Raw genomic sequence first — 215,207 nt, forward strand, 5'->3', positions numbered from 1 at the left:
TCACACATGTGTGTCTGGGACCCTAAGAACAGGGCGGTGAGTTTGGATGGGTCAATGTGTTGCCATTTTCACTAGCAGAGAGCACTGCAAACTTGTTTATGATGTGTCTTAAAAAATAGTCTCTTTCTTGGTAGAGTCTTGAACCTAGCTAACCAAGACCCCAGTACAATCTCTAAACTCCTCTTTTTTGTCAAACAGCAAGGCATTTTTAGTAATCAGAAAAATTGAAACGAAGAAAAAAAAAGGAAAGAAAGAAAACCAGAGAACCAGGTGGGGCCTCAGTCCCACCTGCCGTTACTTTGTACTAAAATCAGGTATTTATGGTGGACAGAGCATCTGGTTAGCACAAGATCTCAGGTCACGACCCCAGGTTTCTCCAGCCGTTTCGAGAGTCAGAGAAGTACCGATTTTTCAGAAATAGCAAAACTAAAAGCTGGGCCAGGTTTGTTTGTGTGTTTGCCTGTCATATGGGATCTAAAATAGAATTCCACATATAAAACACAAAATGGCAATTATACAATACTGAGAAACCAGGAAAATATTTTGTTCCAAACGCAGTATTAATTGCAAAAGTATAGGACCTTGCTAATGCTCCTGAACAGAGGCATGGATGCTAAAGTTTTTCCAGAGATACCTACATGATCTGAAAATGAAATAATATTTGGGAGAGAAGTACTCAAAACCAATTTGTAACTGGTGTTTTGAGACTGCAAATATTTGAAGGTTCTAAATTCAAATATGCTTCCATTATGGTTATGACAAGTCATTCCGGAGAAAGACGAAGGGGCAGATCTTCATGGCACAGTCCCTGAGCCGTGAATGAAATTGAAAAAGCGGCTGACCATCCGAAGACGTCAGGCGAGCAATGGCCTGAGAAAGCTTGGTGAGGGGCAGGAAGAGAAAGGGTTTCCTTGTGTCCGTAGCACCGGAACTCCGCAGCCACCCAAGCTTGAAGCCTTGCAGTCCTGTTTTATTCTCTCCCTCATTTCTCTGAGATAATCAATCACCAAATATTGCTCAGCCTTTCTTTTCATTTACTTTACAGATGTTTGTTTTTGTTTTTTTATTCCTTCTGGTTGACAGCTGGGTACTGAGCCAAAAAAAAAAAAAAAAAAGAATATTACTCCTTAGGTTATCCCACAGGCCTCCTAACTAGTCTCCCTTCCACCAGTTTATCCACAGATCTCTGACTCACTTGCACACCACTGTCTTTATAACAGTAAGAGTGCCAGGAGTCGTATGTGTGTGCTAATAAGAGTAGCTATCGGTTGTGGAAGGCTTTCTATTTGCCAGGCACTGTGCTAAGAATGTTATAAATGATACATCACTTAATCCTCAGAAAATAAAAACTATACCTATAAGAAAAGTTACATTTCTTCAGTCTTAGAGAAGAAGAAACTGGGGTTTAGAGAAGTTAAGTAACATGTCCAAGGTCACACAGCCACCAGGGGGCTGAACCATGAGTAACAAACACCCTAGTCTCAGTCTGACTCCAGAGCCTCAGATTGCAACTCCTTGATTTTGATGGCTCTCAAACAAAAATCCAATGTCAATCTGCCATGCAAAATTCTTTGGGGACCTCCAACATGTTTGGAACAAAACCTAAACTCTTTGGATGGCCAAGGTCCTGGTAACTTCTCTAACCTCACAGCCCTTCTCTCCTGCACCAGCGCCCTATGATGCAGCCGCGCCGGAGACCAGAGGCCCTCCTTCCTCTGCACCTTTGCTTTGTCCTCTACCTGCTTCCTGGGCCACTGCCTTGTGATTTCCTAGTGACCTCCTTGTGACTTTCCTTGGCTAGGTTCAAGTGGTACCTTCTCTGCCATATTGGATTAGAGGCCCTCTACTCTGTGCACCCCTAAAGCCTGGCACACACTCCACTTGTTTGCCTGTTGAGTTCCACTTAGTTTTCTTACTTGCTTGACTTTCCCAGGAGAACAAAATTTCTATGAATGAAAAAAGAGTTCTGTAGCAAAACTGACAAGTTCAGTAATAGAAAGTGACTCAGAGTGATTTGATCATAAATTCCTTAACTGGGCAGGTCTTGGTAGTCACACCCCCAGCATATAACTTTTTTGATAAAAGGTTTATCTGTGTCCTAAACAAGTCCAGCCCATTGTTGTTGGACTACAACACATCTAAGTAAACACATTTTTGAAATGCCAGAGTAATCCTCTTTTTCAGATCCCTTGAGGAGGCATAACCATCCTCAAAGGAGCACATAATCTGTTAACCATCCTGTGTGAAGCCTGAGAGGAAAAGACACCTACTAAGAAGGGCTCCTGGTGGTTAACTGGGCTCAGATTTTAAAAACCAGAGCCTGGCAGTCCGTTTTGCACAGGGACCTCTCACGCAAACTGCACTTTACAGGGAGTCTGGCATTGAACTGCCTGCCTCTGGGCTGAACTGCCTACCTGCACTGCGTTTCTGCTGTCTGAGCCAGCCCTTTCAAAGGTGTTCCTGGAATCCTATTTCAACTATTAGGACTGAGGATTTCCCCATCCAATCAGAGCTGCACAGCTCTAGCCAGTCAGAGCAGCTCTATTCTGACTGAACCAAGACGGTGCCTTTTGAATCAATCAAATTGTGAGGGTTTGGACCCCTCATTTGCAAGAGGATCGATCAGTCAGGGACCTAAGGGGTGGAGATTCATGTCCATATAAGCCAACTTCCCTGTGGCTTGGGGAGCACAGTTCCCACTGAAGCCTGAGGACTGTTTCCCTGACGATAGCTGAAAACATCAAAGGTGTCTTGCCAGAGCAGTGTGTGGCAGACCAACACGGGGCAAAGCAGATCAGTGCGGAGCAGAGCAGAGCAGACCATTGAGGAGCAGAACAGAGCTGTCTAGAAGAGAGCGGCCTGGCCCCAGCTGTTCCACGGTCGTGCTGTTCTCACAGCCGTGCTGTGTCCCAGTTGAGCTATTGTGCACTGAATGAAGTCTCCTTCGCTTAACCCTAAATCCTTCGCTTAACAGGGGATTCCTGTTGGCACCGAATCAGTGCCAACAACTACCAGTGGACAATCCAGTCCCCCCTACCTTGCTGTCTCCCCCCTTCTGTAATCCCTAAGTTCCACATGCATAAAAGAAACTTCAAATTGCTCTTCTTCAGAGCATGTGAGATCTTGCTTTCTGGCATTTGTCTTCAGTTTGGTTCAAATAAATTCATAAAAATTCTCTACAGGTTTGGACATTCTTATGTTGACATTTCCTTCTCAGAATTTTCAGGGAAGAATGAATTCCAGTACATAAGTAATAAATACTCAGTAACTATTTGTGGTGGGGGTGGGGGGAGGAGGAAGGGAGAGAAGGAAAGAAACCACTGGGATGAGATAAACACATGCAAGAATTCACAATCGACAGAAAATGTCCCACAGTGTGAAAAGTGCTGAGAGCACAAAAGGAGTGATGTTCTGTTTATTGCCTCTCAGTCCCCTTCTTTCCTCTCTTATTGTTTCCTGAATATGGAGTTTCTTTGCTAGCCTCCTAAACCAGTTTTCCTGCCTATCATCCTTATAGCAAACTGCCATCACTTTAATCTTCTTAAATCACTCTCCTGCTCAATAACCTTCAACAGATCCTCTTTGCCTCCTAGATATGGTTTGGAATTTAGAGCTAAAGAAATTGTACTGTATCTGATCTTTATCAGATGTATGCTTCAACATCCTCCTACTATTACTGCCTTCTTTCAGCTGTCCTACTCAGCCAAATTGGTTTTCTGTGGCTCCCAACAGGTCTTGTCTATTTCCACATCTGATTCTGTCTCCTTTGCCATTCATTCTTTTGGTTCGTGTTCCCTCCCCTCCCACAGACTCCTGCCTGCATTTTGAGATCTGAATAAATATCCCACATCTCCTTAAGACCTTCTTCGTCCATTTTGGCTAAAATAATAATTTTTCTCTTTTTAAAATTTTTCTAGTTCCTGCAATTGTCTCCCCCCAACACACAATGAATATAAAGATGCTCTTATAACTGATTTGCTGAACAATGCAACAGAAAAATTCCACAGCTCTTATTCCATTTTATACCAGGATAAATCAATGATCTATTGATGATCTATTGATCATCAATAATCAATGATCTCCCACTCCTGCTAAGCACTTAGCACTGCTCAGCATTTTTTTACGTGCCAGTCCGGTCAGCTCCTTCTGTTCATTTTCTCATAGCACTATTCCAAATCATGCACCATTTTCCTCAGGGTCTCTGCAGCTAGGCCTTTTAACTGATAATGTGCTAGTCCCAGAAATTCACAAAACTTCCTAATCAATTCGATATTAACCAATTAAATTCCTTTTTCTCGTGTCAGAAAATGTACCTCCGTCTGCAAGTCCTTGCACTTTCCTCCAGGGAAAAAAATTTCTACTTGCCTACCCAGTGTCCAGTTTCTTCTTCTTTACTAATAGAAACTTACTTTTATAGAAGCACAAAGCTGGAGAGTACATTTCTCAGCCTCCTTGCAGCTAAAAGTGCCCAGTGAAAAATAAGCAGAAGTCACTGGTGGTGTTTCAGGGAAGTACCTTAAAGGAGGCAGACTCAGCTAGGAGGTTTGTTCTTTTCCCTTCCTCTCTTCTTTCCTCTTGCCTGGAACTCGGTTGAGATGGCTGGACCTTCAGTAGACATCTTGAACCATAATATGACATTAAAAATATAAAGAGCATAAATAAAAAGGAATTTGTGTCCCATGTGTACCTGCCTTCAAACTTGTTCATTATATGGGAGTCAAATTATCTTCTTCCTATGTAAACTATAATTATTTTGACTTTTTATTATACGTACCTAAGACTAATCTTAACCGATATTTTCAATGACAGAAAATGTAGTTAAATCTCATCTCTGTGCTCTAGATATTATTCCCTGTGGTATGTGATTCTATCAGTTAATTTTCCTTGTGCCTCTCTCAGTGTGTTCCTCAAAGTCCATAGTCAAGCTCAAGTCTCTCAGGCATTGAAAAAGAAGAGAAAAAAGAAAATTACTAAATCTTTTATCCCATCTTAGGTACCACCCTATCTCTCTTCTTTCTTCAGCCACATTTCTCAGAGAAATAGTGAATGTTTTCTCTTTTTCATTTTTTCCCTTCCTTTTTTACTCATAGTCTTTAATCTGGCCTTGTTTTATGCTACATCACTTTGCCATTTGCCAAACTATTCCTTTTGTATCCTTACCCCACTTGATCACTCTTCACTATCTGACAAAGGTAGTTTTTCTAAGCTTTTCACAATGTTGTCCTCTTGATTTTCTTTCTCTGACAATCCTTCTCAATGTCTTGCAAGTTGGTATTCCTCTTCCACTCCCTCAGAGTTGATGTTAACTAGCAATCTCAGCTGGAGCCCTTGGCTGGGTCCTTTTCTTCCTCTATACACACTACTGAGTGGCCATGCCCTCCGCATCTATAGCTTCAACTACTGATAACTCTCAGACCTTTCCCTCCTCCCCAGACTGATCTGCTGAGATCCCACCTTATACGATCATGGCCTATACAGAATGTCCTACAGGTACCAATTTCAAATTCACAGATCCAAATATTTGCGATTCTCTCAAAACTTTTTATTTTTATGCATTACCTGCCTTAGTCAAAATCATGTCAAATAAAAACCTGAAGAAGCATCCTAAATTTCTCTATGTTCCTTATTACCTATAGCTGATGAGTGAACAAATTATCTGAATTCAAACTGTTTAGTATCTCCTCTATTTATCTGCTTCTTCTCCAACCCACTAATGCTGCTTTAACTCAGGACGTCCTTGGCTCTTTCCAACTCTTTAATAATCTCTAAACTGTTGATCTTTCTCTCTTCATTCCCATTCTTCCCCAATCATCCTCTCCTCTGTAGGCAGAGTGATCTTGCTAGAGTATAAATCTGCTCCTATTGAACCCTTTTAAAAAATGCTTCAATAAAAAGAATAAATAGATTCAATATATCAACATGTCGTATCTACAGTAATCAAGACTGTGTGGTATCATCAGAGGAATAGGCACATAGATCAATGGAGTAGAATAGACAATAAATCCACACAAATAAATCCACACAAATACGCCCAACTGATTCTGGATAAAGTTAGAAAAGCAATTCAGTTGAGGAAAGACAGCCTTGTCAACAAGCAGTGTTGGAGCAATTGGACATCCACAGACAAAAAAAAAAAAAGAATCTTCACCAAGTCTCATCCCTTATACAAAAATTAATTCAAAATGGATCATGGACTTGAATATAAAGGTGCAACTATAAAACTTTTAGACAAAAATGTAAGAGAAACTCTCAGGATCTAGGGTTTGACCAAGAGGTCTTAGTCTTAACACCAGAAGCATTATCCATAAGAAGAAATTTGATAAATTAAACTTCATCAAAATTAAAATTTTTCTTCTGTGAAGGATCCTGTTAAGAGAATGAGAATACAAGCTATAGACCAGGAGATAATGTAAAGTACTTATATCACCTAACAGCTAGAATATACAAAGGATTCTCCAAAATCTATAGTAATAAAACAAACAACCAGTTTGAAAATGGACAAAAGACATAAACAGACATTTCACTAAAGAAGAATATACAGATGGAAAATAAGCACATGAAAAGATGTTCAACATCACTAACCATCAGGAAAAGCAAATTAAAACTATAATGAGACACCTACTAGAATGGCTAAAATACAAACTAACACAACACCAAAGAGGACGGTAAGGATGTAGGGAACGTAGATCACTCATACACTGCTGGTGGGAATAGAAGACGGTACAGTTACTCAGGATAGCAGTTTGGTAATTTTTTACAAAACTAAACATGTGGATACCGTACAAAGCCACCATTGTACTACTGGGCAATTACCCCCGAGAAATGCAAACTATGTCCACATAAAAACTTGTGTACAAATGTTTATAGCAGCTTTATTCATAATAGCTCCAAAGTGGAAAGAACCCAGATGTCCTTCAATGAGTGAATATTATTGAACAGTTAAATGAACAAACTATTACCATACACACCAATCTGAATAATCTCCAGGAATTTATGCTCAGTTAAATAAATAAATAAATAAATAAAAAATAAAGCTGATCCCAAAAGGTTCCTTATTATATAATTCCATTTATACAACATAACACATCCTGAAAAGATAAAATTATAGAAATGGAGACTCTATTAGTGGTTACCAGAGGTTAAGGAGGGGGTGGAGATGAGAAAGAGATGGGCATGACTATAAAAGAACAACATGTGGAATTCTTGTCATGATGGAAATGTTCTTTACCTTGGAGATATATATATATATATATATATATATATATATATATATATATATATCAGCATCTGGATTGTAATGTTGTACTACGGTTTTGTAAGATGTCATCATTGAGGGAAGCAGGGAAAAGGGTCCACAAGATATCTTTGTATTATTTCTATCAAACACAAATCTACAATTATTCAACAATTAAAAGCTTATTTTTTTTTCTGGGATGGGGTGGAGGGATGGGGAGAAAGGGCATACAACTGTAATTGAATAACAATAAAAAATTTTTTTAAAAAAAGCTTCTTTTTGTTTCAAAAAAGAACATTACTCTTCCGTATTTATTCATTACCTCGAGGATAAAGGCCATAATTACCAAACAGGAGTGGGGTCCTGCTGCCCACTGCCACCCTCTAGGCAAAGTTCCAGAGGCGAAGTTTTGGTGATAAAGGAAAGGAGTCTTTATTCAAAAGCTACACAACTTTAGAGTAACAACTTTCTGCATGCATTCATCACTTACAGCTTTAATCACTTAAACCTACCAACTAGCACTAAAATCTTTAACTCCTAAGGTTCCCTATCTTTTTAGTTTTTTAATTATCTTATTTCTATAGGATGAATTTATAAACTAAAACAACATAAGATAAAAAAAAAAGCTACACAATTTTGGAAGAATGGCAGGCTTCTGCTTCAGAGTCCGTCATTTCTAGAACACCTTAAGAATAACCCTGCCGCCCTCTGCCAGGCCAGCCTGATCCCAGGCTCTGCCTGGACTTTTCTTCTGCCATCCAAAATCCCTCCAAAATGCCATCCTTTGGGAAACATAAGCAACTGCAGCGCGGTCATCCAGGCATCCTCGGGGAAGAGAGCCAGAGAGCCAGTCTCTGCCCTTCTTTTATTTTAAATCTTCTGGCGGATAATTTCATGCACACTGGAGGCCTTCAGCTTCTCAGCCAAATCTGTTGTAGGTTGTTTACCATTGTCTCCAGGGACCTCCTCCTACCTCCCCTCCCTACTCCTCCCTAGTGATCTGATCAGATCTCTCTGTATCAATTGAGTTCCTTTGTTTACAAGGAACTCAATTCAGTTTTGAAGAAAAAAAAAATTCTTTAAACATTCCTTGGCACTACCAAAGATGTGAAATAGGCATAGTATATCTAGATTTCAGCAAGATAACTAAAAAAATATTCTAGAGATATCAGCAAAGGGTATTAGGTGAAGAACTTGCTTTCTAAACAGACTGAATAATATATACAATCGCCTGAAGTAGCTGATAAGCCTTTGCTAGAATGGAGATAGGTATCCACGGTCCTGGACTGTTAAACAGACACATCGCTAATCAAGGTTCTCATCTATCTACCAGAAAGATTATTTTAGTAACGTTGAGGAGACTCTCTAGTCTCTTAGAGACTGTCACAATTCCCCAAAATGATAGAAAACCGAAGCACCTAGAAGTCTGTTTGTTTTACTTTCTTTAAACCCTTTCTTTTGTTATTTTGAAAAGCTTGAGATTAAAAAAAAAAAAAGGATTTGTGGTAGACTGAGCATCAGCATATATATCATTAAAGTTTCTTTAATAATAAAGCTTCTTACTGTTAGTCTTGTAGGTTTCAAAGTCAGATTAGCACAGCCATGCCTCTGTTGGGGCTTAACTCCTTCAAAAATTAATTTTTATTCCATATTTCCATGGAAAAGATTTTTTAATTGTAGCTTACATAACAGTAAAATTAGAATCACAGCTGGCTAGAGAGGTGGACCCAAATGGCATTGCTTGTAAATTGGTGTCCCTTGGTTGGGAGTCCCCCATGCGCTGCCACAAGGACACAGAATGGCCGGACGGGTGAGAATTCCTGTGCCTTTGGCATTCTTTGGTTCTGTCATCTTGGATAAATTATTGACTGCTTAGCTTCAGTTTCTTCATCTGTAAAACACTGACAGCTCCTTGACAGTAACATGTACCTCATAAAGTCGTTTGGAGAATTAAATGAGAAAATGCATTAAAATATTTAGCCCACTATCTAGGACATGGTAAGTGCCTAATAAATATTAGCTGTTACTGTGAAGACATGTAAGTGGGCCATCCTAGGGTAGCTCTGCCCTCGCCTTTTACCAAGACCACTTATAAGAAATTGTTACATTTTCTTGTAACAGGCTCACTTTCCACCTCCAAACAAAAGCAAAATGCACACCAAACGTCCAACTCCCAAAGTAGCACCACATAACTAGCTAAAACTATGGTTCTATGAGCAAATGAAGGAGATGATTACATTGCACTATGCACAGGAAAACATCTTTAAAAATCCATTTTAAACATCTCTGCCGTTTCCCCAGAATTTCTCTCCACATGGCTACTGTCCCATCTGTTATTTCTTAGTCCTCAGCTTCCCCAGTTGTACCCCTCTTCCCGCGCCTCCTTATCCTTTCATCTACATATTCCTCCCCATTCTTATAAATTAAAAGTATTAATTTACAAGTTTGTGTGAAGTAAAATAGATTATATCTGCACCACCATCAGTAGATCAATTAAAGTATGTTTTAATTATAATTTATATCTTACAGTTTGTATTAAGATTTGGTGTCAATAGATTACAGAACACTAGAATGCTTTCGTTTACACCCATTAGAATGCCAAAGTGGACGGGGGCTTGCAGTAGGTTCACCTAATTGCAATGATCACATCGGCCACAATATGTTGTTCATCAGATACCATCCTCCAGGGGGTGATCACCCAATGCCAGGGCAGTGAGAAGGGACCCTAGTGCCAGAAAGCACTTTTAAAGGTGTGTTTCTGCCTTTTAAGGGTGTTACAAACACTAGCATCTCAGACTTTACGCAGATTGCCCTTTCCCCAGAATCCTATTAGCCCCAAAGCAGTGGGTATGCCCTGGCCCCATGCACGAAGTGGAGGAGTCTCTTTCTTGTTCTTGCTTTCAACACGAAAAGCCTCTGAGAATTCTGAGAAAAGGTCTATGTGAGCCACGCGGGCTGACAGCCTCACTGAAATACAGATTATGGGTGTGTGCACATGTCTGCGTGTGTGCTACAACTTCTCTGTTGATGAGATAGGTTGGAACCTATACTACAGAAGGAGAAATCTATCCCAGGTAGGCACGTGAGAAAAGAGAGCAACTAGGAAAAAGGAAGTGACATCTAAACTGAGGCTTGAAAAAACAATCTGAATTACCCAAGTGAAAAAGGCAGTGAAATAAGTGTCTCTGGCAGAGGGAAAGGGAGTGTAACAACCCAGAGGCAACAGATAAGCTGGTATGTTTTTTAAGGAATAAAGGCCATCCTTACCTGGCGTTTTCAGGAGGTCTTATCCAGCTACGAAGTAGGCCGACTCTGCTGAATTTCTCACGTGAAACAAGAAAGGATTCGTGCGGGGAGACCTGCAGATGGTCAAGAGAAACTTGCTGGGGCTTTGGGCCACCTTCTGCCCCTCTCAGCTTTGACACAAAGCACAGGTGGGGAGGGTCAGCACTCACATATTTGACCTAGCCCAACTGCTGCTCACTCCTTAATGTACATGAGAACCGTCTGGGGGTCATGTCACAATGTAGAGTCTGATACAGTAGATCGGGGGTCAAACCTGCATCTCTGACAAGGTCCCTGATGATGCCCATGCAGCTGACCAGTTTGTGCAGCAAGAGTTTAGTGACTCAAATCAGAGCTTGCTTCTCTGAGTGAGACATCAGCACATCCTCCACTCACAATCACTTATTTAGGAAAGTAATGTTATTATCTAGTCTCTTTGATCTTTCATCCTGGAGGATATTTTAAAGACCAACTGGTCCAATTACTTCATTTCAGAATGAAGGAAACAGCCCAGAAATGACAGGTGACTTGCTTCAGGTGGCAGAGCTATTAGTGATGATAAAGCCAGGAATACTCAGCATTCTTGCCCAGGAGGGTCTTTCCTCCCCGCCACACAGCTACACCTCTTCAAGAAGTGCAGTCAAAGAGTACGTACAATCTTTGGTTGCATGGTTTGGGGAAGAGGCTTCAGAGAGTGGAAGAAGAAAAGAATTTGGTCAAAAATCACATCGATGTGTCCGTACATGATATCCTAGAACCAGGTTATGTTCAAATTGGGGTAGGACTTCTCAGTCTAGGCAATTTATTTTGTATCTTTCTAAGTATGTGTCCACCAATTAAATAACCTGAACCACATGCTTTACTTTCTATATAGTGCTGCATTCAGGGTACACAATATCAAGTATTTTTCAGGATTTTTAGTATTTGCAAAATTCCAATAATATTAACAAAATCTTACCCTGATAGGGGAAAAAATAGTGTCATATGTCCAAACAGCATCCTCCAATTAAAAGATATATGTAATAGGTTTATTTCTGTTAGTCAAGCTGTAAAAATTTTAGTCATTAGCAACAACAACAAATGTACCTGTTCTTACTTATACATACATGATTTTACATAGAAACAAAGAAAAAATTCTTCTGCTAAACTTCCCAGATTTAGAATTTTCCAGTACCCATGCCAAGTAATTGGGCAAAGCTTCAAGAATTTCCTTTCCATTTAGGCCTTTTTTTCCCTCTTGATAAATAAGTAGTAAACTTGGCATTCTTTATTTTGAGATTGAACTACCCTAAGTAACCACATTCAGGTTTCTACTGTTCACTCGTATTAACGGGCACTGTTTGACTGTTCTTGTGTTTTTAAGCATTTCTTTTCATTTGTTTCTTGATTTAAATGGAAAACAAATCCTACCGTCCTCAAGAATTTCTACTATTTAAAGTCAAGTTTAAAGAAATATTTTGGTTAACTTTAGATAACTTATTCTTATAAACTTTCAAAAAGAATCTTTAGGGTGGTTAACTTTTTCAAGCCCATGGCATCTTCATAACTAAGCTCGTAAGAATGATGCTTCAGTGATGGTTATATTGAACGACTCTTGTCAAACCATGTAGCACAGCTGTGTATGGCAGAGCAACTTACAGACGTGTAACTTGTGAAATGATCGATAAGGTGGAGCTGATCACTTTGGAAATATAACCAAGTCTCAGGGGCTTGGAAAATCATCAAAGTAAATATGTTCGATATAATAAAAGACTGTTAGAAGGCGGTTTGCTTTTTCTCAGTTGCAGTTAAACTGCAGGTCACACCTTGTCCCACATATACGGAATGATACCTATGTGTTTGTATCACCTCAGCACAAAAAAAGCCTATTACCTGTGTGCTAGCCTCATCTTCAGAAAGGAGTATTCATTCCAGCATGGTTGACTGTGCACATTTTTACAACTCCTCAGTTAATAAAAATTCAGAATATCGAACTTTAAAAGGTACAGATAAATTGTGTTATAAATCCATTCTACAAACCTAGGCCAAAATGCATAGAAGGTGACAAACCTCCCTCTTATCTTTCTCCACTTTGGCCTCCAGCAGAGGGTCTGTCTCCAGTCCCTGGAGGTCATCTGTTAAAGTTCCATTGCCCAGTTAGAGTCAGGTGCCATCAGAACTTTGCCCAGTTACAAAAACACTCACCTGCTGCTCCATCAGAAACGACAGTGAGATTCACGCATTAGAAGATTAGGCCGCATGTTATTAATGGACCAGTTGAAGGAAGCATACTCTAGTGAGTGTTATAAAACAGTGGCCTATTAACAATTATTTATTTCAGGAGTTCTTGGGGCTTACTCTTTTGCTTCACTGAGCCAAAAAATATTTATCGAGCTCCTACCATTCATCAGGCACTGGGCTGCTGCTCGGAGATATAAAATTAAATAAAACAAGCAGAGTCTCTCCTGTGTAAGGTTATTATTGCAAACCAAAAATGTGACCAGATAAATACTGTCAGTGCAAAGGGAGATACAAATCTAAATAAGGTATAAAATTGCTTGGAAATAATGTTTTCCTCTTTGAGTTCCACCATAGTTTCTGTCTTATATAGTTTATTCAAAACATAATCATCGATCATCACCTACTAAGTATCAGGCATGGTACTTGATCTTGAGAATACAGATATGAGAAAAGAAATAGCCTGTATCTAATACACTAGTATTAGAATATACACTAGTGGAGGAGACAGAATTACACAGTTACAGAAATAATTAAAACCATTTGCTAAGAGCTATGAAGCAAAAGTGCCAATTGCTATAACAGGGCTTCTGTGGTCTTACACGCAAGAGCCTTTAGATATATACTTGTTCATCTCTTTATCATACACAGAGCTTAGAGGAGTTCATTTTTAAAAACTGACAAATAAATATTTGTTGAGTTATTGATCCCTGAATTTAAGAATGGGGTCAGAAACTCAATCCTTAAAAATGAAAATATCAACAAAATAACTAGTTACAGTACTTCTTATTGCTGTTCAAGAGCATTGCCGGCTCTCCCCTCCCAAGCACATGGTAGAACTGTGCTTCCCTACACTTTGAAGACAAGCATGACCATATAACTTGATTCGACCGGTGAAATGTTAGAATTGATATATATCACTTCCAGCTAAAAACCTTTAAGAGATGTGTGCAATTACACACATTTTCCCGCTACCACGACCATAACATTCCAGATGAGGGGTGTGGTCTATTTAGCCTGCGTCCTTGGCTGAGCAAAACACGCAGCAGGGCCTCACCGACCAGACAGGTACATGTAACCCAAGGGGGAAAGAACCTTTGTTGTTGTACTTCTCCCAGATTTTAAGGGTTGTTAAAACAACAAAGGTTATTTCTCAGACACTATAATAACCATTTCTTGTAGGACTTTAATCTAACTCATATTAACTGATAACCTAAGGTTAGACAGGTTGACATATTGTACAAAGGTTAAAGTAGGTGGGGGCATCTAGGAGAAGATAAACTACTGATCAGAGTAGAGCACTTCCTAAATCTCAGCAAAACTGAGAGTGCACCCTGAAAAAGTAAATATCCTTTTGAAACAGATTTTATAAAATGTAATGTGTTTGTTAGAAGGAAGTTTATTACTGTTATAGAAGTATTTTGCATATATGTGACTGGTAAGAAATACTCAAAGAGAAGAATGGACAAAAACAATGTATCACTGTGTCTCTATTGTGCTCCCATTTAGTTACCAGTTATTAGAGAACTTTGGTCATAATGAGAAACAATCATCTTCTAGGACATATTAGAGTGAAGCTATCATCAGCTTAGTAACACCCAATTATCTTTTTCAGATTCTGTATTCACTAAGCAACTTTCTCTGCTTTGGATTCCTGAATGTATCTTACTAGCTTGCCAAGTATATCTGTTGTTAGGAATTAATAATTTGACATTCTCCTATGATTATGATTAACTAGACTATATTTTGTAAATTTTATCATTTTGGGGTAATTCAATTTTTATAAAGTTTCAAAATGTGCATTATTGAGAGCCTGGCTCTATATCAGTGTTGATTCTATAAAGCAGCAATTTTCAACCAATGTGTCACAGCACACTGGTGTGCCTCAAGAATTTTTAAAACATGCAAGTAATATTTACTATTTAGTCAGGGGCGCTGACCTCTTTTCCCTTAGATTCTCAAATACAAAAATGGCAACAGCTGCTCTGGCCAGTGTGGCTCGTTGGTTGGAGCATCATCCCATATCTGGAAAGCTCATGGTAAGATTCCCAGTCAGGGCACATGCCTAGGGTGTGGGTTTGGTCCCCGGTCAGGGGCGTAAAAAAGGCAACCGATCAATGTACCTCACACATTGGTGTTTCTCTTCCCCTCTGTCTCCCACCCTTCCCCTCTCTAAATTTAAAAAGCATGTCCTCAAGTGAGGATAAAAAATAAAACAACAGCCAACACAATAGCCGTCAGTGTGAATGAATCAAAATTATACCTATTTTTTGTCAGATCATCAAAAAATATGTATTTTGGGGTGTGCAGCAGAATTTTAGTAATTAGTTTACATGTGCTATGAGATGAAAAAGGTTGAAAATCGCTGTACGGACATGCTGAGGTTGCAAGGCACTCAGCCATCAGCCTTATTGGGACACATTTGGGGCTGGAAGACCACACTGTCAGTGTCTTAACTGAAATCGCAGCTATGGCCAGAAAGTTACATAGGTTGAAATTATGAGAAATGAGAGACATATTTACAATAACAATCTTGTGATCTTAAAGTTAGAGATGATGCTTCCAGAAGTTAAACTGTGAAGGTTGTTAAAATGACCACTAGCTCCTTGCTGTCAAAAAACATGAAGCGGGATGTTCAAAAAATAATCTTTCTGACTGGACTATCTTTTAACATTTAATGTATTTGTATTTTTGCCACTTGTAAAACATTACCATTATGAATACTTTGAGAATTATTACTAATATGGTATGTATTTTATTAGAAAGGTATTATTTCTCTCTTATATGATCCATAAGCTTCACCAAATACAGAAGTGTAATTATATTACGTTAAAAGTCTCTTTTTAGTTAAATATATTTCTGATTTTATACATGAGAATGTAAGAAGGAGGCAAGAATTCACGTAACAGACATTTGATGTGCGATGATCTTGACTAGAGAAATATTAGTCTCTTGAGCAATGGATTTTAATAGTTATTCTTAAGTAATGACAAATGTCCCCAGTACGCTGAACAAATTTCAATGGGGGAAAATCATAGTCAGTGATTTAGAAAATATTAACTGGAAATAAGGAAATGTTCTGAATGCAACAGGAAACAAAGTGCATTAACACAATAACAATAATGAAAAATAAATTCAGCAGAAACCACTGTTGAAAATATTAAGAAAAACACCAAACATGTTAAAAATGAAAGGGAAGCAGCAGGTAACTGATCATTATTTCAAAACTGTTCCAAGGAGAACTGCGGTCCATGGCTCATTTTCCTTCTGCACATAATATTATGTAAGGAACAGTTTTCCGCTCGTGTAGTAATATGTATGCTGCGATTTTTATGTAAATATGTTTATGAATATTAATCATCCCACAACAACACTGTGAGGTAACTGAGACATATACAGAGATGACAGACCGGGAGCTTAAAGTGGGGTTTGGCTGGGATGCCAAGGGCTGCTAAGGGAGCTCACGAGAGAGCCGACAACAGAGTCAAAAGTGCCCCCAGGGCAAAGGAAACTGTCGGAGCTCCCTTGTCCCGTCTGGACTCCTGTCCTCCACAGTGACACACGGAGTCAAAAGCACCTGCTTCTATAAGACCCCTGCAGGGTCAGCAAAGCTGTCACAGAGGCCTCTTCTCTCCTCGCTCTCGGTGTTTCACAGTTAGGCATCTCACTTCTCTTCAGGAAACAAGACATTTTTCACATCGGAGACCTGCTTCAAGAAGTCACCCATGAGTCCAAATGAGAGAAGTCTCCTTTGGGCCTAAGAAGGAATATTGAATTCTGCAAAGGTAAAGTCAATCATACTTGCACCGACTCATCTGAGTTCTTAGTGACTAACACCTTTGTTTACATGCTTTCAGTGTTAGGGAGTTTATAGTTCGTATGTAGCTGCTGGTGGACAACTCTCCCAGTTTACCCGGGACCGAGGATCTCACAATACAAAGGGCTTTTCTTAGTAACATTGGGGAAGCAACAGGCAAACCCAAATGAATGCTTGGTCACCTTACCTGTGGGTAATGAAATATGCTGGTTTTTCTTTGTTTATTTTATGTGACTAATGAATTGAACTAAACCAGTTGTCTTATTTCTGCAGGTAAGTAAACATACATATAGGAAAAGTTAAATTTGAGCAAAAAATTTTAATATATTTTTTAAATATACCTTGTAGTGAGTCTGGCTAAATTTTCATAGATAGTATAATAAGTTCATATACTATATTCTAATTTCCATGGGGTAGGAGCATCACTATATATAAAAATCCATATGGAAAACTCATTTGAAAGGGGGCTGGAGGTCAGTGGAAGTAGGCAAATGAGGGGAAAGAGACTTTGCTTGGAGGATGGGTGCATGAAGCAGTGTGCAGATGATGTTTTATTGAGTTATACACTTGAAACCTGCACGGTTTTGCAAACCAATGTCACCTCAATACATTCAATAAAAAATGTCTTTCCTTGAATAAGAGTCAGACTGAAGAGGTTAAACTGCTCCTGTCCCATCACAAGGCTTTTTCTCACCTATGGCCCTTGGCCAGCCTACCTTAGAGTCTGACTCAGGGGCATAGGAAACTTGCTCATGTTCTCCAGTGCACAGGAGAATCAGGGTCTGCCCTGTTTTCTGCCTTGGCTCCCCAACCTGCCAGGCCATGCTAGATAAGGCTTTCTCTTTGAGGATACAGCCGTGCTGACTCCAACCTGAGAAGCAAGAGCACTCTTTGCTCTGAGGTCTCCCCGTCATGCCCTCCTTATGAGTGCTCAGCCAGAGGAGAGAAGCAAAGATCAGGCCCATTTCAATCACCCAAGGGGGTCTTAGCCCTCCCCAACGCCCCTCTGATTCTCTTCTTTCCGCCTGCTTGTTGACTTCTTCTCTCCTTTTGGGAGCTAAACCAGCTCTTACGTCATCATCTATGCATTTCTCCACCATGGACAAAACAGACTGCTCTGTTCCCCAGGCTCTGGCTTTTCTGTGACTATTTACTGTCTATGTGACTATGAGGACATAGTTTCTTTTTTATTTTTAATCTCATTATGCACATTTTCTCATCTGGAAAAATGGGGATAAGTATAGTATCTACATCACATAGATTATTGTAAAGATTAAATGAGTTAGTAGATGTGAAATGCTTATAAAAATTTTGACACAACGTAAGCCCTCAATAAAAGTTAATGTTTTTTATTTTGTTGTGATTAACTTTTTTTTGATCCTCACACAAGGACATTTTTTTCATTGCTTTTAGAGAGAGAAAGGAAGAGAGAGAGACATAGAAAGACAGAGAGAGAAACATCAATGTGATTGGCTGCTTTCTAACATGCTCCCCAACCAGGCATTGAACCCACAACCTGGTTATGTGCCCTGACTGGGAATCGAACCCACAACCTTTCTGTCTAAGGGATGATGCTCCAACCAACTGAGCAGCACCAGCCAGGGCTTTTGATTATTTAAATTCCAGCTATAAATTACAAAAACAGTAATAATTTTTTTCTTCCACAAGCTGCTTCTTACAATATAGAAGCCCTTGTTGTTCCTAGTAAGGACTCAAAAGTCTGCCTTGAAATTCAGGTGAGAAATTAACTCTCTTCATTTAGAGTTCTTGTGTGCCCTCCTCTTTTTGGCCCTCGGTCTTTTGCTTTGCTTTAACTTGAAAGAGTGTCTCTCAATCCCAAATTAAGGTATAAAAAGAAAAAATAGAAGAGTAATATTAGTTCCTCTTGCTAGTTATGTGCCCTTGGCAAGTGACTTAAATTTGAGAGCCTTGACCTTCCTCATAATAATAATAATAATTTTGTGATTGAGTAAATCAATGAACAAATTATTTATTAAGTACTATATGACAGACACCTTGTCTGGTCCTGGAGACAAAACCTTGAACCAGACCAACATCATCACTGCCCTCATTGAATTTACAGCCTAGCATGAAAGCTAGAGATTAAACCAGTAATTATAGGCAAATGTAGTAACGTTGATCATAATGAAAGCTACAAAGGGGACTTCAACCTGGTCAGAGGCTTCCTGAGGAAGAGACATTTAAGCTGAGGCTTGAAGTAGGAGACTTTATTGAAGACTTAAAGATGAGCGGGGATAGAGGGTAGAATAATGACTGATGAAATGAAATGAAATGAAATGAACCAGTTGTCTTATTTTGTAGGCAATCAGCTATATATGGTGCAACATTAAATTTGAGCAAAAGTAAAAAATTTTCATGATGATGTCATGTGCAAAGTAGTGACAAAGGAAGAAACCTCACATTTCCTAGATGCCTAAAGAAGGCCTTTGTGGCTGGATTGAACAAAAGAAGGACAGTGGCAGAAAGTGAGAATGAAAGTTACAGGGGCCAGACCTGCAGGACCCTCTAGGCTCTAGAATGTGAAAAAGTAATGAGATAATAAATATAAAATTCTGGCACTTAACAACCCTTCACTTAACATTAATTCCCTAACATTCCTTAACAGCTATTCCTTTCTGTAAATTCCTTCTGCAATGTAGAATTTCTTAACTTTATTATAATTGTTGGTGCTCTTCGTATTTAGTATTTTAAATGAATTTTAGCCACTTCACATACAGTCTTATCTCATAAATACTTGTATATCTGTTTATGTTAGGAATACTCTCATCAAAGTTTATATGTCTATTACCAAATAATGCAAGATTTTCCTAAAATTATTCATTTTTACCTTACAGTATGTTACAATGGGTGTCATACACATATGCATATATGAATGAATATACAGGTGTATAGATATATGTGTCCTATTTATATATGCAAATTTAAACGTTTTAAACAGAAAAGGTTAAAATTACTTATCTCTAAATTCTAAAGCCATCTCTCTATTCTATTTTAAAGAATTCTGTGTCACCCCTCATTTTATACTTCACATACTTTATTTTCAACTGTTAAGTCTTTCTGGTTTTTAAAACATGACTCCCCTATTAGACTTTTGCTAACATTTTTTAACAAATGAAAATGTGTTATTGTTTATATCCACTTTAGTATTTGTACAACTACAACAGTAATCGAGAAATAAAGCGTATGAAATAATCCATAAACACCAAGCCAAATTGACTCCTGTTGGTCACTGACATGTTGAACCCCGTCGTTGCATTTATTTGGAGGATGAAAACTAACAAGTGAACTTAACTGCTCCAAGGCCACATATTTCACATTTCAGATTGACCCGCACAAGTGTTTTCTCTGACTAATGTGGCGCAGTGAGCTGGCTGTGCTGATGACGTTGTGGGCCCGGGCAGTATTTATACTTCTATCACGTGAGCGTTCTGTGCGCTGATTCTCTAGCATAAAATAACAGTAACAATAACAACAACAAAATGTCTTTCACTGTGCCAGCAGTTTGAATCTGCACTTGTCAGAGAAAGATACTGATCAGAGCAAGGAAAGCAGGAAGGTAATATTTCAAATTATTTTATTATAGTACATCTGCATTTTCTTGAAAAATTTACCTTCCAATTAATAAACATATTTTCAGCCACCCAAGAATAATTCCAAATTATCTGTGTATCAGATGACTATTCAAAAAATTAAAGGAATGAAAACTAAAAAGTTTTAAGCCCTCACCACATTAGACTAATAAAGTAATTCTTTAAAAAACAGAGGTATATTATGCATTCTATTTTATGTGTTCTTACCTGTGATGTTAGTGTTGTCATTTACCTTTATTACAAAACAGAAAACTGAGGCTTAGCAGCCTTAAGTAACTTACCTGAGGTCACACGGGATGGGACAAGGAGAAATTGGCCCCCGAGGTGTCTGATGAGAGGCTGGCCCATCTCGTACATAGCAGTGGATGAGCACTTCCCCCTGGACTCTCTGTGTCGGAAAATGCCACCAAGGACTGCAGTCCTCTGCAACACGGAGCACCCAGGGCTGCCTGCCTTTCCTCTCTCAGAGATGCCTGTTTGCTTCAGCTTGCTCCTCAGGCAAGTGGTCGTTGAACTCCATGGCTTTATCTCACTCATGTGGAATCAAATGAACAAAATAAATTGGCAAACAAAATAAAACCAAAGGCGTGGATACATGGAACAGACTGGCAGATGGACAGATCTCAGAGCGAAGGTCAGCGGTAGGGGTGGGGAGACTGGAAGAGATTAGCTGAACATATAGGCACATAAGCATAGCAAAACCATGGACATGGATAACAATGTGGTGAAGGTGTGGGGTGGCGCTGGGCAGAGGGGAGCAAAGGAGGGGGCGATGGGGGAAAGGGGACACCTACAATAGTGTCAACAATAAAAATAATTCAATAAATAAATTCCTGGAATTCTCACTTACCTCATTCAAATTTCTAATTTGATCCTTTTAAGTTCAAAGTGCTGATTCCATTTGATCTTTCTCTAAATTATGGCCTCTCTCTCTTCTAACTTAAACTGTAATTATCCCTCAACTTCTTTCCTACTCACTGTTTTTGTTTACACACTCCCTCACTTATTGAACAATCGTTTTCTGACTATAGTTACGTCCTCACTTAACCCATGGTTGTGAAGTTAAGCAAAATGCCATAAAATGAAACGAATTTTACAACAGGGTAATTTATATACACAAGAGTTAACATCCTATGACATACTTCTGGTCACAAAAATACTACCAAACTTCTAAATAAGTACCTAAAACACTTCTAATATTAAACATTGAAATAAATAGGAGGTACACATACATTTGAGAAGGATTGCTAACAAACAAGTAGCAAGCTGCTTATTCCAGTTCAGGGTCGTGGAAGGCCGAAACCTCTCTTTGCAGCTCAGAGTGCAAGGAGGAAACCCACCCGGACGGAAAGCCCTTCCATCTCAGGGAGCATCACACACACCCACGCTCACTCGGACTGGAACGCACGGACTCGCCAGCGCACCTGCCACGCACATCGCTGACACGTGGGAGGAAACCAGAGTCCAGAGAAAAGCCACACAGTCGTGAGCAGAATGTGCAAACTGCACACAAACAGCGCCCTTCCGTCCAATGGATTTTTTCCTCTCATCAACATTATGAGGAAATAACCTACAAAATGATGTTATTTAAGGACCTGTAGTACTTCCTATATGCCGGGCACTAGGGAAAGTCTGTGCGCCTTTCCTTCAGAGAATGGGGAATCACCTTTCGTAGGTCGAAAACCTTGATGTAAACTCTGCCCAGGCCCACATGCCTCCATTTGTCCCAACCCTGACACACAGCGGGACACTGACATGCTCACAAGACGTGAACACTGGAGAATTAAAACTGAAGGAAAACGGCCCGGAAGTAGCGTGTTACTTGTCCTGGGGACCCTCACTACCTTCCAGCAGTTATGAGTGTGGCTCCCCAGGATTTGTTAGACAGAGGCATCTCACTTGTTCCCTAACATTATTGTTTATTCCCAAGGTCAAACGTAATAGACACCTTTACGGGGACAGTCCTGTTCCACTTCTAAGGCCCCTTGGCCCATCTGGAAAAATGGGGCTGGCCAGCCTGGAGTCCCGTTGTTAGACATAGGAAAACCCTGAAGAGTGCGGTGGATGCACAACCCCCTGATAAGCAATGTTGGTTGAGGGGGTGTTTATGGTGCCAGGCTTTGTATTAGGTATTTTAATCCTCTCAACATCCCAGGTGAAGTAAATACCTTATTATGTTAGACTTGGCAAACTGTGACATAGAGTGAACATGTAGAAAGAAAAGTACATTAAACTTAAACTTACAGCTTAAGTTGCTGTAAAATGAATGTTCCTGTAACCTGTCTGAGACAAAGAAACAGAGTATCACGAGCACGCTGACTGAACGACAGAACCCTTCCAGACTGGAGCCCCATCACGCCCCAGAGCCAAACACTCTCCTGACCTTTGTGGACTTCAGCTTCCTTCCTCTTTATAGTGTCAACTCTCTAATTAACCATCCCTAAGATTATCACTTAATTTTGCCTATTTGGGAGTCACGCAATAACTTTTCTGTTGTGTCTGGCCCCTGGCTTCACACTGTGCCATTAAGAATCATCTATTTTGTAACATATACCAGAAGTCCATGTATTTCTGTTGCTGCATGGTGTAAATTTGTGTGGGTATACCACAGTTGTTTATTCCACTGGGACTGAACTTTGGGGTTGTTTCCACTTGTGCCATTTGGAACAATGATCTGGTAGTAAAATTCCCGGATTGTAGGTTATGGGAACCTTCGTCTTCACTTGATACCAAAAAAAAAAGGTGTGCCAATCTACACTTCTACCAGCAGTCCGTGAGAGTTCTCATTGCTCCACATCCTCACGTAACTTGTATTGTCAGACTGCTAATCTTAATGATGAAAACAGTATCTCATTAAGGTTTTAATCTTCCCTTTTCTGTTTTCCGATGATATTGAATATATTTACTTCTATTCTATTTATGTGTCCTCTTTTATGACGTGTCTACTCAGATTTTTTGACCAATGAAGAAGGAATAAGGGTTTTTGTAAGCCAAGTAAATAAAGTATTTACTTAAGGAGAGAACAATCAACTGTCAAATGATGTTCGTGGGTATAGCAAAATGAGGACTGAAGGCTGACCTTTGGATTCAACAAATGAACACCACTGGTTCATGAACAAAACTTAATCAGTTTTGGTGGGGCATTGGAGGGAAATATTTGTCTCTGTATGAGAGAATGGGAGAGGAAGAATTGTAAATAATGAAATAGAGAGCTATTCCTATCCAGTGGCCACAAAAAGAAGAAAAAGGTTTTTTGTTTTAAGATGGAAAAATAACAACATGTTTGTATGATGATGAAAACAACTGAGTAGAAATTAAAAATGGTACAGAAAAGGGGAGAAAGCACTATTTATGAAAGGATGAGATACAGTGCCCAGGTGGAGGGTTAGCCTTACATAGAAACACAGAAAATCTGTGCAGCAATTCTCAAACGTCAGTGTGGATCGGAATCACCTAGAGGTTTTGTTAGAATACAGGTTGCTGGGCCCGACCCCTCCAGTTTCGCATTCACTAGTTCTCAGGAGGGATTAAAACGTTTCTGTTTATAACACGTTCTCATGTGCTGCTGCTGTTCTGGGGGGCACAATGTAAGAGCCATTGCTCTCTAGGAGGTGAGGTAGATACCTAAGTGTCATGCTAGTCAGTAGTGGGTATTGTTCCAGAAAAACAGAAGCTTGGTCAACACTTAAGGGTGGGACTGGTAGCAGTTTGACAAGAGGGAAAGCACAAAATAATTGCCTAGAACGGCAGTATAATGGATACACCAGGACAGTAACATATGATTGCTCAGTGACAGTAAGTACTCACGGAACTGCAGGTACAATTGTTGTGTATATTTTCTTCAGCCGGGATCAGCTGCTCAGGTATAAATACAAAAACCAAAAACAAGTGGATTTAAACCCTTATATCTGTTAGCTATCGCTGCATAACAACTAACCCCAAAACTCAGTGGCTTAACACAGTATTTATTGTTCAGGAATCTGTGGTAAACTGGGTAGCCTTGTTGATCTGAACCCCGCTTGGCTGATCATGGTTCGGCTCATACGTGGTCTGAGGTCAGCTCATAGGTCACTGGGGACTGATTGCCTTTGAATGGTCTTGTTCACATATCTGGCAGTTTACTGACTGTAGGCTGGGATGACTGGAGTGACTGCGATAACATCCCATCATGCAGCAGGTTGCCCAGGCTATTCTCACTGCAGTAGCAAGGTTCCCAAGAAGACAGTGCAGTCTCTCAAGGCCTCCTGTCACGTAGGCCCAGAACTGGCAGGATATCTTCCACTGCATGGTCTTGGCCAAAGCAAGTCACAAGGCTGGACCCAACTCAAGGAGCAGAGAAATATTCCTAACAGGAAGGGTAGCGGAGTCATATGGCAAGGGGCATGGATACAGGCAAAGGAAAAAATACGGTTGTTTCTGAAACCTACCACTACCGGGGGTGTGATTTTTTGTAAGAGTGTGAAGAGGTGAAAAAGGAAGATAGGAATTAAGGATGTACCAATTAAGCGATGATAATGAGCACTTCACGAACACTCAGCTGGGCAGGAAGAAGTGAGGACAAAAGGGCAGCGAAGGACAGTGGAAAGGAGGTGGGAACCACTGGGTAACAGAGATCAGCGAATGCAGAGTTGGTGGAGCCAAAAACCTCAGTGACAAGATCATGGTAAGAGAGGAAGTAAAGGACTTGACAGACTAGGGTGCTGGAAATTAAAAATTAATAAATAAATGGAGATGAAAAATTACAACAAGGTAGAAGTTAAAATCCTCAAAGAGTAGGGAATGTGGAGGGGGACTGAGGTAGATTGGTAAATATGTATATATGAATATAAATCTGTATGTATGTTTATACATTTTTATGTGTGTATATATGTATTTCGTATGTTAGGATTGGTTTGCAAGAACATTCATTCAACTTATAGCAGTTACTTCTAGGGAGAGAAATGATAATGTGTTGAGTAATGGTGAAAGGAAATTTTCACTTTCGTTCTATTTGCTTCTTTTTTGTTTTTTCACAGCATACATGTATTATACATAAATATCTTCAGTCTAAAGAAAAAAATCAAATAGAAAAATGACATAGAGCTTTAAAAAGAGGCCAAAGTGGCTGACTTATTGTCGTACAGATCTGGATTTGAATTTCATGTGTGAAATAAGTGTGCTCTTATCCACTTCTGTGTCGTGATGATTAAGTGAGGGCATTATTTAACGTTCTCAACACAATGCCTGACACATGGACGAACCTCAGCAGTGTTTGCTCTTTCTCCGCTCACTGGCAAGTCCCCCACCCACACGCAAATGCACTGGGTAAATGTGTGCCAAACACACGCAGCAAAGAGGGAGAGACAGGACAGAGAAGGACATGTGTGGACCCAGAGACTCTATAGCACTTGTGACTCTCCATAAAGTAATCTCATCTTTGGAAATGAAAAGGAAGATAAAAGGAGAAAATGGATCTGTTGTTCATATTGCTTACAGGGCTAATTTCCAGAAGAGATTAATAATAATAAATTATGTATACATTGACACTTCCAATAGTAAGCCATAAGCAGCATTTATTCAACCATTCTCATTAACAACTGTTTCCTGGTCCAGATGACATTTTAAAAATATAGCTTTAAAAGCAAGAACAAATTGCAGCAGATAAAAACTACTGCTTTTCAAGGGCTAACAATCGTAATAAAGACAGTTAGTAGGCAGTATTATCTCAGTGTAGGCATAATCTAATAATGGAAAGTAAGAGAATTCATTGAACCTCAGAATAAAATACGTAAACCAAAGTTTCCAGAATAAATACTTTTTCTACATGATATACTATTAGCAACTGTTACTGAGCAAGTTAATTCCTAGGTCCCCAAAATGTTGGCTTAGGCCATTTTTACCCTGTGATTACGTATACAGCCTGCATGAGGGCTCTTGGTGTGGGTAGTGAAGAGTCTGCTGAAGGTCAAACAAAGAATTAGAGCCTGATACACTTATACTAGTATTTGACAGAACTAAAAATTAATGGTTGTCAGAACACTGCCTGAAATTGTGGCTCCACGTAATTAAACTCTCATTATAAGTCTGTGAAATGTGAGAACAAGGGATTCAGAGTGTCAGTGAAATGTAGTGCCTCCTGCCTCCAAGTAAAAGCTTCCTTACATCCATTAAAAACTTCAAGAAGAATGAAGATAGAAACTGGGAAATGGAAAATGATTCATTTATTCACTCATTTACTTATTCAATGCACATTATGTGCCAGGTAGTACTAGATGCTAAGATACAAATGTGAACAAGACACAGCCCCTAGTCTGAAACAACTTACCACCAGGACAGAAGCCTGATATAAAAAGAGATAATTAATAAAACAACCCAACAAAAAGATAATCTCCAGCTCCCTGCGCCTAGGTGAAATACTTAATCTTTTTCCCAAAGGTAATATGGGAGATAGCTTGCATGGAAATAGAAGTTAGGAAATGAAGGAGGTGTGATGGTTGATTTTATGTGCTAGGATGACTAGTTACAGGAAGTCCAGATAGCTGGTAAAACATTATTTCTGAGTGTGTCTCTCAGGGTATTTCTGGAAGAGATGAGCACTTGATTCAGTAGACTGAGTAAAGAAGACCGCCTTCACCAACGCAGGTGGGCATCATCCAATCTATTGAGAGTTTGAATACAACAAAAAGATGGAAAAAGGACAAGTTCACCCTCTGCTTGACCTAGGGCATCCACCCTCTCCTGCCCTCACATATCAGGGATCATTGTTCTTGGGGCTTCAGACTCATACTGAATTATCCCACCAGTTTTCCTCCTTTTCCAGCCTACAGATGGCAAATTATAGGATTTCTTGTCCTCCATAATTGCATGAGCCAATTCCTAAAATAAATTTATATATCTATATCTGTATCTACATCTATACCTATGTCTATTACCTGTCTATTTATCTGTGTATATCTCCTATTGGTTTTGTTTCTCTGGAGAATCCTGACTGATACAAGAGCAAAGAACATTTTGGTTAGGGCATGCAGCATAAATTGAAGAAGCCACTCCAGGCTAGATGTACTATATTATAATCATCAGATTGTGTGTCATCTCCCTCTCTAAGCTGAAGGCCCCTCGTGGGAAGGCACCATTTTGCCTACTTCTGTATTCTGGTGTCTAGCATAGTGCCTGGCAGTGGTGGGCTCTCAATAAACATTTGCTAAATCAAACTAAGATGCCAAGAGTTTACTACTGTGAACAAAAAGGTCTGATAGTATTTCAACCAGTCAAGTGTCCAGATCATTCTTGGCTATATTTGTGCTAAGGTTTTGAACAGCTTTACGCTGTGGGCCTTAGATGAGCCTCAGAGATTCATGAGCTCTGTCTGCCCCACCTTCCAGGCTAGCTTCTTCTGTATGCACCAGTGTGCAAAATAAACATTACCGTTTTCTACGTGAGCCATGATGGGAACAAATTTGGAAAGCACTGGAATAAAACATCTGTGGTGGTTTCCATCAGGTTTTATTACTTTGCATTAAGACGGGGAATACGCAGAGTAGATCACAGATGGAAGAGAAAGAGGATAGAGAATGAACAATGGATTGAAGACAGAATGACCAACAGATGGAGACACCATCCCCAGATACATTCTCATTTCCACTGAAGCTAATAAGCTTTTAGAAGAAGAGCCGCTGTACCGGATATCACTGGTAAGCTGTTTCACACCCCTCTTAGCCCACCTCTGATTTCAGCCTCAACCCACACTTGGTCACTTTCCTGTAAGCTCACACTAACAGTGCCCCACCTCCATACAGCTCTGAAAGGCCTTCTCCTTTACCCCCGAGGGCCTTCTCTGAGGCTATAGGAGCTCCAGCATAAGCACAGCCTGAAAGTGGTGTGTGGGTTAACTGTCAACTACGAGAGAACAGGAGTCAACAGATACTCAGTCTTTCCTTCTTATGGTGGACAATTCTGGGAAAGCCCCTCGGTGTTTCATGGAATATCCCCATGGAATTGAGCCTTAATGGTGCCTTTTGTATTGTTATTGGTTTTTACTCTCTCCTACTTCACTGCTGATTTCTGGGATCACCTCCAAATAAACCCCCTGCAGCTGAGTCTTTGTCTCAGGCTCTGCTTTTAGGATAAAGCATCATCGAGAAAGATGCAGTACTTAAATCAAAGTAATCTTGAGCAAGTATACATTTTTGCCAATAGTGATAAGGAAAGAGACACGAGAACTCGACATATCAGTGCACACTGGTGTGACACAAGAACCGTAAAAGCAAAACCTGAAAGAAGAAGCAGCTTGACATAAGAGCATTCTCTTATTAATTTAAAAAAGTTTCCAGTGATTTCTTAGGGACAAGGGTAATTTATGGACATTGACTGTGTAACAGAGTTTTTCGTTTTTTGGCCATTTGTGTGGGTCCCTGAGAAAGGGTCTCTATACCTTGTCCGATTGCAAGGTTAAATCCCCTGCCTGGTAAGCAAAAGACCCTCCACACGAACTTGGCAGTCCAAAAGCAGAGAAAATTGCGTCCTGATTCCCATTTGGAATTCTCAGAGAAGACAGTTTGCAGAGTGTCCTATGACAATATGGGACAATCACAAGAAAAGGAATGGTGGTCACATCTAGATTGAGAGGGTCTGAGTAGCCACCCTCCCTTCCCCTATCAGGTATACTCCCTTATCCTCCTTTTCTAGAAGTTTCCTGTATAGGTTTACTGGGACTGCTCAAGAGAGGTGCAGGTTGGCTGAGTGTGGACTGGAAAACCTGAGATGGTCTCGAGGTTTGGGTTAAAACTGAAGACTTTTCTGATGACGCAATAACTGGAGGTGTTTCAGAGTTCATGTGGCAGGGATTTGCCAACAGTGTGGCTGTGTGGCCAGAAGCAACCAAAGGCTGAAAGAGACAGCTTAGCTCAGGAAAAGCAGTTGTTTGGATGCCATTAACAAAGGACCTTCAGAAGTCTCTCCCCAGACTCCTTGACAGCATGTTAACACTTCTGAAGTTTAGAATTTAGAATCCCCACGCTCCCAGAAGGATGGCCAAGGCAAAGGGAAGTATAGTAATGTGACCATCAGGATGATGGTGAGCCCTGGCTGGTGTAGCTCAGTTGTTTGGGTGTCATCCTGCAAACCAAGAGTACATTGGTTCAATTCCCGGTTAGAGCACATGCCTGGGTTACAGGTTTGGTCCTGGTCGGGGTGCCTATGGAAGGCTGCCAAACACTGATGATGATAGTGAATTTAAAATGGAACTAGATGAGTTTACCCACATTTTATTTCCAATGTAACAGATGTTAAATCAAGATTCCCCATCATATACTGTTAAAGTTGATTATTTGAACCTAACTCCAAAACTTAATTAAATTTCAATAATTACAACGTCATTTGAGATCTTTTGAATTACAACTCAGCCATTTCATACTTTAGCTTCAAGAGGAGCTCACTTCATAATTTAAATATTTAGGTCTTTATTCAGACACAGTCTTAATAACACATTTCCTACGAAAAGACTCCCATCATAGGCTCCCTCTCCACCATCAAAAATGCGCGCACACACAAAACCACAGAAAAATTCTAAGTAGGCTTATTTACTTGTGTCAAGAGCAGAAATGGAAATAAGAAAATAATGTGTTTTTTTATTTTTGAAATTTAAGGATTTTAAGATTACTAAAGAAATCAAATAAAAACATATTCCCAATGCAGAACTACTGCCATCTTAAGGCCACAGCCAAGTATTACAAGTCAGCTTTTGGTTCAATTTAGCTAAATAGCTAGTATTCAATATTTAAATGATGTCACGATTAATTTTTAGGCATTTGTATATGTCATCTTTTTCATATTTCTCAATAAACCTTATTGTCTCCCTTAAACAAATTATATGGCCCAGAGAAGATGTGTATATTGGTCAAAATGATGTAAAAGGTTAAACATTACAATCTAGAAAAAGCACATTTTACTCTACTGAAAAATAAACAGGCCATTTTCCCCCACCCGAAAATAGCAATTTAGTAAATAACATTTACAATATAGGTGTCAACATACAGTATTATAAATCCACAAGAGAACATTTACTGAGTTATTTTATTTTTTAATTTCTTCATTGTATTTTTCCATTACCATTTAGCCCCCTTATACTGCCTTCCCCCCCAGTAATCACCACACTGTTGTCCATGTCCACGAGTCCTTTTTCCTTTTTGCTCAGTCCCTCCGCCCCTCACCCCCCACCACTTAGCGGTCATCCTGCTCTCCATCTATGAGTCTGTCCCCATTTTCCTTGTTAGTTCAGTTTATTCATTAGATTCCACATATGAGTGAAATCATACGGTATTTGTCTCTCTCTGACTGGCTTATTTCACTTAGCATGTTCGCCAGGTCCATCCATGCTATCACAAAGGGTTCAATTTTCTTCCTTTCTATGGCCGAATGGTATTCCACTGGGTAAATGGCCCATAGTTGTTTTACCCACTCATTTACTGATGGACACTTGGGCTGCTTCTAATCTTGGTGATTATAAATAGCACTGCAATGAACACAGGGGTGCTTATGTTCTTCAGAATTAGTGTTTTGGTTTCCTTTGGTTATATTGCCAGAAGTGGGAGCGCTGGGTAAAAGACAGATGCATTTTTAATTTTTTGAGGTATCTCTATACTGCTTTCTACAATGGCTACGCCAGTCTGCATTCCCACCAACAGTGCAAAAGTGTTCCCCTTTCTCCACACCCTCACCAGAACCTTGTTGTTTGTTGACTTATTGATGATAGCCATTCTGACCAGTGTGAGGTGATATTTCACCGTGGTTTTAATTTGCATTTCTCTGATGATTAGTGATGTTGAGCATCTTTTCATGCATCTATTGGACATCTGTGTGTCCTCTTTGGAGGAGTGTCCATTCAGGTCCTTCAGCCATTTTTTTAATTGGATTGTTTGGGGGTTTGTTTGGGGTTTTTCTCTGGTGTTGAGTTTTGTAAGTCCTTATAAATTTTGGACATTACTGAGTTATTGTAGAGTCTAAAACAAGCTAGCTGTTCACAAAGTTATTATTTAGGTAAATAACAAGTTAATTAAAGGGTATACCTAAAGCTAAAGTTGCTAAATTATAGCATTATTTTTATTAAAATGCAGGTCAGTTTTAAGAATAAAATTCAATTCTAGAAAATCAGCAATAAATATCATTACTTCTTATTTTTGAGCATTTCTAAATTATTTGATGACTTTCTAACTATAAGAAAAAACAGTATATGGAAAACAAAAAATTCTTAAAACTACATACAGCATGACATTAATGTTATGTACAAGTAAAAGTACCAAAATGTTTTTAAAAAAAAAACCAACAAATAACTTAATCCAAAATTTCTGCCATTTGGGGATCTGTCAAAGGACAAGTATTATCCGCTACATTTGTTACAACATTGACTAGACTCAAATCTTTTTACTGACCATATTAGTCTGCTCAGACCCCCTTAACAAATACCACAGACTGGGTGGCTTCAACAGCAGAAAATTACGTTCTCCCAGTTCTGGAGTTTAGAAGACATGATCACGGTGTCGTTAAAATTGGCATCTGCTGAAACTCTCTTCTCGGCTCTCAGACGGCCCCTTCTCCCTGCAGCCTCACATGGCCTTTCCTGTGCACGTGGGTCTGTCTGCGTGCGGTCTCTTCCTCTTCTGGTCTCTCCTAGTCGCTTAAAATTAGCGCCCCACTCTTACCACCACAGTTAACCATACGTACCTCCTGAAACTCCCTCTTTCCAAATATAGTCACATGGGGGCCTTCGGCCTTCAATATATGGGTTGGGGGGAACACATCGCTCCATCCCCCTCTACATTTCTCCAGCCTCCTCCCCTTTGGCAAACATCAGCTTGTTCTCTGTATCTGAGAGTGTGTTTCCATTTTTTGTTTATTCATCAGTTTTGATTTTTAGATTCCACATATAAGTGAATTCATACAGTAGACATAGATAGATATATGGACCACATCTTTATCCATTCATCTATCAGTAAACACCTACGTCGGCTGTTGTTAAGTAATGCTACAATGGACACAAGGGTGCATATACTTTTCAAATTAGTGTCTTTGTCTTCTTTGGATAAATACCCAGAAGTGGAATTGCTGGGTGTATGGCATCTCTATTTTTCATTTTGTGAGTAATCTCCATACTGTTTTCTGTAGTGGCTGCACCAATTTACATCCCCACCAACAGTGCACAAGGGTTCATTTTCTGCACATCCTCACCAGCACTTGTTGTTTGTCGAATGACTGATGATAGCCATCGTAACAGGTTTAAGGTGATATCTCCTTGTGGGTTTTAATTTGCATTTCTCTGGTGATTAGTGATGTAGAGCATCTTTTCATATGCTTATGGGTCATCTGTCTGTCCTCTTTGGGGAAAAGTCTATTCAGGTCCTCTGTCCATTTTTTAATTGGATTGTTTGGGGGGGGGTTGTTTTGTTTTGTTTTGTTTTGGTGTTAAGTTGTACAAGTTCCAGTATGTAATATATCACTCAAAGAAACAGAAATTAATTGGTATCTGACTAGAACAATGAACTTTTGGTTAATAACGGAAGAGCTGTGGTACTTTATGAATAAACGTGATAAAATATACAGGAAAAAAAGAAAGTATCTTTAGTTGAGAACAGCCTTATGACAGAAAGTGAATGTTTGTACTTAAATCCAGGGTTATGTAGGGACTGGGGGAAGGGAGAGGAGCCATCTCACATATTTTTACAGGAGTTAGATGAAGATTTGAAGTATTGATTAGGAAAGGTGAGTGGAGCTCAAGGAGTAAGATATTTCAAGATGATAAAATTCAATTATTGCTAAATTGTCCCACAAAGTGTGAATGTCATTGACTCTCTAGCACAAGAGTTCTCTGGATATGAGGAATAAGAAATATCACAGTTGTTACACAGCAAGTAGATATGACTGTTGATGACCACATCCAGGTCTGTTGGCCAACTCCAATCCCAGGACCACTTAAGTCATCAAAAACAATCCTTTTGTGCTCTTCCCTCTAGCAATAAAAGCAATCATACATTTACATTACTAAGCAAAATCCCTAACTTGCCTATTTCAATCATAAAACAAGATAGCCTCAAGGAGGCTCATGGCCTTCAATGTGAAGTCTACCTGGAAATTTGACCTTGGCAGACACTCTACTGCAGAGGGCATAGAGGAGTGCTAAGGTCAAAGCTATGACCAACAGGCTCATGAATGGGAAATAGGAACTAGCTACGAAATAATGTAGCCTTTTCTCTTTTTATTCACAAACATTAAAGATATGGTTGTTGGGCTCTTATGAGTGAACAACTCAATCTTCTTGAAGATTCTTTCCTATTCCTATTCCAAAGAGATTGTTTGGAGCTTTCAAGAGTTATAATGGAACCAGTTATCAATTTATTCTGATGGGTCCACTAGGTATAATGTGTCCTACCAGACTGAACTATTTATTGCACTAAATTAATGCCTTGATTGGTCTATGAGCCTCATAAGGGTTAGTATTTCTAAGAGTTAAAAATAATTCTCAATCAATTTTATTTTTATTATATCATGGCTATTAACTTTTTCCACTGGACAAAGAGTTCCTTTAAATTTAAAGCAGAAGCAGCACAATAATAGATTTATGTTTTCTTTTTCATAAGGAGATTTGTATTTTCTCTTTTAAATGATTTGAAGTCCTAGCCCTTCATACTCAGGGGTTTTCAGAGAGAATTAAATGCCCTAAGCATTCATTGTATGTAGTGAATTAACTTTTCTCCTATGCATATAAAATGATACTAGTTATACACAGTCCTAGAGAATTGAGAAAATTGTCGCTCAAGTCATTAAAACCTTAAAAACTTCTGTTTGCATAAAGTTCTCTCTGCTGCAGTATGTTCCGTGGTTTCTGGTGTCCTTTCATAGAAATATTCTTCATTACAATAAAGAATAGGATAATCAAATAACAACACCAATATTGCTTTCCTTACTCAATGTCATTTTCTAAGGCGCTCCAGGGGGTAAAATGTGAAAGATGTCCCTTTTACTACTTAGGAATATACTTAGGAATTTACTATGGAATATAAAGTTTTTGATTCAACACAGTCTCATGGGCGAGAAAAATCTTCCAAATTCTAGACTAGCATGGTCAGAGGAACATTAGTAGATAAAATTGTCACCACAGTCTTACATGACCCTGTAATGTCATGTAAGTTTACAATTTCCCCGTTTCCCTGGCGCCTTCCAAACGAAGGAATCCCTGGTTAATTTCGCGGCAAGAGCTACGCGCCAACAGGGTTTAGCCGCGCCCTCAGTCCCCGCAGTAGTGGCACAGCTCCAGGTCGCATCCCGCCTTGGGGAATCCCGGGCTCAGGAGTCCACTAGCGGAATCAGCCAGGTGAACCGCCTGGCACAGGAGTGGGAAAGCAGGATGCTTGAGGGGCGGGGAGAAGCGTGCCCAGGGGCGGTGCTCCAGGGCGCGGGAAGCGCGAAAGGCTGCCGCGCCACATCCCGGGGGCGGGTGCAGCCCCGCCCCACCCCACCCCGCCCTCCCCGCGACGTCCTGCCGGGTCCTGTCCCGCAGCGTCCGGCCGGTGCGCTCTTCGCGCTCTCCGCTCGTGTAGGCGCCTGCCGGTGCTCTAAGCGCAGCCATGGCTCAGCGCTTCTCCCTGGCCGCCTGCGACGTGGTCGGCTTCGACCTGGACCACACTCTGTGTCGCTACAACCTGCCCGAGAGCGCCCGGGTGAGTGGCGCGGGATGTCCGGGGCGCGTGGATTGCTGCCTCCGTAGCTGCTAGGGGCTGGAGTTTCCTTCCGGCTTAGGCGGCGACGAGCACTGCCGGGGCCTGCAGCCGCAGCGTCTTTGCGCAGAAGTCGGCCTCCCACTGCGAGGTGGGGCGGCTGTGTGCATCTCCGGTTCCCGTCCTGCGAAACCGGCCAGAATGTCAAGTTTGAGAGAGGGTTACTCAAGAAAAGGGAAGAAGGAAGGACATATTGTTCAAGATCAAGCTGGGGAAATGCTTCTTAAGGCACAGGAGGGGCGGAGCTAGAGGTGTCTGTCGCAGATCTCAGGCCCTGAAACTTCTCTGCAAGTCATTTGGGGCAAGGAGCGCGCCTCCACAGCCACCAGGTTAAGGACTTGTGTTTTCCTTGGCAACATTTTTTCTCTTGCACATCCATGGGACCACCTGTCAGTTTTTAAACAGCTAAGACAGGGAAAGATTGTGTAGTGTATTGGAAGGAACACTAGCCAAAAAGCCATTTAAGATATCTTAGCCCTAGTTTTGTCTTTTACCAAAAGAAGAAAATAACCATTTTCTCCATGCAACTTGAATAAGTTTAATTCTAACAACAGCCTGCAAAGTTTGGGTCCTCCCTGTGCTTTGGAAGGGAGGGGAAAGTGGAGTGTGTATGATGCCACACCTGTACCCTCAAATGAATTGTCGTCCCCCCGCCCACCCCCGCCATTCCTTTGGTTACACAAGAAAACATTGTGAAAAATTAGCAGGTCTTTAATTTTTTGGTGAAAGATCTATGCACCCAAACAGAGAATAGTGATTGTGAGCACAGTGGTCCAAGTGAGGAGTCCACAGCCGGGCTGCCTAGCTTAGGGCACCAGCCCCTCTGTTACTCGTGCTATCACCTCGTCTGTTCTCAGTGTTCCCATTTGTAAAGTGGGGCTAATAATTGGGTTTACTTCAAAAGGTTGTTACAAGGATTAGACAAGTAATAGATATATAACCCTGCTTAGAGCAGGGTTTGGCGGGTGCAAGTACTGTATTTGCTTTTATGGTTACCACCAGACCATTTTGAAGCCTCACCGTTTAAGAGTAGCGCTCTAGGCCGTGGGTGCAGACAGCCCCAGGCTCCTCATTGTGGAGAGGTCAGTGCTCCCATCAGCGGTTCAGATACCCGATCACAGGTCAAAAAAGTGTCGGAATCACTTGTTTTCTATGCAGAGAAGCTAAAAAAATGAGTGTACTGTTCCTGCTCTTATACTTTTCTGCTTTCCTATTGTACAGGTGTTTCCTTAGTTATATATATTGAGAGTTAAGAAGCCTTTTCTTTACTTCTTGATCCTTTGGCCACTACTTCCTCTAGGTCTTTGATTCATATTTTTCTTCCCTCTGTGTCTTTAAAATCCCCTCCTGGCTCACGTTTTCTGCATCTCCTGCAGTCACCTTCATTTGGAAGAAATATTGTTAAAAACCACTATCATGGTTAGAGCTAAATTTAAGCATGTGCGAGCATAAGATTTCAGAATACAAGATCCTTGAAAACAAGAATTCTTGACTACAAGCCTCAATATATATGCTGTTTAAAGGTTGAAATCAGTAACCTGGTGTGCTTTGGATCCAGTTTGGTTTAGAAATCTTTTAAGTACCTGCAGTGTGCTGAGCACCTTAATAAAGTTGGGGACACAGAGATAACAACACATAGGCCTTCAAGTGGCCTTGATTGGACTAAGTTGCTGAAAGGCTAGTTCGGGTCCCCTGTGACGAGGCTGTGTTGCCTGGACCTTGCAGCTGGCTCTTTGTTACCTGTGCCCGGGGCCTCCTCCCTTCCTCACACTGACTTCTCGTGTGTCAGGTCTCATCTTAAATAGCATTCCTGTTGCCAGGCCTTTCCCAGCCCCCTAAACTTCACCCTTCCTCCTCTATCCCACCTCCAGTTTTCTATAAAACCCTTAATTTCTCATAACACATACAGCGTTACATTTTCCTGTTTACTTCTTGGAAACTTCTCCTAGACCCTGGAGCCATGACTCTTTGACAGGGTTACGTCTAGCAGTTTATTGTGTGTTCTATGTGCCTGGCAAATAGTGAGTCCGATAAATAATTGTAGGATGATTAGATAAATAATAGGTATTTTAATAACTGAATACGGCACTTAGAGCCACTATTCTAAAAGCATGCTGCTTCAATGAACCGGTTTGATTCATACCTCAGCCCTGTGATTAGATGTTATTATCATCACAGCTGCTGTCTGGTGGTGAGGAAAACTAGGCACAAAAAGGACAAGGGGCTTATCCAGAGTCAACCAGAAAGCGGTGTGGCTTGTCAGTTACTGACCCCACCGCCGTGCCTTCTGTGTCCTGCAACCTCGGAGGAGAGGCCTGGGGTGAGCGATGCAAGTGCAGAGTGTTGCGCAGGCTGGAAGCTGGGTGTGTCCCCTCCCCTGGGGGCTCAGGAGGGACGTCCGAGAAGAGACACCTGTGCTCTCCTGTGGCTGCAGACTCAGAAGTGCATGGAGCCAGGCAGCTAACCTCAGTGCGTGAGTGGGAGAGGGGGCCGGGGGCAGCCAGGAGAGCATGTCTGCAGGTGCAGCCGTGAGTGATGCCTCAGTCTTGCCAGACTTAATTCTTTTAAGAAAAATCAAAAACCCAAATTTGTAGGAGAAATCTTTCAATTTTTAAATGTTAGCTCATTTTCAAACAGCAGTATTTTGGCAAAGAAGAATACAGGAATCCCAGTTAAATTTGAATTTCAAATAACAAAAACATTTTTAGTATACATATGTCCCAAATATGGCATGGGATGTGCTTATATTGAAAAAGTATTTGTTGTTTATCTGAAAATCAAATTTAGCTAGGTATTTTATAATTTTCTCCGGCATCTTGAGTTAGGCACCAAACGTACTTTGGGCTCAGCGTGTGGCCGACAGGGCACCAATTTCCAACCGCTGTAGAGAGCGCACTGTTATTAGTCAGGTGAGACTGAGCCCCGGAGAGGAAGGTGGCTGGAGGTGGAGGCCCTGGGCCACGCAGGCTTCTCGGGAGACTCGGCATCATGTAAGGAAAAGCTTCAAGAACCGAGGCCTTAGGACTAGAATGGGGCTTTCAAAGGCACAGAGTCCCTGCTTTTCCCAGCGCCCGTGTCCTCTGCTTCTCGTTGCACACTGACCCCATTCTCTCCTGTTGCAGAAGTGTCTCCTCCGAGAGGGAAGAAACACAGCTATGGACCGCCCTGTTGGCAGCCCTTCTAGAAAGGGCTCCTTTGTCTCAAGAAGGAACCTGACCTCGTTGGAATCATAGGCCCAAGTCTTACTCAGTATTGCCAAGGGGGTGAGGAACTCTGGTTGTCCAAAACTGAATAAGGCGCTTTGACCAGAGGCGGGTCTAGTAATACACAGTAACCATCGCTAGCTGGCACCTGGCCAGGGTGGGGGTGTTTATACCATGAACATGGGCAAAGGCTACAAGTGAGGGCCCTTTTTTAAAACCAGCAGGTGACCGATAATAATAGCAGTACTTAAATTGAATTTGCTTGTATGCCAGGCAGGCCTCTAAGCTCTTTACATCCGTTGATCTCATGACACTGGTTTCTTGCAGGCAGGGTTGCGTGTGTGTGTTTTATTGTCCCTGGAATATTGTACTTCAGAATAACTCAGCACATTTTGATTGATTTTTTTAAATGATTGAGTAAAAATCTATATAACATAAATCAGTAGTGTGCAGGCATCTCTGGGCTTCAGGAATCCTGTAGGGGCCCCATCTGGGCTTCACACTGTCCAGATTGGAATTTCTGGTGGTTTTAAGAACCATCACTTGTATTTCTGAATCACCAGCAGGGTTGACAACTGCTGATACGTAGTGTTGACGTAATGTGCGTCTGTGGCAATTGACTTGGATCAAAGTTTTTTGCGTTGCATGGGAGTGCATCTGTAGTGACTTTAATTAGTCTTGCGGCACAGAGCAACTCTATTTGACCAGGAGCCTTTGCTTTCTCCACACTCATCTCCTGACACTCAAACCCTACCCCCCTCCCCTGTGGATTCACCCAGCTAAATGCTGCCCTCTTGGGTGTCAGTGTAAACAGCACCACCTCAGGGAGGCCTGCTCCCACTCCTTTGGCTGTGTCTATACCTGCCTCCCCCTTGTGCCATCCCACACTATCTAAACCTGTCTTGGGTTAAAATCTGTAGAAGGGTCAGGTTGCTCAGTGTGCCCTCTTAGACACTGTTAAGTCTGACCCAGTACCACGGTTCTGCCTCAGGTTCAAGTGCATTCGATAGAGGCCTAAGAACACTCTCTCAAGGAGAATGGGGTGGAGCTGACGTAGACCTTCATCTCCCTTTTGCCTACTTTTTGTTTGGCATGCACAGGTATTTAAACATTGATTCAGCTCTACAAACAAAACAAAATATATTTCACTCAAAAAGCTGGGATTTTGTTGTTAAGAAATCAGATCTGCCAACACATGAGCAAAGCATTCATCTTTGTGCTTGCTTCCCTTCCATTGTCCTTTTTGCTCTGTTTTTCTTAAGGTGGAAAAATAAGAGAGATTTTCTGTATCTGATGGAGGCTGCATGGTTGCGCCTTTGCATCACTACCTGGTGCCCCTGTGTACTTCTCTTTGAGACTCCTTTGTGGCAAATGACAAAACTGAAACAAGTAACGAGTTGATGTCCTGTATTCAAGGGAAAACGATCCATGGATTGGAGGAGTACTCCCCAATCCCACACTCCCCCGGAGGATTTGGGGCAAGAGTGAATTTTATAGAGCATTAGAAGAGGCAACGCTGAAAGAGAACATGATTGGCTAGGAGGTCAGGGATTCCTTAGAAGGCTGGCAGGTCCTATTTCCAAGGGTAAGGTGAGCTAGACCTGAGTTGGAGGGTTGTGATTGGTGTATGCTAGGTTTCCTTGGCAGATGCTCTCCATCAGAGCATGCTGACTTCGCATCACATTTGTGACCTGGGCTGGGCCCAAGGCCAGCCTCCATTCTGTGGGTCCCGATGTCTGAATGAACTTATCACCTTCTAGCAAGGACGGATCAAGGATAGATGTAATGTTAAAGCAGTCAGTATGTTTATCGTCTTGGTCATGTGTTAAATAAGTTTACAAGGCTTTGCCAAGTCTTAATGATCTGCAACCCATTAGAATTCAGGAGTAAGATGAATAGTTGTCCTTGGTTGTATAGTTGTATGCTGATGATGGCATAATTTGGGAGAATAAAAAAGGCACTACAGGTACCTGGGGCTCGGCTCACAGGGGTGGTTAAATTGCTTGTGAAGGGGATTACATGGAAAAGCTGTATAATTACAGATCTTGCCTCCCCCACCTGCCCCATGACAGATTCCATCAGGTCTGCAGCTCTGTGCAATTAAGTATGAATAGTGAATTTTATATCTAACCTCTCTTTTTCCTTTATCCGTATCTACAGCTCATTTATAATAGCTTTGCAGAGTTCCTAGTCAAGGAGAAAGGATATGACAAGGAATTGCTCACTGTGACTCCAGAGGATTGGGATTTCTGGTAGGTTCTTATTTTTAAAGTTGGCACTTTCCTTCTGATTTTTCATTGTTGCTGATAAAATTTTAATGCTTCCTCTTCTGCATAGGCAGAAAGTGAAATGTGAAATTGAGTCAAAGGACAAAATGCCTTCTCTGTGAAAAGTTTTATGTTTAATGGTTTAAAGTCCTTTCGAGCTCTGACCTGGTGGCTCGGGTGGAGCGTCATCCGGTAAGCCCCAAGCTGTGGGTTTGATGCCCTGGGGGGGCGGGGGGGGGGGGGGCGTGTGCTGGAGGCAACTGATGGATGGATGTTTCTCTCTCACATTGACCTGTCTCTCTCTCTCTCCCCCTTCTCTCCCCACGTCCTCTCTCAAAAATCACTTCACATAACCTTGGGTGAAAGTTTAAAACAAAAAGTCCTTTCTACGGTAAGTTTAGACTTCGTTAATGAAATGTGAAAACAAGCTCAGAGGGTGTGTGACCACCTTGGACACGTGGTTAAGTTTGTTGTCACTAAGAGTTTCAGAGGTTAGAAGAACTCTCTAAAATTTACATCTTCTAAAAAGTTTTGTTTTATTGCCCTTCAAATACGGAACTATAGGAGAAGAGGAAGAGTCATCATGTCCTGAATAAGTATCTGAATTCAGACATTTGGGTTTTTGTAATTTGGATAAACATTCCTTTGTCTAAGACTCTTACTAGGTATTTCCTTCCTGGGTTAGGATTCTCAACTTCCCACAGCAACCTTTGTCTTTCTTCTTCATTTAAATAACAAAACCAAAAAAATTCTGTTAAACCACTTTAAATTGTTCAGTTGAAAATTAGTAGTAATACTAAAACACACGAAAAATGCATGCAGAAATACTTCTAGAGCAACGATGTTCATCCATTGTGCTTTCCTCCAGTGGTTGGTGAGCGCCTTTTGCTTTATCCCTTTGTGAAATGAAGAAACAAACATTTTACTATATGAAACTGCTGACAGGAAGTTTTACTGTGGACCAAAGTAAATAATGTTTCTCAAGTACCCTGTCATTTTTGTTTAACTCTCTTGGTATTTGGTGGCCATTATACCTCCTCACTGTTCTTATTTATAATAATGAATCTGTACCCATTTTTCTCCCCAGATCCCACAGGTCTTTTACAGTGAAGAACCTAAAACTTAGTATTTCCCTTTGTTTTAGTTGTTTTCAATAATGTACCTTACCCAGAGGGCTAGTTTTATAACCTGGCTTACATTGAGGCAAATTTAATGAGTAAGAAAAAACTGGCGAACAACTTGCAGAATATGAGTGTGCGTTATTCAAGGGAAAACATTTTCACCTTTTAACAGAGACGTGCGATGATGTTCATTTTGGTTCTCTGTGAGTTTTTATTTCTCTTTTAAGGATTTTAGAAAGCAAACATGCTGTCCTTCGTGTGCTCACATAACAGTTTTCTTTATGTACTTGCTCCAGATGATACTTAATTTCAGAGTTCTTAGATTTTTTTTCAATCATTTTTTTACTGTTGTTCGAATACAGTTGTCTCCATTTTCCCACCACCACTTCCCTCCACCTCCCACCCTCAGTCCTACCCTCCAGTTCTTGGATATTCTTAACTGTTTGAATAACACGTCACTCGCCTGGGTGGGAGAATGCCTTTTTCGCTTTGTGACTTTTTGAAGATACAGATTATTTCTGGAGTTAGGTGAATACATGAATTGATTGGTAACCATCCATTTCTATTTTAGTTGCAAGGGCTTGGCATTGGATCTAGAAGACGGGAACTTCATTAAACTTGCAGATAACGGCACCGTTCTCAGGTAATAAAATTTAGTTGTGAAGTCCAAACTTCACTCTTTTCAAGATACTTTATTACTTTACAGCAGTTTATTGTTAAGGTATGGTTGAATAAGATTATTATTTCAGTCTATCAGATGACAGACTCTTTGTGTGCCTGCAAGTCTTTAAATCATTTGAACATTTAAATACAAATCTTAAGCATTAGACTTAAACATCTAGTGCCTTTAAATTTTGCTCATCAGAACTATTTGCAGGAAATACAACAGAATGTTAATAATTTGCCTCCTGCCATTGGCCACCCCTACTGCAAAAGAGCCTTGGAGTTAGTTATATTGTGTTTGGTGGGTATGCAAGTACCTGGGGTAAAATTGGAATTCTTTTTGTTAAGGTAGAAGGAGAGAATGGATGTTGGCTGGGGGTTGGTGGTCTATGCCCACCTCTCTCTCCTTCTCCATTTATGCAAATTTGCCCCCGTCATGCAGGATTCATGTTGTGTCCCAGCTCCTTCTGGAAGTTTTTTTTTACACTCTTTGAATCGTCATCAGTCTCTCTTATACTCAGTGCTGACTCCCTTTCCTTCCCTCCTCTCAGGGGGAGTCCAGCCTTTTGAGTATTGGTAAAAGTAGGGCAAGCAATGGAGAAGCAGCTGCTGCCACTGCTCTCAGTCTTGCAGAGAGCATCACAGAGCGAGCATCTATTTTTCCCCCAAAACTGATAGTACAGGCAAGTAAACATGGCCACACAGCTGTGTGATTTATTATTTATACTAATTGCCCAAGGAGAGGAGGATCAGAGCAGGTTCCTTCTAACACACACTCTCCCTTTTGATACATCATTCTTTTTGGCACAGTACAAACTCATGCTCTCCCCCAGAGCTTCCCCTAAGATGTAGCTAGCTACAGCTCTTGGTGTGGCCCACTTCTGATTATTTTGGTATTCACTTGCATGTTTTTCCCTGGGCAAAAAGAGGTAGAGTGTATGTATGCATATATATAAACTCCCACACACACAGTGCAGCTTTGGCCGTGACCTTTAACTCTGCTGTCATATTATTACAAGGTATTTATCTATCTTAAATCCTGAGTTACAGAATGGAAAGCATTCCACAGTTTTGCTTCTTTCTTTCATTGTTATGTCTCTCTGTCTCCCCTTCTCCCAACACCCGTCCTGCAAGGTCTGGCCCTCTCCATTCACGTCCTAGCTAAGGTGAAGTTTCTCTTCAATTTATTAGCTTATTATCTCCTTGATGCCTGCTTTCATCAAATACAGTAGCTTCCTTGTCTAGTCATATTTCCCACTCAGGGTTCCTCCATCTCTACATGTCACTTTCTAAGACATTAACCTCTTCATGAAAAGGAGAATGTTTGTGATTTTTCTCCATTTACCCTTTTAATTTCATTTCTATTTTCTTTCATTTGCTTTGCTATGACAATATAGCACCAGGGGGAAAATGATGATACTGGCTAGCATGATCATGTCTCATAAACTGCATAAAATATGAGCTGTTTCTCTATTGGCTAAGAGTCCTTAATCAGGACCAACTGATGTAAGAGCAATATTGTGAGTGCGGAAAGTAGCTACACCCTTTCTTGCTGTTCTAAGTTTTGTCTCATTCATCTGTCTATCATCCTTTGTGTTTCTAGCTACGGCACGTTATTGAATGGACAGGTTGCTCGTCCATCTTCACAGTCTCCTGTGCCCACGAGCTGGCCACCCCCAGGTGCCTCCCACCTCTCAGATCTGGCACAGCTCACACGCTAACTCTGCTACCTGCCTCTCCTGCTCCCAGACCCAGTCCACACAGTTGTTTTTTAATTCTTCCAGTTAGGTTAATCTTCATAGTTATACAACAGCTTTTTAGGAAAGAGTACTGTCATATGCCTTCCAGAGAGATTATAGTTTATAGTTTCTACCTTACAGGTCCAGAGCAATGACCACAGTGTGGACCTCAGAGTGAGCTGCTCCTCCTGATCACTTGCTAGTTGGCGGATGAAATGGAGGGAGATCTAGAGCTGTCAAGGAACATGCTGCATAGATTCCTAAATGGGGAGGTCATCCCATTGAAAACAGAAACAAAGAAAACTTTTATTAATTTTAGAGAGGATCAATAATAGCAAGGCTGGAGGAAGGAGCGTTCAAGGGCGCCATTGCTGAGCAGTGTGCCTCATTTCCCAAAACCAGGGCGAGCCACGGCACGAGGATGATGGCTCCCGAGGAGCTGGCCAAGGAGTATGGCAGGAAGGAGTGGAAGTACTTCATGTCCGACCCTGGAATGGCTTGCCGCTCAGGTATGACTCACACAGCAGCACCGCTATTCTCTGTGTGTTGGACTCGGGACCTGCTGGGTGAGGACGTGAAGAAGGCCTCTCTAGGCGTCCTGCTGGGTTTTATAGGAATAGGATGTATTTTTCTTCCACGTGTGTCTGATTTCTTTTTGGCATTTGGTTCTGTTTTAATTAAGATTTTCTTGATCTGGAGGGAAAAGACTGGCATTTAGGAATAATGCCTTCCTTAGTCATCTGTATTTTTATCAGTTGGTTACAGGCTCAAACCTTATTTTTATTTCTCCACCCCCCATTTCTCCTTATACTCATATCACCTACCTCTCCTGTTTTCTGGAATTTCCCTCCTTACTGCCAGTTCTAGTGTCTTTTCCCTTTGTCTTTCTTTTTCTTTATTTTAAATGATTTTACACATTTTTTCTAGTCTTTAAAGAGCTTCACCATGGGTACACATGCAAATAGCTTTCAAAAATTATATACAGACATGGATGAGCATAGAGTAATGGGGAATAATTAAAATATTGTTATAAACAGACCTTACTAAAAGTTATAATTGTTAGGGATTTTTTCTAATTTTTCTTGCCATTTTCCCATACACTACATAGTTTTGAAATGCATCTGTTGTTTTAGAGAGTGTAATGACCTGAAAATACTCCTTGTCGTGATTGTGTTTCCTTTGTTTGTTCCATTTGCTGTCTTCTGAGAGTCCTGTTTTGTTTTTGTAGAGAGATGAAAATGTCAGGAAGTATGAGCACTCTTGATAAAGTACGTTGATAGGACACACTGAAACTTCCCACTGGGGTTGGGTTTAGAATGCTTTCACACGTCCCAACCCAAAATAACCAGCAGAAGTTAAATGGGCGGATAGCCTTTTACTCAAGTGAGGATAGAGAGCTGTTGTCTCTCTGGATGTAGGCGGTTATAAATAACTCCGAAAAGCTAGGCACACTGCTAGGTTTCTGATATCCATTCAGAACCAGGGAGTATTTTAGAGAACAAGGTATTCCCCAGCTATGAAAAGAACATTCACCCAGTCTGACCCAGCTGTTTACTGCTCCTCCACCCCTTCTCCAGTAAAAATCATCAGCTTCCCTCTGGTGCTGACTATGCAGGATCGTCTGAGGATGGCCTTGAAGGTTATCTACTCTTAACTGGGCTGGTCAGGGAACTGTTTCCATTGCAGGTGCCCCGGGGTCAGGCGGTGACGGAACGGAGGCCTGTGGTGTGGAACTCGTCATGGAACTCCAGTGTTGGGTTGTTTGAAATTCAGGGACATTAATAGCATAAGCTCTGGCCTCTTCCTAATCCATTTTATATTTGGAGATAGCCCCTTTTTGGTCTAAGACTATAACTTAAATATTTTTGGATAAAATGCTTAATCTAGGCATATCATATTCTAACTTTCTTGAAGCACCCTCATAGCTTAAACCTTTGAAAGATGATGATCACCTGTTACTGGAGCCATTCTAAATTAAAATGGAGGCTCCTTTAAATTACTACCAAAATCTTGTGTCTCTTCAGCCAGATTTCTATCTAGGCCCCATAAATGTGGCATTAAGTTCCCAGTTTAAATTTTTGTTCTTTTTTTAGGAAAATACTATATTTACGATAATTACTTTGACCTGCCAGGAGCTCTTCTGTGTGCCAGAGTGGTGGATTCCTTAACAAAGGTGAAAACTTCTTTTTTATTTTTGGAAAACTATGATACACATATTTAGTCATAAATCAGAACACTTAATTATACGTGTCTTTTGAACTGAGATTTTATTCAGTTTCTTCTTTGTGGTTTAAGAAGTGACTGAGGAAGAAAAACAGAATTTGGCCAAAATGTTTTGGAAAATTAAATAAGCAGTGACCACTTTTTCCCTCAAGGATAATATACCTCTTCTCCAGCAGGGGGTGCAAAAGTCTAGGAAAAAATACAGAACGTGGCATCTGAGTAAATTCTTAATTGGGCAGGTTATGGTGGGTCAACATGCCACAAGCACACGTCTTTAGTAAAAGATTTATCTTTGCCTTAAGGAAGCCCCGTCGTTTGTTTCTGTGCCTCTAGGTTAACATGCCTTTGAAATAAACTACCACCAACCGTAATCTTGTTAACTCTCCTGTAGTCTGATCCCCATCTTGCTTTCTCCCACCTCCAGGTAGTCTTCCTTCTTTCCTCCATAATTTCAGACGCATAAAAGAAGCTGCAAAACCGTTACTCTGCACTGCATTTGCGATCGTGCTCCCTGCACCTGTCACCAATTTCAAATTATAAAATTATCTCATAAAAATTATTTTCCTGTTTGAACATCCCTACATTAACATCTTAATCTTCAAGTCTACAATGTGGCTTTAACTCTGCATTTTCCATTAATTGGTCCCATGTCCCTGCAAAAAAAAATGGTGCCTGGTCCCTGCCTCAGTTTTCTGTGGCTCAATACACACACCCATTTAAAGTTGCGTATTTTGAAGGTTGGGTCAGAAACAATGCGCCTAAACCTCTATTTACCGCTTCAGAAAATGCAGTCCAGTTATAAAATGGAATCTCACTGCTTTTAAATAAAGCAAAGGAATAGAAGCATTTAGCCTTGCTTTGAACTTGTAGAATTGTCATAGAAAAAACTACAAAGAGAAAATATGCAAAATTATTGATGTCAGTCCAATAAATGCATACTTTTTTTAAAGCAGAAAAAAATCCTTGCATCTAGTAAAAATATTTTCTTTGCTTTATGAATAGAATAAAAAAGTAAAAGTAATTAAGAAATTCTACATGTCTTTAAGCATTCTAAATAATAAAAAACAAAAAAATGAGATGAAATTTTTAAATCCATCATTTTTAGTATAATTTAATGCATATACACTTTTTTGTACTGTGTATCAAAATTAGGTTTCTAGTCATGCCACTTTATACTTAGAATTTAAGAGCTATGAACATAGCTGGTTTTATATCAGAATCACTTTTTGCATGCTATCTTTTAAAATCACAATGATCGTGTTTATAATAAAACATAGGTAATGGTTTTTTTCACTCAGAATTATAGTCCCGTGTTTATTAAAGTTTCGGTGGAGCGATGGTTCGGGTATGTTTGTGGAAATTATTATCGACATGAGATAGAGCCAGTTTCTCATTCTATAGTGACTATTAGCAAATTTATCAGTTCTTAAATATTTCAGAATTTTTATAATAGATACCAATAACTAGTAGTTGGTCTTTGTTTAGATGGAAACACTGCCGAATATTTCCAAGGAAGCAAAGGGTTGTAGAGTTATGTGTTTTAATGGAATGTTCATTTGCTTTCTGGTTAAAAAAAAAAACTCTGTAAAAATGGTTTACATTCTGGATTTGGAACCTCCTTCTTGCCTCCTCTAGAGACTTGCTACTCTTTTATACTAAAATTCAGGTAAGTGTGCACTGAATTCTAGAGTAACCAGCTGTTCAGACTTTGCAGGCTGCAGGCCTCTTGGCCGCATTGATACCATAGAACACAAAGTAACACATTCTGATGCGTTAGAGGCTATAACATTGTAAATTTACTCAAGTGTTTAAAATGATCTGTAATTTTTATACTTTCTAATGAGTGGAGTTTCTTATTTTATTTGAGTTATATGAGCTACATTAATATTTAGTCGTGTATGTAGGTACATACATTATCTTCATAGTAGTGATTTTCATGGGAGAGATTTCTTTTTTAAAATCATGTTTAGAAGAATGAGAATTTTATTAACCCATTATGTTTTCTAAAACAGGAGTCCCTATTGTGGAATACAGTAATGTTGTAATTATTTGCCAAGTATTTTCTATTATGCTTAAAAACAGTTATCGCGTGTGTTACAGTTGGAAATTTGTTTTATTTTTTAGCAGCACAATGGTCAGAGAACATTTGATTTTTGGAAGGATATAGTGGCTGGTATACAATACAATTATAAGATGTCAGCTTTTAAGGGTGAGTAATGGAAAGATTTTCTCATAGATGTTTATTACATGCTGTGTGTTTAGTGAATTACATAGCTGTTTCCTATATACCTACCACATTCCATAATTGGGACTTAATTTGATCCTAAACCGTTTACGTTTTAAGAGATTCTTTCATGTATGTCTCTTTCATGTCCATAATTGTGTGTGTTCTGCGCTGTTGTCTTGCATACCTGTGAATGGGGTCATTTTGTCTGTTCCCCAGAACTGCAGTTCTGGTTTCACTGTTTCCTGGCTCAGAATGGGAGTCGGCGACACCTGTAACCATTAGTGTAATTACAGACAGTTGGAAAAAGTAGAAAATCCATTCTTTTTGCTTAAAACACAGGACTGGCTGACCCAGAATGGGGGCAGAGATACCACCAACCTGAGCCTAGGCTTTCGTGGTTCTAGTCATAGGTTCGCTTGGGTTGCACAGATTACTTCTGAGGACCAGAGAGATGCCTTTGTAGTAGGTTACCCCAGTGACCTCAACCAGCCTGTCCCAATTCAACCAGCGGGCTGATGGATGCTCACGAGCAGTATTTTTCAGCTTAGAAAAATGTTGCTTTTTGACGGACTTAAAAATTGCTTGCCTTCCTTTTAAAGTAATTTAAACCATCAAAATAATCCTAAATATTATGACTAAAAAATATAACAAGGGAACAAATAGCCACTGAAGAATATTTGTTGAAATAACATGCTCATCTGCCACCTGCTTCTTTCCCTCCCAGAAGAAAATCACTGCTGTGGGGTGTAGTGATTTTCTCCCCCAGCCACCAGCCCTGCACCCCCGCTCATAGGTCACGTGTGGTTCTGAAGGCGCCGTTTGCCAGGGTCCCCTGGGTGTATGACAATGCCCATCTCCAACGCAGAGGCACCTATATCCATGACAACTGCAAAGCCACCCACCATGTTACTGTTTTACCTCTTATGAGCTTTGTAAAATGAAAAGCCTTACATGAATGGTGGAGAAATGCAAATTGCTACTGTCAAATAAATTTCATCTAAAAATCTATTGATGTTATTTTATTGCATTGAAAATAAGTAGGAAAAACATTTCGTGCTTTAATAAGTGAGGCACAGCTTATAAGTTTTAAACAGCAATATAAAAATACAGTACAGAGCATAAATAAATAATGTCTTTTCAGTTCTAGGCAATTTTTGAAACCCTTGACATGAGTTATTATTTCACTGGAACAGGAGGCACAGGTACATACTGTAAACCCACAAAGTCATATGACATAAAACTCAAGGGAATTAAATCAAATCAATCACACTGGTGTTAAACAAACACGCTAGGTGAGGCACCTGCTTCCAAGTTGTGGAGGGTACATAGGAAGCTTTCCTGCAATCACAGAAAAGTTTAGAAAGGTTCATGACTAAAGCACCTTGGTTGCATCTCAGGTTAATTTTAACATAATATTTTTTATGAGAGTCATAAAAAGTCTATATGCACCTCTGTATTTGAACAGATATTGATGCAAGTGGCCGTCCAAGCCTTGAGTAATGCACCATCCGAAACGTCCTATGGTATACAACTTCTTTTAAATTTGAGTATTCAAGTATTTAAGTTTTATACAGATATACCTCCTTAATGTTTCCTGGAAGTTCTGATAATTGTGAGAAACAGGCAAATGCTGAGATTCTGAGTTCAAATTTAACATAACAGCATCACCGATCAGGGTTTTTTGTGATCATTTTATATTTTAGCTTAGTAGGGCTTTTATGGTGAAATTTTTAAGTACTAAAGGACTTCACAGAAAACTTCAAAGAGTCTTAGGATTGCTGATTAGGAATTTGAGGGGGTGTTCACATATTTTTTACCATTGCCACTCGCTTTCTCAGAGGGAAAATTGGTTGGTCTGAAAGCTCAAATCTGTATTTTAGAAGATTAAAATGAGCAGTATCATTTTCAGCCTACCTCCATGTGCATTTGGTGGGGCGGGGTGAAGTTGAGGGATGCCTTTTCAAGCAGATTTATATTAGCTTGGTGGGAATGTGCTCACATCGGAGCCACTAAGAATCCTGAGAAGGAGGAGTGGACGTACTCAGAGGAGTACAGGCCATTGGACTCGGCGTTGGGCAGTTGGAGCCACACCTGGTCGTTTTCCGTGAGATCGAGTATGGCACTGCCTGAAGCCTGGTCCAGGTAGCCCTTGGCATATTCATCATACGTGTACATTACAGGGGTGCCATTCTTATACAGACCTACCCAAACATGGGTCCCTTTGACATGCACATGGTAGGAGAAATAGTATATTCCGGGTATCCTGCAGGTAAAGATTCCAGTTCTTGGGTCATAATGCTGTTGCCTGTTATACAGAATCTTATCAAATGGGATGGGAGTTCCTATAGCCGGGTAAGCTTTAGAGAGAATAACAGTGAAAGCAGACACTGGCATTCCCGTCACACCCTGACTGGCACTAACAAAAGGCCTTTGACCTGCCTTTATAGAGCCCTCGGGAAGGACTGCTTGGCCTGGAGGACCAGGGGGGCCTGGGGGCCCTGGAAGGCCAGGCTCTCCAGCATGGCCTCTCGGACCTGGGGGCCCTGGTGGCCCACTGGGTCCATTGAGGCCTTTAGTTGCTATGCCAGCTGGGCCTGGAAGACCTGGGGTTCCTGGATCCCCTTTAGATCCGGGGAATCCTGGAATGCCTGGTGGCCCAATGGGGCCTCTGGTACCTGGTATTCCAGGAGCACCTCTTGGACCTGCCTCGCCATTGTGTCCAGGCATTCCCTTAACTCCTGCTGGGCCCGCAGGGCCTGGGCGACCAGGAGGTCCTTCCACTCCAGGGTCACCTTTTGGGCCTGGTAACCCTGGGTTACCCTTAGGACCATTGAGACCTGGTTCTCCTGGGTACCCTGGTTTTCCATCTAAACCAGAGGAACCCCTTTCTCCCTTAGCCCCAGGGTGTCCTGCAGGCCCGACTGGCCCCGTCTCACCTTTAGGACCTGGGACCCCATGGTTGCCTGGGATGCCTTTTGGTCCTTGGGGCCCCATATTTCCAGGGGGTCCAGCCAGACCTGGCTCCCCAGGACGGCCTGCTGGACCTTGTTCCCCTTTGGCACCTGGAGCCCCTGGAAGGCCAGCGGGTCCTCTTTGTCCCTTCAGGCCTGGCAAGCCCGGTTTCCCAAAGCCAGGAGGCCCTGGGGGCCCAGCTACTCCTGGAGCCCCAGGGTGACCTTTGGTTCCTGGGACCCCTGGCTGGCCTGGGGCTCCACTGGCTCCTGGCTTTCCAATGCCTTCTGACCCTCGTTCCCCAGGAGGACCTTGGGGGCCTGGTGGGCCAGCTGGTCCCCTTTCCCCTGGAAAGCCCCGGTCACCTTTGATACCTGGCTGTCCTGGAAACCCATTTTCACCTCTTTTTCCCACTCCAGGAGGGCCAGGTGGTCCCATGGGACCCTGAGGACCTGGAAGGCCCCTCTCACCTGGGCGGCCAGGAGCACCATATCCAGTTTCCCCTTTCTGTCCATTCACACCAGGGACTCCTGGGACACCCTTTTCTCCAGGAATGCCTCTGGGTCCAGGGGCTCCTGGGGGTCCCTGTTGTCCAGGTTTTCCTGAAACAGAAATTCCAGCTGGGCCAGGAATTCCAGGTGGTCCTGGTGGGCCTCGTGGTCCTGGTAGACCAGCTGGTCCCATATCTCCTTTTGGTCCATATGGTCCTCTCTCCCCTGGTTTTCCTGGTAGTCCTGGCATGCCTGGCTTCCCAGTGCCTGATGGTCCCGGTGGTCCTGGCAACCCTGGCTCTCCTTGGAGTCCAGGACTTCCATAGCCTGGCTTTCCTGGTGGTCCAGAGGGACCTGGGTGCCCTCGAGGTCCAGTGGGGCCTGGTGGGCCAGGAATACCTTGCTCTCCTCTTACTGGTATACCTAAAAGACATGCCCAAAACATACCCAGAGAGGGGGATCATTAGTAACATTAAGGGTAACTATTGCTTCTTGAAATATAAGTCAGGACAGAACATTGCACTGTCGCAGTGCCAATCAATCCACTTTGGCAGACTAGTCTTAAATGGTTTCAGGCAAAACATTTTATACTGTTTTAAATAACATTGCTAGAGAGCCCTGGCTGGTGTAGCTCAGTGGATTGAGTGCCAGCCTATGAACCAAAGGGTCACCAGTTCAATTCCCAGTCAGGGCACATGCCTGGGTTGTGGGCCAGATCCACAGTGGGGGGTGCATGAAAGGCAACCACACATTGATATTTCTCTCTTGCTCTCCTCTTCTCTGTCTTCCACTCTCTAAAAATAAGTAAATAAAATCTTAAAAAAAAAATTGCTAGAGAATATGTTTTCACAAGATGATGGCCAACATAATACTTTTATTACATCCTATTCACCCATGAAAATAAGCTGGGATTGAAGAGTTTATCTAGAATAAGAGTATAGTGGAAGCAAATATATTACATTTATTCTGGGAAAATCATCTACCTAGGAAGGAAAGAGAAAAAAAGTATCTTACAGAAAAGGAAGAAAAAGACAAGTGCAGAATAGATGGGAAAATATTTAAGAACTGTAACAATTTTCCTTTACAAAAGGTATTCTATAAGACATAAATGAGCCCTGGCTGGTGTGGCTCAGTGGATTGAGTGCCAGCCTGTGAACCAAAGGGTCGTTGGTTCAATTCCCAGTCAGGGCATATGCCTGCTTTGCTGGCCAGTGCCCCACTTGGGGGTATTCAAGAGGCAACCACATCTCCCTCCCTTTCTCCCTCCCTTCCCTTCTCTCTAAAAATAAATAAATATTTTTTTTTTTTTAAAGAACAGACATAAATGAGAAATGCCCTTAATTCTAATTCACATCAGCCATGGCCCAGCTGAACACAGTTCAGATTTAGGTTGATTTTTTTTTTTTTTAACTATAGTACACACTGTGAGCTTTTTACATTCTCCATTATTGACTTAAAATTGAAACAAAGAATTAGAGAATTAGTCTTAATGGGAGAGATACATAAAATAGTATTAAAGTGCTTACTTCAAGTTTTCCTTGATAAATGCAAATAAATATTGTTGATTTCATAGAGCTATGGGTTTATTTGAGCTACTTACTTCTACTAATATAATAAATTTAAACTCAAAAATCATTTATTCATTGCTTGTGATGTGAAAAGTGCTGTTGAGCCTCAAGTGCGGGGAGCACAGGATGCGTCCTGCGGGAGCTTCAGTCACAAAGGGAGCGGGACGAGTGTGTCTGTGGTGCATGTTCTAAGAGGTGTCCACGGGCTGTTTTAGTCTTTCCCAGGTGGGGTAAACAGGGCATTGCTGGCAGTAGGGTGGACCTTTAGGGAAGTATTACCACGTCAAAGAATCTTTAGGCACTAGTCCTTACAAGCATCTACAGAAAATCTTCTCAGAGAAATTCTTTAACAGCTAACAAAGATGGTAATAAAATCACACGTGATTTTAAGTATCTGGTTGCATAATTTACATTATAATAATTTTTCTGTTTAATAAGTTTTCAGAAACATAAGTAGAATGCCTCCATATACTGTGTAGATTCTGATACTGTTGGAAAATGGTTCCTTTTAATGGTAGACTTAGTAGATGTCACAGTAGTGGAATAGTTTGTTCAAAACCCTGAAAATGACTCATAGCTGTGACTTTTGAGCCACGTCTTTTTTGTACAAAAACGAATAATGAAACTCTTTAACTAAATCTTTATTGGCTTTAAAAATCAAAATGAATACTAACTTGGAAATAATTTTGAATAAATTGAAATTATGAATTGAATTAAAAGTTGAAATTATAAATTTCCTTTGAAAACATATATTTCTGGGTATAGTTCCCTTTCTTAGTTATTAGCACATTATTATACTTTTTTAATATTTCATACTAGTTAACTGGCATGTAAGAAGTAGTCAGCCAACAGTAATATTATTCTCTTGGGTAGAGATATTCCTGATATTTGAAAAACATTTGGTGACAAATGAAATATAAAATACAGAACAGAATCATGAAAATAGATATGCTGAAATAGGAAAATCATTTTGGACTTTGATATCTTCCTATTTTGTACTAATTAGAGTTATATTTCATTTTGCAAACACAAATATATGGAACTTTATTTACCCATGGATTTTCAGAAAAGGGTATCAGGAAAAAAAGACTATGAGAAAAATCAACGTGTGGAAAAGATTTCCGTAAGTTAACACAAATCTTGTGATTGACTGTAGTGTATATGTATGATACATCTATATAAATAGATGTTGGTACATTGCAAAGAGAATAGATGAATAAAGGATTTCTTAATGGTTCAGAATAAAATAGAGCACTTTTTAAAATTCAGACTATGTTAGATTGGGGCTTGCTTCAGAATGTTATTTAGATTATGTCCATACCAAAAAAAAAAAAGGCGCAGTCTTTTTGGAAATAAACCTGTTTAACTGTTAAAGTAGAAAATAGACAAGTCTTATTGAAAATGACTGCATGAGATGCCATTGGAGACCAGAGCTGTAAGGACAGGGTGATCTCTGCCACTTGGAATGTGGCAAAATACACATACAATATGTACATAAATACAGTCATGTGTCCTAATGGGTCCTGCACCTCCGTGTAAGAAAGAAGGTGCCTTCTGTTGTGTCCTTGGGGGACAGCTCCTCTTTGTAGTATAACTTGCCATTTGAACACATTCAAGATTTGGGTGGTACCATCCTCAGTAGAATTAGCCAGTAGAGACGTTTCTTAAATGCCCACACACTGGAAGAGCGGCTGGTTGTGTGGGCACGCGGCCGCCGCACCCCCACCAGCTGTGGAGGCCTCTGCAGCACCGTGTAGTGTGTTGTGGCTGACTTCTGCCTTAGCCTGTGCTGAACAAATGTGCACTCTGTATTTCTGTTATCAACTGAATGTCTTCCTCGTGTCAGTTGTGGGCTCTTGTATTCACTTCAGTGTACAATGCCTGCCAGTGGGGTGACGATATATTTGAGTGTCTACCTTGTATAATCAAGCAGATATTTTTATTCTGCAAAAATAGCCAAGATGATACAGTAAATTAAGGTGGGAAGATAGAGATATTTTTAACCTCCTAAAAGTAGTGCATTTTATTTTTAATTTCAGACTGTTTCCTATGATCTGGGTGAACTATAAAAAGACTGAATTTGTGATCGTAGAGAGTGTAGTCCAGGGCTGCTTGTCTTACCATTTCAAAATGCCATCTGTTGCTCCAAGTAGCAGGCTTCCTTATCTTATATTCTTTCTTTCCTAACTTACCTCTTTTTCTTATTTTTACTTTGAGACATTCAGCAGTATCTATTGTGCACCTGTGCCTTTGTTTTTAAACATTAAGCTACCTTTCCTGAAATATTTTAAATTTCAACTTCTTAAAAAGACAACCCTCTAACTTTAATTTGCTCAAAATTGTTGTTTCCAAAAGCATAATTTTTAAAGTGAATGGCAAATATCCTTAGCTTTATTTACAGGATAAAATATATAACTGTAATGAGAAAATACTGTGGAAAGAAAATTTGAACCCTACAGTCAGTTCAGATTATTCAGTTTAATTCAGCAGCTGCTTTACAGGCAGTGTGTGTCATATGTTATTGTATTAAATGGAATTAGTGAGTATGAACCCTAGTCGTTGCTCTTCTTTAAGGATCTGTTAGCACTTAAATGTCTTCTCAGGACTCTTATAGGAGCTGAGAAAGCTGGACAGATGAGAAGTAGGTTGAAGAAAGTTAAAACAATCTGAGGCTCCACCACCTGTACTGTGACAGAGGGAGGGGAGCAGGAGGGGTAGTAATAGCTAACACTTAAGCACTTTACAGACATTAACTCATTTACACGGCATAACAGCCCTTTGAAATAGCTTCTCCTCCTTTTACAAAAGAGGAAACTAAGGCACAAAGAGGATGAGTAACTTACTTGGTCACATACTACTAAACTATACAAAACTGTATAAAAAATTATGAGAATCACTACTTCATTTGTCTATTAAGGTTCTGAAGGCAACAGATTTTATTTGATTATTATGACCCCTTTTGGATATATATTTGAGAGCTGGTAGAATAGGTTTTAAAAACAAATATGTTTAAGTATTTAGAAATATAAACTCACTACTTTTTTGTGCTCTTGTCAGCTATTTTAGTTACACCTTTTTCAATTTTATTAATTTTGATTAAATTCATACTTCTAGATTATGAGTAGTCTATGCAAAAAACATCATTTGAAGGGGAAAATATCCACACATAAAAAAGTTCAGGTATATCTTTCTACTATTCTTATTGTGCAAAGAATATTAATGTTCTTGAATAGACCTACTTTTTCCATAAATCATTTTGGGCTAATTCTGGAGTTTGAAAATAATTTAACACCAACAGAGTTAATAGCATTTTGTTAAAGATATCATCAAGATTGTAAAAAGCAACAACCAGCTAGTTAATTGAGCGATATACACTGTTCAGTTTACCTTTACTCTTTATGGCGTAGGGAATGAAGAACTGTGTCTTGGTGTTGGCTAGTGGGCCTTTTACACCTGTAGGTGTTTGGTATCTCTCAGCATAAAATGCTCCATGAGCCAAGTTCAAGGACATTAGCAGCAAAAGGGCTATTTCTGGCATGTTTGCAGATGGATTCTGAAAAGTAGAAAAGAATAATTTTATTCAACTTTGTGATTGACCTATTTTATTTTTCTAACATTGTGCAAATGAATTCCTTATACATTTACCTACTTTTTTATCTTATGCTATATATTTTGAATATACTTTCTACTTAATGAGTTATTATTTTTACATATATGAATATATGTCTTAGGAAACCACATTTAAGTAATCAAGTAAAAATGAAGTAAAAAAACCCAGTAATTGAATGTCTCTATTAAATAATTCAGGATCTTTGACATAAACAGAAACATCCAGTAGTTTCAGAATACACTGACATTTAGATTAGGGCATCTTTTTGAACTATCTTTTATAGAGACTGAAACAAATTAAATTGAGTGCATTTTAATGGAAAGCCATTTTTTTTTTAAATCACAAAATCCAAGCAGTTAATTTATGGCAGCTTGTTTCTAAGCAAGCTGACATGGAAGCCCACCTGTGAGCGCCCACCTGTGAGCGTTGAGTTACAGACTTACCTGAGTGCTGGGACTTCCTGGAGATGGCGTCCTGGCAGCTTTCTGAGCCCTTCTGCACCCAGGTGAGCAGTGCAGAAGATGCTCCCTCCAGGGCTGTCCTGAAGTATTTATACTCTTTTCCTCCTACTACATGAGGTCACCCTGAGCTGAAGCTCCTCCCCCAGAGGTGGAAAGCACTAATTATGGTGGAAAGTTCTATTGGGCAGACATACAAGATCAGGTTGGGCTGTCTTTTTCCTTGTTTTCTTATTGAAAAAGAAACTCTTTGTCTTAAATATATATTAATAGTTTTAACCATACACCATCTTTTTCTGTAATTTTATTTTAGAAGTTATTACTCAGATGTTTAGGTTTGTTCATGGTGGGATGATACTACCCCCTTTATATTTTTGAAAAACACATTCTTGTGTTATTTGGTTGAAAATATTTGGTAGTATATAAAGCAAGGGAAGAAGTCTTTTGGAGGGAAGTGTGAATTTAAACCAGCATCTAAATTCTTCGGCTGTTACATAAAACCATCAGTGTACCCATGGATGTTCCTGAATTTTTATGAAAATAGCTTACCCCAATTCTTACTTATTTTTAGGCTTGAGAGTAACATAGTGGTGAAAATGTAGGTATGCTGTTTTGTATTTCAGGATTTTAGTGTAAGTCTTCAGAAGTCTTTAAGAGAAATTTTAAATATGATAGACTGAATAGTTCAAGTTTTACATATTAAATATTTTAAATTTTTCAGACAGGGGCAAGACATCCATGAATTTGATACTAAAATTAACAATATAATTACCCTGAAGGGTTTAGTTTATTCACAGTACTATGTTCAGTAAATGACTTCAGATTTAATTGCTTAATTTTGGATTTTACTTTAGATTTGCGGTAGAGATTGCAAAAACTCTTAACTTGATAATGTCCTATCATGTCTATTTAAATAAGGTTGCTGAACTCATTTCAGAAGGAAAAAGATTCTTTAAACTCTGTTTTCAGCTTTATAAAAATATCATTGGCTTGTATTTTAATTTCTGTCAGGGATCTTGAATCAGCCCAATTAGAAGGAGTTTTGTTTTGTTTTGTTTTGTTTTGTTTTGTTTGTTTTTGCAAATATGGCAGTCAACATTATCATTGTCATTTTAAATAATTAATATTCTCTCTAGCAATTAGGGGACTCTTAAAATCAGTTTTAGGGATCCCGAAGAATCTAATGAAGATAGAAAGCTAAAGATTGTATCTTATTTAATTATATCCTATTGGAGCTAAATCAGATGAACTATACAGGTGAGGTAGGTGAGAAGGGGCGTTTCATGCATAGTCATAGATACATCTTTTTAAAAAAAAAATCTCTGTAGAAGTAAAATGATAGAGGTTCAGGATTGGTCAGCAGTGGAAATAATTGAACGTGTGACCAGCGGACAGAATAAAGGTTTGTTCTTAGTCTTCCCTTCCGTCTCCCCTGCATGCAGTTTCCTGCATATGTTTTAAACAAAGCCTGGGTAGCACCTTGTAGAAATGTAAATGGTAACTCATCTCACTGCCTCCTTTTCTCCTGTCACTTTTCAACCTTTTATTGGTTACCATATTAAACACCTACATTATCATATGTCTCTATAATACTCATCGATACACATGAAATGTGGCTGTATATCAATTCAGATTAAGAGGAGAACTGGAAAGTTGACATTCCAGTCATCTTTCATCATTTGGAAATAATCTATGGAAGCTTTTGTGATGATTATATGTACTCCACGTTGTCTGGAAGAGACCCCAGAAGATAAGTGAGAGAAAACAGCCGCCTTCCATCTGCTTATGGTTCACTTGGGCAAGATTTGGAAAAGTCAGTGAGGTAACGTCCTAGATGCTTTTGAATGCTAGGCTGAAGAATTTGTTTTGAAAGGTGTAATTGGAAGTACATATTCTAGTATTTTTTTGCATGTCTCTAGGGTTATACACACACACGTACTTTCTCATGATAGAGATTGACACCCTCTAGGTACCACTTGTGTGCAAGCTCAGGAGATTCTTTCTCAGCTCTCCGTGCCTAGCATTGCGCATCTGCGTAGACTCCTTGTCCATCTGTGGCTACTGTAACTATTTTCAGAGCTTTGCACCTTAACCTCTCTAGGTGTCTGTGCTTTCATCAACACAGTGAAAGGTTGGACTAGGTTTTTAAGCTCCTCCCAGCTTTAAAGTTTACTCTTGTGTTTGAGGTATTCTGCTCTTCCCTGTGGTCAGACACAGTGGGCTTGGCTCCATTTAGTACTTAGAGACAAAATCCATACCAGGTGGTCATATGCCTTCTTTTGGGCACATGTAAATATATGTGGGTATTTGTCATTCTATATTCCCCTTTAACTTTGGAAAATGTGGTGTCTTTATTGAATAAGCTTTGTATGTTCAGCCCTTTTTGCAAATATTGTACTTATTTCAGCACAGGGAATCGGACTTCTGTTTGCTTTGTTAGTCACATAAGAAGCAATGTCTTGTCCAAAACAGATTGTAGAATCAGAATATTTTTTAGCCACACCCCACCCAATTGTGTATTTAAAACTATTTTTATCCTGGGAGTTTACTTGTAGCTGTTTGAAGTGACTAGTCTGTGGCTTTAAGATAAAAAACCCATTCCACTTAAAAACAGAGAGCCTGCTCTTTTAAACTCAGTAACCTAAGTGAATTTTTAATATCAAAGATGAATGATGTTTTTACACACCTAACATTTAGCTGCTATTAAGCTTGCCTATTTATTTTCACTTCCCAAGGTCATTCATTAATTCACCAAATATCACTGGAGTGCCACTTACGTGTCAGGCATGAAATAAAAACTAGATGAAAAATGGATAGCCTTTACAGCATCTAAACAATGGTTCTCAACTTTTTTTCCCTATACACACAGTCCTGAGGGATATGACAGATCCCTTCAGTCTTTGAGGTTAAGGTAGTGCTGGTTCAGAGAGTCTGTTTTGAAGAAGTTCTTCAGGTGCTCATGATGGATTCCTAAGTTGGAATGTCTGAGTCTGATATCAGTGTTCTACTGCCAGCATATTAATATTAGCTACATAATTTCTGTTGTTTTGTTCATATGGTTTCTAACTCTATTACAGAGTATTTGTCTTACATAGAAGTAGAGAGAATAGTTACAATGCATGCCTGTGGACCCCCACCAGAGCCAGGTTCAAGCAACCAAGGTCAAGACCGCTGGCTCACAAAATACCTGAACATTTCCCAAGGAACAGTACAAGCCAGCTCCGGGGAACATGCAGAGAAGTCTGGCTTCCGTTACTGCCGTATCCACCCTGTATTTTACCTCCTTCTAAAAGTAACATTTTTAAAAACAATTTTTTAGATTTATCCTATTATTTAAAAATAGATTATATTTTTAAAACATATATTCATAAATATCACTTTCCAATTTCTTAGCTAAATGTCATCATAATATACATACTCTTAGTGCTGCTTCTTTTTATGTAACTGTTGATCTTAGAGATCATTATGTAAGGATGGTCCACATTTCTTTCCTTTTTTTTTTCAGTTTTTATTTATTTATTTTTAGACAGAAGAGAAGGGAGGGAGAAAGAGGGAGAGAGAAGCATTAATGTGTGGTTGCCTGTTGAGTGCCCCTACTGGGACCTGGGCCACAACTCAGGCATGTGCCCTGACTGGGAATTGAACCAGCGACTCTGCTTCGCATTCCAGCGCTCAGTCCACTGAGCCACACAAGCCAGTGCCCCACGTTTCTTTTTACAGCTACATAGTGCTCCATTGTATCACCATGCCACAGTTTTTTTCAGCCTTTTTCTCTTGATAATCATGTGTTATTTCTTCTCTTTTGCTAATACAAATACTACCACAGTGAATAATTTTGTGTGTGTATATATTTTTGCCTGGATGTCTTTGAGAGAGATTCTTACAACTGGGAATCCTGAGTCAAAGGTAAATGCATATGTAACTCTGTTATATATCATTCTCCCCCATAGGCATGGTCTTATTTCGCATTTCTACCAGCATCACGTGACAATGTCTGTTCCCCTGCAGTCTCCCCAACTGGATATATTGTTAGATATTTGCCCATTTTTGAGGTAAAAATTGGAATCGTGGTCTAGTCGTAATTTCATTCTCCTTGCTAAGCATGTGGTAGAGCATCCTCTCATAGAGTTCAGACCATATTTCTAGTCTACTTTTCTTATGCATCTTTTATCTTAGGAATATGAACCTCTTTTCTCTGAGAGTTTATATATATTTTTCCCAGTTTGTCATTTATCCTTTTAGTTTGCTTATAAGGTTTTTTTCTTTAAATGCAACATTCTCCGGTAAGATACATAAATTCTTGATTCAGAATATTATTGTTCTTTTATAAACACAGAGCTGTAAGGGACATTAAAGGTCACTTAGATGAATCATTTCATTCTTCAGATGAGGAAACTAGTTTCTCTGTTAGGAATGTCTCATTCCCTAATGTTTAATCAAGTACAATTTCTAAAGTGAAGAGCTGTTGGTGAGAGAGCTCCATGAGGGAAAACACGACCAAGCGAACGTGTTCATCTCCTTACCCAAGCAAGGAGACCCACCTGTTCTTCTGATCCTTCCGTCTTTTAGCAGTGGAAATGGAAAAAGTGCCCAGTTTAATTAGGGCACTTGGAGACCCACAGATTCCACCACCTAGCTATACCACATTCCTCTTGAAAAAGTGTTAAAAGAACATTCATGGGTGCTGTTACAGAGCCCAGCAGCTAAAAACGATCAGTTTGTGTAAATAGTCTAATGTGGTCTAGTGGTAAGATACCTGCTGAAGGTTTGAAAGGAGGAATTCATGCACAAAAACAGGTGTCTATGAAAGCCCCTGACACTTCAGGCCAGGTCAAGAAAAACTGAGAGTCACTTAAAAATGTTGAGCAGGGGCTTTATATTCTATTTTCTATTCCACATAAACTGCTACATTACTTAAAGAATTCATAGTTTTGTCCCCCAGATGCTTAATGGTATCACTGTCTTTCCATAGTCACCTGCCCAGTTAAATATATAGGGCATCTCATCTCCTTGGCCTAAAATCTTCAAGGAACTTGGCCACCCAACAGGTTTTCAGCCATTTAAACAAAGTCTTACTCTATTTACAAGTTCAGCTTTCACATGCAGTCATTCCCTGCTAAGCAGGAAGGAGATGCTACATACAATTAAAGTGTTGATTGGAGATGTCACAGGGGTGACACCTTTTGTTCCAATCTCTAAGCATGATAGTTTACTTCAGAACAACTCCACAAGTGGTACCTGCTTATGAGATATGAAGATCTAGGGGGAACAAAGCACAGTTCTTGTTGGTGGCAACACAGATCACCAAGCAACTCACCCTCGAGAATAATGCTTATGCAGCTGTTAACTTACTCATATTCACAATTGAAATACACCCCAGGGGTTTCAGTTTAAATAATGCTGGGTCTCAGTCTACTTAACATTTGATCCCCTAAATGGGGAAACCTTAATGTATGATTCTTAACTTCAGAGAGTTTGATGGTTTTTAAAAAAAAGATAGCAAGCTTTTATGAATGATTTATAATTTGATTTCTCTTGTAATATATCCTAGGTAACCTTTGACCTACTTCCAGTGCTAATATTTCTTTAGATTTAATATATTAAAAATAAGTCAATTTTGAGGACTTCCGGTTAAAATGGAGGCATAAGTAGACACGCTTCGCCTCCTCACTCAAGCATAGAGAATTACAAGCAGATCTCAAAACAAGTAACACCCAGAACCATCAGAAAATCGAGCTGTATGAAAGTCCAACAACCAAGGACTTAAAGAAGCCACATTCATCTAGATGGGTAGGAGGGGCAGAGTCTTGGAGATGGGCAGAGAGGCACAGAGACAAGATGTGGAACAGAGAGGCGGCAGTGGTGGTGGCAGAATGAACAGTCCCACATTCATGTATGGTGGATAGAAATCAGGAGGGATACCTTGGGAATGAGCAGTCCCAGCCCCAGGCCAGACCACACAGCCCAGGGTTCCAGTGCCAGGAAGATGAATCCCCATAACTTTTGGCTGTAAAAACCAGTGGAGGTTGGGGCAGTGGAAGAAAACTGCCAGATTTTCAGGAGACCCTTTCAGGAGACACAAAGCTACCCACTCTGGGATTCACCACCTGGGCAATAGCAGGAAGGGCGCCAGTCACATACAGGGAGTAGGTGAAGTGACTGGAAACGGGGCAAGTAATGGGCAATCCCCAGAAGCCAGGCAGTGGCATTGTCCTCTCTCTGAGCCCTCCCCCACACAGAACCACAAAACAGTGAAGCAGGTTACCTCACACCATCAATTACCTAAGGCTCTGCCCCACACGATTTACAGATGCTTTTTCTACAATTGGCCATTCTACTAAGACAGGGGGTCAAAGAAGCTCTACCTAATACACAGAAATAACACAGGCAGGCTGCCAAATTGAGGAGACAAAGCAATATAACCCAAATGAAAGAACAACAAAATCCCAGAAAAGAACTAAACAAAACGGAGATAACCAACCAATCAGATGCACAGTTCAAAACACTGGTGATCAGGATACTCAAAGAACTCATTGAATACGGCAGCAACATAAAGGGAGAAATGAAGGTTACACTAAGTGAAATAAAGAAAAATCTACAGGGAACCAACAGTGGAGGGGAGGAAGCTAGGATTCAAATCAACAATTTGAAACATAAGGAAGTATTCAACCAGAACAGCAAGAAGAAAACAATTAAAAAAAAAGAGGATAGTATAAGGAACCTCTGAGACATCTCCAAATGTACCACCATCAGAATCATAGAGGTGTCAGAAGGATAAGAGGAAGAGAAAGAAATTGAAAACTTATTTGAAAAAAATAATGAAAGAAAACTTCCCTAATTTGGCAAAGGAAATAGACATACAAGTCCAGGAAGCACACACAGTCCCAAACAAGATGTATACAAAGAGGCCCACTCCAGACACATCATAATTAAAATGTTGAAGGTTAAAGATAAAGAGAGAATCCTAAAAGCAGCAAGAGAAAAAAGCAGAGAGTTACCTACAAAGGAGTTCCCATAAGACTGTCAGCTGATTTCTCAAAAGAAACTTTGTAGGCCAGAAGTATTCAAAGGACCTATAACCTAGATTACTCTATCCAGCAAAGCTATCATTTAGAATGGAAGGGCAGATAAAGTGCTTCTCAGACAAGGTAAAGCTAAAAGAGTTCATCATCAAGCCCTAATTATATGAAATGTTAAAGGGACTTATCTAAGAAAAAGAAGACAATCAAAACTATGAACAGTAAAATGATAACAAAGTCACAACTATCAACAACTGAATCTAAAAATACAAACTAAGCAAACAACCAGAACAGGACAGAATCATACATATGGAGATCATTTGGAGGGATGTCAGCTGGGAGAAGGAAGTGGGAGAATGGAGGAAAAGTTTCAGGGATTAAGGATCATAATTGGTAGGTACAAAATAGACAGGTATGAAGAATAATATAGGAAATGGAGAAACCAAAGAACTTACATGCAGGACCCATGGACATGACCTAAGGGGGTTGATTGCTGGAGGAAAAGGGGGTACTTGAGTTACATCCATATCTTGGCAATTGTAAATAATGCTGCAATGAACAGAGAGGTGCTTATGTTCTTTTGAATTAGTGTCCTGGGTTCCTTTGGCTATATTCCCAGAAGGGGGATTGCTGAGTCAAAATGCAGATCCATTTTTAATGTTTTGAGGTAACTCCATACTGATTTCCACAGTGACTATATCAATCTTCATTCCCACAGTGCAAAGGGTTCTTCCCCTTTCTCCATCCTTGCCAGCACTTGTTGATTTATTGATGATAGCCATTCTGACAGGTGTGAGGTGATATCTCATTGTGGTTTTAATTTACATTTCTCTGATGATTAGTGACAGTGAGCATCTTTTCATATGTCTGTTGGCCATCTGTATGTCCTCTTTGGAGAAGTGTCTGTTCAGATCCTTTGCCCATTTTTTAATTGGATTATTTGTTTCACTTTTATAGTCAGTTAATATTCAACAGAGGAAGCAAGCACAGATAGCTTATTTCAATAAATGGTGTTGGGAAAATTGGACAGGTATGTGCAGAAAAATGAAACTAGACCACCTTCTTACACCACAAACAAGAATAAATTAAAAATGGATTAAAGACTTAAATGTTAAACCCAAAACCATAAAAAATTGTAGAAAAAATCATAGGCAGCCAAATCTTGAACATTGCTCATAGCAATATCTTACCAGATATATCTCCCCAGGCAAAGGAAACAAAAGAAAAAATAAGCATGTAGGACTACATCAAACTAAAAAGCTTTTGCACAACAAAGGAAAACATCAACAAAATAAAAAGACAACCCACACGATGGGAGAACATATTCGCCAATACATCTGATTAAAGGGGTTAATATCCAAAATTTATAAAGAACTTTTAAAAGCTACCAGGTATTTTTAAATACTCTTTTGTTTAATTTACCCTGATTGTTACTTAAACCAATCAACTCATGTTCCATCCCTTATCAGCTGTGGCTGAAATGTTAATATACCTTCTCAGGGTAGGAGTACCTCCAGTGCTCTTCTGGCCTCACCACACCCAGCTCCCGTTTCTGCCTTACATCATTGCTTTCTGCAATTTCCAACAACTAGGATCCCTTTTTTCAGTAATTAAAATTAGGAATACTTTGATACATATACAGCATATATAATTATTTTCCATGGAAAGCAAAGATTATTAATACAAGGAACATACATGTATCTGCTACCCAAGTTAAGAAACCTATGTTACCCCCACTTTCTGAAGCCCCTTGTCTGTGTCCCTATTTAGATAACTGGTGAATTTAGTGTCTATTCCCTCTGTCTTATACCCGTCCACATCTCATTCCCCCCAAAACACACACATCCCATAATAACTTCTTATTGCATCTGCAACTTGCTTTTTTGATGCAACATTATGTTTTTGAGATTTACCCATATTGACTTCTGTGACTATTGTTTATTCATTTTTTGGCTGCTATCTAGTTTTCCATGGTATGAGCATATCAGAATTTGTTTATCTGCTGATGGATATTTAGCTTAGTTTTATTTGTTTGCTGTTAAAAATGATGCTGCTTTAAACATTTTTATACATTTCCTGACTATCCACAAAAGAATTTTTTCAGAAGTATACCTTCTAGAAAAGTAAACTATTCTAAATAGGACTAAACTATTAAGTATTCATATTTCTGTTCTACTGGCTAATGCCAAATTGTTTGCTAAAGCCATTTTGTGTTTTACTAGCAAAGCGTAAGAGTTGCAACCACTTGATATCATCTAGGTTTTAATATTTGGCAATCGGTAGTTGTAAAATGCTGTCTTATTCGATTTTTATTTGTGTATTTCTGATTTCTAATGAGGGTGAGCATAATTTCATAAGTTTATTGGTCATTTGTGTTTATTCTTTTTGAACACCTGTGTGTGTCTGCATGCATTTCTGTGTCCAAATGCCTGTTTTTGTATTTTTATGCATTGTTTCTTGGGTCATCTTTTGTTGTTATTTTTTAGCATTCCTTACATCTTTTGCATACTGATTTCCAGTAGCTATATGTGTTGAAGATAGATGGCGTCTTATAAACACATCGTATGTTGCTATCATCCAGCCAAGAAAGACTGTATTTTTTAAAATAACTCATTGAAACCCAGTGGTTATTTATGTTATTTTTTACCCAACTTTCAGTTGGACTCTAAGCCATTGTATATTCAAGAAAAGATCTGGCACTTCTCTGAATGATGGAACAGAATGCTTTATTAAATCTTTCTTTTTGATTTTCTTTGTCTGATAAAGATAGATAGTCATTCTTTTTGTAGAATTTGCAATTCTAGTTTTACTTGCAAGGTCCAACCTCTTCATTAATGCAAGTTTATAGTCAGCATTTGAATTCAAGTAAAATTTATTTCCTCATCCAGTAATAACGAGCACCACATATTCTTTATCGGAGTTTCCAACAGGAGACTGTTTCCATTTGAGGGTTATGATCAGCATTTAATCACTGAAAAACCTTGCACAGAGAGTCCTGATTGTTTCACTAAGTGATTTTCTGAGAAAAACACTGTAAATGAGAGATGCTTCTAGTCTAGAAAATGTATAGAAATTTCCCTTTTCAGGACAATTTTGAAATTATTTGAATAAAAACCCCAAAAAAGATTTGTTACCTCTTATTTTTATTTCATAGCTAGTTTGCAGTGCATGATATAAATGTGATTGGTGCCAGATATTATTCTTACTCCTCTTATATACAGAAAACTTTTGTGGGGGCTAAATGAATACCCTTTCTAAAATATGAAACTAATACTAGTATAGTTCACAGGGGTTCCATTTTATTTTTCAGGATTTGTGGGACCAATATAAGTAATTTAATTTTTAAAGGCCAGAATACCACAAACAGTTTTATTAGACAGCATTTTTTTTCTTTTTTTAATAAAAGCTTTAAAAAAACCCACAACTTATTACCTGGACATATTCTTTTTAAAAAAAGGAGTAGAGGTTGCATTGAATCAAAAACACTTATTTTTAGTAACATAAAAACCAAAACCATATAGAACCCAATTTGGCTTCTAAAATCATTTTCTGCTTGGTCTCAGATTACATATTATTTTAAACGTCATCAATGCTACTTCCACTCTTAAAACATATTAAATCAGCTTGTAACATGCTTCTGCTATGTTGTGGAAATTTGTTGGAATCCGAAAATAAACACGAACAGGAAAATGAGATCCTTTATTTACAGTACGTGATGGACTTCTGCATTTCGTGCTTAGAGTAAGAAAAGTCCTTACAGACCCAGACATCTCGGTAGAGTGATAACTCAAGCGGGTGTGGTGGCGGCTCCTAAGTGAGCAGGAGCGAATCAGGGAAGTAAATTTACAGTGTTCTTCCCACATCAAAGAACAGAAGTCAGCACTGCTTTTCTTGTTTCTTTTTTTTTTATTTTAATTTTTATTGTTATTCCATTACAGTTGTGTGCCTTTTGTCCCCATCCCTCCACCCCACCCCAGCTGAACCCACCTCCCTCTCCCACCTCCACCCTCCCCCTTGATTTTGTCCATGTGTCCTTTATAGTAGTTCCTGTAATCCCCTCTCCTCACTGTCCCCTCCCCAATCCCCCCTGACCATTGTTAGATTGTTCTTAACTTCAATGGCTCTGATTATATTTTGTTTCCTTTTTTCTTCTATTTATTATGTTCCAGTTAAATGTGAGATCATATGGTATTTGTCCCTCACCATCTGGCTTATTTCACTTAGCATAATGCTCTCCAGTTCCATCCATGCTGTTGCAAAGGGTATAAGCTCCTTCTTTCTCTCTGCTGCATAGTATTCCATTGTGTAAATATACCATAGTTTTTGGATCCACTCATTTGCTGATGGGCACTTAGGTTGCTTCCAGTACTTGGCTATTGCAAATTGTGCTGCTATGAACATTGGGGTGCACAGGTTCTTTTGGATGGGTGTTTCAGGGTTCTTAGGGTATAATCCCAGCAGCGGAATTGCTGGGTCAAAGGGCGTTACTCATTAACTGTCTTCTTCAGACTGAAGATGCAAACATCTGTATTTCCCAGCTCTGAGAGACATTTTCTTGTTCTGAAGGCCTTTGTTCTCCACGTTCGTTTGTTCACAAGGGTCACTCCAAGTCTGTGGAAACCAAGCAGATGCTCCCAAACACCTGCATTAACGGTTCGCTGTATTTTATGGTGGGAAAAGATGATGATAATAGCGTAGGCATTTGGGTTTATATCTTATTCAGAAAAGGTTATAGTTCTATCATACACATTTTGATATTACCATGAAATTCCTGGAGACAAGATTTTGTTTTTTGAGTAACATTTAAAAGTAATGTGAAAATACCTGATACTTTACTTATATTAAATTTGACTGTAGTATGGATAATATTTGAAGGAATTGTCACCAACATATGTAGCATTAGAAGGATTAGTGCTGTATTTTCCCACTTTTTAATTTTAATTTGTTCTTGTTTAGAATGAATATTTTGTTACTTATAGTTTTTTTTTTCCATAAAAACTGCCAAGTCACAGCTATCCTTTTGCCACAATTAAGGAATGGGAGTGGGCCATTTTTTAAAGCTATTAATCAGCATTTTGCAGTGCCACATACGAGGTCTGTCCAGAAGGTATGCAGCCATGTAATATGAAAAATAGAGACATTTATTGAAGAAGATACAAGATACAAGAAACATTGTACATAAGACAATGACGCCTCAGTCCCTTTCAAAGTTAGGCACCTTGGAACCTCACACAGTTCTCCCAGTCGCCACCAGCTGCCCCATCATATTTTCCTGAATCTCATCGACAGTCTGAAATCTCTTCCCTTTCAAAGGTGATTTTAGTTTTGGGAAAAGCCAGAAGGTACAGGGCACCAAATCTGGGCTATAGTGGGGGCTGAGTCACCTGGGTGATTTGGTGTTTTTCAAAAAAACTGCACGAGACATGATGCATGAGTGGGTATGTTATTGTGACGAAGCTGCCAGTTATCAGTTGCCCATAGCTGTGGCCTTCTGACAAATCTGAATGGTTTCCATGGAGGAGTGTTTTGCCTTAACATGATACTCGATGGGGATTTGTTGCTCTCCTTGCTCAGTCATTTTGAATGTGACAGCCACACAGTACACATGCTCAGTCAACGAAGTCCACTGCACCCACTGACTAGTACAGTGAAGTTGTCATTGTTCAGGCACACACATTCCAGCCCACGTTCCTTGGCTGCCAGGTTATGTTGATATCACACAAATTGTTCTCTTTATATTCACAATAATCAGACATTTTTGGACAAACCTCGTATTTGCGTATATATTTGCATATATATATATATATATATATATATATATATATATATATATATGTTACAGCAAGTGATCATTTTATGGACAAGCCTAGGAAATAAGTCACTCAAAAATGAACTGTAGTAATTAATTTTATTATAATAAAATCAAGAAAGGTTATTACTGAAGGTCATGAACCACAACGTGGTTGAATTGGTGTAGTGTTTAGTTGTGATGTGTTTTCTCTATTAGGAGTGTCTTAAGCCTTTTTACAACCTTTGAAAAACATAGAGAGAGATTAGGAGCTCTTACATTATGATTTTCACATAAATTTGTATGGTCATTTAATTTTTTATAATTAGGATATCCAGAGTACAGTATTACTGGTAATGGCCATCCTGCATTTAAATATTTGAATTTCTACAGCTTTATTTAACTGGAGGTTTTTTAATAACAGAAAATAGGAGAAAGTACATTTATTCTAAATACAATATTAAAATGTAAAGGAGAACACCAGCTTTCATTCACATTACACTGAGCTGCTAAATATGTTCCTTAAACTTGTTCTTCCTAGTTTTCCATATTAGTTTAAATGTGATTGTAAATATAGAACTCAAATACTTGGATGTATTTAAATTAACCTTGATTTGCAATAAGCTAGTAAATGGCCTATTGCAAACAGACTTTGGATGACTATTTCTTAGGCTTCACAACAGCAATATGATCTTTAAGAGGATGGGGTATGATAACAAGAAGTAGGCCAGAGCGGTGAGTCCATTTGTCCCCGATGACTTTGAGCTAGTTCACCATATCCCAGCCACAAACATGCATGCAAGGAGAATGAAACCTCTGTTTGCCATAGAGTTCAAAATGAGACGACTTAAGACAGATCTTAGACCTATAGCATTGACCATTCTCTGCACAAACTTTGTTGAAAGTTATTGGATTTGTTTTAAAATGAGTTCGTTGCCAGCCGTTTGGGACAGGATCTGAGACAAAAGGATTCACCTGGAGTATGATGTTGAATGTTCTGAGTGAATGGATGTAGATATCCCGAGATTTGAGTTCAGTGCCTGGTTAAAAGGGAATCAAGCAAATAAATAAAAAGTTGTCCAGGCTGCAGAAAAACACTGGCTGTGAACCTTTTAAGTATGTGGCATCAGCCTGTGATTCTAGATAGCTTGTTAAGTGGACTTGATCATACTTTGACCCACCAACTTGAAATAAAAGGAGGAAGAAGGAATTTCTTTGAAGCTCCATGGCATAAGTAATTAATTGGAGTTGCTTCACTCAAGATGGGAGGAAGAAATCCTTTTGGATTAAACCAAGGAAAATTCTCAGCTGGCTAGTTGGAAACTTTCTCCTAAAAAAAGGAAATGTGTACCAAGGGTGTGGGGAAGGGTGGGTGAATTAACAAGAGTTAAGATGAGGAGAAATACTTTTCATCTGTATCTTACAGTTTTTTTTCTATAATTATGATACAACATATTTCTTAAGCTTTTGTGTACTCTACAGTCTTTCTGATTTACATTGTTTAAAAATGATAGCACTAAAACTGAATAGAAAGGCCAGAAATAGAAAGGCACTGGTAAATTAGTATAAAGATAGCATTTCAGATAAGTGGAAAATGGATTACTCAATACATGGTGTTTGGCCAATGGATATTCATTTGAAAAAAATAAAAGTTGTGCACACACATCTAACACCAAAGCAAATTCCACAGAGATCAAAGATCTGAGCATAAAAAGAAAGAGTGGATAAAATTTCCATTAGCAAATGTGAGAGAAATGTATATTTGTTTAATCCTGGAGTCAGAAAGCCTTTCCAAGTATGATCCCAAACCCAGAAACCATAAGAGAAAAGATGTATGAATGGGAGAACATTAAAAACATTCTGCATGTAAGGAAAAATACCAGCAAAGTGAAAGACAAATGACAAAATGGGAGAAAATTTTCCAATTCATGTAATGGACAAGGTACTAATAGTCTTACTATGTAAAAGACTTTCTTGAAAAAATTATTTAAAAAAAAACCCAGTTGAATAATGGGCAAAGGAAATAAAGAGTTAACAGAAAAGGAATTATAAACAGCTTTAAACTTAGGCAAAAATGTACACTCTCATTCATAATGAGAAATTGCAAACAGAAACTGCTGCAGGAAGTGTCAGTGCAAACTTTAAAAGTTTTAAACGTGCATGGCCTTTGCGCAGGAATTCTAGCTCTAAGAATCTATGCTACAGATATAATTGCATGTGTGCAGATATGTGTTTACAGGGTTATTCTTTACACCATTGTTTATAATAGCAAAAGAAGGAAACTTCTTTAGTAAGGACTAAGTACATTTTCATACATATGTACAGTGGAACATTAAGGAATCACTCAAAAATTGGTGACACCTTGCCCTGGCCATTGTGGCTCATTTGGTTGGAGTGCCATCCCATACACCAAAAGCTCACAGGTTTGATTCCCAGTCAGGGCACATACCTAGGTTGTGGGTTTAGTCCCCAGAGGAGTGCATACGGGAGGCAACCAATCGATGTTTCTCTCAGTTGGTCCCTCTCCCTCTCCCTCCCCCCACTCCTTCCCTTCCAGAATCAATGAATGTATCCTATCAATGGATGTCCCACCCCCTCTCCAGAATCAATGAATGTATCCTCAGGTGAGGATTAAAAAAAAGCTGGAGGTACCTTGTTATAGACTAATATGAAAGGCCCTCCAAATATGTTTGGTAGAAAAGATGTGTGTAGATTAGAGTGTACGGTAAACAGCACTTATGTAACATACACATAATGGTATATGTAACACAGAACAGCTCATACAGTTTATGTAAGACAGTAAGAAGCAGTTGCCTTTTGGGAGGGCAATCACCAGGTAGGAGCATGAGGGATGGGATGGGAAGGAGGCTGGCTTTTCATTGTATGCTAGTCTTTACCCTAATGTTGTAACATGTACAAGTATAATCTGTTCCAAAATACATCGCATATAAAAAGGCAAAAGAGAAGAGAATGTAGCATTTGTTTCCATTGTAGTTTATCATGCATGACCTCCAAGGATTGCCTGCTTTTCTGAGCATTAAAATATAGTGGTGAACAACTATCATCCTAAAGTTTAGTTAATATATTTTTAGCTAATACTACTGAATCTTGCATTGCCTTAGGACTGTCGTTGTATATCAATTTGCATTATACTCAGAATATGGACAAGTTAATGGAAGTGTTAATGATAGCAGTTTATTATATGTATTTTTTTCAGTACACCAATTTTTTAGTTAAGGAAGAAATGGCTAAAAGTCAGATGGTTTATATAAAAAAGTCATTATTAACTATGAGTTGAGATATTTTTGTTTTTCTTAATGGGAAAGGAACAAATGAGCAAAATAATATTTAGTGTTAAGATATACATAAATGGCCCAGGCTGGTGTGGCACAGTGGAGTGAGTACTGGCCTATGAGCCGAAGGGTTGCTGGTTCCATTCCCAGTTAGGACACATACCTGGGTTGCAGACTGGGTCCCCAGGACGGGGCATGTGAGGGGCAACCACACATTGATGTTTCTCTCCCTCTTTCTCCCTCCCTTCCCCTCTCTCTAAAAATGAAAAAATAAAATCTTTTTTTAAAAACATATACATAAGTGTACTGACTTTTTTTTAACATATTTTGAGTGGTTAACTTTATAGGCAGTCATTTCTATATGTATATCAAAATGAAAGCATGACAGGGAAAGTAAGAATCCAGTCAAAGAAATATTTTCGGCAATAGATACTATATAACACTGATTTTTAACTTACAGTCTATTTTTTTTAAGGAGTGTGTTTATCACTAGAAGATACTAAAATTTAAGTCATGGAAATTGACATTGCTGCTGCTGAAGCTTTCCTAGATGTTTGGATTTTTAGCCTAATTCCTATGTTTCTTAAATTTTTCTTTCTTTATTATAAGACAGGTACATAACCCATGAATAAACACAGGTGGACAGTAAACCAACAAAGTTCTCAAAATATATTTTGTCTGGCAAGACATTTTGCAGTAATTGCACACTTGGCTCAGAATTTGAAGGTGTAGGTGATATTATTAGCAATTTCAACACAATTTAAATTACTCAGTGAGTTCTTACTGTTAAAATAAGAACTTTTTCATAATTAGTAGCTTAAGTAACTGTTTTCATAATTGTAGAATTTCAGAGCAGAATAAGCCATTTCTACATACTAACTTAAGCTTCTTCCCACTGTGTATGACAGGAAATCGAATGGACAGTGTGTTTCTTTACTAGACTGACTCTGCATTTTTAGGGTGATAATCCTTTAAATTATTTTCTTGCCAGTGTTAACGGAACACTGACCTGTTCAAATATTACTCCAGCAGGACAAATAAGTTGAGTCTGAGACGGAGCTTTCCACACAGTGGTGTTTGAATGGGGAAGTATATAGCACTGTTGCTTTTAACAAAGGTGAACCAAAGGGCAGCTGTCAAAAGGGTAGGTAGACTTAAAATTGGAGAAAGAGTTATTTCCAAAAGTGCCCCATGGCCTAGTGCAGACACTGAATTAAAAAAAGAAATACATAGTTGAACTTAATGTGGGTGCACCCAAGCAGTGTAGAGATTGGGGTAGAACTGTTGAATCTGGAATCTCCATGTAAAATAAGTGGTGAAAGAATTACAGAATCGGAGAGCTTGAAAATTCTTAGAGATCTTTTTGGCCGATTTCCTTTCTTTAAAGACGAGGAAATTGAAAAGAAATTTGAATAACACAAAGAGTCGGGATTGATTCACGGCCTTTTTCTAAAATCTTGTATTCCCCCTCACAGGTAGGTACAGTTATATGTGTTGATACAGTATTTTACCTTTATTCCCTATGGTAGCTCCCTTTGAGGATTGCCCCATATTATTGTTGAAGACCTGAAAGAAAGTCTGTGGGCCATGAAAGATGAGACTTACAGGCTAGATAATGCAGTTTTGTAGGCCCTGGTCTGGTCTTTTACAAGGGCAGTGCAAGGCCAGGCCTTACAGAGGGGACGTAATTAGAAGTGTGTTTTTAAAAGATTACTTTGGGGAATCAGTGGTCACGAGGAGGTCAGTTAAGAAAGTGGTGTTTTGGACTAGAATAATGTAGTGTAGATGGAGTGAGGTAGTTAGGGAAGAGTAATATTTTAAACACTTTTTTCTACTAATACTAATTTCTAGAGATTGGGGCATTAATTTAGCAATATTCGGTAAGCTTGCTTTTGTTTGATGTTGCTTGCTGTTGTTGCTCTGTCATATATTCTCGTCACTTAATATAATATCTGAATGTAGGAAAATGAAGAGTCTTGGAGTTTTATACATGTTTACAGTAAACATCATATGTAATGAGTTTGGGAATATCACTTAAAATTATACGTAATGTATACAGTGTTCATATTTAAATATTATGCATGTTTGATTGGCATTTGAGTTTTATTAACAATTTTAGATTGTATGATTTTTATGATATATTAATGAATAAGATTACATTTTACAACATTTTATACCACTTGAAAATGTCAATTGAAATCTCGACATGTCTGGATTTACACATCGTTTTGAATTTGTTCACGGGTTAGAATTTGCAGCTCCTACCTGCAGTTTGTGTCATCTGCTCAGCCCTTTATTTTGCCTCTGTACGGTTACCATGCTCACCTGCCCACTGCCTTCAGTGGCTGAACCTCACTCTTCTCTCCCTATCTGTCTGCCTTGTTAAGGATGCTCATATCAAAACGGTGTGTCTTCCATTCAGCATGTCAGCCACCTTAAATCCCATTCCTATATGCACATACATTTTTCCTGTACATATTTTTCTTGCCTAATAACCAGGAAGAAAAAATAAGTAAGTTTTCAACTTACACTTTTTTGGTTTACACCCTTCAAATTACCATGTGATTAAAAAACATTTGTAGAGCAAAATTTTACTCCATTCATTCATTTACTCACATGAAAGAATTAAGCATTTCCATGCTATTTGTTAAGTTCACTAATATGGGACTATTAAATTTAAATAATTTTATGTGGTCTCAGTATACTTTTAAGTTCACAAAGTTATAAAGATAACAGTGCATATTGAAAAACGTGATGCTGGGTGGTTAAATATAGGGTTAGGTTTATAGATAGTATGTTGGAAACGATTAGTTTTTTATTTCTACTTCCTGTTTATAATGGGAATAAAATCTGACCATTTTAGTTTTTCTATAATAAATACTAGCTTTAAATAAAACTTTAATTTTAAAAAGCACAAACAAAATGATGCGGATCCCAGCCTGTGGGATCCATGTGTTGTGGCTGCAATAGACAAATTCACACAGACTCCCGAGTCCTGTGCAGGAAAAGGGACAGCGCGGCCACTCTCTCAAGAGGAGAGTGCCCTGACCCTTGCCTTGACGGGCTTTTCTTGCTTTTCTGGGCACATGACATTGAGGATGGTCCTCATTTACTATGCACAGGTTCTCTTTAGGTGGTTACAGGAAATTTATTATCTATAAGTTAGTAATTTATTTATAAATTACTAATTACATCAAAAAGGAAGGACATTTGCAAATGTAAAGGGAAAAGTGGTTGAAGTGGTTACACTTATCCTTGGGAGGTTTAGTATAGATTTTAGGAAGTTACTTTAAAGATAGGCAGTAAACGTTTGCTGCCTCAATTCAGGGGGGAGGGGTGGCAAAAAGCAAGTCTCAAAGAGGCCTAGGTACAATGCAGGCCTGATTCCCCACAGGAGAACCTATCATGGGTCCTACGTGCCGGACCTCGCTCCCCACTGGCCTTTTCGAGTGGGAGCTGGGTCCATGCCACGCAGAACGGTCTCCTATAACAAAATACTAGAGCCTTTAAATAATAACAGCTCTTTTATTTTATTATAGAGACATTTATAAGCTGATCATTTTGTCTCATCAGATATTCTTTTGTTTCTGGAGCACCAACATGTTTATTTTGGCCTCTAAAGCTTTAGAAGGACATGTTATTTGGGTAGTAATTGATGCCAACTTTATTAAAAACACCTCTTGTATTTTACTAAGCTACTTCTTTGACTAATATGCAGGGTTACAGTGACCTGCTTGATTCCTGTACACCACTCCTTACAAAGGAGAAAGAGAGATGGAAATTTTGAAGGAGGCGGAGTTTGTGAGGTTTGTGTTTCATAGTCTACCCTAAAAGGAAGCAGCATGTTCATTTTCATTATACTTTCAGTACAGTTGACTTCTGAAATGCAAATGTTCAACTACTTTGAAGATTCAGAATTTGAAATGAGAACATGAGATTGGAAAATGAAGGAGCTATTTGATTCTTTTTCATCTATTAGTGATTGGAGTTTTAACACTGTATAGTAGCATACAGTGGTTGAGTAGTCAACTTCTTTTATTAATTATTTACTTCCCTCTCTCTCATCTTGGCCTCAGCACTATGAAATAGATCCCTTTGCCTCTTGTTTCAAAAATAAGAGAAAACATTAGATAACAACTTTTTCAATTTCTCTCTCCTCTACCTTTAATTTCATCTATGATGTTGACTATGCATACTACCCTGTTGTACCCTGTCAGAGACTGGGGAGCCTTGCTCTTTCTCCAAGGCAGTCCACCTCCTGTGTGCTGAATTTAGATAGGGGGCTCTATCTCACATGGTGCTTTTATTCTGACATTTCTTCTCCATCCTATCCTTACCACATCCTCATGTAAACTCCTTAACATAGTCAAGACTTTGAATTCTATGAACTGAAAAAGGAAACCTTCCTATAGCCCTGTAATTCCTTCTCTTCTCTTTTTCTCTCTCCTTTCACAGCCATACTTCTTGGATAATTGCTCCACATTTTTCTATTTCCTTTTACAACTCCAGTGCTATTCTTGGCACGCATCATTAATAAGGTCAACCAGAAACTCCAACTTGCTAGGTCCGGTGATCTATTTTCAAGAGTCAGATTATCATTCTTCTAAATATCTAACTTTATAAATTACTCTTTCTCAAAACTCACTTTTCTCCTAGCATTCTTACTACCCCTGTCCCTTGTCTCCTTATCAATTCTGACTTTCTTATCTTATTCCTTGGTTTCTTTCTTTGCTCGTCCTGTGAAAGTTGGGACTCCTCAAGGGCCTGTGTGTAGTTCTCTTCTTTGTACTGCAAGGGCTACTTGGATGGTCACACTCATTGTCACAACTTTATTCCCCACTTATTTACATGCTGAGTTCTCCCTTCTCTGGTTTCTACCTAAGATCTCTTGCCTCTTCTCCAGACCCATAATTCCAACACCCTGTTGGAAATTTACTAGACACAGGGGGTTAGGAACCAGGAGCCTGTTGTAATCATCCTGATATAAAAGATGATATGGGAGTAAACTGGGGAATCTCAGAGGGAATAGGGAAGCTAGGTGTTTACAAAATATAGTAAAGAAGTGTAATCCTCAGAATCTTATATTCCATTTGATTGGGGGAGTGGGACTGAAGGAGTGACTTTGAGGTTTTGAGCTTGGTCTCTGGCAGGTTTGTGACTGCATTAAGATTTGGGGTACAAAAAAATGGTCTTTTCAAGATAAGGGTTGTATCTTTGAACATGTAGAGTTGGAAGTATCTGTTTGATGTCAGCTATTTATTTGACTTGAGTGTAGCATTCAGAGAGATCTGATATGGATAATGTATTTGGAAGGAGCCCATCTATAGGTGGACATTGAAAACATGGGAGAGAAGACAGCACAGGAAGTGAAGAGAAGGCTAATGTCACAGCTTTTTATAAACACTCTACTCACATTTCCCACCCCTTCTCTAGCTATTTCTCCCCAACTTCACATGTAAACTTTGTTGTAACCATGGCAGATTAGCTGGCATTTTCTTAATGTGCCACGTTCTCTTTCCTTTGTTTTAATACACATTGATCGGTGTTTTAATCTGCCCTGCCCATCTGGTGAATTTTATACTAGAAAATTTGGCTTAAACAACATCTCCAGGAAGCTGTCATCAGGTTTAAGCATTCCTCCATCTCGGCTCCCACAGAGCCTTATGACAGCACTCAGTACATTTTTTTCTGTGACTTAACATATAGATAATACCAGTCCCACTGGACTATCTTCTATAGGCTTAAGTTGGCAAGTTTAGGGCCAAATTTACTTATTTGTTAAGGTAATAGAATTTTTGGTAGAACATTTATATGGCTCATTAAACTTATAATAAAAGTAACTTAAAAATTAATGCCTGGCCATGTTAATATTTAAACATGACTTTTTAAAGGTCCACTAAGAAAATGCTTCTGAGTTCTTGATTAAGCTCTGTGAGCTCACCAGAGAAAAGGACCAGTAAATTTAAACAACCTACAATCCCCCTCCATACAGCTAGTCTTATTTTCATAGTATAATAAAATACAGAGAAATGATAGCTTTATACCTTACCACTAGATGGCTGAATTACATTGTTTTTGAAAAAGAAGTAAAATCTTAATGACTCAAAGTAGCCTAATAGGTAGCATTTAGCAAAATGTATCTGATGTTTAAATCTATAATTGTGTATGTACACATATGCACATTTTGCACACACATAAGTATTTGAATAGTTATGTTAATTGGAATTCAGAATTGTTTTTCAAAAACTTGTAAAAATTATAACCTTATATGATTTTTGCTTTAATTTATGATGTTATAGATTCATAAGACATATAAAAGGTCAGTGTATTTTAAAATTACAATCTCACACAGAATAGCCATACACACCAGCTCTGAAGGTCACAAACACCTTGAGGGTGAATTTAGCTCTGTTAGACAGCCGGTGCCTGTTGTCAGATGAGCACATTCACTCTGTCTTTCAACACGGCTCTGTGGAGTCTGTTCAGTTAAAGTGCAAAATGAAACAGATAATACACTATTTCTTTTTTTTTAAAGATGTTATTTATTTATTTTTAGAGAGGGGAAGGGAAGGAGAAAGAGAGGGAGAGAAACATCAGTGTGTGGTTGCCTCTCACACGCTGCCAACTGGGGAGCTGGCCCACAACGCAGGCATGTCCCCTGACTGGGAATCAAACCATCTACCCTTTGGTTTGCAGGCCGGAGCTCAATCCACTGAGCCACACCAGCCAGGGCCACTATTTCTTTATTTAAATGTTAGGTTGTAAAATATTTTGTTCCAATTCTTAAATTTCCTTGAATCAACTCTTGGTCGTAAATGCCTCTGGTTTTGGTCAGGCTTCAGGAATATATCAAGTTGAACTCCATGAATTGCCACTTTCATTTATCAGAAACAGTCAAATGTCAGCAGTTTCATGTAATTCAGCCTAAAACACAACTTTTCTCATTTTTTTAGTAATTTTCATTTCTTACGTGTCTTACAATCAATTGCAATGACCTAAATAGTTCCTGTCACTTTAGGGCTGTTGAGCTTGGTAAACAGAGGTTTTGACCTTGACAGGGTTGTTTCTTTACTTTGTCTGTGGGATTTTATGGAAGATAACACGCACAGAAATGCAGTCTGGCAAAATAGCCATCAGGGTGACTAATAGGTCTCAGTAAATGCCAGCGCTTCCAGGCACCATTTCAGTGTGAAGTTGTACGTGTTGCGCTCAGAAGATGCAGGGTGCGTCTTTTAAACTAGGATGCACAGGGAATGTCTGCAGTGAACATTTCCAGGTTTATTTTGGTTATATGCTAGTTGAAGTGATTGACCAAAAAGATGTTAAACTGTGGGTCTCAGATCAACATTTCTTTGTAATGTATTTCTCTGCCTCGGAATAGCATTAATGTAACAGCCTAATTTTATTTTGGGGTACCTAGTGGTAATGCTCACATTTAAAATACAGGGTGTGGCACAAATAAAGCCTCTCTTTTATGAGTTGGTGATCTATACCAAGTCTGTTAGTACAAAATCATAAGCATGTAATTCTGTAACATAACAATATCACACTCAAGCACGCCATATGACATTTTAGGTGACATGCTCAAATTGCTGTCCATCTCCAGCAAGACAGTCACATAACCTACCGACCACACTCGGTGGAGTTAATCTGCAGGACACTGTATAGGACATTTTAAAATAATTGATAAATTTAATATTGTAGTAAAACAGCAAAGTATCTGAAGTGACGTTTTGGGCTAAGTCCGAAGTTGCCACTGAGGCCTTGATCGCTTGCCTTTCCTGTGGGGTAAGGCTGTCCATGGTCACACAGTGTCCTCTGGAGGGAGGAGTGCTTTTTGTTCAGTCCAGAAGTAAACAAGGCATTAGTTGTTTACCTTCCCGAACTCTGACAAGAGGTTCGCCCAAACATGTACTTCTTCCTACAGGCGCTCTTACCCGTGTTTTGGAACTTTTATGTCAACTGTCTTTTAAGACTCCCGGCAAAATGTTGATTTTAAAAAAATACACAAAACTTTGTATTTGCTTTTTTAAAAAAATTTTTGTATTTGCTTTTATTTTTTTTTAAAATGCTAGGACAGTGAGGTAATACAACCATTTAAAAGTACACTCTTCATGGTGTTTATTTGGTAAACTTACAGGTTAATTTAATTATGAAACAGAGAAGTCCTCCCTGAGAAATATTTGTCTGTTTTTAATGATGGAATTAAGTGCTGATTTCTTATTTGTTCTGTTTTAGTTCACTCATCACATGAAAATAAAGCAATGTTTGACTGTGTATGCCTCAGGATTAATAATAAGAGATATAATAAGAGATACTTCTTAGTAGAGACATCACATTTCTTGATTTGGCTGTAATATCTTGTTAATTAATAATTAACAAGGAAAAATACATTGTTTTGAGAAAATACAATATTTCCTTATAAGGTAAAAATAGAAAACCTCACTGAGGATTTTTTTAAAAAATTACAACCACATTGTTTTTTATCAGTTTTTACTCCTTGTGTCAATTTGAAATGAGGCTGTTAGAGTAGAACTTCATTTTGACAGAGTTTTTAGACTTTATATGTGTCCAACTGAATAAATACTACATTGAAATATTTCTCCATCTGAGTTATTTATGGGTACAAATATTTAACATGACTATAGTTTACTAACTTATTCAAACTGCTCCAAGGATCTCGGGTAATCTGAGAAAGATAACAATCTTGCTTATTATGAACAGTCAATTTAGTTAGCACCTTATAGTATTAGTTTTTATTTTAGGGTTGTTGTCACTCATCAGCACAAGCTCCTCTTCTGAAAGTCAGTGACTCTTGCTAGATCACCTAAAGGACCATTATAATTCAAAATTTGCTCAAGACCCCATTTTGAAATTAATAATATAATACATTAAAGCCAGAAATTTGGATTTGTAAGAAATTTTAACGTGTCCTTTATAAGGCTAAAGTGAACAATTTAAAATGACTTTGAATCGATCAAAAATTACACATCTACTTACCTATCAGTATTCTACCCATCAATGAAAGAATACATGGATAAGGGTGTCCATTACAACACTAATTATAAAAGGAAAATTGGAAGGAAAGCATTTGTTCACCTAACAGGCTACAAATAAGCTACAGTGCCTCCACACAAAGAAAAAATATGCTTCTCCTTTAAAAAAGGTTTGGGGGTGGGGGGTAGAGAAGGGAAGGGAGAGGGAAGGAAGCTCTGCATAGACTGAAATGGAGAGATTTCCAAGATAGGTAAGGTTTTGTAAAAGCAGGATACAGAACTGTGTATATATGTTATGTTAACTTTTGTGTAAACAGGAATGGGGATGGGTAAGTATTTATTTTAAAACTGGAAGAATATGCAAGAAACTAATATAAGCAGCTACCTAAAGGCTTGAGGGTTAGGAGTAAGCACAAGTTCGGTAATAAACTATCTCCTCTAATGAAATCTGATAGTGGCCAATACACTCTTACTATACCATCACATAAAAACCTTAAAGTTATGTTAGGGTCAGTAATATTTGTTTAAGTTTTAAAAATAATATTAGTGGCCACTTATTCCTGATCATCCTTCATATTGGGGAGGAATAAGTAAAATAAGGAATGATACTTTCCATTTGTCTCTCATTTTTTGTTTAACATTTACCTTCTCTAGTGTTCCCCTTGGACCCTGTCTTTCCAATTTTCTGACAAAATTAATTGAGTTTTGATGTTTAGGGTTTGAAAAGAAGTATTATGCACTCTGCTTTTCAGTCCCAAAGTATTAATATTGGCTTAATGTAATCTGTTCAAGGTCTACCATGCTATGTATACCACAATGTAGAAAAGAATGTGTCATAAAGAAGACATGGGTAAAGTAGGGGAGGGGAGGTTAGTATTTTCTCATGGGAATGGATGAGGAGGACATAAGGAAGCTGCAGGGGAAAGAAGGGTTGCTGCATCTTTCCTCACCACAGTTAGTTTAGTGTTTGGATTTCTCTTTGCCGAAGTACACTCCGTAACACTACTTCCCCTCTAAACAAACAAGACGGGAAAGGGCACAGATTCATTTGCCTGGGCTGCAGTTACCTGGGTTGTTTGGAGTAGGAATAGGGAAAACAAAACAAAACTGGTATGTATCCCAGGTATTTCCTGTCCCAGATATTTTGCCTCTTTCCCGCAATCTCATGTTTTCTTGATTATCTTGGTGTAAGAATGAGGGTCCTTCCCTCCCCCCAATCTCTTAAATTTATTGCAGTGCTCTAAGTTCCTGTAAAACTGTCAAATTGTGTGGGACCAGACAGTTGTTACTGTAACCTGTTTAGTGGAACCCTAGACGAATAACTTTTATGGGCTTCCACTCTCTTTTCAATCCTTTGGCCACTGCTAACTTGGAAGCTCAGACGGTGGGAAATGAAAATGAACTGTGGGGATAGGTTCAAAGAGTTGAAACTATGTTGAAAAAGCTGTCTGCCAGAAACCAGTGTTGAAGTCTTAAAATGAAACCATTTTTTTTAATTTGAAAAATAATTAACATGAATTGTTGAAGAGATTTGAATCCAAAGGGAGATCAAGTATATGTAAAACTGCATTTTTGTACATTCCTCTTTTTCAGCAGACCATAACAGAAAATCTTATGAAACCACAAGAGAGGGTATCTCCCTAGGCTCTCCAAATTTAGGCCCATTTTTTAACAAAACAAATCAAACAGAATGGTGACATATTGGAAATTGGTGGAAAGATGAAAGCACGCTTTCGTTCAGAGGCTTTGAGAGGGAAATCATAGACAATGAAGACTGGTGGCTGACCTGACCCATCTATTGAGGCTCCTTCTGAAAGCCTTGGAGCTCTTCATTAGTCCATCTTTTTGACCACTAACAGATGTGCAACATCCTTAAAGTATAAAAACAAGAGGCCTTCCACGAGTCACAAGAGCATTCAGAGAAATGAAAAGCATAGATTTCAATTCAATATTTTGGTAGTTTCCAGTCTTTTCTTCCCATCTTTTATTTGAAATGTTCCCTTGTTAGAGAATAAAAGCATCACGTAATTGGCAGCTTGAGCTCAAAAGAAGGCAATTCCTCTAAACTTCCAAGAACTTTCTAGTTTAATAGCTGCAATAAGTACAAATTGCTCTACTACAGTTTTTATTACATAATAACTCTGTAATTGTCAGAGCAATTGTCTCCCGTTGATGGGAGACATTCAGTATTATAAAAGTGAGTGCAGATCTGGGAGTCTTTAAATGATCTTTAAAGATGATCTTTTGTAGATGCATGAAATTTCAGACATTGGTTTCTAAGCTTTGTGCATCTCCGTGGATGCTTTCCTCCTCCTGTTTAAATCACCTACTCTAGCATCTCTTCAAATCCAGAAAAAATATCGGCTTTATAAATCATTTGCTTTTTCTGTAACCATTGCTTAGTGAAGACAAAAAACTACAAACACAATCTCATGAGACACAGAAAAATTATCATTTTCTGTAAATATATTTTACCTCTTCTGAGAAATTCTTTAAATAGTCACAATCAATGTTCATGCCCTGTTTTTCATTTCATCACATCATTGGCCATATAGACCTATTGTCACACATTTGCATTTCTCCTACCTGTATTTGCTGCTCCCTAAGTGCTTGTTGGCTGCTCTTTAGAAGTCACTACTGTGTCATCGTGGTGGGTTCTTCAGTTACACACAGTCAGAAGTTCATAGATGCTGCCGGTAGTGATTCCAGGAAGGGGAAAAAGTCCACTACTTCCAGAACCCTTTTGGGGTCGTTTTTCAACTGTATACTTTTTTCCTGCAAAGCTCTGCTGAATCATATGCTGGCTACCAAATGATGATCTGCCTTCTGATTCATTTCCAGAAGAAAATAAATTTCTGTTGTTTCCAGCAGTCAGTGACTTTTTGAGACATGAATAGGGGGGTGGGGTGGGGAATTCCATTTATTTGATCCCATTTGTTAATGCAGGAATGGAATGACACCTTGGCAAGAACACTTGCATTGGGATGGCTTGAGAAACAAATCCTTCAGTAGTTTCAACTAATAAGTCTACATGATGTGTGCATTTTAGGAGGAAAATTACTTCATATCTACCTACTAACTAGCAATGTTAGGGACTTATGCAGAACACTAGTGATATTTTTAAATTTTTAAAGATCAATGATATTTGTTAGATATTTATATGTGACTTTTTTATACCTTTATTGATTTTTATTCTCTCTTCATTTTTAAAATTGACTCAGCTGTGTGTTTGTTCTTATTGGAAACCAGAGAAACATAACCTTTTTCTTTAAAGAAAAAAAGAGACTTTGTATTAATTCATCAATCCTATTTTTTCTTTTATTCACATGCTTTTTCCTAACTACCCAGATTAGACAATTTATACATACATGATTATTGATTTTTTTCTACCCATTCTTTTGTTGTTTATTTCCTCAAAGCCAAAATATACTATGAATAGTAGAATATCCTAATTATTGGACACTTTTTCACCATCATAACTAAATTTCTGACTTTAATATCATGTAAATAATTAATTTACCAACTTGCTGAGTGAATCTTTGTGCCATAGCTGTGTCCTGTATTTTCTTCATGCTCCCTGGAGTGCATATAACACCAGTAGCCTTTTCTACATGCCAATAAATAGAAAGCACTCTGAAAACCAAGTCAGTAATATATTTGGAAAGTAATTCAGTTATAATCGAAATCCATGAGAAATTTCTAAATTTCCAAAGGGGCTTCCTTTTTATCTTAATATCTTAGTAGTTACTTAAATACATGTAAAAAATGAAAATGATTTTCCTGAAGGCAATTTCATCAGAGTGGTTTTTATTTAAAGTTGAAAGGACTGAAATTCTTAACTATACTAATTCTAACCTTGAAATGAGAATACCTTTATTTAACAAACTTGAAACGAGAAAAAAATATTCTCACTTGGAAGTGGGCTGATGAAGTATCTTGTGTCTCTTGTCTTTCAGAATTTTATTCGTTGAGTAAATTATTTGGGGGCACCCCCAGCGTTCAGAGTTGTGTGCTGGGCATGCTACAGGAGTTATAGGATGGTTAAGAAGTTTTCCTTGCCCTCAAGAAAATTAAGTCACACTCAGACTATTCAGAGCATCAACTGCTTTAGAGTCATCTCTTATAGGATTTTATCACTGATGATTTGTGTTTGTATAATAAAAGGTATCAGATGTAAAAACAATGTAAAGTGCTCTAAAAGTGCTTATAAAATTAGGTCATGTGGAATAGTTTTTTAAGGTAATAAAAATAAGTAGTGTTGACCTTGAATAATTGTGCAGATTTTACTTGATGAAATTCAAACATTTTGTAAGTTGCTGTGTGTTTCTCTTTCCTTCTTCTTAACCCCTCTGCCTCCCATCAGTTTCTAAATTGATTTGAATTGTTTTTACACAATACTTGTCCTCAGTGTCTTGAAACGTGGAGCTTTCTTAGAAAAGACAAAGCCTCTGACCATTGTTGAGAAATTACCTTGCGTAGTCTCCAAGTTGTAATGAACATATGTGACTATTTAGCTCAACTGAATGTAAAAAAATTACTCTGTGTATCTGGTATTTGTTTTCTAAAAATGTTTTTTTCATCTTTCTTCATTCTTGAAGGATATTTTCTGTAGGGATAAAAGTCTAAGTTAATGGTTATTTCTTGTATTATCTTCTTTCTATTTTATGTTGAGAAGTCACTTGTCAGTGTAATCGTTCTTTAAAACGTAATCTGTCTTGTTCAGACTACTGTGAAAAATTTCTCTGTCTTTGATTTTTAGCTTTTTATTATAACGTTTCTTTGTATCATTTTCTTTTCTTTTTTTTTATCCCCTTTGTGATTTGCATGGTTTCTCAAATGTGTGTTTACCACTGTTGATTGATTTTTGAAAAGTTCTGAGCCATTATCTCTAAAAATATTGTTTCTGTCATTTTTCTTCTCTTTCTAGAATTTCATTTACACATATTTTAGAAGACATATTTACTGATTCTTTGTAATTCTTACTCTTCACTATTTTCTCTTTTGTTGTTAGTTTTCTTCTGATCTGATTTCTAACCTCTTTTCTAATTCTCTCTTTAGCTGTGTCTAATCTGTTTTTAAATCTATCCTTTTAAACCCCTAATTTTGATTACTGTATTTTTTAGATCTAGAATTCCATTTAGTTCCTTTTATATTTCATAGTCCCCTGGGGTAAGAAAATCTGGATTTTAAACTTGTAGCTCTGTGCATGTATAATGCGCAGATAAAAACTATGGTTTCAAGTCTGTCTCACTGTGTCCTCGGATCTCCTGTGCATCGGGCTCTGTCTCCTGTTTCTCCCCCTTGAGGTATTTGATTTTATTTTGTTTTCATATTATATTACCTCTTTATGTGCCCATTTTTATTGATATTGACTATTCTACTTTTTTAACAATTATAGAAAAATTTTGAGGCCTAACATGATGTTACCTTTCTTCAGAGAGAACTTACCTTTGCTTCCGGCAAGCAGCTAGGGCACTAGCAATTTGGACCATCTTTAATTCAGTTTTCAAAGAGAGAGATGATCTGAAGTTGTACGGCAGGCCATTGAGAACTGTGCCATTCACACTCACTCCTATAGTGTAGCTCTTTGAGTTTCCACACAAATCATGGAGGGTTTCTAACCTCCAACCTACCTATTACATTATTTTTTGTGCCCTGAGCTTCTTGAGGCTTCCTCTTTTACCCCTTTTAGAATTGGCATTGCCCCTAATTCAGAAAGAGGCCCCAGATTGCAGGCTTACCTCTCTGGATTTCTGCCTTCCTCATTTTGTCTCCTTAACTAACTCTTCACTGACCTTTTGGCTCTCCAGTGCCTTAATATACTTCTCTATATTTTTCAAAACTTTGTCTATTTTTTCTAGTTATACTCCTAGTTCAGATTGCATAGTTCTCCACTGTCAGCAAGAGGTTTCCTCAACACTTAAAAAATAAAAATATGTTACAATTTCCAGTTTAAGATTATGTATCCATTGCTTATTAAAGTTCCACTTTTGTAAGTTCCAATAAGCAAAGTAATTACCTAAATATCATATCATAGGCATCCTAAGTCCTATATGAAAGAATATATGATAAGGAAATATATATCTAAACCATAATTTGGAAGTTTTTAGCCATTCCTAACTCTATTGTTCAAATATATATAGTAGTGCATGACCTCTTTAGTTTTGAGGAAGCCTATAGTACCTGCTCTGTGTTTTTTCTTTGAGAAATTTTAAAAAATGGATACAAGAGGAATGAAGAGTTCTATTAAGTCTGAGTTAGCCATTTGCTGTCCTAGAGGGGATGTTGAATAGACGGTTGTACAGGTAGTTGGAGTTTTATATAAAAATCTCTTGCTCTGACCTGTAGGGCTAAGAGGGTTGGGTGTTGTCCCCCAAAGTGATTTAGATTCCCAGTCAAGTTCTATTCCTGGTCAGGGCACATACCTGAACCTGGTCAGGGTTCAGTCCCCCATTGGGCTACATACAAGAGGCAACCAATCAATGTTTCTCTCTCACATCGATGTTTCCTTCCCTCTCTTTCTCTCTCCCTTCTCCTCTCTCTAAAAGTAAATAAATAAAATCATTCTTTCAAAACCTCTTGATTATCAGTATATACATGGTATTAAACTCCATGAAGGGAAGAAACTCCCAGGCTGAGAAAGGTACAATCCAACATTTAGAGTTCCTTCTGGCAGAGGCGTTGAGAAGAAGGTCAGATGAGATAAGGGAAAAAAAGAAAGCAAAAAATAGGGGAGAGTAGTGTCCTGGGGCTAAGAAAAAAAAGTATCACCAATGAGATGTCAGGTCATATGAGGACATTGACTTGGCCTTTGGAAGAGCAATATGGAGGCTGTAGCTGACATTGTCCACAGCAGATTGCTGGTCTCAATGAGAAGACCAGTTAGGAAGGAGAGTGGGCAGTGAGGAAGTGGATATGGCTAGTGTAGACAACTGGTGTTGGTGTTACTTGGAGTGGAGAAAGGGAGTGAAGCTAGAGGGGAATGTGGAATCAAAGGAGGTTATTGCATCCCTCCACCCATGAATGAAGTGTGTGATCTGAATGGGAAGAAAATAATTGTGTATATGAATGCACTGGTTTTCTTAATTCAAAGAGAGGATTGCTAGAGGACAGGCTTAAGTTAAACTGGGTTTGAAGTCTGTCCTGCCACTTAATTGGTGTGGTTAGGAGCCAATCACCTAGCTGCCATAATCTGATAGAAATAATTTCTATTCCTACAATGGTTGTGAATGTAAAATCAAATAAGACATGTATGTATAGTGCCTGGTTCATAGTAAATAATAAATACACTGTAGTTATTCTGTTGTTATTGTTATCCTTAAAATCTGAAAAGGGTTTATGTTCAGAAACAATTAAATCATTCCTATTTCCAGGCTTGTTGAGAATATAATGTTAAGTGAGAAATATATGTAAAGTACCTGATTTGTAAAGTGAGCGATAAATTTTAGCCATCGAGTTTTTAAATTACCTTTAATATCTGAAAAGGATCTTTGTTCAGAAGCAGTTAAGAACTATTTGTGGATAGAGTCGTATTTCTTAGCAATAGCCAAGCCCTGGCTTTCGCTGAACCTCACTTTCCCAAACCCAGCCTCACCAGACAGCTTGCTTGCTGCTTTCCAGTGAACTTCATAGAATACTGTGCCCCGGTTGATCAGTTTGGAAGATGTTACATTTCTCATCCCTACCCCCCAAATATCCCATGCTCGTCTACCAAGGCCAACTTACCTTTCAAACTCCAGCTCAGGGGTCACCGCTCTGTGAGGATTTTCCTGACATCCATTGTCTCCCTTGTAATTCTGTGACTGACCCTGCCTTCATCCTCCATGGCCTCCTATATTAACCTGTTATACCGTACCACTCTTCTTTGAACTTGGTTCTCATGTCTGTCTCTCTTTCCTGGCCTGTATCATCCTTAAAAATAGTGAACATACACCTTTTTCTTTGATCTTCAGCACAATACTTGACCCATAGTAGGTGTTCCATAAGCAATGGTTGAACCTATTAACAAATGTGTGAATGAACTGATAACCTAATTGTCACCACTGTTATGACTTTTGCATATTTTAATGTTTTAATTACTTGATCTTTTTGTTAATTATTTGCCAAGAGTATTATTTTACAAGAGTACAAGTCATAAAATCAAATAAATGTGTGGGTTTTTTGCTCTGGCTTAGAACAATATTTGTTAAAGGGGTTTGAGACCAGGAATTACAGATAGACACTCTTCCAAAGGTCGTTGACAGTCTGGTTACCAGAAATTTGGAATAACTTTCTAAAACAAGTTGTTGCGCTGTGCAAGTGTTAGTGGCAGTAAAGAAGATTATTATCATAATAATAACCAGGTTTCAGGGCTGTACTTACAAAGTACTTGTTTAAACTATAATCTCATATAATTTGAGAACTAGCTTTTGGGGGGGGATCTGGAACAGGGTAGTGAGAGGAAGAAAAGCAGGAAGACAGTTTACTCCATGTTTCACAGGGCTGCGTTTTCCCTTGGAGATCCTTTGTACCCACTGCTTTTCTCCGCTGTTTTCTACTTCTGATCTTAAAGATTATTCTAGAACTTTACTCTCATAGTAAGAACAGTGGGGCCGTGTTGAGACAACAGTATGTATGAATGTGTAACCTCTAAGTCATGTGTTTTGATAGTCAAGATGTGCTTAAAGAGTTGCCTTTAAATCCAGTTTTTACACACGGAGAAATCCAAGTATGAGAGTTTTCACACTTCCTTTGCTTAGTGCTGAGGATTTTGTTGATGGATAGCCAGCCAGACAAAGGCTGCAGTATCTGAAAGAAGTTTTGTTGTGGAAAGACTGCGGAGAAGAGAGCTAGGTTCTTGCCTAAAAACTGTCACTTTTATCCAAACCCTGTACAAATGAAAACAAATGTTGGGCTTCAGTTTTTTTCCATCTGTAAATCAAGGCGATTATAAACTAATTGAACATTTCTTAACCTTTTGTGAATTTGTGAACCCTTTCCAAAGTAATATGATTCCATGATTTCCTCATAGAAATTTTGCCAGTCATTTTGACATTTTATATGGTATGTGATGTTTTTTAAGTTAAAAATTCTATTAGATCAATATATTATTCAAGTTATATTATAATCTTTAATATAGTCATTAAAATATACTTTATAAGATTTTTTTAAGTTTTCTCTACATAATAGGTAATACATTCTGTTTATATGAGAAAAGTTATTTGTTGAGAAATGTGTGTTATTATATTTATGTGTTAAAGCATCAAAAACAGTCCAAATTGTTTTCATGTCCAGATGTTTAGAGTTCTTGCATTTCGACCTTTAGAAAAATCTGCTTTTGTTCCTGTTTGGTTTCTAAATGATGAGATAAGAAAGAATGTTTCAGGGTTCTTCTTGTAAGCATTTTTCTACAATCTCTCATTACAGGTGTGGATAAACACTTAGAATAAAATCATCTTTATATTATTTCTTTTAACATTTTTTTTCTGAAATACCAGAGATATCTTGATTTGTTATATAAGACATTTGATCAGATGAATACAATACAGTTCACAAATGTAATTATTTTGGGGTAGACCAATAGAATTAGTCATTTTACATAGTTCGGTAATTTGCTAAAGTTCAAAATTTGTGGTCCTTATGCTTTCTATCTTTTTTTCATTGGTTCATCATGTGAAAAAATTAAACACAATACATTACAAATAACTAAAAACACTGTATAAGTATCAAGACCACAGCACCTAGCAGTGTCCATCTGAGTGAAAAACCGACTGTGTATCTGTGTGAGAGGCTGCTCAGTACCACTCACTAGACACACATCAAGCCTGTCAAAATGTTGTTTTAGAGGTCTGCACAACTGAAACTTTAAAAACATGATTAAAAATAGGAAGATACTGGTACATTTGCCTTTAACAACCTGAAACTGAAGCACCTGCCCCCACCTGGGGTGGTGGTCAGATGATGTGGAGAGGCAATGGAAGCCCAGAAGGTGTCTTCTACCTGTGTGATTTGGGACAGAAAAGACTATTCTAGTGGCGTGGTCTGAGGGGATGGTCATTCTGAAGAGTAAGTTTCGTTCACGTGGAGGGTTCCATCCGAGCGTGCCAGGAAGGACGCGTGAGGGCAAGTGTGCCACTCACACCCAGACACAGATCAGAGGACCCACGTGCTCATCTCTTTTGCTAGACATAGTACTTTTGTTTTCTAGTTTATTTTTTGTTGGTTTATAAATTGGAGGGGGGAATAATACCTAGATTTACAAATAAGTGACAAAGATAATATGGAGAGATCCTGTATACCCCTCATCCCATTTCCTCTAATATTAACATCTTCCGTTGCCATGTTACGTTTGTCAAAACCGAGAAACCGACATTGGTACGTTACCGTGAATTAAACTCCAGACCTGATCTGCATTCCACCAGTTTTTCAGCTAATACCCTTTTTCTGTTCCAGGATTCCATCCAGGATCCCTCATTGCCTTTAATCATCACGCCTTATTGTTAGGCTCTTCTGGTTTGTGGTGTTTCTCAGTCTTTCCTATTTCCCATGACCTTGACAGTCTTGAGGAGTACTGGCCAAGTATTTGGCAAAATGTCCCTCCATTTGGGTTTCTCTGATGTTTTTCCCATGACTAGACTGGGGTTGTGGGTTTGGAAGGAGACTCTCACAGAGGTGAAAAAGTGTTCTCATCACATCATATCAGGGACGCATGCTGTCAGTGCCCCGTCACTGGCGATGTTAACCTTGGTTGCCTAAACAAGCTAGCCTTGGCCAGCTTTCTCTCCTGTAAAGTTTCCAGTTTCCTCCATTGCAGATCTGTTCTTTGGGGGCAGGTGTCTGAGTCCAGCCCCCCGTCAAGTTAAACGCCCCTGCTTAGAACAGGGGAGAACGCGCTGTTTGGAATTCTCCTATAAGAAACATTGCAGCCGCACTGTTCTGACACGGCTAGGGCTCTTCTCCAGTGTCAGTTGTATCCATCTCTCCTGAGACAAAACATGATGTGCACGTTCAATGAAATACTCAACTCAAAGCATGCCCGTGACTAGATTGAGTATATTTTCCACCGCGCATTATAAAATCTAGAGTGTAAATGTCAAGTGAATAAAGGATTCCATATTCTTGCTTGCTTTCATGATAAAAGTAACAAATGGTATGAAGAATAGACAGGCTAGAGAACTCTGGCTTCTTCCCTTTATGATTTTCAGTAAGGTTTTCTTTGTGTTTGTTTTTCTTCTTGTTTTTAATGAAAGCCATGTTGAATTTTTATCTAGATAAAATTTGGACTGCTTCTAGCTCTCATAACTTTTTTGATTTGTATTTTGCTTTTGTTATACTCAGTTTTAAAGGATTCAGTCACCAGTTCTATTACCCGCTTTGCAACCTGCTAGTAACATATGGGTAATTCAGTCTAACTGGATTATTAATATTGTTGCCTATATACATAGGCCCATTACAATAATAAAGGTGTCTTGTAATTTTAAAGATACATCCACAAAAGTTGGGTTTCGTAATGAACTGTTTCGATCTCCTAATGGTCATATTGTGGAAGGACTACCGTAATCATTTATAAGGGATACAGAATATTTCCATGGGCAGGATTATCTGTTCATTGTTTGAAACATTAATGAATCAGTTTAGCTTATAGACTTCAGAATTTTAACTTTATTGAAGTATAATTTACCCACAATAAAAGGTGCATATTTTGTGTACAGTTTGACGAGTTCTGATATATGTACAAACTTGTATAACCTGCAACCCCAATCAAGGTATAGAACATTTCCAGAAAGCTTCTTTTTCCCTTCGGGGTCAGTCCTTCAGATACGAACTTACCCACCCCAGAAAGCAGCGTGTCACTCACTATTCTGACACTATGGGTTAGTTTTAAAAAAGCAGTTATGTTACTTACATATATTTTCTCCAGTTACCTTCATGATTTTCTCTTTATATTTTCTTTTTTAACAGATTGAATGTGTGTTAAATATTAATTATTTACCTCTGAGTTTCTTGGATCGGTATTTTATATCTTTCATTACTTTTTGGAAAATTCTTGGTCATATGTCTTTAAATATCTCTTCTGCCTCATTTTCTCTCTCTCCATGTTTTAGGACTCCAATTACATGTATTTCAGACCATTTGATAATTTCCTGTAGCTTTTGGATGCTCTGTTTCCTCTCCCCCCACAGCATTTTTTTTCTCTGTGTTTCAGTTTGGGTATTTTATTGACCTTTCTTCAAGTTCATTGCTATTTTCTTAGGTGAATCAGAAGCTGATAAGCCCATCAAAGAAATTCTATCTCTGATATTCTTTTAAATGTCTACCGTTCCCATAGTTTCCATCTCTGCTGAAACTTCCCATCTACTCGTTCATGTTGTTCACTTTTTAATACTTTGACCCTAGTTATTTTTAAGTCCCTATCCGATCATTCCAGCATCTGGATCATCTTTTAGTCTGGTTCTCTGGATTGCTTTGTCTCTTAACAGCGGGTTGTCTATGGCATATTTGTTTCATGTATGAGTCTTGTCATTTTTGATTGAATGCTACATGCTGTGTGAACATTAGACAGTAAGGCGGTACTTACACTTCAAAGTGGGATTGGCTCTTCTATTGGGAAGCATGTGGGGTCGAATCAGTCCTTTCAGGAGCTGAGCTGGATCGGGGTTTTGCTACGTTCAGTGGACCACAGACTTTCTCTCGCACTGGGCTGCCCCAGTACGTAGGGCTGCTGTGCCGCAGAGATCTCGTCAGTATTGCTGCCCCACCTCAGCTTTCGCCTGTCCCTGCACATCTGCACCCCAGAGTGTACATCCACACTCCTGCTCTTTCCTCGGAAGAAGACTGCTGTTGCTTCACATGCTGTGTTAGGCTTGTTTGGCAGTGGAGTCAGGGTGTGCCTCTCTGTTGTTCTTGCTCAGCTTTCATGTACACTGGAATCTTAGAGACTTTTTTTAGCATTCCTGCCTCTCCTCCCTGCCTTTTACTTGCTGAGGCCTTGGGCAGGTGATTCCCACCCCTCCTCCCAGTAATAAGAGACCTCTGTATCGCATTGGTATCTGATCTTAGGAACAAAGGTCTTTGGTCCTTCCCAAGGAAATAGAGTTTCCCCAACCAGTTTGTCCTTCCTGGTACCCTGTGGACACTTGCTTCCCTTCCTCTAGCTGCTTAAGCCTCTTGCTTCATTAGCACAGAGAGTCTGAGGAAATAGGTGGGGCTTTGCACCTGGCTCCTGCAGATACCTTCCCCCCTTTCCGTGACTGCTGATCAACTAACTCCTTGGAGCCCCATTGCCTAGAGCAGGGGTCCCCAACCCCCAGGCCATGGTGGACCATACTGGTCATGCTCACTAGGAACCGGGCCCACAGCAGGAGGTGAGCTTAAATGTAATGCTCTTGAATCATCCCAAAACCAACCCCCCATCCTGATCCGTGGAAAAATTGGCTTCCATGAAACCGATTCCTGGTACCAAAAAGGTTGGAGACTGCTGGCCTAGAGGATTGCCCCTCCTTTATTGGCCTAAGGTCCTTTTTCAAAGAAGATAGGAGTCCAAGGAAGTTGGCGAGGCTTTCTGTCTCACCTCCCACAGCCCGTCACCCCCTGCACACCTGCACTGCCAGTGGGGCTCTCTCTGGTCTCTTGTTCTGCCCCTAGGCTCGTTTTGAGTACAGCAGGTCCTTGGATAAGGTTTTATTCAACATCATTTCTTTATAAAGTTGAGATGCCATAGGAGCTTAACTCTTGTTTTAAAAAAACATTTTTTTATATTTCTTCTGGTGTTTTTCTAATTTATTGGTTTTAGAGAGTGAGAGGGGAAGAGAGGGGAGAGAGAGAGAAAGATCAATTTTGTTGTTCCACTTATTTATGCATTCATTGGTTGCTTCTTGCATGTGCCCCAGCAGGGGAGCGAACCCGCAACCTTGATGAGACAACACTCTAACCAAGTGTGAACTACCTAGCCAGGACGGAATTTAACTCTTGTTTACACCAGCTAGCCTGTGGTAAAATTGGTGATTATATTTCATTTCACTGGAAGTCACAGAACTTACTGCACCTGTTGGAGGCCAGTGCACAACCCTGTGCGTGAGTGCAGAGACCCGTTTTGTCCAGTGAACAGCTGTTTCAGACTGACACGCTATCCCCCATTGGGCTTGTGGCAGCTTTTTTAAATTTTAGCTGATACCACTTTCCCAGCTTTGATTGCGGAGGACCCTTTTCCTCCAGTGTTCTGCCACAAGGCAGCTCGTGCATGGGTCCTGTACTCAACAAAGAGGATTATCTTTGCATTTGGAGCCCCTCCCAATTTAAAACCAGTGAGTGAGCCCACAGATAAAACCAGAGTCTGTCTGGTGTCTTCTTGCCTGGCAGACTGCCCTTCTCCGGTGAGGTTGCTTCTCAAAGCTCAGTGACTGGGCCAGGTTAGGAAAGTGGCCTCTTCCTATTCAAGTCCTTCTTGGGTTTTTTGGGGGGATGGGGCGTTGTTCACAGTTCTGCAGTTTTAAAGAAATGTGTGTTGTTGAGGTTTATCTGAGCATTTGTACAGCTTTCGGCAGGATTGAAGGTCTTCTGCATCCTTCTTCATCCAGACCAGAAGCTGTTGATCTTCAGAACTTTCTTACTGACTTTTCCAGCTACTCCATATTCTGCCTAAACTTTTTTCTACTAACTAGATACTCAATTCATATATGAATTGTTAGAAAATACCTACTCAGTGTTTGTGGTGAAACATGAAATTAGTTTTCTAGTTAGAATTGGGTAGGAGCTCTCTAATGACTAAGCATTTGCAGAATTTATAGTGCTTTGAGGAAGAGCAAGAATTTTATAGATTTAAACATAGTAGACTTAGTGAAAGAAGGGCATTTACTATTTCTCATCTGTGCTATTTTTTGCAACTTCCCCATAATTTCTCTCTATAGTTTAACTAATCAGTATTGCTCAGAGATGACATGGGAAGATTAATTTATTATACTGTATTCTAAAATATTCTATTGTTTTTAGTTTTTACTTTTTTTAACTAAAGTAATATGTAAGAAGTATTCCTTTTTTTTTTGAGACAGATTTTTTTCCTGGTCATCAATTTTACCTCCAAGCTTTGTAAGTTAACAGAATCATAGCTTTTTATTCATTCTTCCTTGGATATTTTCTTAAGACTACTTAGTATATGAAAACTATATACATTAAAATCCTCTTACATCTACACTAAACATTATTATAGCTCAGGTATAACATGGATATGAGTGGTAAGATAAAGTTTATCTTTTGCTCACAGGTTTACCATAGTGATAATAAATTTCTCAAACATTTAATAGTGTTTCTTACACATTTGAGTATTATTCTTGGAATTTCTTTGTAGAAATATGTACATGATTACAAGAATAGAAAAGTAATATGTCCTTCGGAGGAGGAATCTGTTACAACAAAGAAATCATAACCACAGTTTAATTCACATAGCAAAGCTATGTGGCGCACTTCAAACACAACACATTCTAAAGTAGGTATGTGTTAGCTTCAAATTTGATTTCTTGAGATAAACATATAGTCAAAACAACTGAAATTATTAAAGATTTAAAGCAGTTATTTAAATCAGGATTATTCCTTTGGGGTTATTTTGACTTTTTTAAATAAGGATACTTACCTTCATATTTTAGTGATGTATTTTGCTGTTTATTGAGGGCTTAGGATCAACATTGGGACTGACAACTTCTGTAGCTGTTTAGTAAGGTGCTTTAGGAATGGTACTGTTGGACATAGTTACAGTAGCAAAGGTATGTTAGCTCTCATATATAGTAAACTTTTAGAAAAGGACATATAAAGAACTTGAGATGGAGAATGAAGGTGGGATTGCCACAGATGACTTAGAAGTAGACAGTAATCAAGATCTTGACTTTTAATATCACTCACTTATTATGTATCCTGACATGATCTTTGGAGACATAATATGTAATGTTCTCATCATCACCATTGTGATACGTGGATGGCCAGATATTGTACAGGAAAAAATCTACATAATGACGTTCTAGCCCACAAGAGCTTAAAATATAAAGACAGCATTGGCAGATAACTCAATACATGGCTTACACACAGCCAAAGAAAAAAACATGCACTCAGTTTCTGGAAAAAGAGGGGGATTGTCTAGCTAGGTGTACTGAAAAGAGCTACTTAGGTTTTGGTAAAATGAGGCACATCATGTTTTTTCTTAGATTGGACAGTCTGGGGTTACAATATCAGATGCTGTTCTTTACCACCTCATCCTTGGAATTTGTATTCTGGCAAGCAGTAATCGAAACTGTTCCTATCTTCTATTGGATATACTTTTTATTCCTTCCATTTTAACTGGGAGTACCATCCCTACCTTTCTGTCTGCAAACCTTCATCTTTCACCTGCTACTTTCCCTGGATTAGAAACAACAAAACATTTCTTGAAAATGGTAGTTTGCTAGTTAACTGGGGTGTGTGTGTGTGTGGGTGTGGGTGTGCACACACATGCACATGGATAATTTGTATGGTAAAGTTTTTTAAAAAATATATTGCATGAGTTTTTATTTGTTTTTCTTGTTTGTTCAAAAACTCATAGACACAGACAACTCACAGACACAGGCATGGTGGTTACCAGAAGGAAGGGGGGTTGAGGGAGTAGTAAAGGGTAAAGGGGGCCAACTACATGGTGACGGGAGATGATTTGACTCTGGGTGGTGGACGTGCAATGCAATATACAGATCACGTGTTGTACAAACGTTCACATGAAACCTATAATCTCATTAACCGATGTCACCCCAGTAAATTTAATAAAAAAGATATTGCAAGACACATTAAAAATGTGTTTGCATAAGAGAATGTACATATTCTGCAGAATAACCCTCACCCCCATTAACTATTCTCAGTTTATTAAGGATCACAGCTGGTAGGAAGGTAGAGAAGTTCACGAGCCATTCACATCACTTGAGAAAATTAAGAAATCCCAGTCAGCCGTTATCGGCTACCTTTCTGGTTTGCCTCAGTGGTTCTAATACTTGTTTTTCCTTCCTATCAACTCATAAATGGTAGATTCTCTGAACTGGGTAAAATTGTCGGTGCTTTTTAGGGCTTTTCACTGTAACTGGTGACATACGAAATAAAAACAGAACAGTGAACTCTTTGTATACAACACACTGGTTTTCTACAACTAATATTTTTCATTCAAAACTTTAAACTTTTTTCCACATTTGTTTTCAGTTTTGTTTCAAAATACTGATATATTAAGAAGAAAGTTTATGAGCAAAAAAAATATGTTAAAGAATTAAGTACTAGCAAAGGTTGTCCACATTTCCATAGTAGCTGGGTAGTAAACCAACACAATAGCAGAAACTGCTTTTGGTATTATTCTGTGTTTTTCACATTTAACCTTTTCAAAACACCTTTTTCTAACCCCATAAGATTTTAGAAAGTTAATGAAAACTTTAGATATAATTTTAATACAGTTCCTTTTTTATTCCTGAATTGAATACTAGAACCCATGTGCTTAGAAAATGTCTAGAGTACTGCAACTGGAGTATGAAATTCTCATTTACAGTGTCGTTTCTGATATAATAAAATATGTAGAGTAGCTACAATATAAATACTAAGTAGTGTCTCACAGAACGAGTTCGTGCATAAGACTGTAAAATTGTCTTTTATTACACAAGCTTTTCATTTCCAAAAAATTCTCAATACAGGTAATTAAGTTTAGCCTCAGATTATGTTCCTTTGCTGTTTCTCTTGTGTTTTTAACATTCATGACATACTTTTCAATTATCTGTGTTTTTATTCATGGGTGTTGGAGACTTGCAGGGGAAAACTGGATAGAATATATCCAAAGACAGACACCACTGCAAGATCTAGACTGTATTATTTCTGTGATTGAAACTCACCACTCTCTAAATATTATAAATGGCTTCCATCTGTCTCATTATAAAGTTCGTTAAGATATATTCACGAGCTTTCTTCTCCTTAACAACATAAATGTTCTGTTACATATGAAAATCATTGCTAAATGTAAAATGCTTGAATTTAAGATAATCCAACAGAGGTGTAGGAGAGATATATAGATGAAAAATTGATAACTGTGAAAGCTGAGTGGTGGGCATAGCAGTTTATTATGCTATCCTTTCTGCTTACATCTTGATCCTTCACTGAGCATTTACGTGTGTCTGAAAACTTCCATAACAATTAAAAATAGTAATAATTCTAGAAATATCAGGTAAATATCATAACATCAGATACTTATTACTATTCAAAAGAGTATAATGTAGTATAGATATAAAAGAATCATGAAAACATTAGCAAACTCAGAATGTATAAAAACATATAAAAGTCACTCCCTGCCTGGAGTGCAATATTGGCTAAACATTAGAAAGATTTAATTCGTTACACCAGCAAATTCAAGGAGAAGAGTCATGAGGTCTGTAGATTCAGAAAAACTCAGTTAGTAGAACTCAGCATCCATTAGTAAGTTTTAAAAACCTAGGAAACTAGGAGTGGAAGAGAACCTCTTGAATCTCATTTTGGGATGTCTCCGAAAGTTTATGCTCTCTCTCTCACCAGCTGTAGTCATTATACGGAAATCACTTGTATACCCAGATCTCGGCACAGGCAGAAACTAGAATTTTAAAAATACAATCGGCAGTAACATCACAGAATATCAAGTACCTAGGGATAAATTTGCAAGTATTTTATGCAGAAAACTATGAAATATTATGGAGAGAAAATAAAAGAAGACCTAAATATTTGGAGAGCTATAACATATTCATGGATTGAAAGACTCAATATTTTAAAGATGTCAGGTCTTCAAGCCCAACACATAAGTTTAGTGCCATTTCAATCACAATTTTAACAGGTTTTTTAAAATAGAACTAAAGCTGATGCTAAAATGTTATAGAAATGCAAAATGAAGGGAAGAGCCAAGACACTCTTATCCTACAAGACATTGAGACTTATTGTAATGTCCCAATAATTAAAACTGCGTGGTTTTTATGCAAGAGCAGAGAGAAAAGTCAGTGAGCCAGAGGTCCTGGAACAGATTCGTGCACAGACAGACAAACCCTTGATGACAGAGTCAGCGCAGCAGAGCACCAGACTGCTTTTATAGGCGGTGGGTGCCCTGGCAGCTGGGTGTCCAGATAGAAAATCGTAACACTTGACCCCCACTCCACAGCATACACAAGAATTAGTTTCACATGACTTACAGACATAAATGTCAAAGGCAAACCAAAAAAGCTTTCAGAAGAAAAGAGGAGAGAATATCTTCATGGCCTTAAGTCAGGGGAGGTTTCTTAAATAGGATACAAAGAATCCTAATCTTAAAAAAAAGGAGTTGATAAGTTTGACAAACATTACAATTAAATACCTCTGTTCATTAAAAAATCATTAAGAGAATGAAAATGCAAGCTATGGAATAGGAGAATATATTTGGAACACATACAACTGTAAAAAAGACATATTCAAAGTATAAAGGAGTTCCATTAACCAGTAAAGACATCAACCCAGTAGAAAAATGAGCAAATGTCTTGACAGGCAGTTCACAAACAAGGAAATGTAACTATTAATATAAAAAATGTACTTATGCTGATTAATGCTCAGAAAAATGCGAATTAAAATCTCAGTGCGATGCAACTATATATTCGCTGGAGTGGTTGGAATGAAGGAGTCTGGTGATACCAACGTGAACCTTCTAAACTGCCCCTGGGAATGTGAATTGCTTGAGTGGGTTTTGAAAGTTGTTGAGTATTATCCTGTCAAGTTGAAGACAAGCATTTTCTATGGCTCAGCCATTCCCTGCCGAAATACGTGCCATGCAGAATGTTACTAGGGGCATTCATAGTGGCTCTAAACTAGAGACAACTCAGATGCCCATCAGTAGTGCAGTTGGTAAGTTATGGAACTCTGTTCCTCAGTGAAAATGAACACATTACAGCTATATCAACAACACGAATGAATCTTAGAAGCATAATGAGAGAGAGGAAAAAAGCCAGGCACAGGAAATATATACTCTGTGACTCAATTTATATAATGAGATTTAGAGTGTGGTGAACTAGAGCATAATTAAGCAGTAAAACCAGAAATGCATGGATACAAGAACCATAACTATTAGGGAGGCCGTTACCTTTGGACGGTGGGTTGGCTGTCTTCTGGGATCCTGGGAAAGTTCTACTTCTTGACCCGGTCAGTAGTTAACGTGAATGCTTACTCTGTAATATTTCACCAAAGTATAGATTTATGGTTTTTGTGCTTATATGTACACATGTATTTCTTACAATAGTTTCTTTAAAGAGTCATGTGCAATTTCTGATTTAAGGTCCTAAGTCCATTTCATAGCTAATATGTTGTTTTCATTATATTATATTTTTATTTGTTTAAAATTAAACATCTTCATAATTTTAAATAATAAAGTCTAGGTTTGTATTGCAATGGATAGGTAAAACATTGAGTCACACATTAGATGTTTACTGTATTAAAACAGATTTTAAAAACGTGAGAGAAATTGCAGCTTTGCATGTAGTCAACTTACAGCAAGGTCTTCACCTTTCAATTTACTCCTCATTACAGTGGATTTTCCCAAAGATTCATTGTATCTGGTTGAAATGGGATGTTTAGGAATACCTTTTCTACTTGAATTTTGCTCTTTTTTTTTTAGTTTTCACTCTTGAGAAATGTTTTTAGATGTACATTGTGGTAAAAAGCTTTACCTTGATTGATTAAAATTTTCTTCTCTCATAGACCATTAGAATTGTGTAATTGATCGTGTATATATATTTTTTCCTGATTTTGAGTGCCAGTTAGCTCTAAGTCCAATTTGTCCCATACAAATAGTCCCAGTATTGCTCTATGTTTGCACTTTTTTTCTTCCTAGTATTGACATTTTTTTCCCTTAGGATTGACATTTTACCCTGATTTTCTCTGGTTGTGTTGATTTTTTTTTTATATGCCTCTATCTTAACTTCTAAGCATTTTGTGCAAGTGATTCAGATTCTTTTTACATCAAGAACACATGAATGAACATACAAACCATGAATGAGTGAATGCTGGATGGCATTGGCTTGTGCTTATGAAACTGCTGAATTCTCTATAGTTCTTGTGGATGAAATAAAGTTCAGAAGTTTAAACCAACTATGCAGACTGTTTTTCTCTCTTTTAAAAGGGCTCTTGCTTGTCAAGTGAGAGTAAATATTTATAGTTGGCTATGGAAAAATGTTCTGAGGGTGAAGAAAATGATTTTAATAGAACTGTATCCTTAATAGGTGATGGATACAAAAATCTATTCATATGCAGAAGGCTAGACGAGTGAAGTAATGGAGTAATGGTGGGTAGCATTTATTTAGCTAAATGCTAAGTGCTTCTTAGTATCCACTCAAAGGAAGTACATAATTATTTGATTGTACACCATACTATATGTATGCAATTGCATTTTGAGATTTATTTTTCCTTTCTCTCTGGAATTGCTAAAGCACTTTTGTTGAAATAAGGGGATTTAAAAACTGATTTCAATCAAGGAATGAAATACGTGTGTGTTCTTTTAATAGTTTTAATAGTGGCAGAGTAATGTGAACAGCATGATATACTAGAAACTGTATGGGTTCTGTTTAAATATGGGCAAATAATTGCATCCCTCTGAATCAACTTCAGGGCTTTTTTCAGGAGAAACAGGTATAGTAATATCCACCACCCAGGTTGCAGTGGGTGTTACATGAGATGGGGCATATACAGTTCCTAGCATCGTGGTAGCTAGTCAGTGTATGTTAATTTTCTTGTCTTCCTATTAACCAAATTGTCTTCAAGGGAACGCCAGCGTTCCCTGAGGCAAACAGTATTCTTTTAGTTTATCTTTTTTTTTTTTTTGTATTTTACTATTATGTGCAGTACTGAGTTTTGTTTTGTTTTTTTCCTTGAGAAGTGAGGTTATTGCCACATGATGCAAGGAAGTAATTTCCGATGTTTCTTATTTGAAAAAGAAATGTTTTGTCAGTGGATGTAGAAAAGGGGGGAAATTTGGATGAGGGGTGAGAGATGAGGAGAGAGTAGGTGAGATGAAGGAGTTAGTGGGACTGTATCTTGAGAAAACAAAACTTACACCGCCCCCCATCACATTCATTGCCCTTTTTACACAGCTAAATTTAAGTCAAGAGGAGTAAAAATGACAGTGGTTGTGGGGATAAACACCCAGTGCAGAAAGCTTCTACTTTTGCACAACTCTTTGCTTTATTGGGTCTTGAATAAAATCAAACAGGAAAGACTTTAGACCTGCGAAGCTGCCAAAAATGTAGTGGTCTCTGGATCCCTGACAGCTGAGCTGCCAGGATCTTGTGGTGTATAAAACGGCTGGAAAGAATCGTTCTGTTTAGGGGCAAGTGACAGCTCCGCTGGATTCCAGTAATCGGAGAAGGTGCCAGAGACCTGCTCTTAGGGTTTCGTGGGGATGGCTTCTGTGTGGGGCTTCTGCGTGACCCTCATTAGTAGTTACCCCTATTTATTTTAAAGATCAATACAGGGACATCCTAGCATTCCAGAGCCGGGAGGGACTTGAGAAATTATCTAATACCAGCTCTTTACTTTAAATGAGGAAACTGAGGCTCCGAGGCCTCAGAGTGACTTCCCCCAAATTACTGATACATAGCAAGTTAATGTTAGAACTAAGGCCAAGACCTGAGTCTCTGAATTCCTGAGCTAAATGCTCATAGCAGGGGAAACCAATCTTTAAACGTGTAATGTGCTTCTACCCATTTAACATTATTCAACTCTGAGAGTCAGTATCTTAAATTTAAAAAAGAAAGAAAATAAACAATTCCTCCCCTTCCCTCTGTAGTTTAGGAAGAATTTATACCTTTGACCCAAACTCCCGAAACCGTTGCTTCAAGATACAAAACAAGGAAGAGCATCTGAGGCCTTCAACAAATGTTAACCATGAGTCAGCAAAGAGCCCCGCTGTGCTTGCTGCCATAGCACCCATTCCTCCATGGAAGGGGAAGGGGAGAGGAGACTCACGGGAAAGAAAAGGAAAGAAAGAGGTGTTATAAGTGCAAGTAATTTCTACATACTAGGTGCTTCATGAATATTTACTGACAGATTTATACTTCCTTGATAAGATGAAAGAGCTTCAGCAATCACTGTCTAAAGCAAAAAGATTCTTCTGTATTTGATTAATTTTACGTAAGAATAACCACATCTTGATCTTTTCACTGTTCTTGGTACCCAAGTGTATGTGAATTGGGGGAGGCAAATGGTCTGTCTAAACTGCCTGTAATGGAAATATTTCTGTTGCTAAAAATCATCTAAATTGTCTAAATAGCTTTATATTTGTTGTGTGTATGGAAAATAATGCAATAATTAATAAATAATAATACTAGAATAAACCCTGTGTTTCACATAGTCACATCTGTAAACCTACTTTTGCCCACCCCTGTGTTCGTGTTTGTATTTGTGTTGTGTCTGTGTCTGTGTCTGTGTTGTGTTTGTGTTGTGTTCGTGTTTGTATTCCACACACCTTCAGGCTGTCAGGTTCTCCTTGTTTGTTAACATCCTCACCAGCAGGGGAACAGGAAACTTTATCAGAGATACATTCAGATCAGTTTTGCTATTGTGAGCAACATTGATTGCTCTTTCCGTTTTTTGTGTATTTTTACACATTATAAAGGTGAGGTAGCACTTACCAGCAAACATGAGGATCAACATTTGGACTTAGAAAATGTATCTAACTAAAAACAAAAACAAAAATATATCTAATTAATTCTGTCTTTGCCCTTTATCCAGGTAAAAATTGATAACCATTAATATATTAATATAAGAATTTGTCATGTGGATTTTCAGTGCGCGTAATTAGCTAGGTAATGAGTGACGTGTAAGAGATGAGTGTGAGTTTGGACTTAGCTATATGACTTTGGTAAGCTAATCAACCCCTGTAAATTTTCATTTTCTCATATTTAAAAATGGGATAAAGTCATATTGTTGTGAGTATGATAATGTCTCAAGCACAGTGACTAACATGTAGGGAGCTCTCAGTAAATATCAGCTAATTATTATTGATGAAAGGGTACAGTGATTCCCTTTTTGCATATAGATATCCTTATGAAATGCGTTCCTGCCGTAGAGAATCATACTCACCTCACCAATCATTTTAGAACGAAAACAAAGCGGCCCTTGAGTCCAAGCCTATGCAAACAAAAGACTTGAAATGGACATTCTTTCTTTCTCCAATTGGATTCCACATTTCTATTAATATTTGAGTTCTTGTTTAAAAAAATGTTTTCCTGAACTATTTCCTTTTGACGTAGAATCAAAAATCAAATCTGGAAGAATATTAAAGAATATTTATTTGCGCATATTATAAAAGTTAAGCATGAAATTCGTAATTTTGAAATGGAAGGTTTCGATTTGGCCTTATGTACCTGTGTTGAGAGTATAAAGTTTCAGCCAACTAGACTCGATCTGGTCCAAACACCAATATTTGGCATCTGTTTCTGAGGGCACATTTTCTGTTAGGGATTCCTCCTGTTGTGAAGGTGAAATCTGCTTCTTTGGGTCCATACTACTGAAAGGCGGGCCTGCTTCTCTAAGCTCACCTTCCACTGGTTCTTCACACGGACTCTTCTCCAGACCCCCGTTCTCGTCCTGCATGGTCCCTGGTTGCCTTTGACCTTTCAGAGTCAATCCCCTGAGTTGTCCCTATGAAGTTATTTGGGTGAGAAACACTTAGTTCATCAGAGTATTGGAATTACGTTTCCTTTTATATGAATGCAACATTATTAAAGCTGTACATAATACCCCTGTGCCTTACAGACTCTTCATACGTTGCTTGAGAAAGCTTATGAGTCTTTGAACTTCCTTGACTGTTCCACTTGTTATTGTTGCCGCTCTTTGTGTAATGGCCTTTTGGTTTATTCGTGTTTTTCTCTTAGTTGTGCCAGCTTCTCCACTGTTTGTTTACAAAAGCCCTTCCCCATAGAATTTAATGATAAATAAGGAGCAAAAGTCTTGTGTTGCTTTCCATAGGAGTGCTATAATCGATAACAAAGCCTCTAAATCGAAAAAATCATGATGATTTACTTCTAAACAAAAAGCAGAGAGCCCATGTGTTAGGCAGCTGTGATGGAAGGAAAGAACACTGGCCTTTGAAAAATGAAAACCTGGTTTCAAATCTGGAGCTTATAATTTAGTTGCTGTCGGTCTTAGCTAAATCCTTTAGTCTCTAATCTTCAATCACGGTATTTGTGAAATGGAGACGCTATTGCCTACTTCATGGATTGAGAGCATAAAATAATAAAATATGTTTAAGCAGTGTTTTATAAACTGAAAGTACCAAATAAATGCAGCTTATTAATATGTGGAATACATTTCATCTCCGTGCTAATGGACACATAAGCAAAGGTTATCTTTAAGTACTTAAAAACAAAATAGTATTTTCAAAAGTTTATTTTAATATTTTTTTTTACGTGTTAAAGCCAAACATAATTTTGCTATAAAGATTTGACAATTCAATGAACAATACAAAGGTAAAGTCAATTCAAAATTCCAGATAAAAGGTTGTACAGGGATATCATAGTCCAATCACAATGCACCAAAAAGTGGCATGATTTTGAGCAATTACAATAACTAAAAAAAAAAAAAAAGAAATCCATTTGACCTTTATTCTAGTAACATGCTGCTCCTTTGAATGACAGTTCATAAAAATGGACCTCTGGAAATAGAAATGTAATTCTAAAACATTACTTATTTCTGCTATGAATAATATTTATATATCACCATACAGTAAACAGATTGTTTGCCTTTAATTTTTAGAAACAACTTATAAACAAAGCATAGAAAGGTTAATTGATCATTTGAAAAACAAATAAGATGGTAGCCAGAAGTTAGGATGTAGAAGGAATTTGGAGAGTTGGCAAGGAGAGAGTAGCCTATTTTATATTGTGGGGAATTGAGAATTGATGGAGCAGCGAATAGAGCTTGAAGTGCGTTATTTAAAGTAGAAAGTGATCAGTGAAAGGGTAAAACTGTAACTATAAATTGTAAAGGGGAGGAAGAATAATAATAAAGGTTAATGACCTACGTAAATCCTCATTTCTGGGTGGAAAGTCAGTAGATTGTGTTTAAAGCTTAAGAGCTGAGGACTGTGGGTATTATTTAGAGTTGTGAATGTAAGTCAGTCGTCAGAAAAGTCAGGAACAAACAGTCCAGGACGGTGGCTCTGAGAGCCGTACTGAAGAGGGGCAGGAACGGGGCTGGAACCTACTGTTTTCCATTGTCAGCCACGCTGTGCTTCTGTAGAAACGTTGTACCGTGTACACACATTACTTTGATTCGAGCATTTTTTTTAAATGTGCTGATAGCAAAAAAGCCATGAGTGGGTAACTGTGGCGGTATCTCAGCCAGCCCCAATTCTGGATGGTACACTGCAACCCTTCAAGCCTGCAGTCATCTCCCTTCCCGGCCATTTCTGCTCACCACTCCTTCTAAGCTTTCTGTGTCCTGCTCTTACACCTGGCAGCATGGAGTGTTTTGCTTCCCAGCCTAGGGTCAGCCTGTCACACTGAGTTTTATGTCATTAGTGGAAATTTTTAGTTTCCTTGTTTGCTGAAACATCAAGATAGTAAATTTCTATAAACCAAAACAAAGCCCCTGTGGGATTCAGGTGTATGTTAGTAAGTGAAGCTGTGTAGATGCTACTTAGAAAACTGCTTCTCTTAGACCAAGATTTTATACCAAGATTTTACTTTAAAGATCATGTAGCTGAGGAGAATATTGATTGTCTCCAAAATGTTGAAAATTTTAGAAGCACTATTTTATTTCCTGTATATTTCTATTACTTAAATTTTTATTAAATTAACATTTTTCTATTAAAGAGGTAGTGGGAATATACTAGATCAGCTTGGATATGTTCATTTTTATGAATAGTTCCTTACAGCAATAATCCAAGTATTCTTCCTTTAGATATAGCATTTGAAATTACTCCGGTATTTCCCTGCTTTCTTTTCCAGATCAGGGGTTACATAATCAGGGGTTAGAGATATGTCTACCAAAATGTCTTCCAGAACAACATTTCCGGTGGAAGAACGCCCATCTTTAGGAAACAGTAGATGTTGTCATTAATCAGCCAAATGTATTCTTTGACTAAGATTGAAAGGTTAGGTACATTTAGATCAGCAATAGCTAGGGCCTAAGCAAATTTGATAGGCACAGAGCAGACTGTGCATCATGGGTGGGGTTTGAAAACAAAAAAGTGTTTTTCTAGCACTAACGTTAGGAGAAACTGGCAAGAGTGGTTTTGAACCGTAAATTTGTAATGGGAAGGTAGACATAGGGGGAGATTTCCTGCTCTCTACTCTTATCTGATAACAAGCATCTGGTCACCTCTTCAGTTATCCCTCTATTCGCCCCAGTGTGTGTGTGAGCACCAGCTGTAAGATTGTGGCGGGTAGTGTGGGGGTATTAAGGAGATAAACTTAACCTTTGTTTATCCCTCTAATCTCCTGACTCGTGCCAACTCCAGAAGTCAGATTGTGTTGCAAAAGGACAGTTTTCCTTTCCTGGCCGATCATACATTCCATAAGCATCTTAGACCAGGGTGTCAGACTCATTTTCACCAGGGGCCACAGCAGCCTCATGGTTGCCTTCCAAGGGCTGAATGTAGTTTTAGAATTGTGTAAATGTAATTATTCCTTAACAGGTAAGCGAGAGCTCGGCTCTGCCGCCCGGTAGAAACACGGCGGAGCCCCGGATTCAGGCCTGTGGGACTTGTGTTTGCCACTTGTGGCTTAGACCTTGAGTGATTAGCAACAACTTCCAGAAATTATATTTTACTATTTTACTATATTATTTGTATTTTCTAAATCACATTTGTTATTTCCAAAATGTAAGTCAAATTTTTAAATTTTTTTTCATTGGTCTAACAACAACCACAACAAAAAAAAATGAGAGTCCAATTAATCAACATTCAAGCCTATTATATTTCATAGTACTTAAAAATTTCCTAAATGTTTTCCCCAAACTATAAATCTTCATGACTGGCAATTTGTTTGATTTCGAAAACACACCTTTCTCTTTTCAATTAGGTGTTTATTTTACTAGCACAAAGGAATTGTGAAAATTATTTATTTAGAAAATATTTAAAATAGTTGATTGTTATTTTCTCAAATAATATAGAACTATATAAAATTCAAAAATGTATTAAATTTTATTCAATTTTAATATATAGAAACTTAAGGTCGGGGAAAAGGAGGAGTAACTTCATTACACCAAACAAAATGCATTTATCCCTGTTCCTGTGACATTTTAGGAGGATTCCACCAGCGTTGCTGGCTTTCGGAACAGAACATGTTTACCGCCTGTGAATTCTGCAGTGTCAGGAGTGCTGGCTCAGTCTTTCCACTTTTCCTTCTGCTACTTGGGCAGCCTTGTGTATGCTGGTTTTAACAAACACTCGCGCAGTGCTTACCGTGAGCCAGCCACCATGCCTCTCCTACCCTGCTGGTGGAGGGATCCTCAAATGAAGTAGCCACGTTTTCTCCAGAGTCCTGCCTGGTAGCACCTGATCAGCCCTTTTTCCTTTCATTTGTGATCAGCAGACCTGGTCTCCAGTGGGTCTGCACTCTTCTAGTGCTGTATGGATTCCTTAGAGCTACAGCCTCAGAGCCAGGGGGACACGGCAAGCTGAGTGTCTTCTACTTCATATAGGGCAGGGCATCCTTCAGTCTCCTGCCCACCTCTGCCTCCTTTCTCCACTTTTCATCTGCCTGCTGTCCTCCTCACCTTTGTTCTTCTCCTTCCTGTGTGGGGCCTGAATAGTCACGAGCCTTCAGGGGCATCTGGGCATTGATCTGCTTTGCCTGCTTAATGATGCAGATGTCAGGCTTTTCCTAAACCAGAGTTTGTAGACACCATTCCCCTTCCTGGGGCCCAAAGAAGACATAACTTTTCACAAAGCCCACAAAAATACCTTTATTCCCATCTAACTCTCTGATTACCATCTCGTCTGATTTGAAAAGCTAAGCAGAATTGAGTTCTTGGAAAATAATGGGTAGAACAACTGTCAACATTCTTGACTTTCACCAGTTCTTACCTCTGCCTCCCCAGTCGTAAGAACACACAGCCACGTGTAGTGGCTAATAGTAATTTTAGTGGCTGTGATGGGCTTAAAGGACAATATAATACAGTGATGAAGGTACCCAGGTTTAGCAAGTACCAGTTCTACTACTGGTTGACACAATTATTATTAAAATTTCACACATGAAAGTAAACCTAAAGTGGTACTTATCTCATAAGCTAGTTATGAAGATTCAGTGAGATAATGATGTAAAGCACTTCACACAGGGCCTAACACATAAAAAACACCAAGTGAATATTTGTTCCCCACTGTTGCTACCGTTGGCAAGCAATGACTAAGCACTAGACATTGTAATGCATTGAGTACTCTTATATGCACATGTCCACATCATCAGGAGCAACCCAAGTAGGATCCCCCCCAAACTGCACTGCCCCTGTAAGCTCTCTGCATTTTTTTAATAGAGGGCGATGGCAATTTAGATTTGCTCAGAAAATGTCCTTCATCAGCTTGTTAGTACCAGGAGTGAGCAAGCTTTTTCTAAAGCTTCCAGGAGAGGTCCTGGTGGACAAAAGGGCTCTTTCTTCTGTTGGACTGCTCGGTGCTTACTGACTACATCAGCAAACAGGGAATCAGTCACTCCCTTTCTTTCCAAATTGAGGTCGCGGAGCAGTGAACAGATTCTGGGTAACAGCCATCTACTTAGTAAAGTCCACCAATTCACTGGCAGAGTTTCCAGGCTACCTGACTGTTCTGCCCAGCTTGTTCCTGAACCAAAAGATGGCAGACGGCATAGCATGGCCAGTGGCTAATAACATGTAACCGCCCACATCTTTGCTCTGTTCATTCCGTGCTTCACTCAGGCTACTCATTTTAAAGAACATCCCTGCTTTCTTTTGACCCACACGTAAGAAGCAGGGGAGTCTCTTTCATCTGATTGTGAGCCACATTTCTTAACCAAAATGGGAGACTTTTTGTCCTAATAGACTAACTTTTGAGGTCACAGAATCTTCCATGATTGTCCCTCATAACCACCAATAGGAAGGTAACTCAGCAAGAATGGGAAGAGCATAAAATTGGATGAATTCTTCAATGGTAACCCCTTTGGCTATAGGGTCTCTCAGCGTGAGCACTATTGTTGTTTTGAACTGGACAATCCTTTGTTAGAGCTGTTCTGTGTTATAGGGTGCCTGGCAGTGTCTTCGGCCTCCATCCACCAGATGTCAGTAGCAGCACACCCCCTCCCCAACAAAATTGTCTCCAGACTTTGCCGAATGCCCCGGAGGTGGGGAGGTGATGGAGTTAAATCACCCACAGTTGAAAACCACTCCTATAATATAATTAAACACAAAATCTCCAATTGTTTCTTCCAGATAGATAGGAGAGTCTGTCAGATGTCCCTGTTAAATTTTCCCCCCTGAGAGGACGATCTTCTGGAAATGCCTGTTTCTTTTTTCTTACAAGTTGTTAATCTGATTTTTGATGCTTAGTCTCATCCAGAAGACATCAGATAGTAGAAAAGACATGGAACTATCATGAGAAGACTGACTTTTTCCCAACACTGCCATCATTATCCTTGATCTTGAGCAAATACCTTAGCTACTCTGAACCTTCGTTTACCCCTCTGTCAGAGAGGTTGTGGAAATGAGAGAAGTATCTGGGTGAAAGCACCTTTAAATACAAAGAAGACACCCAGTTTGGTTTCTGATACCGTTCTTCAATGAAACAAACCAGGGAGTTCTTTGGAGAAATATCTGACTCTAAAGGTAACGAAGGCAGTACACAAAATCAGCCTGTAACATCTTATGGCCTTGGATGCAGAAAGTAGGGAAGTGCTTAAAAAAAAAAAAAAGATGGGGTATATCAAAGGGACACATGAATCAAATAATAGAGCTCCCAATGGCCAAAGCTAGAATAATTTGAAAACAAAATAAATAAAGTAGTATTGGATTATAACCCAAAGTATAAAACAAGTATCAATGAGCCATTCTAATATAAATAAATGATTGAACAAACAAATACATGGGGAGAAGAAACTACTTTCCGATGCAGAAGAATTCCAAATAATTTATGCAGACGCTTTGCCTTCAAGGAGTGGGAACATGACTTCTCCCTCTTTAGTTGTGGGCTGTGAACAGGGTCTTCCTTCCACTGACTCTGTAGTGGAAAGGGGTAGCTTCCCAGTGCAGAAACCCGACAAGCACTGCCCCAGCCAGGTTGTTAAGGTCAACATCAACTGTGGTAAGTCATGTTGATAGTGTGTACTCTTGATATAACATGTTGAGAATGGCACCCAACCTCTGTGAACTTCCTCCTAAAAACCCATAACCCAGGTCTTACCATGAAAAAAAAACCCCATCAGATAAATCTCAATTGAGGGACATTTACAGAATACCTGACGAAAACCCCTCAAAACTGACAAGGCCATCAAAAACAAGAAAAGTCTGCCAAGCTGCCGCAGCGAAGAGGAACCTAAGGCGATGTGGCCGCTAACCATGATAGGGTTTCCTAGAGGAATCCTGAAGCAGCAAGCGTACATTGGGTAAAAACTAAGGAAGCAGGAATAAAGTGTGGGCTTTAAGTTAATAATAATGTACCACTATTGATTCATTAATTCTGACAAACATACTATTTTAAGATGTTAATCATAGGGGAAACAGTGTGAGGCATATGTCTGTACTGCCTTTGCAATTTTTTTGTAAAGCTTAAAACATTTTTGAAGTTAATTTTTTTGAATTTTTATTGTTATTCAATTACAGTTGTCTGCATTTTCTCCCCATCCCTCCACCCTACCCCAGTCGAACCCACCTCCCTCCCCCACCTCCACCCTCCCCCTTGATTTTGTCCATGTGTCCTTTATAGTAGTTCCTGTATACCCCTCTCCCCACTGTCCCCTCCCCACTCCGCTCTGGCTATTGTTAGATTGTTCTTAACTTCACTGGCTTTGGTTATATTTTGTTTGCTTTTTTCTAGTATTGATTATATTCCAGTTAAAGGTGAGATCATATGGTATTTGTCCCTCACCATCTGGCTTATTTCACTTAGCATAATGCTGTCCAGTTTCATCCATGTTGTTTCAAAGGGTATAAGCTCTTTCTTTCTCTCTGCTGCATAGTATTCCATTATGTAAATGTACCATAGTTTTTTGATCCACTCATTTACTGATGGGCACTTAGGTTGCTTCCAGCACTTGGCTGTTGTAAATTGTGCTGCTATGAACATTGGGGTGCATAGGTTCTTTTGGATTGGTGTTTCAGGGGTCTTAGGGTATAATCCCAGCAGCAGATAGCTAAATAAAGCTGAAGCACTTTTATAAGTAATGGTTATTTTATCTAGAAGGATATATGATCAAGCACTAATATATAATTTTCTAAGTTTTAAAAGTCTATTCATGGAGTCTCTCCTCAAATTCTCACAATGATGTTTATTATCCTTATCGGTCATCTATCATCTCTTCTCCTACTAGTTTGGAGCACTTTTTGGTCCCATCTAAAGAGGCCAAGGGGGATCACATAACAGTCCTTCACCTTGTTGGCATAAGTCATGTGAGAAGCCAGGTTTACTTCCTCTATGAGGAAATCCACACGTGCTCCCTTCTTCCCCACCTGGGCAGAAGAACAGCTATGTTTCCAGTGTACAGGGGCTTTCTTTTAAGGTCTAGCAGGTTCCCTACTTGGTTTCTGTGTTCTCAGGGGGAATAGAGAAAAATGAGGGGTACTATAGCAGCACCCCTTTGCAGCAGCAGGGTGAAGCACAGCCCTGAGCCACAGGAACAAAACCAGATGTGTGCAGGTTAGGAATGGAAAATGGAAGATCCTTCAGAGTGCTGAAACCTTGAAGGGACAATATATTAGAGGATACAAACGTTTAACGAAGGTAACTAGAACTAGTTCATCTATGACACACTTACCTTTCCGGCTTTAGCCGTGACACTTAAGTGTATACAGTTGACCACTGAACGATGTGGGGATTGAGGGGTGTCAACACCCCATGGACCACCCCAAGGGTGTCAAAAATCTGTGTATAACTCTTTGGCTCCCCCAAAACTTAACTGCTAATAGCCTCATGTTAACCAGAAGCCTTGCCAATAACATAAGCAGTCGAGTAAAGCATTTTATGTGTGTTAGATACTGTATTCTTACAGTATGTAAGCTAGAGAAAACAAAATGTTGTTTAAAAATCATGAGGAAGGGAAAATACATTTATAGTGTTGTTGAAAAAAATCCACAGGTAAGTGGACCTATACAGTTCAAACTTGTGTAATTCAGGGGTCAGTTGTAATTGGACGTTGTTGGACATTCTTACTGCAGTGAACACTATTGTTTACTCTGTGCACATAGCACTGTATAAAGATATTATATGAACTTGGTACATGACAGAAACTGAACTCAGGATCACTTTATGATACAGAAAGCAGCATTCTGTAATCTCGTAAGTGATGATAATTTCTTTTATCATCACTTGCGATTGTACAATCAGGTTTCCCTAATATGGCCAGTGACTCAAGAATGCTTTACAGTCCTGAGCACCTCAACAAGCTGAGCATTTGCCGCAGTCAAGGTTACTAACGATACCAGAAGTGTCCTTTATCATAAAAATATCAACATAAACAATGTGTGCTTAACCACTCACCAAACACCCAGACCACCCACGAGGTAGGGAAAGTGACATATGACCACCACCTGACCATTGAGGACAAGGACGCAGCTGAAACACAGGTGTGAAGCCTGAGCCGCTGATTCTGGGCAGAGTGTTCCCCCTGGTAGCCCGCACTGCAGCCTTGGCATGCTTTCATGCTTATAATTATTACTTCTCCTTCTTAAAATGCTCTATTTCTGGACTGCATCATGTTTGCTTGTTATTTTGATCCAAATCCCACACTGCAGCTTTATGCAGCCACGGCTGATCATTTCAGAATCGTGGACTGAAGTTAACCGAGAGGACTGCTGACCTATAGAACTTTCCTAACGATGCAGTGTTCTGTGCCTGGGCTGTGCAGTGTGGTCGTCACTAGCCACTGTGGCTGCCAAACACTTGACGTGTGGCTAGGGTGTTTCAGGAACTGACTTTTAAATTGTATTTAATTTTAGTTAATTTAAATTTAAACAGCCAAATGTGGCTACTGACCACCTTAGTAGGTTGTGCAGGTCTGGATGGTGCAGAAATCCTCCATCGTGATGTAGGTTCCTCCTGGTGTTCTCTCTCAGCATTGGTTGTGCATACCTGGCCATTCTTTTAGAGAAAAAAACATTTTTTAAAACCTCACCCAATGATATGTTGATTGATTTTAGAGAGAGAAGAAGAGGGAGACAGACATCAATTGGTTGCCTCCCCTCTGTGCCCCAACTGGGGATTGAACCCACAACCTTTCGATGTATGAGACAATGCTCCAACTAACTGACCCACCCAGCCAGGGCAAGAAAAAAGTTTTTTTGAGAAACTTTTTCAATGCTTTGGATATTTGGAATATATAAATGTTGACAGAAAAAAGTTCCTTCTAAATTTTGACCTACTTAAATTTAAAGCTTCTTAAATCAACCCTAAAAAATAAAATTCACTGAGTTTGATCACCATATTCTTTTTGGAGAACATGAAAAGATAGTGATGCCGTATGTCCTGGATTCTACCTTTAAGTATCTGAACCTTTAGAAAATGTATTATTGGCAAGAGGTTTATTTTTTTAATTCCGGAAACAAAGAGCTCTTTTCTTTTATAGATACAAATCTGTTATTTGATGCCTGCAAAGTTCAGTGACACTTTAAATTAGGATTGAGTGATATTTACAGAGCCAGACAAAAACCCAGTCACATGATGTTTCCATTAGGCTAAGAATGGAATTCTAAGATTATAGTCTGGGAAAAGGGGGCCTGTGTTTTATAAATTCATAATGCATTGCAGATAAATGTTAAAATATTTTTAAAATGACAGATGTTTTATTACTATTGTTAAATTAAACAAGTAAATTCATAAGCCCTGAAAAATTAGAAAGAGTGACATTTCTTAATTACCTAACAGTTCCCTGACTGGAAAAATCTCAAAAAGTGAGGGAAGTTCAATGGTAGCAAATGTTACTAAGAGTAATGGAAATGCCCCTTCCAACAAAGTGGGGTTACTGTTTCATAAGTAACTTTCTTTTGTTCTAACATGGCTTTTGACTTCTTAATACAAATGCTTATAATTAAGTTGAATAGACAACTATCTGCCATAGAATATGTTAGAGAAACACTCTTTAGGCTGAGACAGGAAACAGTGAAGTTCATCTAAAATGTTATTTAATGCAAATCTGAACAAACTAAATTACCAAATGCTTGCTTTTCTGTGTTAGTCTTGCAGTGAAGTTACATAGATTCTCTTTTGCTGTGACTTTAATTTCTGAGTTAGCACTTGACTCATTTTCTTCGCCATGAAAATACTGTATGAGTTCTTCATAATCACTCTTGTTAAATGCTGTTAAATACCAACATATTACCAGCTAATAGAACACTTCCAGTCCCCCAGAAGCCCTCTTCATGCTTCCTCGCAGCCAATGTCTTTTTCCTGGAGGGACATCTAAAACCACAGATTAATTTTGTCTGATTTTTAACTTGATATAAGTGGAATTAGACTGTAAGTACAGTCTTCAGTCAGGCTTTTTTCCTCAACATTTTGTTTGTATAATTCAGTCCTCTTATTGAATGTAACCGTGATTCACTCATTTACATTACCGTACAGTAGACCACTATGCGGGGGGCAGGGAGGGAGGGCAGCAAAAGTAGGTCTGTAGTTGTGAGCACGTGAAATGTGGAGTTAATTCTCATGTTATTATTTATTAATTATTGTGTTGTTTCCCGAACACTGTAAACCTACTTTTGTCCCACCCTTTATAGCTATGCTACAACTTATTTATCCATTCTACAATTGATAGACTCTGAAGTCAAGTGAAATTGAGGGCTGTTACAAGTAACGTTTCATGAACATTAGTTACATGCATTTTGTGTACCTATTTACATGTTCCTCTTAGAACGTGAAAGTAGAATTGCTGCATTATAGGGTAAGTGTGTGTGTTCAGTTTTGATAGATACTGGCAAACAGTTTTCCAAAGTAAAAGAGAGTTCCAGGTAGTTTCTATTTTCAGTATTGCCACCAATACTTCATATTGTCAGGATTGAGTGGGGAGAACTACTTAATATCTATGATAGTCATAACTTAGCTTTTGGAAAAAGCCAGAAGAGGCTGGCTTAACAGTTTTAGACCACAGGGACGTCCACACATACACTAACACACTCTCTCTCTCTCTCTCTCACACACACACACACGCACACACAGTGATCATTAAGTGTACCTGCCTCCAACTTTCCACAGACCCATCCAAAAAACACCTTGAAGACAGTGGCCTTTGACCCCGTTCACTTTTGGCAAGATAATTTGCAGTCCGGTCCTGCAGAAAAGCAGTTACATAAGAGAGAATGGTGCACTGCTGTGAGCCAGAAGGCTTTTGGTGGGGTAAGAAATACTTGAGGAGTTAATAACACTAGAATTTGCCAAGTGCTCTCAAAGTGTGTTTGGTGAATTTTTATGATAAAGTAGTTTGACATAAATAGACCTCAGTTCACTCAATTGAATCCAACGAACATTTTTTTTGGTGAGTGTTTCATTCCCAGCCTTGCATGTTGTAGAAATGCAAAAGGAATGAAAGATGGTGACTCATAAAGATAAAGGATGCTCTACTTTATTAGTAGCCAAGGAAATGCAAGGTAAAAATACGAGGTGCCTGTTGTTCACCTGCTGGACTGGCAAAAATTAACTCTGATACTATGTTCTAGTGCGAGCGTGAGGTAAGGGTGCTCAAATGTTACATCATTCTGGAAGGAAATGCAGTGTGCCTACTAAAACTGGAAATGTGCACATGCAGTGACCCAGCAGTCTTGGTTGTGTGTATGAGTTCTTAGATGTACGCAAGGAATCACACACACACAGTGATGTTTACCCGCGTGTGTAAGGATGAAAACACTCATCGGTGAAGGACTGGCGTAGTCATCTGTGCTCTCTGCATACACTGGATTACTGTGTCGTGATAAAAAGAATGAAGTGTCTCTAGAATGTAAGCTCTGGGAGGGCAGGAAATTTGCTTTTGTGCATTCCTGTGTCTCCATCTACTAGAACCGTTTATGCATGGAATGTAATAGGTGCTCAGTAATTGGCAGTTGAATGCATCTGTGAGCACATGGCTAGATCTCGAGATCATGTTGTTGAATGAACAAAGCAAATAGCAAAATAATTGCATTATAAAATATGTATGCATATGTTAAAGTCCATAAAGACTTCTGGAAAGGTCTAAACCAAAATGTGAAATGCGTATGTGTGTTTGCATATCTACAAAAACTTATCTGAAAAGATATATACCAAAGTGACAGAAATTATACCCTAAAGTGCAGACAAAGGGAAGGGACCTGGATTTGGGATAGTATTCAGAGAAGTCTTCGGACTTTTCTAAAGTGTTTGAAATTTGGAAAAGGGGAATGGTTTCTTATATTACTTGGGTAGTTATGAGATGATTTTAAAATGACATTTTCCTATGGGAAGATAATTCCCTTGCTACCTGGCAGGTTGAAATTTGCTGGGTGAGGAGCTGCTCTCTTGGAGCCCACAGCCTCCACCCAGGCACAGAGTGGTTGGGCTGCTGGATTTAGTTTCCCAAATGCCATGCCTTGAGTATATGGAATAAACCAGAAAAAAAGCCATCCAGTGAATCTGCATATTTCTTTAGGAATAAACTAGCTATTTGTGTGTTTCCATCTTTGTTATGATACTACATTTGTAGAATGCATTGAAGTGGAGTTTTTTTGTTTGTTTATTTTGCTAATTGCATTCACACTTCTTTACAAAAAGGCTTTAAAATACCTTAGTAAATGTATTTTACTAGTAGATTAATAGAAGTAGACAGTAAGAAATATGGAATGAGAGGATCAGGATTTGTATTCCATCGTGCTTTTTTGCTCATCGTGTGACGATCTACAAGATAACCCTCTTTGGACCTCATTTTCATATCTGCATGGTGAGGAGATGGGATTTGGGTGCCCATGGCTCTCTTCCCAATGCTCTTTAAGAGATATGTAGCCTTTATGGTCAATTAATACATGACAAAGGAGGCAAGAATATACAATGGGGTAAGGACAGTCTGTTCAATAAAGGGTGTTGGGAAAATTGGACAGTTACATGCCCCAAACTGAAGCTAGACCACCTCCTTACATCACACACAAGAATAAGCTCAAAATGGATTAAAGACATAAATGTAAGACTCAATACCATAAAAACCCTAGAAGAAACCAGAGGCAGTAAAATCCAGACATTTCTTTTAGCAGTATTTTTTTTTTCTGATATATCTTCTCAGGCAAGGGAAACAAAAGAAAAAATAAACAAATAGGACCACATCAAACTAAAGGGTTTTTGCACAGCAAAGGAAACAATCAACAAAAATTAAAAGATAACCTATTGAATGGAAAAAGATATTTGTCAATGATACATCCAATAAGAGGTTAATATCCAAAATTTATAAATAACTCATACAACTTAAAACACACACATGCACACCCAAACAACCCAATTAAAAAATGGGCAGAGGACTTGAATGGACACTTCTCCAAGAGGACAAACAGAGGGCCAATAGACATGAAAAGATGCTCAACATCACTAATCAGAGATGCAAATTAAAACCACAATGAAATGCCACCTCACACCTGTCAGAATGGCTATTATCAACAAATCCACAATCAGGTGTCGGCAAGGATGTGAAGAAAGGGAACCCTTCATGCACTATGGGTGGGAATGCAGATTGGTGCAACCACTGTGGAAAACAGTGGAGGTTTCTCAAAAAATTAAAAATAGAACTGCCTTATGACCCAGTGATTCTGCTTCTGAGTATATTTTTGAAGAACCCCAAAGAAAGAATATATGCACCTCTGTGTTCACTGCAGCATTATTTACAGTAGTCAAGATACGGAAGCAACCCAAGTGCCCATCAGCAGACAAGTGGATAAAGAAAATGCGGTACCTGTAAACAATGGAATACTACTTGGCCATAAAAGAGAATGAAATCTCAGCATTTCCAACAGCCTGGCTAGACCTAGAGGGTATTATGCTAAGTGAAATAAGTCAGTCAAAGAAAAGACAAACACCATATGATTTCACTTATATGGGGAATCTAAAGAACAAAATAAAGAAACTAAATAGAAACAGACTCATAAATAGAGAACAGAGTGATGGTTGCTGGAGGGAAAGAGGATGGGGAACTAGGTGAAGGGATTAAGAAGTACAAGTTGGTAGTTACAGAATAGTCATGGGGATAAAGTACAGCATGGGGAACACAGCCAATAATATTGTAATACCTGTGTGTGGTGCCAGGTGGACACTGAAAGTACCAGGGGGAATACTTTGTAAAGCATATGGTAGTCTAACCCCTATACACCTAAAACCACTGTGCACCTGAAACGATTACACAATAATATTGAATATTTTAAATAACGATATATAGTGGAGCAGTGGGCCACCTAGGCCTTTGTTTTGTTCTGGAAGTCACAAAAGAGGGACCACCCTGCCTCCTCCTCAGTAGACTTGGGGTTTTTTCAAAATATGTGTTAAAGGTAAGGGCCACTTCCATAAGGATGCCATGCATTTTGGATCCGTGCTGCGCAGTCCCGTGATGCAAGGTGGCTCATGGCTTTTCACAGTTGCTCAGCTGCTTGTACTTAAGACAGAATACCTAACCGAGTGTTTATTTACTAGGTTTCAAGCACTGTGCTAAGTGTTTCACATGCATCGATGTGTTTAACCGACACAGTAACTTCAGGGGGTGCGTTCTCTACTTATAATCTTTCACAGATAAGCCAGTAAAGTGAACGACTAAAGCACTTGTCCAAGTAAATTGCACAACTGGGTCTTGAATCAGGACTGTCCAGTGTGGCTACAGAGCCACCCGGGAAGACCCAGGACCCCTTCCTATAATGTGCTTATGTATGTATATCTGCTCCATACAGAACTGCTCTGTCCTTTGAGGATTTTTCGATAGGAATGGAAGAGCCACTCTCCTTAATAGCAGTAGCCATTTCTTAATGAAGTCATCTGCAAATCATGAATTCCTTTCTCCCTCCCCTCGTCCTCTGCTCTATAATGATTTAACTTGCTGGCATGCAACATTTAGATTAAACTCCTTTGGAAGTTTTAAGTGGAGTTTTTATCTGGAAGGAAAAACATTTCCTTTGTCATGGTTTTCAGATAAGCTAGACAGCTATTGGTCATCTATGAGGTCTAGTGCAATTTCCTTTTCATTCACATTTTTCTCCACTGAGTACACATAGTTCATTTAATGTTTATTGCTAACATTTGCCAAGCACTGTGAGTAAAAAATTTGCCTCATTTAAATTGAATTTTGAGTGTTTCCTTGGTTATTGAGTAATCCCAGGCTTTTGGGTCCTCTGGGTTTATGTTGACAGCTCCTTTGCTTTCAAAAAGAAATATTCTAATCACTTATGTCATATGCTTTCTTAATAGATTTTTTCCCTAGGTCAGAGAAAGTCAGAATATAATTCTTCACCAGTAAATAGCTTGATTGTTACAGCGTCGTTGTAGTCGGGTCCTCTCGGAAATTGGAGATCTCTGTGTTTTGCTCGCAGCAGCTTTGTTTGCTCTGTTCTGAAAGGTCGAAGATAAACACCAAATGTGCACAAGCGTTCAGATTCACACTACTGCTCCTCATACCTTTAGCCTTGAGACTCCATTTAACTAAAACTTAAGACAAGGAGCCCTGACCAGTGTGGCCCAGTTGGTTGGGCATCGTCCTGCGCAGCGAAAGGTTGAGGATTCCATTCCCAGTCAGGGCAGGTGCCTGGCTTGTGGGCCAGTCCCAGGTTGGGTCGTGCAAGAGGCAACCGACTGATGTTTCTCTCCCTCTCTTTCTCCCTCCCTTCCCCTTTCTGTAAAAATAAATAAGTAAAATCTTTGAAAAATATCTTTGACTACAGAAGAAATTATTATTTTTTATTTTTTTTAATTTTTATTGTTATTCAATCACAGTTGTATGCCTTTTCTCCCCATCCCTCCACCCCACTCCAGCTGAACCCCCCTCCCTCCCCCAACTCCACCACAGAAGAAATTATTTATTCTGTTAAACTACATAGTACTCTACACTACGATTTTGAGTATATTTAACCTCCTTAAGAGAAATTTCAATGACATTACCTTTATTGAATGTATTCTTTGTTCCTAGAATCTAATCAGTATAATGTTAACCACTATAAAGGCACAAAGAAAATTGCTTTCTGGAGCTTAACTGAAAGATAAAAATCTATTATATAATTAATAAATTGTATAGAAAAATCTGTAACTATGAGTTGGGGTATGTGCACTAGAAAAAGTAGTTGGCGTATTCAAAGAAGAGAGAAAATTAGAAAAAATGAGCATTAAACTGTGCCCTAAAAGCAGGGTGGAATTTAGAAAAGCTGAGGAGAGTGGTTTTGAGGGAATGGCTTAAGGTTGATAAGGGGATGGGCTGACCCACAGACATTCGGAGCAAAGGCATTCATTGCAGGAGGAGCAGACACGTCCTGTTGTCTAAACCGTGTGACAACAACCTTCACTTCCCCCTCAGGGTTCTCGTGGGCTCAGCCCCAGACCTCTCCCCAAGTTCACAGTCTGTGCCTTTTCTTCTGCTGTGTGCTCTGCTGGGTGGCTCTTCCTCCCATTCATGGCCTGTTGAAATGTCTCTCCCTGACGAAGGCCCAATCCAGATCTCACCTTCTCTCAAATCCTTGCCTCGCCTGTTGGAGAAGAAATCCCTGTCTTCCCCAGCAGCCCGGGCCTGTGGGTCGTCTGCCTGGCCCAGCACACTTCAAACCTCATTTCAGTTTCAGGTGTCCCCTCAACGTTGAGGCCTTGTTTCAGGGAAGATCCATGCGTCATCTTGGTGTCCTCAGTGCCCACATTGTGTCTGGGCCCAAGAAGGCGCTCAGTAAGTGGACTGTGTGTTTTAGGGGCTAGTGGGAAAAAAAATACTTCTCTACCTATCTTCTCTATTTACATTAATAGAGTCTACAGTTGTAGAAGTAAATGTTTTGTTTCTTATTGTAGACTTAATGAATGTGTCCCAAGGAGAGAAAGCAGAAAAATATCTTTCTTGAAAAACCTTTAACCATACATACATGGACAATTCTTAACACTGTTTTAAGATTTTTCATGTTCACCTGGCAGAGTATTTCATATTTTAGTGTTTAAAAAATACATATGACTGTCTATATGTTTTGTTAGTTCAGACAAAATACTGAAGAGATATAAACTTGTTCTATTAAGTTCAGTTGGAAGCAGATAGAGGGAAAGAGGTGAAAAAAGGAAAGGAATCAGGCCAAAGAAGAAAAAAGAGAGACCCAGAAAGTAGAAAAGCCTGCCTTCAGGAGAACAGTCCCTGGGACCAGCCGTAGGCAGCATTAGTCGCCTTTGCACTCGGCCTGCCCGGGTTCCTGCTGCTTTCTGAGGCCCTGCCCACTCCTGGAGTCTGTGGGCTGTGTTAGGGTAAGGCTCCGGCAGGCAGCTGTGCCCCAGGCTTCCCTGTGCCTTGTCAGAGATTATTGTAGAATATGGACTAGGTTCCCACGACTGGTCCATTTTAGGTACTTATGTTCATTTAGGAGCTGAATTTAGCATAGTGTGTACATGCCAAATACTGTCTTGGCTCTCTATTAGGATACATACTCTGGGAAGAAAACCCAGGCTGAAGAAACAGAATGAAAGTTGTGTTTCAGTTTTTTGTTTGTTTACTGAGTGCTTAAGTCCTCAGTGGGAGGCAGGTTTCCTTAAAACATTTGCAGTAAGTGAACCCTACTGCCTAGCTTATAACTCCTTCATTCCTGTTATTGTTTCTGATGTCCTTGCCTCAAAGCTAGAGAAGCCCGCTCTTTTTTTTTTTTTTTTTTTTAAGGAATAGGCATTGGCACATCACTGAGCTTGTTTTGCCCCCAAGCTATCCCATTTTAGTTCTCCTAATTTTTTCCAGTTTCTTTCTTTTGGAGAAGGTAGGAGGTTTCAAGTCTGAATAATCAGTGGGCCTACTTCAGCTCTGGTGAAAACAAAAACTTCCAAGATGGTTTTTTGCCTGGCAAATGCTCTTTAAAACTATTTGAGACAAAACTTAGTTTATTTCTTTGAAGCTAGCCCCTAAAACTTGTCCCAGGTTTTACCCGGAGGCATCTTTAATTTACTGTACCAAGAAAAATAGTCCTGTTTCTTAGCAGCTAATTTGTAAAACTGCATTTAGGCGATAGTCCTTTTACCGAGCCAAAGTCCATGCGCCTGACGCTTTGAAAGGCTAAAACTCCAGTTGGAGACAGTTTATTGATTGAGAAAGCGCCAACCAAGAACGTGGGAGACCTTGTGGTGCCTGGGATCCATCTTGTTCGCTGGACCAGGCTAAGGTTTTTAGGGGTTGGGGGAAGTGCTGGTGGGGCAAGTTTTAATTGGAGGACTTCGGATCTTGGCCATTTACGGTAAAAGGGTGTCAACATCAGATCCCCCTGGACAATGGACCCTTGGCTTCCGAACGGGTTCTGGTGTTCAAGTTCCAGTTATGTCCTGGTCCTTTGTATCTGTGCTTGGGGTGGGGTGAACCTTTTTTCTGGGTGCAGCCAGAGGCCAAAGTTCTCTCCTCTGTACAGGCTTCGACTGCATGACTTGTGGTTTTGGTCTGTTACCTCCGAAAAACAACTCAGCACCTTGTCCTACAGGATAGGACCATTTTGAGTGGGTACCGTGGTTACAGTGCTTCTATTCATCCCCAGCGACAAGCTCTGTTGGTCCCTTTTGATGATGCCATCATGTCATCATGTGCATTTCTTGGATCTTTCTACTTCCTCTGACATTAACAAGGGAAAATACTAGCAGCTATTAGCTTTCAGCCCCAGGCTTGCAGTGTCTTACTGTGGCCCCTGCTTTTGCTCGGTTAACACACAGACCAAATGAGCCTGAACACACTGAATCCAGAGACCAAAAATGAAGTGTGCCAGAGTCAGAGCGGCCACGGCAAGGGCAGAATAGATTTGCTTGAACAAAATGGCAGTGTGAAGGGGGCCTCCTTCTGGCTCAGTGGAATAGCCTGTTAGAGGACCCAGGCCCGAGATAACCAAGGGCCAAGGACATCGTGCCTGGGGATCCACCGCGATGAGTAAATACATGAAGGTGTTTATATCATCTTTCAGAAGGCAGCTTTGTCACAAGTGATTTTCTGATATTTGTTCAGCCGAAAGGCTTCATAACCTTCAAAGAAAGTCTCTCAGATTCACGGTTTCATTAATTATTCTTGTTGGCACTTTCTAATGCTGAGTTATACCGTTTGTTATTTATTGTTACTGTCCCATAATTAGAAGTACTGTATTTATATCAGGAATAGACAAACTTTTTGTTAAAGGACCAAATTACAAGGGTTATAGGCTTTTTATATAGATGCTTATATAACCATTTAATATGTGAATAAAACCTTCCTTAGCTGGTAGCTGTGATTTGCCGACCTCTGGTGTTTACGATCACCTGGTCATTCTTACCTGGTAGCTCTTCGCTCTCACACACACACTTCTACAATTACGAATCCTTGACTGTTGGCCAACATCAGAAATGTAAATATGAATGTGAAGATAGTTCCTTTCCTAAAAGGTCTCACAGTCTCAGGAGAAAGAAAAACACGTAAACATGCCCATTGCACGTGTTTATCATCGTGTAGCGTGGTGAGCACTGTCGCTGACGGCCGGAGGCGGCGTGGCTGGGTGAGGGCGCTGGGAGGGCCCCACAGGGAACACAGCCTTGTGACGAGTTGCAAACGTTCCTAAGCAGCAAAAGGAGGATGGTGCATTTTAGGAAGGGATAATATTTATTCCTCAGTATAAGACATTTATTTTGGGTTTCTTCCTATCCCAATACCAGATAATGACATAGATAATACCAGCTCATTGACTACGGAGAATGCCCGTAGAAATTCTGAGCAAAAGCACGTTATTCAATAATTACAGAGCCAAATAGGTGTACCATTTAAAGCATTTGACTTAAAGTTTGTTACCTAATAGAGTTTTGAGCAAAATCTGTAGTCTCTTAATTTATCTTTAACAGGACAGGTTTCAAGTAGAGGATTTCTAAGGTCCCTTCCAGTTCTAGATGCTGTGACTATAATTAGACAGAATGCATATCAATAGCTACTTTTTTCCTCTGCAGAAATCTAATTTGATTAGTTCACATTTCCAGCTCCCACTTATTCAAATTCCAATCAACCCCGTAGCCCCTGAACTGTGATACTATGGAATAGTGTACCGCATGGAAGAAAAAAAGCAAGAATTTATGGTGCCTTGAAGTTGTATAGCACCCAAATGTGTAGCACTGGGGAGGGTAGCCTGGCCACATTCAAACCCTGGCACTGCCACATTCTAGCTTCGTGACTTCGGGCAAGTTCCTTAGCCTCTCTGTAACCCAGTTTCCTTATCTGCAAAATGGAAACCCTATAGGACCTGTCTCATGGGCTTGTTATAATGACTAAATGCCCTAATACTTGTAAAGGTCTTTGAATCGTGTTTGGCAAAAACAAGCACTCAAAATGTGTCAGTCGTTATTAAAATGAAGATAATTATTATAAATAATCTATTTCTAAAATTCTATATTAAAATCATGAAAATGTATGGAAATTGCTAAAATGTGATGCTAAACAAAAACGCAGGTAAAGAATGTGGGAGGTGGGGGCTGGGTAGGGCAGGGGAGGGTAATGGAAAAATAGGGACAACTGTAATTGAACAACAATAAAAAAATTAAAAATGCAGGTAAAAAATTCTGTGGTGTGTTTAAAATTCCCATTTAGTTACATAAGAAACACACTAGAAAACATACTGGCAAGAATCACACCCAAATATTAGTAATGTTTGACAGCTATTGTGAAAATATAGCCCCTAATGAATTATGCCACTCAGAATTTAGGCCCTTCTGTTTTCTTCTTGAACTTGAGCTGACCCCGTATCATCAGTAAAATGCAGCAGAAATGACACTCTGTGGCTTCCAAGGCTAAGTCATAAGAATCCTTGCAGCTGTTGTCTTACTGTCATAGAGCGCTGGCTCCAGGGGAAGCTCACTTCATGTGAGAAGTCCAGCTACCCCCGAGACCAGCAGGCGATGGGGAAGCCCAATCTAGTTAAGTGGAGAGATGTTTCAGCAGGCCCTACTGTTTCAGCATCCCAGCCCAGGTGCCAGACAGTGAAAGAAGAAACACTCAGGTGATTCTAAACCTAGTGACATCTGACTGGCACACCTCAAGTGAGAACTGCCCAGCTTAACTCAGTCAACCCTCCGAACCATGAGATATGGTCATACAAGGTCTGTACAGAAGGTATCCAGCCATGTTATATGAAAAACAGAGACATTTATTGAAGAAGATACAAGAAACATCGTACGTAGGACAATGACGCCTCAGTCCCCTTCAAAGGAGGCAGCTTGGGACCTCACACAGTTCTCCCAATCACCATCAGCTGCCCCCTCGTATTTTCCTGAATCTTATCAATGGTCTGAAATCTCTTCCCTTTCAAAGGTGATTTTGGTTTTGGGAAAAGCCAGAAGTCACAGGGTGCCAAATCTGGGCTGTAGTGGGGCTGAGTCACCTGGGTGATTTGATGTTTTGCTAAAAAACTCCACATGAGACCAATGCGTGAGGGGTGCATTGCCATAGTGAAGCTGCCAATCACCAGTTGCCCATAGCTGCAGCCTTCTGAATCATCTGAATAGTTTCTGTGGAGGAATGTTCAATCTTAACGCAAAATTTGATGCAGATTCTTGCTCTACTCGCTCAGTCATTTTGAATGTGACAGCCACACAGTACACATGCCCACTCCACAACATCTACCGCCTCCACTGACTAGTACAGTGAAGTCATCATGGTTCACACACATGTGCATTCCAGTCCACTGTCCTTGGCTGCCAGGTTACACTGATGTGCAAACCTTTCTCATTATATTAACAATGGCTGGACTTTTTCTGGACGGACCTCGTGTATGTTTGAAGCCACTATGCTTGAGGTAGTTTGTCATACAACATTAAAAAACCTAAGACAATGAATTTTCTGTAGTAAGAATATATTATATTTAATGAGAACAGCAATAATTAAACTTACTAAATGTTATTTTTAATGTAGTTTCAACATTAAGAATATTTGTAATGTGTGATACATGTTTTTAAGTTGTACACTGGGCAGTTCTTAGTTACTCTACAAATTACATTAACAAGAGCAGCTATTCTTTAGCCATTCTAAATAATAGAAGTTTATTGGACTAGGCATGCACGTAAACATATGCAGGGGACTCCAGGCATCACTGTTTAGTAGTGTCAAAGGTCTGTGGCACCCATTACAGAAAACCTCCTTCTTTCTAAGACATATTGATAAGATCGTTCTTGACAGTGAGGAAGGGAGCCTACAGAGATGCTTTCTTTATCAGACCGCGCTGCTCTGGAACATTTCAGTCTCTGGTTCCGAACCCCCATGGGGTCACCCCAGTCCCCAGAATCTGATGAGAACTATGGGGTCTGCTGCTGCTCTGCTTCCCCAGACATACACATTCACTTCCTAAGCGAAATGTTGCAACCAACATCGGGGCTCATTCGCCCACCGAGGGAGGCCATGTGTGTACGTTAGGTTAAGAATTCTGGTTCAGGGCATTATTAGTCCCTGTGTTGCAGAGCATTCATTACGTGTAGGATCTATGTTTATTGCATCTATGTTTATTATGTATCTATGTTTATTATATCCACGGGACATTAACACTTTTCTCTTTTTTCAAGTCATATTACAAAATTAATACCTCTGCCAAAACAAGTATCTGAATTAAAATCTAATTTCAAACTTTAGTATTTTTTTCCCTTTTAAAAATTAACTTGGGGTGACTGTCCAGGTATGTATGGTACTTTACAAAAACATATAGAGTATACAACTGACGCAGTACAGATTGGGGTGGGAAAGTGTGGTGAAAAGGAGAATAACGACTCATTAAAAATCTCTCTTCTCCAGGTTGTGTATGTCCTAGGTACAGAAGTGACACAGACCTGATAGCTCTATAGAGCTTTCCTGTGTACGTGGTAATACTATGTGAGGCCAGATCCTGCATGAGTAATCTTGTATGACTTTGATCTGTCTGCATTTTCTGAGTTGATTTCCTCTAAGTTAGTCATTGTTCTGAATACTTTTGGCTTCATCAGTAAGAGAAGGTATTTCTGAAGACACTTGAGAGTATTTCAACTAAAGTAATTAAGGAAACAGCGAACCCTTGTGATAAAATATAATCTTTAAAATACATGTACTTTTGAGGACCAATCAGATTTTTAAAGAAATCTCAGAAGTTTTTGAGTTGAGATTAATGGAGGGTGGGGGTAAGCCTTTCAAAAAAAATTTTTTTTTCTGTTGTAATTACTATATATTTCAGTAATTGGTTATTATCTCATTTTCTAAGTAGCTCACATTTGAAGTGAGAAATCAGAAAAACTATGTAGAACTTGCTTTAAGTATTTGTTAATTTTGCTTCTCTTTAGGCTGTTCAAAAGATTTATGTTGATATAAACTATATATGTATTCAAATCCTGTAAATGTATATATAATAGAAACTTTTGAGTTACATATTCTTTGGAGATGATGGGGTTCAGGACAGACTGACCAAAAATATGTCATTTTGACATATTGATTATTTTAAATTAAAGTTATTTGAGAAGCAACCAGTGCAAGAACACTGTGACTATCCTTTGTCCCCCAAAAGCAGGAGATAAATCTCCGCTATGAACCAAAAGGGTAGAAGGCATCCTTGAGGGAACTCAGGGCCGAAAGAGTAAACAGACATTGTTACTTCTCCATTAACTTGCTACCTTAAGCAAAAAACCCTTGTTTTGTCAAGTCTTGACAAATAATTGTTTCTTTTACTTTACTCAGTTAGGATATTCTAAATTTCTTTATTTTTAAATATATTAGATAGAAGCAAACTATGCAGGGATCATAATAGGAAATATTTGTTTTAATATTAAATTTCAGTTTAAATATTAAATTTCTGTTGCCCTCTATAAATAAACAAAAGAAATTCAGAACATATGTAATCTGTTGTTTATCTCTTTTGTCCTTCAAAAATACTTCAGGATCTCTTGCCCCCCCCCAAAAAAATTGTGTATGTCTATATTTCACAAAATTAATTACATCGTTCCTTATAGCAAATATATTTAGTTCATAGTTAAACATTGTAGCTGTTCACTAGCGTGCTCTTCTATAACTTTGAAAGGTTGTAAGTGTTTCAGCCACTCCTGAATCCTGTTCTGCCACGGAAACAAGAGCAGACCTTAACTGGAGGCTGATGGTGGAGGGGTTAGCGTCCAGCACCTGTAATCCCCTTGGACAGCAGCTTTGAAAACTCTAACCACACATCACACAAATAATGGTGATACAGTTAACAAGAAAAAATGCTTACTTATTCTGTGATGATAAAAACAGTGATACGGCACCATTGTCTGTTAAATTTAAAAGTATTTTTAATAGTCAAGTTGTACTTATTATGTGTTACCACAAGAGGTCCCGAAATCCTGAGTCATGTTTGATACATGCAGGCCACTCCTTATTAACCAGTTTTTTAATGAGAGCTAAACTTTTTTTCTTTAGAATCAGCTTTAAAAATTTTTACGTTTGGCCCTGGCCAGGTAGCTCAGTAGTTGGAGTGCTGTTCCCATACACCAAGGTTAGAACAAGTTGATCGGCATCTGCCTGTCTGTCTGTATCTCTCACTCTCTCTCTAAAATCAATAAATAATGTTTTAAAATTTACTTTTAATCCCATCTGGATGCAGAAAGTACTGGCGCCTAAGGATGTTACAGGGGTGGAAAGGCCAGGGGAGTGAGTGACACGAAGCGGCAGTGAAATAGACTTCCTCTGAGGTGAACTGCAAACACAGACTGACTACCACTCTGTGAGCTCCCAACACGTAGGACCGTTCCTGTCTTCCCCCCTTCGGTCTAAATTCCCCGTCTTGTGCAGTCACTGGCAATCTGTCATAATTACAGTGTGTTATAATTATGTTAATCTGTTATACTATAATTAAACATGATGTTTTTTCAATAGGGGTAAAAAATGGAAGGTACTTTAGCTAGAATAACTTTGATAGGGCAATGTTTTTGCCACCTACAGTTAGGTTATATGTTACAAACCCTATCACTTTGAATATGAATAAACAAATATTCCTGTCTGCCCTGCACGAATTTAGGTGCTTATTTGAATGCCTGCTCTGTGCCAAGAAGAAAGATATATGCCCTCCCTTTAGAACTTTATAGCCCTGGCTGGCGTAGCTCAGTGACTGAGTGCCGGCCTGCGAACCAAAGGGTCGCTGGTTGATTCCCAGTCAGGGCACATGCCTGGGTTGCGGGCCAGGTCCCCAGTAGGGGGCACTCGAGAGGCAACCACACACTGATGCTTCTCTCCCTCTCTTTCTCCCTTCCTTCCCCTCTTTCTAAAAATAAATAAATAAAATCTTTTAAAAAAAAAGAACTTTACAGTCTCTTTGGGGAGATAATTTAATTGACAACTTTAATTCAGTATAGTATGTTTAACCTAACTCTTCTGTTGGATGAAGAGCTTAATTTATTTCAATAAAAAAGATGAGTATTATAGTCTACAGCACTGTATTATACACTTAAAAATTACCAAAGGACTAGATCTTAATTCTTCCCATCACAAATATATTATATTGTGTAACTTGCTAGAAGTGTTATGTAACCACCTTAAACACATTTATATGTCAACTATATCTCAGTAAAAATAAATTTTAAAAAAGATGAGTGGCCCTGGCTGGGTGGCTCAGTTGGTTGGAGCATTGTCCCATACACCGAAAAGGTTGTGGATTAGATTCCCAGTCAGAGCATGTGCCTGGGTTGCAGGTTTGATCCTTGGTTGGAGCGTACAGGAAACAACCAGTCCATGTTTCTCTCCCTCCCTCTCCCTCTCTCTTTCCCCCTCTCCCTCTCTCTTTCCCCCTCTCCCTCTCCCTCCCTCCCTCCTTCCCTCTCCCTCCCTCTCTCCCTCCCTCCCTCCCTCTCTCCTTGTTCCCTTCTCTCTCCCTTCTCTCTCCCTTCCTCCCTCTCTAAAATCAATGGACATACCCTCCGGTGAAGATTAAATTTTTAAAAAGATGAGTGTGTATTTGCGTAGTTATGCCTCCTATTACTTTCATGATCTGAGGTTACAAGGGGATGAAAATATTTTCCCCAGAAGCAGTCAGTGACCTTTTATAGTAGCAGCAACCTATAATCTACCATCTGGTATCTATTCGTACAGGGTTTGTCTTTTTTTAGTTTGAATTAATTACCTCAGAGTAATTTTCTCAACTAAACTATTATGTTTGCACACTTTTGCATTAGGCCTATTAAGGGATACTAATAAAATTAATCTAGGCAAGAATTTTAAAATACAGTATTTAAAGGTGTATGCTGTTTTTTAAAAATCCATTTGAAAATGGGACAGTAGTGGTTTTAATAGTAATTTATATTTTGATCACTAGATGGCAGTAGACACACATGTATCGCTAAGGGAAAAAAATAGCTTTTCTCAGCAGTTGTTTATAAATATAGCTTAAGTATATAATACTTTCAGAATTACATACTATAAATATTTTCCTTTATAGCCCACGAGAATCCTACTGCTACAAAGTCTTTGTTTTTCTGGCCAAAATAATTTCACATGTAACTCTTTTAGGTATGACAAATTCTAAGGCACAGCCTCTGCCATTACTTTGACAGTGACTCATTGAACTGTTCTGTTCTTAGCTACTTGTTTTATTTTTCTCTTTCTTAAATTAGCTCTATCTTATGGTACTAGTGCCCTCTTTTCCCTGAAAAAAAAATCTTGTTTTAACTTATTAAGGCTTTTGGGATTAAAAAGCTTTTAAAAATTACGTAGCTTCGGGGATGTGGAGAGATCCTAGAGACTTACACACAAATGCCGCGTAGAGCAGAATGTAAGAAAGGCACAAACTGTTTTTGTTCTTGGTCTCCCGACGTCTGGGCATTGTTCTCATAGTGTGACATAGGCTGTGATTTTTTAGTCTGGCTGTGATTGATTCTTGCAGTGAATTGTTTTCTGAAGAGAGATGGTCTAGCTTGCAAATAGTTGATGCCGTCTAGGTTTATGCTGTCGTTAAAGTGAGTTACTTCACGTGACCAGAAGAATTCCAGAATGTGAGTGGTACTTCCAACATCGTTAACATCGGTATTTAGAGGCCCAGGGACAGCATCGGGGACCCAGGTTGCTTTCAGGTCTCCGCCAGGCCGTCCCTGCTGTGTCCGACTTGTGCTTTGTGTTGAAGGGAGTTGTAGCAGTTCAACGTAGGACATGGAGGCATGGCAAAGTCCAGAATGGAAGAAGGGACACGTCCTCCTATGTGGGGTTTTTTTGCTTACCAGTGGTGTACCGGATGCCAAAGACCCCCGGCAGAGCTCTCAAAGTCTCATGGGTCTTGCCTGGGTCTCCTGCACTATCCCAAACGACTTACTGGCAGGAGAAGGAATCACCAGAGAGGTTAGACTCAGATACCCAGGCCCTTCCTAAGCACCCAGCTCCTCCGAAGAGGATGAAACCTCAAATAAAATCACAGTACTTTCCAAGAGGTGGGGGTGGGGGGTGGATTCAGGCAGGCAGACAAGAGTGTTTTCTGCCATTTCTGGTTTTGTTTCATTTTATTTTGTTTTGTTTTGTTTTTGCTTAGAGACTCTTCTGTCCTGTCCTGAAATGTACTCTTGAAATGTCACTTTCTTTTCGGTTATTTCAAGTTCAGGACACCACACAGAGTTCCGGGCAGAGGTACTATATCTATTGCAGTTTATCATTCAATACAACCTCATTCACGTCTTACTTTGTGTATGCATGTGTCTCTTCCTAGCAGTTAAAGGAAGTCAGAACTTGGGCTCTCTTTGTTTTCTAGTGCTGTCCTACCCAGAGAGCAGCATCTGTAAAATGCTTTGTGAATTTAGTAGCGTTTCAACCACGTCTGCAATTGTTTGCTAAGTGCCGACCACACTGAAGGCACCAAGGAGGTGCATCTGACCAGGACTTCTGGAAATATTGCCACTGTCTGCCTTGGAGCGCAGCCTGACCCCTTGGCCTCTCTAAACACCCGAAGGGGCAGAGTCAGCAGTCCCAGCTCAGTGATTCAGGTTCTTCAGCTTTCATTGTCAACTGCAGGGCTTTCTGGCCTTTTCTGGCTTGTTTTTCCATTTGGCATCTCAGCACCTCTCAGGGGCTGTTAGCAGACAGCTCTTGTAGTCCTAGTTCCATCTGAAACAACACTACTCTGACTGAGGAGCACTCCCTTCTTGACTGCTTCGTGCCAAAGGTGTGTTTGTGGGGCATTATCCGCATATTTATTTGTTTGTTACCTATATTCAGCAAATACATGTTGAATGATTAAAGGAACATTTATCAATTGATATTTCAAATACAGTAAGGTTTTCTGATTTGCCAATGCTGATTACATTGTTTGTTGTGTTTTAACAGTTTATCAGTTCTTATGAAGTAGCCAAAAATATTATCAACTGACATTTTCAGTCATCACTATGTTTTTAAGTAAAGAACAGAAGTATTCTTAAGAAGCAATAGTAGCTCTGGCCGGTGTGGCTCAGTGGATTGATTGCTGGCCTGTGAACCAAAGGGTCGCCAGTTCACTTCCCAGTGGGGGCACATGCCTGGGTTGCAGGCCAGGTTAACCAGTGTGGGGCATTCGAGAGGCAACCAAACACTGATGTTTCTCTCCCTCTCTTTCTCCCTCCCTCCTCCTCCGTCTAAAAATAAATAAATAAATAAAATATTTTTTTAAAAAAACTAGTAACTGCTAGATTTTTTACCTATAGTTTTAAAAGAGATTGACTTGTTTGAGAACACACTGAGTCCAAAAAAATGGGGGGAAAAGAAAAATCTCTGACATTTTTATTTTTCAGAAAACTGTGGAATATATTTTCCAGAAATAAAAAGAGATCCAGGCAGGTATTTACACAGTTGTTCCGAATCTGTAAAAAAGTGGCTTCGACAGCTAAAGAATGCTGGGAAAATTCTTTTGTTAATCACCAGTTCTCACAGTGATTACTGTAGACTCCTCTGCAAACATATCCTTGGGTAAGTGATGAGACTTTCTGTTTTCATGGTCTTATAAACGACCGATAGCCGATCAGACCACTGCTTTTTAAAAGTGCTTCAACCGAAGAAAAAAGCAAACAAAACATAACCAGAGATATTGAAATTATGAACAATCTAATACTATCCAGATGGGAGAGGGGAGGGGTCAGTGGGGAGAAGGGGTTTCAGGAACTACTATAAAGGACACATGGACAAAATCAAGGGGGAGGGTTGGAAGCAAGGGAGGGAGGTGGGTTTGGCTGGGGTGGGGGGAGTGGTGGGGAGAAAATGCAGACAACTATAAATGAACAACAATAAAGTAATTAAAAAATAAATAAATAAAATAGAAGTACTTCTTCATGACCTTGTTAAACAATGCTAAGTGGCAAATAATTGTTTCTCATAACCTCTCTCAACGCCTGCACCATCCCCGGAGTACGTTAGCAAAGCGGCATTACTGGGGCTCCCTGTGCTCATAGCTTGCTGGTGATCTAGGCTTTAAATTCTCTGAAGGGTGCGTGGCACACATGTCCTTCATGCCATCTCCCATGCATGTGGTTTCTGGGCTTGGGAAGGTTACTGAGGGACGGGGTCCTAGGTGTACTACCTGATGGATGGCCGGAGTGGAGCCCGTCTGTAGCCTTTTCAGTGTGGAGCCACATCTGCAGCATTTAGCACAGCCCAGGATGGGACTGACATCCATGGAAACGGAGGCAGTGTAAATGCAGAGACCCGAAAATGAGACAGACATGGTTCCAGCCCTGCCTTGCAACACTCTGTGTGATTTGGGGCGGGTTGTGTAACCCCGCTAAGCCTCAGTTTCATCACCTTAAAAATGCAACATTAATACTTCACAGGCATGAGGGGCTATTTATATACAGGTAAAGTATTAGGCAGGGTGGTTGCTAAGTTTAAGTAAGTGTTAATACTTACATCATTTCGTTCTTCTGGGCAATGCCAAGAAATATGCATGGTCAGAGCAAGATTCTAAATCCACTTTAAGTAGATTTAGAACCTTGCTCTAATTTCCGCAAATACCGGGAGTATGAAGCAAGTTCTGGCTTCAAATTAGACCTCGGCTGACCTCTTTAGCTTCCAGTTCCCTGTCCCTCAGCATGTGTGGGTTTAGGGGGGTCTGTGGTGTCCTCAGTGTGTGAGTGGATGGTCTGCCTTCTGGATCACACATAGGCTGGGGACCCTTTCAGAGAATCAAGGGTCCTCACTTCCAAGTAAACTCTCTGGAGTCTTCATCTCTCGTTCATTAGCACAGATGGCCAAAGTTTTTCCTTCCTACTTAATTCCTCTTCAGTACAGTTTTGACGTGTAAACATATCTGGGGACGTCGGTGAGCATTGTCTCTCCGGTGCAACAGCGAGTCCCTCGGGAACCGGGCCACCAGTCCTGTGCCATCCCACACAGTCTGGAACATAGTGTTACATTCAGTACAGGCTGAAAACGGTTACTGTCCTTCCCTAGCAATGGCCTCATTATAAGGCTACGCTGACTTTCAAAGTAAAGTATCTCCTTCACATTTTGAACACTCTCTGAAGACATGGCTTTGAATAGTTCTAGCTATTAGAAATGATTGAATTCACTCACTGTTACTGTTACCATCGCAAGAAAGCTTAGCACCTAGAGTTAACGTGCTTGTTCTTACGTTTGTATCAGGGTGTAGTTCAGGAATACCAGTGCTAAATCTCCTTTTATTTCCAGTGTTAGATTTACCTTAAAATGTACAGAGAAGCATGTAAAAAGTTAATCAAAAGGAAAGACATGATGATGTGGTCAAGTAGATAGGTGAAGATTAAGTTCTGTTCTATGTAGACAACTTTCCTTAAAATAAATTTATGAAAAATTTGTTGCTTTTCAGGAATGATTTCGCAGATCTTTTTGACATTGTGATTACAAATGCATTGAAACCTGGTTTCTTCTCCCATTCACCAAGTCAAAGACCTTTCCGGAGACTGGGTAAGTTACCTTGTGGTTTTTCTCTTCTTAAATTTAAGATTTGTCCATTCGTTTATTCAATAAATAATCTGTCGGCTAACAACCACATGCAAATACTGTGTTAGATGCAACAGGGGTGTAAAAGAGACGCTATGTCCTTTTTCCCCTCGTGGGAGAGGAAAGACAGTAAAGCTATGTTCATATTAAATTTGACTCTGCCACATGGTATCATAATGATTTGTTTGTCTCTCCCTGACTTTGAAAATGAAGGGCATGGACTTTATCTTAGTTGTAGGGCCTATGTAAATGCTTCAATACATACTTTAGGGATGAATTTGTTGAAATAAGTCAGAATGGGTCGTTTTCTAGGACGGAGATGCCCGCAGAATACATGCAGACCATAAAAAAGGCAGCAGTCCTCTCTCCGGGGGCGCAAGCACGGCCTTCAGGGGCGGGTGGTTGGAATTGTCGCGCGTGTAGGAGAGGCTGATGGGAGCTGGGATGAAAGGAGTGAACGAATTTTTCAGGTGAGAATAGGAGGGCGAGGGTGAAAAAGGTGCAGGGATTAAGAAGTGCAAATTGCCGGTTATAAAACCAGTCACAGGGACGTAAAGTACGTCATGGGGAATGTCGTCAGTAATACTGCGGGAACTAGGTATGGTGCCAGGTGGGTACTGGAAATAGCAGGGAACACTTTGTCACCACTGTCCTATAGACCTGAAACCTGTACAAATAATACTGAGAGTAAACTGTAATTGAAAAATGTTCAAATTGTATAGCTGAGCAACACTGTAGTAACAAAAAATTGAAAACTACCTAAGTGATCACCAGGGACTGGCTTAATAAATTATGATTTATACACACAATGAAATATAATGCAGTTACAAAAAATAACAAGGTTTTTTTGTATACTGATACGGGATATCTACAGTGTATATTAAGTGAAAAACAAAGGTGAAACAATATGTTAAACATACTACCGTTTTATAAATGAAAAGAAAAAATAAAATATATTGATGCAGTACGTATAACTTTGAATGTCTTAGTGCTATTTAAAAGCACTATTCAGCCCTAGATGGTGTGACTCAGTGGACTGAGCGCCGGCCTGCGAACCGAAAGGTCGCGGGTTCAGTTCCCAGTCAGGGCACTTGCCTGGGTTGTGGGCCAGGTCCCTGGCTGGGGGCATGTGAGAAGCAACCAATCCATGCATCTCTTGCACTTTGCTGTTTCTCTCCCTCTCTTTCTCCCTCCCTTCCTCTCTCCCCAAAAGTAAATAAAATAGTTAAAAGCAGTATTCAGTGTCAGACAGTTGGCAGTGGCTTAGTTCTCTACACGCTGAGGAGCATGCAAACAGTGAAGTTCAGATGTGGCTTCACAGCAGTAGGTGTCCGACACCGAGGGGTCCTCGGGGCACCAGACAGATGCATAAACAAACACATAAGTAAGTCAGGAAACCCATGAGGTCTTGTTACGTACGTGTTGTGAAGAAGTAACCGCCTGATGAGGCCACCTTGAGTGGCTGGCCAGGGCAGGCCTGTCCGAAAGGTCAGGTAAGGTGACTTGCAAGGAGGGACCTGAGGGATGAGTAATGAGAGGAGCCGAGGATGAAAGTTCCTGGGAGTGGGACGAGCTACTGCAAAGGCCCAGGGTGGGAGTAGTTTTGGGGAGTTCCAGTGACAGAGAAGAGGCCTGTGATTCTGGCACCTGGTCACGGGGGGAGAGGGGTGGGGTTAGGGAGGCAGGCAGCTTCATACATTGTGGAAAGGGGTTTGGTTTTATTCCCTGAGCCATCTGAAGCTGTTCACTTGAGGAGGAAGAGTGATACAGGGACGCCTTGGGCTGCTAGGTGGGGAACGGACTGGACATGGGAGGGACAGAAAGAGGGGAGACCAGCAATGGCAGCACCCCAAGTGAAAGACCAGTCCTTTGGTCTGAGGCAGCAGTCCTGGGGATGGAGAGAAGTGCTTCCGGGGGCAGAAGCAGGCTTGCAGCTGCGATATGCGAAACAGAGAGATTACCCTTGTACGATTATTTATTATTTCCGTGCAAACAACTGTAAACCACCCTGTATATTTAAGAAACATTATCAAGGTGGAAAACACAGGACTTGGTGATGCTTTAGGAGAGGATGAAAAGAAAGGAGTAATCGAAAATGACTTCCAGGTTGTTGATTTTTCTTTTTTTCTGAGTGAACAGGTGGGTGCATGGTGACCCCACTTACAGCCATGGGAAGAATATGGAAGAGGAGTTTGGGTGGGTGGTGGTTATAACTATTAAGAACTCATTTTTCATCATATTAAATTTGATATGCCTAGCAGTTGTCTAACTGGAGCTGTCAATTAGGAAATTATATAAACGAGCCTGGAGTCCAAAAGAACAGGTGTGGGCTCAGGACATAAACTGGGGAGGCATCAGCTCATGGAGAGGTATTGAAGCCATGGATGTACATGAGATCAAATACAGAGAGAATGTAGACAGGCCAAAGACCCAGACCAAGCTTCGACACACTCTGACACTAAGGACAAAGAAGCAAGAGAGCAGTCTGGGAGCAGACAGATTACAGTAGGGGGAGCAGCAGAGTGCAGTGCTCAGAAGCCAGAGGGCAGAGGCGAGTGGTCCTTGGGGCAGTGCTCCTGGAAAGTCCCTTGGAGCGGGCAGGACGGAGATGGCCGTGTCCTAATGAGCAGCGGTAGAAAGAGAGAGACCAGACGGCAGTCTCTTGAAGAGGTGACTGAAGACAGTGGAACCAATGAGAATAGACACCTCTTTCTAGTATTTTAGCTGTGAAGACAAAGAATTGAGGTTTGAGCTGAAAGACAATGTAAGATCAAGAGCATATGTTTTTTTTTTTTTAAACCGGATATTAAAACATGCATATATGCTAATGAATGGTCTAGGATAGTGGTTTTACCTGTGAAACTTTTGCTCCTCAGGACACATTTGGCAATGTTTGCAGGCATTTTTGGTTGTCACCACTTGGGAGGCAGGATGCTCCTGGCATCTAGTGGGAAGAGGCCAGGGATGCTGCTCAACAGCCAGTGTTTATACGCAGGACGGCACCCTACTGCCGCCAACAACGAATTATCTGCTCCCAAACCTCAGCAGTGGCAAGGTTAAGAAGCCCTGGTGCAGTAGAAGTCCTTGCTATTAAGAAACAGTCTATTATGAAGGATTCAAATAATACTCTTTGTATTAAGCCAGGAAAAAAATTTTTAATGTTTTTCTCTCTTCACAAACTTATATTTAAGTACGTAACTAAGTACTCACATTTTTATCTGCAGTCCTTTCATATTTGTTGCAGTTTATACCTGCTATCTATCTCTACTTACTCCATTCCACAAATTTTTGTTAAAATTTTGCACAAATATTGTTTATTTCTATGATTGTGAAGTGCTTGTAACAGGAGGGGCTCACTGAGTGCTGACTCCCACCCCACGTGGCTCCCTCTTGTACAGGTCCTGCAGCCATGCCTGAGAGGGGTCTGCCCGACTGACCCGGTGCTCTCACCCGACTAAAAGGTACATGATTGTCAAACTGTATTTTCAGAGGATGACGAGGAGCAGGAGGCACTGCCATCTCTGGATAAACCTGGCTGGTACTCCCAAGGGAACGCTGTCCACCTTCATGAACTGCTGAAGAAAATGACTGGCAAGCCTGAACCCAAGGTATTTCCCCAGGGAGGCAGAGCCCTTGATGCCCGCTTGCAGACATAGACTCCTATAGAGTAAAACCATGACTCTGAATGCATGCAGCTGAGTTATCTGTGGGACAAGTAATCTGCCTCTGCTTATCTCCCAGCCTGTTCTCTTACCTCCTCTGGTAAGTAGACTGGGCCTTTCCTTTGCTGATGTAGACCGGGCCTTTCCCGTGACAGAGGAGAGCAGAAATGCCACGCAAGGGGCCACAGATCTAGGGGATGCACCAGATTAGTGTGTGGGATACCTGAGCGATGATATCCTGGTAACAGTCCCTGAAAAAAGTTTTTATATGTAAAGTAAGCAATAACTGAAATCACAGTGCAGACTGGCCTAAAGACTCACTTGCTTTTGACACCATCCTGGTCACGTGGTTGATATTAGACGTGGGTGCACTTTTAACAGCAGGACCTCTCATCTGAGGAGTGTTTGCCAGGAGCCCTGTGAGCAGGAGACGGTATCAGCCCTGCTCCGTTGGCTCCCGCGTTGCGGCAGCCCCCTGGGAATACCCGAGGGGCTTAGTGGACAGTGCATCTGGACTTGGAGGTTCCAACTCACATTCCCTTTACCTCATGTTCTCACCTGTAAAGGGGGTGTGAACTGGATCAGTGGATATCATAGTCTCCGAATACCAGGGGGGCTTTGCAGAGTCCACTCGCCCACCCCCACTCTCAGAAATTCTGTTTCATCAGAACCAGCAGGAGCCCAGGAGCTTTGGGAAAGTGGCTGTGGTGTGCAGTCTTGTTCATCTAGCCCACGGTGACAGTCACCTCTAACATCTCACCGGTTCTTCAGTTCTAGGAGCAGGTTTACCTAAGCACATACGGACTCTCGCTTCTCCAGAAAAAAACTCATCAAAATCACGTGTTTTCTGCCTTTTTTCTATCTGCACATGCATTGTGTAACTTCTTAAAATAAACCTGGCATGCTGCAAACCAAATGGGGCAAGTTGATGGTCACCTGTAAAGTTATTCAAGGGAGTTTAAGATGCTTATACAACTTTTAGAGGAGTTGTCTTTTGTCTTCCGTGAAATGACCAGCACTCTTTCACGATTCTAATGCCCCAAACGGAACTTTCTGTCTGACCTACAGGTTGTTTACTTTGGTGACAGCATGCACTCAGATATTTTCCCAGCCCGTCACTATAGTAACTGGGAGACAGTCCTCATCCTGGAAGAGCTCATTGGGGATAGGGACTGGAAGCCTGAGGAAGTGGAGCCCCTAGAGAAGAAGGGGAAATATGAGGTAAGGGTTCCCTTCGGCGCTTTCTCTTCTTATCTTACAAAGGGCTTGTTTGTGCCCAGAGATGAAACCTGTGAGCAGTTACTGCGGTCTTGCTGTCTCCTCCCTGTAGTTGATCTTGTTGATAATTTTTAACTGATGCCAAGATAACGCGGATCTGCCTTCCCTGCCCTCTGCTTCCACCCAGCTCTGTGGCAGCATGGATGGTATGGGTTGGTGCTGAGACGGCCGGATCCTAACTCACTGTAGTTAGACCCTTTCTCTTCTTGGCTCTTGTGTGCTCTTGACGGGTCTAACTTAACCAAATCAGTGGCTCCTTTACACTTACTCCTGAGCCTCCTGAATGCATTTAGGGGAAGACGTGAGGTAAAGAAAAGTAAAAGGCATCGTAAATCTAGAAAGGGAAAATGATGTTAAGCAGAAGAGATCAGAAAAGAAAATGGATACTTCTAAATTCATCCAGTGGAACAATTATAAAGAAGGAAAACCTCAGGTCCAAAGAACAAATATCGTATGAAGAAATACCAATAAAAAGAAAGGAGCTGTCAAGCCACCAAAAGACATAGAAGAACCTAAGTGCATAGTACTAAGTGAAAGAAGCTAATCTGAAAAGGCTACATACTGTCTGATTCCAACCAGATGGCAGCCTGGAAAGGGCAAAATATGGAGAGTGAAAAGAGCAGTGAGTGCCCTGGGTTTGAGGGGAGGGGAGTGAATAAACGGCACACAGGCTTCTCTGGCGGTGAAACTATTCTGCGTGGTCCCGTAATGGAGGACACATGCCACTGTGCATTTGTCAAAACCCACAGAACTACACAACCTGAAGTGTGAGCTCGGATGTGAACTTGGTAAAGTCCTAAACAAAAAGAGAAGTGCTTCTTGTGGATGTTCAGAAAATGGCATCAGCCCTGGCCGGTGTGGCTCAGTTGATTGGAGCATTGTCTCATAAACCAAAAAGTCAGAGGTTCGAGTCTCGGTCAGGGCACAAGTTTAGGTTGCAGGCTCGGTCCCCAGTCAGGGTTCATACGAGAGGCAACCAGTTGATCTCTTCCTCTCACATGGATGTTTCTCCTTCTCTTCCCCTCTAAAATCAATAAGCAAGTCCTTGGGTGAGGATTTAAAAAATGGCATGATTTCTTTTGATTAATGATATGTTTATATTTGAGAAAAAGCGTAATTAAAAACCCCACATCAGGATGAACAGAGATTACATCTGTTAGGCTGTTTGGGCTGCTATACCACCATATACTGGCTGGCTGATAAATAACCACCATTTATTTCTCACAGTTCTGAAGTCCGGGAAGCCCTAGGTCATGGGGCTGCTCTGTGCGGTGCCTGGTGAGGACCTGCTTCCTCAGGGACCGCCCTCTTCTCACCGTACCCTCACGTCCTCGCATGCCCGGAGAGGGAGGCTGCTCTCTGGAGTCTGTTCTGTAGGGTCACTAACCCCCTTCACGAGGCCTCCACCCTCATGACCCAAGGACTCCCTGCCTCCTAATAACACCTTGGAGGTTAAGCTTGCAACCTATGTATTCTGGAGCAACACGACTATTTAGACCACAGGTGCATCCATGTTACATTGAACAGAAAGGGTAGATAGGTCTATTTTCCTCTCTTTATAGGAATAGGGAGGAGCCTAGATTCTATCACTTGTTTGCAGTCCATTTTCTACATGTGTGATGTGAGTCATTTCTTCTTAGACTCATTATTTTGGAAAAGATAATTAACTAAATAAAATTCACCCTGTAAATTGCTATTTAGACATTAAGAAATTACATTGAAATACACCTTAAATGTACACACATGAGTATGGATATTCATATTCTAATTCTACTCTTAAATGTCTTTGGTGAATTCAAATAGGTTCTTACTGAATGATTTTCAAACACCATCACCTGCAATCATATATTCTCATCTTGCTTCACAAAGGGAGTTCCAGGACAAAGAATTATGAATCTAGAGGCATATTTGGGACACTGTGAGCTCCAAAATGACATTTTCATCACAAAAGAATGCCACGGATCTTTATAATCCAGATTATATGGATGGGATAGGATTTTTTTTTTAATTCTTAATGTTATGCCATATTTATAAAACACTGAAGTACTTTTTGATTGGGTGTTTAATTTAGCCTACAATTTCTATTGTCTGCTCTGTCCTAGGCACTAAGGCTTAGAAATACATTAATTATAAGAAAGTTTTTAGCCTTGTATAGTTAATCATCGGTCAAGGGTGAAAAGTAAATCGTGATAGTTGTGAGGCAGAAGGAGAAGTAGTACAGTAGGCATAAACCGAGGGTGTAGGAAAGTAGAGCAGGGACCTCATCCAACCTGAGTGTGGGAGGTCAAGGAAAGCATCCTGGACGGCATCCAGGCCCGATTCCAGTGATGAGAAGTTCCCAACAAAGCCAGGGAAGTCTGAGCTGTTACTTTTCATATGGTATATAGTTTGGTTAAGAAAAACAACTGAAATTCCTTCAGATTTTTTGTTTTAATTTACTTGGTGGGAGAAAAACTTCTAATGAGTTTGAACATTAATCACAGTTTTCATCATTCTGTTCTCTTGTTTCAGGGACAGAAGTCAAAGCCTCTATATTCATTATCTGATAAATGGGGCTCTTTTTTTATTGACTCCACTTCGGGACTGGAAAATACAGAAGACGTGTTGGTCTATACCTGGTCCTGTAAGAGAATCAGTACTTACAGCACTATTGCAATTCCAAGTATTGAAGCAATAGCAGGTAAGGGGGGAAATACCTGTAAGTCTTTACCTGTTACTGGACAATAATGACCTTAATTATTAGAGTTCTTGCCTTTAAAAAAAGAAATCTTTCCATGACATTCATTTTTCTGGGAAACATCTAGATATGGCGTTCTAGGTAATAAGGACCTGCCCATCTCCTGAGGCCAACGACAAAAGCTGGACAATTTTTTTTTAATCTGTTTGGAGCCATAGGATAAAGGTAGGGAAAAATTACCAGGACAAGAAGCTAAGCTCAGAAGGCCAAGTAAGGGGGCTGAGGATGGGGGCTGCTTTTCCCCCTGAGTGTTTTCTGATTCAACAGAGAGCACCGCAGAAAGGGAGTGGGGCCTTTTAGTAGTTTTGTGAGCCTACAGGGATAGAAGGTAGAGGGTTGAGCCTGCCAATGGAGGGATGGCCCAGGTGGACTGTCTGTGTGGAGACCCTGAAGGAGTTTACCTCAGAGTAAGGGTGTATTAGAAGTAGGACCGAAGCTCAGCTTTAAATCAGATGAATCCCTAAAATGGGATCCAGAAGAGTCTAGATAGGTAATGCTCCAAGGCACCTTGAAGAAACTTATGAATATTCTCTTGAGGAATATAGCATTCTAGAACTTAGATTATTTCTAAAAACAATATAAGTTTCAGCATATAATGAAAAATAGCCAGGCACACAAGGATATGAGACTAACAGAAATAACTAAGTTTACTATGGTCAAGTACAGAAATGAGAAATTTAGTAGAGACATAAAATTATAAAAAGAACGGAAATTTTATAATTGAAATATTAAGAACTTAATGGATGGGTTTAACAGCAGATTAGACACAATTGAAAAATGAATTAGTATACCAGAAAATAGGTGAAGAGATATTCAGACTGGCAAAAATGGAGGAAATGTGTCTCCAGAAGACCTAGACTAAAGTGAATGCTAAAGGGTATTGCTCTTTAAGCAAAAGAAAGAACAGTCCTTGTTGGAAGACTGGACATGCGAGAAGGAACATACAGCAACAAAAGGACAGACGTGTAAATAAATTAAAATGAATGTTTCCTGTTGGAAACAATAAAAAATTAACTTTTCTGGAGTTTAAATGGAGAATATAAAAATATGACAACATTGGCATATAAGTCCCAAAGGGAGACAGCTGGAGTTCAAGTATTTAAACCCTTGTACTGTGTGATGAAGGATGAGAGTATGATAGTGGTAGTGGTGAGTCAAAAATGCATGTTGTGATCAAAAGACCTGTAATAATATACATACTGCGCTAATTATGTAAAATAACTTTAAAATTTAAAAAAGGGAGGGAGAAAAAAGAATACTAAGAATAAGCAAGACTGGTCTGATTGGTGTGGCTCAGTGGGTTGGGCGTTGTGGCACTGACCAAAAGGTCGTTGGTTCAATTCCCGGTCAGGGCACATGCCTGGGTTTCGGGCCAGGCCCTCGGTTAGGGGTGTCATGAAAGAGGCAACTGATCAATGTTTCTCTTTCTCTTTTTCTCCCTCCCTTCACCTCTCTAAAAATAAATGAAATCTTTTTTAAAAAATAAGAATAAGACAAATGGAGAACATTCAGTAAAATGATAGGTTTAACCTGAGTAAATTACATTCTATGTAGGTGGCTAAATACTCCAATTAAAATCCTGAAAGAAATAAAACCCAACTATGGGCTGTTGATAAAAGACGTCTTTGGAACGTAGGGACACTGGAAGTTTGAATGTCAAAGGATGGAGATACCACAGTAACATTAATCAGAAGAAAGTTAGAGCTCGCTGTATTGATATGAAACAAAGTAGACATTGAGGAAAAATAAATCCATTAACATGAAAGATAATCACTTCATAATAATAACTTCTGTTTTCAGAAATATGTAGCTGAAAATCTGAGCTACTCACCTGGGCCCCTCCTCTCTCAGAAGTTAATTCCTCCCTGTTTTTCAGTACCAAGAAACTGCTAAAACCCCACTCTGCTTTACAGAGGTGTATGCTTCTGCTTGCTTCTTAGCCTCCTGAAGGTCCTCTTAGAATTGGGGAGAGAGCTGGTAGAGAAAACCAGCAGAGTCCATTTCTTCTCCCCTTCCTTTAAACTCCCTCAGTTCTTCTGTGCTAGTAACTGTCCCTGCCCCCAGGCAGAATTCAGTGCCTAAGGGGAAAAGCTGTGGCAGAATAGGCTCACATTTCTGCTTGTCACCCCTCCCCAGGAATCCTGTATTCTCAGGTCTTGGTTGTCTCTTCAGCTCTCCAGTGGCTTCACTCCAATGTTTACATTTCATCCAGCTTTTCTGGTTGTCTCAGCTCCAATTTAGAAGTGAAAGTCTGAAGTTTTTAAACCTCAGATTCTTCTTTCTTAAATTGGGGGTGACAATTTAAGGCTGCAGGCTGCATTTCCTGCCTCACAGGAGGGATGTGAAAGAAAAAGCAAGATATTTATCTGATGATGATGACAGTGCTGATGATGACAACGACCCTAACATATGTATGACTTTGCAAAAGGCACCTGTTCTATGACAGTATACCAATCCAGTGTATGTCAGTCCTTCCTGCTCATTGAAATACTCGTTCCCATTGGTCTCAAACAAATGGGGTTTTTTTTTCATTTTGTTCCATGCTTCCACATATAACATTAAAGAAAGAGAAACTAAATATATGTCTGCCTTTTACCTGTGATTTTCCTTTTAAAGAAATCAGCCCTGTAACTTGAAGGAAGGGGCCACTGTTGATCGCATCAGCAGAGGGAAGATCTGAATAGCACAGTGGTCAGCTGGTTGTGTTTTGTTTTGTTTTCCAGAATTACCCCTGGACTACGAATTTACAAGGTTCTCCTCAAGCAATTCAAACACAGCTGGCTACTATCCAAGTCCTCCACTGGTCTTAGCAAATGGTGAATCACTGACAACCAAATAACTTGAACTTTACTGAAAAATGAAGTGAAGAACCATATATGCAGCAAATGTACTGTAAAAATGTTAGTTTTTTAAAAAAAAATACTGTAACATGCTTTATAGGAACAAATTCTTAATGAAAATTGACCAAGAAATTGATGTTTTTTCCATTGATCCTCTTTCTCTACATGCCCAATCACTCTGATTATATCAAGATCTCAGTATCTTAGAACTGGAAAGAACCTTACTACTATTTTGCATACCAATAGTTCTGAGATCACAACTCACCTGGGGGGGACACACATACACACACATATTTCCACCTAAGCCTTGGCCAGTGGCTCTCAAAGCGTGGTCCCAAACCACTGTGTAGCATCACTGAGAATGTGATAGAAGTGCAGATTTGCAGGCCACACCCAAGACCTACAGAATAAGAAACTCTGGAAACCTGTGTGTAGTGTGAATGGATTCGCACTAGAGTTTGCGAGCCGCCGGCTTGACCATAACCACCAGACACTGGTTCACTTGGTCTGGGGATACAGAGGGCACTGATGCCTTTTATACCCAAGGACACTGAGTCCGGTGAGAGTAAATGAGTTTTCCAGGGTATCAGGTTTTATGCTGTTCTTTTGTTTTCCAAACCAAGGAATGGAGACACGATTTCTTCTGATGCCGCACAGCCAGTGTGGGACAGAGATGACACCAGAAGCCTGCTATTTCGTCCTCTAACGTTACCTGTTAGGGTTCCCCCTAATAATGGTAAAGGCTGTTTAATTCATTTCCATTCACTTTAAGGCATGTATTCTCAAAACAGGAAAGAAAGGTTCTTAGCATGGAAAAAATAAGAGAGAGCGCAATGGATTCCAGCCCTCCGAAGCCCAACATTACCCAAAAAATCTCATTCCATGGTATTAATATTTCTCATTAAGGAGAAATATAATTTAAATCTCAATTTATAATTAAGTTTCAAATTTTTCTCCTAGGGTGGGGCAGGTGGTAATGAAAAAAAATTGAGAAAAACTGCTTTAAAAGGGTTCTTATCATTGTAACGACAATCCAGGATTATTGCGTTCTGTGTGCTGTGCAGTCGTATTAGCGGCTATGTGGTGCAGGACGTTTGGAGGCAGATAATGTTTACAGTATAAATCCTGGCTCCTCTTTATGTTGTAATTTCACTCTGTTCATCATGAACAATAACACAAGACACGCTGATCACTATCGTTATTTTCCTTGGACCGTCACAGAGAATTTAGCATATTGATACATACAAAGAAAAGATAAATATTTTGTTAAAATTTTTAAATGTTCAAAAATAACCCCAAATCTGTGGTGGGGATGAGTATCTCAGGGTGGGTAAACAGTTACTGAAATTGTTTTCTCAAAGTCAGTAGCTTTCTTTGGTATCTAATAAGAACATAATAATGGGTTTGGAATTGATTTCCAAGTCTCCGTGGAATATGACGACGAGCACATACAGTCAAACTTAGGGCTAGGTGACAGACGCTGTCTCCTGTATACTTGCAGTGCACGTTGGATTTCTTTCAAAAATACAGCTGTTTTTCCTTACACGTTTGTTTTGTAAATGGCAAAGAGCCATACATCTTTAAATGCATGTACACTGCTATTGTTAATATGAAAAATGAGAACCCCAAAACAAGAAGTTAATTGCACTTTTTGGGCCACGATGGAATGAAAAACAAAATTCACTCAAGAAGTTCTAATCCTGCTTTTACTAGGATCTACCTAAAGAATCTGAACAACTTAACCACCTAATTTGACCTCACTTGTTCCCACCTTGTCGAAAGAGGAGATTAGAGTTTATTTCTGAGTTTGCTTCCACCTTTCTAAGGGACAGGCCATGATAATAATGAATGCTGTAAATAAAGTGTTCATTTCACTTCTAAAAATGCCAATGTTTCTAATTGGACATGAAGATTGCAAATCATCCAAAAATGGCAATATAAAAATTAAGAAGGGAATCTTAGAGAAGAAAGCTATATATTCTCAATAAAGCCATGAGTAGCAAAGCAGGAAAATTGTGCAAGTAGGCAGAAGACTTAAGTTCAGCCTGAGTACACAGGCAAACACTCATCATCCTTTTAAAAGACACCTAAACATGATTCTAGCACAACAATATGATTGTCGAAGGAGCTGAGATTCCCTCTGCTGGCCACTGTTGATCTCACCGGCAGAGACCTGAATGGCACTGCCATCAAATAATTCGTCAGAATTTGGTGTTTCGAATATCGAGGTAGCAAAGACTTCAGTGAAACTGGAATTACCACATAAAATTCAACTACTGAGTTTGTTAAACTCTAAATTGAAATCAAGTATTACTTCCTCCCCAGTTCACATCCCACAATAACTTTATATACATACTTAAAGCATATGTAATGTGTATATTTATACATATACTTTTGGTGAACTTGTTTGAATGCAGAAAAAAAATCTATGTGATTATTTTATATAACAGACTAGCATAAAATGGAATGTCAAACTATATCCTTGGATGTAACTGACATAAATAGCGTTTTCTTTTTTTTTAAATGTGATGTTGCAGTAGCATTGCTTACCTCTTCTCAGGCTCTTGATAGCAAGGTTGTCATAGAGATGGCTTCCAGATTAGTGCAAGACTGGGATATATTCGAGAGAACACACACCCAGTGTGGAACAGTTGCTGCCCTTGAAAATCCTTGGGCATGGCCCAATCCATATAGGATGAATTCAGAAAGGTAAATTCTGGTTGGTCTTTAGAATTGTCCTCATAAATATGGTAAAAATATAATCGTAATGAGTACCAACTCCCTACCAGGGTACTTGATGTGCCTTACTCACTCCCTACAGTAACCATATATGTTCCCTCCAAGTTGCATGGTTACTAAGAAACAGTCTGCACATGAGCCCCAAGTTTGACACCAAAAATCATGCTCTGAGTTGACTGGTAAAGTCTTCCAACACTGGTTCTAGACTGGGGCAAACTCTTAATCTAAAGCCACACTTCAACTTCATAATTACACCATGCTAGGATACGTAAGAGATGAGAAATGAAGACACAGGCTCTGTCCTAAAGTAACTTATAATTTTATAAAAATAATAAAACATATCTATAACATAGAATGCACCTGGAAGAATAAAATAGAGAACCAGCAGTCCCAGGAGTCCTACAGTATATAATGAGGTCTGCTCTTCTTGGAAGAGACTTATGCTAAAGGCATCAACAAGCAGGTCTACTCTTTCTTCACTGCGAGGTTCAAACGTTCACCTTGAATACTTAGCAAATTCCCCTCTCTTATGCTGAGGAAACCAAAGAGGAGAAGGAAAAATAAAAACAAGTCCAAGTAAACTTAGTGGAAGATGAGTTGTCTGGGCCTGTAGAGAATTTGGGTCATTACTTAAAAGAACAACTACAACAGCGCAGAATGCTTCACAATCAGGTTCTTGTACCAGGCACCCGTCCTCGACTCATTGAAAAAACAAAACAAAACTTTCTTGGTACTTTGGCCTTGGTACTTTCTTGGTAAAGATCAAAGCGTAATAAAGTTTAACAAAGTTTAACGAATTAGAGAAGGAATACATTCCTAAGTGACAGTTAAAAGGAATCACTGTGTTGAATTAAAAAATATTCTAAGAACATTTTCTAAGTTTAATAGATATCAATATTTATTTATACTTTTTGGCAGCTAAATTTTATATTTAACCTCCTTTTGGTGCATTTACGGGGTTGGCCAAAAAGTTCATTTGGTTTTTTCCATAAGATGGCTCTAGTAGTGCTTAGCTGTCTTTAACTTCATTTGAAACATTTTGTTAGATTGCATTGTGACAGCGGTCATACCAGCATGCATTTTTTTAAAAACTTGTCAAAATTGGTAAATTTTTGTGTAGCCATGTTAATATTGCAGATGGAAGAAAATACACATTATTTTTGGCATATTGTGCTTTTTATTTCAAAGGGTAAAAATGCAGTTGAAACCCCCCCAAAGGATTTGTGCAGTGTATGGAGAAGGTGCCATGACTGATCGAACGTGTCAAAAGTGGTTTGCAAAGTTGCGCACTAGAGATTTCCCGCTGGACAAGGCTCCATGGTCGGGTAGACCAGTTGAAGTTGATAGTGATCAAATCAAAACATTAAATAAAAACAATCAACATTATACCATGTGGGAGACAGCTGACATACTCAAAATATCCAAACCAACATAGTTATCGGTCAAAATGAAAAATGTCTTTTATTTCACGGAAAAAAACAAGGACTTTTTGGCCAACCCAATACTTGCGTTGATGAAAGAAACAAAATGCTCATTTTCATTCACTTATGGAACAAACATCAGGAGTAAATAAATTCAGGAGTACGTAAATTCAGGAGTGTTTTAATCTGTGATATGGAATCCTCTATTAATTAAACTAAGTGGTGAAAAACCCCTTTCAGAAACCATTCGTGAATGGGTTAAGAACCACCTGCGGACTGAACGTGCACATCACTAGGATTTGGTTTTTATGCCATTTTTAGTTGTTATGTGATATAGAAGATAGCCAGAAACCAGAAAATTTAAGTCTGTGTGACTTGGGCAATTTACTTCAACTTTCTGAACCTCCCTCTTCACCACTGTTTACATGGAGACAGTAAAACTTATGTCAGGATTATGGAGTTAACGTGAGAACATGTGGAAGTGCCTGATACATCTTGAGATTGTCAAGCCAGGGAATGTGTATCTGAAGCAAACTCAGATATCCTAGGCTCAAGTTGTGACTCCATGGGGCAGGGAACTGAGTAATTAGGAATTCGGGTCATTTGGGTTTGTTTTTAATAATGAACACTGATTTAAGGAAACAATTCAACGGAAGATAAAGAAAGCAGAAGCAGCTGTGAGAGTAATGGGGAGGAACAGCTGAGTAAGGAAGGTCAAAGAAGCCTTTTGTGGGTGGTCTGGTCTGTTGCTGTCTGAGCTGAATGCCTAGAAATGGTAACAGATTGTTACGTCAGGACCAGGGAAACTGTGAAGATGCCACTCCTTCTCACAGGCCTGCGCAAACCAAAATAATAGGTAATTCTTGAGGATAGGAGGATGAGAGAACCTCTCAGCTGCTTTGGAGGTCTGCACAAAGAATAAAATTGTGTCTAAAATTCAGGAAGAAAAACAAAAAGGTGCAATGCAAAGAAATAAAACAGGGCTGCAGGAGTAAATCAGTTTGGTTAGTTAAGTACAGCCTAGAGAATGACTAATTGAGTCTAGTATTATCAGACTAAACAGAACAGAAAGCATGTTAGTCTCCAACAAACGAATGGTGCCAGCCTAACAGAAAAATAAATATTAATGGTTAGACTGAAGCTGAGATAGTAAACCAAGGACAACACAATTACATTTTTTTTTATTATATCCAGGATGGGCTAAAGGAGAGAAAGCCTGAAACAGGTGGTGGACAATCCAGCAATCCATCACTGCACTGAAAAAGTAAAATGAACCCTGTAAAGGGAATTTAGGATTAAGATGGGGGTAGAACTTGCAAAACAAAATTTAGCTCTTTAATACTTAAAGTTCTGCAGGCCTAGAAAAATTACACTTCAGTAATTAGAACTTGCAAGACTTGCCCCAAGAGTCAACAAGTCCATTTAACTATAGATTTTTCTCTAATTCACATCAGTAACTTTGGACCATTTGTCAAAAAATTTTTTAGACGACTAATACTTGGTCATGTTCAGATCTTGCAGCGTCCAAAGCCCTCTCTACTACAGAGAGCGCAGCAGTCACCTCCCACACCTTCATGTTGTAGCTGCCGGACGGCAAAACAGTCCTCGCAGTTGAAGTTGTAATGCCTGAAGTTACCTGTTTCTACACATGTTTTAGTCACTTTTTTTGTTCCCTGTAAAGTACCACACTGTTGTAGGAAAAGAATTTAGGTAGCACTTACAGAGTACCCATTGGTTAATTCTTCCAAAAGTCGATTTTAAGCTCATTAAGAAAAGAATGAGACCAGAGCAGGGGAAGGGGGTAGGTTAACGTGAATTTGGTAAACAAGGACGTGACCCGGGAAACAATGAGTGACAAACCGAGATATGGCGCTTTAAGTTCCACCGAAAACTTCCCTGGTTGTAGAGAAAAAATGCTCATGAGTATGCAGCTGCGGTGGGCCTATTTTGCCATTTTCCAAGGCAAAAAAAAAAATCTTAGGAGGATTGGTTGCTCTTACCTTTTTTAACCTTCAGGATGATGCTTACTGTGACCATTTGATAATTCTAATAATTTACCAACCTTATAATAACCTAGACAACATAGACAGAATTTTATTAATTTTTATTTTGGTGGAAACAAGAACTACATCAGAGTGGCAGATTTTATTTCTCCTTCAAGCACATAGAAGACGAAAGTACGAAAGGTCCTTGTTTAGTGCAACAGAGCAACTCTACAGATACACACCGAACAGGAACAAAGTATCAAGTACCGCATTACTCTAGGGCAAGAGATGTCAAGACAATTAATTTTTCTTGAGATTAATTCACAAGACAGCGACATTTGCAAAATTTCAGGCTCTTCATAGATCACATTATTCAAATTATATTTCTAAGGATAGAGCTATATATGAAGAGAGACCAGAACAAGCTGATATATTAACACTTACAGAAGTCTTCGTACTGCACAGGAAACAAGTTTGATATTTTTGCACACATTCTCAGTTACAAGCAAAAGCAGGCCTGTAAATGTCAATTTTGCCAGCAAGCAAAAATGGAGAAAGGAATTAATAGGATTTTACTCATAATGAAATAAGCATGTACCATCAATCTTCCAGATATAAAAGGTCACTCCTAGAATAATAAAAAACATCTAGACCTGCATGTTTGTGTATAAAAATGTGGTGAATTAAAAGATACAGGAAAAATTGGGGGAAACCCCTCTTATAAGCGTCCTCTTTAAACATCAACCAGATTCTCTCACTTCCCCTGGGAAGAGTCTGGGGGCCTCCCCTCCTCCCCCCACCCACAACCCTGCAGGGTTCCAGTCTTCCCCGAGGGCCTTTCCAAGCCATTTCTGTTTCCAGGCTTTCAGTTTCTCCAGCCCAGAGTACCCACCCCCGTGCTCTGTGTCCAGACTTCATAAGCCCTGGGGAACTTAGGGCAAAGCCTCCAAAAAGAAAGGAGAAAGGATAATGGTGAATGTGATCAGCACCACCATACTCCTCCAGGAGTAAGGCAGCCCTGTTGTCCCACCTACTGGAACTCTGTCTGAAAATCCAGGCAGACTCTGTCCACGTATCTCCGTAGCCCCTAGTGGGAAGGCTTGACATCTGCCACAATGCAGACAGCAGCCTGCTCCCTCTTTTGTTAGGACAGAAGCAGAGAAAGAAATGGGGAAGCTGCAAACTGACAGCCAAGGGCCAGGCAGGAGGGAGGCCCTTCGGATATCAGGGTTATAATAAAATAGTACAGAAGACAGGGGTTATGCTGCCATGGGATTGTAAGTGGCCCAAGGCCCACTCCAACCCCCACCTAGAAAAGAAAAAAAAAGAATTTCCATCTTTAGAGAAGTAGAGTCCAGCTAACTTGGTCGCTTTAGATCACAACCTGCTATGAGTCTCTTGAACCCATCACTGTGAAGCCAGCCCTTCTGTCTCTCCTCCCAGCTTCTCAAACTAAAGCTCAAAAAACATACAGGAGGTTTTGGTAATTTAGATAGGGGGGAAAGGGAGGGGTTGTCAAACTTGGCCTAAAAGAGCACTGCCCAGAATTAACTTACCTATAGGTCTCCCCCTGAAACATTGACACCTTGCTGAAGAGTGTGGGGTGGAGGCATGAGAGCAGAAGGCAATGAGGTCTGGATAATCTACTATATAGTAGCTTTCACCCTCTGAACACAAGGGGAGGCCAAATTAAACAAAAAAGCTGCTTTGCCAGTTTTGTTTATTTCTGAACTGTAACTGCTTCTGAGGGCAGGAGAGAGGGAGGGGGGAGGAGGGAGAGGGAGCAGGAGATAGAAATACATCTTCCTAGGTGCCCCTACCCTGGCAACTTCGTCACCTTCAGAACAGTTACAGGAGGGGTTAGGAAGGGGATGTTTAACAAAGTTGTCTGGATTAAGGGTGAATTATTGGCTATGACTCCAGAAGGCTATTGGAAGGACCTCCATTCCAGCCTTGCTTTGGGCCCTGCCACGACTGCCCAACCTCCCTGACAGCCAATTGGGTTTATGAGTAACATTGCGGAGAAGGGGGGCAGAGGTTGTGTGCTGCCTGGGTGCTTAAGTCCACAGATAGTTCCTGAGGAGACAGGCAGTGGTACCAAGGCAAGGCTCAGCCAAAAGACTGAAAACAGGTTTGGGTAGGCCACAGCACAGGCTTCCATACTCACCAGTACCTGGTCACAATACAGAGTGACCAAAGGCATAAGAAGATCAGTATGACACTGTGTATCTCTCATCTGTTACCTCATTCAGGCCTAGAAGCCACCCACCAGCCACCTGCTTATTCTGGCAGATAACCAGCAGGCTGGATGGCATAGGCCCAGGAAAGCAGCTGGGAACCAGTTAGTGGTAGCCTGGAATGTTCAGTTTGGGTTGATGGCTGGCATCATCTGTATCAGTTTCATCTTCCAATGGTGAAAGTCAAAGATCTTGCCACAGAGTACAGGATATCAGGAGCACAGCCAGCTTTATGTGTGAAGTCCAGCTAGTTATTTGCAAAGATATACATAAGTTTCTTTGTGGTAGGTAACCGCTTAAAAACCTGGGAAAAGACCATTGTCACAGACAGGGCTCAAGGCATGCAAAGGGAGTCAGTGCGTATCTACGGCATCGTGTGCTTCTTTGGCACAGAAGTAGTGAAAAGCCATGCACTTGGAACACAATACTTTGCAGGACAGCACGAAGGCCCAGAGGAAGAAGAGCATAGACACATAAGCAACAATCTTGCAACTCATTGAAGATTTAGAAGAATCAACAAAATAATCCAGTGTGAAGAGAAAGCAGAAGGAAGATTTCATGCTGGTGGCTAAGCACAGGATCCAAGAGGTGGTGCTAAGGAAACCAGTGCAGGAGATTTTCACAGGTTGGAGCTAGCCAGACTGGAACCTGAAGGACCTCGGGCTCTCCACTGGCTGCCTTGCTGGGTCTCGAATTCCTCTGTGGGGCCCTTCGCCCATCAGGTAATATTGGAGGGGATTGGGCCACAGTTCTGCTTTGATAATCTCAGCAATCCTGTCAAATTCTAGGAGGCTGTGGTCTGAGAACCAGTTGAAGAAACTGGGGATAGTGTTTCCTTCTCGGTTCCTGTGGATATGAGCCTGGGGGTCTTGGCCCCGGTGCCAGCGGATTGGAGTGGCAAGAGACACCACGCGGCCAGAGGATCTGCGCTCATACTCCTTGACGAGCCCTTCATTTCGGAAGTAGGGATTGCTCTGAAAGATGAACTTGAATTTGCAGCCTGCCCTGGGGTGTTTAAGTTCCTCCACCTCCAAATTGATCATGTACCTCATCATGTCTTCATCTTGACCACTGATCATCGGTGACAGCTGAGGGTGGTTCCGAAAGGCAGTGACCCAGAAACCTGGGATATTCTGGATAATGAAACTTCTGCGCTGCATATGCAGCCTCCGCATGCGGCCAAACTTGCGCTCCAGCTGAAGGAAGGCCCTGTCTGCCTGGGCATTTACGTTTGACAGCTCCTGATCTATGGCCTCCAGCGAGTCCATGCAGTTATTGCCCTTCGGGGCCCTGGCCCGCATCTCCTCTTTCGCTCCTCCCAGAATCTTTTTCTCCTTCTGTATCATCTTCTTTTCCTCCGCCACCTCCTCTGCTTCTCCCTCCTTTTCCGTTGTCGCTGAGATGGCGCACTGCTTTGTCATCACCTCCTTGGCCTTCGCCCCAGGCATCGTCTGAGACGCGAGCCCCTCCACGCCACAGGCTTCTAGAGATTTCTCCCCAACAAGGCCACTCGGCTCTCTACGCTGACAGCCATTTTCCTGGCTATTGTCGGATGCCCCCGAGGGGGAGACGGAGGCTGCTTCCAGGCCCTCCGTGGGAGGCGGAGCGTCTTTCTGGCCTGCTGTAGCTGCTGCGCCGCCAGGACTCCCAGCCACTTGAATGCGGAGACCGGGGCCGCCGCCCGAGGGGGCCTGGCATGCGCCTCCCTCTGCAGAGGTCTCCAAGTTGCGCTCACCTGTGTGTGCCATCTCCTGGGTCGCCTCTGTCGCCTCGCTCGGGCACTGGTTTACGTCCGGATGTCCCGAGGGATGGTCGGGAGTCGCGAGGTCGCAGGTGTTAGCGACAGAAAGGTCGTAGCCCTCACCCAGGCCGCTCATTTTGCTGGAAGTCAGACCTGCAGGATGAGAGCGATGCACGTCCTCTGCAGAAGCGGCGCTCCGCCCCTCGCGCCACCCCTCTTTTCCACTCCGGGGATGCTGCTGCTATGGCAACCTGTGACGACTAGACGGTCGCGTCTTAATATCGCGCGAGATCTAACTGCTCCTTTGTGATGTAGCTGGTCAGTCAAGGGTATTCTATTGTCTATGTTACAAGATGCTTTTAGTTTTCTCAGTCCAGAAAAGGTTTGGCTTGCATGAATAGATGCAGACCAAACTCAGGCATATACGAATTGTGTTAATGTGGCTTTCTAAGGCTCTGAATTAATTTCGAAGGCACCTAATCTATTGTCTGTTAAAATGTTTACTTAGAAAGTAAGAAATGTTAGTTATTGTCTATTCAAGTCAGCTCATAGAGCTTCTCATGTACAAAGTGAATTCGGCAATTCACAGGCCTTCTTTAATGTACAGATTCATGGCTATTTCCAAATAATTGAGATAAACAGTTTAATTTTAAGAAAAGTGAAGTGTTACTGTTTTGTGTGATCATTTAAATAATTAAGAGCAAGTGAAAGGGAAACTTCTCCCATTCTAAGAAGACATAATAAAGGATAATTTCAATTTTCCTTACAGATTTTAAAGTATATATACACTTTGTCCAACACCTACAAAGCAGTTGGACAATACTTCCTCTTCACTTTTAACTAATATAAGTAGCAAAACATTGTATTTTCCTTACTTAGGGGTGATTCGGAGACGTGTAAGCCTGCAAATTTAGCCTTTAAGCTTTACTAAAAGTTTAATCTCAGGAGATTTTAATTTCTAAAATTATGCATATTATATGTTGCTTATCCTCAGGTTATAACTGAATGTTTACTTTTTGGCTTCACTTTCTCAGGATTTGCATTTAATGTAATGTCCTTGAGAACAGGGCAGGAAGAAATGATTCTATTAAAAAGTGAAAAGGGTCATTTAAGCTGCTAATTTTCATAAATATCCAGATGTTTTACTAGCAGCCTGAAGACACAGCAAAGACATGCTAGCTTTATTTTGGGGTTAAATCACAGTTTTACAATCTTCCTCAAAGTACATTAGCCAAAATAAATACCTTTTCTGTGGGTCTTGAGAACCTCTCAGGTCAATGGAAATGGATCAGGGGGTCCTCTCTGAGCCCCGGTTTCCTTGTCCATAATGCAAGGATGATAACATCTGTACTGTAATCTAATATTCTCCCAGGTTGTATTTGGTACACGTACACATTGAGAATCCATTTTTGTTTCTTGGTTGGTTTTATTTTGTTGGTATTTTTTTAATGCTTATGAATATAGTATTCCCAGTCTTGGTCACTAGAGGGAGGAAGTGGTCTTTTAAATGATGATCTGATTGGAGTTTTGTCTTTGAAGTTCAAACTGCTCTGAAGAGAATATTTATGGCAATTTTAAACTATACATTCATTACATGAATTTTAAACATATGTTTGGTGGTCTATATATTATTACAATTAATTATATTATTTATTACACCTAGGCTATCACTGTTAACAAAATTTTCTCTTACAAGCTTATTTGGTTATGATAGCTCCCCGTGATACAGTATTTAGGAAAAAATAATAACAACAAAATAAAATAAAATAAAATAAATGAATAAATAAAATCATATAGCCTTTCTTTCCTCAATCATAAAGAAAATCAGAGACAAGTTTTCTGACCTGAATGACTTTGTACCTTTGTGTGCTAGGTGTGATAGTTAATTTTATGTGTCACTTTGGGCCAAAGAGTGCCCAAATTAAATATTTCTGGGTGTGTCTTTGGCGGGGTTGTAATTAGCATTTAAATTGTTGGACTCAAGAAAGTAGATGGCCCTCCCAATGTGGATGAGCATCATCCAATCCTTTGAGAGCCTGAATAGAAAAAAATAGAATGAGAGATTTTCCCCTTTTGCTTCCACCCTAAGTACTTCTGCTGGGTCATCTTCTACTGCCCCGAGACTGGGTTTTACACCATCAGCTCCCCTGTCCTCAGGCCTTAGGTCACCAGCTTTCTTGGGTCTCTAGCTTACATACAGCATATGATGGGACTTCTCAGTCTCCGTATCACAAGAACCAATTTCTCATAATAAATCTCTTCCTGTTGGCCTATTTCCCTGGAGAACTGTGACTAAAACAGTGGTAAAGACACATACACTGGAATCAGACAGATCTAGCTATGTAAGTCTCAGTTGTGCCACTTAACAGCTATTCAGTGTGAGCAGGGCTCTTCTCTGAGCCACAATGTCCTCAGATACAAAATGAGTATAATGAAACGTATTTCCAGGACTGTTGTGAAGATGAATGAGATGTGTGTAAAGTGTTTCTCCCAATGGGCTTCCAATAAATAAAAGCTAACTTGGTAATTTGTATTTTTTTTTTTTTACTAAGATTTACCTACATTGAATGCACTATAGCACAGGCAGTATAAAATCAATTGTCAAGTTCTATTATGAAACTGTAAGTGTATAGAGGTTCAAAGATGAAAGATCTGTAAAGAATGAAGCAGCAAGTGAAAGAAAGAATTGAATTGGACCAAGATACCATTTTAATAATCTGACAAAGATATGAAGCACTGGGCTTAGTGTTTGTTCACTATGTTCCAGTTATTTCTGAAGGATTCTAGACATACAGTATTTCTGGTTCGTAGGAGGGGAAAGGTGTGTTGCTGAAACTAAAATGCTTTATCACATTTTTCTTTGTAAGATTACTTTAAAGTCTTCAAAAATACCTTACGAAAAAAATTGGTTCTCTGAAATCAATGCTTTGAATAGCTAATCAAATATGATCCATCCAAACTGACCCAAGAGTAAACTCTGAGAAGTTTCGGCCACTACTTACAATGGTTGACTACGGTAGCACCTCAATAACCATGTACCCACCAGTTTTTAGGCCCATCTTAACTCTTAATTGTAATGTGCCAAGAGAAGTCAGAGCTTGGTGAAGAGGATAAGAATTAAGTATTGTCTTCTATAAGTAATAACTCTATTGACTCAAACTTCAATAAATATACATTTGCTACATTTCTTAGTGATATCAAATGTTCTTTACATCTCAGCAGCCAAGTTCCAGGAGGATAGTAAAACATTTGAATTATACTGGCCCATTTGTTCTTCTGAGGGAAAGTAAAACCAAGTAATTTAATTCAGGCAGTAAATATCCAAAACTGCATTCTTAAATATAGGAACCTGATAGGGTTTGGAGATTATTATTTAACATAAAGAAATAAATATGTAGCCCTGGCTGGTATTGCTCAGTGGATTGAGCGCTGGACTGAGAACAAAAAGGTCGTGGATTCAATTCGCAGTCAGGGTACATGCCTGGGTTGTGGGCCAGGTCCTCCTCAGTAGGGGGCGCTTGAGAGGCAACCACACTGATGTTTTTCTCCCTCTCTCCCTCCTTCCCCTCTCAAAAAATAAATAACTAAATAAATCTTTTTAAAAAAATATTTAAAGATAAATAGATTCCTTTTTAAAGCCATTCTTGAACAGATTATTAATAACTTTCAATTAAAGCCATGATATTCATACTTAATTAGGATTTTACATGTTTTAATGCCAAAATCACAGGCTGCTACAATATGGTAGACTGTGCCCTAGCTTGAAATGAGAAACCCTAATTGAATGTAGCTTTTGTAATTTATATCTAGATTAATACATTCCAATTTGCTGAGCCTCTATTTTCCTGTCTTTTAAATAGGGGTAATGATACAAAAACTATGGGATTACAAATGTACAATAATAACATACATAGAAATTTCTGGTATTTCTAAGAATCTATTACAATTATTAAGACAGATGTGTACTTGAAGCAGAACTGGCTATTTGAGGCTCGAATGTGACTCAATTGGGCAGGGAACTTAACTATGATTAAAATATAGGTAAATATCTTGCTTTTATAATGAAAAACTAAATTCAGGAAACAGTCAACTACAGATGAAGCAGGAGCAGCAACAAAGTTTAGGTTCCCAAAACTATCATGCCTCAGAATCACCTGAAGCTCTGGTTAGAGCAACTGCTAGCCTCCACTTCCTGAGTTTCTGATTCAGCAGATAATAAATAGGGTTCTATGTCAGGGACCACTTTGTGTGGTATTGGAGACTGTAGCCACACTCGAGTGAGGCCCTGTAAGAGGCCTGTAAGTCTCCGCCGGAATGCCAGGAATGCTGGAGGCAGGCATGACCTGACACTAGCAGCAAGGGTTCCCATGGGAGATCAGGCCTAAAGAATGCATTATACCCCTGGAGGCGTGCTTTGCTTTGTATAGCCCTGTTGCCATGAATCAGATATCTAAGTCCCAAAGCAGAAGGAGTGAACTCCTTATCTCATGAAGCGTGTCTTAACAACCTACTGGAGACATCATATCTAACAGACCCTGACCTGAGGCAAATCTCTATGTTTCCTCAATTATCATCTATAGATATGTTTTCTGTAACTATGGCCTTTAGACATTGATTGATCAGCTTTGCCTGCATACTGTATACCCCTGCTCATACCGATCCCAATAAAAGTCATTTCGGAGAAGGGCTTCAGGCATTCCCCACTGGAGGGAATTGCCACCCCCTTTCCCACCAGAACAACAGATTGTGTCCTGGACAACTCATTTCATCCTCGGACTCCGTGGGTCCAGGCTTCCCACAGTTCTAGAATTTGCATTTCTAACAAGATTCAGGTGATGCTACTGGTCTGGGGACCACCCTTTGTGATCCACTGCTTTAAGGTGATGGAAAGGAGTAGGATGGAGCTAAAGAGTCAGAAAGAAGGGCCCAAATAAGGTCAGAGAAGCATCCTATAGGCATATGAATGTGCAGAAATGAAAAGGGAAACTCCGGGAGATTCTTGAGAGTGCCACAGGGAAATTATTACTGTCAGCACTATTTCAGGACATACTGTCCTAAGCAGACTTAATTTCTTTAGTGGCCTAGCATTGAGGGAGAAAAAGTTGAAAAGTAATTCCAAGATTGGAATTATAAATGAAATTATACAGCAGTAAGAAAAACTTGCAAATAAGATCTTAAAAGTGGAGTCAGCAACTTTAAGCACAAGAGAGAAGGCAAAATACTGGAGATGGGCAAATGGAGTTCCAGTTTTTGAATTCCCAATAGTGTAAAATCTGTTATTTATTTATTGAGGCTACAATTTACATACACCATATACAATGCATGGATTTTAAGTGTACCATTTGACAAGTTTGGGCAAATGAATACATCATCTGTGTTGTCATCACCCAAATCAAGATATGGAGCACTATCACCTCTCAAAGTTCACTCTTGCTTGTTCCCAGTTACTCTCCTGAACCCTCAGGCAACCATTCTGTATTTCTATCACCACAGATAAGTTTCCCATGCCACTTCACATTTACCCATTATATAGTTCGTACTCTTTTGTCAGGCATCTGTTCAGAAAATTTCCAGAAGAGTAGTACTAACACTGAGGAAAGGGTTGAGAGACCAGAGAGAGAGAGTAACAACTCCAGAATTAAAAAGTTTAAGGGAATTTATGGACAGAAGCAGGCTGTGAGACAGCAAGCATCAATTTCCTTGTGTAAAGGGGAAGGAGGTGTGATATCCATAGCTGAGTGGCACCTGCTAACACAGGTGGCTTATGACCATGTGCTACAGGCTTGTTAAAAGATGTATAATTCAAAGCAGTAAACAACTTATGGGCCCACTTAACTATGCAAGAACATTCCTTTCAGGTGAGTCTGGCCCACTCCTCCTTGGGTGAACTGGTGGTCGGCTTGCTTCTTAAGATGGTGTTGGTCATGTTAACTACCAGGAATCATGGCCAGGTTGTTGTTCATGATGGGGTTTGGGGTTGAAGAGTAGAATACTGAAAAGAGCTCTCTTGTGTAATTAGGCTAATTCCATTCTGTAAAACTGCAGGGGTTATAATATGGAGCAGATGTGCTGAGAGCTTTCCATATGCCAGGCACTTTGCCATAACTGGGTGTTATAAGGTGGTAATTTATGAGTAAATGTAACAAAACTGGGAAGGGAGTGAGCACTCCCTCATTCAAGGAGTCCAAGGAAATGTTATCCATGACTCTCAAACCTGTCTGCACCCATGGTCTAACTTAATTGGTCTGGGGTAGAGCCTAGACATCAGGATTTTTTCAAAGCTCCCTGCTATTTATAATGGGCAGTCAGGTTTGAGAAATATGAGGCTAAATGATTACTTGTCTAAATGTAAATTAAACAAGAAATTAAAATTGAGAGGAAGATAAATGGAATTAATATTCATTACATATTATATGCCAGGCACTGTGCTAGGTATTTTTGAACTCTAACAGTTATTAACGATGTTAGTATTTAGTATCTTTTAGCACAGTGCCTGGCACAGTAAGCTCCCACATGTTTATTACTGTTATCCTCTCTACAACCTTATGTTTCCCAAATAAAACCTGGGAGAATATTAGCTTATAATACAGGTATTACCATCCTTGCATTATGGACAAGGTATTTATTTTGACTAATGTACTTGAAGATTCTAAAACTGTGAATTAATCCAAACTTAAAGCTAGTGTGTCTTCCCTGCCTCTTCAGGTCACTAGTAAGGCATCTGGGTATTTATAAAAATTAGCAACTTAAGTGACCCTTTTCATTTTTAATAGAACCGTTTCTTCCTGGCCTGTTCTCAAGGAAATTACATTAAATGCAAGTCCTGAGAAAGTGAAGCCAAAAGTAGACATCCAGTTTTCCTAATGTGGGCTGATGGAAATCTTTCTGTGGGTCTTGAGAACCTCTGAGGTCAAAGGAAATGGATCAAGGTGGCCCTTTAGAGCTGAAACAAAGCACTTCAATCACACGTTCTGCTCACAAGTGAAACGCCTCCCATACTAATAACTGGATAAAGATTATAATTATTTTTAAACCATCTAGCACTTCAATTACATATTAACATGGAGAAAGAAGTTGGCCCTGAGGGGATGGTCCTGATCATCTGACACCTCCTCTTGACCACATAAATCCTGTTTGCTTGTGCATGTTACTGGTTTGAGGGATTTGCTAGTGAAAACATCCAAGGAATGATATCCCCTCAATGAGATACTGAGTTCTTCAGGGGCCAGAACAATCTTTACTATTCCATATAATCCTTAATATAGTATCCAATACAAAATAATAATTGCTTAAAGGTTGAAGCAATTACTAATCTTCAAAAATAAAATATGCTCCTTCAAGTGGTGAGCATTGAATTGATGCAATACTAGATTATTTTTTTTCCTATTCCTGGCTAATTGCTAAAACTTGGAGCCCATGTAACATACACAAAGTGGTATATTTAATGACTAAGATTACTTTATTTTCTGAGCTCCATGTACATCTGTAAGCCAAAAATTACAGAACATTTTATTCTAGAAAAATATGAAGCTGTAGGTCATAAATGTTGCTGGAGACTTATTAACCAGGATCAGTGCCAATTTGGCACCCAGATCTACCTTATATCCAAATAATTTTACACAGTACATTTTGCAAAGTACTGAATACCGTATCTTACTTAGGATGGTCATTGAGAACAAGTACATTGAAGGCATTTCATTTTACCCTTTTTTACCCACTGGCCTCTAGTTATATTTTACCCATTTTGAATTTAAGCTAGATAACCCTTGTCCTAAAATCACAAAAAATTTCATGGGGAGAAAGTAATGTTTAATTTTTAGGTATTTTTATATGCTTTGAGATATTCATCAAGTCTAGAACCATGCTGATATAAACTTTACCAGTAGCCACATTTAAAAAACGGATAAATACAAAATTCATTAGTAATACATTTCATTTAACCCAATATATCAAAAATAGTATTTCAATATGCAATCAACATAAAAAATTAATGTCCCATACCAAGTCTTTAAAATCTAGTTTTTATACTGACAGATCTCAAGTTAGACTAGCCACATTTCAAGTGCTCAGAAGCCATTGGTGGCTAGTGGCTACTGTACTAGGCAGCACATTAGTCTAGTCTAATGGCCTTCAATCTCCAGTTTAATAGTCACCTTGACATGTACAGAAACAAAGCACAGAAAAGTTGATTCAAAGTTAATGCTCGGGGAAGGTTGTTATACTGTTTGGACTTTTTCTAGCTAAACAAGAAATTTGCTTTTATTTAATAAAGGTTTTGCAAAATTTTTTGACATCAATTTTACAAATGCCTTGAAAACCATTTTTCATTACCTCATCAAAATTCTTTCTGGGTACTAAGCTTCTTCTTTCTCCATTTGAGTTGTTCATTTTGTTGTTCAATTAGTATTTATCTGACAGCTATGTGCAAAAAAACATTAAGCTAGATGCCTTGAAGGAGGTAAGACACCCACCCCCATCTCTGCTTTCACAAAACTTTCAAAAGGGACAGTGAGAAACATGTGAACCTTTGTAGTTTATTTTACTGTATCACTGTGTCAATTACTTGTTTGCCTATCATACCCTCCCCCATCCCTGCTTCCACAAAACTTCAAAACTAAAAAGGGACAGTGAAAAACATGTGAATAAATCTTTGTATTTTACTGTATCACTATGTGTTGTTTCCCTGACATTAGTCTTTCCTCAGTTCTTTATCGATAAAGGGAGTGCACTTTATCTTCTTTTACTCTGTTATCTTCCTGGTCCTGACAGAATGCCTTAATATTCATGAATTCAATATAATGTATTGTGTTGTTTTCTACAACAGAAGATCCTCCAAAGTACACCAAGTATATAAAAAAAATTTCTTCATCTTCCTTCCCTACAAGGGAATAGAAGAACATAAAGCATAAGTTACTTATGAAAAGTCTTACTGGATTTGACAGAAATAGAAGGTGGTGAGGTTTGTAGAAAAAAACAAGCAAGTTTTTACAGCTAAAAAAGTATGGGATAGAAGAGTGTTACCACTTACAAGAATTCTCTGAATGTGTGCTTGTTAAAGGCACAACTGACTGAAAAGCCTGAATGATGTGAGACTATTATCTACACAGATAGAAAGTGAAGGGGGTGGGGAGTGCTGCACAAACTGCAAGGGAAAAAAGTGACTTCGTGAGTAAACAGTCCCAATTGTGGACATTTTAAAAACACACAAAAGCATCACTACTCCCTACCTTGCAAGACACAGTAGTGTGTCCTATTTTATTCTTCGTTTGAGATAATGCCTGCGGCATCCATTTAAGAACTTTATTAAATTTCAGAGTCTGTCACCTTGAATAATTTCAAGAATGTTTGTTAGCAGGGTGAAAAATAAGAACTCTCACAGAATAACATGGTTTTATTTTGCCATCATGCACACATGGAAAAATAAATATGCTAGTGATACACTTCTCACTTGACAAGAGCAATCTCCCAAGTATTTAAGCTATTTAGGAAAAGAGACACAATTACTAAGTTGTTAACAGAGCAATTATCAAGTAAGACAATCAAGCTACATACTTTCCCCAGGTTATTTTCCCATGAAGATAACGATTTCCAAAGCCTTGAGAATTTGACAAGTTATTTATATTTCTAAAAATGCAGTTTTGACAGAAACAAGAACAACTTGAAAACCATTATGAATATTCATTTAAGTTTCTATTTCCTACTGGAAAATAAGATTATTTTTCTAAATGTTGCTAAATGAAAGCAAAGAAAGCCTGTACAGTTCAATTTTCCCAGTAAGCAGAAACTAAGAAAATAACAGGATTTTACTAAACACTAGACACAGTTAAATAAAGGACACAGTTAAATAAAGGACACAATATTAATCTTCTCCATAAATTAAGTCAAATCAAATAAAAATGGGAGAAAGCATATAAAGTTGTTTTGTGTTTCTTTAAAGAACTATTCTCTCATCAACATATTTAACACTTCAGTCTCCTTCAATTCTCCCATGGAAATTCTAAGCTAAAGTATTTCTCCTCCTATCACTAACATGGGGGAAAAAACCTTTTCCTTGAACACTCTTGTCAGTCAGTCTTAATTTTAGGCCCAATTTTTACCTGGCTCATTTTTGCCTGGTGTTTTGAACAGTTTCCCCTGCTTAGGGCACCAATCACAATCTCTTTAGTTCTTGTACCCATTATGAACTAGGTAACACGTTTCATTCCATCTAGATCTGTCTCCCTCAAATCCTCCAGGTTCTGGGGGCTGGGGAAGAAAGCAAAGGAAGAGCAAGCTCTGGCACTCTATTTTACAAGACAACCTGTCCCTGGAAATCATGGAGAGCGCTAAATTAAACTAAAAGGTCTGCTTTTTGCAGGTATTTCTAAGCTATCTTTATTTTTACTTTTATTTTGAGATTAAGAGACACAGAAAGTGTACTGCTATCCTGACAATCATGTTCAGGCTAAGAAAAGGAGGTCTGAAGAGATACCTAGGTTCACCTTTGTGTGAACTCACTAGTTGAGGCTGAGAAAGCCTGGACACCAACCTTATTCTTGTCACAATGAAAAGGTCTAGCCTGTCACTTCAACCACTTGCCTGACAATAGGGTTCCTGGATGACAGGGGTCCAGGAAAAAGGGGGTGATGATTCGAGATGTCTTTCAGGTAGAGGAATGGAAGGGCTGGAAAGGAAACTTGTGCTAGAAGGAAACTTGGGGCTACCACCAGTTCTGGGGATTCTGGTTTCCCAAATTGAGAGGGGCTGACACTGGTCTGGAAAAGACGTTCATCCAATAGGCCGCAGCCAAGAGGGGTGGGCACAGCCAGAAGCAGGCAACAATAGGAGGTGAGCAGAGGTACAAGGGGAGCAAAGGAGTCACATAAATCACAAAGACCAAGTGGCCCACTGCTGCTCTCCCTTGATATATCATTAATGTCCTGCAAATGTCCACAGGCTGTATGCCTGCACCGTAGAGCAGAGGGAGTAGAATGCATTCCTAGATGAAGCTGGAATTCCAGGTGGTAAGAGTCAGACCAGCGGCCCTGGAAACAAACAGGGTCCAAGCAGTGCAGATAAAAGCAGTGGAATTTAGAGCATCACTACTTGGCTTAGCAGTAATGTGATTCACGGCCATGCAGCATGTAACAGTAAGGCAGAACAGCATGAAGGCTGTAGAGAAGGGGAGAAGCCAGGCTGTGTGGAGTGGAGAAGCATGGCCATGAAGGTCTCAACTTAAGGAGAGAATTAAATGTCCAGAGGAAAAGTTGCAGAAATGTCAGGAAAACAAGAAAGTAGAAGGCATACCATTTCTGTTGCCCAAGCACAGTTCCAGCAAGAGGTGTTAGGGGACCTTGTGCAAAGGCAGTCCCATGGGCAAAGTTTAACCAGACTGGAACCCAAAGGGTCTGGGGATCTCCACTGGCTCCCTTATCGGGCGACGTCTGGCCCTGCGGGCTCCTTCACGCAGCAGGTAGTATTGCAGTGGATTTGGCCACAGGTCCTCTTTGATAATCTCAGCAATCCTATCAGACTCGGGAAGGCTGTGGTCTGAAAACCAGGTAAAGAAACTGCAGACAACGTCTTGGTTCCTGCGAATGAAGGACTGGGGTTCGTGGCCCCTACGCCATATGATTGGAGTGGAAAGAGACACCACTCGGCCAGAAGCTCTGACCTCATACTCTTTAACAATCAGCTTGTTTCTGAAATATGGGTTTCTTCGAAAGAAGAACTTGAATTTGCAGCCAGTTCTCGGGTGCCTGAACTCTTTCACTTCCAAATTGGTTATGTATCTTAACATCTCTGCATCTTGGCCCCTAATCATGGGGGACAACTGGGGATGATTCCGGAAGGCAGTGACCCAGAAGCCCGGGATATTCTGAATGATGTAGTTCCTCCGCTCCAGGTAGTGTCTACGCATGCGTCCAAACTTTTGCTCTAGCTGTTGGAAGGCCCTGTCAGCCTGAGCATTCACAGTGTCCAGTTCCAGCTGGATGGCCTCCAGGGGGTTCATGCGGAGATTCATATTCAGGGGCTGGGGCCCTGCCTCCTCCTCCACCTCCTCTACCGCTCTGGGTTCCTCCGCCATTTTTACTTCTTCACCTACAGGCTTCTCCTCTACCTCCATCTCCTGCTCCACTGCGTTCTCCTGCTCCACTGCGTTCTCCTCCTTCACTCCTTCCTTCTCCATCACTCCTTCCTTCTCCATCACTCCTTCCTTCTCCATCACTCCTTCCTTCTCCATCAGTCCTTCATCCACTGCCACTTCAACGTTCACTCCCTCGGCCGTGGCCTCGGCCACCGCCTCAGCCCCCGAGCTCTGTGCGCCACAGGTTTCCAAGGCCTCCTCTGCAGCCCCGCCGCGCCGCTCGCCGAGCTGACAACCATTGTTCAGGCAGCGGTCCGTTGCCATGGACACAGACTCGGCTTCCAGGCCCTCGGCCGGAAGCGGAGCTTCTCCGAGCCCCGCTTCAGTCGCTCCGTCACCGCCATCCCCACCGCCTCGGCTCTGGGGAATGTGGCCACAGCCCGCGGGGCCGTGGGAGGGTCCCCCGTCCTCTGGAAGCGGGGGCTGTGGCAGCAAGGCGGCCTCCAAGCTTCCCTCACCCGTCTCTGCCATCACCTGTGACGCCTCGGTTTCCTCGCGGAGCTTCAGGCACCGGGCTGGCTCGCGGCCTCCGGGAGCGCGGTCGGGAGTGCCGCACGAGAAGGGCCCTTTCGGCCCCGTCCAGGCTGCTCTTGCTGCAGCAGCCAGGGCAACCGCCGGCTAATTGCTGTGTTTTCCTCACAGAAGAGGCGCTCGCTGTGAACGGACCGCCGGCGCCGGCGACTCTCGGCTCTCGCGACTGTCTACGTAAGGGTGAGGTCACGGCGTTAGAGCTCACAGTCACGCGAGACTTCACTGCTCCCGGGATTGGTTCCGCTGTAGTCTGGGATTGGGAGGTGTTCTTACCGTTTTACTTTAGTGAATTTTAGACGGTGCAGCAATGATTTGACTTACGTAAATAAATGTAAATGGACTCAGAGGCTGGAGGCCCTGAGAACCCCACCTATAATACATCCGCAAACTGCCTGCAGCTTGTAAATTGGGGTAATTGTAGGGGTCACAGTGCTACATTGCGTGCTTTGTACGAAACCATGTTTTCTTGGTTTTCCGTAATTTTGTTTTAAGGCAGGAAGGTAAATCTATTCCCTGTTATTCCGTAATGTCCGGATGCAAAATTTTTCTGTTTTTTTTTTTTAACTAAGATGAATTGCAAATTGTTTCTCTTTTCTCCAGTGGAAGTGACATGAAAATACCAATTCTAGCCTGTAACATCACTGGGAGCACAAGCTACTTAGGGACTTTTTTACCGCTAAAGTGACGCATATTATTCCTTGGTAAACCTAGATTTATAATCTGCATCGAAGTAGAGCTTGTGCTACATAATGTCTGCAAGAATTAAGCCAGGATCAATTTGCTAAATCTTACTCAATGGCCCCCCGCTGTAGAAAGTAAAGCTATTTCCAACCCCATAAACTAACTATTTGTTACAGTATTTAGTTCTGCAAGGTTATAGGAAAGTTTGGCTGTAATGAAGTGTGTATTTGGGACAATCAGCTCATAGAGTTCATTTATGAGTTATGTCATTGTCTCTGGTTTTATTTTTAGATTGTTGACTTGTAAAGAAAACTGGTGTTAGACTTACAAGGTCTCAGAGAAACACCAGTTAAAATGGATAACCAAAATGGTCTTGAAGTAAAAAATAAACTTGCAGAATGCCAACATAGAGTTAGTTGACTTGAAGTGCAAAAAAGTCAACTTTTTTTATTTGCTTTGCCTTATATGGTAGGCTGAATAATGGCTGTCAGAGATGCCCAACTCCAAATCTCCAGAACCCATGATATGTTTCTTACCTGGTAAAGAGACTTTGCTGATATGATTAGCTTACAGATCTGGAGATGGATGATTATCCTGGATTATCTGGGTGGATCCTCTGTAATTCTATGGCTCTTTATGAAAAGGAAGCAAGAGTGTCAGTCTGAGAAGAGGTGACCAAAGCAGAGGTGAGAAAGAGAAAGAAAAGTGAGAGAGAGGTTTGAAAAGGCTACGGCTGCTGGCTTTGAAGATGGAGGAAGGAACCAGGATTCAGCAGCTTCTAGAAGCTGGAAAAGTAAGGAAACAGATTCTCCCAAAGAGCCTGCAAAGGAATGCAGCCCTGCCAACACCCTGATTTTACAATGCTTAACCTGCAGCACTGTAGGATAATTAACTCGTGTAGGTTTAAGTTACTAGGTTTGTGGTAATTTCTTACAGAAGCAACATGAAATGGGTACTCTTTGGTTTGATATTTTGTGTTGCATCTACATGTGCCTCAAGTTTTCCTCGTAGCAGTCCATTCAGCCTTGTCTATTGCTTCCTCTGAGGTCCTGCCTAACAGCTTGATTTATCATATTTTGAGATTCCTTTTGGTTATCAAGACCAGAAATCTACTTACGCAATAAACAGAACACAAAATGAAAGCCCAAACCACAACAGATACTTGAGAAAACCATGAACTCGGGAAAGATGGGGTCATGCTTTGTTTACCACTCTTTTCTTAGTGCCTAGCACACTGCCTTGCAGTGTTGCATAGATTATTAGAATGTTAAATAAAGGAGCAAATGAGTAGAATACGGTTTCTCCTGACTGTAGCTTGATGGTTGCAGAAGTAAAGGGCATGCAGATTTCCTCCCTATATGCCACCAGGAAACCAGAGGACTGCCCTACCTTGTGAAGGAAGAAAGTCTTAGTCAAAATAAATTTGTATATATGCATCAAAGACTATGAAAGCATTAAAAAAAACACAGGAAAAACAATTTTGTTTTACAAATAATTTACATTTGTGTGGTCACACAGTATGACAAACAAACTCTGAAAGGACCAACATATGTAGGTGAGTTTACATAGCAAAACCTCAAACTACCAACACTGTATTTCCAATTCTGTCTGAACAAGCCGCGGTAATGATTCCAGGCCTTAATTTCATTTCTCTCTGCAAGAAATGGATATAGATCCTGTGATGCACGGCTGAAATTACTTTTGTATAGATAAGAATGAATCATGGAATTTTCCACAAGGCCCACTTTTTTCTAATTGCATGAAATTATCCTCAGGCTTGTATTAAATTATCCAAATTTAATTTGGCTTGTAGTGGAACTTTTATTACTCTAATATGCCTTCTATTTTTAAGCAGAAGACAGTGCCACGCTTTGACCAGTCCTAGAAGATGCAGTTTTATTTGTCAAAGTCACAATTATGTTGTACACATAATGTTATCCTCTTATTTTCTCTGTTTCTGCTTCCTGTGAAAATTAGTGTTCTAATTAATGTTAGGGAAAACTCCAAAAAAAGATGCTACATGTAAATGATATCAGGACTCTGGTAAGTATAATTTCCCCAGATGGTGTTGAGACACTTCGGAGGAATCCTTCCTTCTCTTATTCTTTTTCTATATTGGAAAAGTAGTGATATGTACATATACAGAAAATGAGGAAAACATTTTTTTCTAATTTTAATTATCTGAAAATCACAGTAGAGAAATGATTGTGATTATAACTCTTTCTTATAGATAATGGTGAGCCCAGGTTATGGTCACTTTTAAATAAGAGAAAAACCAGTGAGAAGCGAGGATTTAGAGGGAAAAGCAGATAAGTTTATTCTATGTCATTTCTCTGTTTAAAGAAAGAATTTTTGCTTAGAAGAAGGAACTCTGTAGGATTTTAACCTGCTTTAAGTCCCCTGTGCTCAAGGATTTATTTTACCACACAGGAGGATAAAGGTGATTATTTGCCACACGAAATTGTTATAATAGTAGGGCCATTATCTGTGGAAGTCTTTCCTTACCTTTTTGAACCTGAAGTCTTGAAAAGAATATGTATGTTTTTTATATGACACGGGTCATCTTGCTATCTGAAACACTCTCTCCTTAGGCAGATATAGTTCTCTAAGAGCCCACCACAAACCTATCTTGCTTTAGAATGTGCTTGGCACTTTACATGCATTAAATTGTCGAATTTTGTAAAGGATGGAACAGTAATGCTGAGGGGTTAACTAACTTAACCAGGTCATGCATAGAATACCTGCTCCATTTCCTCTCCCTCTGGGCACAACTTTTCTTAACCATCCTACAATTCATTAATTTTCCTCTGAATTCCTACAACTCTTTTATGAGCTGTGCCACGCAATTTAGTACTGAATTGTACTCTTCCTCTTAGTGACTGCCTTTTCACACATGGCAGTGTCATCATCCCAGCATCCCAGCATCTTACCGTGAAGCAGGAGCACAGTGCTTTTTCTTTTATACTTACTCAGCATTGCCTGGAGCTGAGATTTTGGTAGATCCTTAATGATATTTGTTGGTTTGAATAAAATAAAACCTTAAGTGATCTTACAAAAACACTACTGTTTCTGTACTGGCAACACATTTTATGTGATGGAGGACTATATTTTGGCTACACCTCATATATTACCTATTTGTATGTTGGGCTATAATTGTATAATATAGAGCATTTCTGTGGCAATTGGCAAAAAAAAAAAACATCATTACCCAGAAGATAGTCTAATCATTTCTAATACAAGTTTGTGATAAAACAGTCACAAAACTATGGAGTTATTTTCCATCATATCAGGAAATCATTAATTCATCAAGAGTACTTTCTCAGGTGGTAAGGAGTTTAGCAGAAGTTTAGACATTTTGTTTTGCAGAAATATAGGTATACTTTATGGTTATAATTAATGATAGCTTTCGTGTATTTACTGCTTCTGACATACCAGCCACCATTGTAAACACCATCCCTTGTATTGCGCCATTTAGTCCCTATAGGAACTCTGTGACGTAATGCTCTTGCCATCTTTATTTTACTCACTAGGGAAGTGAGGCAAAGAGAGACCGAGTCACTCACTCAAAATGACATGAAAAATGGTAGAACCATGATTTGAGTCCAGGTAGTTTTACTCAAGAGCTCATGTTCTCTGCAAAATGTGAAGTTGCTTTCTTAAAACAAGAGCATAAAACTATCATTTAATGTTAAATTAATACACAATTTTTTTGCCTCCTCCTCTGTTCCTCTATGAACATACATACTAATATTTGTTAGGAACATGCCTCCAAGGATTTGCTTTCTGTTTGCATGAGAAGCATGTATTCATGACTCCTAAACTCAGTATTTTCTAAACCCTTTCAGATCACATGTCACCCTTCCACAGCAAACATTATCTAAAAGTCTTTACTTTCTTGAAACGAAATTCATAGATAATATAACCCAACTATGCATATAAATAGAAAAACATCAATAAAATGATTTAGCTCTGAAATAAAAGAGACATAAAAGCAGTTTATAATAATGTCTGTTTTAATATGTAAAGGCATTAACATGCCTATACTATAAATGACGAAGTAGTTAGAAAGTTATACCTGTTGGTACAATCACCATGGATGGAGACTGACAGGTAGCTTTTACTTGTGGCTCAAATACCATGAGTAGCATTGCTCTTGATGACGAGATTTCCCAAATTAGTGACCAAATTCTGGTTAAGTTTTAGAAAAGAACAAGAAAAAGTTTCCCTCAATTGCCTTGGTCCTGTATTTCTTCCACTGTAAGAAATACATTTTCACATTTCTGAAATTAGCATGTCTTATAAGAGCAGTCGGCCAGGTGTCAGTCATGAGGTGGTTGTTATTGTCGCTGCCTAAGCATGTGCAAACTTGCTTATTGTTACTGATTTCACTTCTGGACTATCTGAAGAAGGGATGTAACCACTGGTTATTGTCTGAAAACTTTCCATCAATATCATTGGAAGGCTCAAAAAAGTACCAACATCAAAACTTACATAATTTTGGCATCGGTGGCTTTGAAGAAAATCCTAGACACCAGAATTGAGCACTGCTTTAAGAAACATAGTATCATCAAAATGGTTGGCAGCAGAGAGGGTAATAGTGTTTGAGAAAAACGCGGATATTCACAACTCTAAGTCAAAACCTGTTTCACAAAATTTTCTGAATATCAAGAAGTTTTGGAAATACCTTAATTTACTTTGCTTTTGTTTTTCCTTATATATATATGTCCTATGGGATACTTGATTTATATCTAAATAAGTGTACAAGAACTCTTTATTTATCAACAAAGTAAAAGTGGTTTAAGAATGCATTGTATCAGTTTAATTGACAATGTTTCTATTTTTGTTCTTTTCTTGGTGATATTTAAATAATACTATATTTTACAACTGATGAAATTAGAGTAAGTGCCATAATTTCCTTCCTGGAAAATTAATTGAATAGTAAAACAGTGAAAACATTTTGGTTTTATATGTAACATGATATTAAATTCCAAGCTCAGATAAACACACAAGTGGGATTTCTCCCTTAGAAGTGGGGACATTTTTGTTGATGAGAACTTCACGCATGACATCTAGCATTTCTGACTCCACCTTATGAAAGCCAATAAAACCCCCATTCTTTTTAAATAACCAAAGTACAGTTCCACTAATTTCCAAGAGACCCCCTCCCACCACCACCACCTAAGGAAGGTACAGCTCCTACTGGAAATCTTAAATTCTTAGTGGGTATGCTATTCCCATTGGTTTTCACTAGATGGAGCAATTGGTCTTTAAGAAAGTGATATGTCTCGTCTATAAGGGAAGAACTTTAGAATGATCTTTTACTATAAATTAAATACATAATTTAAATTGAATTGTAATACTTCATTTCCACTAAGCTGTAATTGTTACAAAGCAGTTTTTTAAAGCAGGTTTGGGTTTGTTTTGATGGCTTCCAATAATTATATCAGGCCAGAGTATCTCATATGACCCTGCATACTCTGACAAAGTCCCTCCCTGTGTACACTGTAGTCATGGACCTGATTTCAAGTTTGAGCTCTGCTACTCATTACCTGTTCTACCTGAGCAAGTCACATCATCCCTCTTGAGCCATAATTTTGTCTGTAAAATAGAGATTATAATACACACTTTACATGCCTGTTAAGAAGATGAAATAAGTCCTGGTTCGCATGGCTCAACGGATTGAGGGCTGGCCTGGGAACTAAATAGTCACCGATTTGACTCAGTCAAGGCACATGCCTGGGTTCCAGGCCAGGTCCCCAGTAGGGGGCGCCTGAGAAGCAACCACACATTAATGTTTCTCTCCCTCTCATTCTCCCTCCCTTCCCCTCTATCTAAAAATAAATAATTTTTTTAAAAAAGGAACTAAGGTTTGTAAAGTCTTTAACACTGTAAGGTTTCAATGAATAGAAGCTGGTAGTATTTTTGTTTTTTTTAATGCTAAAACACACTAAAATTAAACTATTGTACATGGTATAATCAGACACTAAGTTCCATTATAAAACACTTAAGTGTTTAGGAGCTCAGAGAAGAAAGACATTCATGTGCATTAGAGTGATCTGAAAGTTTCATGGAGGAAAGGAGACTTGTACCCTACTGTGGGTAAGAGTTGAATAGCTTGAGAAAGGGGTGGGGCATGAAGACATAGTCTACTGCTCCTCTATTTTAACATGCATTCTAGACCTGCACTGTCCAATATAGTAGCCACTAGCTACATGTGGCTATTTAAATTTAAATTCATTAAAATAAATACAATGAAAATTTCAGTTCATCCATTATATTAACTTCATTTCAAATGCTCAGTAGCAACATCTGGCTGGTGGCTACTGTACTGGACAGCTTACAACATTTCACAGTGGACAGTGCTGTGCTAGACATAGTTTCTTCACGTGGTAGAAAAGAGGGAGCTTGCCAGAACTAAAATGCCATACCACAGAAACAGCAGGCCATTACTTTATAAAGGTATTATGGACAAAATTACTTATAACAGCCATGGGAGATTTAACATATTAATCTAAACAGAACATATCACTTATATGAGACAAGTGCCCTCAGTGGAAGCATTTATTAAGTGTGGGACAGATTTAAGAAATAATACCTTCTGCTACTGCTGATATTTCTAGCTTAACAGCATTTCCAGCTTCTCAGACTTGGGATTCAGAGATTTCATTTGCTGATGAATGGGCTAAAGGATAAAAGAGCTCTAACAAATAAATATTTCATTAGTTTTTACTGTTCTATCTTAAGCAAAAAGTCTTGAAAACAAAGGTTTGTTATCAGGAACTACACGGAGTCCAATTTGGAAATGATTCTAGTGCACTCTGAGAAGAGAGGCAATCTACATCCTTACCACTAAATATATCATCTGCCCAACGAGAAGACGGAATTAAGGTTGCTAATCAGCTGACCCCGAGATAGGGAGATTTTCCTGGGTTATCTGAGTGGGCCCAATGTAATCGTAAGAGACTTTTAAAGTGGAAGAAGGAAGCAGAAGAGGTGAGAGTGATGCAATGTGGAAAGCACTGTACCAGCATTGCTAGCTTCGAAAGGAGCTGGAAAGGGCAGGGAAATGGGTTTTTCCCTGCAGGCTCCAGAAAGGATGGCAGCCCTGCTGATTCCTTGAGTTTAGCCCAGTGCAATCCATTTTGGACTTCTGATCTCCAGAACTCTTAAGATATTAAATTTGTGTTGTTTTATACTTTTAAATTTATAGTCATTCCATACAGCTGCTTTAGAAAGCTAAACTAACAGGTAAAGCATTTAACACATTTTCTGATATTCAGTGTTCATGCAATACTGTTAGCTAACTCGGTTCCAGTTTTGAAACACAGAGGAAGCATTTGACTTTTTCTGCAACCTCTCAGTTTTGAGAGGTTGGTGGGGAGAAGAGGAGCCATTCCTCCCATACTACCTCTTCATTAACACCCTTCTCAATCATTTAACTCCTTTATAAAATATTTTGGGATAACTCAGCCTACATGTAATATTTTTTTGAACATTTAGGCATTGTTTGTCTGTCGATTATTATTACTTGTTTTTGTTTTACCTTGTTTTGAGTTATTCATGAATTTATTTTACTTATCCCTCATAGTTTGGAAATAAATTAAACATGAGGACAATTTATATTAGTTTTTCTATTCCAAGGATGGTATTAGTTTGCATAAAGTAGGTAACAATTATTAAATATCTCTAAGTAATAAATATGGGAAAAGAAATAAAGTCAAGAAGTTTTCTGATGTGACCTAAGAATTCCATAGTATCTACTCACATGCTAATCGAGAAACTTGGTCTGCAAAGGAGGCAGAGGGAAATTAGTCTCTAGCTAATGTGGTTTTGTGCTCCCCTAAAATTCTAGAAGAAGAGAGGACTGAATATTGAGGGACACAAAGCAGTTTTTCCCTTTACTGGTTTTAAGAATTATTTGAGCCAACTAAAAATGATCTGTAATTATGAGTTTAGAGAGCTATTAGGGAACAAAATGCCCCAAAGGCACGCTAAACTAGAAACGTAGGTAAACTCTCTCCTCCTGAAAGGCTACATGAATTAAAAAAAAATTATTCCTTGATTTCGATTTTAATAAAATTTGAGCTTATTAATCTTACAACTATTATGAGGAGTAAAGTATATTTGGCTATCCAGGAACAAAATTTTTAGAGTATAAGCCAAGTTTGGTCATTTTGTAGAGTCTGCCCTTCAAAATGTCCTTGTTTTTGAATTCCTGGCTTTAAGGGCAGACAGAGTGAGGAAGAAAAAAGCGAAAGAAGTGCGTGCCACATTTGTGGGTAGTAGAGAGGTCGGTGGAGGTAAACAGAGTTCTGAGTACAGTTATAAATATACAGTAATTCAAGTTGTGGACGAATTTGTAATGTATATTGGTTGGACCATCAAGGGTTCTTAACAAGAAGAAACAAACAAATTCTTAACTGATTTAATCTGGAGGCTTTTCTCCCGCATTAAGTCTTTAGTTAATGCAGTAGCCACAGAAGCCATAGAATGTAGGTGGGTGCTTCCTTTTTCCTAAATGAGTCACAGGACATTCTAAGCAGAAAGGACATAATCCAAAAATATATAAATCTAGTAATAGATTAGGTGTAGATACAGCATATAGAGGCTGAGACAGATAGAGACAGGGATAGCAGCAGAGACAGATGCAGAAATGAGGACGATTTCTCTCATTCAACTTGTGCTAAGTAGGATATCCAAAACTAGAACAAAACTTTCACAACTATTTTTTCTCACCGAAGAGGTCCAAGATAAAATCTCAGAGCACAACTTTAACAATTATTAATGTTAAAATGGATAGTTCCACAGTATATTGTGAACTGAAATTGAGAAAGTGAAGTTAGTATGGTCTGTAAGAAAGTTCCTTAACACATACTGCTGTTTTCTGAGACTGCTGGCGTCTTGGCGATGGGCAAGGATACTGTGGAATATTAGATGAAAATACAATTATGGAGCTTCAATAAACCGCCAGTCTGTTAATAATTTGTTTTTGTTCAGACCATTTTTTAAATTTGGCAGTTATTCATAAATCTTAGTCCAGAAAATTTTTGTTAGAAAGGTGTGTACAGTGTGAAGAGAGTGAAGAGAAGGCAGACCTTTGCATCTTCTAGAAAGAGACTTTGTTCAGTACTAAACGTTCAGAGTTGGCTGTAGTCCTTTGGGATCCAAAGTCACAATTAGAGGAACAACTGGAATAATAGAATTATGTTTGAATATTAAGTTTCAAGTCGTACATTTTAGGTGACTGTTGCTATTAGTCCTTAGTATTACTCATTTTCTTTCATATTTGAATATTATTTTCATACACACATACAGAGAAAGAAAAAGCCCAACTTCAAATGTACAAGTTTCTTTAACCTCTGAGTATATAATTTTATCACTCTTTTTGGTAAACTTTTACAGTAGTGAAGAGCTGGGAATTTTCAGAATTCAGAGGGCTCATATATAATATTTAGCAATGGCTTAATCTGCATCATGACATATATTTATCTTACCTTTCTCCTCCTGCTAAAGATCTACTTTGCATAATTGTTTTCCTGACTATTCTGTCTCAGGCTATTAAGTCTAGTGAAAGGAGTTTGGCCTTCTACTAACTTACTATTGCTGGTGTCAAAGAACTATTGTCCTTCCCCCATTCCTTCCACCCTTTGAATCTAAGTCCAAAATAAATGAATGGTAACAAGTTTTCTTCACTGCTTTTTAGTATAGAGTTTCAGTTCAGGAAAGTTCTGCTCAAGAATGAATTCCAGCAGTGTTCCTTGTGCCAGCAGGCAGCATAAAAGTCTCAGAGTATGGAAGTAAGCCAGAGTAAATTCTGCTCTGAGTGAAGTCATTTATATATGATAAGACATGATTATAATTCTTAATGCAAACTTCATGGCCATCTTAAGAGTTTAAATGATGAACAACTATGAAAAACAAATTTAAAGATGAAATCATCTCAACTGTGGGGTTTTTTTTTAATTCAGACATTACCCAAACACAAAAACAGAGAGGAGAGTCCTAACAGATAGAGCATTCTTTGATTGTAGGTGGTGGTTGGACCACTGAAGTAATCAGGCTGAAAGGTTTTGGAGTGAGTGTGTGTGTGAGGAGAGAGAGAGAGAAAGAGAGAAGGCAACATTTTCCAGGGTAGGCTTCTCCCTTGGAGGTGAAAGGCAGTCCTGAGAATCCACCTAGAAAAGAGTCTTCATTCTTTAATTCTTTTCCTTCCTAGAGACGGGAAGTGCTTCCCGGAAGCCATGGCCATAGCCACGTGGAGCTAGGCTGTGTAACCCAGCTTCAGAAGCAGGGAGATCCAGGCCTGCTCAGGGTCATGCTCATTTGGTATGTTTCTGTGTTACCTCTCCTTTCAGATGTCTATGTGTCCTAAGAGGGAAGAACTGTTTTATTTAATTCTTCGTACGTTTACTTTTGATCTTCCAATTCCGTTTCCACTCCACAACCAGATTGATCCGATAAGTAGTATTTGCTTAGGTAACATCTTTACTTAAAACTCTTCAATGGCTGATTATTTCTTAGGATAAAATTCAACTTCCTTTACCTCACCCCAGGCTCTCTCTCTCTCTCTCTCTCTCTCTCCCTCTGCCCTCTAGCCACAGTTATGTATATCATTTCCACATTTTGGCCAAGTTTTTCCTGCCTTGGGTCCTTTTTATGCAGTTTGCTTTGCCTGTAACTCTCCCTACCTCCATCCTCCCCACCTCCACCCTCCTGCCCCCCTCTCCCTTTCCACTGGGCTCCCTGGCTACCTACTACTCATTTTCATCAACTCAGAAGTCAGTTCCCCAGAGAATACTTTCTTGAGCCTCTCTGCCAAGTTACTCCCCTTTCCCATCCTTACACACTTTCACCATGCTCTGCATCCCCATTTATAGTGTTTACTACAATTGTGGTTAATTATTTCACATCTGTTTCCCTTGACACATTGTAGTACTTGAAGTACAGTACCTAGGACAGCATCTGGCACTTTGTAGACATTCAGTACATGTTTCTTGAGTGAATGAATGATCCAACAACTGACCGACTGGATGGTTGAATGGCTGGCTGGTCTTATTCCATTTTGAACACACCCCCACCCCCCACCTCCCAGGGTGTTGGGTGAGACAGCAGGGGACAGGTGCTGGTGATAACTCCCATATGGCACAACACAGTGAGGGTGGGGCAGGGTTGATGGGGGAGAGGGGCTGGTAAGCCCTTTTCTTACTCCTCCACATTGCACCCACCTGCCCAAGACCAACCCTGCTCCCACCATCCAGGACCAACCGGAAGCTGAGTGGATGCTGAGCTGTGCTGGGGCCCCTCAGGACCTGCACAGAGCCGCCTCCTGGTGCTACATTCTTCTCCCACCCACTCTTCTAGGTCCTGGGGAGGCAGCCGTAAATAATACTGTCAAGGTCCCGACCCTTGTGGTGTTTTCACTCTTGTAGGAAAGACCAACAATTAAAAATATATGCATACGTAAGTAAATAATGTAATTTTGGATGGCGCTAATTACCCTGCATAAATATAAAGCAAGGCAAGAGATTAATGAGTAAGGGGGGTATAGAAGATGTATTAAATAATGAGTTGGGGAACACTCCCTGGGAGTTCCTACTGGCGAGAGACCAAAAAACGTCTGGACAAGAGCATTCCACATTCCGGACAGAAGGCAGGCTGTGTAAAGGACCAGAGGCAGGAAGGCAGAGGGTCAAACAAAGCCCATGTTCTGCAACTTGCTTTTTTCACCTGATTTTAGAGATACACTGATCTTCTTCATTCTCTTATGTAGGTGCATTTTATTCTATTATATGCATGTTCCATGATTTATTTAACAGTCCTCTGTTGGTAGACCTGTGGGTTGTTGCCAGTCTTCCGGTGTCATGGGCAAAAAGTTACAAACATGAAATTGTCAGCACAGCCTGCTAGAATCAAACAGTATCTGAGCTGGAAACACAACTCTGTCTTTGTTTCTTTTCTTGTCTCACTCTTTACTTCTCCTGTATTTCACTGACTATTTTAGTCACTAGGGATACAGCAGTGAACTAGCCCCAGCTCCGTGTGCTCAGGAAGTTTATTTTCTGATGGGCGAAAGAGACAATATGAAAATGGACATGTATGTTAAAAGGACATAGTTTTGGATTGTGACAAAGGCTGTAAAAGCAATAAAGCAAGACAGAGCATCACATTGCTTTGTAAATATGTTTATGGAGCACTTAGTAAATTGGATTAGAATTTATGTTTTTGTTGGTTAGTAATAATGATTGGCTCCTTAAAACCCATAAATGTGAGCATCTCTTTTTAGGATTTAAAATTTTTAATTAAAGTTGACATACAATATTATATTAGTTTCAGGTGTACAACATAGTGATTATGTTACCAAACCCAGCCATAGGGGGGCCCTACTGCCCCCTGCCTACAAGCCAAGACTCCAAAGACAGTGTTCGGTGGAAAGGAAAGAATCATTTATTTAAGCATGCAATTTGAAATAAGGACAACTGGTTTCTGCCCCCAAGCCCATTCCCTGGCAAATAAGGCACAATCAGAAAAACAAACCCTACCCCCCTCTGCTAGGCCAGGCCAGCTCTCGGCCACACCTAGAATTCCCTTTCCCTTTTAAAGCACCATCCTTGGGAAAAACACAGGTGGCTGAAGCATGCTTCCAGTCATGACGGGTTTGAGGCCTCTCCTCTATTTCCCTGGCCTGCAGAGCCCGGGCTGACAACAGGAACCGCAGCAGGAACCACAGCAGCAGCTGCAGCAGCTTTGCTGCCATGGCCCACACCAGAGCACTAATGGGTGGCAGGCCAGCCAGGCCAGGACTGGCTTCTCAAGCCAGGGAGGGGTGCAGGGTTTGCCCTGGCCTACTGGCACCTAGGGTTCATTGGCCTGGGCTTCCTCTCCTTCTCCCTTTTTGCACTTGCTGTGCTCCAGGCAGACCCTGAAGCCCTGGGGAGGATGCCAGGAACCTCCCCAGGCCATGGGGTCTCCTGCTGGCCTGGGAGCCTGAGACTCCCATGTCTGACCAGCCAGGGGAGGGGGCTGCAAAGCATTTCCTGCTATTTAAAGACCGCCTTCATAACTTCCCCCCACCCAAAAGAAGAGGGGAGGGAATGTCCCTCCGTCCAATCACTTCCATAGCTCTTAGCACCCTTCTTTTTTTAAAAATAATTCAATTCCTGCATATATTCCCGGCTGCCAGGGTGATGCATGCTTACATAGCTCAAATCCCTCCCCCATTTCTGGGGGGTTGTGTCCCCCATTATAATTAGATGTTTATATACCTGACAAAGTGATCATCTTGGTAAGACTAATACCCGTCTGACACTATACATAGTTACTACAATATTATTGACTATATTGCCTATGTGGTATTTTACATTCTCATGATTGTAACTGGAAATTTGACTTCTTAATCCCTTTCACCATTTTCAGCACCCCCCTAAACCCCCTCACATCTGGAGACTATCAATTTATTCTCTGTGCCTATGAGTTTGGTTCTATTTTGTTTGTTCCTTTATTTTGTTTTTAGATTCTGCATATAAGTGAAGTCATATGTTATTTGTCTTTTCTGAGTTATTTCATTTAGCATAATACCCCCGAGGTCCATTCATGTCGTCACAAATGGCAAGATTTTATTCTTTTTATGGCCAAGTAATACTCCATTGTATATATAATATGTACCACATCTTCATCCATTTTTCTATCAATGGACACTTAGGCTGCTTTCATATCTTAGCTATTATAAATAACGCTACAATGAGCATAGGAGCACAAATAACTTTTCAAATTAATGTTTTGGATTTCTTCAGGTAAATACCCAGAAGTGGAATTGCTGGGTCATATAGTAGTTCTACTTTTAATTTTTTGAGGAGACTTCTGTACTGTTTTCCATAGTGGCTGCACCAATTTGCAGTCCCACAAACAGTGCATAACGGTTCTCTCTTCTCCACATGCTCACCCACACTTGTTGTTCATATGAGTACTTTAAGTGCTGATCATGCAAATTTTTATAAATTCATTGCATGCAGAGTTGGACGAACTTATGCTAACTCATATCCTGAATCAGAGAGAAAATTCAGAGAGAAATGCATTACATACAAACTTAAGCCTCTTAGGCACAGAGCAATTTTCTCACTGTTTACATTGCTTCATTATCTTTGTTTTCAAGGCTCTCAGCCACTGCCTTAATGATTTCCTTTCCTTTCCCCCATTTTTTTTCTGTCAGTTTAATCTCAAACTATACCAAGAGTTACGGGTTTGTCTTTTTCTCTTCCGCTCCATATGCTTTCATGATAACGATAAAAGATTTTGCTATATTATCAAAAAGCATGACTCTAACAGAGCAAATTATGTTTTTAACATAGGTCTAGAATGTTTTGCAACATGTTTAAATTGATTGTTGCTCTTTCCCTTACTCAATGTCAAATTTAATTGTTTGTATCCTCGAGGGTCATGGGAACAAGTTTTCTCTTGCTTGCATTACACGGGTCTTGACTTTCATATTTATCTTACAACCCAACCAAGTATTAGTCATTCAAATAAAGGGTTACAAGGATTGTTTGGACATCTCATAGAACTTTGATGTAGATAATTTATTCCAATAAAGCAGTTTTTCAGGAAAATGTCTTCAATTAATTGCTTTCCTGATATCTGGTCTCCTATGAGTTTCCTAAGTTCCATTTACTCTAAAAATGTTTTAAAATACTGCTCTGGCCTAAATATATTTCAGGAAATTATCACATTTCCTTTATTCACAAGATAGCATTACTTTATTTAATGGAAATTTTAAAAAAATTATTATTTTTAACAATATATTAAATTGTGTCAAAAATTCATTCTATAGTATTCTTTTACACTTTTCCTTAGCCATTATTTACCTATTCTTAGTGTAAATGGAGACCAGTTGATAACCTTTCATATGACCATTTTAATACATAAGATGTTTAAGGAGTTGGCCCAAGTTATAGGCAAGACGAGTTCCTTTAGCCTTTTATCTTAGCCATGTTTTAAGGGATGCCAATACAAGTTGCATTTAGCAATATTAGCTTCTGATATGTGGCACCAGCATGAGCTACATTCAGGGATAGGAATCTGTCAAGAGGCAGGTTCTAGTCCCATTGTTTTAGGATTTGTCTTCCAACCTCAGATTGAAATTCTTCTATGAGAGAGTTGAGGGGGGTCAGTTTGGGGTAGCCCTGAGCCTGATTTGCTTCCTCTCTTAGATGCACTTGGGAAGATTCTTCCACCTCTTTGGATATCAGTCTCCTCACTGATAAAATAAGAGAATGGCACATAGTACTTACTGAACATCATGTGCCAGGTACTCTTCCAAGCACATTAAACATAAACTCTCTTTAATCTTCACAAGTCTATGAGGGTGGAAGATCCAATACACACATATTCTCTCAATCCTCTCCCGCCGCTCCCCACAGCTTTCCCCCCATATTGTCATACTACACACACGCACACACATTATTTATTATGTTGCCCTTTTGTTGGTGTCCTTGCTCGGGAGTGAAAATGTCACAAGGGCAGGAATTTCCAGCTGCTGTGTTCGCTGTTACATGTCTAGAACACAGCCTGGCACTCAACAAATATACACTGGGCATTGAACAAATGGGACCCAGAGAGATTGAGCAATTTACTGATGCTCATGGAACTTGTAAAGGGGCAGAGCTGGGAACTGATCCCAGGCTGTTTATCTCCAGAACCCAGGCTCTAAAGTGGGCTGTTATATTGCGTTAAATTAGACAATCGATGGCTTCCAAAGCCATGGTTCAAAATGCTGGTTTCACATGAGAATTCTGTCTTGTGGTTTAAAAAATTCAGATGCCTGCTACTCCCCACTCTCCCCTATAAATACTTTGATTCCCTTTTAGTGGGCCTGGAGTTACTACATTTTGTCCTAACCTTCCCAAATGAACTTAATTTGCACCTAAGGTGGAAAATCAGTGTTTAAAGTTTATCTCAATAAATTCCTTAACTTTATAAATTTTGAAATGTATCCTAAACAGAGTTCAAATTGAGGCTGGAAAACACAAGGACAAATAGAAGACAGTTGGACCAACACTTCTGAATTAGGTTCACAATCGAGTTCATGGATCTTTCTATAAAGACTTTCCCACTAGTCCTAATTTTGCAGGTTTGGCCTGTGACTCATACCTAGAAACTTTGACATAAGCTGATAATGAACTTATGAACTTATGAACTTAATAATAATCCATGTGATTTAAAATCAGTGGTTTAACCATCTAGTGATTTGACCATGTGCCTAAATGCTCTATTATCTAGAATATATTATGTCTTATTTGCAAGGAGTATAATAGTATGCGATGAAAAAGAAATAAAATTACACTCTAATGTCCCAGTAGTAAAAGTAACAGTGATAATGAATGTTCTGATAAAAATATTATCATCCTTTTATTAAAAGTAGTAATTAATAATTTCAAGATTATCCTTCGCTTTCAGATATCTGCCTGACAATATACGGACAGTCTAAACCTCCCCTGGGACTGTACTTTAGGCAATTGCTTCTCAGCTTTGAATTAATGAATCCTGCTCTATTTAATAAGTAGGATTTTTAAAGGTACTTTTCGGTGTAGCAAACCCCTTCAAGTCCTGCGGTAATCATTACCATAGCAACGCAGTGCAACAGGGTGCTGAATGACCTGAAATTAGAGCTAGCCCAGGAAGCTTCCTATTTGGTTGTGCTCAAGGTGACTTCCTGATTCTAAAACTGATGAATGAATAGGAGATATTTAGCAGATTCCTGTGGAATGGATTGAGCATTCTTTTAAAAAAAATATTCTGTCCAGGTATCTTAACTCATTTACTTTTCTTAAAACTTCTGTGAGTCTCTGTTATTATGGATTCTTCAAGAAGCAAATCCCAATTCAGGATTCAATATACAAGAGGTTTATTAGGGTGAATGCCTGTGAGAGAGAATGGGGGAAGAAAATAGGGAATTTGATCACCTCCTTGCTTTCTTTAAAATCCTCCAGTGCTTCTTAAGGCCCTTAGAGTCCATTTGGCATCTTTAACATGGCCTGTAAGGCTCTGCCTGATATAGCGCTACTCACCTTCACAGCCTCAACTTTTGATTCTTTCCCCTTTACCTTCTTCACTCAGTTGTGTTGGTAAACTATTAACTTCTTGAACATATCCTCCTCTATCCTGTTCACAGGCGTTTGCACTTGAAGTTCAGTCCCCACATTTCCACAGAGCTAAATCCTACTCCTACCTTCACATCTCAGTTTAACCCTGACTTATTCTGGGTAACTCTTCCTGTGTCTGTGTTAACAGGCCACTGAATTGGCTCTGACTCCTGGCGACCCTGTGAATGAGTCAAGTCCGCAATGTTCCGTCCTCAGCAGCCCTGCTCAGCTCCTGTAGACTCCTGCCTGGGGCTTCTTTAATGGAGTCAGTCCAGCTCACATCTGGTCTTTCTCTTTTCCTGCTGCCTTTTACTTTCACCAGCATCCTTGTCTTTTCCAAGAAACCCTGCCTTCTCATGTTGTGTCTGACGTAAGACAGCTTTAGTTTTGTCGTGTTTGCCTCCAGCATTGTTTTAGGCTCCATTTATTCCAGGACCCAGTTGCTTGTCTTTCTGGGGGTCCAGGGTATCTCCGGTAAGTGTCCCTATTCTATGAACTTAACAGTCAATAGATCCCCTTCCCACTCTTCACCTCCAACCCTCGAAGGGATTTCTTTTTGTTCTACACAGGAAACACAGGTCCTAAAGCCATGTCTATTGTTGGTCTTTCCCACTAATCCCACTGTCATTTTGATGTGACTTTATTTGTATCTTATTTAATAATCTTGCCAGATTTTCCTTAGTTTGGGGCCTGGCTCCAAGGTATATGCAACAGCAGGCACAGTGGGGGAAGTAAAGATATTTTGCCTATTTTCCCTGGTCTGCTTTAATAGCTAAGAATGGGCAACTTGTTGGGATTTGGCAGTTTGGGTTAGTGGCAAGAACATGAGTTTGGGGGTTCAAACTCAGTTTGTAATCCCAGCTTCATTCCTTAACATCTGTTTGAATGGACTCAGTGAGGTTCACTTTTTCACCAGCCAAAAGGGCAGGGAAATCATGGTTGACTTGGAAGACCAGGGTGGTTGCAGGTTATATACCTTTGGAAACTTCATGTGATTTTCTTGAGGATTGATGATTATGTTGATGATTATGTTCTTGATGATGATGATACAGATATACACATATATGTCACAAAGAGAGCACAGCTTTGTCGGACAACAATAATAGACAACTCCAAGTGGCCCTGAGGCCCATTATCCTTTCCTCTACACCTCCATCTCTCCACCTCCCCCACCCATTTGTACCTCAGTCACCCTGAGTTAGCTGGCTGTGTCCTTCCATTGCATAGATGCTCACTGCCCTCCTCCACCCATCCCTATCAATGGGTGGAGCATTACAGGGGCAGGGTCTCATTCTTCTTAGGGTGCATGTGGTTCATGTCTGTCTGACCTACATTGCGAGTAATGAAGAGTCGGGCAATTGTGTGCACTCTGCTACTAATTGTGTGCACTCTGCTACACTCTGCTACTAATTGTGTGCACTCTGCTACTAATTGTGTGCACTCTGCTACACTCTGCTACTAATTGTGTGCACTCTGCTACACTCTGCTACTAATTGTGTGCACTCTGCTACACTCTGCTACTAATTGTGTGCACTCTGCTACACTCTGCTACTAATTGTGTGCACTCTGCTACTAATTGTGTGCACTCTGCTACACTCTGCTACTAATTGTGTGCACTCTGCTACTAATTGTGTGCACTCTGCTACTAATTGTGTGCACTCTGCTACACTCTGCTACTAATTGTGTGCACTCTGCTACTTTTCAATTTTCAATTTTGTCTCCTTTGTCTCCTTTTCAATTTTCTCTCATTTTATGACACCCCATTTCATATTTGCACTGTGAGGTACTAAAAATAAGTGCTCATGGCCCCTTTGCATGACAGTTGGAGACCAAGCAGGGGCACACACCACCTATTCCAGCCTTATGTGTTTTTGGAAGCAGCAGAGTTTAACTGGCCCACCCATGGTGGGAAACAACTCTCTTAGGGTGACCAGTCACCGGAAAGGCTGGGGCCAGGTGTTTGCCAGCTCAGGACCATGTTTGATGGCACCAGAAGAACGCTTCAGACACCAAAGCTCGTCAACTCCCAAGTCACTGGAAAGAGGTTGATTTTCTACAGAGGGAGACCCTAGAAGCATGAGACAGTTGGTTGCCTGGATTTTGCAAACTCTCAAGGCCTCACTCTCAGATATTGTTGTAGCAAGTCTGGGGTAGGGCCAGGCATGTGTTCGAACATGTCCATCACAAGCTGTGATGTGCCCTCCTGGATGAGGACTACTGTAATATCTCATTTCCAAAGTCCCAAAGCTCCTTAGTCCTAGGGACAGGTTAAATTGTGTACATATGGGTTCGCTCCCTTGTTTTATTAAAGGAATTGCATACAATGATTTATTTGTACCTTCTCCCCTGCCTTCATCCCTGAATTTCTTGTACCTTTCATCATTTTTCATAAAACCTAGTGCCCTGAGGTGCAGCTGGGGTAGGTGGATGGTTTCTTGTGAAGTTCAAATATTTATACGACTTCTGTTTGTCACACCGCGATGCTCTGAGGCATGTTGTGTGATTTCCTTTGGCACTATAGAGACCATGCTAGGACCACTACTCTGTTTTCCTGCTGCCTGCCGGCTCAAACGCACACCCCATTTATAACTTGCGGTCTGGCGTACAGCACGCACGCATGTGTGTTCCTGGACCGTCACCACTGCAACCGGGAGAGACGCTGCACCCTGGATGACCAGAGGTGGGAAGACTGAGGAGTAAGGGCCTCTGCAGAGAAGAAAGGAAAATCTGAGGTAAGAGTTCTCTTCTTACTTTGAAAGAAAAACCTTTGTGTTTGAAATATTTTAGGGACTGTTTTTACCAAAAGTGTAAAATCTTTGGGCTGTTACTGTGATCTTTGTGCCAGTGTATCTCTTTAAATCTTGTTGATAATATTTAAATGATGCTACCATAACACTGATTGACCATCTGTCTTCATTGCTATGTACTTTCATCCAGGGCTGTGGCTCCATGGGTATCTTTTGGCTGATGTAGAGGCGGCCAAATCCTGACAGACTGCGGTCATACTTCACGTCTGTTGTGCTTGGCCAAGAAAACTGTTAGGTTCTCTCTTCATTTGTCAAATGTAAAGATATTGAGGTCTCCCTGACACTTAGTGCTGAACTACAGAGCATGAATTAGGGTGAAGACTTCATGGAAAGAAAAGTACAATGTATGAAAATCTAAATGGGGGAAGAGTGCAAAAGAGCAACGTGAAGCAGAAAAATTCCTAGAGAGATGAGAAAAATAGATAGTATTTTCCTGAATTCATTCTGGTGGAACATTTTATAAAGAAGGAAAAGCCCAAATCAAAATATAACCCTAAGGAGACTTTGAAAAAATGATTAGCCATGCAGTTAGATTTTCACGAAATTTCACATTTACTAAACTTTAGCTTTGCTGTGGGGGTCATTTGTGTTATCTTCAAATATAAGGCCCTCTACGTAACTCCAGGAAAAACAGATGGGTTTGCCCTACAGGGGGACGAGGAGGTTCTAAAGGGGTTTGCGGTGCAGGTAGCAAGGAAAGGAAAGTCAGAGGGAGTCCTCTGCAGCTGGGGCGGTGTCATCCTTCTCCTGAACAGACCCTGTCTCTCACTTCCTTAGCTACTCAGCGCATCACGAAGAGTAAGCTGTTGGCCCTTAGGTACACAAAGAGGTGAGTCAAAGACTTTAATTCCTAGGAGAAGATTAAAGTAAATACCCCATGGATTTTTTCCTGTTCCATCACAGAGTGAAACATTAGTAAGAGAGGGTTAGAATAAGTTTTTGAGCTCCCAAAGGTGACCTGGGGAGCCCATAACTGACCCTGAACTGTCTCATGATGTTGGGGTTCCAGAAATGGGGAGTTGGAGGAAGTTGGATTTTTCTTGTCAGAATCTCAGGCACATGATTTGCTAGGAAAACCATAAGTGGTGTCCACAGGATTACATGGAATTTGGAGTTAAAATCTTGAAAGCATTCTCATAATACTTAACTCCAAAACGCTCCTGGTAAACATTTCTCTTTGTTGTCGGTAGACCCAGTATCGGCGTATGCGTCCTACCTCATTAGTTACTTCACACATTTTTTTTAATGTCTTGTTTCTGTTGTCTGTTTTGTCTGCCTAATTCTGAGGGCAGTCGAAACCATTGTGTGTGTTGCCCCAGAAAGCACGTCCAAACACGAGTACACGTAGAGACACGACGACTGCTGAACGTCAGACTCTCGACTGCCACTTTCGCTGCCTTCAGTACAAAAAGCAGGTCTGTCCTCTGCACTCTCACTGCCACCGTGGAGGCCAGGGCAGCACATCAAAGCCAGAAGTAAGGCAAGTCATCAGAGTTCAGATTCCTTCCTGCTTCCCTGTGGAGGAGTCAAGAATACAAACATCCTCAATTGCTGCAGCAGGAGGGAACACCAGTCCGGCAGAACTAAACAGGAAGCTCCAAATGGGCATTCTTCTATTTATTGTGTGACCATTAAGACAGACATAGTTTGGTTCTTCCAACCAAATCTGTCAATGAGGCATAGAAAACACCTTATAAAAAGCCTTAAAAGGTGCAGTCATTTGGTTAAACTCTGCGAAAAGATTTAGTGCTGTTTTTCTAGTGATTTTACTTACTACAATTTATGCAATACTACATTCCTAGGATGTTGGAATTTTACCATATCTTAAGTTATTTTTTAAGCTGTGAACCAGAAACTTAACGTTTGCTGCAATCTATTGAAATTCACATTATGATTTACTTAGACTTTGATTAAATTTCTCAGATATTTCCTTTACAAGTCTGGGAGGATGTGCCTCTATTGAGCAGAGTACTTTTATCTCCCTTTTTTTTTAACGATTTTTAAAATTTATTTATTTTTAGAGAATGGAAGGGAGGGAGAAGGAGATGGAGAGAAACATCAACGTGTGGTTGCTTCTCGCATGCCCCCAAATGGGGGACCTGGCCTGCAACCCAGGCATGTGCCCCGACTGAGAATCGAATCAGTGACCTTTTGGTTCACAGGCCAGCACTCAATCCAATGAGCCACACCAGCCAGGGCTATCTCCCTTTAATTTGTGATGGGACACTAATAGTGTCAGATAAGGCCGGGAAATACTTCAAATTGTACTTCAGAGGTTTGTTCGCCTTACCAAAACTTTAATCTTATTATATCAGTTTGTTATCCAATCCATTACATCACAGTAAGTGGTATTACTCGCTGCCAATGAAGGCAGATAAGCAAAAATTAGTCACACTATAATAATTTAAACAAGCCTAATGAAGGAACAAAAGTGAAGGCAATTTGTATTTTGTATGAATATTTCCAGAAATAGATCAATGTGCCACATTATTTGCATAATTATTTGGAATTGTGTGGTTCAAGAAGACTACGTGGCCTGCTGTTAAGGAAATGAATGTTTCTTTTCAGCTTCCTTCATTATTTTTCTCATCCAGCCAGGGGTGAAGCCTGGTAGGAGTGGCCCACCCCTAGGACAGGCATAAGGGAGGGCTTTGTGTGTAGAAACTTTTAAAGAAATGGAATAATAATAAATGCTAGTCTGTTTTTATTATTTGGGCAAGGCCAGTGATACTACTTCTCTCTGAAAAAAAAATCTTTTATTTTGTTTGTGTAAGTACTAAACCACTGTTGAAGTTACTGAAATTTAATAATATACTATACATAAGCTAAATATTACCATGTTTTTTATTGCTTATTCTTTAAGAAACATTGCCTTCTACATGAAAATAACTCTGACTCCCCTGCACTGCGCTCAGCTATGCATGTTTATTTCAAGAATAAGCAGCCAAGTTCTGTTTCTTCATTTTCACAATCACTGTGCACTAATCGCTTATTTTGAATTTATGTTGAAACACAGGATTCCATACTTCTACAGGGATTAGAGAGATGAACAGAGCCTGAAGCAAGCTCAAATAATTTGCAACCATTACAAGCTTTGCAAAGTTTTACCAAATATAATAGAAATTCATAGTGAATTTTCTGGTGAAGGTATTTTAGTGGGAAAGTTTCAACTGCAGAAACATCTGAAAGCCGATTAGAACTGATTGCAAAGAACAAAGACCTGGATGGTATTGAAATTTCTGGGATTTACAGTTAAATGGGATTTTTATGAATTCCTGATAAACTTATTATTATTTTAAAGCTTTCCTAACTATTTGTATACCTGTTTTTCATGTAAAGGAAACATTTGAAATGAAAATAAGTAAAAAGTGTCCTTCGATCAACTGTGAGTGAAGATAGACAGATCTCCACGTCCTGATTCTGTTGACCATGAATGTGTGAAGATGAACTTGACAAAGCCCCTGTCAAATTGGCAGAAGCGAAGACTCAAAGCCCAAAACTGCAGTGGGATTCTTCATCGCCATGGCAAATCAATATGTAGGTATAAATATTTTTCTAAAAATACATCAAAGTATTTTAAAAGTTTTAAAACTGGTTTGGTTTTTTTTTGCATTTTACTAATTTTTACTAATATTATTGTATATGCAAAATTTAGTAAATGAACATTGTCACTGCATTTCTTTTCTAGACATAAAAATTGTTATTTGTTTCATTTCATGATCATCACTGAGAACACTTTTGTCATATACAGAAAAAGGTGTTGAAAATTGTCCCTTGCTGGTGTCAGGTATGCTAGGTATGCCGCTGCATCCATCTTTTCATTTTAACTCAAAACAAAATGCATTCTCAGTCTTTTTAGTACCACAGTTATGCTTTTGCAAAGTATGCCCCAAAGCAATTCATTTTGATAAGGTAAACTCTTAATAACCAAGAAATAGAAAGAACTACCCTTAAATACAAAGCTCTTATCTGCCATAATTTTTTTTTAAGATTTTATTTATCTATTTTTAGAGAAGGGAAGGGAGGGAGAAAGAGAGGGAGAAAAACATCAATGTGTGGTTGCCTCTTGTGCGCCCCCCACTGGGGACCTGGCCTGTAACCCAGGCATGTGCCCTAGCTGGGAATTGAACCAGTGACCCTTTGATTTGCAGGCCGGCACACAACCCACTGAGCCACACCAGCCAGGGCAGATTTTTTATAATAGTTACATTTCTAATACTATGTTTTATGTCTTAACTATTTTATATAAGCTTAGTAAGATAAAAATACAAAAATTCAGCCTGCTGAAATTTGAACCTGAAAAACAGAAACTATGAATATCTCATAACAATTAAAAATAGTTGAATATCTAATTTAAAACCTTCCACTACAAGTACAGATAGTTTCACTTTTTTTAACTCTAGCAAATGTTTAAGGAATAAATATCGTTATGCTTTTTCAGAAAACAGAAAAACAGGGAACACTATCCAACTTAATTTTGAGGCCGGCATAACCTTCACATCAAAACATAAACAGGAAATTATGAGGGAAAAGTTTCCAGGCACCCTCAGTCATGAACACAGATACCAAAATTCTTAATGTCAGCTCACTAAACAACAGGTAAAAACGGTAGTATGTCACAAATCAGTTGAGTCTGTTGTAATTATACAATGCTAGTTTAACATTAGAAAATCAATTAGTAGAATTTACCACATTGACAGAATAAAGGGAAAACCACAAATGATCATCTTACTAGAAAAGCAGTTGATTAAAGCCAGCATTTGTTTGTGATTAAAATTTATCTTTTGGCAAAGGAAGAATAGAAGAGAATTTCTTTGATCTTACAAGAGATATCTACAAAACACCAATAGCAGGCTCCATAGCGATAGCGAGAGCTTTCCTTCTGAGATTAGGATTAAAGAAGCATGAGAACTACCACCACTGCCAGTCACCCTTCCGCTCCTTTGCTACCTTCCGGCAGAATTAAAGCCAACTCATGTTCTGAGAGATGAAGGATTCTACTTCATTTTCCATTTGGAGTTATTCACAAACAATCCCACTTTCTGTTGCTCTCTCAATTCACGCACGGCTTGAGTTTCACAAACTGTACTCAGACAGTAAGCCTCTCTTTGCTGAGAGTATTGTTTTTTCTCTTCTGTGTGTACTCAGTCAGGCATAAACATCTCTCTGAGAATTATGGCCAGTGTATGACTGTTCCTGCTGTACTTTTGTATTTAGATGTCAGCTCCTCTGGAATCCAGGAAGAATTTTATTTTGGTTATATTTAATAATAAGTAAATCTCTGTTTTATAGAAGAAAAATCTAGCAATATGTATCTTACAGTATATTAACAGAAAATGCGTTCCTGTTCAAAAGGTTTGTGATGACCTAAACTGAATCTAAACTGTTGAATGGGAGAATAATATACAAGCTTACAAGATGCTATTGTGAATTATGTCATAGACTTCATTTTAGGCAAAGTCTTGTTCATCTGAATGGTTAGTTTTAATTTCTAAACGTTGTGTTAAAAATAAAGAAGCATTATTTTGCCTTGGCTATTGTGGCTTAGTTGGTTGGGCATCATCCTGCAAACCAAAAGGTTGTGGGTTCAATTCCCGGTCAGGGCACACGCCTGGGTTGCAGATTCAGTCACTGGTCAGGGCACATGCAAGAGGCAGCCAATTGATGTTTCTCCCTTGCATCAATGTTTTTCTCCCTCTCTCTCTCCCTCCTTTCCCCACTCTCTACAATCAATACAGAAACTAAAAAAACATTATTTTAAAACTAATATTATATTGCCACCTACCTTAGTGACATGTGAGCTGTTCTATGTGCTTTCCTGTTTTAAACAAAAAATACTATCAAGTTATATTAGTACAATTTATATTAATATTGTACTAAAAATATCTGACTATTATTTTAGGCTAAGTTCATAGTCTTTGTTGCAAAAATATTAATGGTGGTTATAGATACATATATAATAATATTTATGACTATAATGAGAATAGCTAGTGACAGTGATTTACTGATAACCCCCATGTTTACCTTTTACCTTTTAATGCAATAACGCTATGAGTTGTAAACACTATCATTACCCCAATTTTACTGATAAGGAAACTGAGGCACAGACAATAAATGCGTTCAAAATCACACCACTGCTAAATGGTGGAGCTGGTACATAATATTAAATAATCTGACTCCGGAAGCCTTGCTCCTCACTGCCCTGCTATATAGTACCTCACATATATGAGGAAAACATAGAGAAGAAAAGTTGCTTTGTGTCGCATTTACTTTAGCTAAATTTTGTAATAGTATCATTATTCATCATTTAAAATTAGAAAGCCCTGATTGCAGAATTAATCTGGATAAAAGCATTGGTATTACTAATGATTACATAGAATCCTGAGGTCAGATAGAGGCTGAAGATTTAGAAAAATTATGTTTTGAAGAAATATGAGATTTCAGATAGATCATAGTAAAATGATTTTACGTAATTCTTAATGACTATTAGTAGCAAAGATGTCCTATGTGATTTGGTTTTTTTTTGAAATGGCTCTGCGGACATTGAAATAAGTTAAATCTGCTCTGACGTATTTAGACGTTTTGTTCCTGCATTTAGTAACACCCTTGGCAGTCTGGGGGTGGGACATTGTGAAATTCACTAAAACTATAAAGATTACACCTTCAGAAACTGCAACAGAAATTTTACAATTATAGGTTTTACAACTACTTTCCCCAAAAGTAGTTTTCCTGTGAAAACTTCCATAAGACAAAATAGCATAGAGTTAAGAGTATCCCCACTCTTGAAAAGTTTGCATTCCTCCGTTTTACTTTTAGGGAAAACTTATGTTGTACCCGTTCTCACTAAATGAATAAAATCGGAAGAATATTTTTGCCTTTATGAAACAAACCATTACTATACTGATGCACATCTTTTGTAAAAGCAAAAATGGCATAATGCAAACTTTTGGAAAGCAGGGAATACACATACATTGATTCTGTCAGGTAAGAGAAATGACAATAATCACACATAAAAAACTTCATTAGTTCACAACCACACATAACAAACTTCATTAGTTCTTTCATGTAACAAGAGCTTTGTTATTCTTCATATCTTTGTTTGGTGTCCTGATTAAAAGTCCTTTTTTTTTTTTTTTTAGCTCCACCTATCTTTAATTAACATGCATCCTGTTATAGTAAAACATTTTAAGTTCAGGTCTTATGAATTCAGAGTTCATTATAAATTATAGAATAAACCAAAGATCACTTTTGACATAAGTGCAGGGATTAAAAGAGATAGCTAAACCATTTGACCCACACGTAACCGGCATTGGCAGAGTTTTTGTTACCTAATTTGCAAAATCCAGGTAGCTTATTCCACTCACAAAGCTGTAGAGCGACAGAACGCTTTCTCGGTTTCCTAGCGAAGCACAGTGCAGGCAGCAGCATGTTTATGAAAGCAGCTGCGTGCCAGTTCATCAGGATTCTTCAGCTTCCTATTTTCAAGGGTCTCCGGACGTCTGAGGGCTTGCCCAGGTCAATCTGGAAGTACAAGTTTCTCTATGGTTGCAAACAGCAAAACTGAATATTCCAGAAATACTTGCTCTAATCTTTGTTATATTTATCTCACGTGCCCTGTGTTAGAAGCTCTGTTCATCTGTATCCATTTACTAGTAACTTGCTCCTGTTCAGTAGATGAATTAGTTTGTCTTCTTGTCTGTAAATGGTTGAAAAAGTCCAGGGTGGCTCTCCTCCATTCCAACCCCGTGCATCTGCTCACCATATTCCATGGCCACGTGTCCTGAACTTTTCATCTCCTGGAGCTGATGTGGCCACTCTGTGCTTCCAAGAACTTACATAATGTTAAATCTTAGAACATTTACAAGTTGTCAGGAAATGTGCCCGCCCAGAAGTCATAACCCTTTCCCCCATTTTTCCTTTCTCTTTCTTTAAACTTTATGGTTTATTTCAGCTCAATTAAAATAGTCCACAGGTTTTTTTCCACAACTGGAATTTGGAGTTGGTGAACGGAAGTGGTGAATATACTTTAGAAAGGAATGTTCTGCTAACAAATTCAGATTTTACTTTTTTGAGTCATGGGAAATTATGGCTCAATTTTGTTGTTGTTTTAACAGGGAGTGAAATCATCGGACCTATAATTTAGGAATATTAATTTGACTATGATGTTTTGGATGGATTAAAGGAAGGGTCATGAAAGCCAGTTGCTGCTGTCAGATAAATCTTTGGTGAGAAAATAATGAAATCCTGAACTAGGGAAGTAGCAGAGGACATGAACAGGAAGGAAAAAATTGTCAGTAAAATTGGAAGAACTTAGCAACTGAGTAAAGTTGGGGGAGAAAGAAAGTCAAAGGTAACTGAGGTCTCAGATTGCCAGTCGCCTACCCTTAGAGTTAATGGTATTTCAGAAATGTGGAACAGCAGAAGAATCTCTACTCTGCACGTAAGAAGCCAGTAAAATATGCAAGAAGAGGTCTTTAACCAGGCAATGGCAATACAGAAGCCATGCTATAAAATTTGGAAGTTTCTCTCTTTAAAAGATTTTATTTATTTATTTATGTTTAGAGAGGGGAAAGGAGGGAGAAAGACAGAGAAACATCAGTGTGTGGTTGTCTCTCATGTGCCCCCCTAATGAGGACCTGGCCTGCAACCCAGGCATGTGCCCTGACTGGGAATCGAACTGGAGACCTTTTAGTTCGCTGGACAGCACTCAATCCACTGAGCCACACCAGCCAGGGCTAAAAGTTTATTTACTGGTAGTCTGTGAAAATGGGTAGAATTTCTACCTGAGACTTAGTAGTATAGAAAGATAAGAGGGGCATGGGATTTTAAAATGCACTCACTGAGAAGAAAAGGATTGAGAGAGAAAAACATACAAGGGAGGAATAGTCAGGGGGGTTTGAAGGAACCATGAGGGTACACAATCACAAAAAGCCAGGGAGGAGATTTCATTCAGAAAGTTCATCTATCTGGGGTTTGTTGAGCCTCTTGAATATGCAAATTAATGTTTTTAATCAAATTTGATAAATTTTCAGTTATTTTTTCAAAATTTTTTCAATCCTGTTTTTATTCTCCTCCCCTTGTGAAAGTCCATTGTACAGATATTGGGCACACTTGTCCTACGGCTCTCTGTTCTCCAGCTTGATCCGTCTTCATGTTTAATGATTCTTTTCTTCTGCCATCTTGACTCTGTTACTGAGCCAGCCCAGTGAATTTTTATTTCAGTTTTCAAATTGAAAATATGCATTTGGTTTTTGCTAGTTTGTTTCACCTTACCAAAAATTTCTATTTGTTGATTCATTGCTGTCGTATTTTCCTTTAATTCTCAAACATGGCTTACTTCAGTTCCTTGAAATAAATAGCTGCTTTTACAAATAAGTGCTTCGTCAAAAACTCATAGACAGAGACAACAATATGGTGATTACCAGAAGGAAAGGGGTATGGGGGGAGGTAGGAGAGGGCACAGGAGGGATAAATGGTGACGGAGCGTGTAATAGAATTGTATATTTGAAACATATATAATTTTATTAACCAATGTCACACCATTGAATTCAATAAAAATTTTTTTTAAATGCTTTGTATTTTTTTGTCTGCAAAATCCAACTTTTGGAAACAACCAAAGATTATTGCATTTGACTGCTTTACTTCCTGAATATGGGTCACATATTCTTGTTTCTTTGCATATTTTATAATTATTTTGTTGAAAGCAAGACATATTAGACAATATTGTAATGAGTTTGGATTCTGATTTTTTTTATTTCTGAAGGTTATTGTTGTTGCTAATTTTTGTTTAATAACTTGCCTGGGCTAAATTTGTAAAATTTTTCTCCCCTGCCACTTGCATGTGCCCATGTCTCTGCTCAGTTAAAAATACATATATACATATGTATGTAAAATACATATATGTGTGTATATATGGATATACATGTGCATTATATGTCATATGTATATATCTACTTAAGCAGTTATATATACATGTATATATACATGTGTGTCCATATATCAGTGTATATGCATATATGCATGTATATACAGTACATACATACAGCTGGTTTTATTTCTAAGCCTGCTTTCCTAAGGCCATATGTCTTAGAGACTAGACAGAGGTTGTGTTCAACACCTTGAGCCAGTTAAGGTTTCTGTTGTCTGCCAATAAATCTCTGTGTGAGTAGAGGAGCTCATTCAAAGTTCAGACTGTTTTCAAGTCTGCTCAAGCTCCAACTTTTACTTCCTACTGGGCCTCTTCTTATGTCCTCTGTGCATGCACACAGCTCCAGAGTTGGCCAGAAATGGGTGACTAGCTCAAGCTGTCTCTGGTCTCCACATGTATACAGCCAGGAATATGCCTCAACCATGACCACAACCGCAGACTGGTAGTACTGTTGGCTTTCCCTGTTTACCTACCTAAAAGATCATCCCTTCCACAAAAAAAATGCTGCTGGGAGTGGCTGTCTCCCACCAGTCCAAACTCAGTGAGCTCATACTATGACAGAGAAGTTGTCAGCGGTCATGGCCTGCTCAGCCTCTACAAAACCTCTGTCCACATGGGCTGAAGCGGAAGCACAGTGGGGGTGTGCGGGTGTGGGGGGAGAGAGGGGGGCAGAGTAGGGGAGGAGTATGAGGTGGAGGCAGCTGCCCTTGGCCAGAATGTCACAAATTCTCCTTAACCTTTTTTTTTTTTGGTTCTGAACAAAGTTGTTTTATTTTTAAATATTTTTAAAACTTTATTTTTATTACAATTCTGAAAATTCAGCAGTTTTTTCAAGCCTAACCACTTCTCAGATTGCTGTATGCCTTTGGCTAGTTTTCAGAATTGCTGAAATGATCCTTTTCATCAATTTTATCCAACTTTACTATTGCCTTTTGGAGAGAAAATTTGTCAGTCTCCTACTTGGCCAGAATCAGAAAATCCACACTTATTTAGTGTTTTAAAAAGAATGGATTATGTATTAATTCTGTTTCATGTTTACATGCATCAAATATTTTCAGAGATTACCTAAGCATATTTCCTCCTTTTATAATGCTTAGGATTCTGACTTTGTAATTTTAAGAGACTAAATGGCCCTAATCTAAGTTTCATTTTCAAATTTAATAATTTAGTTTACTCTATTTCAAAGTGATTTATGTGTCATAAAAGAAGAAGAGGAAGAAAATTGAAAAATAATCAGGCCATGTCAAATGCCTAAATTAAAACTGTTTGAGGATATGGTTGAGAAATTGTAAGAATGTCAAAGTAGTATCAATCGACATTATTCTAGGGCCCACCCACTTACTCACAGAGTGGGAACCACCTACTTCACTAACTCCTGCAGCAGTAAACTTTATTTACATAAACATAATTACACCAAAACTCTTTCTTCTGACAAAGAAACTTCCTTTTCACATCGCATAAGCTTAGTCCAGAGAAGCCTGGACAAGTCAATCTGAAAATCACATTTAGAACTTTCAGGGTATTGAATTTCTACTCAGTTGATATTAGGGATTAAATAGGACCCTCATCACTCATTATTATATGTAACTCCATGACACAATTATCCGTTCTTTGAGGGAGCAAAGAACCCAGTCAGGCACTGAGTTATATTCAGTTGGTGACTGTGATATTTAAGACTGTTTCTTAAACAACAACGTATATGGCTCTCTAAATATTGGGCATGCCTTCACTGTCGTGACGGTATCCTCAAAGAGGAGTTGTGTTCCGCGCATGTATTTTCACTAAACATGTAGACTACGTTACCATCTGCCTCCAAGTAAGGAAAAAACTAGGGCGATGCGTGGGGGTTCTCCATGACGTTAGACGTGATGAGGATAGACTATTTCACTGTGTAAGGATTTCCTTGGTGTATCTTCCTTTCAGAAAAAAGTAGGTCCTGAAAGTTCTGTTTCATCAAACAGTCCAGGCTCTGTTCTGCATTACATTACTTGACATGGAATTTACAGACCTAGAAAGGAATGCTTGTTCATTTGTCAAAAGCTAGTCAAATTGGTTAATGTTATTGACATTATAGTTTGTTTTTAAATAGCGTTTAGTAGAACGTTTGTTGTTATTAAGCACAAATTTGATTCTTTGTCTACCTTTCTCTTTTGCTCCAAATAGTGAACATCATTAATAACTTTTCTGTAGGAGAGATATAAATGTTTTCCCCTTAGTGAATTCCCGGTCTCATGAATCCACAGACTCAGAACACTTATTTTAACAGAACAGTCATCTGATCTCAGTTTGGCTCTGCCATACCCAGATCTCCTGGCAGCAACAGAATAACCCTTGCTGGTACCTATGAGGGAAAACAAAGGGTCTGTTTTGAGTGTGGTAGAAGCTAAAAAATAAATCTGATACTTCATTTCACATATTAAAACTTTTACTTTTTATTTTAAGAAAAGTGCTAATAAGCTGGTAACCTATTAACTTTTTTTTTAAGGGAGAGAGAGAGAAGTATCAATTTGTTGTTCCACTTTTTTATGCATTCACTGGTTGATTCTTGTATGTGCCCTGACCAGGGATTGAACCCACTACCTTGGTGTTTGGGGACAGTTCTCTGACGAATTGAGCTACCAGGCCAGGGCAGTAACCTATTAACATTTAAATTCCTAGCAACCACTTTGTTAGCCGATTATAATATTATATTCTTATTGACTAAATATTACACAACTACATTCTATTATATTCTGCTTTTGTGGTATTTATTTATTAATAACTTCATTATTTTTATCTATCTTAAAATAGCTACCTATATACTAAAACTTTTTATAGTGTTCCACAGAATAAAAGAATAAGAATTATAGACCATTTTGGATTACATTTCATGAATCCAGAGTCCTCAAGTATATAATCTGAGAAACTCTAGTTTATCAATTTAATTCAAATGATTAGTCTTTGCTAATTAGAATAGTCTTCTCTGCCATCCAGTGTACTCCAATTTTAATCTCGGGGCATTTAGGAATTTGAGCTTTGTAATTGGAAAGCTCCCTGGTGAGTTACGAATGGAGACAAAGGTCGTAAGGAATACTCATCCCAACTCGGGTAACCTGGACAGTTAGTTGTCTCTGACATTTTATTAGATCCCTTTCTAGTAACTGCACTTCTCCTACCCCAGAGTGCTGCTATTCAGTTCACAAGAACTTTAAGTCTCATCATTAAATCTTTAGTAATTCTGTGTAACCTCCTTGCTTGCACTTAGTGTCCACTGAATTATAAGCAAAAATCATGTCAGTCCCTGCCCATCACCTGCAAAAAGTTAAAATCTCAGGCCTCAATCCTGTCTATAAATACATAAAATGAAAGGGTCAAACTAGATGTCTTGCTGTGACATTTCATGATTTTAGGAATGTAAACATTCTTGGAATCAGTACCAATACACCGTGGTGCCTCACTGAATGTTTCTTTAAGCAAATCAACTATGATCTATCTACATGTCGCTTCCTTGGCACAACCAATTGTTTCAGACCTTGGCTTGTCCTGTTACTATGTCTAAGGATCAATTCAGCTAAAATGGCCAGTCACAACTCTTTCTGCTCTCAATCACAACGGTTCCCAAGACATGGGGCTGCCTCAGATGATGCCTGAGATACCTGCCTTAGGAAATCTCTCAGTATGGTGTTGAATTGGCATGAGTCATTAATTCTAAATTCTAGACTCTGCGTGGAGGTAAGCGTGCTTGGAATGGTGGTTCTGACAGGCAAAAGGATTTAAAATCCACAGGGTTAGTGCTGGGTGGAGCAGAAGTCAGTAGCTCTTGAACTAGGTAGCAAACATCAAAGAAATGAAAAACAAAAAATAGGAACTTTGGGATGCTTTGAGGAGCACACCTCAAACTACCGCAGCCTCAGCTGTTTGTGTTAAAGAAGTAAGAAGGCCGAGAAGAAAACATTAGTCAGGTCTGGGACTCCACTCACTCCAATAATATGCCTGGCAGAGAAATCACTGCTTGGTTTGCAACATAGCCTCAGGGCAAGGCTGGGCAAGCAAGGAGTAGGCAAAACACGGGCATCCCAAAACGGATCTGTTTGCCAACCCAGTCTACACACATGCCCAGCACGTGGAATCTTTCTTTGCCCCTTCCTTTCAGCATTCTGCCCCCCTTCCCATTTTTCTTCCTCCCTCTTCCTTGCTGCTGCTCTCTTTTCTTTCTTTACCAGAATGATCTGTGGGAATATGGAATTTGTGCATCAGACAAATCCATCAGGGATGATTAAGAGTAAGACAGAGGCATGAGTCTTGTACTCATCATAAGTGCTTGAGCTTCCCTACCGACTCATTCTTTTATGTAAGCTAAGTACTAAAATCAGGGTTTTTACTCATTTATACTTCAAATATACACGGGAGTAAGTGTGTCTGTGTCTGTGTGGTCACAGGGAAGTGTATATGTGTGTGGGTCCCTGTGTATGAACACTGATGGATATTTTTCCAAATGAATTGATGACCTCTAATTTGTGGTTTAGAGAAGGAACTTTGTGTTCTACTTTTCCTCTGGAGAAATGAAGAGGCTACGACGGGTGGTGGAGAAACAGCATCATGCATGTGTGTGTGAGTATGTGAGTGTTAGGTAATACTGGGTGGAAAATTTAGAAGTGTTTTCCTTTGTAGTATTCCAAATAAATCTGTTACGTTATGGATAGTTATAGGGAATAAATATGTTTTTCATAAGGGCCTTCTTAATTTCTAGAAAAATCTCATAAAGTTTTATCGTTAAGGTCTTTTAATAGACTTTGTTTCAATAATCATAGTTGCTACCTTTGAGCATTTACTCTGCTAGTCATTGTGTCCAACACTTTACATTCTTTAGGTTTCATGCTCATAATCGCACAAGATGGGCTTTGACATCCCCAGAAAACTGAGATTTGGGGGGGCTAAGCAATTTGTCTGAGGTTATAGGACAAATAAATTGTATTTGCACATAGATTTGACTATCTCTAGCCACTGGACACTTACAATTGTGACATAAAGGGACTCAGATGGAGGGGCTTATTTCATAATTTTTTAATGAGAACTTGTCTATTTAGATGGCTCCTTTTTTTGTGATTTTAATGGCCAATGTAAATATTTGATGATCATTATTTTCAGTCAATAAATCTTAGTGTCAGCGTAAATGCAATCATATGCCCTGTACCGAGGTGTGCAGGTATGGCTTTGGAGTAGACGTAAGCAGCCTTCAGACTGAGCCATAAGGTCTATCTGCTTTTGAAGAGTGATACAGCATTGCTTTCTGGAATTTAGACTTCAGGTAGCTTTCCAATATACACTTCCAAATATGCACTTAATATGCAGCAATATTGAGAGGTAATATTTCCTTAAGTATAGTTCTTCTTTTAAAGAGAATAAAGATAATATTTACTGCACACTACACAGGAACAGAGAGAATCTCCTTTCTCATATTTGTCATTGAGATCTGAGGTGAGGATTGGGGATTATTAAGGAAATGTTGACCCAGATGATTTAAATTTAAAGATGAAAATCTTTTAAAAAAATTTTAAGGAGGTTGGAAAATAGTAAGTAATGCTTGTTGAAAGTCAGTTGTGTGCTGCGTGCTTCTGGGGTCTTAGATAACATGACCTCATGTAGATGTCACAAATGCTCTGGAGATCAGACATGGTTCTCAAGCAAGGCTTTTGGCTACAAGAAATAGAGTTTCCCCCTGATGCTATCTCCAAAGAGGCGGGGTATTTTAAGAAAGAGTGGATATAGGGTTTGTACAGTAAGGAAGCTCAGGGACTAAATGTACAGTAAGATTTTACAAAAACTTCAGTTAGAACTCTCTTGGAATGGGAAGAAGCTCAAGAAACTCCACCTCAGAGAGGGTACCATTTTTCTGGTACATATGTATTTATGATTGTTATATTTCCTTGATGAATTGATCTGTTTATCATTATATAATAGCCTTCTTTGTCTCTTGTTACCATTTTTGACTTAAAGCCTTTTTTAAATTTTCTGATGTAAGTATAGCTACCGTTGCTTTCTTGTTTTACAGTGGAATATGTTTTTACATCCCTTAACATTAAGCCTATGTCTTCTTAAAGCTGAAGTGAGTCTCTTGTGGGGCTGTATGTCTTTTTATTGGAGAATTCAATCCATTCACATTTAAAATATTTATTGACAGGTAAAGACTTACTAATATCATCTTATTGTTTTATACTGTTTTGTCATTTTACTCTTTCTTTCTTCCTCTCTTGCTGCCTTCCTTTGTTAATTGATTATTTTCCATATTGATATCCTTGGATTCTCTTGTCTTCATTGTTTGTGAATCTACTGTAAGTTTTTGCTTTGTATTTGCCATAAGCTTACATATAACACTCATAGATATAAAAATCTATTTTACATTTATAATTAATTATAATTTACATTTATAATAATTATAAATTATAATGTAATTGTAAATAATAAATTATAAAATAAATTATAATTCTAATTAATTATAAATGTAAAATAGCATATCATAATTATTCCCCCTTTTATGTTTTTGATGTACATTTTACCTCTTTTTATATTGTATATCCATTCCTTTCAGCATTTCTTATAATTGGTGAAGAACTTCCTCAGCCTTTTTTTTTGTTAGGGAAAGTTTTTATTATGCCTTTATTTCTGAGGGATAACGTTGCTGAGTAAAATATCTTTCTTTTAGCACTTTGAATGTATCACCCCTTTCTCTCCTGGCCTGCAAGGTCTTTGCTGAGAAATCTGCTGATAGCTTTAGAGGAGTTTCCTTATATGAGAAAAATTATTTTTCTCTTGCTACTTTAAAAATTTCTCCTTGTCTTTGATTTTAGATAGTTTTATTATAATGTGTCTTGGAGAAAATCATTTTGGATTAAAATTTTGGGGTGATCTATTAGCTTCATGAACTTGTGCGTCCAAATCTCCTCCCAGACTTAGAGAATTCCCATCCATTATTTCGTTAAATAAGTTTTCTGTGAATTCTACGCAGCAGAGAGAAAGAAGGAGCTTATACCCTTTGCAACAGCATGGATGAAACTGGAGAGCATTATGCTAAGTGAAATAAGCCAGGAAGTGAGGGACAAGTACCATATGATCTCACCTTTAACTGGAACATAAGCAATAGAAGAAAAAAGCAAACAAAATATAACCAGAGACATTGAAGTTAAGAACAATCTAACAATAGCCAGGGCGGGGGTGGGGGGGTGGGGGCGGGGATAGTGGGAAGAGGGTATTACAGGAACTATAAAGGACACATGGACAAAACCAAGGGGGAGGGTGGAGAGGGGGGAGGGAGGTGGGTTCACCTGGGGTGGGGTAGAGGGATGGGGAGAAAAGGCATACAACTGTAATTGCATAACAATAAAAAAAATTTAAAAAAAAAAATAAGTTTTCTGTCCATTTCTCCCTCTCTTCTTCTCTGGGACTCTAATGATATGAACACTGTGTTTTGTAATGGTGTCCATAGGCTTTCTTCATTCCTTTTTATTCTATTTGTTTTTCTCATGTATTTTAGTAATTTTGAATGATCTACCTTCTACATCACTTTCTCTTCTTTTTGATCAAATTTGCTTTTGAAGTTCTCTATTCAGTTCTTCAGTTCAGCATTGTATTCTTCAACACCAAAAATATCTGTTTATTAAAATGAAAATATAAAAATATCTTTTCAACATTTCTCTTTGTTGAACATGTCATTTTGTTCTTGTATTGCTTTTCTGATCTTGTTAAATTATTTGTCTGTGTTCTCTTATAGCTCTCTGAGCATCTTTAGAACAATTATTTTGAATTGTTTGTCATGCAGTCCCTTTATCTCCATTTCCTTAGGGCCAGATCCTGGAGATTTCACAGTGTTCACATTTCCCGTTATCTGTGATCACTGTTGCCTTATAAAGCTGTCTGTGAATTTGAAGTAGCAGTCACCTCTTCCAAATTCCATGGACTGCCTTTGTTTTAAGGAGACTTTCACCTGTGGGCAGGGCACACTGGAGCATGCTGTGACCCCAGGTCTAGTGGTTCAGGGCACCAAATGTGAGCACATAGCAGCACCAGGTTAGGGAACCATGGTGTCTCTTTGGTGCAGACTGCTGGGGTCCACAGCATCAGCAACTCTGTGATACTTGGTAAGCACTGAGGGGGGTTACATGGTGGCTGAAAGGGCTGTTGGGGTCCTCAGCAGTGCTCCCAGATCCAGTGGCTAGAAACCAGGCCAGGGGAGGGAATAGGAAGGGACTCAGGAGGCTGGCATCAATGAATGAGAATTTCTGTGGGGTGAAAGCTGGTGAAATCTGCAGGGGGTCTGTGGCAGCCATATTGGCTATTACTTTCTTCACAGACAAAGACTGCAGATCAGGCCACTGTGAATTACAGTTGCTACTATTGCATGACTTCTATTGGTAGCTTCTGCTCCCCCCCCCCACCCCTTATTCCTAGCTATTTCTGTATATCTCAGCTCTACTGGTCTGGGTAGGGAGAAACCAAAGCAGGTTCTTTGTGTAGTGTCTGAAAAGGCTGAGTAAGCTTTTCCTTTTGGGGAGAAGGGAACTCTTTCTTGCTGGGAAGTAACCTCTTGGCACTGCGCAATGCCAGCTGAGGGATGGGACGATGCAGGCAAAATGAAACTGTCTTCATTCTCTTCTTGTGTGGTTATTCTCAGGTTTTTGGTTCTACTGTTTTGCTAAAGTTTATTAAGTGGACTCTAGAACTCTTCCAGAGCTATTTTTGTTTGTGGATAGCTATCTCATTGTTGATTTTTGTGGGGGTTCTCCTATGGCACCATATTGGTCTCACTTGTTTTTTTTTGTTTTTTTTTTCACTTGTTGTTTTTGCTTAATAGTTTTAAACCTTTTCTCCAGTAAGGCGACAGATATCCTCATCTGCATTTGACACTCCTTTCCTTTCCCTTTGATATAACACTGGCTAGGGCTAATTCAGCCTAACTTCAACTGACTTGTTTTCTGAACATTCCCTGGTGGCCTCCTTTGTCCATGCATAAATTTTTGGAAGTCCTGAAGGCAGACTTCTAATACATATACCCATCCATTTTTTCATGTCAGAAATATTAAAATATTGTGAGAATCTTCATTTTGATAAGTCATCTCAACCATTCTGTCACCACTCAGTTGAAGACATCTGAAAGTGAGAATTACTCCTAGATCGAAGGCAACCAGTCTCCGCAAACGTTAAACAGACTCAAACATAGATCTGTAACTATGCAGCTCCATCAAGTGACCAGCCACACATGTTGACGGGTTAAAGAAATATTAAGAATCCTCCCTGTTTATGCCTGAGCCGTGACCTTTTATTGTACGAATGAACTATAGGTGTGCTGTTTCCCAGGGAGAACTAGCCCTTCTCCATGGAAGACTAAGCACCATTTTAACTCAGTACCCGTAAACACTGATGGCTTCCTTGGGGAAGAACTGGCTATTCCTGGAGGGAACACTTAGTCAATTGAGTCACGAAAGGCCTTTGGCGTATAGCCACTTTTGTCTAAAACATATTTAAGCATAGCCCCCAGGGTGAGACTTTGGAATCCCACCTGAGGGAAAGACGCTTCTCTTGGAACTGTTTCCAGATGAACCCCGAATATGGCTGCCTCTGGGATTCCCCAGTGTCTGTGTTCAGGTGTCGGTGTTTTTCCCATCTGGTGATGTATGCTCTTAATTCTTGCTTTCTCTTTGCTCTTGCTTAATAAGTTGCTTAACTATTCACCTTTGACTTGGGGTTTTTATTGTCTGCGAATCTGAACCTCCAAATTAAGTGGCCATGATCTTCTACATGCCCCCCAATAGCACACGTGTCCTGGTTCATTATTCTTCAATACATTTTAACATGAAAAACTTAGATTGCCTTCAATGACTGAAAGCATCCCATGCTGTCAGGACTGGTGTTGAAACCTCCCTGACCACACAGCAGGTAGAAAATAGTTCTCTTGGTAACTAACTCTGTGGAGAGTCTCTGGAGTGATTGCTTATCACATTACCACTGCTTCCCTTATTCTACCCACCTCTGAATAGCGCGAAAGCTCAGTTAGGTCAGTGAGGAGGTTTTCAAACACTGCCCCGCACGAATGAACTGGCTGCATGTCAGACTTATCTAGTGAGATATTCTAAGATATGACCCTTTGCTAAGGAATGGGGTGGGCTTAGAAACATTTTTTAAAGTTCCTCCCATAATTTTGGTGAATAGCCAGGCTTTGCAACCATGGTTCAGAGCATTAAAGAGAAATGTAGCTCCTGCTCCCATCCTGGGAACTTTACACCACCCTCTAGACCTGTACTGTCCAACATGCTAGATGGGAGCCACTAGCTAAATGTGGCTATTGAGCACTTGAACTGTGTGTGATTACTCGAGATTCCAGACGTGTCGAAATGACAACACTATGCACATATTAGGATAAATAAAAATATTACAAATCATTATTTTACCTGATTCTTTTTATGTACTTAATGTAGCCGATGAATATTTTAAATGACATATGTGCCTTGTATTATATTTCTGCTGGACAGTCCTGATCCAGAAAGTATCTGTCCCATTGTAGGAGACTGTTCTGCGTGGCGTGCGCCCAGCTCCCACTCGGAAAGGCCAGTAGAAAGCAAGGTCCAGCACACAGGACCCACGCCCACAAATAGGTTCTCCCAAGGGGAATCAGGCCTGCATTGTACCTAGGCCACTTTGAGACTTGCTTTTGGCTAAAACTCCCTCACCCTGATTTGAGGCAGCAAACATTTACTGCATATCTTTAAAGTAACTTCCTAAAATCTATGCTAAACCTCCAAAGGACAAGTGTAACCAGTTCAACCACTTTTCCCTTTACATTTGCAAATATCCTTCCTTTTTGATGTAGTTAGCAACATCCTCTCCTTTGTTTTCTGTAAAAGGTAACCACCTAAAGGGAATCTGTGCATAGTAAATGAGGACCATCCTCAATGTAATGTGCCCAGAAAAGCAATAAAAGCCTGTCAAGGCAAGGGTCAGGGTGCTCTCCTCTTGAGAGAGTTGCTGTGCAGTCCCTTTTCTTCCATGGAGCTCAGTAGTCTGTGTGAATTTGTCTTGTCTTAGCCACAACATCGCGGATACTGCAAGCCAGTGACCGCATCATCCCATAGCTTATAACTGTTGACTTGTAAAAATTTTGAAGTTCGAAGAATCTAATGAGGATACTGGCACCCAGATGGGTGAAATGTCTTATTTAGTTTACCTGAGTTGGTGACACATCCAGGATGCCCCTAAGTCCCACATCTCTGGGTCCCCATCCAGTACAAGTTTCTCTGTCCCATGCTGCCCATGTTTGGCTGCAGTAGCCACCCTGAATTTGTTTCAGTTTCTACAAGTCTGAGACACAGAACAGCTCACCACATACAGACCCTGCTGCGGTCTCTGCTCACCAGGTTTTTTTCTGTATAGCTAGTGCTTTCAAAATTCATTACTAAAGAGCCATATTTGGGCCTTAAGTCAATGTCTCCCCTTTCACCATCATATTAATTATCTATTTTGACTCCACATACAGCTGTGATTTTAGTGAGGTCTCAGTATCTTTTCAAAGGATGGCCCCAAAATAATCACTTTTAACTAATTGAGAAGTGCGAACGTTTGAAATTCATTAATACTATTTCCCCTCTCCCCAATGTTTACTACATCTTGGTTGGCTTTGGCATCCACAAAACAACATTCCTTCTCTCTTTTCCAGTGCTAGTTTGTTCTTCAGAAGGCTCAAGTGTTGATGGGTGGTGAGGCATTCCCTGGTTCCTGCCCTTTAGCCATAAAAACAAGTTATTTTTTTTACATGGCAACAGCAGAGCCTCACTTATATAAGACTGTTTTTTAAGCCAAAAGTATTTTTCCTTCTCTCTTGTCCTTTAATAAACTACTTGAGAATTTTAAGAAAATAGTGTTACTGGTAGCATCCAAAATATTTCCAGAATCCCCACCCACTACCATCACCAATAGGAATATTTGCTGCTCTGAATGGTGCATTCTAGGGACCTACTTTCCTAGGCGATTCCAAGCCTATTAATATCTATGTACGGACATGTCCCAAAATGAATGAAAATCCATTTGTGTGTGTGTGTGTGTGTGTGTGTCAAAGTTAGTGATGATGCAGAGAAATGCCTGATGTCTTTGCACTTTGATATATACCCTTCTGGTTTCTTTAGGTTTAAGTTGAGCTGTCAAGTGCAGAATTTATAGAGAGTAATTTGCCCAAGTCACCAATAAATTAAAATGCCCCCGAAAATAAGAATGTGTGAATAAATCTGGTTTTAAGGTTTCTTAAGACTATGTCACAAAATGCTTTCTAATTGTAGTCCTCTACTGTCTAGTTGAATCCTCGCTGCTGGCAGAAGGCCAGCAAGTCCTCTTGGCCTGGCTCCAAAGCCCTGGATCCAATGCAGCAAGAATTTCTGATCATGACCCTCTTCCCCTCATTATTTATAGGTGTATTTTGCTGCTGTTTATTCTCTCTGACCATAGAGATATCTACTCCATGAAAAGAAATAAAAGCAACAATCAATAGATGACATATTTAGAGATCACAGTGTCAGTACCATCTGTAATAGCAGACTGTAACCTCTGCTGTTGTATATACTACCACACAATTATTTATAAATGGAGGAGTGTTTAGAAGTCTCTAGCTTTGTTGGGAGAAAAAGCTACTCTTTAG

The 215,207-nt window shown here is 39.5% G+C and overlaps 4 protein-coding genes and 2 long non-coding RNA genes across 7 annotated transcripts; 3 read left to right on the forward strand and 3 right to left on the reverse strand.

Annotated features, from left to right (window-relative positions):
* The first annotated feature begins 34,659 nt into the window (after window positions 1-34,659).
* On the forward strand, window positions 34,660-152,883 carry NT5DC1 (5'-nucleotidase domain containing 1). Of its 2 annotated transcripts, none has more exons than XM_024551826.3 (12): window positions 34,660-34,851; window positions 40,272-40,363; window positions 42,071-42,142; window positions 44,304-44,410; window positions 45,995-46,074; window positions 48,249-48,333; window positions 136,525-136,699; window positions 138,570-138,667; window positions 142,193-142,311; window positions 143,434-143,586; window positions 146,155-146,323; window positions 149,104-152,883. In XM_024551826.3, the coding sequence occupies exons 1-12, from the start codon at window positions 34,759-34,761 to the stop codon at window positions 149,217-149,219; spliced, it is 1,359 nt and encodes a 452-aa protein (XP_024407594.2). In that variant the 5' UTR covers window positions 34,660-34,758; the 3' UTR covers window positions 149,220-152,883. The 2 variants fall into 2 exon arrangements, with proteins under 2 accessions (XP_024407594.2, XP_024407595.2); XM_024551827.3 differs by having other exon boundaries at window positions 48,252-48,333.
* Window positions 49,122-86,476, reverse strand: COL10A1 (collagen type X alpha 1 chain). The gene is made up of 3 exons (XM_045188695.3): window positions 85,113-86,476; window positions 56,750-56,915; window positions 49,122-52,217 (listed from the first exon to the last, which is right to left on the reverse strand). The coding sequence occupies exons 2-3, from the start codon at window positions 56,898-56,900 to the stop codon at window positions 50,347-50,349; spliced, it is 2,022 nt and encodes a 673-aa protein (XP_045044630.2). The 5' UTR covers window positions 56,901-56,915; window positions 85,113-86,476; the 3' UTR covers window positions 49,122-50,346.
* A 2,974-nt stretch (window positions 152,884-155,857) lies between the features above and the next one.
* Window positions 155,858-159,606, reverse strand: TSPYL4 (TSPY like 4). Its single transcript, XM_071219651.1, has one exon. The coding sequence runs from the start codon at window positions 159,477-159,479 to the stop codon at window positions 158,235-158,237; it is 1,245 nt and encodes a 414-aa protein (XP_071075752.1). The 5' UTR covers window positions 159,480-159,606; the 3' UTR covers window positions 155,858-158,234.
* A 9,110-nt stretch (window positions 159,607-168,716) lies between these two features.
* TSPYL1 (TSPY like 1) lies at window positions 168,717-172,188 on the reverse strand. Its single transcript, XM_053913573.2, has one exon. The coding sequence runs from the start codon at window positions 171,939-171,941 to the stop codon at window positions 170,706-170,708; it is 1,236 nt and encodes a 411-aa protein (XP_053769548.2). The 5' UTR covers window positions 171,942-172,188; the 3' UTR covers window positions 168,717-170,705.
* A 20,112-nt stretch (window positions 172,189-192,300) lies between these two features.
* Window positions 192,301-193,997, forward strand: LOC128779526 (uncharacterized). The gene is made up of 3 exons (XR_008425544.2): window positions 192,301-192,549; window positions 193,402-193,453; window positions 193,917-193,997. It is a non-coding gene; the product is annotated as an uncharacterized lncRNA (long non-coding RNA).
* Window positions 193,998-194,140: 143 nt separating this feature from the next.
* Window positions 194,141-196,190, forward strand: LOC128779527 (uncharacterized). The gene is made up of 3 exons (XR_008425545.2): window positions 194,141-194,334; window positions 195,641-195,851; window positions 195,964-196,190. It is a non-coding gene; the product is annotated as an uncharacterized lncRNA (long non-coding RNA).
* Window positions 196,191-215,207: the final 19,017 nt, after the last annotated feature.

Source organism: Desmodus rotundus, chromosome 11, assembly GCF_022682495.2.
Source record: "Desmodus rotundus isolate HL8 chromosome 11, HLdesRot8A.1, whole genome shotgun sequence".
Taxonomy (NCBI): domain Eukaryota; kingdom Metazoa; phylum Chordata; class Mammalia; order Chiroptera; family Phyllostomidae; genus Desmodus; species Desmodus rotundus.

Bases quoted from the DNA above. Each gene is read 5' to 3' on its own strand.
- NT5DC1 (XM_024551826.3), top strand. From the start codon at position 34,759: ATGGCTCAGCGCTTCTCCCTGGCCGCCTGCGACGTGGTCGGCTTCGAC. The intron at 42,143-44,303 runs GTAATAAAATTT...TCCCAAAACCAG, and splicing joins GATAACGGCACCGTTCTCAG to GGCGAGCCACGGCACGAGGA. The intron at 138,668-142,192 runs GTAAGTTACCTT...CTGTATTTTCAG, and splicing joins AAGACCTTTCCGGAGACTGG to AGGATGACGAGGAGCAGGAG.
- COL10A1 (XM_045188695.3), bottom strand. From the start codon at position 56,900: ATGCCAGAAATAGCCCTTTTGCTGCTAATGTCCTTGAACTTGGCTCAT. The intron at 52,218-56,749 runs GTAAACTGAACA...CATGTCTTTTAG, and splicing joins CTACGCCATAAAGAGTAAAG to GTATACCAGTAAGAGGAGAG.
- TSPYL4 (XM_071219651.1), bottom strand. From the start codon at position 159,479: ATGAGCGGCCTGGGTGAGGGCTACGACCTTTCTGTCGCTAACACCTGC.
- TSPYL1 (XM_053913573.2), bottom strand. From the start codon at position 171,941: ATGGCAGAGACGGGTGAGGGAAGCTTGGAGGCCGCCTTGCTGCCACAG.